Raw genomic sequence first — 288,358 nt, forward strand, 5'->3', positions numbered from 1 at the left:
TACGGACATTAAATTTGTTAATAAAGACAATGTGCCAAGCACTGAGTTAGGCCTTAGGAGATGAAGATGAGTAAGACATAGTTTCTGCACTTGAGGACTCAGTCTAGGAGGAGACATGTGTGACTAAGTATCTTCCAATATGGCAAGTGTTATAATAGAGCTATAAAATCACCAAGGAAGTCATGGCCCCTTTCCTAGGGGAGTTGGGTAAGACTTCCCAAATTAGTCAAACCTTAAACCCTACTTAAAACGCGACAAAACCTAGGGGCACCTGGGCGCCTCAGTCGGTTAAGTGTCCGACTCTTGGTTTCGGCTCGGGTCATGATGTCACGGTTCACGGGTTCAAGCCCTGCATCGGGCTCTGTGCTGGCAGTGCAAAGCCTATTCGGAATTCTCTTTCTCCCTCTCTTTCTCTGCCCCTCCCTGACTTGTGCTGTCTTTGTCTCTCTCAACCAACAAACACCCCCAAAAAACAACCCAGTAGGATTGGCCAGGTTAAGAAGGAAACAAGAGAAAGTCTAGACAAAGTGCATAGTACATTATTATAATAATGGGCCTTAACATTGTTCTTTCATTTGCTAACACTTCTGCTTTGACTTCCTCACCATTTGCAAGGCCTTAACTTGCGGTATAGAGAGTGGCACCGGTTAATTTTTACCAGACCCATTTACTTATTTCACATCTGGGGTAGGGAGTGGTGGTGTGTTGGTGCATATTTATTGCCTGAGTGTTCCTGGTTCCTTTCTGTGTGGTCATAGACAACTCTGGAAGTTTTCTCATAAAGGGCGGCATGTGCGAGTTTCAGTTGGCAAGGTCACAGCTCTTTCAAACTTTGCTGATGCCTGGGTTGTCACCGTGAGAAACTTTCTGCCTCTTGGGTAGACTGAAATGTGTATCACATTCGGTGCCGGTGGTTTATTTGGGGTGTTTAGACATATTTACATTTTTGCTTAGGAAAGCATCTTTCTGAACTGTGACGAGAAACTGTGAATTCCACTAGGAAACAGGTCTTTATAATATTGGCAAGGTTCTCATGTTCCTGTAAGCTCTATTTAAATATCTTTGGGATTTGTCTGTGGAACACATATGTTCTTATTAATTGATTACACATTAATAAAAATGATAACAAATTAGCAGTTGTAGATGATTGTTCAATGGAAGTGCTAGCATGATAAAACAGGCTTCGTTAAACCTCTGTTCCATTGAATCCTATTTACCCAAATAGAAACAGTTAAGACTTGCTCTACTTCAAAAAGGAGGTAGTAGTTTACTTACACTGGCTGCGAAAGTAAATTACAGTGATGTTCTGCCTTTCCTTACCTTCCCACCCCCTTCTACACTCATTCTATCCTTAAATAAGCTTTTTTTTGTGTAGTTCCTTTTTCAACTGCAATAATATTAACTGACATTATTATTATAAACATGTATGTCACTCATGATGTGCTAGGTAGGTAACATTCAGAGCATGTTATGGGCATGTAGTTATTTAATACTTAGAGTAACTCTGTGGTAAAACTAGCATAGTCTATTTTACAGATGAGGGAATTAAAACAAGAGAGGTTGGTCACATGCTCAAGGTCATGGAGTTAATAACTGATGGTGCTGGGATATGAATCCAGACAGCCTGGTCCCAGGGATGATACCCTTAACAACACTGCCTCCTTTGATAGCAGTCATAGTAAATATGCTTTTCTTCACACTGTCATAGGACAGGTCCAATTCATTTAAACAATCAAACACAGGGAACCTCGTGCACTCAAAAGTTACATGGTCTTAAACTGGAAGTGAGATCTTGAGTCACAGGAGATGGCAGGAATAAGAATATGAGACTTGTCCGTTATGGTAACGTCCACGGCTATGTTTCCAAAACCAATCTCAAATGTGTGATACATAATAGGATTCAGCAATCTTAATTGAATAAATGAAAGAGTGAATGAATGATTCGTACTGCACGGGATGTAAGATCTCCCAGTTATGTCATTGGTAAGTAGCTCCTTCAGGCTACTCTTAGAAGTGAGAAAAGAAACCCACTGCCCTAACCACTTCCTGCAGTGCCAACATCCGGCAGCACCAAGAGAATGGAGGTAGGGGGATGGGATATGGGACAATCACATAGAAATAACAGCGGTTACATTTCTTCCCCTGGATGAAATAGAAGCATTACATTTTTAAAGTTTATTTATTTTGAAAGAGAGAGAGAGAAAGAGAGAAGGACTGAGAGAGGGAGAGAGAGAGAGAGAGAGAGAGAGAGAGAGAGAGAGAGAGAGAATCCCAACCAGGCTTCACACTGGCAGCCAGAGCTGACAAGGCTCAAACTCATGAACTGTGAGATCATGACCTGAGTCAAAACCAAGAATCAGATGCTTAACTGACTGAGTCATCCAGGTGCCCCAGAATAATTACATTTTTAATGGCCTCTGTGCTTAGATTCTTAGCTTTATTTTATCATACTTTCCTTCCAATAATCTTGTTCTCTTTAAATTTAGGAATACAGTATCCATTCTGAGGAGAATTATCCCAGTTCAACTTGAGAGCTGAAAGAAAAAGAACAAGGGAGCTGATGTCAGGTCTCAGTTCAGAAGTTGAGAGGTGGAACCAGACTCTGCCTCCCCCATGCCTACACCTGAGCAGCTCCCCATCACCAGACAAAAGCACACAACTGACTTTATTTCATTTTACAAGTACGACAATATGTCTCCTTTGGACACTCAACCCTGCTTGACAGTCTTATTATAATTCCCCAGCACAGTCATCTGGTCACTTTCTAAAACAACCATTCACTCCTTCTCTTGTCTGGATAAGTCTCCTGAAATTTCTGTTCATTCTCGGCTAATCATTTCCCTCATATTTATTTTGAAAACACCAGTCAATCAGACAGGAACTTTCTCATCTCCCTACTGCTAGACCTACCTACCACCTGTATGTCAAACTCCACTTGTGTGTCATCTTCCTGTTAGTGTCAGGTCAACTCTTTTACTTCAGATGGGAATCCTATGCTTCCTGCCCTCTCAGGGACTTTGCTTCCACAATAGTTTTCTTCTGTTCTTTAGAGAAATATTTTCTTCTCTGGGAGAACTTCAATTGGTGTACGAATATGCTCTCGCATTTCCTATCCAAACAAAAACACATGTTTGCCACATCTCCCCTTCATGTGGTAGCCCCATCTCTGACCATTTTCGTAGTTTTCTAGTTAGCCTGTAGCTGGTGTCTCTCATTTGCTCACCATGCATCTCCTCCTCAAAGGCCTCCTTCACAGATCTGAGTCTGACAGTCACATATCTGTCTTATTGTCCTCCCTCCTCTTTTAAAGCGATAGCTAATGGGGATATCAGTTAGCTATTGCTTCATAACACATCACCCTAAAACTTCGTGGCTTAAAATAACAATTTATCATTGCTCTTGAGACTGTAGGTCTTCTAAGTGGTTTATATGGTCTTCACTTTTCTCACTTATGTGTTTATGGGCCGCCGTGGGTAATGTGGCTCTGTTGATCTCTGTTGATCTAGGTTGGATTTTTCCATGTTGAGGATTGGATGTTTCCAGAGTAGCCTCATCTGGAGATTTAGAAATTGGCAGGTTTTCATACACTGGCCAACTCCATTCTCCTAGTTCTGTTCATCTAGAAAATAATAGTGCTGATCTATTGGTGGCAATTCTTGACTTTGTGCGTGTTTGTGTGTAATACAGAGAAATAAATCAGAAACCATTTTATTCCTCTACATCCTGTAAATTGCATGGCTTTGCTTTTAGGTACAATGGAAATAAGTAAGAACTTAATGGAGTCATTTTTCATTTTGCAGTTTCTGATCGTGCCAACGATCAAAAGAAGGACGAAGGACGATTAAACACATTCTTACTTTATTCCATTTCTGTGTGAAGACCTGTATGAACAGGAAAATTATTTTAGGATAAGTACCTGTGCAAAAAAAAAAAGTCAACATTTTTTTTGTGACTGAGAAAGCTGTCATAGATAAGTGAGTTGTCTCTGAAATATGTAAAACCTTTTTCATATGTAAATAAAGTAAAACCTGGCAGCTTAGCCATCTGTGGGAGTGTGAGAGCTCTTGAAAAATGACTCATTCAGTTAGGCATAGATGTGAAACCATATTTGAGTGTAAAAACTACACTTTTACAGAGCTACAGAGCTAAGAATGCTGGAGATCACCACATATTCCTGCCAACATAGTATGTTTGCTTCTTCCATCCTTTTTGGTTCTTCGGATAGTCTAGTAATCAAATTAATATAGGACAGATTAACAGAAGGAAAATAAATTTAATTGCACACATACAGGATGCCCATGAGAAGATTAGACCCAAGGACAGTGGGACAATTGAAGCTTAAATGCCATCTTACACGAGGGGACGAGATAAGGGCCTGGAGTTTCAAAAAGAAGGAGGGTGATTCACAGGATAATAAAAGGAGCAGATGTTTGGTAATTAGATGTTTGTCCTGCCACACAGATAGGTCATGTAGATGCAAAAGTTATCTCTTGGTAATAGCTCTCTTTCTCAAATTCTTGTAGGTAGTTTAAGGGAGAGGTAAAGATTTTTCTTGAGTCTGCTGGGTCTTGATTGCTTTCAGCTCAAAATAGCCCACATGCCAAAGTGGCACACTTTGGGGAGATGTTCTGAAATAGTTCAGATGTTGAGAATAGATGTGGGGTCATTAAAAACATTAACAAATACTACAGAAGTGAGAAAACTACAGGTAATGAGTACTGACTTTTGCAAATGGTCTGATTTAGTATGTAGAATTGAATATTGAAGGGCCTATGGAGATCATTTAGTTGAATGCCATTTTGTCTATTAAAACATTGAAAAAGAATCTGAGACCAGCGAGATTGAGTAAGTTGCCAACAGGACATAGAGAGTGTGGGGCACAGCCAGGACCAGACACAGAGGCTAGTGACACCCAATCTTCACCACTGTCTTCCGGCTGTCGTAGCTCCTTTACTGCTGAGAAAAATCCTCTACCGATTTTAGTGTATTTCTATTGCATTTAAGCCTAAAAAAACATCCCGTGTAGGCTCAGGAATTTATCAACTTGTGTGTTCCAGATTACATATTCAAGCTTTTCTTACACAGAAAATTGACATCTCGATAGTTTTCATAATAAGGTATTTAAGATATTTTTCATGAGGTAAGATATGTAAGGCAAATCACAAGGCTATGTCTTTTAGAATTATCTTTTCACATGGCAATTTTTCAAAAGTGCAGTTTTGGTCATTGTTTTACATAACTCACCTCTGAAGGAGTAATCAAAATCTCCAAATCTGTGTTAAAGTGGAAATCCTCCGTGGCTGTCCTCATTTGAGGGAGGCAACTTTACTTGATGTCTTGCCTTCGTTCCCCCTCTACCCCCCAAAACTAAAGGACATCGTTCCTAGGAAAGGTTGATACCCTTCTGGTCATTAATTGGAGAATCAGTTGTCTTTCTGGCAAATAGAGAAATCTATTTGAAATTTTAAAAAAACTAACCTGTTTGGGTTTCCTTGCCCAACAAGTTGGGAAAAACAAATGATATTAAATTTTTCTTCCATTTGCCCAATGTCAATATAATTTGAATGTTTCTGAGATTTAAGACTATGTGGTAAAATTTTAATTTTGTCTGCTAGAGGGGGACCTACATCTAGTGTAGGTTAATCTAAAACAGTGATCAATTAGAATAATTTTAGTCTATATTTGGAATTGAGTAATTTGGTAATGATTAAAATTTACCAGTTAAATTTTGTTTCAACTGGAACTAAATTTTGTCTGCATATATTCTTGGAAAAGCAGAGTACTCCGAGATTCTTAATGATGTAAATATAGAAACTTTTCGGGGAGTAAGTAATGAAGGGTGAGGACATTGGAGTCATTGGCCAGACTGGAAGTCCCATGTCACGGTCATTCAAGCAACTGCGGACAAGTTCCTTAATTGCTATTTCCCACTTTGTAAAACAGGGATGCGTGCTAACACAACACACAATAATGGGATCAAGATAATTCATACATTGTACTTAAAGTGCCCGGTACCTAACAAGAATTTAGTGATTACCGTCTAGGCAGCTGGGCTAATGGCATACTGTCTGCATCGGTTTGGGGCGGGGGCTGCTATAACCAAGTACCAAACACACTGGGTGGCTTATAAATAACAGAAAATTTATTTTTCATAGTTCTAGAGGCTGGAAGTCTGAGATTAGGGTACCAGCATGGTCAGGGGCTGGTGAGAGCCCTCTTCCGGGTTGCAGATTGCCAACTTCTCCTGAGTGAACTAGCTCTCTGGTGTCTTCTTATAGGGGCGCGAATTCTAATCACGAGGGCTCCACTCTCCTGACTCAATTACTTATTGAATGGCCCATCTCCAAATACGGTGACCCTGGGGATTAGATTTTAACATATAAATTTTGGGAGGGACACAAACATTCAATTCATAATACATACTAACCTGCTACATCACCTGGGGCTTTTTTTGTTTGTTTGTTTGTTTTAATGATTGATTGATTGATTGATTGATTGTTTTTAAGCCTAAACACTTATGCTAACAGCTCATTTAATTATCATTCACTTTTCTCTTTTAAAAAATGATAATTGAGGGGCGCCTGGTTGGCTCAGTTGGCTAAGTGTCCACTTCGTCTTAGATCATGATCTCATGGCTCCTGAGTTCGAGCCCCACATCAGGCTCTGTGCTGACATCTCAGAGCCTGGAACCTGCTTCAGATTCCGCGTCTCCATCTCTCTCTGCCCCTCCCCCACTAGCGCTCATGCATGCTCTCTCTCTCTCCTTCAAAAATAAATAAACATTAAAAAAATAAAAATAAAAAAATGATAGTTGAAAGAAGAATATCTGGTTAGTTGAAGGTAGGTAGAGAGAATGGTTACATAACCAACTCATATCTTTTTCTGTATCATCTCTCTCTCTCTCTCTCTCTCTCTCTCTCTAATCTCTATCTATCTATCATCTATCTTATTTAGGGGGAGAGTGGCAGAGGGAGAGGGAGAGGGAGAGAGAGAGAGAGTGTGTGGAGAAGGCTCCACACTCAGAGTGGAACCCAAGGTGGGGCTTGATCCCACGACCCTGGGATCATGACCTGAGCCACAATCAAGAGTCAGACACTCAACAGACTGAGCCACCCAGGTGCCTCTATATCTATCTATCTGTCTATCTATCTATCTATCTATCTATCTATCTATCTATCATTTATCTATTTTTCTATCATTTCTGTAGCTATGACATTCTTACTGTTCTTTGAATTAGTGGTAACATCTTACTGATTTCCTCATTGATTAATGACTGGTTTCCTCACTAATGACTTAAACAAAATCCTTGACATCTGTTCATTTTATATCTGTCTGAGATAGAAATCTTTCTTTAAAAATGATCTTTTAACAGCTACAACAAAGAAAACATTTTCTAAATTGCTCAGAAGAAGCATTTTTTTTTTTCCCCTAAACCTCATACTCGCTAAAAAGTGGCCAGGTTCACATTTTTCTGCCAAGTGTCAAAAAATATGTTACTCTGCCGGCTTGATTTACTTTACGTTAAATGACAAGTCACGCCTGTTACCGAGAAAGATATAACAACTTTTTGTTTGTTTGCTTTTAAATTCAGTGCTTATGTGTGAATTATGTCACATTGAAATCTGTAAATGTCTAGTGAATTTAAGATTTACATTTCAAATTTCATGCACATACCATTTATTGAGCAGTAGGGTGCACGTTTAGTGGGTAGCTCTGTAGTTTACGTGGATTCCCGGCTTCACGTCGCAAACCATGTTCAAAAGCTGTTTCAGCACGACTTCCATGTACTTGTTGTAGCTTCCATTCAATTCTTTTATCTTCCCGAGTGTTCGCTCGTCTACTTCCTCTGAGAGATTACTTTGAGACCCCATTACCTGACAAAATACAATGGACAGAATTCACCACACTATCCATAGTAAAGTGTCACTGGTCTACTACTTAAACTTGTTTTGGCCTATTTATTAAAGATTGTTCTAGAGTGTACACATTACGTATTATTTTTCTAGAACTTTCTCAGAGAATGGATACGATCACCAATACCATAAGTGGGATGGATAAACTTTCCTAAAAAATGAAAGGTGGCCATGGTCAGTTACTTCTACTTCTAGGCTGGTCTCCACACAGTGCAAATTGGAGGCACATTCACAATCATCCTCCGTACTCAGGAGGTTTTTCCTGTACTGCATTTTTCATATGTTTGTAAGAGTTGCCATTCAGTTCCTCTATCTTCCCCATTGCTTACTTTTCTGAATTAAAAGTCTGGAAAGTAAAGTGGTAAGACATCATTAAACCCCTTGTGCTGGTTTTCAAAAAGCAAATAACTGATTTGCCGATTTTTTAAATATATTATCTGAACTGATTAATTGTTGTTTTCCAGGAAGATATAGTCACGATATGCCCAGTAAGGTACTTTTACATGCATACGTATCTCTTTTTGGATGATAGATAATTTTGAAAATTTTAATATAAAGTGGATTTCTTTCATATTAAGATATACTTGTCCATTTACTTACATTATATATTTAGATACAGTTTAATATATCTTTCTGGTTGCTCTTTTATTGACAGTGATTCCCAGTATTTCCATTTATCTCCAAGAGATTTGACCAAAATATAATTTCACCAGGGGAGTTACTAATTTAAAGGGATTCTTCAGTGAAATCCTTTGAAAAGTTACCCTTTGTAAAGCAATCAACTCCTAATTCATCTCCTTTGTAAACTCAGCCTTTCTTAAACATGGTATTGTTAAGGCAACACAGCTGTTTTTTGTTTGTTTTTCTCTTCTGTGAATGTTTACACACAAGGAAGGTATGCATTAAGTTCAGTCCAAGAGACTCCACTAATGATTGACTTCTATTTCAGGGTTGTTAGACTATTCTAAATTCTAGAATTCGCATTATCTTTCTGGGTCCTAAACTTGAAATCAAACACAATTGAAAGCTATCAGGTTCAAGTTCTTTTCTGTTTATATACCATGCAATAAGGGCTTCCCAGTTCAAAGAAAATCATTTTAAGGAAATATAGCTTCTAAGACATCAAGTAACTTTTATAAAATAACATTGAGATAAGTGAGCATACAAGGAGCAGACATATGGACTGAATTTCTCTTGCTAGGTAGAAGTTTAAAAATGGAAGAGAACTATTTACCAAAATAATTCTACCAAAATCAATTTTTTCCTCTAAATCTACTGTATTAAGTGAGATTCTACCCCACTAAAAAAAGACCTAAATCCAATGTTTTAAGGGTTGAAATATTTAAAAGACAAACTATTATAAAATTATTATCATTTTTTTCTTTGCAGCAGTGTTAAAATAGCTATTATTAGGTTAGATTTCTGCACTATCCTGCAGGACTTTGGAAAAGTTTATTTCAACCTTAGGTTCTTTTTTTTAAATTAAGTTAAATTAAATTAAATTTAATTTAATTCTATTTTATTTTATTATTTTATTTTTTAATTTTTTAAAATGTTTATTTATTTCTGAGACAGAGAGAGACAGAGCATGAGTGCAGAAGGGACAGAGGGAGAGGGAGACACAGAATCCGAAGCAGGCTCCAGGCTCCTAGCTGTCAGCGCTGAGCCCGATGCGGGGCTCAAACCCACAAACCGTGATATCATGACCTGAGCCGAAGTTGGTCGCTCAACCGACTGAGCCACCCAGGCGCCCCTCAACCTTAGGTTCTTTATTTCAAAGCTGTCCAATAGAAATGTAATATGACCCACAAAGAAAATCATACAAATGATTTAAAATTTTCTAGAGTCACATTCAAAAGGTAAAAAGACTGGGTAAAATTAATTTTCGTAATATATATATTTTTGAGAGAACACGTGTGCACGCGTGTGCATATCCCTCCTTCATCTCCCCCACACACATACACACATCTGTGTGAGTGGGAGAAGAGCAAAGGGAAAGAGAGAATCTTAAGCAGGCTCCACACTCCATGACCTTGGGATCGTGACCTGAGACAAAATCAAGAGTCGGATGCTCGACCAACTGAGCCACCCAGATGCCCCTAATAATATTTTTTATTTAAGCTTATATTCTTAATATTATTATTTTAAAGTACAAGCAACACAAAAATTATTCCATTGTTTTTCATATGAAGTTTTTTGTAATCTGGTATGTCTTTTATACTTACAGAATATCTTAATGTGGACTAACTACATTTCAAGTTTCATTAGCTATATGTGAAGTGGCCACCTTTTTTTTTTTTTTTTTTTTTAATAGAATTGACTGTCAAGTTAGTTCACATACAGTGTATGCAGTGTGCTCTTGGCTTTGGGAGTAGATTCCCATGATTCATTGCTTACCTCTAACACCCAGTGCTCATCCCAACAAGTGCCCTCCTCATGTTCATCACCCTTTTCCCCTCTCCCCCGCCTCGCCCCATCAACCCTTAGGTTTGCTCTCTGTATTTAAGAGTCTCTTATGGTTTGCCTCCCTCTCTGAAACTATTTTTTCCCCTTCCCTTCCCCCATGGTCTTCTGTTAAGTTTTTCAAATTCCACATATGAGTGAAAACATATCTTTCTCTGACTGACTTACTTCACTTAGCATGATACCCTCCAGTTCCATCCACATTGCTGCAAATGGCAAGATTTCATTCTTTCTCATTGCCAAGTAGTATTCCACTGTATATATAAACCACATCTTCTTTATCCATTCACCAGTTGATGGATATTTGGCTATTGTTGATAGTGCTGCTATAAACATTGGGGTACATGTGCCCCTGTGAATCAGTACTCCTGTATCCTTTGGATAAATTCCTAGTAGTGCTATTGCTGGATCATACGGTAACTCTATTTTTAATTTTTTGAGGAACCTCCACACTGTTTTCCAGAGTGGCCGCACCAGTTTGCATTCCCACCAACAGTGCAAGAGGGCTCCCCTTTCTCCATATCCTTGCCAACATCGATTGTTTCTTAAGTTGTTGATTTTAGCCTTCTGACCAGTGTCAGGTGGTATCTCAAGGTGGTTTTGATTTGTTTTTCCCTGATGATGAGTGATGTTGAGCATCTTTTCATGTGTCTGTTTGGTGGCCACCCTTTTTGACAGTGCAGGTTTAATCCACAGATGACAGCTACTACTATTAGTTGTGTTCTTAATGTGGTTTTCTAAGACAACATGATCATTTTCTGAAAGGATTATAGTACAGACGGTACATAGCAAGGAGCCTAGCACTGAGCGACTAATCAGTGTTAGTGATTATTATTATGATTTTTCACTGATTGTGTTGCTTGTACTTTCTAGTTTTTTAAAGCCATTATACACTTTCAGAAACATTGGGATACCCTTAAAAAATGGCTCATAATCTCATGTCTCATCCTGCATAATTAAATATAATATTTCTTCTGAGTTTATTTAATGCACTGTAATTTGAGTTTCTACATTGTTCCCTAGACATTACTATACCAATAACTAACCATGCACTATTTTTTTTTACTTTATTTTTTACCTTATTTTAAATTCTTATATAGTTAACATACAATCTTATGTTAATTTCAGGTGTACAATATAGTGATTCAACAATTCTATATATTACTCAGTGCTCATTAAGTGTCCTCTTAAACCCCTTCACCTATTTCACCTATCCCCCCACACACCTCCCCTCTGGCACCATATACTATTTTAGACGGCCTTCCATGGAAAGAATTCCATACCTTTATATCTGCAGACAGTGTTGATTTAAACCATGCAGGTGAGTAAAGAAATGAACATAAGCTCCACAAAGGATCAGTGGCATCTTGTCCACTGATGTATTACAAGTGCCTCAAACACCTCAAAGTGGATGCCCAATACATATTTGTTGAACTGAATAGAACGATCAGATCTCTAGATATTACAGAGAACTTATTACCTGTGTTCTATTGCTCTCATTGGCAGAAGCCTTCTATCTGAATGCTTAGGACACTACAGAAATTAGAAGTTAATCATTGTGTGACATGGGGCGGGTACATTTGATCAAAGGGCACCCTTTAAGGACTTCTCACTGTTGATTTTCAAAACTTCAGTGTTGAGACTGATACATATAGATTTACAGCTAAATGACTGATGCTGGTGAAATCTTTCAATATTCAGTACGTTTCTTTATAAATTGTTCAAATGTTCCTGTCTAAGAGAAAGCAGAAGTCCGGGTCCCACTATCATAAGCAAAACACCGTTTGGCATGCTCAATATATGGTTGCTTCAAGGAAACAAAATGTTTTCATGATATGAATTCAGGAAGGAAGATGAAGATACAAAAATCATCATTATGCTCCAGGCGACTATTTTCATTTCTCCTGTTGGGATTCATGATCCCACTAACTTCGGCATTAATAATAGATTTAATGTTTCCACTGTGGTCCGATTCCTTTTAGCAATGTCATATCTCCTTTAGAAGATGTTATATTTGGTAGCAATGATAAGGAAGGGAGAAATAAATCTTCAATAAAACAATATTTGTTGTTATACAACCGACATCGGGATACCTGCTTTTGTTGATATGTCAGGGGAATGGAAACAACACATACATTAACAAGAGCTGAGACACAACTAAAAAAAGTAACATCGAGGTGTCTCACCCACAGCAGGCAGAAAACTGGCTTCTTGGGTCTCCTCCCAGGCCTCCTACTTGCCCTGGGTTAATGATGATGAGATTTAACTGGAATAGCAATATGTCTGACATATGGAGGTCATGCCAAGGAAGGAATATCTGTGCTAATGGTTTTACAATATGCTTGAAGTTAGTGGAGGCCTAAACATGTTGACCTTTCGATGTGAGCTTTTGATCAACTAGCTGTAAAATTGGCTTAGAGCTCTAATTATGAGAGCAATGAGGAGTTTTAATTATTTTCCAAAGCAGAGAACAAATATCCTGAGCCAGATTTACATCTTATGAGATTCTTCTGAAGAAATAACATTTCAAGAGATTTAACCCAGTTACTTTCTAAAATTACAGTCAGTTTTGTTATGACTTAGAAATATAAGTACATCAGAAATATCCTGCATAGAATAATAAATGCTGACTGGTATTAGGGATAACTATTTTCTCAGGTCCCAATATGTTATGGGTCATGACAGGACTCAATAAGAAAGATAAAGTCACAGAAGAAATGTTAGTTACTTATTCTCTCAATGAATATTTATCGTACTTACTATGGAACAGACACTATTTCATTGTTGGGGAAAATAACAGAGAACAACACATAGACCTTATTGTTTTGGTGTTTATAGTTCAGAAGAAAAGACAGGCAATAAGTAAAAAATGTAAATATATGATGTATCTAGTAGTGTTGCATGATATGAATATAATGGAAAACTACTTTCTTTTCTAATGAAAGACACAGTTTTAAATAAGGTGATCTGAAAGATGAGCTAACAAATGAACAGACATTGAAGAAGGATGAATATGTCTAGAAGATAATGATTCCAGGGAGCAAATACAGGATGTGCAAAGGCACAGTTGGCAGTTGTGTGTTCAATCTGTTTGGGGAAGAACAGGAAGACCGATATGGCTGCAAGAGACCAAGTGGAGACAAAAGTAGTAGAAAACGTTACAAATGACCAAAGCAGATCTTGTTGCACGTTGCTGAAAAGTGTTCTGGTATTCCCTTATGATTTCCTTCTCATTTGGCTGGTTTCTTTCAATAAATCTTTCATAAGAATATAAAGAAATGCTTTTCCCTACACGAGCATTTAAAAAATATCTGCAGTTCCCAGTAAAAAGTGGGTGCATGACATTTTCAGAACTGACAGGTTAGAGAGATAGCCAAGGGCCAATCACGGAGGGCTGTATACACATGTATAGACCTAGGATTTTATGATTCGATTTTTGAAAGGCTGATGAGAAGAATTTATTTTTGCTGAGTGGTCCACTTCATTCTGGGAAGGACTTTTTCTTTTAAGAAGGAGCCCCCCTGGAAAAGTTTTTCCTATCATGGGATTCGATTTCCCTGACCCTCTACCAGCCCCACATCTACTCCTACTAAAATAGAAGTTGTAAGTAAGGGGATTTCCAAAGTGCTTGTAGTTCATCTTTCAATGTCAGGCTTTACTTATGGTTCTATTGGGGGGAAAAACCCTTATATCATATAAACTTTAGTTGTAACACACAGAATTAAAAAAAAAATTCTAGTCATATCGCAGTAGGAAAAGGAGGATGTTGGTTCTGAAATTTTCATGCACTTTTTTTTTTCACTGTAAACTATAGATATATTTAAAGTGCTAGTGGAGGAAAAACCTTTTATTTTATTTTATTTTTTTAAAGAATTTTTTCTAACGTTTATTTATTTTTGAGACAGAGAGAGACAGAGCATGAACGGGGGAGGCTCAGAGAGAGAGGGAGACACAGAATCGGAAGCAGGCTCCAGGCTCCGAGCTGTCAGCACAGAGCCCGATGCGGGGCTCGAACTCACGGACCGTGAGATCGTGACCCGAGCTGAAGTCGGACGCTTAACCGACTGAGCCACCCAGGCGCCCCGGAAAAACCTTTTAAAAACATTTTCATGAAACATTTGTTGAATGGAGCCAGACAATTGAAAAGGAAATAATAAAAAAAAAATACCAGAAGACTTTGTAGCAATTTGCTGAATCTACCATATCTACTTTGGTCATTTGTAAATCTTGAATATACCAAAGAAAGTTGACCAAGAAACTCATTCTATAACAGTGTGAAACACTTTTTATTGATTGTAGTGGTAAATATTAGTAGGCAAAAAAATATGTTTTCTGAAGTGTTTTTCTTAATAAAATGTGTTCATCATCTGTGGTGGGAATAATACTTTAACCAGTCCCTTCAGTTTGAATATTTGAAAATATGATTTTTAATATGGACTACATATTAGACATTCACTATTGATTGATACTTTAGACAGCAAATCGAAAAGTCTGGAAAGTGAACATGTAAAATCAGTAATTCTGTAATGTATAAGATTTAGTCTGATGTTCAGGCTTAGTTGAACTGTGTCTGCTCAATCCGGTGTATTTTTCCCCCTTGATATTCTGCATTACACCTCTTGAATATTAATGTATTATAATCTATACCACATAGAAAAGCTGTGCTAACTTTCTTACTTACCTTAGATTGTTTCAGTCGAAACTCCTTATCTCTCTGCATTCTGTACTGGTTAATTTCTGCCACGGCTTCCTCCTTAGCTTGCTTCAATCGCTTCTCTTTCCCTGAATATTAACAGTGGCAAAGGAGGAATGAATTTTTTAATCGACATGGAATTTCAAACTTCAATTCTAAAAAAATAAAATAGGCGAGGTCTACATTGTTTTCCTGATAAATTCCTCTAAAATGGTGAAGTTCATTAAAGAACAGTATTGAAAAACACCTTACTTTATCAATTGGGTTTTTTAGAGCATGGAAATGACAACTTTCTTTCACACTTACATGTTTAAATAAAATATCTGCCCATTTACTCACAGCAGTAACAGCCAGAGAACAGATTTTAGCTGTCACTTATTCGGAAAGACATTATTTGGTCAGATTTTCTGTCCTGATTTGCTGCCAGGAATACTTCAGTCCACACCAACTGGATCCGATTTAACACTGGCAGATCTCCAAAAACACTACAAACATGCAATTCAGACTCTATCAAACTGACTTACAATTTTTTAAAGCATTTTATTGGGATTTTTTTTCTTAGCATTTGTTGACTCTAGAATGTCTGATTAAGCCCCACAGCACATCAAAGTAGGTATTTTTTTGTAGTAGCTTTCTCTGAGGGGGACTTGAAAGTGGCTGTAAAACCAATTGTTTTTAATGGTTAGGAGACTTAGTGAAATAGCTCTCTTTTCTTTTATTAAGAGCAAAGGTGTAAGCCTTAAGCCAGCAGACAGCAATGTAGATGAAAGTTTCAGACAAATACAATGCTGCGGGGATCATTAGCTAGACACATGACTTTTTTTTTTGACAACCAGAGTAAATTTGGGGTGGGGGGTTATAGACTAATATTAATTGCTGCTATGCCCCCCAGCACCTTCAGGGGGTTAGGTACTAATGCTTTGTGGTCATTAAAACTTTAAAGAAACTCCAAACTGTATTAAATTTTTTTTTATCTGAACCCATTGTCCTTCAATTTCAGTTAAATGCCTTCATTCTTTTGCTTATTTAACAGTTTCTCTGATAGTGTCTCAAGCTTTTGCTTAGAATTTTTGTCAACTGTTTGTTATATTGTGCAGACCTTGAACTAAGTAAGCGTGTTCTCATTAAGCAGCGTGAAAGAAAATCTTAACATAAACTTCTGTCATCCACATACATACATGTTTTTATATGCCTTCATTTTTACATACCTCTGTAGCATTTGAGTGTAAATGGTTCCTGAAGCTCTCTCCCTGCTAAGCATGTGGTGTTTTGCCAGTTACCGTACATATATGCGGAATAGAGATAGATTTCCCGAGTTACAAACTGACGTGTCTCTTTTAATGCCTATTGTCCTTGAATGGGACTGAGTAAGCCTCATGCAGAGCAGACATTTAGCTACGTCTTTACTCTCTATAAAATCCAAGGTCTGGTGAAAATTAGTGCTCTTCTGATGCTTGAGGCTTAATGGAACATTAACAACACTGCTTACTTTTTTTCTACTTAGTTAATGCTCATTATCATTTTGTATTTACAGATTCCTTAATTCTCTACATTTCTAACCATTTTGTGGCAACTAAACACTATTCACGGAACAAATGCGCAATATGTTGATAGGGGAAACTATCCCCTGATCCTCAGCCTTCTTTCTTATCACGGCTGTCATTAACATTAGGACAAACATATATTTAATGTGTATTAACGTTCTGTTGGTAATAATGGGTTGTAGGATTCACAATCACTTATAACCCAAATGACCTGAGACGTCACTACTCTTCCACGTTAATTGCATAATGTATAAAAATATTGGGTTCAAAGTCACAACTCTAGTACATTAAAAAATAATAATAATAATAATAGGAAAAGCTCTGTGTGCCCTACCCTGGAGCAGAATCCAGTGCTCTACTTAAAAGGCTGTATATTACCTCCATCATACAGTGACAGGCTCAGAGTGTGTCTGTGATTCCCCCGTCATGGCACCAGTCACCTGCTGGTTCTCATTCAATTAAATAGGAGAGCCACAGGGAAATTGCTGCTGGCACAGCCATTTTCTGGACAGACTCAGCAGCTGCCGCTGTGTGAGAGCCTGCATATGCTACACCTGATTTAATCCAGTGGAAGAAACTGGAGCCTAAAGCCTGCTGTTTGACTAGAGGTGAAGCAAAATGCATGCATGAAATCAACTTCCATTAACCTCTAGCTTTCTTCTCTGTCTGTGTAGGAAGATTTCCAAATTTTAATACTATGCCTTATCTTCTTAAGCATTAAAAGTATTCTGGGACCTAAGAAGCATTTAGGTTTATATTCTTATTTCTCAACACTGTCTGTATCAAACATGAGGATGATCCTAGGGAACAGTCCAGATTTTAAATATGACAATCAAATATTTGGTCCCAAACTTCCTACAAGGTCATACAGGCTTATCAGGCCCAAGGCTTGTTTGCTTTAGAAGACGTGGTTATCTTATACTACTAAAGCAGGTGCTCCAGAGTTGTGCAGGAAAGGATGGTTTTGATTTGTCCATCCATTATTCATTCATTGTTTATTGAACACCTACTATACATTCTGCATAGGGCTACAGATAGAAGATAGTGAAATGCATGTGGTATGGTCCTTGCACAAATACAGTGTAATTTGGAAATGTGTACATGGTGCTCTGGCTTTCAAGAAGAAAATGCAAAATACATAAAATTGTGAAGAATATATGTAATCAAGTAGGAAAACAACGGAACATATGTTTTGGTTCTGTTTGTTCCATGGCAATTGAAAATCACACATGTATGGAAATTTTCATTACTTAAATTCTAGACAGTCAGTGCTTGCCATCCATCCCAATAGTCGTGTTATGTCTTATGTTATTAGGGTAAGCAGGGGCGCCTGGGTGGCTCAGTCGGTTAAGCGTCAGACTTCGGCTCAGGTCACGATCTCTCGGTTCACGAGTTCGAGTCCCATGTCAGGCTCTGTGCTGACAGTTTGGAGCCTGTAGCCTGCTGCGTGTTCTGTGTCTCCCTCTTTCTCTGCCCCACCCCCCCTACTCTGTCTCTCTTGCTCTCAAAAACAAATAAAACATTAAAAAAGTTTTTAAAAATTATGTTATTAGGGTCAGTCAAAATATAAACAACTGGACCCAGATATGTAGAATGGGGGTCAGAGGAGGCTGCCAAGCGGGGTCAGGGGAGACTTCTCAGGAGGGGATGATTGAGCTGACTTTTTAGGCAGGACAGCCATGGGGATGAATATTTCATTTTGGAGATTAGAACAAAGCACAGAGACCCTTCCTAAGCTAGTTTTGGACACTCTTTGTAAATGGCTACACCTTAATAAAGGTATTCATTTTTTAGACATGTGGCTTGTCATGCAAATATGCCCTACATTCAACATGCCCTGATTGAGATATTTTACGGGAAATTCTGTGGAAGGGAAAGAGAGGGGGAAAGATGTTTGAATTGATTTCCAGGTGATTGGTAGGAAAAGAATTAAAAACTCAATTTGGGCAGGTAAAACTCAATTTGGGAGGAGGGAGTGCAATGTGAAGGATGGGGTCTCCCTGGTTTTGTGGTTAGGAGAGGCCATGTAAATTGAGTGTCCCAAATGCGAATGAGCCCTTGAGACACAGAGACCCTGTTCTGTTGACTGGATTGTTATATTGGTTTTGGAATTTGTTTAGGGATGAGGATGATGAGATGTCTATTATTATTTCAGAAGAGAATCAAAATTATACACTAGGCACAACGGCAGTAAGATATTAGAAGCTTTGTAACCTGAAGCAAATTAGTGTGTCTGAGCCTGAGTTTTCTCATCTATAAAACAGATTTAATAATTTACCGCAATAAGTCATTAGATGTTTTAGGGAAAAAAATGTAATTAAAATGCTTGACAAAGAACAGCTATTTGATTATTTTTAATCATGATGAGGAAAATGAGCCCAGTTTCTGGGGAACTTTGATTAAGAACAAAGATAATTAATACAATGTGAGTTTGAGGAAAAGTCCTGAGGCTGTCACTAGAAAAGCCTCTGTGGGCTTCCCTGAGGATATCCAAATGGAGATAGTTAAGGCATCTGGACAGACAAGTTTGGATCCAGAAGCAAGTTCTGAAATGGATGTCAGTCGTCTGGGTTTGTACATGTGCTAGTCATAGGGATAGGATTTGGACTGCAACCAAGGGTGAGTGTACAGAAGGAGGAGAAAAGAGAGCTAAGGTCTCAAACTGGGGGGCTGCCAACATTCAAGAGATAAGAAAAGGAGGAGGACTCTCAGGAAGAGCCTGAGAGTTAGTGGTCAGAGGAGTAGGGGAAATCAAAGAAACATTCAAGAAGGATGTGGCCAACAGTGTCAAATGCTACAGAGAATGGAAAAAAGAGACATTTAAGCAACGAATATTACTAAATATCCTCTTTGTGCCACACACTGTTTCTAGATCTATAAATACAACAGTGAAAACCATAAACAGACCAACTTTCTATTCTCATGGAGCTTGTAATTTGAACGTATTAGGTGGAGATAGAAGGCAGAGAGTTTAGGGGCACCTGGGTGGCTCAGTTGTTTGGGCGTCCGACTTCGGCTCAGGTCATGATCTCATGGCTCGTGAGTTGGAGCCCCGTGTTGAGTTCTGTGCTGACAGCTCATAAGCTGGAGCCTGCTTTGGATTCTGTGTCTCCCTGTCTCTCTGCCCGTCCCCCACTCATGCTCTGTCTCTCTCTCTCTCAAAAATAAATAAACATTAAAAAAAAAAAGAAAACAGAGTTTATGATATGATAGTGATAATAAGTGCTATGAAGAAGAAAGAAGGAGCCTAAGGGATAGAGAGATGGTGTTAACTTAGGTAAGCCTTGTCTTTTGGATGAAGTGATATATGAACAGAGACCTAAAAGAATAAGACAATTAGCCATGCAGCTATCTGAAGGGAAAGAGTATTCCAAGTAGAGGCAACAGCAGATGCAAAAACCTTGGGTATGTGACATGCTCGAGAAGCAGCAAAACACTATCATGGCTGGAAGAAAGAGAACAAGATGACTGAATGTTAGGAGACGATACTAGAGAGGTAGCAGTGACGGCAGGTCACACAGAGCTCATGGGGCACGATAAGGCTTGTTTGGTCCTTGAGATGCTAAATTCATGAAGGGTATTTAGCAAAGGTGGGGCATGACATTATGTATGATTTAAAAGAATTTCTTTGGCCGGTGTGGTGAGAATAGGTTGTAGGGGCAAAAGAGAATCAGGAAGACCAGTTTGCAATCTATTGCAATAGTTCAGATAAATGTTAACCGGAAATGGTAAAGTAGCAGAGGAATTAGCAAGAAGCTATATATACTTTGAAGGCAGAGTTGATGGATGAACATGAGAGAGAGAGATAAGGCAATGATGACTCCAATATTTGATTTTGGGAATAGAGTTAAGGATGGAATTTAACTGAGATGCCTAGTAAACAACTAGCGACGGTAATGAGAAGGCTGATGTTCGCATGACTTTGGAGATTGAAGAAGCACCCAGGGCTGGAAATAGCAAGTTTAGGAATCATCATTTATGGAGCTGGTTTTTAAAGCCATGGGTTAGATGTGATCACATAGGCAATATCTACAGATATAGAAGAAAACAGGTTCAAATTGGGACCCCAACTTTAGAGATTAGAAAGGTGACAGATAGCCAACTATGAAAGTGGTGTCCCAAGGTCAAATGAAGGAAAAGTTTCAAAGATGAAAGAGGGATCCAGTTGTGACCGAGGTATCTAATTAATAAAAAGGTTAACAATATTTGTGGTCTCGGCAAAGGGAACTTTGGTGGAGTTATAGCGACAACAATCTGGTTGAAGAGGGTATTATGCTAAGTGAAATCCGTCAGGCTGAGAAAGACAAGTACCATATGATCTCCCTCATATGTGGAATCTGCACAAAGCCACAAATGAATAAATAAACAAAAAGCAGAATTAGACCTATAAGTACAGAGAACAAACTCATGGTTGCCAGAGGGAAGAGTAGTGGGGGGATTGGCAAAATGGGTGAAGAGGAATGAGAGAGACAGACTTCCAGTTATGGAATGAGTAAGTCACAGGAATAGAAGGCACAGCACAAAGAATATAGATAATGATATCGGACCAGCGTTGTATGGTGACAGATGGTAGCTACCCTTGTGGTAAGCATAGTGTAACGTATAGAGAAGTTGAATCCCTATATCGTACATCTGAAACTAATGTAGCATTGTGTGTTAACTACACTCAAATAAAAAAAAATAATGAAAAAGGGGAGTTCAGGAGAAATTTGAATAAAAAAAGGTAGACACAAGGAATACAGGCACCTTTTTACAAAAGGGAACAAAGAAGATAAAGGCTCAAGACAGTCAGTCAAGTGGATTTGACAGAAGATGTTGTGAGTTCAATTGTGTCCTTCAGAAGGATATGTTTAAATCCTAACCTGTGGTACCTGTGAAGGTGACCTTATTTGGAAATAAGGTCTTTGCAGATGCAATCAAGTTCAGATGAGGTCATACCGAATTAAGATGGGGCCTACATCTTATAGGAGTGTCCTTACAGGAGAGGGAAATTTGGACATAGAGACAAAGAGGCACAGAGAAGACACATGAGGGAGAAGGTCTGTACTTACAGAGGTAAAGATTAGAATGATGCAGCTCCAAACTAAGGAAGGCCAAGGATTGTTGGCAATCACTGGAAGCTGGAAGAGAGGCGTGACAGATTCTTCTCCCTTAGTGACTCCAGAAGGGACCAACCATGCCAGCGCCTTGTGTTTGGACTTCTGGCCTCCAGGACTGTGAGAGAATACATTTCTGGTCTTTTTTTTTTTTTTTTTAACCATCCTGTTTGTGGTAATAGTCACAGAAGCTCTAGGAAACTAATACAGGGGCGCACAAGAAATAGACTGAAGTGTCAGCTGAGCACTGGAAGCAAGGCCAGGTATCCACGTGCGTGGCAGGGAGAGTAGACATCCAAGTGAATGAGCCACCTGACAAAAATATGCATGAACCGAACAGAGGCTGCCTTACTTGATGTGCAAACAAAGAGCACTTTGTGAATGGAGATTGCGGTCTGTTACGAATAGCCATTTTTATTCTGTTGTGCAGAAGAAAAACAACAACAACCTTCCTTGGCTTTTGGGGATTGTGAATAGTATGATAAAACCAACCTGGTTCAAAGAATGTCATTATCTGGCTCACTTGCTACAAACATTGGATAAAGTCATGTCACCAGAAAAACAGAGCAGCAGAGTTCCTTTGGTTACACAGTTTCTCTGCCGACCCTAATCTCTCATTTCATATCTTTGCTTCCTTGGTATTTCTTTTGCAATTCTTTGTACTTGTATTTTCCTTATTAAAAAAATCGTTAGTAGTTTTGTGTAGATTCTGGATTGAATATAATCAATTGCTATTCCTAGATGAAAATGTTCTGTGGCTGTTTTAATATGTCCCACTTGAAGAAATGAAAGTCCAATATACTTACAAATACCCCATTAGTCTGTGGACTGTTAAAAAAAAAAGAGAAAAAATTTACAGGCCTACAAAACACACAAGACAGGACCATGAAATTCTAATATAACAACTTTTACTTTATTAGTTTATTAAAAGCCATGTCTTCATGAACCAAAGTATTCACTTGCATAGAGAAGAATTTATTAAATCAAATCAAGGTGCTTGTTTAAATAATTTGGAATATCTGTCTGTTTGGAAGCAAATAGGCAATTAGATGATTTAAAAAAATATTTATGGTTGGTGTCCTATAGACCCAACACAAACGAATCTGCATTATTATATTAGCTGATGTATCATCAAAGTAGATAGTCAAAATATTGTCAACTATTTATTTTGCTCTAAAGTATAATTCAGAGAGGCCCTCATGGAAGATTGTGCTTCAGAGATCAGTGGAGCTCTATTATTCTGCTGTACTTTTTGACAGAATTCTTTTTATTAAGTAGTGGAAGAATATTCATAGTTAATATTTATTGAACACCTACTATGTGCCAAGTAGTGTTTTAAGTCCTTTATACATATTAACTCAGGCAATCTTGAAAATTCCATGAGGCAGATAGTGTTATCTCCATTTTGAGGCCAAGGAACCTGAGGTTCAAAGATAATCTGGCCAATTCACCCACCCAGTAGGAGGCAAAAACTGGATTTGCCACCAGGCAGACCAGATCCAGAAAGCGAGCACTGACCACACCATCTTGGCAGAAAATTCTAGGTGTGTCCTTCACTGTTATTAAGATTGTCTATTGCTTTTAGAACATTTTAAATATACCTACTTGTTCAGTTTTTCTCATGTTCAGATTTGAACATTTACATTGTTTACCACACCTTCCAATCTATATTCTGTAATACAAGTTCTAATTTTGAGTTAAACACTATTTTTGTCAGCTGCCAAAGTAGATAGACTGAGTGTTTATTTGTGAGAAAGGCTATGGTTCATCTTTGGAAATAATTAGGGATTATGGATTCTCTATGTGATGTTGAGTCACCTGTATTTGAGCATTTCAAAAGAGCTGTAGAGTTTTCCAAGTTTCAATGGGTGTAAACGGAATAAATGCTGATCTCATAACAAGTCATAATTACAAGTAAAAATACCATATATTTCAGAGGAACACAAGTCTTTTTTCCTCCTACTGATGATGGTACCTTGAATTTCGAATCTAATTCTGTTGAAAGTAGTTCAGTTGCCCGTACCTGGAACTCCAGGACAGGTCTGATGTTCTGCTGTAAAATATATAACTTGCCTTGGGCCCACACACTCACTTTTATGTTTTGACTAATGCACAATTTTTAAGGCAGAAGGTGTTAATTTCAAATAAGGTAATTTAAAATAGGGCCAAACTACTGTGATTCCATCTAAAATCGACCGAACAGCAAGACTATTTTGCACGTAAAAATTTGTGTCTTAACTGATAAATATAATTTAATCTGTAATTAGTAAACACAGACTAATATCTGAGCTTTTCTAGCCATCTACTAGAGGCTGTCCAACTCTCCCTCAAGACAGGAAAAGCTGACGCAGAACTAGCAGCAGTTGTTAAAAAAAAAAATAGATCGTCCTAATCTTTTATTCCATTCTCTTATTTTTATTACTTATAGTAATATATAAGTATACATATTATGTTAGTTAAAAATAAAAATAACTATTTTGATTATACTCTATCTTAGGTATAGTTTTCTGATCCTTAAAACATCATGGCCATCTATCTATCATCTATCTATCTATCTATCTATCATACATATGGCATATATATATCTATCTGATATTTATATATTTCATATATATATCTTGTATTTCTATCTAAAAAAGAGTCAAACTCAGAGATGTGGAAACATAAGAAAAAAACCAATGCTTTTTCTACTCTGTTGTTTCACAGCCCAACTTTTTGAGTCTGCTCACCATTTTCCCTCACATCAGCCCAGCCACAATGTTCTCTCGTGACCGGTGAGTGTCTTGAGAGCAGAGACCTGTATATTTCATTTCCAGAGACCTAACAGCCTTCAGGAGAATTCCTGATACATCAGGTCTACAAACTCTTATCTATATCCTTTAAGGCAAAGCATTTATACCTTGTATTGTATTATGTAGCAACTTCACTGAGCTCCAAGGCAGTCCTTTTTAATGGAATATATTAATATTTTTGCAGCATTATATATAAATATACTACCTTACTAACCTTGCATTTTTCTAAAATGATTAACATGTGAATTGCCATTGCTTTTTTCCCGCCTCTCCGTCCTTCCCTGTCTCCCTCTCCCTCTCTTTTTCTCTTTCTTTCTTTTAGATATATATTAAGGAGTCCTTCCATGTGCAGATTTCTGAGAAGCTTTCACATAAATGGATTTAACAAAGAGAAAGTGATCCTAGACTTCCCATGATGGTGGCCACTATTGCGATGTATTGGTTTTCATCTGAAACTATTCTGTCAGATATTCAAATGAATTGCTTTTTGGGGGGGAAAAAAGTGAAATATATGGGTTTACAAAAATGATGGCTATCTGTACCTCTCATGGCATTATTCCTTTCTTCTTTTTATGTTCATTTATGCATTTATCTCACTAGAATTGTTTACGGAAGAGTCTAGGTCTACTCATTAGTGTATATAACAAAATGGCTTGGAAACAGTAGGCCCTCAATAAATATTTACTAAATTAAATAAATTAATAAATTGCAAAACCAGTGAAATATGAGAAAGGTGGCAAAATACCGGGTACAAAAGGTAGTATTTTATTTGCTACAGAAGCTTGAGAAGTCAGGATGACGGGCGCAGTAACTGAAGTTGTAACCATAAACTGTTACCTGCTCATAGCTACGTAAGAAAGCAGCTACTATCTGGAGAAAACTGTCCTTAAAGCCTATGCTTTGTGAGGCAAAGAGGACAGACTGACATTCTCTGTAAAATACAGCCCAAAGGTTGGTTGTGCAAATAACATTTGAAAAAATATTTTCCAAAATGTTTTTATGGCCTGGATACTTATGATTACTGGTTGCATATTGGCTTGAATATTTATGACTGAAGACCAAGGGAAAAGGTACACAAGTAACTTCAAGTTACTGGCAAATCAAATGAATGTTTTGTATGAAAATAAGATAATATGTGGTTTACAACACTGCCTTCTGGGAAAGATTGTCCAAGGACAGCATATTCGCTCGCCGAAAGGCAAACAAGGTTGGCTTTTATTTTTACTATGAAATCTGTGTCTAGAAAGTTTTGAGTGGTCCTCTCCTCCAAACAACTTGCATGATTCACAAAGCCTTTCTTCTCGAACGGCTTTGCAAAAGACACACTGGCAAAAAGCAACTGAATCATATGATAGTATTAATGTGCTCAATATTGTAATTTTGCTTTTTCCATGATGAGGAAGCAAAGGTAATGCAATTCTAACATCTTAAAATAAGTTGGCCTTCTGTTCTGGAAGTGGTTAAAAATTTGCATAAAAGATAAGGAAGTTTTCTACACTGCTTCAATCAGCAGGTCCTTGACTGCTTTGTTTTCTATAAAATTACTCTGCATTCATACCATTTTGCAGTCATTTGCATGGTTTGTTATAGAAAAAGAAATGGAGAAGTAGGTACAGTTTGTCTTAAGTTTTTCTCCTTCCTTTTCTCTTTGAGCACCTTCCACATGATGAAGTAAGTCCTCCTTTTGCCGCTGTCGGTAGTTACATTGCCCACCGCTCAAGAGATCAACTTAAGAAAGAAAAATGATTTTACCTGTGATCAAAAAACCCTGTGGAATGAGTACTGCCTCGCCCCTGGTTTCCTCTCTTGCATTATAATGCTCTGTTACAGCATCCCATTCCATACATCTAAACAAGCTTTTGCACTACGTACTCTGTTCCCATCACTATATTCACCCAAAGAGTTGCATCAACATTTTTAAGACGGGGCCACTTCTTACTGAATTTTGAATCTAATTGCAGGGGCAAGACATGTCATTAGGAAGAAGCTAATAGACGCAAATTATTATAGATTAAATAATACTGTGATATGAAACAGGATAGTGGAAAAAGCATAGTTCTTATTCCTAAATTCGAGTTGTTCATTGACAACATGTCAGTTTATTCATTATGAAAATTATGAAAGTTTTGTATAGTGCAGTTGTTAAGATCTTCTCTGTACCATTCGTACTATGTGTGACTTTAGGCAAGTTGCCTAATTTATCTGAGCATCATTTCTCCTCTTTGCCAAAAGAGTTGGTGTGAGTAAATAAAGTAAGAATTAAGCATGGTGCCTGCGTGATATTTTCTATCTTTAAAATATGACCTTTGGCAAATGATGAATTCTCAGTTTTTACATACATCATGTGGAAATAATAGTAACATCTCATTCATATGGTTGTGGTGTATATCAAAGAGCATAGGAAGGGGGTTGACATTTACTGAGATCATTCTGTACTGATATAGAGATGCATGACTACATAAAAAGAAGGTTAGAAAATGAGAATAAAATGGAAATATTTAAAAAATATTGGCAGTTAAAAGCCAATATTAAATTTTTTTTTTAATGTTTATTTATTTTTGAGACAGAGAGAGACAGAGCATGAACGGGGGAGGGTCACAGAGAGAAGGAGACACAGAATCTGAAACAGGCTCCAGGCTCTGAGCTGTCAGCACAGAGCCCGACGTGGGGCTCGAACCCACGAACCGTGAGATCATGACCTGAGCCGAAGTCGGACGCTTAACCGACTGAGCCACCCAGGCGCCCCAAAAGCCAATATTAAAGAGGGATGGGAACCAACCGTTAACTGTTACTGTCACAATTTTATAGGAACAGAAACTGATGCTTACAGAGGGTAAGTAATTTGCTCACGTTCACTCACAAGTAGATTCAGTCTGGAAGTTGTCTGTCTCTTAACGGTTTCACAATATTGAGAAACCGAGGCGTGGCAACATTAAGGAAGGTGCAGAGACAAGCCTCAAGGCCTTGTCTCCTTGTAAACTCAATGTCCACTGTCATTTCATTTAGCACATGACCTCTTTGGAGGATCTGGGTTAGAGAACTTCGTCCTCTGGGTAGCCAGAGGGACATATGACTGGGTAGTTTCAGTGAACTGGCCAAGCTTTCTGAGGGTGTGGTGGAAACAGGGTTTGAAGCAGAGTCTGTCTGCCCCTAAAGGCCCATGCTCATTTCGTCGCACCCGCCTCAATCATTTTGTGACAAATCCCTTCTAAGTAAGACAGGACGGAGACTTACTCTTCTTGGCTTCCTCTAGCTTGTCCTTGGCCCTTTTTTCTGCCTGAAGGAGCTGGTGGATCCCCTGAGACTGGCTGGTCATGGCAGCCTGCTTCGAGTTAGGTGGCTTCTGTGAAATCTGGGAAGTGGCACATCTATTTATCCTTTAAGAAATCACCACATAACTCAGATTGTTGTGTCAACAGCGAGTTCTAAACACAGGTGTTTGTTCCCAAATGGCCTGATTGGGCCAGATAGCTGGGCCCCAAGGAGAGCCCAAGGGTGGAATCCAGAAAAACAAGTTCAGTCAAAATGAGGAAGCTGAAAACTTGTCATTTCAGCTAACTTCAGTCTTCTATACAAAATAAGATTTTCATGGGGTATCGAGTCTACTTATAAAAAAAAAACAAGTAAGATACCTTTTGGCAGATTAGCTTCTTTCTTCCAAGAAATATTGACTTATTTATGATTTTTTTCTTTTTTTAAGTGTTTATTTATTTTTGAGAGAGGGAGAGAAAGGGAGGCGAGTGGGAGAGGGGCAGAGAGAGAGAGGGAGACACAGAATCCAAAGCAGGCTCCAGGCTCCGAGAGGTCAGCAGATCCCGATACAGGGCTCGAACTCACGAATCATGAGATCATGACCTGAGCCAAAGTTGGATGCTAAACAGACTGAGCCATGCAGGCGCCCCACAAAATTTTTCTTTCAAGTTGAAAGACCTTTCTTTGTTCTTGTCCATGCAGTTCTGGTTTTAGAGGTTTTTTGTTTTACTTGTTTCTGCGGGTACAATTTTCTGTTTTGGGTAAATTTATTAACTTTTTGCTAAGAAGGAGATGTCCTGGCTTTGTGCACACAACATAGACTAGGAATCTATTCTTTTCTTTTTGTAGGCTTCAGGTGATAATAATGAAAAGATTTCTTTGGGGCATTGAGTGCTTTTTAGTTAGTAATGCTATATGCTAGAGTTTCAGGGAGATCTCAGTGTGGTGACAAAATCAGGATAAAGGGAAATTATAACTTTAGGTTTTGAGGTTCAATTAAAATAAATTAAACATGCATTTTATATTACTCAGTGCTTATACTGGGTGTTGTCCTAACATAGTAAGTACAGTGAAATCCACCTTGATTTGATTCAATCCAGTAGTGATTGGAAAAAGTGAGAATGTTAATCAAAATGGAAAACTATAAAATATAATTCATATGCATCTAAAATTGTTATAGAAGAATGAAAAGCTAATATGTTGACTTATGGCCAAGGCTTTTCTTTTTCCTGAAATGGTCTGCAAATTGGAATTTCACATATTGTTACTTCCATTAACTACGCCTCTGTTGCCTCACTTATAAACACCAGGTCGAATTTCTTTCAAGAGGCACGTGGATTTAAAAATAATTGCAAAATAATCTGAGAGCTAAATCTTTTAAGGCTTTACTGATAACTTTCCCTTGATATTCTAGAGTTATCTCTTTGTCCATGCCTGTAGCGCAATGTTATGTGTACGTCGTTTTTAGCAAATCTTTCTGAAAGGAGCAGCTCTTTTTCACAGGAATGCCTTTCTTTTTGCATTCATATGTAATCAGTTTATAAAATTTAATTTCTATTGCATAATTACGATGATTGGTGTAGCTGGGATAAACAGATATGTGAACAAATACTGGCTGGAAAACATATTTCAACTCATAGGAGCAGATGTTGAAGGCAAACTGGAGTTCGTTACCTTCAGGTTGGGCTTGTCTTAGGCATCAGTTAGGATTCTTTTAGCAGCAGAGAGAATGGAGGTTTTCAATGATTTCTGTGAATAGTTATGTGGCGATTATGATAAGAAACCTGCCTTAATTTTGTAGTAACAGAATTTATTAACTATTTCCTGCCTGCATTTCCCTGAACGAGGGCCAATCTTGAATTACTGAGAAAGGATAATTCAGATGGAGTGAGATTACTAGAGTGGAATTAGGTAGGAAGGATTTTGTGACAAAGATAATCCTTCCTGTGGCATAGGAAACGACAATGTCTCCTAAAAGCTTGAAGAGACAGATATGACTGTCATAATCTGAACAAGGTACTTAATGAAATTCTCACCAGCAACGTCTTCCCGCGTCCACAATGAACACGTGCCTGGCCCAATTTTATTCCTTTCCCGTGTGCTTAATTTTTTTCATTAGAATCAGTTTGCAGAAATACTATCATATGAATCTGCATGTATCTTAAGTCATCTTAGAGGACATTATACTTTCAGACATCTGCTTAGAACCGAAAATATATATTATGTGAAATGCAAAAGATACTTAACATCACTTCCTGCCCCTACCACCAGGAAATATACATCTGTGATTCACACTGGGACTAATTGTACTGCTAGCAAATTCAATCACTTGTAACTCAGCAATACCTTGATTAAATTTCAGTCTGACAGGGGTGCCTGGGTTAAATTGGTTGGTTAAGCATTGGACTCTTTAGTCTGACAAAGTTCTCACACTCCTATCAGAATCCTGCATGTAATGTCAGATAGCAGTCATGACAATTTTCAATAACCTAGATCTTCAATGGAACACAAGAATCACCTGTTGGTAGTTGCTGCTAATACAATAATATTGTTAGACCCCCTTCTAAATGTCTGTTACGCTCAGTAAGCAAATCAATGGCAGAAAATTTTAATCATATTTTCTTTACAATCAAAACACACAATTTTTAATTTCATGGTGGAAGTTTTTTCTTCTTTTATTTAATGGAAATGTCTCCGCTGGGCACAAAAATATAGACAGGACATTGCATAATCTCTATTGACGAAAAGATGCAAAGTGGAATATCCGAGACTGTCTACTGAGGAGATAAAGACTTCGGGCATAACTCAAAGTAGGGAGTTAGAATGGATTCTGTTTTCTCTTGACCCACAAAGGATTACCCTCCTAATGGAAAGGAGGGATGGAAAAAACCACCTATAACAGAGAAAAATGGAAAGGAAGCTACTTTTCCATTTTGGGCTCTAGGTGAAAAGAAAAAAACAAGTAAAAATGTGTGGGTTTGAAATTATATTACCAGGGTGTTCCGTAGAGATAAAGCCATCCTGAACAGAAGCTTACAATCTAAATTGCAAAAGAAATGAGAAGGTGAAGTCAAGGAGGAGTGGGCAGTATAGTGGTAGATAGAGTCAGATGCCTGGCAATGGAATTTAAACTTCATCATGCAAGCAATGGGTTATTTTTTATCATATTTATTTACTGTATTATTATTATATTATTACTACATGTTATTAACTTACTATAACTGAGTTATTCCCTTTTTTAAAGCAAAGCTAATTCCTGATATGTCTACTTATTGATAAAATTTACACTTTAAGGATAATCCTATTTTGAAAAAATTTATCTGCTAATGACCTGGATTTTGAGTTGTGCTTTTAAGGTTTTGTAGCATTGAGGTATCAGTGGACAAGCATTTCTTTTTGTATTCACTAATAAAATACAACTACGTTTCAAAACTGGGTCTAATAGTTTACAATTTATAATGCATATTTCCATACATGAGCTCATTTGATTCTCACAGTAGCACTGGCCACAGGTATTGTTATCACACATCACATTGACTTTACCAATAGAGAGGCCAAAGCTTCTATCAAATAAGCAAGACTAATGGTTGAGAAACTTTGGCTCAGAAAATATGAATAACAGGCCCAAGGTCAGAGTTCTTAAGTGGAAGGACCGAACTGATCTCAAGGTCAATCATCTTCCTGCTGCACAGTGCTCTTTCTATCCTCAGAAAAACTTTCCTTCCATATTTCATTTTTCTTGATGAAAAATATAAACAGAAAATAAGGAATACCTGTTGGCTTTTCCCTCTGTATAAAAAACTATTAAAATACAAATCAATTAAAATGCTAGATGCTCAAACAGTTGATAATAAAAATATCAAAACAAAGTGAGATTTGGCTTTACCAAGGTCTTGCTTGTTAAAGATTCCCCCTCAGGAATGCTTTTTTTTTTTTAATTTAATTTATTTATTTATTTTTAACTTAATTTTTTTTTTTATTTATGAGAGAGAGAGCATGAGTGGGGGAGAGGGAGCAGAGGGAGAGAGAAAAATTTAAGCAGCCTCCATGCTCAGGGCAGAGCCTGACGTGAGGCTTAATCCCATGATGCTGGGATCATAAACTGCACCAAAATCAAGAATCTGATGCCTGAACAATTGACCCACCCAGGCATCCCAGGAATGCTCATTTTAAGCAACTAGACTTCTTCCTATTCTGTTTATTTGGGACCACTTGCTCTGGTCTTATGGTTTATTATATTCTTTTTTTATTCTTTTATACTTAGAAATTAAACCAAATAACAGAATTTTCTTTAATTTGAGTGGTATAAATCATTTGGGGTTTCTATGTTAATGGAATATTAACATTGTTGATTTTTATGAGTGACCATATAAGAAACACAATTTACTGATATGATTACTTATTATTTATATTATATTATATTATATTATATTATATTATATTATATTATTTTATTTTATTAGTGAATATTATTTTCAAAGATAGATTAAGTACCTAGCTAAACATTTTTATAAAAATTCCAAGGAATGGAAGGAATTAGGCTTCTCAGATGAAGTACAGAAATGGATATATCACTCATAGTAACTTTGTGAAAAGGAAATGTAAAATCAGTATAGCACATATTTAGGTCACAGTTGTTTGATGACTTTTTCTAAATACTTTCATACTTATTTTTTATTAGTGAAAAATGAAAAAAATATTAAAAATGACAAAATCTTAAAAACAAAATCTGTGCCCTTCCGAAAAGTTTTAAATGTTGAATTAAAGTGAAGGATTACAGGGAAATGCCTCTTATTTTTACTTGCACTTAACCTGAAAAAAATTTAATATAAAACATTTTGAACAGTGGTAATTATAAATTTAGCAAGTGTTCAGTATAGATACATATTTTTTTGGTTTTTCTTATTTGACGTTTCATTTCTACTCAGACTTCCTCTTATTATCCATTGTATCATCACCTCGGCATATTTCAACTAATCATATGATCCTTCTCTCTTTTGCCGATTTCGGTTTAGCCCCTGAATCTGATAATAATGAAAAGTAGATTAGCCCCTGGTTTCCTGAAGGCCTGGGGCTTCCAGGTATTTGAAAGCTGTCAACTTCAATCATTAAGCAAAACTCTAAGACTTAGCCTGGGTGCTTCTACAGAGCACAATATTATGCCATGTTAAATGGCTTCCCCATTTCTAGTGAAGCTCATGCTACTTCTCAACATGGATTCTCTGGGAAATCTGGATAGTTCTAGTCTGAGGAAGTTCTGAGATTGTTGTGTAATTGTCTCCCTTCCCCACTAGCTCTTTCTTCTACCACATACTGGTATAGTAAGTTTCACTGGAGTATGTGGGTGTTTATTCAAACAGATTAAAGATAAAATAACCATGTTGTTCTGATAGGTAGGCAGGGGCATCTTTGGAGTTTCTTTTACTCCATCCCATTACTCTTAGTGGATGTTTTCTTTAAAAAAAATTTTTTAATGCTTCTTTATTTATTTAATTTTTTTTGAGAGAAAGAGAGAGAGACTGAGAAAGACAGAAAGAATAGGCATGGGAGGGGCAGAGAGAGAGGGAAACACAGAATCCAAAGCAGATTCCAGCCTCTGAGCTGTCAGCACAGAGCCCGATGCGGGGCTCGAACCCACAAACCCCAAGATCCTTAAATGAACCAAAGTCGGATGCTTAACTGACTGAGCTACCCAGATGCCCCTCATAGTTGAATGTCTTGAAATACTTCTTTCACATACCTTGGACACCAACATTTTGAATTTTTTTTCTACTTCTGGATGCTCCCATTCAGTCTCTTTTTCTTTATTTGGCTTCTTCTTATTTTCCTTCCCTTCCCTTCCTTCCTTCCTTCCTTCCTTCCTTCCTTCCTTCCTTCTCTCTCTTTTTTCTTTCTTTCTTTCTTTCTTTCTTTCTTTCTTTCTTTCTTTCTTTCTTTCTTTCTTTCTTTCTTTCTTTCTTTCCCTTCCTTCCTTCCTTGTCTCTCTCTCTCTTTTTCTTTTTTTCTTTCTCTTTCTTTCTTTCTTTCTTTCTTTCTTTCTTTCTTTCTTTTCCTTCCTTCCTTGTCTCTCTCTTTCTTTCTTTCTTTCTTTCTTTCTTTCTTTCTTTCTTTCTTTCCCTTCCTTCCTTCCTCTCTCCCTCCTTCCCTCTGTCTCTCTCTCTCCCCCCCCTCCCTCTGTCCCTGCCTCCTTCCCTCCCTCTCTCCCTCCCCCTTTCCCCTTCTTCCTTCCTTTCTTACAAATGTTGCAGTTACCCAGGATTCAGTTTTTGGACCATTTCCCTTTTTCATTTATATTCACTCCCTGGGTGATCTTATCCTGGCTCATGGGATTAAATGCCATCTATATGCTGATGACTCACAAATTAAATTCCTACTTTTCACCCTTCCTCTGAATGTCAGCCTCATATTGACTTAGGTGCTTAAAAGTATTCTGGACTTTACATGCCCTATCAGAGTTCCTGAACCCCAACAAGTCTGCTTCTCCTATATTTTTCCTTATTTAAAAAAATGATAGTTCCATTCACATATTTGCTCAAAGCAGAGTCTTTCTTTCTCTTATTCCCCATATCCAATCTTTCAATACATCTGTTGACTCTCCCTTCAAAATAAATTCCGAATCTGACCTCTTTCCATCTCCCCACTAATGCTCTGGTCAAAGCCACATCATTTCCTGAGTAGATGATTTGTCACAGTCTACTAAGTGTTCTTCTATTTTTATTCTTGACCCCACTTAAATGTGTTTTCAATATAGCAGTGAGAATAATCCTATTAAAACAGTGAGGACAATCTCATTCCTCTGTTCAAGGCCTTATAATGACTGTCCAGTGCATTTAGGGTCAAAATCAGATTCTTATCAAGGCATCTAAAGGTTTCCACCATTCATTCCACTCAAGTTCCTCTGACCTCCCTGCTCCTGCGTGCCACATGCTGCTGCCTCAAAACCCATATACTCGTTTTTCTGTCTGCAATACTACTCTTAGGTATCCACGTGGCTTGCTTCTTTGTCTTCACGTTCTGACTCAGAGACGACTTCTTTGAACACCCGATCTAAATTTACAGACTCATCCTCTCTCTCCTACCCAGATACTCACTACCTTATTTATTTTACTCCGTAACCATACTCTACCTCTTTCCATTAGAATACTATATTCCACTAAGGCATAGATTTTGCCTATTTAATTCATTCCCTTATGAGCAGCATCTGGAACAGTCCCTGGTAAATGTTCAGATATTGTCGCATGAGCAGATGAATATGAGGCTACCAGGGAGAGTATGATCCCTGAAACTAATCTATCTGGTAATAAATGTGAATGTGTGTGTAAGAGGTCTGTGGAGATCTGTTTCTTACAGTACATTCACCACCATGTTACCTCTTTTCTCTCCTTCCTGTACATATTAATCAAATGTATACTTAAAGCTTAATGAAGCAGAAAAGAGGGAAGAAAAGAAAGAAGGAATTGAGGAAAAGAAGAAGAGAAAGAGCAATCAATTATTTTTTTTTATTTAAAATTTTTTTCAACGTTTATTTATTTTTGAGACAAAGAGAGACAGAGCATGAACGGGGGAGGGGCAGAGAGAGAGGGAGACACAGAATCGGAAGCAGGTTCCAGGCTCTGAGCCATCAGCCCAGAGCCCTACTCGGGGCTCGAAGCCACTGACCGCGAGATCGTGACCTGAGCTGAAGTCGGACGCTCAACCGACTGAGCCACCAAGGCGCCCCACAATCAATTATTTTTAATCGACTAGTTGGTTTCTACTACCGGGAGAAAAAGCATGTTTAAAAATTTTTCTGTATAACTTATTCTTTGCAAAGAAGTTCAATTAGGTTTAAACAATACTACAATACATTCCAAAGTTATTGGGCAAGTCATTAAGTGAGTATATCTTAATTTCCATGCCCTCACATTCTAGCTGGTATTATACATTGTCACTAATAAACCACATGAAACTAGTTAAAAGCATGGGTTCGGGAGTCAGCCATTTCTCTATCTGAGCCTGTTTCTTCATCTGTAAAATGAGAGATAAAACCAGTACCTACCTTGCAGGTTTGCCCTGAAGTTAAATTGGTTGACCATGTGCCTGACTAGTCAGTTCTTGCTAGAAGTTTGTGAGAAGCAGCACCAAAAGCTTTAACCTCTTTCTTAATCAATGTTAGTACAACTATAAACACAGTCCTGTCAAACCTTCAGGTCCAGTATCTTTCATCAGGTAAACATGCAAACAGAAACACCACATAGGCCATATAACCCATCTGGGTCTGCTTACCACAAGACAGATGTTTTTCTTGAAGATTTTACTCAGGTAATTATTATTGTGGTTATCTCATGGTGGAAAGAGCCGTACACATTGGATCCACACTGGGCTTAGGTTTTGACTATACCATTTTGGAGCCATACAGCCTTCAAAGCGTTGCTCACCTTGGCTGCCACTCTGTTTCCATTCTCTGTAAATGATTATAATTGCACCCACCTTCGGTCGTTGTAGGCCTCAGAGATAACACGTGAAAGATGCCTATTGTAATGATTATCCCTATAAATGGCCAGTTTATGCCAGTTGTTGGAGTGGTGAGAATAAAGGAATTGACAGTGGCAATAGTGAAGAGTCCTACCTCTGGGGTTGACTTGTGTCTGATAAAGCCCATGGCTTGACCATGTCAAGATATATGTAAAACTTGGTTTACTTAGATTTGCATAACTATGTATAGTAATTCCATGCATCCTAAAGTTTGAGTACCACTACCTAGTATCAAAGAAAGAACCAAAGGAAAAAGTATCTGGGGGGTGGGGAGGGGTACTGGGTGGCTCAGTCAGTTAAGCATCTGACTTGATTTTGGCTCAGCTCATGATCTCACGGTTCATGAGTTCAAGCCCCGTGTCAGGCTCTGCACTGAGAGCACGGGGCTGCTTGGGATTCCCTGTCTTCCTCTCTCTGTGCCTCTCCCCTGCTCTTTCTCTCGAAATAAATAAAATAAACATTAAAAAAAAAAGTACCTGGGTATTCTAGTTTTCTGGCTTTCAGGCAGTTCTCAAATGCCTAATGGCGAATGGGAGGTTGGACAATTGGGAAGTATTCCTGATGGCCTGGAATGTTTGCTTTACTCGGTTGTACTATTAATCTGTAACCATAACATATGCCATTAGATTTGCTTAGTTTTATGAACATTAAGCAAGATAATGGAAAAGCAAGTCATTCAGAGTTTTTTGTTTGTTTGTTTGTTTGTTTTTATGTCAATGTAGTAGACTTACATTGAGCCTTCACCCTTGGTCTTTCAGACATGGCTCTACAGCAAAGGAAAATAAACGGCATAAAAATGCATTTTTAAAAATTTGGGATATTTTAGATCAGCCTAGAAGTTATAGGTTATGGAAAGCCAATATATCATCCAGCCTTTTTGTGATACAAATTATTTGACTTGATCTCCACAAATTTCACAGTCCTCCTAATACTTGACACTTTGCTCAGCACTTTCATATATATTTACCCCATTTGAATTTTGCAATGGTGCCATGAGGCAGGCTTTACCAGCATAATTTGGTCCATTTTACATACAAAGAAACTGAGATGAGGGAATTCAGGTAATTTGCTCAACTCATATGACTCTTAAAAGGTCAAGTTAGGACCAGGATTTGACATTTAGTGTGACTCTTAATATTCTTCCTCCTTAGGGGCGCCTGGGTGGCTCAGTCGGTTGTGCGGCCGACTTTGGCTCAGGTCATGATCTCACGGTCTGTGAGTTCGAGCCCCGAGTCGGGCTCTGTGCTGACAGCTCGGAGCCTGTTTCAGATTCTGTGTCTCCCTCTCTCTCACCCTCCCCCGTTCATGCTCTGTCTCTCTCTGCCTCAAAAATAAATAAACGTTAAAAAAAATATTCTTCCTCCTTAACCTTTTATCTTACTCTTAAGAGACTTAGGAATTTAAAAAATACTCATGGATTTGCCTGGAAGAGCCTGAGTATTCTACAGGTAAGTCGGATTGTTTGGAGGTGGCTGGAGGAGGGCAGTATATCCAAACATTTTGTAAGCTTTCACCATCAACAGCCACTGTAGTTGTCTTCTCTACCTTTCACCACCCTCACCAAAATGAAGAAAGCTGCAGGTAAAAGCTTGAGATGGAGTCTGAAAATGAGTAGCCTCCACACTAGTACTTTGAGGTAAAGTGGGATTGAGACACCTCATGTTGAACCATTGTTAAAGTATTGACGAGGCTGTCCTTGGTGTCCCCAAGTCCTTGGCTGGGGTAAAAATTGCTCCTGGGAAACTTAGGACATCATAAGATTGGAGAGAAGAGGGTGTTTCCCAGCTTGTCTTATAGAGAACCAACACTGATTTGCACACCATCTGCCCATAACCTCCCTCACTAGAAGCTTCTGTCAGAGAGATGTGGAGGCGGGAGGGTGTTCCTCTTTCCTTTCACCTTCCCCGAGGCTGCACTTTTATGACCTTTTATTTTAATCTTCTAGGACTGTCCCAAATGTTCCTTTAGCCTTGTTTCCCCTTTGTAGGTACATGAGAGGAAAAGAAGAAACCCCCATGGAGCCACTCACGAGGGACCCCGGAGAATGCCAGAAACCTCAACAAAAGGGAGTATCAAAGAGAAAGGGCCAAGTACCAAACCTAGAGAAAGAGCTGCCTAGTGCACTTTTTTCACCCGGACAGGTTCTGTCCCCATGCACTCTTTCTGTATTCTGGGACACTCTCAGCTCTGAGACTCTGGCTCCAAAGATGTCATCTCCCCTTGGCCAAAGAAGCTCCTGACTGCGGTAGACATAAGAGGGTATTACCACGGGAGAGTTCAAAGCTATTAGGGAGCCGACAAGAACCAACTGAAACCCAAGAAGAGCTCAGAGAAAGAGGGGTGGTTGGAAGAACCACGTGGAGCAGAAGCTGTACACCCACGCAGAAGGAAACGGATCATGGTGGGAAAAGGAGAAAGAAGGCGGCCTCATGTTGCAGCGCGGAACTGAGGCATGTGATGAAACGTGAGCGGCTGAGCTCATCTGCATGAAACGGGTTCCCATTCTCTTCAAATGTACGCAACATTCAGTTCTCAGTGTGTGGCCACCATGTACCTTTCAAGTCAAAGTAGACATAAAATACTTGCATTACTGTTTAGAACTGCTGCATATTTATGTACGTTGGATATACACACCCAAAATGAAACTGACACTGGCCAACAGCATGCGTGAAGAAATGTCCAGACTCTAGAACTTCCTTGTGCAAGATGCCAGCTACTTGTCATACCTGCCTATTGAGATCTTAAAGTGTGACTCTACCCCCAAATGAGATATGCTACAAATGTAGCTACATACTGGATTTTGAAAATTTGATATGCATCAAAGAATGTAAATATCTCATTTTTTATCAATTGCGTGTCGAAATAGTATCTTGAATGGGCCAAGTGAAATAAAATGCATAAAAACTAATTTCATCCATTCTTTTTTACTTCTTTGAATGTGACTGCTAGAGAGTTTAAAACTACATAGGTGGCTCATAATTTATTTGTATTGGGCAGTGCTGCTCTTGAGCCTAATTCTGCCATTTATTTGCTGTGTATCCTTGGGGAAGTTAGTTAACTTCTCTGTACCTCCAATTCTTCAACAGTAAAGTGATTGAGTTATGAAGATGAAATGACTAGATATCTGAAAAGTATTTGGAAGAATATCTGGGATACAGATAATTTAGGCATCTATCTATCTTTCTATCTACCTATATATCTATCTATCATCTATCATCACATCACACATCTATCATCACACATCACATACTGTTAACTTTGTCACCTAAAATAAATGTGTATTTGTATGTGCAGCACAGGATGTGACAGAAGCATTAAATAATACAAAGTGCTTTTATCATAGTTTTATTTCTGGTTTTCTCTCCCTCTCTCATTCTCTCTCTCTCTTTTTCTTCTTTAATTTTCCTTTTTGTCTTTGTCTCCATCTTCTTTTTTGTTAGCGTTTCAGTGAACTACAATTATAAATTAGACATGAGTACTAAGGAAAGAGTTGAACGGGGATGCGTTTCTGTATTTCCTGCTAACTATTATAGCTATGAAAAACATCTCAAGTGTTTTACAGACAGTTGGAATAATCATAATTTAATCATTTTTCAAAATAGTTTCCCAGTCTTTTCAAACTGTGAGCTCCCATAACGCATTCTTGCTTTGTGACTATTGTGATGGGAAACACACAATGGAAGGTCCATCAAGTAGGGCGGATATTTTAGTATAAACAAACAAATGTTTTTGGTTGTTTACTGTAAATAAGAAGAAATTACACTGGAATTAGTGACTTGTTTAATTAGAATCTTCAGATTATTTGTGTGATTGCTTTAGCTAGTTTCGTCTCTTAACCTACTTTTAATTTGCTTAGAGGTGAACCTAAAACCCACAACATGTGAACACTTCTAAAGACAGGGAAAATCCAAAAGTTGTGGTGGGATTGGAGAAGTGTGATTAAAAAGGAAAAGAGGAAATAGGAAAATTGTGCTTGGTGTAGTTTAAGGGACTCGATAGGATATCAAGAATATGATATGTTATTCAAGAATTGCTTTCACAAATAGAAATCTATCCACATAACCCTGGGATATATAAACAAGAGTAGAATAGTAGGAGAGTTCCTCTTTTATGTGATATGTATTATTGCTCCAGTGCTTTTTAGGGGAATGATTTTAAGTTTTGGCTCCATAATTTAAAATGAATGTGACGGATATAGAGAGAACAGCAAACATGATCAAAAGATTAGAAAACGAAGTATCTGAGAACCGAGTATTTTACCACAGAATTTTTAACCCTTAAAAAAATAACACAGAATTTTCAAACTGGAAGAAGGATAAGTGACAATTTACCAAAATTGGAAATGACCGATGAGACTGGGGCATTAAGGGTAACACACAGATACAGGCATTATCATGTGATAATCTCAATCAAATCTCTGCCTGAGAATCTACCAGAGTACTTTCAGCCTTGTGCTGCTTTAATTGATGTCATTTTGGGGGAATATTTTTAAGGAAGGGGGATATAGATCTCCTTCTTCTGCATGCTGGCAATACCTTATGCACCTCTTAAAAATGGTGCTCAGCTCTCTGCATCAAGATTTTCAACTTATGTGCGGGTATCTTCAGATCTTCAAGGACAGGGACTCAAGGCTCCGTTGTCTATACCACCTCAGAACCTGGCAATGTCTTTGCCATATAGCAGTAGGTACTTAACACATACTTGTTGCCTCAATGCATGAATAAACATAGGAAAATTTGACTTTCTTGAAAGGATACTTTAGAATAATTTAAGGTAATTATTTTGTTGATGTAAGGGCCAGTATCAAATGGTTCATCAATTATTCTTGATTGTAAGACTGAAGGTGAGATGGGATGGTGGTGCATTGCTATAGGACTTTTAGAATCAGACAGCTGTGTCTAGCTTGGGCAAGTTGCCTAACCTTTCTGAAGTTCATCTTCTTGTTTGTAAAATAGGAACAGTAATACTTAATGCCCTGCAGGGCATTAAGGTTGTAAATTTAATGTAATGATGTACAAAAAGTAAAGCTAGGGGTCTATCACAATGCAAGCACTACATTCATTCATTCATTTGACAACTATCTACGACCACACGATAAGCACTATTCTAGATGTTAAGAATGTAACAGTGAACAGGATCGTTGTCAATATAAGACTGTATAGTTTTAAGTAAGATTACTAGCCTATAAATGATGCTCTATCTCCCATTTCTGGAAGCCAATTCCCAGGGCTGCTGCTATGGACCAGTAAACACCTATCTAATGTAGAGTATTGGAAATGCAGATGATCCTGTCTACCAATCTACAAGCTGAAGCATTCATAAAAACAGTGTAGTCTCAAGACTGACTTAGGGATTTGGGTCCATGCTTTAGAACTCTCCCCGTTGGCCTCGAGCTTCCAGTGTTCAGGAAAGCTCAGCTGACTCGAAAGAGTTTCCAGACTGTTCTGCCTGAAATTACTAGCATTAGGATTGGCCGAAAAAATATACCTTAGCCCTTTCTGCAATCTATTGCTTTTTAGAATTTAGCTTTATTAAGGAAAGCTAAATATTTAATCAGAAGAAAGCAGATTTCCTGATTGCAGTTCATGCATTAGTGGTTTTGCGTTCACACACCTAGGTCCTTTGCAACTTCTGGGCCTGTTGCCAGAATGGACTTTAATTTCTTTTTACCTTCATTGTGTTTCTCTTCTCTCTACTGTGATCTCAATAGGAACAGGAAGACAAACCGAAGCCCATGATACCCCTCATCACTCAATCTGGAAAATTCAGTATGCCCAAATCCAAAAACTAAGCTCTGAAAGAAACCGAGGAGTCCTCGAAACCAGCAAGTCAGAGCAGCAGATCCAAAGGCAGGATTATTGTATTCTTAGTTTCTTTTTATATCCCTCTTTGATTTCTTATTCATATGAGTCTATCTGGTGTGCTATTTCTGAGATTATTTTCTCTGACAGAGGTTTTACTTTCTTAATTTAGGAAAAAGAAGAGCTGGAGGAAAAAAAATAACATGGAGGAGCGAGAGAGAGTTAACATTGAAAAATATATGATCACAGCACCTGGATGGCTCAGTCAGTTAAGCCTTGGACTTCAGCTCATGACCTTCACAAGGTCATGATCTTGTGGTTTATGAGTTCCAGCCCTGCGTTGGGCTGTGTGCTGACAGCTTGAAGCCTGCAGTCTGCTTCAGATTCTGTGTCTCCCTCTCTCTCTCTGCTCCTCTCCTGCTCATGCTCTGTCTCTCTCTCTTTCCCAAAAAAATAAACATTAAACTTAAAAAAAAAATTAAAAAATATATATGATCAAAAACAGATTCTAGTGCTTTAGCTCAATTAGAAAATTTTGTTCGATAACTTTGAAAGACTATTGAAGTCTAAATTTAATAGAAAAATTAATTTTATTGGAGAGATTTGTGTCTACAATTTAGTGGTTTCATTGGATGTGTAATACAGAACTACAGCATGCCACAAGGTGAGTATTAACAGATTTTTCTTTTGGTCTCTCCTCCAAGAATTCAACTAATTCTTGTTTCATTTTCTTCCTTCCTTCCTTCCTTCCTTCCTTCCTTCTTTCCTTTCTTCCTCCCTCCCTCTTTCTTTCTTTCTTTCTTTCTTTCTTTCTTTCTTTCTTTCTTTCCTTCTTTCTTTCTTTTTCTTTTCCTCCTCCTCCTCCTCCTCCTCCTCCTCCTCCTCCTCCTCCTCCTCCTGATTCAGATTCAGATTCAGACCCAGGCTGGGAGAATGATCCTAGGAGTCTCAGCTGGTCTGGGCTTGCAAATGACCCAGGGAGGTTCTTCCTTCTTCCCTCCCTCCTTCTTTCTTTCTTTCTTTCTTTCTTTCTTTCTTTCTTTCTTTCTTTCTTTCTTAAGTTTATTTATCTATTTTGAGAGAGAGAGAGAATGAGCAGGGAAGGGGTAGAGAAAGATGGAGAGAGAGAGAGAATCCGAAGCAGGCTCCCCACTGTCAGCACAGAGCCCATTGCAGGGCTCCAACTCACAAACTGTAAGATCAAGACCTGAGCCAAAACCAAGAGTGGGACGCTCAACCGACTGAGCCACCCAGGACCCCTGAGGAGGTCCTCTCTTATTCAAGAAAATCAGGTTGATTTTAAGACCAAATGAGTGTTTGAACTCAATCTTTCCTCAAGTTGGCTTTAGATTATTACTAAGAAATTTTGGTGTAATTGCAATGTTAGACCATCCTTTGACAATTCTCATCTGAATTTTTAGGCAGGATAATGTTTCTGTCTCAGAGGTCTTTGGTCTTAAAAAATGTCTTTGTGCTTGGGGTTAACATTAGGTTAAAGATATGCTAACATTACAGCTGACATCTGACAGATGGAAAGATACTCTCAAATGGAAGGCACAGAGGGAAGGAAGTCAACTACTGCATATTATTGCCAGTCACTCTACTAGAAACGTTGTGTACGTTAGCTCCCAAACTTCAAAACGACTGTCTTAGGTAATTACAACCCCATTTTTAGTTAAGAAAATTAGTGTTCAAATAAGTTAAGTAATTGTGTAAAGGTCATATAGTTAAAAAAAATAGCACTAGAGGAATTTAAACACAGGTCTGTCTGAGTCAAGGTCAGGATCATTCCTGTTTATGCTGATGACTGTTCAGCTAAGAGGAATCCATGTGCACACTATCTTAGTTTCCCTTAAGATCTAAAGTCCTTTTAAAAAATCGTGTGTATTGCATTTTCCAGAATAAGTAATGCAAGTTACCACAGAATTGAATCTGAAGAGTTTAGAAAGCAAACCCAAAGTTGTGTTAGAAAATCCTGTGTGCAGCAAAACTAGGAGACGCCATCCAGTTGAGTATAAGATACATCCTGCCCAAACTGAAACAGAAATTGGGATCTACAGATTAAACAAAACAATTTGCTTTTCCAAGGACCAACGTGGGACTAAAGATAAAGACTTAGCCCTTGGATGAGTGGAATATACTAGCCAAAAAGCAATAGAGATTCAAGAACTAGGATTAGAGGAGGGGAAGGATAAAAAAAAAGTTAACAAAGATTGAGTAATCTATCCCTAATTTGTACCTCTTCTTATTTATTTGAACTGAATGTAAAATAAAAATTGTAAATAGCTACTCTCATGTGCTATATTGTGGTGGACATGGAACTGGAATTGTAAGTAACAGGGGTGGTTAGAGGTTGAGGGTCATTTGTTGTCTTTCTGCCACACCACATCTCCAGGACTGGACTGGGAATACATTTATGTCTAGAAATGTATTTGTGTGTGTGTGTGTGTGTGTGCGTGTGTGTTTAAGTTTATGTATTTATTTTGAGAGAGAAAAAGAGAGAGAGAGTTGGGGGAGGGACAGGAAGAAAGGGAGAGAGAGAATCCCAAGTAGGCTCCAAATTGTCAGTGCAGAGCCCAATGTGGGGCTTGATCCCACAAACCCTTAGATCAGGACCTGAGTGGAAATCAAGAGTAGGACGCTCAACTGACTTAGGCATCCAGGTGCCGCAGTAATGTGTTTTATTGGAAGCGAAGGTGAAAGTGGACAGACGGAGGTGGAAGAGGGAAACTGGAATAATTCAATAGGGAATTTTCTTGACTTAAATTAGTCTTCCCAATACACTAATCTGTGCCAAAGCCTACCGTGTGATGCCAAAGGAAATAGTCAAAACTATCCACAGCCGTGCAGAAATGTTCAGAGATGCATTGGGTGTGGTTTCCTATGTAAATGGTATTTAGGGCTTCCTGTCTTCTTCAGAAGAAGGAAGTGCACAAGTACGTGTGTGTGTGGCGTGTGAATTTCTCACTGTGTGTGTGTGTGTGTGTGTGTGTGTGTGTGTGAGTTTTGATGTGTGTTTCTGGGTGAGGAAGGGGAGGATGTATGCAGAGCAGAGATGTGAAGGAAGCACAGTAAATGTGGCATGCCTATCCATCTCAGAATCAGTTTGCGATGCTTCTATGGTACCCAATGTCACTCTCCATTTCTTCAGGCCTGGGAATGATTGTCTTTAATTACTTGTTTGGTTTTACTCCCATATTTCTGGGCTACCACATCTGTTTTTAATTTTCTCTCAACTGCAAAAGCAATATATATTCAAGGAAGAAAATTTGGCAAATATAAAAGACAAAGAAAATAAAATAAAATTGGCTCATAATTCTATCATCCTGCAATAACCATCATGAACATTCTGTTGTTTTCCAAGTATTTAGTTTTACAAAACTGGGATGATACTCTACATGTTGCTTTGTCACCTGATTTTCCCCCTTGAGTTTTATGTGTTTTTTATCCTTTTGTTCAGTGTGTTTTAATGTATCACTCGGCCGATTCTCCATCCTCATGCAGACCCATCCGTGCATTGACCTTACCACGTTTTCTATCTCAGTGATTTCAACCATGTCTCCTTTGAATTTACTGATCCCTCCATAAAATCACTTCTTTGCTTATACATTTAACTCCCTTTCTTTTTAATCACCTGGTAAAGGCTTAAATCTCAAAAAATTGAACTACCTTTCAATTCCACATGAAATACAGCTGGAGAAAAACATACATCTGAGTTGATTCCTCAAAGCACTTTCAAAGGACACCTCAAAAATACTGTCCTTCTAATGAATGAAACGCACTCCTAATTCTGGGCCTTTGAGTGTCCCCTCTGCCCAGAAATCCATTTCCTCAGCTATCTTCAGTGGCTTACTCCTTTACCATCAGGTTTTCCCTCAAATGTCACTAAACGCAGAGAAAACATCAATCATTGACTTCTATGCACTGTGCTGAAGTGATTATTTGTCTCTTTTCTCTTAGGCTCCTAAGAACAATACCTAGTAGAGTTTTGTCACATAGGAAATCTTCAGTAAATGCCTGCTAAATAAAAGAACAAATAAACAAAAAAAATTACTTTTCTAATTCATCAAGAGCTTTAACTGCATTATCACATTTGATTCTTTTTTTAAAGATTTTATTTTTAAGTAATCTAAACCTAATGTGGGGCTCAAACTTAAAACCCCAAGATCGAGTCACATGCCCTACTGACTGAGCCAGTCAGGCACCGCCATATTTGATTCTTCTAAAAAATTGTTGTGATATGAATTTAGTAATAGTATTTTGGTCATTTTATATGTACTTTGAGCAGGATTTGACCAGGTTTTCACCACCAGCAGGGAGAAAAACAGAAGCTCAGTGTTACTGTTGTTTTACCATCCTTCTCATGTTTCCTCACCAAAGTGGTCCTAAAAGCAGAATGCAGAGAAAATTCTAAAAGACATCACCCCTGGATGATATGAGATGCAGTAAGTGAACATGTCTCACCGAAACATTACATTTTTTGAAATATTACATAATTCTCTTATCTTAACGTTTGTGCAGATTTAGTGTATTACCCCATTGTATGTTTGTTTCAATATTTTTTTCTTAAAATAACGTACCAATTTACTTTACATGGTTTGACTCTTTCTCTCCTTCCCCCTCAAGTAAAACTGCTACTTCAGAAAGTACCCATATTCATCCTATGACTTTCCAGACCTTCTTGCATCCCATCAATGTCAGCAAAAGTAGGTATAAACCAACTGGAGAAACAACATGCTGTACCACACAGCCTTTCCCAGTTGTGGGTTGAGGGCAGAACCTGACAATGTTGTTATTTGTGTATATCAGTAAATGAGATGAGAAATGCCAACTCAATTAAGCAAAATATATTGTTGGGCAATATCCTAGCTCTAAGAGTTATCAGAATCTATAACATCGAACATGCATTTTGGACACTTTACAACTTAGACTGAAAGAAACTCTTCTTGATTCTCCCAGATATGTAACCACATTCCACTCTCTCTTCATCTGAACAACTAATGTACCTTTAGTGGATAACTATGACATTTATTGTGCATATTTGGAGGATATAATGTTCCCTAGGGAGTAAAAAATAATAAGTGCTTATATGCCCAGAATGAGAAAAAGTAACTAGAGAAGACAAAGTTCCTTGTTACTTGACTCCTAGATACACCTGGTCAAACTTTCAGAGGCCTGAGTCATAGCAAAATGATAAAAAATGCAATACGAGAAATATCAGTGCAGATTTTGATTGAATTACCAAGGGATTTCCATTTTACACAGCAGAAAAAAGGCAGGAAATCTTCTATTATTTATGGCAGATTACTTATTGGGGGCTAGAATTCTCAAAAATCTGGCTTTCTGCTGTAGACAATTATCTCCAAATGCAATAATCATACATAAATGCTCAACTTCTATTGCTACTCATAATGACCTTTTCGATAATTTTCTTCTATCATTAAACAAATTTAAATAGCCTCTGATTTATTTGCTGAAGACTCATTGTAAAATAGCAGAAATACAGTATTCTTGTGAGGACATAAAACAAAAAATATATGGCAAGAAAGTGAGCTCTATAGGCAGAGTTCAGAAACTACAAACTTAAATTCCGTTTGATATTTGTCTTATTTTCAATTATCTTTTTTTTCCTTGGATATCTAAAAACTGGATCCCTCTCTGCTAGAGACATTGAGCACGTGAAATTTGCAAGAGCATACGGAATTCCAAAATTATAGAATATGATAAAAATCAAAATTAGTAAACCAAATGTTTAAAATTTAATACACTGCTACTTGGGTCTCTGCCCCTTTAGGCTTAGAATGGACACATGGGAAGATTCAAGATTTCAAGCAAGAATTGCATGTTAGAATTGTCCTCTCCAGATTAAAACCATATTCCAAGAGTTCTGACTTAAGGGATCTAAATTTATAGCTTTCTTTTAAAATACTGATTGGATAGCAAAATATACAAATAAACAGACTCCAGGGAGGCAAACAGCATTTACTCCCTTCCTCTATAATATCAGCTTCCTTTACACCACCCTGCTACAGTGGCTGCGAGCCAATTCCTGTGGCAAGACATTTAAAAACAACTGTGTGGCTCTGTATTGATTAGCAACACAAAATTTGGCTCCATAAAGTCTGGAGAATGAATCGGGAGCTAATGCTGTTACCTGCTTGACTTCAATGTATCTTTGTGTGCTTAGCACAGGAAAAACAATTTAATAACAGGTAGTTTACAGTTTTGAGTATAGTGGACTGGTGAGGTTCAGCTCTAGATGTACTGGCAAAACTCAGCCAACAGATTGGTAGTTTTATTTATTTATTTTTTATAAAGTTAGCTTTTAATGGCCCATTTGTGATTGAATCCAGAATTTCAAAGTCTATACTACGAACCCTTGTTGTAGCTAAGAACCTTAGATTTTGCCAAGAATTTCTGGCTATGTCTGTAACATGCCAACGTGGTCGGATGCAAAATGCAGTATGACTGGCTATTTTGTGTGTCTAACAATTCTGATGTTACTTTTTAAAGATATTCAACCACTTTAACAGAAATAGAAAGTGAACATAATTACAACATCCATGTAAAAATGTGCACTGTGGAGTATGCTTGTATGAGTGATTTTTTTTTTTTTAATACAGGTTCTGTAAAGGGAAACCATTTGTTTGTGCTAACCTGTAAGATCTACAACAGAGAGTACTATGTTCATCTCACTTGACGTCCTAGTATTAAATTTAGTTGGAATGAGCAGTTTTATTAATGATTATTGTAATATGTGTCGCGATAAATGAAAACATCAATTTATAAATTGTCATTATTAGACTTTTTCTACTGCCTTGGGTTATTATTGTTTGTGTTCAACTATTTCTATTAAATTTAGGGTGTGGTTGACTGTCTTTTTTTAGGGTGATGATAGAAATAGTTGGTTTTATTTTGGGGGCAGGTTGAAATGAATTAGGATCATCTTAAGCCATTTCATTTCTTTGTTTTGATAATTTCTTCTCCTAGTAAAAAGAGACAACTATTTCCAACTCAGGGGAAAGTAAATAATCTAATTTGTACCAGGATTTAAGAGTACTTATTACACCATAATAAAATAGTGAAAAAGAAACAAAACATAAAACATAGGGACATTCAAAAACCTGCTCCCTCAGTCTCTCATGTGTTTCATTTCCCAGGCCCCAGCCTTTCTTTCCCTCTGTGCTTCTGTAAATCACTTGAGTAGTCTGGCTTTCTGCCATGTTTTCCTTCTTTCCTGTACACCATCAACATCTACATGTTAATACTAGCCTCTGGGACTACTTACATTTTTCTGTCTTTTTTAAAAAAAATTTAATGTTTATTTATTTTTGAGAGAGACAGACAGAGCGTGAGCGGGGGAGGGGCAGAGAGAGGGAAACACAGAATCCAAAGCAGGCTCCAGGCTCTGAGCTGTCAGCACAGAGCCCAAAACAGGCGGGGTTCGAACCAGGAGCCATGAGATTATGACCTGAGCTGAAGTTGGACACTGACTGAGCCACCCAGGAGGCCCCATTTTTCTGTCTTTTAAGTGGCTTTTCATATGAAGAAGAAGAAGAAGAAGAAGAAGAAGAAGAAGAAGAAGAAGAAGAAGAAAGAAGGGAGGAAGGAAGGAAGGAAGGAAGGAAGGAAGGAAGGAAGGGAGGAAGGGAGGGAGGAAGGAAAAAAGGCTGAGAGATCTAATTACCTTCTGCCCTTTTTATCCTCCTCTCCTTGCCTCCTCTAGAGCTCTGGGGAGACAACAGGTTCAGATGCATAAGATTTGCATGGATTTTTAACACTGATGTGATTCAGATTTTTCTGCTTTCATTTGGGAAAATGATATAACATCCTTGTCTCATTTGAGATCCAAGGAGAAAAGTTTTTAATATCTCTCCATGAAATGGAATAGTTACTGTGTGTTTTTTTATTTTTTAAATATATTTTAATTAATTAATTTTTTTGAGACAGAGGGGGAGGGCACAACTGAGTGAGGGGCAGAGAGTGGGACAGTGAGGGAAGTGGGGCTCACCCAAAGCATGCTCAAACTCACAAACTGTGAGATCATGACCTGAGCGAAAGTCAGATGCTTAACCGCCTGAGCCACCCAGGCGCCCCTGTGTGTGTGTGTGTGTGTGTGTGTGTGTGTGTGTGTTTAATTTCAGATTAGTGAAATTCCTAGTATTTCCAGTTTAGTAAATGTAGTTCTGAATAAATGTTGAATTTTATCAAATACCTTTTCTGTATCTATTGAAAATACCATATCTTGTTTCCTTTTATTACATTAATGTGATAAATTACTTTGGTCTTTGAATATAAATGCCTATCTGTAGTGATGACTTCTTTTTTATTCCTGGTATTACATATCTTTACCTTTGAAAAAATTGTCGGTGGGTGTGGATTTATCAATATATTTTTTTTAAGTTTATTTATTTATTTTGAGAGAGAGAACCCGTGAGCAGGGGAGGGGCAGAGAGGAGAGAGAAGAACCCAAGCAGGTACTTGAACTCAGAAACCATGAGATCATGATCTGAGCCAAAACCAAGAGTGGAGTCAGACCCTTAACCACGGACAGAATCACCCAGACAGACCACCTTTATAAGTCTTTTCAAAGAGACAACACTTGGATTTGTTAATTTGCTCTAAAAAACATCTTCCCTTTCATTTCTTTCTGTTTTTATGTTTCCTTTTTTCCACTTGCTCTAGTTTTAGTTTTCTCTTTTTTTCAAGTGTCTTAAAATGAATACTTAGATCAATGAAAATTATTCACTAATTTTCAGCCTTTCTTCTTTTCTAATATATTCATCAATGCTATAAATTTTCCTCTAAGCATGGCTTTAGCTACTTCCCAATGTTTTTGTATGCCATATTTTAACTCTTATAGATATCCTTTACATTTTATTTAATGATTTGATTAATGTGTCATTTAGAAATACATCATTTAATTTCTAAACAGTTAGGTATTTTCTAGTGATCTTTTTGCTATTGGCTTCTAGTCTGGCAATGTAATCAAAGAATATATCTGTCTGATTTAAATCCTTTGCAGTTTGTTCAGCTTCTCTTGGTCCCTATGGGAGGTTTGCTTTACAGCTATCTCTGTGTTATTATAGAAGTGAAGCCATCATTGTATTTTATCTACATTTTCTTGATTACTAGTGCAATTTTTTTGTCTTTTTTTCAGAAATTTTAAATTTTGACAGTCTGATTTAACTTATTCGTAATTTGTATCTTTTATTTCATGTTTCAGAAAATTATTCCCTATCTTGACATCCAAAAGATATTCTAACACATTTTATTTTTTAAAGTTTCTATGATAGTGAAAGAACATACTAGCCATATAAGATACCAACACAACATACCTAAATAAGGCTTGGTCTAAACAAATTGATAAATACTGTCACTCTATCCAGGACCAACTCTCTCCACCTTTTCAAAAAAATTTTATTTATTTTTATTGTTGAGAGACAGACAGAGAAAGCAAGAGTAAGTGAGGGGCAGAGAGAGAAGGAGAGAGAAAGAATCCCAAGCAGGCTCCACACAGCACAGAGCTGGACGTGGGGCTCAAACTCACAAACCATGAGATCATGACCTGAACCGAAATCAAGAGTCTGTCACCTAACCGACTGAACCATCCAGGTGCACCCCCACACCTTAAAAAAATCTACCCTAACATATCTGTCCAACTCTAATTAAAACCTCCTTGGGGCGCCTGGGTGGCTCAGTCGGTTAAGCGTCCGACTTCAGCTCAGGTCACGATCTCATGGTCCATGAGTTCGAGCCCCGCGTCGGGCTCTGGGCTGATGGCTCAGAGCCTGGAGCCTGCTTCTGATTCTGTGTCTCCTTCTCTCTCTGCCCCTCCCCCGTTCATGCTCTGTCTCTCTCTGTCTCAAAAATAAAAAAATAAACGTTAAAAAAAAAAAATTAAAAAAAAAAAAAAAAAAAAAAAAAAAAAGAAAAGAAAACCTCCTAATAACAATAGCTAACATTTATTACTGATTATGTGTTAGGAACTACACTAAATGCTTTACAGACATGTGTATTTAGTTCTCACACCAAACCTATGGATAGGTATTATTACCATTTCTAATTACGACAAGGACAGTGTCATGTTAAAAGCAAGGGATCTGGTAAGCAACAGAATTCTGCTGAGTTCAAGCAGCCTATGCAGGATCTGACTCTTAGTCACTATGGAATGTGAAGGTCATTACTAGTACACAAGGAATTGTAATAATTACTTTCTTGGCCTTTGGGATTTCTCTTGGTTCTGCTTCTCTTCTTCTTTCATCTAGTGTTCCTCGTTTCTAGTCTTTTGCTTTTGATTTGAATTCTGACTTTTTACTTAGGCTTTTTTAATTGACAGCTCTGTTTTAATGATCTGCCTAGCTTTGATTTAGTACTAACTTTTTATTGCTACCTACTACATTTGGCTCTAACTTCAAACTCTTGGGTTTTCACTGGATCCATTGCTCAGGGCTGAGTCTAACACTGGCCTAACAGAGGATATTAAATAAGAAATATGCTATACCCCTCCTATAACTCTAATAACTTGTGACATACCCAATACCTCCTCCAAAAACCATTCTTCATTCATTTATCCATGTATTTAATCTTTCTTTCTTCCTTCCTTCCATCATCCCTCCTTCCCTCCCTCCCTCCCTCCCTCTCTTCCTTCTTTCTATCCTTGGATTTGTCAGAGAATGTTAACCTGGTCTATTGTAAGCATTGGGTATATGGGGATGAATAAAGTGTGTGCCTTACCGTGTAGAGCTCATATTCCAACAGACAAGACAGGATTTAACAAATATTGATGATAATCAGTGAAATAGCATTGCATTAAATATTCTGAATTCATCACGGATGTTTTCACAAAAGAGGCAGCAAATGAGCTGAGCCTTCAATGATAAGTTTTTCAGATGGATGGGGAAGAGGTGCTGGGAACCAGTGCTTCAATTAAGATGCTAGATTTCCAAATATTCCTTTAAAAATGAGTAAGAATTAGCCTGAGGGAAAGAACTTAGATGATCCTGGCAAAGGGGTTTATGATCTCAGAAAAAGCACAAAAATGGGATTTTTACTATGTTAAAATTGTTCATTTGGGCCCTTACTTTCTTTATTCTTTCCCTCCTATTCTTTTTTGTATTTCTCAGGGTGGTTTTGGTAACCACAAAGCTGGTGACACTTTATCACTACACTCATATTTCAAATATAGCATATTATAAAGGTCCATAGTCAAGTGAAACCCTAAGAAGCCACAATGTTCCCCCACAAGATCTGAACACTCAGGTCCATGGCCCATTTTACTTGCATAATTTGCTGTGAGTGTAATGTAACCTAGTGAGCAATTTGAAATGTTTTTTTCTCTTTTCACTTTCTAGGGAGTTTTCTTGATAAGTCACCAAAACATTATTTTAGAAAACTCAATTACTTTAACCAGGCTGAAAAAAATCAGTATGTGTATTGTTTTTAAATATATATATATGTGTGTATACATACACACACACACATATATATATACACACATATATATACATACATCATTTCTAACACATATTTTTACATAAAAGAATGGCATGCAACAATATATTTAGACTCCTAAAATATTTTCCTCAATTATACTTCGTTTGCCTATAAAATATGACCTAGTCAAAATATTAAAAGTATTTTTCATTTGTCCTAAAGTTGTTAGTTTATATCATTCCTAAGTTAAAGATAACTTTTAACTTTAAATTATTGAGACTGACTTGCCACTAATAAAAATTTACACTTATGGGTGAATGGCTGGGTCAGTCAGTAGAGCATGTGCCTCTTGATCTTGGTGTCATGAGTTCAAACCCCACAATGGGCCTAGAGCTTATAAAATAAAATAAAATAAAATAAAATAAAATAAAATAAAATGCCACATTTATGCATACTACCAACCTTTACCTAATTTCTTGCAGTTTCTAGTCTAGTCATTATCTCTTTTTAGCTCTCCAAGAATTCAAAGCAATTTTAAGGAGACCTAAGTTATCCATTCTTTGCTCTGTCTAATATTTTCCGAATTTGTTGGTTAACTCTTTATTCCTAAATACAAAATAAAATCATTGTTTTTTTTTTAAATTCAATTTCTTTACAAGTGCATGGATTTTTTAAAAGTAGGCCAATTAACAAAATGAGGGAGAGAAAAGAATGGATTGCACTCTCCTTTACCAAATTAGAAAAGACAAAACCAGTTTTTGAAGAAAAGAACCTGACAATCATCTTCAAGTTCAGAGTTACAAGTAATTTTTTTGGATCGTTGTCAGAAGAAATAGGTTTCATGTGGAGTAGAAATTATTAAAATAGCTATTATACAGCACTGCTGAGCTATGTATGATATGCAAAGATGAAGAGTTATCCTTGTTCCTCTAAATTTTGAGGCAAAGGCAGTTTAAGAACAGTTCTGAATTGGGTCTCCAAAGTACACTCTTCTTTTGCCAAAACAGGGGACGGCATACCCCTCCAAGATAAAGACCAGTTTTACCTGGGATAACTAGAATTGTCAAAAATAATAAACTCAGAGTGGAAAAAAATAACAAAACTTAGAGTTTAGAGTAAATCCCCAGCTCATTTCGGAATGTCTCCTAAATATCTCTTATAGATAATTTGTGCATATGCTAAATATATATTTTAATACGAAGCTATGAAATATAGAAATTTTAAACATTTATCTCTGATTTCTGAATATTACCTATTTAAAAATTATATGAATTTCCAATGTACTCTGTTATAGCAAAATATCCTCAAAACTTAAAAAAATGAGTGGATGAGGTAAAGATCAAAAATATAATAAGCTATATTTTATTTTATTTATGAATGATTCAACACATTTTAATTTCCCCGAAATGTTTTAACATGTAAAAGAAAATGTCTAAATTGTTTTGTTTTCACAAAAATACATGTAAGAATATTTTCATACATGAAAAATATGGAAATACTTTATTATAAAAATTTATGATAAAGCAATTCTGATCCTTGGTTATAATGGTTGTCATAATTGAAAAATATGTCATATTGATATATAAATACAAAAGGAAGGCATTATTAACTGTGAGTTTTAAACTATGGTGCTAAATTTCATCCACTAACTAAACAAAATCTTTTGTTGAAATTCATCCATCAAGTTCCTGTCATCTTTGATGTCCATGAGATATTGGTGCACAATAAATTTGCAATTTATATTTTTGAAATTAATTAAAATGCAGAAATTGTATAAGAAAATTTAAGTTTCAAAAACTATGCTCATACATTCTTATTTGCATTTATTTTTATGTTTTAAATATTTGTATTTATTTTTTGGAGGAAGAATGCAAGCAGAGTGGCGAGGCAGGGAAAGAGGGAGACACAGAATCTGAAGCAGCCTTCAAGCTCTGTGCTGAAGCCCCACATCGGGCTCTGTGGGGCATGAACTTACAAACCATGAGATCATGACCTGAGCCTAAGTCAGATGCTCAACTGATTGAGCCACCCAAGTGTCCCACATGCTCATACATTTTTAAAGATGCCCTGTCCTTTGTGGCAAAACAGAGCACAAAAATTGGAAACGTTTTTATCTGTCACTAATATATGTATTTCTCTGTTGACCACCTGTGTTGTGAAACTGTCACATATCCGTCATGATACCTTCGAGTCCTGATGGAGACAGAGGGCCAGGCTCAATTCTTCCATTAACTTCTTTCTTATTTAAATATTGGATGTTCTCATTTTTTCTTCCTTCACTGAAGTGGACTGCCTTGAATGTCTCCTGCTGTGGGGTGGGCACATTCCACTTTATAGACCATCAGGCTAGGTTAGGGTTAGGGTTAGGATTAGAGTTAGGATTAAATGGATTACATTTGGGGGTACAGTTCTGCTTGATTAACAGATTCATCTTCTATTGAATTACTATCTTACCTCTCTTAAATTCTACTCTTTGGTCTTAGTTTGGTTTACTGGAAATGGTAAAATCATGTCTAGATTCAGTATCTCAGGGCCAGACAGGACTTTAGAAGTCATGTATTTCTATTTCCCACTCAGTTTAAGTGTAAAGTTGCCAGATTTACCAGTAATTTCAAATAAACAACACATTTTAACACTATTTGCAAATACTTAGTGTCTTATATCTTATCTGTCAATCCTCCATTGGTGACCACTCTGCAGGAATTCTAACATGTGGGTATCCAGCTTCCCCTTCTCCAAATAGAAAGAAAAAATTCTTGTTAAATAGGGAAGTAATTGATTACAAAGTCTATGTGTATATAAACATCAAAATCGACTAAGATGCTGTTTTAATTTTTTCTTTCCCTTTGTTATGAATCATAAACTAATTTCCTGACATGGTAGGTCTTCAAAAACTTTGTGGAATCAGAGCAAAGATAATATAAAAAATGAATTTTAGGTCTTGAAGATCCACACCTCATGTGGTACCATAAGGAAGATGTACTAAGTAATGTCAAGTCAGTTGATTAAGATTACAAAACAACGGGGGCTAAGTTGGATAGACAGCATGTATTTCTAGACTTCTGATCAGAGAAAGTCTTCTTTACTGACCACAGATTATTCTCCAAGCTTCCTAATGGGTTTAGCCTTCATAGACATATGTAGACTCCTCAAGGAAATAGCTGCACTGGAAAGTGGAAAGCTGCCTAGGACTTTGGAACTTGTATTCCTTTTCAATGAAGATTCCCAAATACACTCATCAATTTGATTCACAGAGAGAAACTCATCTTCAAAAAGACTCTTGGTCAGTCATGGAGAATGCATACTGCCATTCTGGTATACTCTTGACTGTGAGTTGAGGGAAGAAAAAATTAAAAGCTCCTTTAACTTGAAGCCACCATTGAAGTACAGCTATTTATTCTATGTGACAGATTGGGAAGCTAACAAAAATGGGCTGTGCCGGCATGCTAAAATGTTATGACCCCAGTAAAAGTTCCTCAGTTACTGGCACAGTAAATCCATACGCTATGGGAAAACATTCTTGAAATCCACTAGTCAAAAGAAACATGACTAGAGGCTCAATTTTGTAAATGTAGCATGCTTCTGGAATTGCAGTAGCTAACCCACCCCTGAAGGATGCCAGGCTGGAGATGGGGGCAAAGTCAGATTCATGGTCCTATGAATCCTTGTGTGCACAAAGCCCAGGACTTAGAATGGCTCCATGCTTGGTTTAATGCTCTGTTGTCATTGTTTTGAAAGCCTTAACCATTTTGAATAAGGGCTCCCACATGTTCATTTATTTTATAATGGGTCATGGAAATTGTGTAGCTGGTCCTTCATTGAGGTGAGAATGTTGGTCAGGGCTGTGGTTTGTGGTCAGAGAGCAGAGTTTTCCCATGTGCTGTGTTCTCTTCAGTGATAGCTCCGTGCCCATAAGGGGACTGAGTGGGGAATACCCCTTGCACACTATCTTCCAAATCCGATCTAAACTTTGGATCTTCATTATCACTTCCACCTATATCTAATTGGAAACTGTGGTTTCTATCTCTTACATATATTTAAAATATATTCCCTCCTCTCTGCCTCTTCTGCTCATGGCTTTCTTCAATTCTCTTCATGTCTTGCTTGGCCAATTGTGCTAAGTATCTCATTGGAATATCTGACTCTGGTTTAGTCTTATACTGTCCAATTCATCTTCTATAGAAAGGTCAAATTTTGTTTCCTAACACTGCTTGCTTTTATAAATAAAGTTTTATTAGAATACAGCCACACCCATTAATTTACATCTTACCTATGGCTGCTTTTGTCCTATAGCAGCAAAATTGAATCATTTTAACAAAGGCTGGCAAAAGTTAAAAAATACTAGGTGACCATTTACAGAAAAAGTTTGCCAGTCTGCGTTTTATAGTTATCCCCAAATTATCGTCTAACATGCATATTTAAACTTTTTATCTCTCTGTTTAACGCTGAATAGGCACTCCATTGTTTGAAACATAAATTCTAAGCTATTCAACTTGCCATATCCAGTTTTTGATAGGCCCCTTTCTATTTTTCTCTGCTAACAATATCTGGACCATTGACTGGTTCCCATGAGAGTGGAGACAAGTGTGTAGGAGAAAGAAGGAGGAAAAGATTTAATCAGATTTACTTCAGAAGATATTCTAAATGCCACCCTCTATTCAATGCCACATCTGCACACTCTTTTTAAATTTAAATTTCTTTAAATTTTTGTTTTGAGAGACAGTGAGAGAGAGCGAGAGAGAGCAGGCTTGCAAGCAGGGGAGGAGCAGAGAGAGAAGGAGAGAGAGATAATTCCAAGCAGGTTCCCCAAGGTTAGTGTGGAGCCCGATGCAGGGCTCAAACTCACGAACTGTGAGATCAGGACCTGTGCTGAAACCAAGGGTCAGATGCTTAATTGACTGAGACACCCAGGCACCCCTGGACCACACCTTTCTCGAGATTATTAAAATCGATTTATATTCAGGCTAAAGATATAACTTATCCAATTGAATATTATCCAAACAGAAGAAATATTCACTGAGAAAAAAAATATTTTCCCCACAATGCAGTGCCTTTACATTAAGAACAATTAAAATTTATTACTTACTTTGTGCCAGATATTATCCTAAGCATGCACTTACTGAAATTTTTTACTTGGAAGGGTTAAGCTATTACTAGTAGGCAGTGGGGCCAGAACTTAAAACTCAGGTGTTCTCATTCCTGAGAGTTCATATTGAGTTACTACATTCTTGTCCTTCTGAAATAAAGTACTGCTTTTCCTTGATGTGAGATCAAGTTCTCTGGAAAACATAAAGATAAATAGCTTAAAATTTTATTCCTAAAGTGAAACTCTGCATTCTGTTTAGAACAACCCATATGAAGCCAGAAGGACAATGGCTGCCTCTGTGATTGAGGAGGCCTATGTAGCCAGACAAATGGCCTTTTTTTGTTTTATCTGTTGGACATTAAGGGTTACTTCATGACTTTACAACGAGTTTGAGCTCCCATGGTACCAGGGCTTGACAGTTGACTTTGGGTTTTCTTATTTATTTATTCTCATCTAATGATGAAAATAACATATTTTGTTTTGGATTGAAAGAAAAAAAAACCCAACTTGTCAAGACACATTACACCAAAAATGATATCATCTCTGGAATTAAAATAAAAATATTTCATTTTACCATGTGTGACCTGGATCAAACTTTATAGTTGGACACTGATGCTCAGCAAGGCAAAGATTCTTATTTAAGGTCATGGGGCAGAATCAGAACTAGAACCAAGGTCTTAATAGGTTCATGAACCAATGTACTTAATAACCAAGTCCTTCATTTCATGCTTGTATATATACTGTGGCTTATTGCTTGTGGCTTCTGACTTCAATATAATTAGTTACTAAAAACAAAACAAAACTTTGCATATGTGATAGAATGTGTTGTCAGGTATATGAGGTTGCAAAACTCTTTATCTCTTTAAATTTTTCAACAAATATGCATCGGGCACATCATGTATGTGGTAATAGCAAACTCTAGGTGATTCAAGTCACTTATCCTTATTATGCTTGTGTTGGCAATGCCACTTGATCTTTTTTTGATGATGACCTTGGTAATTATTGTAACGAAGTTGCAGCCATACGATACCAGAGACCTCAATTTTGCTCCCTTTCAACTCAAAATGTCTCTGGTCTTCACTCTTCCTTTCTTCTTTCTAGTTTCCATAAAATGTAAGGTCTCCGGTATTTCTAAGACATCCCTGTATACCCCATTTCCTGTCCTTTTTTATTGCTTCTCAAACCTGGTTTTGAAAGGGTTAAGTTTGTCTTTTTTCATTCCCAATCACCTGTTTCTTCCTGTTATCTTGAAAACATGCTCAGGTACTCCTTACCATGGGAAATACTCTTTGCCCTAACACTAACTACAGCTATAGCCTTATTGTTTGTTTGTTTTTAAATTAATTTCTAAATTTCTTGAAAAGTTCTCTGGATTAATTGCCTAACTTTCTAGCATTCATTTATATCCCCCTATTGTATGCCTTGTTTCCCCACCTCTCTGGTGAAATTGCTCTCTCAAAGGTCAACATGTTAACTGGACTTACTGTGGTGACCATTTTGCAATATATACAAATATCAGGTCATTATTTGTGCACCTGAAACTAATATAATGTTATATGTCAATTACGTCTCAGTAAAAAAAAGTCACCACAAACTCATTATTGTCAAATCCAGTAGATGTTTCATAGATTTGACCTTCTTTCATATGGCTGCAGTATTTGCTATTTTTTTCTTGAAAATATTTCCTCTTTTAGCTTCTGTGACCTGCCATTTCCTGATTTCCTCTTACCTTTGTATTACTTCTCAGTTTTCTTGTCTGGTTTCCCCTCTATCACTTGCCCATTAAGCTCAGATAGTCCTCCAAAAGACCCTGCACTCATTTTTTCTTATCTGCGTCTGCACAATCTTCTTGAGTCATCTCTCCTGCCTTTCACAGCTTCAGTGATCACAGTTGCTGACTTTCTGAGTAAAGGGACTCTTTGAGCAGCTGACCAAGGCTAGGAACCCCTCACCCAAATTTCCACGTGAGAAGACAACATTTGTTAAGCTAACATTTGCAGAATACTTGCTATGTGTCTATTAAATCCTTACAACAATCTCATGAGGTTGGGTAAGGAACTTGGCTAGGTTTTAAACCCAAGCAGTTTGACTATAAACATACAGTGGCATGCAAATTCTGCACACATTGTTAGCAGAATCATGGCCTCCTAAATCTCTTTTAAGGGACGCCTGAACTACTGCCGTCAAGATGATGGCCACAAAACTTCTCTCCCTAGCTACAGTCTGAATTCTATATATACTTGTCTTTTTTACGGCAGGTTTTATTGAGGAATAGTTGCCATGCAATAAGCTGCACGTATTTATTTAGTGCACGAGTTGATAAGTTTGGCATGTGTATATATCTGTGAAACTATCACCACATTCAAGACAATAAACATATCCGCCACCTCCAAGAGTTTCCTGAGCGCCCTTTGTACCACTCCATCCTGCCCCTTTCCACCCAGTTCTGCTCAGAGGCAACCAGCTATCTACTTCCTGATACTACAGTTTGTGTCTTCTAGTTTTATATTAATAAAATCCCACAGTGTGTGCTCTTTTACTGCCTGACTTCATTCACACAGTGTACGTACTTTGAGATCCATTCATGTTACATGTAACAGCAGTTTATTCCTATTTATTGCTGAGTAGTATTCCATCAAATGGATAGACCAAAATTTATTTGTTTATTCATCTGTGATGGATGTTTGGATTGCCATTGGGGGCCATCACAAAAAGAAAAAATAAAAAGCTTCTATGAACACTTTTGCACAAGTCTTTGTTCAGAGTGGAACGGTTAGAACATATAATATACATACATTTAATTCTTTTTAAAAATGTCAAAGAGTTTTGCAAAGTGACTGCACCACTTTACATTTCCATCCTTGATATATGAGAATTTCAGTGTTTTCACATACTTGCTAATACTTACTGTGATTAATATTTTTAATTTTAACTGTTCTAATAGGAGTTTGCTGGTATCTTGAGCTTTAGTTTGAATTTTCCAAATGACTAATAGAATAAGCATGTATTCATGGCCTTCATTGTCATCACATATATTCTTTGTTGAAATGACTCTTCAAATATTTTTCCATTTAAAAAATTGAGCTTTTCTCCCCTTATATTTGAGTCTTGAGAGTTCTTTATATATTCTGAATACAAATCCCTTATTATACCTATCATATTTTCTTTCAATTTGACTTTTTTTTTGTTATTATTATTATTTTAACGTTTATTTATTTTTGAGACAGAGAGAGACAGAGCATGAACAGGGGAGGGTCAGAGAGAGAGGGAGACACGGAATCCGAAACAGGCTCCAGGCTCTGAGCTGCCAGCACAGAGCCCGAAGCGGGGCTCAAACCCACGAACCTTGAGATCATGACCTGAGCCGCAGTCGGGCGCTTAACCGAATGAGACACCTAGGCGCCCCAACTTTTCATTAATTTGATAGTAATTTGTGATGAACTGAAGTTTTAAATTTTGGTGAAACATATTTTATCAATTTTTTTCTTTTATAAGTATGTTCTTAATGTCATATCAAAGAAATCTTTGCCTAACACAAGATTACAAAGATTTTCTCCCATTTTCTTCTAGAAATGTTAGAGTTTTCAGCTTACCATTTAGGTCTAGAATCCTTTTTAGTTAACTAGTATATGTAGTGTGAGGTGTGGATCAAAGTTTATATTTTGCATATTATTTTCTAGTTGTTCAAGCACTAATAGATGGAAAGACTATCTTTTCTCCACAGAATTGTCTTTTCACCTTTGCCCAAAATTAGCTGTCTATCTATGTATGGGCTGTTTCTTGATTATTTTGTTCTACTGATCTATTTGTCTATCTGTATACAAACACCACAGTCTTGATTACTTTAGCCTTATAATTTGTCTTGAAGTAAGGTAGGGTTAATCCTCTTTTGATCTGTTTCAAAATTTTTTTAGCTTTTCTAGGTTTCTTGAATTTTAATGAGAATTTTAGAACCAAATGTTAGAATCAGCTTATCAATTTTTTTTAAGTTAACATTTATTTATTTATGAGAGACAGAGAAAGACAAAGTACAAGGAGGGGAGGGGCATAGAGAGAGAGAGACACAGAATCTGAAGCAGGCTCCAGGCTCTGAGCTGTCAGCACAGAGCCTCATGTGGGGCTTGAACCCAGAAACCATGAGATCATGACTTGGGCCAAAGTCGGATGACTAACCAACTGAGCCACCCAGGGGCCTCAGAATCAACTTATCAATTTATACAGAGAAACCCATTAGAATTTTGAATGGAGCAACATTGAATCTATAGATCAATTTGAGGAGAATCAATATAAAATAAATTGAGTCTTCTGAGGCCTGCATAAAGAACATTTCTCCATTTATTTAGATTTTCTTTTTTTAAGTTTATTTATTTATTTTGAGAGACAGAGAGAGAGTGCAATGGGGGAGGGCAGACAGAGAGGGAGAGAGAGAATCCCGAGCAAGCTTCACATTGTCATTGAGATTCACACTGTGAGATTGTGACCTGAGCTAAAATCAAAAGTCAGATACTTAACCAACTGAGCCACCCAGGCACCCCTAGATTTTCTTGAATTTCTCTTAGCAATGTTTTACCCTTTTCAGTTTACATGGAATGAGCATCTTTTGTCAGATTCACTTCGAAGTCATTTTTTATGCTATACTGTAAATATTATTTTTTAAAATGTCGATTTCTGATTGTTCATTGCTAATATAGAAATACAATTTTGATCTTATATAGAGATCTTTAATTCTACAACCTCTCTAAATTCACTTTTTTCCCCCCAGTAACATATTGTCCATCAGATTTTTTTATGAAGATGATCATCTTGTCTTCAACTAAAGACAATCATATTTCTTTCTTACAGTAAGGCTTACTTCTGTGTAGCTAATCTTGCCTTAATGGCTAGAATCTTTCACACAAGAAAAGGATGTGGTGAAAGTGGACATTCTATCACATTCCTGATCTTTAGGGAAAAGCATTTAGTTTTCACATTAAGCATACATTAGCTGTAGAATTTTCATAGATGCACCTTATTAGGTTATCCTTTTATTCCTCATGTTGCTGAAAATTTTTATCAGGAATGGATATCAAATTTTGTCAAATGCATTCTCTGCATCAATTGAGAAGATCATTCCTATTGTTGGAAGGAGTATACTACAAATAGGTCAATTAGGTCAATTAGGTCAATTTGATTGATAGTGTTGTTCAAGTATTCTATGTACTTCGTGATGTCTACTTGTTTTTTTTTTAATTTTTTTAATGTTTATTTTTGACAGAGAGAGAGAGAGAGAGCAAGAGCAGGGGAAGGGCAGAGAGAGAGGGAGACACAGAATCCAAAGCAGGCTCCAGGCTCCGAGCAGTCAGCATAGAGCCTGACGCGGGGCTCGAACTCACAGACCGCGAGATCATGACCTAAGCTGAAGTCGGACGCTCAACCGACTGAGCCACCCAGGCACTTGTTTTATCAATCATTGACAGAGGAGTATTGAACTCTTTAAGTATAACTGTAGACTGGTCTCTTTCTCGTTGCAATTACATCAGTTTTTGCTACCTATATTTCGAAACTCTGTAATCATATGCATAAATAGTTAATATTGCTATGATTTCTTGAATAATTCACTCCTTCAACATGAAAAGAGCACATTTATCATTGATAATATTTCTTATTCTGAAATCAAATTTGTCTGATCTTAATATAACCACTCCAGCTTTCTTTCAATTAGTGTCATCATGGCATATCTTTTTCCATCCATTATTTTTAGACTCTTTGTGTGTATTTAAACATCATTTCTTATAAGCAGTATATAGTTAAGTTTCGTTTTTATATCCAATATGACAGTCTTTGCCTTTTAGGTGGTGTGTTTAGACTTCACATTCAGTATGGCTGTTAATAGATTTAAATACATTATTTTGCTCTTTGCTTTGTATTTGTCTAATTTCTTCTTCGTTCCTTTTTCTTCTTTTATCTATCTTCTTTTGAATTAATTAATTTTTTTGTTTCTATTATATCTTTGTTGACTTATTAGCTATCCTAACTTTTATTAGTGATTGACTAGAGTTGGTTGTATACCTAGTTAACTTATTAGTGAACGTTTAGTGATATTATATCACCTTGTGTATAGTATAAGAACTTTACAGTAGTATATTTCATTTGTCTTTCCTGTCCTTCATGATATTGTTACATACATTTTAGTTTTACGTATGTCATAAAATCCATACTACCTTGTTGGTTTTTGTTCAAATAATCAATTCCCTTCTAGATATGTTTAAATAATAAGGGAAAACATTTATCCTTCTAATTACCATTGTTGAAGATCTTCATTCCTTTGTATACATTACTATTTTTATGCAGTACCATTTTTTTTTCTGCTGAAGTACTTCCTCTAATATTTTTTTGTTATTTTGTAGTGTAGATCTGCTGGTGATGAATGAATTCCTCAACTTCTATTTCTGAAAAAGTCTTTGCCTTCATTTTTGACAGGTGTTTTCTTTACCTAGAGCATTCTCAATAGTTTTATTCTTTAAATGTCAGTATTTCAACAATGCTATTTTCTCATATGTAGTGTTTCCAATGAGGAATTTGTGGTCATTATCTTTGGTCTTACGTATGTAAAGTTTTGTTTTTCTTTGGATGTTTTCAATATTTTCCTTGTAGCATTGATCTTGAGAAATTTGACTATGATGAGACTTGCTATAGTTTTCTTCAATTTATTTACTTATTTTTGCTTACGTTTCATCAAACTTCTTGAACACATGTGGGCTTATAGTTTTCATTAAGTTTGGAAAATTTTCATCCTTTTTTTTTCAAACGTTTTTTCTATCTGTGCCTTTCTGAGGACTCCAATTAAGTGCCTATTAGGGAGTAACATCACCACAATGCAGAGTAGAAGAACCTAGCCTCTGTTCCCTCACAAAAGTAAATAATTATACAGTTCTCTTGAACAAAAATAGCTCTGGGAGAATTCAGGAGTTCACTTAAGACACTTAGGCAACACAGTGGTGCAAAAAAAAAAACAAAAAAAAAACCCTAAGAATAACCACACAAAGAAGGAAGGAAGAACAACTTCATTTTGCTTGCATTATCCCATCCCCCAGGCTGAAACTGTTCAGTGCCAAGAGGGAACTCCCTAGCTCAAAAGAATTTCCCTAGACAGGAAAGAGAGAATGGGGCGGGTGATCAGCTTCCTGAAACTCGTGGGGGTATTGCATGAGAAACCCATTTTAGATTCACCTCACCCAAAGGTCAGCAAAACTGAGACAAATTGAGACAGCTTGGAACATGGAAGAGGGCAAAGGCAACCAGTATCAGCCATATAGTGGAAGTGGCCATGGGATCCCCTGCTTTTCAGGGGATCCCAGGAGCTTGTGCCACTGAAGAAACCAAAACCAACACTGCCACTTTGGACCCTACAGACTTTAGTGCTGATGTTTTTCCCCTATAGGTTTCATGTTCACAGATGCTTGAATACCTCCCCACTCCCTCTTACTATTCCCATCCCCATCTGGAGCCCAGGATGCACACTGGCAGCCAGCCGTGGGCTCTGCTGGTGCACAAGTACAAGATACCAGCCTGGAACCTCACAACTGACTGCCACTGCTGTGTGTACAGTCTGGGCTAACCTCTCCAGGTGTATGCCTGCACTCTATTGTCCTGGTTCCCATCCCGGGCCTCCACTGCCATGTGTGTACCCACGGTAAGATCCTGCAACCATGGTAGTGCACACCAACAGCCAGAGCTCCCACAGCTGTTTGTGGGCACAGATTCAGTCCTGTCTCTTGTCACAGGCATGCACCATTGGGCTCATCTGCAGCTAACCCAACCATCTGTGCACCTGCATGCCCCTAACCTCACTGTTACTGAATCTCAGTTATGCATGTACCCCGGCAGTAGCCTGCAGCCATGGGAGTAGACATTGACAGCCAGGGTCCCCACAGATGTGCCGCAGAAGTTGACCACTGCCCTTGCTTTTGGCCATGGCCCTTAGCACTACATATGTCTGCAATCGGCCTTTGTCAACACAAAGGATCTGCAACCAGCCCTGCAGCTGAGTTTGTACACACCACTACTCAGACCACCACTGCTGCTTTCTCTGGTCCTAGCTGATGGACATGGAGGTGTTCCTGAGGATTCCAGCAACCCTCGCAGCCTTTGAAGACCCACCCTACAGTGCTTGCCAAGAACCATGCAGTTGTTGATCCTGGTGGCCTGAGTTACCAAGACATCACACAGCTTGAATCCAGAGCCACCATACATACCACATGCTCTGCACTTAGCACCTTGCAACATTAGACCCAGGACCACAGCATGCTCTAGCGTACCCCTACCCACAGATGACGGTTTTTCCTTACTGAAGTTATTCTATAAAGACTGGCAGAGGAAACTGCTTCTTCAAATATGCAAATACTTGCACAGGGCTACAAAAAATTGTGAAGAATCAAGGAACCATGACATCACCATTTAATTACAGTAAGCCTTTAGAAACTGATCCCCCAAAACAGAGGTACATGAATTGCTGGACAGAATGTTCAAACTAATTGTCCTAAAAATGCTCAGAGACCTGCGAGTGAAAACAGAGAAACAATTTAACAAAATTAAGAAAACAATAGAAGAACAAAATGAGAAGTTCAAAACAGACAGGAATGAAGAAGGAGCTGAAGAATACAGTGGCTGAACCAAAGAACTCTACAGATGGTTTCAGCAGCAGACTGGACCAACCAGAAGAAAGAATCAGTGAAACTTGAAGATGAATCCTTTGAAATTATCCAGTTAGAGGACCAAAAGAAAAACAATGAAAAGGAATGAAGAAAGCCTACAGGACTTAAATGGTGTTATTAAAAGAAACAATCTGGGGTGCCTGGGTGGCTCAGTTGGTTAAGTATCCAACTCTTGATTTTGGCTCAGGACACGAGCTCATGGTTGTGAGATCAAGCCCTGGGTCAGGTTCTGTGTTGGCAGCAGGGAGCTTGCTTGGGATTCTGTTTCTTCCTCTCTCTCTGCCCCTTCCCCCTCTCAAAATAAGTCAATAAACATTAAAAACAAAAGAAATAATCTATGCATTCTTAGAGTCCCAAGAAGGAGAGAAGGGCAGATAACTTATTTAAAGAAATAATGTCTGAGAACTTCCCCAAACTAGGGAAATATTTGGAATCCAAGTTCATGAAGCTCATAGGTCCACAAAAAAGTTCAACTCAAAGACATTTTTTTGAGACATATTATGATAAACTGTCAAAAATCAGAGACAAAATAATCTTGAAAACAGCAAGAGAAAAGAATCTTGTAACTTATAAAAGGACTGCTGTAAGTCCATCAGCAAATTTCTCAACAGAAACCATAAAGAGTGGGAGAGTGGGATGATATATTAAACATGCTGAAAGAAAAAAGGTCAATCAAGAGTATTTTATTTGGTAAAGTTAATCTTCAGAAATGAAGGTGAGATAAGACTTTACCAGACAAAAGTTGAGAGTTAATCATCACTAGACCTGCTAACAAGAAATGTTAAAAGGAGTTCTTCAAGAATACATTTGCTATTCATATATCTGATAAGGGGTTAATATCCAAACTATGTAAGCAACTCATATGATTCAAAAGCAAAACCACAAATAATCAGATTAAAAAATTAATAAAGAATTTGAATAAATATTTTTCCAAAAAAGACATACAAATAGCCAAAGTACATGAAAAGTTGTTCAGCATCATTAATTATTATGAAAATGCAAATCAAAACCACAATGGGATATCACCTTACAACTATTAGAATGACTATTAACAAAAAGATAAAAGGTAAGTATTGGTGAGGAGGTAGAGAAAAGGGAACCCTGTGCACTGTTAATGGGAATGTAAATTGGTATAGTCATCATGGAAAACAGTATGGAGATTCTTTTAAAAATTAAAAATATCACTATCATATAATCATACAATTCCACTTCTGGTTATATATACAAAGGTAATGAAATCACTATACCAAAGAGGTATCTGCACTCCCATGTTCTTGCAGCATTATTCATAATATCCAAGATATAGAACTACTCAAGTATCCATTGATTCTGAGGCAAGTTCCTTCTGAGTACCCTATCAAAGTCCTATGAATTACAATATTGTCCATTCTGATTGATGTGAGCAAGCACTATTCTCAGCATGTGTGAATAACAGACACTGTTTTTTCTAATCCTCTTGAGTAGTCCTTTCTCTGGTCCTCTGTTATTTACTCACATGCATGTGCTGATCAGTATTCTGATGAATACTCATGAGGACCTTCTGGAGTTTTTCTGTGTAGCTTTCTACTTTTCTGTACTCTGTTCCACAAACTCTAGCTATGTCGGTCTTCCAAGGCTCTTAGTTCCATCTCCTTAACTTGGGATTTTCTTGCTCCATGGTCATGGCCAGCAGTATCATTCAAGTGGTAAGCCAAGGCAATTGTACGGCTTCCTTTCTTTGTCTCTAATCTTTCAGGGATTACTCATCTTTATTGCCTTGTGTCCAACATCTTGAAGATTTTGCTTCATATTCTTAATCTTGGTTTTGGTGACTATGAAGAAATATAGAACAAGGTAGGAGGTAGAGATCATCATGGAATATATTTGGATGGGCTGCTCAGGACCCTCTATGAGTGGTTAATCTGAAGACACACAGAAGGAATTGAAGCAGTGAGCCATGAGGCTACCTTGGAGAAGAACATTTGAGGCAGAGAGATCAGAAAATTTAAGAACACTGATGAGAGTATTACTAACTTGTCAAAGAACACTGTGGAGATCAATGTGGCTTGAGACAGTCAACAGGACTGAGAAGATGAGATAGGAGAGAGAGCCAGGTATTCAAATAATACGAGGCTCATAGGAAGGAAGGACTTCAGATTTCATACTAAGTACTATGAGAAACTATTGTAGGATTTTTAGCAAGGGTGTATGTTTAAAAGGAAGGGATTTAACATTTTAAAGGGTAACACTAGATAGTATGTAGAAAATAGATTATAAAGGCTCAAGAGTATGATCTGATTTAGACAAGGGTACTAACATTTGAGGTGGTAACAACTGATTCAATTCTAAAATACTTTAAAAGAGATGCTGAATATGAAATGGATTAGGGGGTGTGAAATGAAAAGGGTATGAATATGGGGTATGAAAAAAAGAAAGGTGTAACAATATAGTTCCAATATTCTGACCTAAATTGTGGTCTCATCTACTACTACAGATAACAATGAAGAGAAAAGTTTTAGTGGGGAGAATTAAGTTGAGTTTGAGATGTAAGTGGAAAAGTCAAGTAGGCAGTTGGATATTCAACTCTTCTATATTCACTATTCTAGAGATATTCTAGTCATTAGCATACTTATAATGAATGAAGATCACTAGGAAGTGTGAGGCTTAAAGAAGTCTAAAGACTGAATTCTGGTGCATTTTAAAATGTAGTGGCTGGACAGGGTGCCTGGGCGGCTCAGTTGATTGTGCATCTGACTTCGGCTCAGGTCATGATCTCGCGGTTTGTGAGTTTGAGTCCTGCGTCGGGCTCTGTGCTGACAGCTCAGAGCCTGGAGCCTGCTTTGGATTCTGTGTCTTCTCCTCTCTCTGCCCCTCCCATGCTCACGCTCTGTCTCTCTCTGTCTCTCAATAATAAATAAACATTAAAAAAAATTTTTTTAACGTAGTGTCTGGAAAATTGAGGCTGAATCAGCAAGAGACCAAAAGACCAAGAAGTGCCAGTAAATTGGGGGAAAAAAAAGCGGGAAAGTGTGGCATCCTGGAAGCCAAGTGCAGAAAGTATTTCAAGAAATAGGGAGGAATCAACCATATCAACTGTTACCAAGAGGTCAAATAAGTTAAAAACTGAGAATTGACTTTGGATTATTCAATGAACAGGTTTTCACTAATTGTTCATTTTTTTTTATTATTCCACAAAGCCTCAAATACTGGAGGCATTCCATTTATTTAATTAAATTAATATTCATGATGTACCCACTTTTTTTACTCCTGAGTTTGGATGAAAATTTTGCCTTTCTTAATTATCCGTGTTTAAATTAAGATACTCCATGTTTTCCACTTTTCACTCACTAGGTTGTTGAAGCTCAATATGGAATCCAGAGCCACACCATCTGAGGGATGATATGTTGCTGGAAGGACTGCTTAGTGGAACTCTTTCTAACAGCATGAGCAGTAACGTAGTAGAGGATGAGGTCATCTTGTGCCTAGGGAAGAGTTAACTTCTCTTGACCAGGACCTAATGTAAGAAGCCGGTATTCCACTTAAAGTTTGTTTTTCTGTTTATTTTTGAATATTATCATACTCTATATGTACCCCCAAAGATACTTGTAATCCATAAGAATCCAAAGGTATAATTTGATAAAGAATACACTCTACTTTTCACTCTATTAAAAATACTTCACTCCATCTGTGAATAAAAATATAAGAATGAAATTTCAAAATAAAATAATTAACTATAAAACCTAATACCCTGTTTGTGTTTTTTACCTTAGATAATGTTTTATTTAAACACTAAAAAAGGAATTTTAAAATAAATGTCTATTAATAAGCTCATTAATTTTCTCAATATTTTATGTGCATGATTCAACATGTTGGTTTAATTTTAACTTTACAAATGCAGTTCCCTCATTTAATCTACTACATTCTTTATATCTGAGTTGACTCTACTCTGCACAATACATGTTTTGTTTACTTAATTATCTAGATGCCATTTGGGGAGGTTTAAACAATCCATAAGTAATATATTTCTAAATAAAGCAAACACTTTATCAGAAATGGTGGTAGCCTTGGGGAAAACATATTGGGAGAGTTTTTAAGGGTTAGAAACAGAGTAGAAGTGGGTGTTTGCTGTAAATGTGCACTCTCCCCCCCATGAGGAGGGTCTTGCCCGTGACACTCTTCACCAAGGAGAGCGACTCTTTCATGGAGGTGCAAGAAGCTATCACGCCCACTTGATGGCCCTTCCTCCAACTTTGAAAAGGAAACACTCTTGTTATCTGATTGCAAGAAGAAAATGGGGACAAAACCTCTTACTTGCAACCATATAACTTTATAGAAATAAATTGTACTGAAGTGTGATGGGAGCCAGGAGCTACATAGCTTCTCTCAGACAAGAGTGAAAGAAATAAGTCAAGTAGAGAACCTCTACTCTGCTTTGTTAGTACTCTGAGCCATAGCATTTTTTTTTTTAAATCTCACACTCTGTGATTGTTAATTATATTTGTCAAATTCACTGGCCATAGGGTGCTCACATTGAACATTATTTCTGGGTGTCTGGGAGGATGTTTGTCGCTGAGATTATCATTTGAATCAGTGGATTCAATACAGTCGATTGTCCTCCCCAGTGTGGGTGGGCATCATCCAATCTGTTGGGAGACTGAAAAGAACAACACAGAGGAAGAGGAAATTCCTCCCTTTTTGCTCCACTGTTGAATTGACGTTTTACCTTAGACTGGGATTTACATCATTGGCTTCCCTGGTTTTCAGGCCTTTGGACTCAAACTGAATTATACCACTGACATTCCTGTGTCTTCAGTTTGCAGACAGATATATAGAGAAATGAATATAAATATGAATATATATACATACATATATATGTATGTATGCATATATATAGATATAGATATAGATATAAATATATAGATATGTAGATATATTTTCTATTGGTTCTGTTTTCCTGGGGACCCCTGACTAATATACCCTCCATTTTGTTCTTGAGCTTAACAAATAAAATAATGAGGCTAAAACATGGCCTCTGAAAAAACATATCTTGTTATTGGATGTCTTAGGGGATCTTCCTTGAGCACTTCCAGGATGGCTAGTCCTGATCTGTATATCTGAGTTCTTAAATTAAGAGAAAAGAACTTCTTTTAATGAGGATTTTTGTCTAGATAGGGTAGGTTTGTCTAGATAGTGGAAGCCAACAACCTCAGCATTACAGAGACTTAATAGAACAAAGTTCTGTTTCTTGCTCATACTATGTGGAATGGCAGGGGATTTTTCTCTCTCTGCCCATTGTAGTCATTCAGAGGTCAGCTATGGATCTGCATCAATCATGTAGCAGGAAATAGGTAGCTCAGTGAATCATATATGGCTGGCTCTTAATGCTGCCACCCAGAAGTCACATGTCACGTCACTTACACTCACATTTTATTGGCCCAAGCAAATACCATGGTGAAACTATTCAGGCTTGAGTAGAGAACAACAAAACCACATCATTAAACTAGATGGTGGTTCTCAGGGTTCATGGCAGGGTTACCGGGCCGTGGTTAGAAACACAGCTGCCAATATCTGGGGCTATAATAGCTACAAGTTTAATGATCCAAGGCTAGGAACACAGGTCAGGAAAGCATTCCAAAGACAAGGAGAACCCAAAGTGAGACTTAGCTGGGATAAATTCAAACTTCTGAGCTTTAACAAATAGGTTGAAGAGGCAGATAGCAGGATCTCTACAGAGTATCTAGAATGGATATCTAGAAGCTTTCTTTGTTCATCTCCTCTTCCACCTGATACCTATTCGAATGTTAATTCCAATGGACATAGAATTTCTGGTTCTTTATAGCCTCCACATACTTAGGTTCAAATCTTGACTTCAAAGAACTTCAGACTAAGTAGATTCTGACACTTTTCAAAGTACTTCACCATATTGCAAAAACATTTTATTTTACTAGATACTTCATTATATAAGAAAATATATATCATCTATAGACACTCCCATAATAAAGTTGCTGTGGCTATTGTTCTAGAAATGGAATGATGAATATTTATTGAGAACTTTCTGCTAGACATTTGGTATGCATTATATCACGTGATTCTTGCATCAAGCCTGTGAATACATCATGACTGTTTACCGAGTGCTTACCATATTCTAGGCCCTGTGCATTACATATATTTAAACTGATTATCTCATTTAATTCTCACAGCAACCTTGGTTAATCCGATAACTATTCACAGATGAGGAAACAGAGGCACAAAACTGTTAGGTAACTTTATCAAAATCTCAAAGTTAAAATATAGAGGACTGGATTTTCATATTAAGTTTTTTGTTTCCCTCAACAAAGTAGGGATAGAGAGAACATACCTCAACATCATAAAGGCCATATATGAAAGACCCACAACTAATAGCATTCTCAACGTGCAAAAAGTGAGAGCTTTTCTTCTATGGTCAGGAATCACACAGGGATGTCCATTCTCACCAGTGTTATTTAGCATAGTACTGGAAGTCCTAGTCTCAGCAATCAGTGAATAAAAAGATATAAAGGGCATCCAAATTGGCAAGGAAGATGTCAAACTTTCACTATTCGCAGACACGACGACACTGTATGTGGAAAACCCGAAAGGCTCCACCAAAAAATTGCTGGAAATGATACACAAATTCAGCAAAGTTGCTGGACATAAAATCAACATACAGAAATCTGTTGCATTTCTATACACTAATAGTGAAGAAAGAGAAAGAGAAATCAAGGAATTGATCCCATTTATGCTCCAAAAACCATAAGATACCTAGGAATGAACCTAACCAAAGAGGTAAAAGATCTGTACTCTGAAAACTATAGAACACTTATGAAAGTAACCGAAGAGGACACAAAGAAATGGAAAAACATTCCATGCTCATGGATTGGAAGTACAAATATTGTTGGGGTGTCAGGTGGCTCAGTTGGTTGAGCATCTGACTTTTGGTTTTGGCTCAGGTCATGATCTCATGGTTTGTGGGATTGAGCCCTGTATTGAGCTCTGTGCTGACAGTGTGGAGCCTGCTTGAGATTCTCTCTCTGTCTCTCTCTGTCTCTCTCTCTCTCTTTTTCTGTCTACCCCTACCCCCCTTGTGCACACACGTGCACACAGATACACTCTCCCTCTCTTTCTCTCTCAAAATAAATAAATAAACTTAAAGGTAAAGAACAAATATTGTTAAAATGTCTATACTACCGAAATCAATCTACACATTTAATGTAATCCCTATCCATATACAACCATAATTTTCCACAGAACTGGAAGAAACAATCTTAAAATTTGTAGGGAACCACAAAAGATCCCAAACCAAAGCAATCCTGAAACAGAAAAGCAAAGCTGGAGGCATTATGATTCCAGACTTCAAGCTATATTACACAGCCATAGTCATCAAGACAGTATGGTACTGGCACAAAAACAGACACACAGATCAATGGAACAGAATAGAATACCCAGAATGGACCTACAACTATATGGTCAATTAATCTTCAATAAAGCAGGAAAGAATATCCAATGGAAAAAAATAGTCTCTTCAACAAATGGTGTTGGGGAAACTGGACAGCTACATGCAAAAGAATAAAACTGGATCACTTTCTTACATCATATACAAAAATAAATTCAAAATGGATGAAAGACCTGTATGCGTGACAAGGCCATTAAAATCCTAGAGAAGAACTCAGGCAGCAACCTTTTTAACATTGGCCATAGCAACTTCTTAAAGACCTGTCTCTGGAGGCAAGGAAAGCAAAAGCAAAAATGAGCTACTGGGACTTAATCAAGATAAAGATCTTCTGTGCAGTGAAAGAAACAGTCAACAAAACTAAGATAGCTCACAGAATTGGAGAAGATATTTGCAAATGACATATCTGGTAAAGGGTTAGTATCCAAAATCTATAAGTAAGTTATCAAACTCAACACCCAAAAGCCAAATTATCCAGTTAAGAAATGAGTAGAAGACATGAACAGACATTTTTCCAAAGAAGACATCCAAATGGCTAACAGACAAATGAAAAGATGTTTAACATCACTCATCATCAGGAAAATATAAATCAAAACCATGATGAGATACCACCCCACACCTGTCAGAATGGCTAAAATTAACAACACAGGAAACAACAGATGTTGGTGAAGATGCAGAGAAGGGCAACCCTCTTATACTGTTGGTAGGGATGCAAACTGGTGCAGCCATTCTGGAAAACAGTACAGAGATTCCTCAAAAAGTTAAAAATAGAACTATCCCATGACCCAGCAATTGTACTACTAGGTATTTACCCAAAGGATGTAAAAACAATGATTTGAAGGGGCACATGCACTCCTATATTTATAGAAGCATTATCAACAATAACCAAATTATGGAAAGAACCCAAATGTCCATCGACTGATGAATGGATAAAGAAGAATATGTATATGTATTATACAATGGAATATTACTCAGCCATCAAAAAGAACGAAATCTTGCCATTTGCAACAATGTGGATGGAGCTAGTGTATTATGCTATGTGAAATAAGTCAGTCAGAGAAAGACAAATTACCATATGATTTCACTCATATGTGGAAACAAAGCAGATGAACATAGAGGAAGTGGGGAAAAGAGAGGGAGGCAAACCATAAGAGATTCTTAAGTACAGAGAAGAAACAGAGGGTTGTTGGAGGGGAGGTAGGCAGGGGAAGGGCTAAATGGGTGATGGTATTAAGGAGGGCACTTGCTGTGATGAGCACTGGGTATTATATATAAGTGATGAGTCAGTAAATTCTACTCCTGAAACCAATATTAGACTATATGTTAACTAACTAGAAATTAAATAAAAACTTGAAAAAAAAAAGATGTAAAAAAAAAGGTTTGGCAAGCTGCCTTGTCTATTGAGAAAAGATTCTAAACTAAGAATAACTTCAAAAAGTCTAGTTTATTCCATCACAATGTATCAATTAAAACTTCAGGTAATTTGAATTCCTAGAAGCATATCATGAATTACCTGCTCTCCACTTATTTTCCTGCCTAAATTGCCTCGTGGATATTTTGCTATCAGCAAGAATTAATTCATAACTGAAAATTCTACTAACGATAGTTTCAAGCATAAAGATATTTATTGTTTTCCTAACAAGAAGTCTGGAGTAGGTGATATCAATGTTAATTCATCAGAATCCTGAGGTGGTATTTTGTAATTCTGCAGGATTTCTTAATGCCAACACCTAGAAATAATACAGCATTTCCAATTACAAAGCATTGATCCAAGCAAGGGTAATGGCAGGGCAACTGCTTGAGTAGAGACAACTGAACCACATCATTGAAAAGACAGTGGTTTACAGCTCAAACATCAGAGGACATGGGTAGAAAGCAAAGGGACATCTAAGGAAGAGCAAGGGAAAGAAGAGGAAGAGGAAAGAGATTTTTTCAGACTTTCTTTTCTCAAGCAAGTAACATCTTTTTCATGCAGCAGGAGCATGCTTTCACTTACCTCTTATTGATGATAACAAGTCTACATTGCAATCCTTATCTACAAGGGAGGTGAACAAGGAAGTATGGACTTTTTCAAAATTTGTTGTGGGTGGTGTTAAGTTTGTTTATTTATTTATTTTTGAGAGAGAGAGAGCAGGAGAACCCAAGTGGGGGAAGGGCAGAGAGGGAGAGGCAGACACAGAATCCAAAGCAGGCTTCAGGCTATCAGAGCAGAGCCTGAGGCAGGGCTCAAACCCACGAACTGTGAGATCATGACCTGGGCCAAAGTTGGACTGAACCACCGAAGCATGTCTGTGGTGGGTGGTACTTTTCCAAAATTTGTTGCGTGTGGTGAAAATGGGAGAAGAGTAAGGAAACCAACATTAGATAGTTTAGCCAACTATGACTGCCACATGCCTCCAGTCCAGTATTAAATGATTCAAAAATAGTTTATTTGTTCAGTTTTGAAGTTCACCTCATTACCCATTTTCAATATTATAACTATCCTTCAATTAAAAATTCAAAAAAATCTATCATTCAATTTACCAAAAATTTCTTGCAGTTGTAATATTTTCTTTTGATGCCTGTATTCTGTATACATACACATATATATGAAACACATATTATATTAATATTCAAATGAAATTAACATTTAATTTCACTGCAAAGAGCATTCCAACTTTGAAATTTTCTATCTTCAAATTTCATCCCTGCCCCATCCCCCCCGTCATGTTCAAAATGGTGCTGTCAAGTCCTGGCAATTTTACAAAATTATATTTGCAACCTGTCCATTTCCTTCCACTCTTTTCATCCTCATTTCCAGGCACCATCATTTCTCATTTTAACCACTGCAATAGCATCCAAGTCGATTTCCTTACTTATGTTCTAGGTTCTCTATAGGAGTTTCTCTGCAGAGTAGTTAAAGAAGATTTAGAAATGTAAGTCAAATTGTGTTGCTCCTTGCTTAAAACTCTTCATGATCTTCCTATTGTGTAACTTTCATACTCTGTAATATGGACCATACCCCACTAGACTGACAACCTTCTTGAGGAGAGGTACTGTTGCTGTTTTGTTCATATTCTACATTTAGCAAATAAGTCAGTGCTTACTATATACGCAGGTGTATATTTGATGAAAGAATGAGTGAATGATAGAATTGTAAGTTACTGTTATCATAGCATATCAATGATTTATAGTAGTAACTCTTTGAAAAAGTTCTTCCTTTTTGTGGCAAAGATATTCCAAAGACCCCTTTACACTACCATTTGGATAATGGGATCATATAGCCAATGAGACAAAATAGTATTGATTACTTACACTGTGTTAACACTGAAATAATGTATTTGAAGGCATACTATATCTTAGGGTACTTTCAATTCTGTTATTTTATAGGCTCTTCCTACTTTAAGTGTCAGATTTTGTCTAAAAATAGTTGGATCCACCATTTCACTGTAAAGTAAAATGATACTTCAAAGCTATTCTTTTTACATTAGACTATATAAAGCAAATAAGATAACTAGCCTGGCAGCAAAATACCCTCTTCTACGAGATAATATGACTAGCATATTAAACAGTTTAATTTAACCATAAACATATCTACGATCTATAAGTAATCTAAAAGCTTAACAACAATGTTTTTGTATTGGTTTCCGTTTATTCTCATTAAACTATTAATGAGAAATTTAGAGGAAATTAATGCATTTAAAAAAAGTTTTCTGGCCTTGTATGATGATTTTCTTCTCTTGACATCTCTGTTCATCATTTGTGCCTTACTCTGATCTATGTCCCGTGTTAAACCAAAACAGTTCACATGGATGGGAATTTACCTCAGAAGTCATACACTAATTAAAGATGATCCCTTGTCTCTCCACACTGACTCCGAAGTCAGTCATCAAAAGTACAGTGCCTTCATTAACCTTGAACTCTACTGTTATAGTTCTGCCATTTCTGTTCATGTTTGGAACCTCACAGATCCAGGCAATAGAATCCTTCCAATTGTAGGTGCTAGCTACATAATGCTTACAAGCAAGCTTGCTTTCCTTGTTATATAAAAGCTGCACAGTAAAAGAAGTTTTACATAGACGGACATTCGTTTTTGATTTTACCTGGAACACTCTGCAATGTTACTCAGAAGCCCTTCCTCCTACTTGATTTCACCTATTGCATGACAAAGTTTATACTCTATATCCCACCCCTGCTCCTAGAAACAGTAGCAATAATTAAAAACTACCTGCTTTTTGTTCACTGGGATCTTACTATTTAATTTTTTATAATGTGTAAAAACTAGTGTCCTCTAAAATACAAAGCTATTAAATATAAAATATTATATTTTAAGTGTCACTATTTCTTTTGATTCTGTCTTTTTTAAAGTTTTGTGATTATTCTACTTGTTACATATTAACCCCTATTCTCTCTACCATAGTTTTTCTTATGAATTATAGCAAATGGCCCTTATTTAAAGTTTAGGTGTCAAGAATCATTCTTTTATAGTGCAATAGGTAAGCTCTATTTTAATCCTTGCCTTGAATTAAATCAGAAATTACTCAGTTGCACTGATATTTATTCCATTTGATAACATCAAAATGCACTTAGGTAAAAATGGTTTTTCTTAAATTTTTTTAACATTTATTTATTTTTGAGAGACAGAGAGAGACAGAGCATGAGTGGGGGAGGGGCAGAGAGAGAGAGAGAGGAGACACAGAATCTGAAGCAGGCTGCAGGCTCTGAGCAAGCTGTCAGCACAGAGCCTGATGCGCGGCTTGAACCCACAAACTGTAAGATCATGACCTGAGCCAAAGTTGGATGCTCAACCGACTGAGTCACCCAGGCGCCCCTTAGTTAAAAATGTTTTTAATGTATCATCTTTTCTAGCAATGTAAGAACCACATTAATTAATTTAATTTGAATAATTTTATGTGGCATAATTTGACAGTTGTTGTCTTGGCAATATTTTTTATTAAAAAATCTTAAGTCACTTGGTTCCCTATTATCCAATCACAAACGTGTGATTGACAACAGATTCACCTTATCTCATGGCCCCGCTTTCCCTAGAACTCTCTGCAACACAGAGGTCCTGGACCTGGTCAGGGAAAATGGGAGGACCATTTGTATAGAGTATGTAACAACCAGAGAGAACTGTCATATTCCTCTTGGCTGTGAAAAAATCTGCTTATCGCTTAAATCATTGTAAGTTACTATTATCATAGTATATAAAAGATTTATAGTCGTACCTCTTTGAATAAGTTCTTCTTTTCTATGGAAAAGATATTCCAAAGACCCTTTAAAGACAAAAAATGAAAATCTATGGTTTCCTACTGAATGGGTTTCTCTCCATTTCATATGCATCAAGATATTTGGCAAAATTTAAAAATGAAGTCTATAAGAATTTTCCTTTTGGGAAAAAAAATCTGATTTTGTGCCTATTGTTGTTCGTTGTAGTAAATGTGTAACAGTCCTAAAGTTCCAGCACGTAATCAAATGACAAGTACTCACTGTGTGCTGTATTCGTCCTCAACCAGGGGCAATCTCACCCCCATTTGGCAATGGGAACATTTGGCAATGTCTGGAGAAAATTCTGGTTGTCACATTCGAGGCAGAAGGGAGGAGGTGCTACTGGAACCTAGTGGGGAGAGGCCAGGAATCCTGCTGAACATTCTTTCTGCCCAGGAAAGACTCCACAACAAAGAAAAGCCAACCAAAATGTAAATAAGGAGAAGACCTTATTAGATCGAAGAAAAATCTATCATTTTAAGTCATCAGAATGTGAAATTTCTGTGGAAGAAGTTAATTCCAAGAGTAAATCTTTTCTTTTTTTATAGAAATCTAAATTTTCAATTGTCAAAATCCAGATTAAAGCTACTCGGAGTGACCAACTCTGATAAATAGGGAATAATTTGGTGGCGGTGACCGAGTAGGGGGTATTTGTGGTGACTTAGGCAGTGCACAAATACAAAGCACCCCTAAGAGCTGCCTTTTGAAGAAGGAAAAAACTGTATCTCAAGCAGAGTGTACGTAGCTCATTAGTTACCTAACTGGACTCTCTGTTCTTTTTAAGAGAAACTTCCTCTGGGGTTGGGAATGGGGGGAGGGGGGCACGCAAGGGAGGGGAGGGGGTGGGCAGTTTGCAAGTCTGAGGAATACAAATCTTTGAGGTGACTAAATTAAAAACATGCTATGAAGCTATAAACTCACTACCGAAAACGGTGGCCTCGGGTCAGAATCCCTGCAGGAGAGCCCTTTCCTCAATGCCGACGCTTGTTAACATTTTCTGTAAGGAGCAGCCCAGGGCTAAGTCAGCTCTGAGCAGGACTCTGGAAACCCACATCAAAAATGACAACAGGCGGGCCAGTGTGATGGGGCCTCAGTGGGAGGTTCACCCTGTGTGAGGATTCTGTCCTGGCACACCCCGGGAGAGTAGCAAGGACAAATGTAAATGTTCTGTTTCATTGAAAATCACTTTGGATTATACAAAGCCTATTCTTTTTCACTTGAAAAGCTACCAATTTCTGCATTCATATGTGCAAGAGATGATTTTCGTTGGGCTACAGAACTACCCAGTGACAATTCCTGTGCATGTTTTCTCTACCTGGTTTAGCTGGTGTGATTCAGCAGCGTCCCATTCCCCTTTTCCCTGATAACCCAACATCCTTCTTCATTTCTCTTATGACTACGCTTCACAGCTGTGGGGAAAAAAAAAAAGGACAAAGAATGACATCATTTACCTATGTGAATTGAAAATGGTTTGAAAGCAGCACCAGCTAAGATAGTGTTATCTTTCTATTATCTTTAATTTATTTAAAAAAATTCCTAGCCCAATTCTTTGGTTTCAACTGGGGGCAATTTTACCTCCTCCCTGATCCTTCCACCCCACTCCAGGACAATTGACATTGTCCAGGAGACAGTTTTGGTTATTGCAGTTGGGGTCTTACTGGCATCTAGGGGAAAGCGGCCAGGAATGCTGTTGGACATGCGCAATGCTCAGAACAGACTCTCACAACAAAGAATTGTCTGGCCACAGTGTTCATAGTGCCAAGGCTAAGAAAGCCTGACCTAGTCCAATGTCAAGGACATAAATGGAACTCAGTGCTAAATATTCCATCTACTTATTAAAGAAACTCAATAATAATGCTGGGAGTCAAAAGATTTCCTTCAAACTTTCTGGGCCTTTCAAAGATAATCATGTTGCAGATTTTGAGTACAGAATAAATTGAAAAACATTTTCAACTCACACATACTCAGACACACCACTTCAAGAACACCTCTCTGTCCAAAAAAGATGTCTTATTATAAATAAGTTATGAGTAATAAAGCCCTAGAATAATAAACTTGATATATAAAGTGATTACAGGAGTTCATACATGAATGAGTTAGCTCCTGTAAATCAGATATGACCATTTTAACTATAATGTCAGCAGTCCCCCATTTAAATCCCTTTATGTAATAATTATCATATTAAACTTAAAAGTCTCACATGTTCCAAATAGACCCAGACTATTATAATTTCGAGACACCTAAGTCAAGCCTCAAAAAAATAAATGCTAACTTAAAAATACAAGTGAATATCACAAGTTTGTTGTTTATTTTTTTAATTATCTGCTTGCATTTTTCATATTGCAAGATTGAGTACAGAGAAGCAAAAATCTTGAGATGAAAATCATTCAGGAAAATACTCATTCTAAATCATGTTGAGTCATGGTCCATGCACGCTTTTCTTGGGCCAAATTGTTGGTCTTGATCCTGTAAAATATAAAACTCAGCCTACATGGCTGGATTTGTTATGAATTATGTAAGTGTTCTATTGTTGCAGTCACTTAGGTGGTCAGCCCTTGGTTACACGACACGGTGTTCAAACTATGTACTTTATGTAATTCATCACGCTCTTGGCATTTTCTGACCTTTAAATGTTTATATTTTCTTTTATATTTGGAAGTGCTAAAATAAACGAGGCACGTTTTCTGCCAAATTTAGCAGGCTCCCAAATAACGGCTTCTTTTACACGGTATAAATAAAGTCTTTGTGCTAATGGGAGATGTACTTAGCAACTTGCAGATTTCTACAGGTAGAAGCACATGACTTAACATTTGAAATCCTCATGTCTGTCAAATCAACACATGCCATGTCATGTAAAATACACAGCAGTACTTGCTGTGAAAACTGAAGGGCTATTTTTAATATTGTTCTCACTATGATAGATCTTGTCATTAAACTCTTTTAAGATGCATTGTTTTATTAAATGAATTTAGGAGCAACCTCTGAGCTTTGATAACGGGATGTCTCCATTTACCGCTAGGTTAATATTGTAACCATCTCCACACTAAATGTTCTTATTATCCCTAAAGAGCCAAGGGCCACTACAATTAAGTCAGATTAAATAAAAAGGACAATTATAAAACCTTTATTTTGAATAGCACCTAGAAATGGCATTTTAGAAATCTGATTCAACTTCCACATCTGACAATAATTATCCAGTATCCGTTGGCCTGTGGGGGGTATGATCATTGGGCCTCAGTTGCCTCCCATGTAAAGTAGAAGAGCTTCATGAAGCTGTAAACTCATCTCATTAAGCATATGCCTTAGAAAATCTTATCCTTTCAAAATAGTTGAGTTTTGGGAAGAGTTATTTTAAATTTGGTGAACTATTGCCATTCTTGATGTCATATATCTATGCACAGTGGATGACGAACAGATCATCTCAACACTTAAAGCTCTTAAATTAGTTAGTGTTTTTTATTTTAAGTTACTATTTGAAATTTCAGGGCTTCTGTTACATTTTTAGGAGATCAAGAAAATAATTTTATATGTGCCAGTGTAGACATTATTTGTATTCATTTCTATAAAGGAAAAGCACATGGATTTCTTTAATCATAAAATATAAGCAACTCATTTATGTGTTTGGTATTTAAACTTGAGGTTCCTAAAATAACTTCATAATTAAATGTGCACATAACAGAACTTTTTCTCCACTTGTGATTTTGAACAAGAGTTCTTATGATTATTATAATATTATTAATTTACAATGAATTACTTGTTAGTATAAAACATAACACTGCTGCTGTACAGCATTGTCATACAGAAAGAAAGAGCCAAAAACAAAAAGGAAAACAAATCAAAAGGAAAAGACTGTCAGGATCTATCATTCTGGTTGGAAAAAGCTCCTATTGCAACAACTATTGAAATGTGTTTAATCACTAAGGTTTGTTTTATTTACAGAAGGACATAAAAAATTGAACACATGGCTTGTTGAAGTCCCTTCCCTCCATCTCATAACGCCCTGTACCTCTCCCCCAGCAAACACGTGCCCAAGAGGAATTGTTAGCTAACCTGAATTGCCTCACTGTGAAGCCACACACCGTGTCTGAATGCTGTCTGTACTCCAGGGAATCCCACCTCTATCTACCTTTAGTGTCCGCTGTTGTCTGTTCCCACCACTCATTGGAATTCCGGGTGGCAGACTGGGGGTAGGCCAAAGTTCCTTCTCAAGTGAGCCCGAAAACTAACGGGGTGGAAGAGATCTTTCCAGCCTCTGCAGCACACTTATTTTGTAAAGGGCAAAAGAAATCTAGAGGGAATTTGGAATCAAGGAAAGACAGAGGTTAAAGCTCTAGCCAACATCAACAACCCCATAGGTCTCACAGAGTAAGTCTTTGAAAGGCTTAAGGCCTGCGGAGGAGGAGTGGGGTGGGGGTGAAAGCTAGCTAGCCCATGGTCTCCCGTTCATGTTTGTGAACTCCCAGATTTTTCCTTTCCAGTCTCTGGGTCTGAATTCTACTCACTCCTCCACCTTCAGCAAAACTATACGTCTGCACAAAGGAAGAGATCTCAATCTCAGGATCCTTCATGATTCCAGCAGCACAGGATTTCCTTTATGTTCTTTTCATATTAGAGATTTGTGCCGTTACAAGACAAGTAAATTAGCTTTTGCTGGCTGCTCTTTCTGTACCTCCCCTATACTTGGACCCACTTGGTGCTGTGCTTAATGAATGTTGTCTTTTTTAATTCGGAGTCTTTTAAAAATAAGGGTGTTTGGGGAAGAGTTGTCAATGCCTTCTGCAAGTAGCTAATATATTTATAATAATATGAACAAATTGCATGTAAATATTGATTGGTGCATTTTTGCTGACTTTTGGTGTATGAAAACAAAAAGAATATTCACTTGGCTTTTCATAATTAAAACTCCTAAAATTTGCCATTTTAAAAAACATTCCATTTTCAAAGGACTGTACTGCTGTAACATTCATAATATTTTATGTTTAGCTGGAACTACTTAAATTTTTTTAATGTTTATTTATTTTTGACAGAGAGAGAGAAGGAGAGAGTGAACTGCAGAGGGGCAGAGAGAGAGGCAGACAGAGGATCTGAAGCAGGCTCTGTGCTGAGAGAGGAGACCCTGATGTAGGGCTTGAACTCATGAACCATGAGATCATGACTTGAGCTAAAGTTGGATGTCCAACAGACTGAGCCACCCAAGGGCCCCTAGCTGGCACTATTTAAATACATGACATAAATTACATGGAAGAAAAGCAGATGTGTTGGTCAATGGTTTTCTGACAGGCTTTTCAGATGGATGTGATGAATTCAGGTCATTTGGGTAACTGAATATCTTATCATTTGGCAGCAATTTAAAAAAATATATTTTTTTCCTAAAAAAATATAGTAGCTATTTTGGGAAAGTGCCCACTTTCTCACAAAAGTCTTGTCTTTGTAACATACATAAATTCGGTGTTACCCTCTCACCTTTTCTTGATCCCTTCTTATTTCTCTTTTGCCTTTCCCAGTAGAAGCCTAAAACTTCTTTGATTTGATGGGTCTTCTTTATCAAAAGGAATACAGAAGATCTTATGTTTGCAAATTTTACTGAAGCATACAACCGTGCAAACACCTTCCTAGGGCATTGAAAGTCCAGGATCCCTGAAACCCTCTTCAGTGGTTTCAACGTGATTTCACTTCTGCTTTATTTCTCAACTCATGGACACTGGAGTTAATACTTGCCTATATTTCTTTCATGTGGGAGAATGCTCATGTATGGTATACTGACCTGGTTCCACAAAATTACTGGGAGATAAGCAAAAGGATTCTGATATAAGAAATTCTCTTCCTGATGTCTAGGCTGTATATGACTCTTCTGTTCCCCCTTTTCCCTCTCAGGGCAATCCACATCTAGCCAAGTGATCTTGGCTTATTTTGTTAAGAACAGATATCAAAGGAATCTAGCTGGGTGGGAAGTCTCTTTAATAAAAGGAAAAAAAAAGTAACACTTTTATCATTGAATAAGCATTAAACCAGAATGTGATGTGTATCACAAACAATCTGCTAAGAGATTGCAAAGATAGAAAGAAATCTCATCCCCTAATATAGCCTTGTAGATACAATCCATTACATACGTGTTTTCAGGATTCAAGATAAAAAATAACCAGTCCTCAAATAAGAGAACTTTGATAGTCACGCACAGTTCATCCTAAGTTTAGCATAATTGGAGTCACTATCTATATTAACTGATTTGGTTTGTTCATTGGAGTCACTATCTATATTAACTGATTGGTTTGTTCAGAGGAGAAACAAACTTCTATGTCTTGATGACAGGAAGTAGTTTTGCAACTTGGAACAAGGCACCCATCACAGTTAAGCTCCTACCGTCCCATAAACCTGAAAGATAAAAGTGAAATATCCCTTGATGTTCACATTTCCAAGTGATGTCTCCCAGGTCCCTCAGAGATTCCTGGGTCATAAAGCTAACAAAGGCTCATTTAGTTGTCAAAAGGATATGTCTATACATTTTAAGGAAGAAGTACTTAAAATTACAAGTTTTCCAAGGTAAATGCTCTAGGAAAAAGGAGAGAAAATCATCGTCTTCTGTTTCAACAGGGAAGATTAAGCCCGTTATATTTAATTTGTATTTGCTCTTACAATGTCATAGACAAAAAATCTAGGTCAGTGAGAGAGGATTTTGTCACAAGTGTCTCAGGAATCATCTTTGTGCAAAGGCTTGTCCTACTGAAGCTTGTCTTATCTAGATGTTGTTTTTCTTAGATTTTTTTTAATACCAATTCTTTCCAGGGACGGTGTTTATAGTTCTGTGGTTCCGTAGTTCTGTAACTATGAAAAAAGAGGACTCAGTAAACCAAGTGTCACTCTCTGGCTGACTAAGTTTATAGTTCCTACCTCTGCTCTGACATTCCCCAACAATACAATGCTGTTGCAGATATCTTGCTGCACAGAGTTCCCTATCTACTTGAGAAAGCCATAACATCAATTTAATCTAAAAACTGCTGTAATTTGGCTCCCACCTTCAGTAATATAATGACTCCTTGGGTAAAACATGCATCACTCTTTTCTTAAACTATATATTTTTTACCTTTCTATAACATTTCATATTATGATTTCCTCTTTGAAATGTTGCTGTTAGAATGGAGAGGAACCTTGGAAATAATAAGTCCCATTTCTTGTGTTAGAGATGAGGAAATAGTGGCCAGAGAAGATGGAAAGTCATATCCAAGTTCACATACTCAGAAAGTATCTTATCCTCAAAGACAAGGGAATTAAAAGAAAAAATGAACTATTGGGACCTCATGAAGATAAAAAGCTTCTGCACAGCAAAGGAAACAATCAACAAAACTAAAAGGCAACCAACGGAATGGGAAAAGATATTTGCAAATGACATATCAGACAAAGGGCTAGTATCCAAAATCTATAAAGAGCTCACCAAACTCCACACCCGAAAAACAAATAATCCAGTGAAGAAATGGGAAGAAAACATTAATAGACACTTCTCTAAAGAAGACATCCGGATGGCCAACAGGCCCATGAAAAGATGCTCAACGTCACTCCTCATCAGGGAAATACAAATCAAAACCACACTCAGATATCACCTCACGCCAGTCAGAGTGGCCAAAATGAACAAATCAGGAGACTATAGATGCTGGAGAGGATGTGGAGAAACGGGAACCTTCTTGCACTGTTGGTGGGAATGCAAACTGGTGCAGCCACTCTGGAAAACAGTGTGGAGGTTCCTCAAAAAATTAAAAATAGACCTACCCTATGACCCAGCAGTAGCACTGCTAGGAATTTACCCAAGAGATACAGGAGTACTGATGCATAGGGGCACTTGTACCCCAATGTTTATAGCAGCACTCTCAACAATAGCCAAATTGTGGAAAGAGCCTAAATGTCCATCAACTGATGAATGGATAAAGAAATTGTGGTTTATATACACAATGGAGTACTAGGTAGCAATGAGAAAGAATGAAATATGGCCCTTTGTAGCAACGTGGATGGAACTGGAGAGTGTGATGCTAAGTGAAATAAGCCATACAGAGAAAGACAGATACCATATGTTTTCACTCTTATGTGGACCCTGAGAAACTTAACAGGAACCCATGGGGGAGGGGAAGGGAAAAAAAAAAGAGGTTAGAGTGGGAGAAAGCCAAAGCATAAGAGATTCTTAAAAACTGAGAACAAACTAAGGACTGATGGGGTTGGGAGGGAAGGGAGGGTGGGTCATGGGTATTGAGGAGGGCACCTGTTGGGATGAGCACTGGGTGTTGTATGGAAACCAATTTGACAATAAATTTCATATATTAAAAAAAAAAAGTATCTTAGGGGCTCCTACCTGGGTGGCTCAGTTAGTTAAGCATCTGACTTGGGCTCAGGTCATGATCCCACGGTTCATGGGTTCAAGTCCCTGTTGGGCTCTGTGCTGACAGCTCAGAGCCTGGAGCCTGCTTCAAATTCTGTGTCTCCCTCTCTCTCTGCCCCTTCTCCCGCCCCCACTCTGCCTCTCTTCCTTTCTCTCAAAAATAAACATTAAAAAAGAAAGAAAGAAAGTATCTAGACACAACTCACCCAGTTCTCCTCTCTTCTTTATCTCCTCCAGAAGCTGATTTTTACTCAGCAAGAAGTGTCAGTCAAGGTTCTTTCTTTTACTTTTGCTTTTTTATTATTTTGTTTTACCAAATAGCTTATATGATCAGCCCTATATGAATATGAAAGACTATGGACTTAGGAGTAAGGCATCCTGGATTTGAATCTTTGTTCTGTTACTTATTAACTTAAAAACATGTCACACTGACTTCAACAAGTTAAGAGCGATTTAAGTTTTTTTAAGTTTATTTTTTTAAGAAAGAGCATGAGTGGGGGAGGGGCAGAAAGAGAGGGAGGGAGGGGGAAGAGAGAGAGAGAGAGAGAGAGAGAGATACGTAAGCCGGTTCCGTGCTGCCAGTGCAGAGCCTGACGTGGGGTTTGAACTCACGAAAACTATGAGATCGTGACCTGAGCCAAAACCAAAAGACAGATGTTTAACCGGCTGAGCCACCCAGGCACCCCTTAAGAGACATTTAAAGGATTTATAAACTCAAATGCTGTCAGAGATGGAGGTAATATAAATGAGTTAAGTTGGCAGTATAAGATAATATTAGATGTTGAAAGTACTATATATATACTATACATATATATTGACATTTATAAATATATATGTGAACAAAAAACCCTCAATTAAATATAAAATAAATATACATGAGAAAATCAACAAAACCCCTAAAATTGGTTCTTTGAAAAGATTAGTATGTATTTAGTAAAACTGATCAAGAAAAAAGACAATAAAATAAAAATAAAATATTAACCAGTAATATAAAAAACAGTATCACCACAGACCTTATAAAATTTCATTTTTTTCCAGTTTCATTGAGATATAATTTGACATATAACATCTTATTAAAGTGTACAACATGATGATTTGATAGATATATATGTTGTGAAATAATTGCCACAGCAAGTTTAGTTGACATACATCATCTCACATAGTTACAATTTGGTTTTCTTGTGGAAAATTGTTAAGATTTACTCTTGTAGCAACTTTTAAATACGCAGTACTGATTGTTAACTATAGTCACCATTCTGTACATTACATCTCTGTAATTTTTTACCTTATAACAGAAAGTTTGTACCTTTTTTTAAAACTTTTTTTTAATGTTTATTATTTATTTTTGAGAGAAAGAGACAGAGCAGGAGCAAGGGAGGGGCAGAGAGAGAGGGAGAATCCAAAGCAGGCTTCAGGCTCTGAGCTGTCAGCACAGAGCCCGTCGTGAGGCTTGAAGCCACCAACCCGCAAGATCATGACCTGAGCCGAAGAAGGACGCTTAACCAACGGAGCCACCCAGGCTCCCCAAAAGTTTGTACCTTTTGACCACCTTCACCCATTTGACCCACTCCCCAATCCCACACCTTCTTACCTCTGACAACCACCCATCTCTTTTCTATATCTGTGAGTTCAAGGGTGTGTGTGTGTGTGTGTGTGTGTGTGTGTGTGTGTTTGGATAACACATTTGGTATTTGCGTTTTTCTGTCTGGCTTATTTCACTTATCATAATGCCCTCAAGGTTCATTCATGATATTGCAAATGGCTGGATTTCCTTCTTTTATATAGCTGAATAATATTCCACTCTACGTATAGACACCACATTTTCTTTATCCATTCATCCATTGATGGACACTTAGGTTGTTTCCATGTCTTGGCTATTGTAAATAATGCTGCAATAGACATGAGGTGTAGATACCTCTTAAAGATAGTGATTTTTTTTTCTTTCAGATATATATCCACAAGTAGAATTGCTGGATTATATAGCAGCTCTATTTTTAATTTTTTTTTGCGGAAACTTTCTAGTGGTTTTCATCGAGCCTGTACCAATTAGATCTTAGTAACTTTAAAAAGATAGTAAAAGAATATTAAGTGCAATTTTGTATCAAGAAAGTTGTCAATTTACATTAAATAAACAATATCTTGAAAACACAATTTATCAAAACCTTCTCAACAAAAATTAGAAAATCTAAAAGTTTTTTTTTAACCAAGTTGATTCCATTATTAAAATACTCTCCTCTTTCCTCAAATACCCTCCAGCCAAGATGTTTTTTGTGATATCAATCTTCCACAAACTCTACCAGAAAACAGAAAAAAGGAATCTATTTCTATTTAATTTTAAGACAGTAGCAAAATCTTGTTATCAAAAGCTTATACCAGCATTGCAAGAAAGGAAAAGCACATAAGAATGTAAAAATGCTAAATAAAATATTAGCACGCAAACACAAAGAAGTATAAAGAGGTCAATATACATCCAAACTATGTACACTGTAGTCTAAGAATGCAAGGGAAGGTTAGCATTCAAAAAACAATCAGTATATTTTACCACATAATTAAGAGAGAAAAAGAGAGAGTGATCCCATAATCATCTCTGCAGATGCAGGAAAAATAAATTCACTGTGACACAAAAAACTCAGTGAACTGTGAAGAGAGAAGCACTTCCTTAATCTAAATATAGAACTTCTATAAAAAACCCACACCAGATATCATAGTTAATTGTACATTATTGAAAGCTTTTCTTCTGAGTTTGGAGCTGAGAAACTCTTGCCCAGTATCATCACTGCTTTTCAACAAGGTACTGGAGATCCAACCTAGTATAATAAGGCAAAAAATAAAATAAAATAAAATAAAATAAAATAAAATAAGATAAAATAAAATAAAATAAAAGACATAAGGCTAAGAATGCAAGAAATATGGTCAAGTATATGGAAAATCCAGACGAACCCACAAATTACTAAAATTCAGAAGTGAATTTAACAATATGGAAACCACAATTGCTGAATAAGAGGTCATTATAAAAAAACCATTACATTTCTATATATGTCAGGAGCAAACAAATAGAGATTGAAAGTAAAAACACAATGCAATTTACAATAGTATCAAATAACATTAAATCTTTAGGAAGACATCTAACAAAAATGTACAAGTCATCTACAATGAAAACAACAGAACATTCCTGAGAAAATTAAAGAAAATCTAAATAAATGGAGGTATATACCATATTATTTATAATTTGGAAGACACATAAAGATATAAATTATCTCAAAATTGATCTAGGTAATATAATCTAAGTCAAAAACCCACAATATGTCTTGAGAAATATTTCTAAACTATTTCTAAAATTTATGAGGAAATGCAAAGGACCAAAGTTAGTCAAGGCAATCTTATACAATAACACTGGAGGGTTGATATTTTCATATATCAATTTTATTCAGATGAAATTACAGTAATTAAGACACTGTAGTATTGGTATAAGAATAAACCATGCAAAGAACTGAACAGAATTCAGAAAAAAACTCAAACATTGGTTTATTATGTAACTATTTATGACAAAGTTGCCACTCCTTTGTACTGGAGGGAGAGATGATTCTTTTTAATAAATGGTGCTGGGTCAATTGTACATCCATATAAAAAAAATATATCCTGACCCATACCTCAAAACCATGGATAAACGTCAACTTCAGAGGCATCGTAGATCTGAATGTCAAAGTTAAGTAATGAATATTCAGAAAGAAAACATAACAGACTATCTTTGTGAAGTTCCGATAGGCAACTTTATAAAGAGGACAGAAAAATTAATCGAAGGAAAAATAAACGAAATGAATGAATGAATGAATGAATGAAAAAGGAATGAAATGAAAAATGGCAAATTGGTTTACATTAGAAGGAAAAATTTGGTTCATTAAAAAACTCTGTTAAGGGATAAGAAGTCAAGCTTTATAGTGGGAGAAAATGATTTGCAATACATGTGCCCGACAATGTCTTCACCTGATCTTAGCCAAAGGGCCGAGAAGCAATCATATGTTTGACAAAGCCTTAAATTTAGGATATATAAATAATTTTTACAAACCAACCAGGAAGGGAAAGACCACTTAAAAAATTAGGTACAAGACTTTGAAATGCACCTCACAAAAGAGAATATGCAAATAGCCAATAGATATATAAAAAGTACTCAGTTTTGGGGCACCTGGGTGGCTCAGTCTGTTAAGCATCCGACTTCGGCTCAGGTCATGATCTCACGGTCTGTGAGTTCGAGCCCCACGTCGGGCTCTGTGCTGACAGCTCAGAGCCTGGAGCCCGTTTCAGATTCTGTGTCTCCCTCTCTCTCTGCCCCTCCCCTGTTCATGCTCTGTCTCTCTCTGTCTCAAAAATAAATAAACGTTAGAAAAAAAAGTACTCAGTTTTATTCATCAACAGGTGAGTGCAGATTGAAAGTATGATGTGACACTATACACTCCTGTTGGAATAACTAAAAGGAAGGGAAAGGAAGGGAAGGGAAAAAAAGAAAGGAAGACAACACCAAGTGTTGAGATCTGGGAGCAGTTGCAATGCTCACACCCTTCTGATGAGAGAGTGAATTGGTATGGTCACTTTGGAAATAGTTTTGGCAGTATCTAACTCTTAATATATGCACAGCATATGGCCCAGAAATTCTGGTCTGAGGCTAATTTTCATAAGAAACTGTGTGTATGTTCACCAAAACATATGCACCAGAATATTACAGCAGCATGATCTGCAGTAGGCAAAATGTAGAAAAGAGCCAGGTGTCTACCAAGAATTGATGGAGAGACATAGCTGATATACTCATGAATGGAATTCTAGAACACAAAGACACAATAGAACGTGAGTGAATCTCAAAAATACAATGATGAGTGATAGAAGCCACACACACAAAATAAATTGTATATTATTTATGCAAAATTTTAAAACGAGTGGGGGCACTTGGGTGCCTCAGTTGGTTAAGTGTCCAACTTTGCCCCAGGTCATTATCTTGTAGGTCCATAAGTTCGAGCCCCTGTCGAGCTCTGTGCTGACAGCTCAGAGCCTGAAGCCTGCTTTGGATTGCGTGTCTTCCTCTCTCCCTTTGCCCCTCCCTGATCGCACTCTGTCTCTCTCTCATAAATAAATAGGCATTAAAAACATTTAAAGACAAGCGAAAATATTGTGTTAAAATTAAGATAGCAGTGACCTTTGGATGGGGATTAGCAGGAATAAGCACAGGGGGTTGCAAATGTTGTTAATGATCTGTTTATCTTTTCTTACCTTTCTGAAAATTAATCTTGTATTAACTGTGAAGATTCATCAAGTTGATTGTGAGTTTTTTGCATTTTTCTAAGAATTGCATTAGTGGGCAGTTGGATGCTTTGTTTAGAGCAGGCATCAGTTACTCAGCTTTAGCGTATGATTGTTAGGCAAAAATGTAGGCCCTAGTATACCGCAGTCTTTTAGTTTTTCAAGAGAAAATAAAAATACAAATTTTTAAAGTAAATCCTTCTTACTTTACCTTTTATTTTTTAGATTAATTAATCAGTTATTTAATTTTTATTAAGCAGGCTCCACACCCAACGTGAGGCTTGAACTCACGACCCTGAGATAAAGAGTCGAGCGTTCTGCCAACTAAAGCAGGCAGGGGCCCCAATACTCCTTACTTTTAAATGCTAGTAGCTCAGAGCAAAACAACCACAAAAACAACAATGTGGGTCAAAATAATAATAGCCACAAGTTTATAGTGCTTGCTTGGAAATTCATCTCTCAGTTTTATAACAGAGATAGTACTACACTATACAATACTGATTTTAACACTTAAATGAAGAAATGTATTGAGGGGTTTATTAAAATGCCTGTTGTACAGCAAGTGCTTAATAAATGGTGGCTATTAATATGGTGCTGTTTGGAATCATAATCTGTCTCTTAAAATTTATCTGAACGATCTTTTATTTTGGTGGATATTTCCACTGAAATTGCACACCATTACTATGTTGGCATCACATCTACCAGAGAGTAGATATTCAATACAAATTTGTGGCTTAAATATACATGAATTGATTGATTAATAATGACCTATGTTTATACACTCACCTCAGCATATTTGACAATATTTTGATGGCATATACTATATCAAGGAATATTGTATTAACATTAGGATTCTGGGGGCACCTGGGTGGCTCAGTCGGTTAAGCGTCCGACGTAGGCTTAGGTCGTGATCTCGCAGTCTGTGAGTTTGAGCCCTGTGTCGGGCTCTGTGCTGACAGCTTAGAGCCTGGAGCCCGTTTCAGATTCTGTGTCTCCCTCTCTCTCTGCCCACTCCCCTGTTCATGCTCTGTCTCTTTCTGTCTCAAGAATAAATAAACATTAAAAAAATTTTTTTAAACATTAGGATTCTGGAGAGGCATCTGGGTGCCTCAGTTGGTTAAGTGTCCCACATTGGCTCAGGTCATGATCTCGTGGTTCATGGGTTGGACCCTCACGTCAGGCTCCATGCTGATAGCTCAGAGCCTGGAGCCTGCTTTGGGTTCTCTCTCTCTCTCTCTCTCTCTCTCTCCCTCTCTCTCTCTCTCTCTCTTTCTCTCTGCTCCTCCCCTGCTGTCTCCCTCTCAATAAATAAATAAATAAATAAATAAACAAATAAATAAACATTTTAAAATGTTAGGATTCTGGAGATCATGGAAAATTTAGAGGCTAATTATAGATGACTTAGACTAGTTCTAGATCATTTTCTGGCAGCTGGAGTTAAATAGGTGTGTTGTTAGACATGTAAATGTGTTTCCCACTCCATTCTGGGCAGAGGGTTAGAATAGGTTCACAATATCCCTTTTACTGTTTGTGAACTCCATCTTGCTTTCTTCATATTCCATTCAAACAGTCATGAGCATCACCTGTAGGGCAGGAGAAGGTAATCTCACATGTGCCACCATTGACTCATCCACTTATGCCAGTCCTCCCCATCTTTGGTCTTCCTTATTTTAGGTTCTGATGACATGTCTCCTTCACTCCAATCCTTGATGACAGTGCCCGTGCTACTGACACCTGCCACTGCTGCAGAAATCCATGGACACACACATTAAGGCGGCTGATGTACACTACTGAGGCTGTCAATGTCTATGCCAAGGGCCACAAGTCTTATGACAGTAGAAACTATTGGCTCCATACCCTATTGCTCTAGAAGCAGTCAGCAGCTTTGCTCTGACACCTTGTGCCATAGCACTTTTATTTTTTTGTAAGTTTATTTATTTATTTTGAGAGAGACAGAGAGAAAGAGCATGAGCGAGGCAGGGACAGAGAGAGAGAGAGAGAGAGAGAGAGAGAGAGAGAGAAAATCTCAAACAGGCTCCTCACTTTCAGCGCAAGGCTCAGCATGGGGTCTGAATCCACTAACTGTGAGATCATAACCTGAACCGAGATCAAGAGTAGGTCACTTAACCGACAGAGCCACCCAGGCCCCCCAATATATAACACTTTTAGATTTCAGTTCCATGTTTCATTGTGATCTTCTTTTCACTACAGGAACCCAAGAGAGTTGAACTGGTGCTAGATCTTAGCAAACAGTATTCGATGTTACACAGGGAAGAGGGAATGGCCAGAGGGAGATGTCGAGTTAGAAAATACAAGAGCCCCAGAAACAAAGAAGAATGGAAAAATCTCTTTAGCTGGAGGGAGGAAAATGGCTTCAAAAGGGAACTGAAGTCATGTTCTAACTTTCTGATTTCAGCCAGGTTACCTACTATATCTGATGCAACCAACCAAGAGAGGGGACCCTTGAGTTAGGGGCTTAGAACTCAGTTGTCTTGAACTGATACTGAAGAGATCTGCCAGCTTCAGAGGAAATTGATTTATCCATCAGGGCTGGACACGGCTCCAGAACCTGGTCGTGCCGAATTATCCTTGTGCATCATGTTCCTCTATTCAGGGGAAATCAGCCCTTCCACTTTTACAATGTTTTCCAGATTTGAACATTAGCATATCCAAAGCATTTGTTTTGCCAGTTATGAAGTTGGCACTCGATCAGATAAGATAACCAGTTTGTAGAAGTCATTCAGTCAGCTAATTAATACGAGGAATAAAACTGGATTCTAGATCTTTGATTTTCAGTTGGGGATTCCATCCACTATATCACTATTAAAGAATTTTTCTGACCCTTTCTTGAGAATGGGTTTACTCAGAAAGACGAGTGGAACAAACCAGAAAGAAAGGGACTAGTAACTGTGTCATCTCACAGTTTTTTGTTTGAACTACCCTGACTACATTCACATGAGCAACATCGAACACGTTCTAATCCAGTAAGGAAGAAAGTAGAGAAAGTTATCTCTGTCCTTTTCAAGCAATAACTGGTATCTTATTCTGTTCATTGCATGTTGCTAATTTTTTAAATATTTAAGTGTGCTACTTTGTAAGTGGGATCCATGTCTAGCCATGGTGAACATTTAATAAATACATGACTGTAGATGTTAAAAATTAAGAACAGATTCCATCACTTTAATAAACATGGTGAAGGAAAGTATAAACTATACAATAATGTGATTTTGAGTTTATTCTATCTCATAATTAGGCATACCTACATGAAAACAATACATGGGCAATTCATTTGTAAGCTATGCCATGAGGTGGGAGTGAAAGTCAAGTGTCAGCTCTATGGTTATGTATAGGCTTGCCTAGCTAATGATATTTTAAAAGAGTAGAAAGAGATTTTCACTGAGTGTAACAGTCAGTTTGATTTAACTTCTCTTACGAGTAAGCCTGCTTACAGTGTATGAATAAGTCTTTCCTTAGATATGGAGAAAATACAGTTTTAAGGTAGTTATTTATTTAGAATTTCAAATTCTTTGAAATACAAACCACACACTTAAATTCCATCGTAAATGAAAAAGGAAAAAAAAATGTTTGTGTAAACACAGCCTTAAAAAGAGCTTAATGTCACTGCGTTTTTCTTGAAGAAGTCAATAGCATGCATGTGTGCTATGTACATAGAATATGTTGCTGTTCAATAAGTTTATGTATTTTCGAAGTAGCATAGGATTAAAGTTAATGTGCCATTTATGTGCCAAAAAATTTTTTAAAACTTTAGTGTTTTAAAAGGATATTACATTCATACCAAAAAACTAAATGAGACTAAAACGTACAAAGAAGAGAATAATATCACTCAACAATCTGATGCTCAGAGATAATCAGTGTTTCCCTCTTGTGATACATACTTCTGGACATCTCTCTATGCACACATTTGTGCTCTCTCTCTCTCTCTCTCTCTCTCTCTCACACACACACATACACACACACACATACTTTCACATAAATGGAATCTTACAAAATGTGCTTTGCAGAATCTTTTTCCATCCATTAATAAACTTGCCCATTTCACAGGAAGATGGATAAATTCATCACAAATGTGCACTTAAAAGTGACCTCCTTCTTAACTGAGCTTCAGTTTTACATGCTTTTAACACAGTAGCAAAATGAGTACTACTGAATAATATAACACTGAATAATAATATTGCAGAGGGTGAAAATCAAATAGTTATAATAAGATACCATTAACTGGAAGCCCCACCTGTGAGGTAAATTTGCATGTTTCTTACTCTTATCCCTTTTTAAGATTTGTATTATGAAAATTTAGGCAAAAAGGAAAAGAAAAAGAATTGTGCAGTGACCATCCACATCCCTGCAGTTAGAATCACCAGTTGTTAGCATTTCACTGTATTTTCTTTGTCTGCCTATGAAACTCTTGATTTAATCTCCTTGACTTTTTTTCTGAAGTATTAGAGAAACATCATGACACTTTGCTTTTAATGATCTCAGCCGGAGTCAACAAAAAATTATGAAAATTATCTTCATTCGCATTCGTATTATCATACCAATATCACATCTTTGACATTACCACAAATTCTTTAATATGCTTGAATATTGAGAATTGACTTGGTCTGAAAGCCAACTTCTAAACGTTAGAAAAAAAAATTCCTTTTCATTCCAATTGGCCAGGTTGATTCTTTTCATACAAATAGTTTTTAAAAAATTTTTTTAATGTTTTTATTTATTTTTGAGACAGAGAGAGACAGAGCATGAGCAGGGGAGGGGCAGAGAGAGAGGAAGACACAGAATCCGAAGTAGGCTCCAGGCTCTGAGCTGTCTGCACAGAGCCCGACGCGGGGCTCAAACTCACGGACTGTGAGATCATGACCTGAGCCTTAGTCGGCAGCTCAACCGACTGAACCACTCAGGAGCCCCACAAATAGTTTTCTAAAAGCTGACGCTAAACCATGATTGACTCATGGATTTTATCTTGGTGTTATATAATTTCCCAGGGAACACAAATACAAATATTATAACAGTGTGTACCTATGTGGACTATTAAGATATTTTTTATTTCATGATGAAAATTTTTCAAGTGAATATTTGGGGGCGTGAATTTTGCACCCAATTTACTTGGCACTTCATTTTTTGTACAGAGAATCCACCGGGTGTTAACATTTGTAAGCTTCAAGGTAAAATAGCTGTTTATGTCCTTAAGCACTACATGTTTGTGCAATTAGCCCGTCTTCTATTCAGAAAACCTAGATTCACTTGCATCCCTTTAAAACGATTACCACAGAACATCAGGCAGTGGGTCACCCCTCTTCGAACACAGTAAAACATGGACCTGGGTCTGAAATTGCAGGGAAACATAGGTAGAAGCAACAGACAACAAGTACAAGCTGGCTTCTGAGAATTTTACTCAACGGAACCGCTGGGGATCATAGGGATAAATTTAATAGAACGGGTTTCCTTCAGCAGTTATTTGTCAGCAGACTGGGACCAAAATGGATACTTTCCTTCATAATACACTTGAGGAGACAAAGTCAATTGGGTCATTGATGTGGTCCTATTCGCCCCCATCCTTTTATTTTCTCTTCAGTCCATTGCAGAGACAGTCAACAACATGGTAACAAGGAAAGGGGTCTCTGCTCACTTATACATCTCTAGGCACAGCAGACATTTTCCACCTACTCTCCAATCAGACATTACTTAAAGGAAGGATCCTGTGTTGAGTTAGGATGTAAATGTTAGTTCTCTATGTGGGAGGAAAGGAGCTCTCTCCTGATGAGGAGGAGCTGCCGCCCCTACTGTGCACGTAATAGACACGGGAGTGTTGATCTGCTGTCACAAGAAAGGAAGAACACTCGTGCTGCTCTCCTCTACCGCCCCCACAGGGGACTCTAACCTGGGCATGGAACTCAGCTCCTGCAGCTGTGAGCCTGGAGCCCTGTTTCACCCTTGCGAAAACCTGTGTGGTGACACTCAGGTGGTTGCCTCCTGCCCCACAACTTCCCCTCTCATCAGCTATTGGAAAGAAGACCCCAGGAAGGCAGGGCAAAGAGTACAGCTCCTCTTGCCCGTCCAACACAGAGAAGTTTTAGAAGGCAGTTACTGAAGACTAAACCGTGAGCAGGTATGGTTAAAAAGGGAACCACTGACTTCCTGTGAACATGCCGTCCTGTCTTACCCTCGTTCTGCTGTGAAGTAGAGGCTGTTTAGCTCATCACAAAGGAAGCGCTCTCAGCACCCTGGAGGTGCTGCTCCAAGGAGCTTTGAGTTGTGGGTGAGGAAGGCATTCTGTGGTGAGACAAAAGCCCGCCTTCCCATTGTTAAAGTCACCACGCCTCTGGTTTTCTATGTGTGTAACTTAGGGCCACAAGTCATGGATCTGCAGCTCTCAGGGGTTCGCTCACAAGCTTCACCGCACACACTTTGCAGCTGCAGCACCCAGCTAGGAGGAGTGAAACCAGTGGAGCATTTTAGGCTGAGCTCATTTCCGCCCACATCAGAAGCAACAGAGGAGTTTGTGGAGAGCAGCATTTGAGCCCTCCATTAGCTGTTTTACATCTTATAGACCAAGATGCCACTTCCTACACCATGTGTTAGTGGGTGACCACGTGGACACAGTGTCGTAGGGGGACCTAGCTCTAAATGTTCTGAGGCTTTGAGAAGTCTTTCCTTAGTCACATTTGCTTCCCTGTAACATTCTTCACAAACAAACTCTCCATCTTGGGATTTTATGTCACTAGACACATGTTGAGTGCTTGAGGAAAAGGAAAGAAAGAAAGAAAGAAAGAAAGAAAGAAAGAAAGAAAGAAAGAATCAACCAAAAGTTTATTAAAAGGGCCATGACGTTAAAAAAAAAAGGATGTTACCAATTTGTACATTCATTTTTGAAAGAAAATGAAAATGAGTTCGTAGCAGTGAAGACAAAAAAAAAGGAAGTGTTTAAACTATACAAAACAGGAGAAGTTGGGATTGAGTGAGAATAGGGAGATCTTTCTTTTTTAAGTTTATTTTTATTTATTTTGAGAGACAAGTGGGGTGGAGCAGAGAGAGAGAGAGAGAGAGGGAGAGGGAGAGAGAGAATTCCAAGCAGGCTCCTTGTTGTCAATGTGGAGCCTGATTTGGAGCTCAGTGTAGGACTTGATCCTATGAACCATGATATTATGACCTGAGTGGAAATCCAGAGTTGGATGCTTAACCAACTGAGCCTCCCAGGCATCCTGAAAATAGTGAGATCTTTACTTTTACCCACATTTACCCTACCTTACCTGACCAGTCTGACTAGTATAAATACTGGTGAATACTCAAGAGTTCTCAATTTCACTGAAATTGACAATGTCAAATGCATTGATGAGACATCTTTAATATATTTTACTTCTGGTTTCTACCATCAGCCCTATGGCTGTTTCTTTGGTTCTGCTCTTCATCATGGTGTCATGATCATTGTCCCTCCGTTCAGTCAAATCTACCCTATGCTATTGACAAAAAGATTTAGGAATACATTTTTATTATATTCCTTCCCTACTTTGGCTGTTTGGCTGGTTCTTCATTACCCACAGGCTGAAATCTGAACTGCTAGTATCATATCCAAGGCCTTTCCTGGTCCAAGAATGACCTGTCCGTCCAAATACCCAAGTTTGTACACCATGATTCTGTGAAATTAAAGTGTTTTGTTGAAAACCTCTGTGCAGTGCATTTGTACCTACTCTTCCCCCAACCCCCCACCCCAGCTCAACAATCTCCTCTGTGCACCTTCTACTGACCATTCAAGCATAGTTGATCACTTCCTCCTTTATGCCACAATGTTATTATACTTTTATCACACTGCATTTTAATTATTTGTTTATAAATCTGCTTCCTTACTGGATAGTAAGCTGCTGGTGGGTATAAACTTTGTTCCTACTTATTTTTGTGTTCTTGTGTCCTATTACCAATGCCTAGAATGTACTAGATATAATTCCAGAGGTATTTGTTAAAGAGTAAATAAATGAACACTCCACTGTAAGAAAGCCTTGCCCCATGTGGTTACCCAGAGCACTTTTTGTTGCAACTGTCACAAAATTTGACTTAATCTAATTTAAGCAAAGAGGTAAATTATTGGCTAACATAAGGTAAAACACTTAGGGATATCACTAGATTAGAAACCACTAGATTGAACATAGGAAAATATCACATTTTCCCACACATCTCTTAGTTCTCACACCCGTAGTTGCATTTTTGCTGTGTTGGCTTTAGCTTTAGAAATGGTATGGTAGCAAGAGAATGTCCAAACTCCAACTTTTTTGTTTTGTTTTGTTTTGTTTTTTCAATTTTCAGTCCAGTCCAGCAGACAAACAAACAAACAAACAAAAAAAAAGTGAAAGTTCTTTCCCAGAAATACCAGTTAAATGTGCCTGGTTGGATTATATGCTCATTGTGGAGCCACCTTCTCTGGCCAGAAGAGTGTTCTACTCTGACGGAGTTAGGGCCAAGCCATGTGCTCTCCCTATGAAGGCTGCTTCTCTGGGGCCACAGGGGCTGACAGTGGAGAGGACAAACTCACAGAGTCACCAGCAGGAGGAAGCTTGAAAGCTGGGTGGCAAAAACAATAGGTCAATTATAGAGTAATGAAGGAAATACTTTGTTCCTTTAAACTAAGATTTGGGAAGTTGGAAGCTTCATTTGTTGCCTAATTGCTAAAGGCAAAATCCGAAAAGTCACCTCCTATTTGATTTTAGTGTAACTCTTAACCACTCAGTGTCCATCTTTTAAATGGAAACTTCGTTCATTTTGATAATGGAGTTGTATTTGTGGTACCAAGAAAACCAAATATTTTGATCAATACAGTCAAGATAGTTGATTCATGTAGCCCATGGGGGAGGGCGTTTGTAAGGGATAAGACTAGTGAAATAGACACAGTTGTCAAAAAAAAAAAAAAACAAGTTAAATGTAGCTTTTAATTATCGTGTTTGTGATAAGAGTTATTCTAGTTGTCTATTATTGCTTAACAAACTATTCCAAAAATTAGGGTTTAAAACAATTTATTATTGTCGTATCTCATGATTCTGGGGACCAAGAATTTGGATAGAGTATAGTGCAGCTGACTTATCTCGCTCTGCTATCTGGGGCCTCAGCTGGGATCACTCAAATGTCTGAGGGCTAGAATAGAAGACTGGCTGAAAATCTCTTTTTCTCTCAAGATCTCACTCAGCCAAACCCAATCTGCAGCCTATTGTTGTACAGTCATGAGATAAGATTTAAAAATTATTTAATGCTAAAAAAATCTAAAGAAGAATAATGCACCATGAGGTATGGAGCATTTTGTGTCCAAAAATAAAGTTTTATTGGGATACAGCCAGACATATATATGTTTAAATATTGTCTACTGTCTGCAACCATATATCCCTTAAAACCTAAAAAATTTATAATCTGACCCTTAACAAAAAAATTTCTGACTTCTACTTTAAATGACTTCTATATATGGCTATGCTAATCTTAAGGCTTTGAGAGTCAGTTTCAAGAGACAGGAAATGGAAGCTGCCATTTTCTTAAAGCCTTTTCTATTTTTCAAGTAATATCAAAGAATGTGTGTCCATCTTTAACCTCTCACACTTGACCTATAATCTCTTTCCAAAGAAGAACATTTGGGACGGCAGAGGGCATTTGTTGAATTATTTTTTTCCCAAGTAAGTGAATGTTTTGTAATTACTGTTCGGTTATTAAAGTGATGAAATCCTTTTGCCTTGATGAAATTTCTTTACCTTGAAACAAAAAAGCTAGTTTTATCCTGTTTTTACTTTTAATTTGGAAATGAAGATCAAATGTCGAACTGAAGATTTTAGAATTTTAATGGCTCTCTCAGTGTTCTGACCTCATTTTAATAGACTTTAAAACATTTTGTTTCTGATCTTACCATAGAATGTATCCATAATATATCCAGATGTTTCCAAAGTAGGATAACCGATTCCTTTTTAATAAAGAAGTTATTGATTATTAAATAGCAATCCCCTGGATTTTCTAGTTTGTGCCAAATCACAATGAAATGTGATTTTATTACGTATTAACAAATACTTTCATGTGTTCAGACTGAACAATGAAATCTATGATTCTTGGCCAGTCTGCTGACTACAAGGTGGGCGGATAGCTTCCTTTGACCGGTTCCCCAAAACATAATGAAGCAATTAGGAACAAAGGTCAAAAAACCCCTAACAGTCCATCTGCGGCAACTGATTATATATGAAACCAAATCACAGGTGTCATCCGAAGACCTGGGGGGCAGATTCCCTCAGGTTAGTGATTCTAAAGAGCTTGTATTCAGTTATTAAATTGTTAAGGAAGAGGCTGGAAAGGGTGGACTTGTAGATTTTTGGAACTCATGTTTAAAGATGGTTACAAATTATGGGTTGGAATATTTTGGAAAATTGACTAGAATCTTATTTGGAAAAAGTTAACATTTTAATTTTGTCCCTTTTGCCAACATTAAGGTTCACTCAGAAACTCTCCTAAACTTTTCCAATTGAGACAATAATGGATTGTCCAATCATTAGCTGAGGACGCTAAAGTCTGAGGGATAATTTTATAGTAGGAAGAGGTGAATAGTTTCCCATAAATAGAGAAATAAGATACAGAAGGGTTAAGTGGTCAGGGAGCAAGTAAGTGGGAAACCCAAGAATAGAAGGAAGGTCTTCTGGTTCCTGGATCAACGTCTAGATCACAAGTGTGTTCTCCAAGGAGCTAACATTTCTTGAACGCCTTCCACGTATAAGACATTGTGTTAGTTGCTTGACATTGCATTTAGTTCACATTCTAATGCTATCTTTATACTATTCTATATTGAAAACACTGGGCTAAGAAAAAAGGTGCCACTAAATGCAGAAACAAAATAACTTCTTATAAGGTCTCAAAACTTAGTGGCAGCGTTTAAATTTTTAGGAAGGAAAACTGACTTGAAAGTGTAAACTGTATCTCTATCTAACAAAGTTATTTGTATGTTAAAGTTTCCTCATCTGGGAAAAACAAACACACATTTTTCACGTATTCATGTATTAACCTATTGTTCATTTATGCCATCACTCTCTCCTTTACTAACAGACATGTACTGGGCACCTTCTAGAAGACAGGCACTGTTTCTGACACCAGTGACTCAATGGTGGGCAAAACAAGCAGACCCCTTTCTCTCATGGAGCTTATATTTAAGTGGAATGGACAGATGGAAGGCTAGTAAATAAATGCACAAATAAAATATCACAATTATTGAAAAAAATGTTACAAAGGGAAAGATTAAGAGGTTGAGATGAAGGAGTGAATGAAAATCGGTCATCTTCTTTAGAACCTGGTCAGGGAAAACCTTTCTCATAGTTAAGCCATGATATAAAAATGAGAAGGACATGCTAGGAGGTGGGAAGAAAAGAGCATTATTCAAGTAAACAGCATATGTAACGACCCAAGTGGAACCAAAACAAACATGGGAGAACCACAGAGCAAAAGTCTGTAGGGTCAAGTGTGAGAACCAGGCTTCGGCTGCCATTCACAGGGCCCTGTGGGTTCTGATAAGGGGTTTGGATTTTATTTGAATTGCAGAGAGATCCATTAACAGACTTTAAGCAAGGACACAGTGCAGACTTATTTACATTGTAAGGGATTCCCTAGCTGCAGTGTGGAGAATGGCCTGGCGGAGAGGAAGAGAGGAAGATAACAGACTGGTTAGGATGCTGTACCAGTCCTCTAGGGCTGTACCAGTCCTCTCGCCTGGCAGAGAGGAAGAGAGGAAGATAACAGACCAGTTAGGATGCTGTACCAGTCCTCTAGGAGAGAAGTCGTGTCCTATAGACATGGCACTAGCAGAAGCAGGAAGAAGAAAATACCATGGTTGCCATCTTGGACACAGAACTGAAAAAACGTGTTTCTGGATGGGCTCGGTAGCTCTACATAGAGAAGAAGGATGAGAAAACGGGGATGCAAGGTGACTTACAGGTATCTGACTTGAGAGTAACTGGGTAGGTGTCCGTACCCTACATCAAGGTAGGGGAGTACGCTGGGGCAGAGCAGGTGTGGTGAGCTGCGAAGTCAAGAGTTCAGATTCGACACAGTTGTCCGTGGAACACCAAAGTGCCCTGACATTTTATGCAATAGGAAACAGAGGCAGAGAGGTAAGGTTTAGGCTGAGCATAGAAAATATGAATGCGTATATGAATCCGTGGAAATCTATGGTTTTTCAGTTCATCGGAGTCAATACAATAATCCTGGGAGAAAGTGTGGAAGAAAAAGAGGGCCTCGAATTATAAAATTTAAAAGGCGGAGAGTCGAGCTTAAGAATTAAGCCCCTAAAAAATTGCTTTCAATTTTTGGGCTGCTGAGCTGCTGATAGGGCTGTTGATTACTTCTAAAGGACTGGTAATGTTTGATTAAAATGTTTGATGTTAACATGTTACCTGATTCTGTGTTATTTCTGTTTCCATTTGAGTTACTTAGCTTTACACTTGTTTGTAAGTGAAAGTTCCTTAATGCGGAATTTTGGGGAGGGGGGTCGGGTTCAGATTCTTAAACTCAGAACTTGGATTCAAATTTAAGTTCTGTCTCTCATAAATGAACTAGGGAAAGTTTCTTCACTAATCCAGGCCTGTTGACTCACCTGAAAAAATGATGACACAATACTACTCCTTCATACAGGTGCTGTGTTGAAGAGGGCAAATTCACATTAGTGTTTAGTATAGTGTTTGGTACATAGTAAAGCTGAATATACAACTTCTACCCTGCCACCCCTCCTACAGCCAAGAAGGATGCTGTGGTTAGTAGCAGCAGTATCTGAGAAAACATAACTAATTAAAGCTGAAACTTCCTCTTTGGTACTTTAAATAATAATCTTGTCCTATAGAATTGTACAGGAACATGATATTTTTCCCTTTTACTTTCGTTCACTACCCACTCTGGTATCCTTGTTAGAGTGCTTATTTAATTTTTTTTTTACCATGAAAATTTGTTACTTTACATATTAAATTTATCAGCAATCCATAAAAACTAAAGTGTCAGGACTACTTGACAAGTAATAAGGTATCACAAATACTATGCTTCTCCTGTAAAACAAGTAACTTAAAAAAATTTTTTTTTTAATGTTTTTATTTATTTTTGAGACAGAGGTAGACAGAGCATGAGCAGGGGAGGGGCAGAGAGAGAGGGAGACACCGAATCTGAAGCAGGCTCCAAGCTGTCAGCACAGAGCCTGACGCAGGGCTCAAACTCACAGACTATGAGATCATGACCTGAGCCAAAGTCGGACGCTTAGCTGACTGAGCCAGCCAGGCACCCCAAAACAAGTAAATTTTTAAAGATAATACTCCTTCAGTACCAAAAAATTTCAATGTTTGACAATCATCTGAAAGAAAACTAAAATAATTCTTTAAAGTTTTTTTTTTTTAACATTTATTTATTTTTGAGAGTGAGAAAGCAGGAGAGGGTCAGAAAGAGGGAGACAGAGGATCTCAAGCAGGCTCTGCTCGGTGAGCACAGAACCCAACATAGGGCTCAAACTCACCAACTGTGAGATCATGACCTGAGCTGAAATCAAGAGTTGGCCACTTGACCGACAGGCCACCCACTAACTAAACTAAAACTAAAACTAAACTAAAATAATTATTTTTTTTTAATTTTTGAAATGTTTATTTATTTTTCAGAGAGCACGAGCTAGGGAGGGGCAGAGAGAGAGGGAAAGACAGAATCCAAAGCAGGCTGCAGGCTCTGAGCTGTCAGCACAGAACCTGACGCGGAGCTCTAACTCACCCGCCATGAGATCATGACCTGACCTGCAGTCGGATGTCTAACCGACTGAGCCACCCAGGTGCCCCTAAACTAAAATGATTCTTAAGACCTAAGTGTATCCTGAAGATTTGAACCATCTTATATTCATCAAAAAAATTGAACACACACACAAATACACACATACATGAACATATATTTGTTCATACATACATCACCTACATTTATATCCTATCCTATCCTATCATATCATATCATCATATCATATCATATCATGTTATATTTGTGCATTTGTCATTTTTCTCCCTGACCTGAACTCCTAGGAGGCATGGATAATTTTCACTTATTTTTATATGCACTTTATATGCATTGTTTCTACACATAGTAGAATGTTTTGGCACTCTCTCGTTTCTACTAAGTTTCCTTGGAAATTTTTGTCTTATCCAAAGTCAGGGTATTTTTGGGAGAAATGTCTAGCCATCCCCTGAAACTTATATTTATTCCCCCCTTCCATAGTATGCTGGCTAGTAGATGCCCAACCGGAGACTATATTTTCCCATTACTCCCCTTCCCTTGTATCTGGATCTGACAATATGACAAGTTATTGTCCACAGCGTGGGTGGCAAAGTATTGTGTGTCACTTCCAGGCCAAGGTTTTTAAGAATTGTATGTAATTTATCGAGGCTTTCTTTCCCCTCCTGCCAGTAAACACACACAATAGCAAGGCCAGGGAACCTTGAAGTCTCCAAGTGGAAAGGATCTGGTCCCTGAATCACTGTGTGGAGAAGGTCAACGGACAACCTCAGAACGGCAGCTTGGTCTGTTTTGCAACTGAGAAATAAGCTCCTTCTGTGTTGGAGCTTCTATAGACATGAGGGGCTATTTATTCCAGCAGGTAGCATTAGCCCTGATGAACAGAGAGCTCATTAGAGTGAAAGAGACTTACATTAAAACAGAGCTAAATCTTCGGAAGATATGTTCATTCTGTTTCCTTTTGTATACAGCACAGAAAATGGATTTGTCTTTGTAAACGGGAGGAATAAAGGCACCCAACTAAGCAAGTATAGCAGACATAAGACATAATTTTGTAACCTTAATTCAGGTGTCCAAAAATCATCCCACTTCTTCATTTTCTGTAACTCAATCTAGGTCTAAACCTCTGTCAATTTTATACCAGAAAGAGAAGGACTATGGCAGGGTTGCAAAAAGTGGTTCTGTAAACCTTGGACTTCCCAAATACATTAAGAAGGATGTTGTAGTTATTTATGCATTTAATAACTAATTATAGTCCACCTCTGCCCGTGGGATAGAATAGCAGTCCTCATGAAACAAATGCTTTGGTGGAACAGAAAGACAGAAACGAAATAATCACCTAAACAATATGGCAAGTCCCATGAAGAAGATGAGAAAAAAATACTAGGAGAAGAATGGGAGGTTATCTAGTCTAATCACAGAAGTAAAGAAAGACTTCTTATGGACAAGGATGATAGATCCTATCTATAGGGTTGGAAGAATATTGCTACATAGGAGAGTTTTATTATTTTTTAAATTTATTTTTAATTTTTTAAAAAGTTTTATTTATTTTGAGGGGTGGGGGAGGGGCAGAGAGAGGGAGAGAGAGAATCTCAAGCAGATTCCACGCTGTCAGCACAGAGCCTGACGCAGGGCTCAATCTCCTGAACTGTGAGATTATGAGCTGAGCTGAGGTCAACCGACTGAGACCTCTCTGAGTAAAGGGTGGAAAATGGATTGGCGAGTGAGAAATCATTTGGGGGCAGATATAGGCCAAAGTGTTAGAAGGCCATTTTAGCTATTTATTCAAGCGATATTAATAATTTGGACTAAGGTGGTGGTGGTGGTGTAGAGGGAGAGAAGCTGCTGGATTTGTGATACAGTTAGAAAGAAATATGGAGAGAAGCTGGTGATGGATTGGAGGAACTAAGTTTTGAGAGTAGTCCCGAGGTTTCTATTTTCACAATGGGATCGCTGGTGGTGACGCAGATTGAGGTAGACAACACTAGAATAAAGTCATATTTGGGGGACAACGATTACTAAATGAATCCCTGCCCCGGTGTGTCCACTGGGTCCATTTTCTAAGCCTGTAAGTTCCCTTGAATCCTAGCTACACTGCTAGAGTTCTAATTATTTTCCTGGATGCTCTCATGACATCTTGGGACACTCTTGTTTTAAGTACAGTGGACAGAGTAAAACATACAAAAGTCAGAGTAGGAGATAAAAAGCACAGAAGACTAGACCATAGGGAAAGCTGAGTGTGGGTCTCCTACACACGTGACTCACAAAGTTATACACCACACATCTCTTCTCACTCTCCAAAGGAGTTCAACTTCTCAGAAACCACCCTAAGACGTACTTTTGCCCAACTCAGTGGCCCAGGCAGCAGGTTTTCTCACCTTTTTATTCTCAGAAGCAGCAGCTATGATGCTTAGTTAGGCAGGGTTTTGCAGCAATTGCAACTCTCCATTCATTGGTTTGTAAAAGAATATGTAGAACTTAGACGTCCATGGCATTGGCCTTGTTCCTCATGGACAATGTAACCCACACAGTATTTGTCATGAAGCACTTGATCTTGGTGTGGCAGCAAGCATAAAAGGACTATAATTCTGCACACAGGGGCTTTCGGGAGAGGGGCCAGATGACCAGGCCCCCAAGTGGGCCTTACGTAAGCAAACGCAATGAGAAATTTATGTTTTCCAAATTGACTTTTAATAATACAGGACTTTTCACCCCGAAATAGCGTGCTGTATTCCATGTTGTCAACCTAAAGAGAAACTCAAGATTGCCTCTCACTGAAACCAGCACAACCAGGGCTTATGTGTTAAAGACTCGGGACAAGTCAGAGTAGAGAATGAGTCTTTTCGATGTGTTGCAGTGATTGACCAACGCAATGCGCAGTGGCTTTAAGATGCCAAGAACTTGACTGTTAAGAATTGCAACAGATTGAAGTTCTAAGAACACATGACATCAAATTTATACATACTCTCCTGTGTTTGGCCCTTGTTTTATTTAATTTAGTTTTCTTTAATTTACCAGAGTCCAATCCATAGCTCATCTAACACTCTTTACTTTGTGACTCTGTATTACAATCTGGGAACATCTGCACACCTATGTTCTTTGAAATTTTGAGATCTGCTGTTAGCTTTTTTGTAAAAAGTTTTTTTTTTTCCATTGTCCTTTTGGACTAAGTGCAAGCTGGATTCAAAAATTTTAACTTAAAACTGCATACTTTGCAACTTTATTTAGTTTACAGCATTGCCCACTGGTTATTTTTTGATGTTATGCTGCTATTCCACTGTGCTGTCCAGACCACTGTGTGATTCAAAGATGGGCCTTTAGAAATGTTTTATGAAAAAAATATGTAAAACACAGACAACCATTTAACATTACTTTGAAATAATCAGAGCTACCAAGAAAGCAGCAACCACCAATCACTGCTTCCACACTAAATTGGTGAAAAATTTGAGAGTTGTTCAAGTGACAGAAAACTGCACGCAGGTGCACACACATCTGAGCATCTGGGTAGACAGGGTGTGGGGGAGGCCTCCGTGACAGTTGAGATTATAGCAAAGCGTGCATCATATTTTGTTTTTTATTTTCTATCTTGTTGAAGAAGTAATAATACTATGTGGGTGCAGTTGTGAAACTAAGTTAACTAATTAAATAAGCATGCAATAAATGATTTAGAGTGAACATGTTATAGTTAAAGCATACACAATAGATTATAAATGGAGTCATGACTTCTATCATATGCCATTGTATTTTCCAATATTATAGTTTAACATAAATTTGGAAGCTAATACATCTACAGTGCTGTATTTGCTACATATCCTGTACATGCATCTAGCTATGCAACTATCACAGTCCAGAAAGTCATTCGTTGCCAGGAGGCAGTGTCGAAAGAAATCCAAAGAGAGAATTCAGCTTCCTGTAGCCTTCAAAGGAATCAACAAATGTTAAACATGGTTTGTTATCAGTAATGTGGGGCCTGACGTGAAACATACACACCTCAGCTTAGAGCTTTTGGAACAAGAATGACATGGAATCCGTGGAAGATAAGGCCAGAATGGAATAGTCTCTTAGTTTGTTAAAAGCTACAAGACTTTCTTAGTGAGGCAGATTTGGAAACTGGTATCAGAATTCATTGCCTATAGTTCTTTGTATATATTATCAGTTTATTAAACAGTCTGAACTCACTGAGATATAAACATATAATAATTGTATGTTTTCCTTGCCACTGGTCAGCTATAGTGCTACGTCTCATTGATTTGAAGATACATATCTTATAAAACATATTTTAACATCGCTGAAATCAGGATGCATCTAGCAATTGACAGTGCCTTTAAGTCCATTAAAGAAAACTGAATAGAGAATTTCCTTTTTCCATGTCTTAACAATATATAGGGCAGGTGTCATAACTTCGTAGTTATTTTTTGAGTGCAAAAAAAAAAAGTTTGCTCCAGCAAATCAAACCTTTCTACCTCATGTTCAGCTTAACTTCTTCACTTCTTAACTTCATGTTCACTTCACAGGGCTTTGCCCATGTGATTTGCAGAAGGGAAATGGTACAGTAGGGTTCGAGGGGAGCTCCTCTCTGTCCCTTCGTTACTCCTTTTTGTTTTGGTTGGGGCTGGAAGGAGTAATACAATGTATATTCTATTATATATGTTTTTAATTCTAACTCAGTGTGCTCACATTATTAATTGGATATTTGCCACATTAATTAATTTCATTCTCAAAACAACACTGAGGTAGTATGGTTAGCTCCATATAAGAGAGATTCAATACTTGCAAGAACTTATATATATAAGAACATATACATTTATATATATATATATATATGATATGTATATATCATAAAGATGTAAAAGTATTCCCTCCTTTGTGCTCTTAGAACATTTTGTTAATTGATAACAGTATGTATCAAATTTTATAACTGCTGCTGTTAACTAATTTGGTCACTTATTTAACTGGTAAACATTTCTACTGCTATCACCCTTCGTCCGTACTATAGCAAATCTCCCCAAGCTTATTGCTGGCTCTACTCTTGCCAACTCCCAATATGTTGGCCACACCATGGTTTCATATGTATGTCTTTCCATTCATTCATTCAACAAATATCATTTATGGCAACCACTGTACTAAGCATCCCTTAGACCTCATGGTTTACCATCCAGAACATAAGTTAATGTTCTAGGGGGAAGGTGGTTATGAATAAATAAACATATCCCTAGATTCGGAGGGAAAAAAACATGATTTTGAAGCAGAAAAGAACATAGAAGGGCTTCTTTGACAATGGATGGTCAAGGAAACTTGACTGAGAAAGGGACATTTAAGCTGTTCCTTAAAGAAAGCTACGTGAAGAGTGCATGGTGGGAGTGGAGGGGGAAGGGCATTCTTGGCAGAATGAAGGGCACGGGCCCTGAAACGGCAAAGAATTTGGCATTTCAAAGAACAAAAAGACCAGGGTGGCTGGCATATATAGTGAACAAGGTGGAAAGTGGCATTAAACGAGTTGAGAAATGTGAGCCAAAGTTGGATTTTATTCAATGTGCAAAGTGGAAAAAACCACTGAGGTTTTAAGGATCTCTCACAACTTTATTTGTACTTAGAAAAGTTCAGATCTGTTGCTCCATGGAGTACATACTGAAGGAAAATAAGATAGAAGCTTGAAGATCAGTTAAAAGGCTGTGTGAGCAGTGATGATGGCTTGGTCTTAAGTGATTGGAAATGCAGCACAGTTAAGATGGTGGGGATAGAGGGGTGCCTGGGTGGCTCAGTGGGTTAAGTGTCTGACTCTTGATTGCAGCTCAAGTCATGACTTCACGTTCATGATTTCGAGCCCCTCATCGAGCATGGAGCCTGCTTGGGATTCTGTCTCTCCCTCTCTGTCTCTCTCTGCCCCTACCCCCTGCCCCCTCAAAATATATAAATAAATTTTTAAAAAAGGTGGCGGAGACAGAATAAAAGGGGCCTGGTAATAAATTGAATGCAGTTATGACAGAACAGGAGAAATAAAAAATAACACTAAGGCTTCCATCGTAAGTTATATGATGTTTGTTGATGCATTTGCAGATACGGATTGAGAGTTAGGGCAGGTTTAAAGAAAACTTTCACATTCCACTGAGTTGGTTGTGAGGTAATCTAATGTACCTGTCAAGAATGCACTACCAAATGTGAATCCCGAGATCTGAACTGTAGATCTGACTGGAGGTATGTGTTTTGTAAGTCATCAGCATGAAAGAGTTCACTCGGAAAGAGAGAAGTGGACCCAGGGCTGAACTTTAATGTATCACAATACTTAGAAATCAGATAGAGGAATAGAACTCAACATGGCAGCTGCTGAGGATAAGACAATGAAGGTCAAGAAAGAACAGTGGGTAATGGTGTTTTGAAACTGGCAAAATATAAGGATTGGAGGAGAGGCTAACCATATTTAATGCTGATGAAAAATCGCATTAGATGAGAAATGAGTGATGGTATAAGATCTGGCAAATTGGATATCATTGGCAAGAAGATTCAAGAATAATGCTTAAAAAGTTTCAATAGCTCTCCATATCTCTTAAGATAAAGTTAAATCTCTTAGAACCACAAAGCCTAGCAGAGTTTGGTATCATCTCCCTCTGACAATTCATGTTTTGTTGTTGTCGTCGTCGTCGTCGTTGTTTTCTTTCTTTTTCATGTCTACTTCTTTTTATTTAAATTGAGATGTAATTGTTACACGACATTGTGTAAATTTAAGGTGTGCAATGTGTGGATTTGATACTTTAACATATTGCAACATTCCAGGCTTCAGCTTCTGTTTATGCCAGCCACACACGCCTTTTTCTGTTTCTTGAACACACTATCCTTTAAATACATGATTCTTTCTGCCCAGAATGCTCTTTTTTTTTCTCCATACGCCCACTTAACTTCCATTATTTTTTCAGGTATACCTTCATTGATTTTTCTTTCAGGCAAACCTCACCTCACTACTAGACCAAATACGCTGTTACATCCTTAAATCATAACATCAAGTACTTCCTGTGTGCTAAAGTTGTCACAGTGATTATTTAATTATTGTCCCTTTCACTGGAGTGTAGATTCCATCAGGGCAGGGAACGTGTCTGTTCTTGTTCACCATTCTTTCTTCACATTACAAAAAATAACTGTCTTATAGGTTAGGAAATAACTATGTATTTGTTGAATGCATGAATGGATAATGTCTGCTTCTGGACTCAATCTCATGTAATCTGTTTCTATCCTTACATAACATTATTATATGATAAAATATCTGGAAAGTGATGATTAATTTAAATAAGATATTATTTACTTATTTAATATGACAGCTTTAAAAATCTGTTACAAATGAATCAGCTGTGATTATTTTGAAATTTAACTGATCAAACTTTGAGATTGTTCTGGATACATCCTATTTCAACCACTCAGAAAGTACCATACTCTTTACAACATATACATTTTTTTAACTTTATTCATTTATTTTGAAAGAGACAGAGACAGAGACAGCGCAAGGAGAGAGAGGGAAGGAGGCAGAGAATCCCAAACAAGCTTTGTGCTGCTGGCACAGAGCCCGACACAGGGCTTGAACTCATGAGACCGTGAGATCATGACCTGAGCCAAAACCAAGAGTTAGATGCTTAACTGACTGAGCCACCCAAGTGCTCCTCTTTATTACATATATGTTCTGATGTTGCTTCCATATATCTATATATGTGTGTGTGTGTGTATGTGTGTGTGTGTGTGTGTGTAAATTTATCAGCAGCCTACCTACTTTCTCTCTCAGAATCAAGACAGTGGATCACATCAGTTTGCCACAAATAGTCCTATTTCTATGAGAGTTTGGTGCTGCCTGCCTAGGGCCTGGAGGCTAAGCCCATATATCATAAAGCAGGGATTTCTTCAGATGACCTGTGGAAAGGCCAGCTACTAACCAAACTCTTGACTAGGTCATCCAGTTTAGTACCGTCCACTGTCACAGGGGAACTATGATCTTTCCCCCCAGCAAACTGTTAGGGTCTTCCTTCTTGTCTCCATCCTGACAGTTTGTGTCTCAAGGATATCAACCTTCTGGCTCACCTTTGCTCCATTCTGAAAACATCTGAATTGAGCACATATTTATTTTTTGGTATCTGTCTACATTAGGCTCTATTTCTTTAAAAAAAATTTTTTTCATGTTTATCTTTATTTTTGAGACAGAGAGAGACAGAGCATGAGCGGGGGAGAGGCAGAGAGAGAGGGAGACACAGATCTGAAGCAGGCTCCAGGCTCTGAGCTGTCAGCACAGAGCCTGATGTGGGGCTCGAACTCGTCAACTGCGAGATCATGACCTGAGCTGATGTCGGAAGCTCAACCTACTGAGCCACCTGGGTGCCCCTAGGCTCTATTTCTTTATAACTTTGTAGCATACAATATAAATTTGGCTACCCCAAGTCATACTTCCTGTAGATACTAAACTCAACTTTAACACATTAAAACAAGCACATACAATTCCATTCATGTAGTGTTAATTAATTTCAGTATATCTTGGGTAGAATCTCTCTGGCCACTTGTCTAAAACGGAGCTGAACCTCCTAAGTTCTTACTATTTCTTCAAATCCATGATCTTCAAAGCCCTTTTAAAAATACCTCTTTAAGGCTTCTAAACCCCTCCTATCTTTAGCTTGTTATAGAGTATATTTCTTATACTTAACTCCCTTGAATGTCATGCACTTTCTTCCTGGCCTCTAGCTTTGGCAAATATTCGGCCATAATAACAAGCTAACAGAACACAAGTATTGGCTTAAAGATATTTAAAGCTAACCCCCGGATAGTTTTCCATTGCAAATGTATTTGAAGAAATAGACTCTGTAGCTGAGTACTTACGTTTGTGACCCCTGGCACACAGTTTTCATTAGGCTTACCTACCGAAGAGTAGTCCCCACAGTCACAACTATTTTATTTAGGAAGACATTTGCAAAAAGGGCGACATCATTTTTATCAAATCAATGTTCTACTTTTTAGAGGTTAAAAATGATAAAAATACATAGTTAAAAAGATTGGGGAAGGAAGTGAGAAAAAGGAAGGGTAGTAAAACAAGAAAGAAAAAGAACATGAAATTTGGGGATGGTTCAAAACTTACTTTGTCTACTTCTTAGCTGTGAGAACCTGCAAATCACCTAGCCACTCTGAACTTTATGGGTCAAATGGGGAATAATAACATTATCTGTCTGAAGTGTTGTACAAATTAGATTATGCAGTTAAAGTGCTACGCATATTCCTGGCCAGGGCAACACCCCCGTAAGTTAGCTATGAACTTAATAATAAAAGCAAAATCATACCAAAAAATCTCATTTTAATGAGATTTTTTTAAAAAAATGAGATTATAATGAGATGTTATTACTCAGAATTTCACATGTGGGATTATTTTTATTTGCTCAAAGAGGAGGTGTGCAAATTTGGCTCTGTAGTTCCCAGCAGTCAACATAAGAGTAAAACAAGTAAGTTGGTAAATACAAAAAGTTTTATTTACTTAAACACAAGAAGCCTGCAATAGTGTTTTCTAACCAAGGATTGAAGTTACCACAAGAGTTCTGCTTGTCTGTAAGTCCCTTAGGTGTCCTGTGTGGCTCCAGTAATAATCCTTGTGTACATGTGCACTAGTCTTTGTAGATGAACCAGATATTGTGATAATGATACCAGTTTGTTTAATTGTATCACAGGATTCATAGCAGCTTTTTGCCAGTATGTGTTTTCCTAATCAATGGACTTACTAAAAACACCATCAGTATCAGGGAAAATGCTCTATGTTAATTTGCTGTCTTTTAATCAAAAAAATTGTGAAAGTATTGCTGAAGGGGGGCGGGAGGGAAAAGGTTCACTTCTGTTAAAAAAAAAAAAAACGAACAAAAAAAACCCCCAGTTCTCAATTTCATTGCCCTTGATTCCCTCATCAACAGCACCAAGAATCTCTCAAGCCAGGGACAGCATTCCTTTTTTGAAGCAGGATTTGCTGCTGTGGAAGTGACCTTCTGATTCCATTCCTAGCACCACGAGGAGCTCTGTGAAAGATTTGGGGCAAACCTGTTCAGCTTTCTGAGAGAGTGCGTTTGCATAGAAAATGGGTTTGACCTCTAAAACTGTCCTATTGGTGAAGTTTGAATGCCTGCCTGGTAAACGACCCTGGTTGCAAAAAAAAAAAAAAAAAAAAAAAAAAAAGAAAACAAAAAAAACACAAAAAACAAAAAAACCCAGGTAGGTCACTCATCTGGTCATTTTGAGTCAAATACAGGTATTTTCTACTAATTCAATCACTCACTGTGTCATCTTGCCAACCCCCATTTTGTTATACCCGTCCTGAATCTATTTTATTCCTTCTTAGGTAAGAGAATTATTGATTATTTTGGGGTGGGGATGTTATTCTTTTAAGTTGTAATGAATATTGTAAGGGAGTACTATTTGGATACTTAAAAAACATCTTTCTTGAAGGAGAAAAATCTTTTAAAAGGCCTAGAAACTTATTCAAGTAATTAGTTACTTGAATTAAGGAAGTAAGATGCTTTTGCACTGACTTTGAACAACTTTCTTGACTTCCTGCAAAGAAGATCCTTTACAGTATTTTTGGAGAAGTTAGTAAAACCGAATCTGACATCACTACCTAGCAGTTTGTGTAGCTAGCAAAGTGGTTTGTTCTTGGGGTAACAGAGGAGGAAATTGCTCCCTGTCTGATAAGACAACAGCAGAGAGTATGCACTCATTTCTTTTATTTTTTATTCTGTTTCGCAAAGAAAAACGTTTGCAAAGATAACTATTATTTTGCCTTTCAGAAGGACGCATGCTGTTTCATAGGAATACAGCTGATTTCCAGATATGACCATGTATTTGTGGCTTAAACTTTTGGCATTTGGCTTTGCCTTTCTGGATACAGGCGTGTTTGTTACAGGTAAGTACAAGTATATTAATATGTCCTTAGTTATTTTTTTTTCCTTGTGGAGGGATATTGGTTTGAAATAGACATAAAAATAAGTTAAGTGTTGGTGACTGAAAATGAGGAAGCTCACGAGAAAATGGTCAAGGCTATTGGAGCTCAGAGAGACCTGGCTTGCTATGTGACAGAATACATTGTTTCTGTTTAAAAAGGCATAAATGTTTGGGGGAAAAAAATCACAATTTAAAAGAAACTTGTCTGACTGTATCTTTGTTTGCAAAGTGTTCAGTTCAAGGATATTACAAAAGCAATGCTGTTACTTAACCCTCAAACGCGTAAACATAAGTTTATGAAAATCTGAGGAGATCTTAATGACAAAATAAGTGAATTTTCATCCTTTTAACAGAAAATGCCTTTTTTGAGTCATAATATGGCTTCGGTAGCATGTAAGCCACTCTTTCTTTTTGAACTGGAGTCTGCTTCCTCAAATTTTGATTACTACTAAAATATTTTATTGAATACTTATCTATAGGATAGTTTAAATAATCCATTTGGGAATTTAATAAAATTTTCATTTTATGCATATTCTTAGCACAGAATGTATTTTAAATCAAGATTTTGGTTTCTTCTCAGTAGTTTTAGTGATTATTTGCCTTGGAAATTGTTACGGGGCCACCGCCCTTCCTGGGTGATGGGTAAATATTAGAGCCTTGTTGCAGTAAAAATACTTAAACTCATAGGAATCATGCAAATGCTGTCTTCTGTAGGAAAATGTAATGGGGATCTCAAGTACTCATTTAAGCTGGAGATCTTTGGCTACATGCTATCCATTTAATGGACATTTCTTGAATAGTTTCAGTTTGGATCATGAGTGCATTTCAGTTGATTGTTAAACGTAACTAATGAATTATGTTAAATATACTCCATATGATGTAGTATCTAAAAGTTGTTTTTCACTATGGAAAGGACATTGAAAGTGGCATTTTTGCAGAAAATCCAAAGAAGTTTAAAAAAAAGAAAAATAATTAAAAGTCTCGCTTACTGGAATTCATTGAAATCTGTTTTCGACTTTCCACCATTCTTCCTTCTTCTAAAAGGCAGGGCGGTAGCTACCTCCTGAGCTGGTTATGTGGTCAGTTGGTATTTTGTGTAATCAGGGAGAGTGGAAAGCAGTGGAAGATACTGTTGTGTTTTTAACTGCAAAGGTGGTCTAAAATTTTTTGTATGGATACAGCGTTTTGTTTTAGTACAGAAAATGTCTATCAAGGGAACTTCCCTGTAAAGTTAGCTATCATGATCAAAAGCAAACTGTAATGAATAATGATTTTAGCAGGGTGGTAATAATATGTGGATTATCATAAATCAGAATGAATATTCATTAAAAATCCTCATTCAAGAACGGTAGCAAAGCATTTCTAAATGAGCACAAAGAAACACTGAAATATTTTGTAGGACACAGAGGAAACCACTATGAAATTTCATCTCAGTCAATTAAGGATTTTTACCATGAGAAATATCTTCGAACTTATGGTCAAAATAAGAAAGTATAAAATTATCTAGAAACTTTTGAATCTATTTTGCTAAACAATTTGTACTTAAATAAATGGAGAGATATACATAGATTTATTTTGAAGGATCAAGCTTAACTTCAATTGTTTATGTAAATATTGAGAGCAAACATTTTTCTAAAAGGCATTGATAGTCTTCCTGGAATCAATACTTTTTTTTGGAAAAAGTAGATATAATCATCTGCGTCTGCATATCTCATTTATCATCCTTTAAAGTTCTGAGAGTCATTTTGTGATTCAATGTAGGATTTGGGAAGTTATTAATGCTTTAAATTACATATTTTTCTTTATTAGCAACAAATAAGTTTGATCATTATCTTTGATTTTACTGTGTTAAAATTGAGTTTAGGGATCATAGGAAATATTAGGCTTTTAGGCATCACATTTATATTGTGTACTCTAATGGAATAAAAAAGTAGAGCCAAATGTAGACAGACATCAATTAATGGACAAATATATGCACAATTCAGATATGTCATTTAATCCCTAAAATACAAATACAGAAAGGCAAAGTTAAACTTTGCCATGGCAATCATGCTGGGGTGAGTTTTACACAAAAGTTTGCAATCTCTTTGCTCTGTGCCTCTTTGCCATGATAACCGGAAACCAAAACTCTGTTGAACATTTCTAAATAATTCTAGGAGACGATGATGGTTTTGAGAATGCAGATAATGATGAATGTTCTTTGACTCTAAACCAGGTGCGATGGCAGGCGAAATCTATCACTCTATACCATACCAGCTAGGGTACATGGGTTATGTTATGTGAGTTATGAGTCATATCACTTTAGAGTCATTTCCTGGTCATAATTCTTCATTTCTCCATCTACATTTAAAGAAATATTTCATGTTACAAACATGTACTATGCCTTGAACATCACACAAGTTTTCAATACAAAGTATGAATTGACATTTGATTAGCAATCAGTAAGTTCTGAATATTCCACAATTTATCTTTTATGAACTTTTTATAGATATTTTTCTTTAAAAAAATCTGCCTGTGATCCTTATCATTGCCAGAACTTGAAAGGCATTTTGTAAGGGAAAAGGTAAGGTGGACTTAGGAATCTGTCTTTCCTTTTTCTCTCTTGCTCTCTGTAGCTAATGAGAGGGTCAGAGTGGTTAGCTTGAGCTAAGTCTTTTCTCTATTCTGGGCTACTTCATAGACGTCAACCAGTGACAATTAGCTAGTGTAGGAATATAGATTTTTCTACACTCTTCATATAAATACACATATCCAGATACACACACATATATATTCTAGTTTTTATATGTGAGTTTATAATATACACACACATATATCTACCTATCTATCTTCTGGTTCTTCGTATTTGTCTGCTTTTAAATATTGGGGTTCTATGGGCTTTAACCGTTGGTCAGTTTTATTCTTATTTTCTATCATTAGAGTTCCTTATGAAGACCTGCTATGTGTTGACGATCCTGATTCCTCATCTCCAGACTCATTGCCCTAAGTATTTAATTCCTCCTCTAGTCTTGTAATTTTAGTTTTTAACAGTCTCTACAATATTTTCCCCTTCTTCAATTCCATCGACATTGCCTTAATTTATGCCTTTATCATGTTTTACCTAGAATATTATTATAGTTTCCTAATCTACCTGCAGTCTCATTCATTTCTTTCCTTGTTCTACGCCTTAAAAAGAAAAGGGGGAAAACAAAACAAAACAAAACAAAACAAAACACCTTCTGGTATCTTCTCATTGTCTTCGGTATACGTGCTCAACTCCTTGCCAGAACGACCGAGTCCACCACTGAGCTAGGAGCTGGGCCTGTAGCTGGGCAGGGATTGTTTTTTCTTTTTTTCTTGTATGATTCATTAAACTAGAACTTGCAGTAGCCAGTTGCAACACCGCTTGGCTCGTCTACACTTCCTCTGGACCTCTAAGGCTCCGCGATAGTTCTATTTCTCTTCCGTCACTCATACCACAAAGTATCTCCACTGAAACTGGACACTTGTTACCACCTTTCCGTGACACTTTCCACATACTAATTCAATTTGTTGTTGGTGGTAGTGTTAGTATTATTATCTACCAATGAGTGCATTTACTTCTATTGTAACCTGTGTGAAAGCGGAAACTCTCATCTGTAACTGATTTACCAGACACTGACAAAGCAATGGGCGTTTTTTGACAAAACTGAAGATTATAATGACGGAGGTGAGAGAGGATGAGTACAAAGAATTTCAGAAAGAGAGGACAGAAGAAGAGACAAAGCTTGAGATGAAAAAATTAGCCAACGACAAAGTGGAAAGATAGAGTTAGACAATGTCGTCAAGATTAAATAAAATGATTTTGGATCTGGATCTTTATAGGCTTTGCCTTCTTAAGAATTTAATTCATGATTATTATTTTGCTATTTCCTTCTTTTCCTTCTTATTTGGAAATACCATCCTAACTTCTTAAAAATCTGTAGTTCAAGAATGTTATTCCCAAATTTTCCCTGGCCTACTCTTTGGACGTTTTTGGCTAGTGGCATTTCATTTGGAGGGTTAGTTTTGTTTTTCAGATACAGATGCCTATAGGAAGAAAAGTAAGGAATGAGACAGGGGCAGGGGCATAACGCATCTAATGGGGACAAGACAAATGGAATCAGATCCAGTCCTTGCAAATTCAGGCATGGACACTGGTAGGGCTGGGGGACTATTTTCAAGGGCAGGTGGAAGATGGCATCGCATTGTGTGCACACAGAAAATTTGTAGAGAGTCTGGGCATCATTTCTTCCTCAATAATGTGATAACAAATCTCAATTTGGATAGGCACGAAGCCGAGATTTATGGTCAGGTTGGTCAATTTCGTTGGTGAAAGCACAGTGTGAACACAGACAAGGTTTTCTGTTCAGATCATGTAATGTAAGTCACTTTGGTGCAGAGGAAGGAATTTGTTATCCCCACAGACCTTTGATTTTTTTTCAGTCATCTTATAAATTTATGGGAGTATTTACACAGGATAAAATTGGAATGGAAATGGAGCTAAATCTCAGTTTAAACTTAATTTCAGTCTATTTTAAATAGCTTTGTTGGTACTAGATACCCAACCACATACTATTTACTGATTACTAAAGGACAGTGCTATAACTTTTATATACGTAAACGTAATACTCTAAAAAAGGATGAAGAAAAAAATGGAATACTGCAAGCGATTCATTTAGCCATATGATGTGATATCTATTTCTGCATAATACTGAAATATATAGACGTATATTGTATACATGGCTATAACCAATATTTAGATGAGAAAATATCTAATTATTGCCTAAAGTTTTTAATACGCACTCATTTTTATATGTCAATGTGCTACTTCAAACCCAATCTGTCAAGAGTCTGTGGAATGACTATTATAAGAGAGTATTGAATGTTCAGGAATAATAACAAAACAAGAAAAGGTAAAGAATGAAAACCGCAGCATAAATACATGTAAAGTCAATGTTAGGGAAATATATAAGCACTCTCTATGTGCATTTATAGTATCTTCAATTGATTCACCTCTGAAAAGGTAATGAACAAGATTATCAATGCTTTTATTAGATTCTTTACTGAAGACCCAACTCGAACTTGAAATTCTTCTGTGGTACTTAGTTCTACAGTGTTTAAAGATTAAACATTTATTTCCTAAAAAAATAAAAACAAAAAAATAAACGTTTATTTCCAATAAAAATGAGACACAAATATCTGAAATGAAAAAGTTATTTTTCCAAAACTTCAATTTCTCCTAATATATACTATGTGATAAAATTATAACTGTATGCAATGATATTCAAATGAAAATGATCGCCGTTTGTATATTAGAAAAAACTGCTTCCAACCAAAATATGAACAACTACAGGAATATCATTAGCCCTCCAAAAAGGTAATCTGTTAATACCAGAGCACAAATCAAGAGCTAAGGGCAATTCAGCATCACACTCATATGTATTAGTAAATGAACAGTTACTCTGGTGAGTGTAAAAGAGCACTGATATACAAGAAGAAACTCTCTGCATTGTAAATAATAATAATAATAATAATAATAATAATAAATTGTCCTTATAGGCATGAAAATAGAACAGAGAATCCTCTATAAATAACAATGATGTTAAGAGATGAAAGCAAAGGTACTATATCATGGCAATAAAGTGTGGTCACCGTATTTTAAATATCTCCACTTAAAGAAACAAACAAACAAACAAACAAACAGTAATTTGCTTATTGATAAAAGAAATACTAAGCATCATAGGAAATGAAGCAGGTGCCATTCTGAGCTGGAGATGGCATCTGGATTGAGAAGCATTTTAGAAATCTAATTCTACGAATTTTATGATCTCAATTCAAATGGCTTTCCATCTTTGATATGCAGTTTTGTCATCTATAAAATGTTATAAGCATTAAAAATGATAATATTTGTGAAAATGCTTTGAAACTATGAGATACCCTGCAAAGTTGTATGTTTTATTCATGTGATCCCATAAAATCACAGCACTCAGTTCTTTATCATTGACATCTGATTCCAAATCACATCTCTTCCTTTGAGAGACTCAGAGGAGATATAGTTTAGGCTATGTGGCAGAACTATAAACCCTTAGAGATCTTTCAGTTCTTTTAACTTTGCATCCCCTGTTTTAGGGATTTTCAGGCTACTCTGGATTCTACCTCCTAAATAGTTTGCAAATCCAACTCTTTGCTAGAGATTATTATTATTTCTTATTGTAACAATAGCCTGCAATCTTGCCTCTCTTCAGTCCCTAGTGTGCTCATACCTACCTCTACTGGGATAATCCCTGTAAAAGGCAAAACTCACCTTTGTACATCCTTTCTTTGGTGGCTCTCTATTCGATAGAGAACACACTGACCCATGATGTGATCCTAAAGATGTTGAAGAAAATAAGAATTTAATTAGAATATACCTACACTTATGAGTTTTCCTTGAAAACAAATTTCACAGAAAAAAAATCTTTATTAAGCCAAGTTAATTCCCTGAGTATTTTTTAAAGAGTCTGGTTAAATCATTATCAATGTTTTCATTAAAGAATTTTACTGAACTAGTGTTAAATAGTGTTATTTTTCATTCAATTTTTCCAGTTACTGTTAAGTTCATGAATCAATTTTTAGTCACATCCAATTGTACTGATTATAAACTTATGCCTCTAGGAATTTTCCTTTATGGTTATCACATTTCTAAGTGTTATTATTATTTTTTTTTGTCAAATAAGACAGATCTAAATTTCCCAAAAAGTCTTAATTCTTCCATTTTAGCCAGAAACAACAGTACTTGTGTTCAGTTTATACCATTGCTTTTCTTTTTTTTTCTTTTTTCTTTCTTTCTTTCTCTTTCTTTCTTTCTTTCTTTCTTTCTTTCTTTCTTTCTTTCTCCTTCCTTTCCTTTCCTTTCCTTTCCTTTCCTTTCCTTTCCTTTCCTTTCCTTTCCTTTCCTTTCCTTCTTTTTCCCTTTCAATGTTGTACAAAATGTAATTGATTTAATGCAATTATTTAACCTTTGTCAAATTTTACATTGGGAAGTATTAGACATTTTCAAATTTATATTGTGCTGCTATTTCTATCGTAATAATCATTTTGTGATTGAGAGCTCTTTCAGCAAGATTCATTTTGAGATTTTACGAGTTTTGGTTACTCCTCAAGTAGCCAGTGGAAACATTAGAAATACTTACAAGACTGCTGTACAGTTTAGAATTGTATTTTAAATCTTGTTCATTTGTGTAGTATTCTTTTTAATGTTTATTTTTGAGAGAGAGAGAGAGAGAGAGAGAGAGAGAGAGAGAGAGAGAGAGTGCAAGCAGGGGAGGGGCAGAAAGAGAGGAAGAGACAGAATCCAAAGCAGGCTCTAGGCTCTGAGCTGTCAGCACAGAGCCTGATGTGGGGCTCAGACCCATGAACCATGAGATCATGACCTGAGCTGAAGTCAGAGCTTAACTGACTGAGCCACCAGGCGCTCCTCTATGGCATTCTTAGTAGCTTATACACCTTGTGCCAACTTCTTACTACTTGGTACAGCAAAAATTAAAGAGAAGGATCAAGATGATAAGTTTAATGTCCCCAGTGTACATCAGTGGGTGGGATCACCATACAGTGTCAAATCATTCTACTTTTGTCTCTACATTTAGGAAAAATAAAGGCTATTAGCATGGTGTACACAGCTTTAATTGAATCCCTGCATATTTTTCCAACTTTATCTGTAACTACTTAGTGACATGTACTCTACAGTTGACCCTTGAACAATAGGGATTAGGGTCACTGATGCCTTCCTTACACAGCCAAAAATCTATGTATAACTTTTGACTCCCTCAAAACTTAACTACTTATAGTCTACTGTTGACTTACTGATAACATAAACAGTTGATTAATGCATATGTTGTATGTCATATGTATTATATACTGTATTCTTTTGAATAAGCTGGAGAAAAAAAATGTTATTAAGAAAATCATAAAGAAGAGAAAAACATCTACAGTACTATTCTGTATTTATCAGAAAAATCCACATACAAGTGGACCTGCGTAGCTCAAACCTGTGCTGTTCGGGGGTCAACTGTATACTCCTGTTGTAACTTGCATTTTCCCAAAAATATGTTTTCTTGTGTCCAAACTGTTGGCCATGCTGTTTCTTCTTCCCTCCATATATATATTTTTTTAACTGGGAAAATTATAACTGCTCTTCAAGATTGAGTTCAATGGTCATTTCCTCTGGGCAGCCCTCGTGCACACTCCTGCTCTGCTCCTGATCATCGTTGGTTGCGATGATCTGTGAATAATCCTCTTGGAGATTTCTTTATTTGGCTGTCTCCCATAGCAGCTGGTGAGCTCATGTAGATTATCATTGGGTTTCTACTTATTTACCAGAGAGTGCCTGTAGGTCCTCAGAACTTGTCAAGTGAATGGATAGTTTGCCAGTGGAATCTAACCCCATATGCAGAAAGTGCTTAACAACTCATAAAAACCATTTTAAGTCTGTCGTTTTGTTGTTGTTATTTTAGTGAATTATTTATGATAAAGTGTCTACATGAAATGTTCAGGAAGTAGAAGTTACTTAAAACCCTTGCTTACACTTTTTCTTTCTCTCTTGTTCTTTATCTCGGTTTTGATTATGTGCTATGTCTAAAGCTGCATATCCCATTATGCAGCTAAGATAATCAAGGCAAGCTGAGAAACATGGAGATGAATAAATAGGCAAATAAAAATCTCATGAATTCTCAATAATCAACACTGAAAACTTTCTGAATATTTTATTTCTCTAGTCTAGTGAAATCTGTTTACTTGTGCATTAATTCATTTCATGAACAAATATTTTATGAGTGCTTTCCCTGTATCTTCAGTTGGGAATGCCATATTCTATGCCTATTCTTGGAAAGTCTATAATCTTACTGTAGCAGTGGCTGCTTGGGGTTTAAAATTTTCCAATTTCTCCATAAGCTTTCTCCTCAAAGTAACAATATACATCGCAAGAGATAATTATTTGTGTTCTCAATCTTTCATAAATTACAGATTAAAAATTATTATTTTTAAATCTACATATAATACACTAAGTAAAAAGCTTTGTTCTTGCCAGACAACATCTAGGCCTCTGTTCCAACTGGGCTTTGTAGGCTTTCAGTTATAGAAGTTCTGAAGCCGCCCCTGAGTTGTGTAGATTATTATCAGATACTCAATAAATAAAGGTGGTAGATGCAAAGAGGAATTAGCCAAAAAGTCCCAGTTATCTTTGGTTTGTTTGTTTTGTGATTTGAACTGAAAATAAGGGCTTCATTTGGAAAGACATGTTAAAACCTACACACATACACACCACACAAACAAACCCTTAAGTTTTTTTGGTGAGCTTCCATTGTAATTTTCCAAGGTCATCAGCTAGTAAGGGCTGATATTTCATCCTGGGTTGGTCTGACTCTAGGTCTGTTCTTTTTCCCCTGGGTTATTCAGCCTTCTTCGTGGTCAGCCTAATAACCAGGTAACTGAAGACATGAGTACTTGATGGCAGGCAAATCACCCCAAGACTGAAAGGTGCTTGGTAGTTTCTCAGAGGTCATGTGTGTAAAACATGTGTTTCAGCCCCATCCAGCTAATTTAGCTACCAAGGTGAAACGTTGTGAACCCAGCAAACTCCATATGTTTAACAAGATCTCAATCACCTAAGATTTTGTCTTTTATAAAAAGGAAAAGGCACCTTTAATGGACTTGTATTTACTATGAATGTTGACGCTACATTGGTAATGCAAAAGTAATGTGGTACTATCACCTCGAAAAGGAGCTTTACAAGGTACACCACTGAGTCTATCTGGAGGTGAGTGATATGATGGAACGAATGGCTTTTCCCCAACCTAATTTGTTTTTGATATTACATAAAGTGAAAGCCATTGAATAATTTACCAAAGTATCTAGATTTTTTTTGGTTTTGAAGTGCAAGGGAAGTAACTTGACCTTTGTTAAGCACTTTGATCATGGAAAACACATAAGGTTCTCATCTTATTCCAGGAAGTGTAGACACAAGATAAGCTTTTTATACTTATCCAAGAGGTATGTGAAATGAATTGGGTAGAGCTACCTTACAGTTTTCTACTCCATGGACAAGCCGGTTAAAACTCCAGGGAAAACAAAGAAAAAATGTTGGTTACTATGATAAATGTGGGCTGTCAATCAAATAATTTAGGTCAAGTATTCTACTTTCAATTCTAGACTTAGGTCTCCAAATCCCTGTTTTAGTTTTTAAACTAAGATTTTTACTAATAAGCCCTAAATCTTTCTATTTTTGAGTGACCACGTTTTTATTTTTTCCTGAGTTTACTTATTGAAACTTTAAGTATGTTCAAGATATATAATGGCTAAGAAAAAAATAAACAGAAGATATTAGTTCAGAGCATTGAGTATGAGAAGGAGTGATGCTACGTGGGAGGCAGACAAGCAAAAGAAAAGTGTCAGGAAGCTGATGAAAATAAAGTAAAGAGATCCAGCTAGAAATGTTGGATTCAAACAAGCCCTACCTTCAGTGTGCATAAGAAATCAGTTTTTGAAATGTTGCCTGTATTCCATCCTGACCTTTCCAATTAGAAACATTAGGGAAATTACCTTTCAAATCCTCAGTTTCTGTATCTATATAATAATAATAATAATAATAATAATAATAGCAGTAGCTATTAAGCGAGATAACTTACTCACTGATGTAGCCATTTTTTAAATAGAACCCTGACTATGTGGTAGGAACTATTCTAAGTGCTGACACAGTGGTAAATGAAACAGAAAAGGTACCAAATTTCATGAAACTTACATCTTAGTAAAAGAGGTAACAAAAACCAAGTAAATAATTGAGGAAATTTCAGATATTGATAAGTGTGTGAAATAAAACAGTGTGTGTGGTATGATAGTACAGAAGGCCAGATCAGGGAGCAAAATGGCCTTTTAGACAGTGATTAAAGAAGGCCTCTTTGAAGTAGTGTCATTAGGCTACTAATGCTGGCTGACAAGAATGTGAAGATTTATGTAAAGAGGAACTGGCAGGTGCAAAGGTCCTTCAGAAAAAGCAAAAAAAAAAAAATGGTGGGTTCAAGACAAGGAAAGGAGGTCAGGTGCTTGCACTATGGTGGATAAAGGCTGAGTGGTTCGTGGTGAAGTTGGAGAGATACACACAGGGGAAGCTCCTTGGGGACCTTGTTGCAAATAGAAAGACTTTGGATTTTTACCTTAAGTGTAAACAGAAGAAGCTATTTGGACGTTTTAAGCAGAGAATGAGCTAATCTTATTTCGATATTAAAGGGACTACACTTGCTGCTGTGGGAATAGATTAGAAGTGAGTTAAAGCCTAAAGACCAGTTAGGAGTCATTTGGATTGGTGGAAAAGAGAAAGGGGATGGTATCTGGACCAAGTGTTGGCAGTGGAAGGGGGAATAAAGGACAGGTGTATATAGGATCAAGAGAAGTTGCTGGGTAGAAGAAAACATAAAGTTATACAGAACGACTCATTTTTTTCTCATGAGCAATTAGGATGAAAAACACCCCAGCTGGGGTAGGCAATCAAGGGTTCTGTCTTATCTATATTAATATATATTAATGCTTTAATTCTCAGTAGACATCCAATTAGAGGTATCTAGATTTCAACTGGAGTTAAGAGTATGGGGCTCATCAGCTCTTGATTGGAGTAATACCTTTGAAGGTCACTGTATACAGATGCAATTTAAAGCGAAGAGACCGAATGTGATAGTGTAAGAAGAGTGTTTAGATGGAGTACAGAGGACCTAATTCCGAGCTCTGGAACACTTCATATTTTGGTGGAATTAGTAGGAGGGCCTAGGAAAAGAAAGTGAGAAGGGGTAGCCAAAGTGGAAAAGGAAAACAAAAATATTTTGACTTGGATGTTGAGAAACAGAGCTAATGGTTGTAAAGGGCTGACCATGCTTGCTGGCATATAATGAGAATCCAGTTAATTTCACATAAAAGTTCAAAATCATGTCTCTTGAAAGGTTGGTTGAACAGTGATTGGGAACATACTAATGTCAATTTTCCTTATTTGACTTCAATATTGTCGCAACAGTATGAAAATAATTTGTCACAATATTCATAAGAATTAAATATATATGTATATGTATACATGTATATATTCATATGTATGTGTGTGTATAGATAGATAGATCTTCCTTGGGAGCTTAACTATTAGAAAAAAGAAAGCTGTGACTTAAAACAACTTTTTAAATAAAAACTATGTAAAATACATCGAGACTTCATAATAAATTAGAAATTTAACTGAAAGTGTCTTGAAAAGGTAATGCTGTGTTGAATCTCTTGCATGGCATTACCTTTTTTTTTTTTACGCAGGTTGATAGATTATATACATATACATGTATATATATATATATATGTATACAATTATATATATAATATTTTAATTTCAGGCTTGGAAGTTTTTCTTAAAAGAGATATAGCTTTATAGCAACTTGTTTGTATACTAACAGGTGTAGGTAGTTAATAAGATAAATTGTTCCTTAATAAGAAACTAGTGCTACCATGTGCCAGGCACCGTTCTCAACATTTTATAAATGTGATCTCATTTAACTTAAGTATACAAATCATTATGGAGTCTAGCTTATACTAGTCTTTAACATCAGTAAATTTGTTAATTTCTTTCCCAATATTTAGAACATTTACTGATTATCATATCCTAAAAGGGAATCGCTATTTTTAATTTTTCTTATTCTAATTTTAAATACTAAAATTGAGAAAGGAGTGAAGAGAGGGAAGTAATAATCAGCTCCTTCCCTGTGCCTGGCATTCTAACAGATGCTAGCACTGTCCTATTCAGCCTTATATCTCTACATTTTGTTTCTAATTGGTCAGTGTATTAAATAAACGTTCAGATAAACCCTTGGTCATGAGTGTGAATAGAGGGGAACAGAATTGTGGCTAAGCCAAAAGAATAAGTAATCTAAATACTATTGATATTTGCTCTTGTATTAGAGTATTTTGCTTAAGTTGAAAAATGGGCGCGTTGGATGTTGCTATGATCTCAAAAATGAAATCATATTGAAAAGGCTCATCACGGGAGAAAGTTGTGCAGCTTTCTCTTCCTGCCCTGCTTCATTTTCATAGGGATATAAAGCAGTAGTTAAGCACATCTGCTTCATAGTGTGTGTGAGAGAGAGTGATGGGGAAAGAATGAGAGAGAGAGAGAGAGATGGGGGAGAGGGAGGGAATGAGAAAAAACGAATCAGTGTTTTGCAAACAATATTTTAGTGTGTGGAAAAAACATAATCACACATGTAGGCACTATCATCAGTGAGTCAGAAAGCATAATTTACTGTAAAGCAGAAAAATTTAGTTGTATGTAAGTAGTGAGTGGGGTGGGGGGAAGCCTAGTAAACTTAAGTAATCCATTTTAAGATGTGTCACCTCATTTACGCAAGAAAATACCACTTTTGTTTTGCCCACTGTTTCAAGGATAAAAGTTTGAATGATGGAAATAACTGTCCATCTAAAAACAAAACAAAACAAAAAAAGGAGTCAGTATCATTTCAGTGTGAAGAGCTGTGGTCTCCCCTGGTGACTTTAGAACAAATGGAACCCACCAGTCCATCTACAGGTTCAGGGAAGAGAGGTGCTCCCAACAGAGGAGGATTAAAGATATTTTCAGGGTGATCTGCAACAGAAAATACCAAAGCCTTTGAAATAAAAGATTATCCCTGTTCTAAGAAAAGAAGTCGGTTTTATGTTGAGGGCAGCTAGAGGCGTGATGAAAGAGCTGTTGAGAATGGCTTGGGGGAGATCAAAGACAAGTGGAACCTCAAAATTCTGGAAGTGGAACAAGTCAGATACAATACAAGGAGTACTTCAAAGACAAGGAAACAAAAATAATAAAAATATCTTTAGTTGTCAAATGTAAAATTTGTGCCAGTTTTGTCACATTTTATTTTTCGAGAGCACTGTAAAACCAAAGACATTTTCTGTTCACATCAATCTAATTGTACATATTTTTCTCATCTATCTTAATTAGTCAGTTTTCCAAAAGAAAAAAGAATGTATTATGCTCAGAGTCCGAAATGTCTTTTTTGTTGTTGTCCTTAATAGAATACCTTCTCTTAAACTAAACTTTAATATTTACGTTTCTAAGTATAGGGTGGCTTTAGCAAATGAGTGGGAAATCACTGCACAAAGTAGAATGAAATGAAATGTCACATGCGTTAAGTGTTTGCAAAACTATAAAGGAGTGCAGAAGTTCTGTGATTACTATTATAATTAGCTTCTCTTGCTTTCTCACTTTAAGACTTGGAACACAAGTTGAAACCTTGATTGAAAAAATAAGAAATGGTTTGCATATGAATCTCTAAATCAAAGTATAGGAATATGAAATGTTCAAGCCACTGTCCATGTGGATTCCTCGTTTGTAAGTAAGCTATCCTACAAATGTCTGTATTTGTTAAAGAGCTAATAGATGAAGGAGAAGAAAGAATCAGTGCACACACAAGGCCATGATTTTGTAGACTCTTTGCTCTGGTATATGTTTTGTCAATTTATGAAAGAAAATGCTTACCATAGACCTATTTTTTTTTTTTTTTTACTAAACTATGACCTTTAGATTTTAAATAAAAATACGTAACTAATGGTGTTTCTGGAAAAAAATCATGTGCTTTTGATTTTAATTCATCCATTAGTCTATTCCTTATTTAATTGAAAATATATTTCTATAATTCCTGTAAAACAAAAGTAAAGCATATTTCATTTTAAAATCTATTTTGGCTTTCCTCATCCATGAATTTTCCCTGAGGCGACACTTCTGAAGGATATCAGATACCATAACTTGTCCTTCACTCTAAGCCTCCACTTTATGGGCTAAACATCTGGCTTTGATGGGTAAGGAAGCATTTCCTTCCATTGGCCTTTCTAATAATCGTTTCTAACAGATACACATCCTTCATGTTTGTCTGTAACATTGACATAGTTTTCATGTTTAATGTTTTAACAATGAATTAGAAAATTTTCAATGGCTAGTTTTTAAAATCACTTTAAAATTTGTATGAAAATGATATGAAGAGCCAGTCTAAAGTATTAGAACCACAGATGTTTTCCTCCATAATGTTCATTGATTTAAGATCCATAAACATGTTGTTAAAATGTCCAAAGGTTAACAATAATGATGGCGCACGGGGAAGATTAAAATTCTTTTTTGTGAAAAAAAAAATTAAATGATACCTTATTTTCTTCCAATTGAAAAAAAAACTAGCTAGCAGAACAAAGCAATCTGACATCTAAAATTTCACTCTCTTGTGTTATAATGAAAGGAGATTTGAAATAATTAGGAGTGAGGGGCTATATGGCATGCCCAAAATTTATTCACACATATTACAAATACTAGTTTTGTTTTCAGTGATAGAGGACAAGTATACATTTTCTCTTTTTATCTATTGTTCTATTTTACAATCGTAGCAATTGATCTACTGAACTCTTCAGTCTGCAAAATGTAACATATGACAAGCAACTTTGGTCTTTTTTTGGCTCTAAATACATGAGTATTAGAATGAAAAATTTAAAAAGTGATCAATGTTTCTTGTCTACGATATTTAAATTGCTAAGAATGAATTTACAGATCCATAAATACTTTGGGAACTTTTACCTCAGGAAATATATCAATGGGTTGTATCTGTCAAACCAATTCAATGAATTAATTAACAACACTTTGCTATTCACATGGCTGATTTTCTTTTATTTTTATGGTCTTTGTATTCTAGGTATATAGTCAAAATAAGTTAATACATGCACAGGATATAAAAGGACCAGAAGAACTTGTCTTCACGTTAAAACAGTAGAAAATGAAGATAACTTTTATTTTTAGATAATGAGTTCACTAAAAAAAATTTTTAACGTCTATTTATTTTTGAGAGAGTCTGAGGGGGTTGTGGGTAGGGGCAGAGAGAGAGGGAGACACAGAGTCCAAAGCAGGCTCCAGGCTCTGAGCTGTCAACACAGAGCCCAACGCCGGAGTCGAACCCACAGACCTGAGCTGAAGCTGGACACTTTACTGACCTTGTCACCAGGCGCCCCTAGATAATGAGTTTAAATTTTATCATGTTCTTCACTACTTACGGAGAGTCAAGTATTGTTCAAGACACAGGATTCTATTGAAGTGGCAGCAATATTTCCTGCCTTTATTTGAGTTCAGATTCCTAGAGAAGAAATTTTAAAGAAAGAGGAAGGGAATTTGGAAATTTGGATATTGCAATAATATAAGCCCTCATTATTTACACAACAATACAATTTTAGAGAAAGGGAGACTGGAAATCATCTGGTTTAACTCATCTATTTTACAAATGGGAAAACTGAAACTCTAAAACATTTAATGACTTGTCCATGTTATACCAAAAATGAAGGAACTTGGTCCAGCCTTCCTCTAATGTATCATAAAGTTTTTACCATTTATCAGGTTTGCCCGCTATAGTGAAATGAATATCAGAGTAGATATTCAGGGACAAACTTTGAACCCTAAGTCTAGCACTAAATCCTTTTCGCTAGACTTACACTCTGATATGTGGTGTTGGCTAAATTATCTAACTTATTTAAGCCTCAGTTCCCTTTTCAGTGAAATGAATTGCTTAGTTCAATTTCTCAGCCTCGACTTGATTGATATTTTGGCTTGGATAAATGAGCTGTCTTGTGTATTGAAGGATGTGTCTCAGCATCTCTAGCCTTTACAAACTAGATACAGTAGCTCACCTCCCCCCCGTCCCTGCCCAACAGTCAAGGCAATCCACAAAAATGTCTCCAGGCAATCAATGTCCCTTGCAGGCAAAATTGCCACCTTCCTTTAGAACCACTAATTTACTTGAAATAGTTTCTTTGGGACTTATCCAGCAATAACATTGTGCTATTCCAGACTACATGGTCAACTCTTAGATGTTTCATTAGAAAGCACTTGCTAAGCATTATTCCATGAAGTTTGTTGTGTACTTGGTATAGTGACCAAAGGGGACATCATATAATTTTTGGAAACTTAAAGGATCAGAAATATTCACAAGTAAGATATTTATAGTATCAATGAAATAGTAAATATTAAAAAGGTTTAGGAAGACTTAACAAAATGATATTAAGACTATTCAATGTAATTAGCAAATTTTTTCATGTAAGATTTACCTACATATTTGCCAGTTGTACCAAAAGGCACAGCAACACTTTAGTCATTGTTTCATAGATTAGTAGAGACTCACTTCAAATCATAGGTGTCCACTATTTATGTTTCTTTCTAAGACCACTTCAACTGTAAAGGACAGTTATTTCTGGTAAGGTTTTCTAGAAGAAATGTTAAGTATTTCATAGTGAAACGGTCACAGGTATATTTTCATCCTTTGCACAGAGAAGAAATAGACTGACTCTTATTACCCTCAATTTTCAATTAAAAGATTTTGCTGCTTGCCTTTCCTTCCCTCTTCCATTCACACTCCCCCCCTCCCCCCCCCCCCCCCCCCCCCCCCGGCCAAGTGGATCTAGATACCTGCCCATAGAGGATGAGAGCCTCCTATAGAGACAGTGCATGCACAGGAGCTACAAAGGGACACTGGAAATTTGTGTTTAGCAATTGATAGCAGCCCAGAGAGCTAATCTAATGAACTCCACACTCTGCACACCACAGAGTTACTTTTCATACATTGCTACAAATTCCCCAAGGAAGTTTACTGATTTATGGTTTTAGGAGAAACACAGGTCATGGAGGTGGTCTGGGGGTGGGTGGGTGCCCAAGGAAAGTTTGGGTGCTTTAAAGTGGGAGCTGAGAGCTCAGATAGATTGGTTATGTTTTGCCAGATGGAGATAAAACTCGAGGCAGCCACATCCTGTGACTAGAAATAGTTAAAGTAGGTAGACTTCTATACGGAAGTAACAGTAAAATGCAGAAGAAAAGGAGATTAAGTTAGAGGGAAAATCAACTTTGTTTAAATTGGAAGATCTTTTTCTTCATTTTATTGAACACTTTAATACCATCATATGAGGGAATGAAGATCATTTTACACTTACTGTATATATGTGCATTATTATCTAAAATAAGTATTATGATTTATCTGTCTCCAGTAAAGCATAATTTAGACTGAGACCCCAAATATTTGATTATTAAAGCAGAGGAAATTAGCTGGGTTTGTTTCCTAATCACATTGTTGATAATTAATATTTCAGAAATTTAATTTTTCCAATTTTACTAGTTGATAAAAGATTAATAGGAAAAAATCTTTTTCTGATACGGAATACTGTCACCAGATTACTGGTGCTTTAGATTATTTTCCATTAAAGAAATTCAGCTCTTGTGAACTTTACCACTTTCTGTTTTTATTGGAGTCAAACAGTGGCCATTGTATCTTTTTCCCCAAGCTAAGATAAAGGATGTCACGAAAAAACTATTACTTCATTTTAAACAAAATAGCTTCATTATAGATATTCATCTAAAATCTCAAACATTCCTGAATAAAGTACAGTCAGTTTTGTGGATAAAAATCAATTCTCATTTAAAAATATAAAAAAAATGTTTTCATTTTTACCCCTGCTGCTACTTCTGGATTCTGAGTCCGGAAGCAGAAGTTGCAAAACATTGTGAGAAAATTTTTGCTTTATTTTTTTTTTCAATCTCCACCCACATAGAAATAACAGAAGTCTGAGAGGAAAGTCCATTTTTGCTAAATGCCCAAGTCAGTGTTGTATCTTTACTGCGTTTCTTCACTTCCCTCTTTTCAGCTGCCCTCTATCCATTCAGAATTGTTGCTCATGTTTTAACATCCCAGTCCTCATCCTGAGTGAATTGTTTTAGGTTTCTTGTTGCCATTGGCTACCTCTGTACCCCATAAAATATACATTGGTGGCATCTCTTCCATAATTATACAGAAATAGTCTAATTATGGTTATCCATGAATGTGGTAAATTGAGCTGTAGCCACATAACCAGCTTTGTGGAACAGCACAGTTGTGTTTTGTTTGTTTGTTTGTTTGTTTTTTGGGTTTGTTTGTTTTTTTTAACTTTCCCAGAGAAGAGGTGTGAAGTCACGTAGATTGCCATCCCACATGCCCACAGGGGTATTTTTCAGATCCCTGTCTCACTGGAAAGCCCTTTCTTATTTACCTTTCAGTTTCTCTGTACAATGTTGCAATCTCCGCTGACGAGGAACTTTTCCTTATTTGCTTCTGTATCATCAGTGCCTGACATTGCACAGTAGCCTTTAAACATAGATTTGATTAATTAATAAAAAAATGAATGAATGGTTGGACCCCTATAAGTCTTTGAGATAACTCGGTATCATGGGAATATTTTAGACTGTTTTGAATAGATAGACTGATACTGATGACTGATATTCTGATAGAATAATAGCAAACTACTGAATTTGGGTATTATTTTACCATGTTACTTTCTTTTTTTAAAGTTCATTTGTTTTGAGAGAGAGAGGGAATAAGCACACACATGAGCAGGGGAGGGGCAGAAAGGGAGAGAGAGAGAGAGAGAGAGAGAGAGAACCCCAAGCAGACTGGACACTGTCAGGACAGAGCCTGACATGGGGCTCGATCCCATGAACCATGAGATCATGACCTGAGACGAAATCAACAGCTAGACCGAGCCACCCAGGTGCCCCTATGTTACTTTCTTACATAAGGAGGGTATAAAATAAGGCAATATGTGGATAGCTGTACTCATGAAAGAAATGCAATACATAAATATTTTCCTTCTTTGAGACAGAATCTCTAGTATATGAAAAAAAATTTCTTCTGTGTGAAGTGGTATATGTCATGCAACTTTTTGCTTGACCTTTTATGGATGAAGGTAACACATTTTCTATGTGTCTTCCACCCTTTCCTGTCCCTGTCACCCCCAAAAAGGTGGTTAACACTTCAGTATTTGGAATACTAAATGGAACATATCTCTCTGTCTCTCTGTCACACACACACACACACACACACACACACAAATATATATACACGACTAGACTTAATGGAATTTATCTTCTCTACTTATACCAGTTTCTGGAAAATTATGATAATCAGGGCCTCCTGTGAAGACTTTAGAGAGACAAGCACAGTTTTCTGGCTGTTTCACATAATAATCAGAAAAGAAACCCAATTCTCCCTTCCCTTTGGAGTAAAAGTCTCTAGAAGAAAAAGTACTTTTTGTCCAACCATTGGAGAGTGGTAAGTTGAGTACATGACACAATCGTCCCTGACAGAAGCATGTAGCAAATGCCTGCACTGGCAGGCAGCAATCTGCCTTCGTGGTAAATGACAGAAACAATTTTCTTCCAGACAAGATGTTTCAAAATGAACATTTAAAAAAAATCTTGATGATGAACTTAAAATGAAGGAGCAAGTTGTTTCATGGAAAATAAACACTTTTGGAGATGTGACATTATATTTCATGAAGGTTAGAAACTCAGAAGCTGCTTAAGATGGCCCCGTGACCCCTGGGCATAGGGTCATATCCACATCGAGGCCTCAGTTTCTAAGACGGTAGCAGCTTCTTCCTATTCTGCCCTCTGCCTTGTTCTCTTTCTTGTTCTCTTTCTTTCTCTGGATACGTACTGTGCCATCGTAATCATTTGCTTATTTTATAGAAAAGACAGACACCTGTCCTACAAGTATTCGACACATGTTATCACTCTACGCCAGGGCACAGAATATAAAGAGGTGGTTAAGACGTGTGCCCTTCTCCGTGAGGAAGGAGGTGTTCCATTGTGGAGAAATGGAGGGGGCCCTTGCTTCCTCTGAGGCCACCATAAGTGGGGATTATCTGAAAAAAATGGACAATGTATATTTGACGACCGAACCAAATTGGGCCTCAGGGATATTCTACTTAATTTTTCTGTGCAACTAGTTCATTAGTTTGTAGTCAAAGAAGACTATTTTGGCAGTTTTTTCCTGAAAATGCATATGATTATACAGAAACCTTTATCTATAGCTATATGACCATTTGGTTAAGATCAGGTCCTAGACCTGGAATTTCTGTGTCAAAGACCAGGAACATTTGAAGTCTCTTCGTGCATTTTTATAAGCAGCTCTTCAGAAAAAATTTCTTGCTCAGCTCTCCCCGGCAACGTATGAGTTTCCTTTTGCACACATTTGCTGGAGTTTAATTTCCTCATTTGAAAACATATGTTAATTTTATAAGTACAACTGGTAATTCTTAAAATTTCTATTTTGCATTTAATTTGATTTCTCTTATTTTTTTCGTCTGTATATCATCATTTGCATCGCTTCTTCTGTGACTTGCATTCATATGGTTTGCATGCTTATCTTTCACGCAGCTGTGTTTAAATTTGTATCCCAATTTATATGGAAGAGGAGAGGAATAGATGTATTCCGAGTTGATGCAAATGTTAGAACCAGGACCATAAGTAGAAGTTACTAGGTTGTCGGCTGTGGCCTATCTAGAGGAGGATGTGCTTCTGTCTATTTTCCATTCTGAAAAACACTTAACTATTAGTTTCTGGAATGTTTAAGGTATACTTGGGGGGCCATCATGGAAATCAGTGTTCATCCTCCCAGGAGGAGATCCCCGTTATAAATTCTGGGTGACTTTGAACCGCGTTATCTTCTTCAAAGAACCTACCAGCAGCACAGCGATTCAAAGTGAACATTATCTTGCACTCTTCACTTTTTTGCTTCACCCCAAAACTTCCACCCCTAACCACATGCCTATCTACCAACTTTCACAGCAGCCTTATGAGAACAATGTTCTCAGTAAGCTCCTTTCTCAATTCCTTTTGGAGGGGCATTGTACAATCTGAATCGAAAGAAACCTTAGAGGCCATTAAGGTCAATGTATGTAATCCATTTTACCACAAACCCTCAGTGTTTGAACATATTCTAAAGCCTCTTTTTTTAAATGAAAAGCCTAGTTTAATGGTGAATCACTCAAATTATTTGAAATTGGTGCTTTCTAAATCTCCTATAGCTGATACTGGTGGTTCTCAAACATTTTAACCTCAGTATGCTTTAAATGGTCTTAGAAAGAAAATAAGCTCCACTTTTAAACATAATTATATGCCGTGAAGAAATATATTTTCTTGATTTGGATTATATGTATATTTGCCACAATGAATATTAAAACTGAAAATGTAAAGATATTTATTTACTGCTAATTTAATAATGATTATAAAGCCAATACATGTTAATATAAATAGCATATTTTTATAAAAGATAATGACATATTACAGAACAAAGATTTAATAAGAATAGTGGCCCTGTTATACATTTTTTACAAATCTCTTTAATGTCTGCCTTAGTAGAAGGTATCCAGATTTCCATATCTGCTTTTACACTCTATCTGTTGAAATGTTATATGCCATATAACCGCTGAAAGCATCTATTTCTACTAGTAAGAGAAAAAAATAGGCAAATAATATCTTAGTATTATTGTAAAAATAATTTGACTCTGAAGGCGCCTTGAAAGCTTCTTGGGGACCCCCCTTGTGTCTCCGGAACACGCTTTGAGAACCAGTGACTTAAACCAATTGGATAAAATTCTTTCCCTCACAGCTGCATATACTTTCTTCCATATAATAATATTTTCAGTATTCAAATGTATTTCTTGTATTCTAACACATTTCCTCTTAGAAAAAGATAGCCTGCATTTTCATTTCAGTTTTCTATATTTGGCATGCTATATGACGTCCCTCCCTACCTCCTGCCCTCGGGTTAACCTCTTCTGAATACTTCTGGAATTCAGCTGCATTCTTAATGCGTGTTACCCTAGAGTGAGCACAGAAATTCAGGAACCTGGGACCTTGACTCAACAAACATACATATTCCAAAAAATGGCTATGGAGAGGCTACCCTGTCCATCGGGTTAGCCAACTTTTTATATCGTACAAAACACTAGCAATCTCAGAGTCAAACCTAACCAGGTTCAAGTAAAGTTTCCTCCATACTGTACTGGTTATTTTAATAATAATATCAGTAAGTGTAGTCATTAAAGTTGCAGACACACAGGGGTACCTGTGTGGCTGAGTCGGTTAAGCGTCCGACTTTGGCTCAGGTCATGATCTCGCGGTTGGTGGGTTCGAGGCCTGCGTCAGGCTCTTGTGCTGACAGTTCAGAGCTTGGGACCTGTTTCAGATTCTTTGTCTCCCTCTCTCTCTGCCCCTCCCCTGCTCGTGCTCTTTCTCTGTCTCAAAAATAAATGAACATTAAAAAAAATCAAAATTATAGACCGACAATAGTATTTGGAAAGTGCTAGATGTTGTGATTAAGGCAATATATTCAATCACTCACATAAATCTTACAATAATCCTGTGTGTACATATATTTATTACCCACATTTTACAGATAAAGAATGTGAGGTACAGATAAATTAGATAAATTGTTTACGATTACATAGCTAATAGGACACAGAGCCAGGATTTGATCCCAAACAGCTCAATCCCAGAGTCATTTCGATTAGGAATTTTCTGGGAGCCGTGTGTTTAGATAAGTATATAAAAATATAAACATAAGCCTAGGTTAGTATAAACAGAAATATCGATATTTATTCTAAAACTAGGATGTCATACGTAGGAGCGGTTTATTTGGTAGCAATGAGAGAAATGGAAAAGGATGGAGAGACAGAGAAGAAAGAAAAAAGTAATTATGAGGATTGAAAAAAACCCAAACTAATTCTCTCTTTATGCCGGATACTCTTGTCTTTTTTTTCAGCTTTAAATCCACAGTAACTTTCCACACACTGACCAGTTTTACTCTGTCCTTTTTGAGGACAGCCTTCCAGATACTACAGACATTCTTAGCTATTTGACAGCTACCTTTGTGTTCTTTTAACATACCTGCCTCTGCAACTGTCTCATCTAGATGTTTTCACAGGAATTATGAAAATTGTGGTTTCTCCCTTAACTTTGAGGACTTTATATAGCAGGCTCCCGTTCTGGACTACACATTCCCTTTGTGCAGTTGCTGTAACTACGCCCTGTGTCCATTGTGCAAATGTGAGAGAGGGGCGCAGAATTACCATGGTCCTAGCCAGAACACGAACCCCTTTGCCTTAGGAGAAATGAAGCAGCTGTGTTTTACTTCCCAGGTCTCTGCACCTAGGAAATGCAACAGACTCCTGAGTCTGTGATCAGTCTATTGTTGAATGAAGACATTCTCCCAACACAATTGCACTGCAGGCAGGATGGAATTTACGACTACTTCTTCTATGTAATTCTGAATTCCCTAGACCTGAGCCCTGCTGAGTACACCTGCTCTCCTCTACACCTTGCTGAATTTCATTCTTTTCAGCCCATTAACGGAGCAAACCCAAGCTGGGAGTGGTAACAATTTGAATAATAATGGTCTTTAACTTTTTATCTTTCTTTAAAAAATAGAATTCTGAGAACACTTTTAGCCATAAGGCTCTTCTATCCAATTAAATAAGCTTAAACTTCTTGTGAAGTGTAAAAGGGCACAGGTAGGTTTGTGGAAGTCGAAGGAAACAATCCCGGGTCGGAACGATCTGAGGTACTGGCAACCTTCTGGAATCAGTCAATGGAAACTTCACTTAGAAGCTTACTTAGTCTGGGGCACCTGGGTAACTCAGTAGATTGAGCGTCAGATTTCGGCTCAGGTCATGGTCTTGGGGTTCTTGGGTTCGAGCCCCACATAGGGTTTGCTGCTGTCAGTGTGGACCCCGCTCCTTATCTTCTGTCTCCATTTCTCTCTGTCCTCTGCCAGCACTCTCTCTCTCATAAGCAAATAAAACATTAAAAATTTTTAAAAAATAGGGGCGCCTGGGTGGCTCAGTCGGTTAAACATCCAGCTTAACTTCGGCTCAGCTCATGATCTTGCTGTTCATGGGTTCGAGCCCCGGGTCTGGCTCTGTGCTGACAGCTCAGAGCCTGGAGCCTGCTTCAGCTTCTGTGCCTCCCTCTCTCTCTGTCCCTCCCCCGCTTGTGCTCTGTCTCTCTCTCAAAAACAAATAAGAACATTTAAAAAATTAAAAAAAAAAATTAAAACAATAGAGAAGCCTACTTAGTCTAACAGATAATGCCCAGCCCTGGACACCGGAGACCTGTAGCCTTCCTCCAAACGCAGAACTGACCTGGTGGGTCTTTGTATATTATTTTTTATTTTTTTACTTTTTTAAGATTGTGGATTTTAATAACTAGACTTCTTGGAGTTAACTTGTCGCTCCACCACTTATTATATTTCTTTGGGAAAGTTGTTTAACCTCTATGCTTCAGTTTCCTATCAGTAAATGGTGGTACTTTGAGTACCTACTTTACAGGTATTAAAGAATAAATGATCGGCACATAGGAAGTATTAAATATGTGTCAGTAACTATTATGAGCTTTATTGTGCTATCATTCTTTTCATTATTATTCCTTTTTGCATGACACCATGTTACATGTCTACAACAGAATAGGAGAACACAAACAAAATAACTTTCCAACGTTAATAACAGCAATAAACACTTCCAATGCTTTGGAACTAAACCTCCCTCCCCCCCCCCCCAACCCTCGCCACATGCCTTTAAGATCACCTAAAGAGTGGTATATCAAATAGTAAGATTATATGGGGGTGAAGAAGAAGGAAATAATATTAATTAAGGCAGTGTCTACTATAACTTTCATACTTCCAGATAAACTTATATGTTTTAAGAAAATTGTTCTGTGGAAAATTGAAGTGCGAGTGTGGGTGTTCATTCTGTTTCTCTCCGACAGTGCTTGTGGGCCTCTGTGAGAAATAAGGAACAGACCATCTTCCCACATTTTAAAGGGAAATGTATAAAAATGGGAAAATGCTTGTTCAAAGCGGCTGTTTGACATGAATTCTGCTGTAGCTATGAAGTGTTTTGACAGCGAAAATAAATAAATAAATAAATAAAAATTATTTGGCTGGCAAGAAATGATTTAAAGTTGCTATGTGTGTAGAAAAACCAAGGGCCTATCTGTATTTCTGAGAACTGGTTTCAGAGCACATGATCTTTCCTTGTACCCGTATAACTATCTCATTGTAGAAACAATTTCCCTACAGAAAACAACTGCTTTTTTCTCTTTGTCAACGAAGAATTTTTAATAGTCATGTTACTCGATGACAACATCAAGTAGAATGGCTTTAATGATATTTAAGTGAATGCTTTTTGAAAGTTTAGAAAATTCCAACTCAGAAAAGCCATGAGCTATTTTCTGTCTTTGTCTCAGGAGTTTATTTCAGGCTTGTGTATGTGAAGCTGTGGAACAGGCTGTTCAGAAAAGAACACAAAATCTCCCTTCTGAGGCTAACTTGACCCTGAGGGTTGCCAGATTACAAGTCAAGGACTTACCGTCCCACCACCCTGGCCCCTCTCCTCATGTTCCTTCTATTTCTAACACTGGATGAGATGGTTGAGTAGCTCTTTCCTTTTGACCTTGTGATACTCACCTATCAACAGCGGTTTATGATAACTAGAAGAAAAGTATGATCTTTACCCTCTCGAGGCTGATGTTCTGGGAGATCTATCATGAAAAATTCACGTCTCCCCATTTGGAAAAGAATCTTTTAAATCTGAATGGAATTAGAGCCAGTACAAGGGGCACCATTTTGGAGTATTCCTGTAGCCTTTCATAGCAGTTTAATAAATCCCTTGAATATATTTCATAAGGAAATACATTCTATTATCTATTATAATTCGGATGGGTATGTTTTGACATCAGAATAGGCCCAAGTAGTCAAATAAGTCATGAGTAGAGTGAGAGCCAGGTGGAGGCAAAGACAGTAAGCCGTGCAATGAGCAGCCAAGTCCCCAAAGTACATGCAGAGACATTCTGCAGTGGCTGTCTCTCATGACAGTTTGACCCAGATTCCCACCTCAAGGTAACTAGGGTGACTGTAATGATATTTTCATCATCTCTCCGAGAACTTATGTGTCTCCAAGAATAAGAAAACTCTGAACCTGGTTCATGTGTCCCTCTTCCTTGGTTCCTTACCCTCTGATCAATAAACACAGTAGAAACGTTCAAGTATGCTCAATGTAGTGCATGGCAATAAATACCATGGCACAGACTGAGAAGCCTGTTTGGCAAAGTGTTGAAGTGTTGGAAAATGCATTCTGATTGGCACATGAAGGATAAAATGAGAATATGGAGACATATGAGTGAATCTCTTCCTAGACCTGGGAAGAAAGCTCCAGTACATGCAGTGTTTCTATCGCCATTAGTTTATCTACAAAGGGCAGCTCCTTATCCCTCAGTCTGTTCAAATATTCACACTGAAAGATGTAGGGAGAGTTGTGGACATCTACTCACAGACGTTTGGACAAGAGGAGGCAAACGTGTGTCTGGAGTAGTATGTTTTTTCGCTTGAGTAAGAAGGGGAGGTCAGGAACAGGGAAAAGACTCTTTTGGTGATCATGGTGGCCCCAAAACAGATTCTTTGGATGTAGCAGATCTTTTCAGGGCCATTTTTTTTTTAAGAAACTGTTAGTAAGACTGTTCTATTTTATAAAGAAAAGGAAATAATTAAAGCATTTGCTAAACATGTCTAGATGCTGAAGTAAATGTAAAACTAAAAGTTATTCTAATCTAAGAAACTTAGTTTGAGAGATGATATAAGAGCAGGTTTTACATATGCAGAGGTCTGTACCAGAGATGGGAGTGGACAGATTTTATCCAGTCTTAGCAAGATCAGACACAGAAGTTAACACCATGATATATTCGAAGAGCAAAAGTGATCTCAATTAACATAATACTATTTTCAAGGTAGACTCTCAACATTTCTACTTTTAAAAATAGTAGATTTATTTTTATTTATCTTAGATAAATACGCTTATTTATTTTGTGTACGCTTATTGGCCAGAAATACATCATTTGGCCATCCGTTGCTATAAAGGGTGAGAACAAAGCATTGAGAAAGAAAATGTTAGCTTCCCAGACTCTGTTGTAGAACTAGACAAAAAAGAATGGGCTTATGAATAGCTTTTGAGTATTTCTCGTTGTCTGTTAGTTGCTACAGCTAGTGGTCACTGCATGTGATTGAATCTATAGTAGGGCCATTTTATTAGACAAGCTTCGTAATGCCCAAAGATCAAAGAACAACAGTAAGCTTGCCTCAGATGGGAACAGTTCTATCTTACAATTAGTGGTGAGGTAAGATCCCAACTTCTTCGGCCAAATGAATTTGGAAAGCCAAGATTTTGGTTTGCTTGTAATGACTCCGTCAGTCATCAGTCATTACTGAGTCTGTCAGTAATGATGGATGCACAACAGAAGGTGGGGGCATTTATCCATTCATTCAGTCATTCCAGATGTGGTATTGAATTCTTACTAATTGCAAAGCAGTGAGCTCGACACTGGGAAGAGGACAGAGAAGTCACAGTATCTGCCTTGAAAATATGTTTCTTCTATTTGTTGGACAACACACACACACGCACACACACACACACACACACATGCAGGTATGCAAACCAACAATTCGCAACATGCCATAGAAATACAGAAGAAAGATATCAATGAAAACTGGAATGTTCAGAGAAATATTCAAGTAATTGATGGAATTTAAATCATAAGATTTGCATAAATAGTCGCTGTGTCACAAGAATTCTAGGCAGTACACAGGATGAGAAAATATGGTGATAAAAACAAACACAAGACAGAGTGAGTGAGCTGGTACTATATTTGCTTGCAGAGTAAAGGAAGAAATGTTAGAAAATTACTCAGGGATTTAGCTTGGAGATAACTCTAGACACAGACAACAGAATTAAAATGGGCTCTCATAACAGTGAAATATTAATTGTGGCATGGTCAGCACGGCCTTACAGAAGCAGACACTGGACAAAGAACAGAAATGGAGAGAGTGCAGCCATATGACTACCTGGGGGAAGAGGATTCCCGGTACCCAAATCAAATGTAAAAACACAATGTGATGAGTTTTATATAAACATATCCATAGAGTGACATGGTACCATAATACAGTGTCATCTAACTTTGTATTTTATTTTATTTTATTTTATTTTATTTTATTTTATTTTATTTTACTTAGGATCTTAAACACCATATAGGAATTAGCTAGATAAAGAAGACAAGGGAGGGCATAACACACTGAAGAAATAGAAGTCGTTGAGGCATCTGAAGTATGAACTTGTATACAAACTGAGTGCTTCAATTTTGCCAAGCACCTTCCATACCACTACTAAGAATGGGCAGTATTTAGAAAAAAAGAAGTAAGGGGACCTAAGGACTTAGAAAAGGGCCCTTGCTTTTGATAAGCAAATACCAAGTGAGGATAATAATCTCAATTGCATGGTTTGGAGGAAAGACAAATGATCAAGGTTAAGATGAGAATGGGTGAGAAGGCATTAGGCAGATTCCGTAACAGGAAAAGTGATTCTCAAAGGGAAGAAAGAGCACCATAGCAGCACTAAAATGTACTCTAGGAAAAATCAAAGATTCTTCCAGATTAGGTGGGAAGTATACGTTTAAGAGCAGAAGTAGAGGAGCAGAGAAAACTAAGACTGTAAATTGGATACACATGGAGTCATAGAGATATCAGGGTCCAAAGGGCATAGGTAGATGTTCTAGCCTTTCAGAACTGAGGAATCCATTTCTCCTAATGGAAGAATTGGAGCCTTATGGTGAACAGATTTATACTGAAGGGAGATGAAGAGAACTTAACAAAACCCTGCCATTCACTCAGAATGCGAGTGGCAACAAGACCACGGGAAGGCTATGAAACATTTAGCTAGAAGGTATTTTCAAATGTTCATTGGGTGACATGTGACAGAGTCTGAAACATGTGGAAATGATGATGTGTGGTCATTGCTGGTGACCTACAAAGAAACCATTTTATATGGTTCAGCCTAATGGGAATAGTTTCAAAGGAATGACTTCTGTACAAATAACATGGTTGAAATAGTACCCACAACTATCACATTGGGCAAAAATTACAAAGAAATAGCTAAGTGTTTGCATAGTAACCACACACACACACACACAAAATGAACATGCTTATTTTCAGAATTCAAATTGTGGTAGATTTTAGAGTATGTTTGGAAATGACTAATTCTTAGCGTTGTTTCCTCTGCCGCCAGATTCCTATGTAAGGTTCTTTATCTCTGACGGGTCATGCTCGCATTGGCTGCCTGCCAGCTTTTTCTGGCGCTCACACCCACCCACCTGCACCCAACATCCTCCTTTTATGCTTTTCTGCCTTTCTTGCTTGCTACTACCTACTCGGCTGTGGACTCATAAAACTAGGTTTTTAAGACGCCTCGCATGTCTTCATTCTTCACTTTCATAAGTCTTCAATAATACATCTAGCGAATTGTTAAATGAATTGCTCTTAGTTCATGAAGATGCCCATTGCTTGTGGGTATGTGTGTGCTCACAGAGAAAATGATATCACATTTGTTTTTAACCATAACCAGAAGCTGTTGTATGCTTGGAAAAAAATTAACTTCTCTGATTCTCTAAGAAATAATTCCATGCTAGGGGCGCCTGGGTGGCTCAGTCGGTTGAGCGTCCGACTTGGGCTCTGGTCATGATCTCGTGGTCCGTGAGTTCGAGCCCTGTGTCGGGCTCTGTGCTGACAGCTCAGAGATGGAGCTGTTTCAGATTCTGTGTCTCCCTCTCTCTCTCTGACCCTCCCCCATTCATGCTCTGTCTCTCTCTGTCTCAAAAATAAATAAACGTTAAAAAAAATTTTAAAAAAATAATTTGATGGCTTAGAAACTACCTATGGATTTCATTTATGTAGAAGTGGGAAGGTAATGGAGTTATTTGATCAAGATTTTCAAATCATAAAGTCTGAGACATAAATTGACTTACTGCGTTTGAAAGAAATTATGTAATTAGATTTAAAGGTTAAACATTAAAAAATATGTTCTCCTCCATTTGTAAAGTTTAAACTTTAACTTTTGTTAAACACCCTACTGCTGAATCCTATGGAAACCGAAGATATGGTGCATCCTTGACTTGCCTATTCTGTTAGAAACAGAGCCAGCCTCTAATCCAGGGCTCCAGAGTCCCCTTTTGCCCCAAGCAAATGAAAAACCTATCTTGTACAATGGCATACAATTGGGGAATTTTTAAAACTCAAGTTGTATTTTAACCGAACTAATAAGCTAGTCTTTGAGCTGAAAAGTCCAATGAACAATAGAGTCATTTTTTCCAAACTATACTTTCTTCTTCTCCATTCTTATCATTCACTGCTTTCTTCACATTCTTATCATCCTGAAAATTACATTTGAAAAGAGCATAAATTTAAATCGGATATTTCTTTGACCTCACTCAAAAGACCTTAGTAAAGAAGAATTAAGATATGTTCCCCTTTTATTTTTCTATTATGAGCATCTTAATTCAGAACTGTAAGAACAAGTGCTGTTTTTTCATGCTAAAGGAACTCAGAAGTAATATTATTAGCTTCTGCTTTGAATTTACTTTTTTTATGCATCTCAGAAGTTTTGACAGTGATACAGACTTTTTATAAATTAGGTCATGAGTGAAATACACCCCTGGCATAGCTCAGCTAGAGTCCACATGACAGACTCAGCCTTAAATACTAAATATAAATGTTTCTATTGTTGATTTTCTTTAGCATTTTAAAGGAAAGACAGTGGAAGACAAAATCTCCATGACAACATTTTTATAATAATTTATTATTGTTATACAACCCTACTAGGTATAAAGCTTCTTAAATATGAAACCTGATCAGATTGGAGTTGAAAGATTGGCAATAAAAAGAAACAACACTGAAGGAATACATAGAAAACAGGATGCAAGATAATTTTGGACCCATCCAGTACTTAACATTAAAACAAAGACTTAAAAAAAAATGTAAAGAAACTTCCTGATGAATTTATTACATACTAAAAACATCAGGGAATTTCCTTAAAGTTTTTTTTAAGTGTTTTAATTTTACATTACATTTGTTAGATCTAAAGCTTTACTTCCTTAGACTCCAAAACAATTTACAAATAGGATCATCAAAACACAATTTTGAGAGAATTGCAATGAGTACAAGTTCACCCAACATGGGGCTTGAACTTATGGCCCTGAGATCAAGAGTCGCACGTGCCCTGCCAACTGAGCCAGCCAGCTGGCACCCCTCCTTCACAGAGCTTTTAAAGTTTCTCTTTTTCTTTCTTTCTTTCTTTCTTTCTTTCTTTCTTTCTTTCTTTCTTTCTTTCTTTCTTTCTCTTTCCTTCCTTCTTTCTTTCCTTCTTTCTTTTTTTTTCCAGCCTCACAGTCTACACTCTCTCACTTCCCATTCACTTACCAACCTATTACTTTCTGGCTTTTTCTCCCAGCATGCCACTGAAAGTACATACATGCATACACTAGTATCACTGTCCCTGTTCCCAAGGTTCTAAAACATTAAATCCAATGGGCCAAGCTTGAGTGTTTACTTGCTTCACCTCTCAGAGACACTGGAAATTATTGACAATTTCTTTCTTTTTGAAACTCTTTCCTCCCCTGGTTTCCATAAAACTTAAAACCACCTTTTCTGGGTTTTCTTATTCATCTCGGTACTCTGGCTCCTCTCTCTCTGATAGCTCCTTAAACGTTGGCATTTGTATCTCCTGGGTGATACCACTCACTCCCATTGCTTAATTTGTCTTCTATTAAGTGGTGACTTCCACATGGGTATCTTTAACTTTGCTGTCTCTTCTGTATTGAAGGCCCATTTGTCCAACTGGGTACTAGGCATTTTCAATGGTATCTCATTGGTATTTCAAAGACAACATTAACAAAACTGAACTCAAAATATTTTTCCATTCACCTGCTTTATTCTCATTTTTCCTATACCAGTGAATTCTATCAGCTTCTACACTATTGCCCAAGCCAGAAACTTAGGACCTATTCTGAATTTCTTCATTATCTCTTGAAATATTCACTTCTGTCCACCTCCTTTGCCACCGCCTTACTCCAGAGCACTTTGCTTCCTACAGTAGCCTCTGAGATTGCTATCCCTCACACCTCTGTGTTTTCTAACTAATGGAAGCTTCATTTTTTTTAAATAAACTTATTTTGTATTTATTTAATTACTTAGCTACTTATGCCTTTCTATGTGACTTGAAGTTCAATCAGATTTTGCTATTTCTGTGTGACCTCGACTTAGGTCTTGATTGGTCAACATGAATCATGGTGACTATATTCTCTTTGACAGTGATGCAATTTAGACCAGTAAAACAAAAAGGGGGTTGGGGGAAACTGTCCTTAGTTGCTTTTAAAAAAAATGTTTATTTATTTTTGAGAAAGAGAGAGAGAGAGAGAGAGAGGCAGAGAAAGAGGGAGACAGAGAATCCCAAGCAGAACCCAGTGCAGGACTCCATCTCATGAACTGTGAGATCATGAGCTGGACCAAAATCGGGAGTCAGACTCTTAACCCGACTGAGTCACCCAGGTGCCCCCTGAGTCACCCAAGTGCCCTCCTTAGTCTTAAAAGGAAACAAAAGGAAAAACAGTTCCTTTCCTGTCTCTGGTTGTTATTTTATGAAAATGTGACACCTAGTCATTTTGAGATCTTCGGGGCAGTTAGGCCCCATACTCTGTGAATGTCAGAGGAAAAATATGGAAGAAACCCAGGCTCTGATAACCATTATTGAACCACTGAATTCATTCCTTTTTGTGAAACAATAAACTCCTTAGTGTGTATTCTGTTTGAAGTATCTTCTTTTTTTTTTTTCTGTTAATTGTGGCCAAAAGTATGTCAACAGCATTTTAAAAACATCTTACAGCCTCCTAACCCATATCCTTATCTGGCATGCCTAAACTCTACCCTGAATACCATGAGTTGGATTACTCCTTGCTCTACAGTAATTTCTGTTGCCTGTGGATAATGTTCAAACTTCTTAGTATATAATAGGATGTCCTTCAGCAGCAGCATCATGTTTCCCTTCCAGAAACACTTCTAGTCCCTTTCTACCTTGCATCTTGCTTTCTAGCCAAGAAGAACTTTTACTTTCTGAAATGTATGAGGTTTTCAGCTCTGGACCACACTGTTCTCTTTCTCTGAAGGATTCATCTTTCCTTCCTGCCTAATTCCTTTTCAAATTAGACATTCATTTTTTTTTTCAGGGAGTCTTCCATTTTTACCCCAAGAATGGGTTGGGCACTTTCTCTTGGCTTTCATCGCACACTATGCTTACTCTCCCATAGCACTTAACATCTCAAGTGTGGTTGGTTATAGCCTAGTGGTTGAAAGAATTGACTTTGATCCATATTGTCTCTGCTACTCACAAGCTGAATGATTTTGGACAAGTTATTTGGTATGCCTTATTGTGCTTTCCTCATCTCTTAAATCAGGATGGCCATTATCCATATCTCATATGATTACAATGATTAAGAAGCTAATATATATAGTACATATTTACAGATACTATAGATAACTTAGTATAGTGTTTGATGCATAATAAGAACTATGTATACATTAATTGTTATTACGACTGCATCTATATAATTTGCTATTTTTATTAGCAAGTGAGTTGTTTGAGGCCAAGGATTAGGTGTACCAAATGTGAGGTGAGTGAGGCTGTGAGTTGTTTGAGGCCAAGGATTATCTGTCTAGTAGCTTCAACAATGGTATCTTATATGTAATAGAGATTTGAAAATATTTATTGAGTGAATAAAGAGTAAAGTGTTTGTTTTAAATAAATGAAAAGACATTATTTTTTATTGTTTCCATGATGGAGGCAAAACCCCTTTTCACACCCTTAGCTTGTTCACAAAAATGAAAGAGTTAATTTTTATCACTCTTGCAGTATTGTTATTAAGGCAAGCAATCTTTTGGGAAAATAAACAAAGTATGATGAATGACTACCAAATAATATACTCTCAGAGTGAAAAAATATTTCCCCAGGAATACTTTAAAATACATACATACATACATACTTGCTAGTATTTTTTCTTTCGTTCTTTCCCTTTCTTTCTTTCCTTCTTTCTTTCTTTCTTTCTTTCTTTCTTTCTTTCTTTCTTTCTTTCTTTCTTTCTCCTTTATCTCTTTCTCTCTTTCTCTCTTTCTAAAGCCTCACACACATGAGGCTTGAACTCAGCAAGATTAGGATGCTCTACCAACTGAGCCAGCCAGACACCCCTACTTGCTGGTACTTTAAAGGGCAAACTCAAATTTAAGGATTCTGAAGTCATGAGATGCCCACAATATACTTCTGTCCACATATTGTCTTAATTAAATGATTTTTATGCTCTGGGTAAATCGTGCTCTGGGTAAATCATGTATTAACATGGGCGCAAAACCCCTAAAAACAAGCTTCTTTCATAGATCAGTAAACTTCTGTGTTTTCATTTGGTACACCATAAGGTAGCAAACAAATTTTTTTTGAGAAACCAATTTTGTTTAAACACTTTCAACCTAATCTGGATTTATCTTCTTAAACCAAAGACCCTTTTCCCCCTGCTATTCCTTATTCCTTCTGGACAGTAGAAATGACATTGCCCCTTTGACCTAAAGACCATATCCTTTTTTTTACGGGCACTGGAGCAGCATCTCATGTTTATTGCCATTTCGGATTTAGATAATGAAATCCTACAGACATCCACAGAAAGTTGTGAGTGAATTTTCAATAAAGACGTTTAAGAATGAACTCAAAATTAGTGAATAGGGATTTTTTCTTTCTTGTATTTTTTTTTTTTTTTAGTATTGGAGGATAACTAACACCCAATGTTACATTAGTTTCGGGTGTACAATATGCTGATTCGAAAGTTCTATACATTCCTCGGTACTCTCCACCATAGGTATAGTCACCACCTGTCACCAAACAGCTTTACTTCAGTATTACTGACTATATTCCCTACGCTGTACTTTTTCATCTCTTATTTATTTTATAACTAGAAGTTTGCACCTCTTAATGCCCTTTATCTCTCTCACACATGCCCCCACCCAACTCCCTCTGTAGGGATTTTAGAAAGTAGTTTCACGGTAGGTGGTTAGGTCAGCTTTATTATATCTTTCAGTCATGAAATTTTGATTCCTTAAACATGGCTTGATATATAACATTGTCTTTTTAGGATCGTTACTTATGGCATCTACATTATGACTGTGTGAAGACTGGAGTCACTATTGCAAACATTTATCAGATGTGCAATGAAAATGCCCAATCTCAAAAATATTCTATTTTAAATGAAACGAAAGTTGCTTCATCTTTGTCTGAACTATAGAAACAAAAAATAACCTTTAGTTTAAGAATAATATCAGATTTACCGAAAACTTGAATAGAAAGTTCTCATTTACTTTTTACTCAACTTTCTCTAATGTAAAAATTTCACAAAACATTTGTTAAAACTAAGAAATAATCATTCAGATTTCACCCAGTTTTCCATCAATGTCATTTTTATGCTGTTTCAGCGAATCTAGAGCTCCACTTTGGATTTCTTCCTCCTGTCTCTTTGGCCTTCTCTGATTTGTGACAACTTTCTAGTCTTTCCCTGTTATTCATGAAAACTTGCGAAGAGTTACTAGTCAGATATTTTGTAGAACATCTTTGAATCTGGGTTTTCCTCATGTCCAAATTGAAATGAATTGTGAGGTTCTTTCTTCAACAGAGATGCTAATCTTAAGTAATTTTCAAGAGAATTTTATTAAACTATCATTTTTTTATGACTGGGTAATTTATAGCATTGTCACTAACAGTATACCATTTGAGTTTCTCAATGGCACTGACTCGGAGATCTGTTACTCCTGGCCCCCATGTTTTCTACTCAGCTGTATCAGTAGCATAGTTGTTTTTTCTCACTGACATTCCAGTCACCGCCCCTCTGAAATTCACGCGATTGAGCATACATCGTAGATCCCCTTCCACAGATATTAGTGAATTCCTATTTCCTTACAGAAACTTCCAACCCAAATTTGCTATAGTTTTTCTGCAATGAAAACCTCTGCCTATTACTGGGAATGCTTACTACATATCTGATGCTTTACATATCTCTAATCTTTACCACACCACTGCAAGATAGGGATTATCTACCCAGTTTTCAGATAAGAAGGCAAAGCTTACTCTCCGTGACTAATTCTAGCAGTAGTAAGAAGTAGGACCTTTTACCACATTACCATGGACCAGGAGACCATGCACTTTGCCTGTGTGGCCCTCTAGTCCATGGTAATTTTAATATACTGCCTTGCCTCTCCCAGGACATATATTAAAGAAACAGTGATCTTGAAGCGAGAGGGTTGGGACATATGTGGGAGAGATGATCAATATTGGTCAAGGAACGTGCAGAGAGCGGCATGATGCTTCACGAAGGGACAGTGTGTTTAAGCATGTCAGTGTAATATTAGCACATAGTGAGGGCTCCCTATTAGCTATTATCACCATCGTCATCATTATTATTACTGCCACTTCTTCTGCTACTAGGGTGGAGCTCCAGGTGATTTTAAGTATTCTCTCATTTTCCCAGTCCTGCTATTTTATATGCTTCATTAAAAATTTTGTTTTACATTTTTATTCATTTTTGAGAGTGAGAGAGACAGAGCACAAGCGGGAGAGAGGCAGAGAGAGAGGAAGACACAGAATCCGAAGCAGGCCCCAGGCTCTGAGCTGTCAGCACAGAGCCTGACGAGGGGCTCGAACTCACAAACCGTGAGATCATGACCTGAGCCGAAGTCAAACGCTTACTTGACTGAGCCACCCAGGTGCCCCTATATGCTTCGTTTTAAGAGGATGTTGCTCTGGGCTCTGATACTCAATAGGGCAACTGTTCTGACTTATTACAAATGTGTCAGCAAATTATTGAAGCATCCACAAATTAAAGATACTCAATAACATGATCCTTACCTTCTAAAAGAAATTGTTTCTTTTTATTTTCTTTTTTTTTTAATGTTTATTTATATATTTTGAGAGAGAGAGAGAGAGAGAGAGAGCATGAGCATGAGCAGAGGAGGGACAGAGAGAGAGGAAGAGAGAGAATCCCAAGCAGGCTCCATCTGGAACTGCCAGGACAGAGCCCCATGTGGGGCTCAGTCTCATGGCTCTTGAGATCATGACCTGAGCTGAAATCAAAAGTTGAACGCTTGACTGACAAGGGTCACCCAGGTGCCCTTCTTTTTATTTTCTTTCGATCATTTTATCAAAACCAATTAAATATAATTTTAAAGAAATTTCTCTTGGACACCTACAATCAGGATTAGTTTTCTAATTACCAACACAATCGGTGCATATTAACAATTTAAACAGAGAAATATGTGAGTTACATGGATAATAATGTTGATAGTTAATAATATTTCATAGTTAATGCTAATATAATGATGTATATCCTCCTAGACTTTGTTCCCCATGCATGCATCAAAGTGTCTGTATTTTGCTTACCAAAAAATTTATTATACCATATATTCTAAAACTACTCCATGAGAATCCACACTCTACTTACAGAGACTGAGCATTGCCACCATTAGTCGGCACAACCCTTTAAGCAAGTGATGAATGGTCATACACCATGTGAATCTCACCTATTTTTGATCTGAAGGCCTGATTTCAAGGGTTTAAAGGAAAAAATGACTCTTAACAAACTGTGTAGTCATCCTTGGAAAATTCTGAATATCTCTCAGTTCTACTCACTTTATGAATATAGTAATTATAGTTTTTGACATGGAATTAATTTTTGTGAGTCACAAACATCTAAATTTTCAAGAGAATGGGGGTGCCTGGGTGGCTCAGTCGGTTATACGTCAGACTTCGGCTCAGGGCATGATCTCATGGTCTGTGGCTTTGAGCCCCGGCTCTGTGCTGACAACTCAGAGCCTGGAGACTGTTTCTGATTCTGTGTCTCCCTCTTTCTCTGCCCCTCACCTGTTCTCTCTCTCTCTGTCTGTCTCTCTTTCTCTCTCTCTCAAAGTTAAATAAACATTAATTTTTTTTTTTTAATTTCAAGAGAACATAATTTTGTTGAAGTAGGTAATAGACTATGAAAAAAGTATTTTTAGTACAAAAAAATCCCAAAGCTTTCTCAATAAATGTGCCTCAAATACCTTTACTTCATTATCAACATTTAGCTTTTATTCTTTTAAAAAAGTACATGTCATTGATAATATCCACTAACAATGAAGACCTACTTAATTTTAGCCTCACCTCCCCCTTCATTAGGATCAACTGGAAGAGATCCTCATAAAGAGACAAAATAACACACAGAAAAAGAGAAAAAGAAACTAAATCTATGAACTTTTTATAAGATTTCCCATAAAAATTATTTCAATCCAAATTAGGCTTTGTTTTATGACATGAAATGACATATTGTATCAAGAACCAGATATCTTTGTCATAGACCAGGCATAAACATATTTTTCTATCTCTGTAAATTACATATAAGTTATGAAAATATGTTAAGGAATTGACAATTCAAAAATATGGGGTCCTTTTTTCTTGGGAGGTTTTAATACTATGAAAGGAAAGCAGCTTCCTTCGTGTCTAGCTTTATCCACCAGTGGCTACATTCCTGGATCTGAAATGAGTGGGGTGATTTCTGTTGTTACTGCTGATTCCATTTACAAGGAGAACTAGAGAATATTAGAAGCATTATTCCAGAACTGTGCCAATGAACAGCATCCTATTCCTGCCTCAAAGTCAAGGACTGTACATCACAACTGAGGCTATGGATGCTATATGAGATTAAAATTTCACCTGAAGTATACAAATAAGTAAAAGAAATGGTTGGAGTAAGAAACAGACCCAGTAATAAGTCATCTGATTTAGGCCAGTATAGGCCCATTCTCCAAATGTTGTTGAGGGACTTATAATTGTTGTGGTTGTTTTTAAACCACTTGATCTAGTCCAACCGGTTTTAATTTCATACGCAGAGCATTGACGTGCTGTATGAAGCTCAAGTTAACACCGCACACACTATGGAGGACCCAAGCCCAGAGGAGTCATGTCCTCAGATTTTAAATGGTGACTATTTTGACATAGGCGTACCATAAGCCTAAGGTGTTCTTTCGACTTTTGGGCATCAATAAGGAGAAAACGTAAACTAAGTAGGAGTCTGAAAAGGGGCCACATCCTTTTCCATCCACCTGTGAGATACTTTTTGTGTATAGTTGTCAAATGTAAGAAACATATGGTAGATCTCTATCAGTCCGTGAAAGGGTTCTGAGGTAATTTGGGGGATGCTTGCAGGAAGCTGGCCCCCGAGATTACAAGGCACAGACACCGCCTGAGCACCTTTGTAAGGGGAACCCTAGGATTCAGAACTTGGGGGATACAGCCATTTCCATTATTGGCATGAAAATAGAATCATAGATGATAGGTCATTGGAAAATTATGTGTTTTTGGAAGTCAAGATCTTTATTGTGACTCAAAAGCCTTTTTATTATTATTATTATTGAAATCCAAGTCAGTTAACATACAGTGTAATAATGGTTTCAGGAGTAGAATTTAGTGATTCATCATTCACATAGAACACCCAGTGCTCATTCCAACAAGTGTGCTTCTTAATGTCCATCACCCATTTAGCCCATCCCCCCACCTCACACCCTCCAGTAACCCTCGGTTTGTTCTCTTTATTTAAGAGTCTCTTATGGTATTTTGCCCTCTCTGTTGTATCTTATTTTCCCTTCCTTTCCCCTATGTTCATCTGTTTTGTTTCTTAAATTCCACAAATAAGTGAAATCATATGATATCTGTCTTTCTCTGACTGACTTATTTCGCTTAGCGTAATACATTCTAGTTCCATCCACGTTGTTGCAAATGGCAAGATTTCATTCTGTTTGATTACCGAGTGAGCCTTGGTTTTGATAAAACGTCTTTGAAGGCTTCCAAAGGATGAGGGAGAGTGGAAAAGGAATATGATAAAATACAGCAATTGAATGTAATAAGCATATTCAAGCAAAGGGGCACACTAAATACTATAATCTGGGAATATAACTCACTTTCTTTTCTTCCTTGATGAGCAAAAATTGCATAATAATAGAGACATTATGCAAAAATCTAGAATTCAAGATAGTAGGCACATATAGATTCTTATCTGACTCATAATTAAAAATAAAATGAAGTTTCGTGTACCACTTATACAAATAGATGGCTCAGTCCCGATACGTTCTTAATATAGTTTTAGATATCACTGGATTCCCGACTGTCATTTGAAAAGTGTCCATTGATGGCCATTCAACGGAGAAGGCAGAGGGAGAGACTGGTGTTAACTCTAATGAACATTTATTTAACACCACCTGTGTGCCTGCTATCCATTTTGTAAAGTCCCCTGCAAGTATTACTCTGTCGAATCCTCTTATCAAACTACACATCCACTAAGTATAATGATCCTATCTCTACGTACAAGGAGGATAAAACTCCCAAACATCTTTTATCCCACACAAGGCCCTAAGTGGCTGGGCTAGGATCCAAACCCACCTCAGTTTGAGTACAGTGCAAAGCCCAGCTCTTTCCGGGTATAGTTTTGCATTTTGTTCTTCCTTGTGTGACATAAATATAGACATATATGAAAATCTGAAAGTATATGAAAATGCCAAGAGGAAATGCAATACCATCTTATGAAATGAGAAATTACACATGCCACATCTTACAATGAGTTTCAAAATTACATTGCTCAAAGTTTTGTTAACATGGGACCAATAGGCCCAAACAATATTAAGATTAAAACCAAGAATATGTATGATGCATCTTCATAAACTAGTTATTGTGTAGGATACAAGAGATGCTGATTTCAGCAGTGCCCTTAAGAAACCCAAACCGAGTTAAGTCAAATGCCTCCAGGTGGTAATCATGATGATGAATAACAATGATCGCTACCAGTTGTTGGGCTCCTAAGTGAGGAAGTGCTCAGGGCTTACTTCCTTAGTAGGAACTTCACAAACATTGTCTTGTCTTATTTAAAAGCTATAACAACCCTATGAGTAGATATTATAGATTAACTGATGAGGAACCGATGCTCAGAGACAGTATGTCATTTTTCCCCAGGTCACATAGTGAGGGAGCTGCAACCGAGAGATTCAAACTTCTGTGTGTGGTTTCCAAAGTCTATGATCTTAACTGGAACGCTCTATGAAAGATAGCTAATCACATAAGTCAATTTATGATATGCATCCCTGTGAGTGGCACACGTGGTTATTACTGTAAATATTAGGAGACTTCGGTGGTCTGAGAAGACCAGGACAATGGTCATGAAGTTGGAATTTGAACAGTGTCTTGAAAGGGCTACGACTTAGAGTCAGTAAAAGAAGGAATGGTATTCTGGGCGAAATGTTAAACTGAAAGGGAGAGAGGGGCCATGTGCTGAAACTTGTTGGGTTACAATAAGTTACCTCGAACTAAATTTCACATGAAAAAAGTGACTTCATTTAAGCACATGGATAACATCATTGGAGAGGCAGGTTGGAGATGGAGTGTGAAGGGCCTTCCACAATGATAGTAAAAATTTTGGAATTAAGCATATTTTAACAGGAAACATATCAGTACATTTAAAAAGTAGACTGATGTGGCGATCTCTAACATGCACGGGGAAGGGAGGGAGGAAGTTGCAGCTTGGAAACTGAGTGTAAAAGTCAAGGAGACAGGGGCACTTGGCTGGCTCAGTTGGTGGAGCATGAGACTACTGATCTCCGGTGGTGAGTTCGAGCCCCAGAATGGGCATAGAGCTCACACACACACACACAAAGTCAGTGAAATAGAACTACTTGGACTAGGGTCAAACAGTGGAAAGGAAAAGGAAGCACAGACCCCAGGTGTCAAGGACTAGGTTCTAAAGTTCAGAGAATGACGTGAAACGAATGCTCTAAATTCTCTCTTCCTAGGAGGTGGCATTATGCAGTTAGTAGCAAATGCAGGAGCTGTTAATATATTTTTTTAATACTTCCTGTACCATGCAACAATTGTTTTTAGTCAGATTGTGAGATAATTGGTAGAAATACTCAGCTTGATATTACCACTTACCTCTCAGGGCTGAAGTATGCCAGGTAACGCGGCAAGGCAGGAAAATGCTCCTCTCCATTTCTGTGTTTTTGGGCATCACCTCTCATAAGGCTTCAAGTGCGACATTAGGGAAGTCGCTCGACTGATTTACCTTTGTCTGCACGGGATGTGAGGTAGACTGTCATCGTGGGAGAGCTGTGCTCCTATGTGATGATATGGGAAATATCCTTGCCTTTTCTCCGGTCCTCTCATAATCTTGAAGTAAAAGGAATGTGAACTCTATTTACAAATAAACAAACACCTGTGTCTTCTTCTCTCTCTTTTTTTTTTTTTTTTGTAATCTGTTTTCCTCAAGTTTCATTATGTGACTGATTAATCAACGTTAATTGCTGGCCAAAGAGATGGTCACTTTGTATGTTATGAAAGATACGACCGGATCTACCATTTTTTTTCCTCATTAAAATATCACTTGCAAATGCTTTTCAAAATGGAGTGCTTGCTCAGTGAAACATCACTATCATAATAATCAGCCTACCTGTGAAATACCTTTTCAGTGAAACAAAAGCAAATCAACCTGAAATTCAGGGTTTTTTTGTTTTGTTTTTTGTTTTTTGTTTGTTTGTTTTTTGTTTGTTTTTTTTTTTTTTTTGGTAGCAGTTAAATGTATAATCAGACAGCTTCAACATCAACTAGAGAAGTTGTGGTTTAACCCTGAGATAGGGCTGATTATGCTGGCGCTATGGCAACCCATTTCACCATTTGGAAGCGCTGTGTGCTTAACCGCAGGAGATGTGCCTCTTCCTTTCCTATAAAGACTTCGAATCAGAAAAACAGAAGTACACCGAAGAGAAGAAACCACAAGAGCAGTCAAGACACTGCTGTTAGCTTTTAGCTGTGCAAACAGCACACTTGTGAGAACAACATTTTGAAAACCTTTTCTATTTGAAAGTGTAGCTTTTCCCGTTATGCCTGGGATTCCTTTAATGATTCTGAAAGTAAATCAAAGGTTTCTGTTCAGAGTTTTCATTAAGGGGAAATGAGAAGGTAGCAGTGCATTTATCAGCCTTTGCTTTTATTGCCTTTTCTTTCAGGAGAGAAGGCTTTTGTGCAGCTTCAGCGGACATGCGATTCTGTTTGTGAGATAAGAGTCTAGTTTGGTAGGCGGACTCCCCATAGCCTCGTATTTATTTTCTGTTTATTTCTTATTATCTTGTATTTAGTTCACACACACACACACACACACACACACACACACACACACTACTATCATTTACAGTTCAGTCCTGGTTCATTTAGAGAGGTTCGTGGGTGGTGCTGTAAGTCACTGACTCCAGACCTGGAGTAAACACACAGTGCTCACTCTTCTTGGCAGACTTCTTCCCCATGCGGGACCTCACCCCTCCATGCACTCACCCCCCACTCATTCACCCCCCATTCATTCGCCCACCCATTCACTCCTGCACCCACTTCCACAAGATATAGGTTTGATCTGCACAAGCTTGTTGTGTTGTGTTGTTTTAAAGCACAGATGTAATACGCGTAAAGCATTTTCAAGTATGTTCTATTTTTCCTTTCTTGAAGATGTGGGTAAAAATAATGAAGGCTAAGTCCATACCCCAGTTTTACTTGGTGATATGCCTGTCCATACCCTCCCCCCTCACTTTTTTTTCCCTAAAGAAATGTTTTTTTCTAACTCTTTTAAGGTCATTATTCAGCAATTTGCACTTTTTAAAAATACATTTTAATGTGTGACTTAACTCTGAATCCCATTTTAATGCTTCATCCGTGATATTTTACTCATGCTTGGGTCTCTGATGGGTCTTTCGCACAATTATTGGATTTAGCATAAATATTTCTCCCTTCGAGCACAGTATGGTTGAATAAGCATGAGGCTTTTAGTGTCAGATGTACATTTGAAATCAAACTCTTCTGGTCTGAGTTCTCTAGACTTGCACAAATTTATTTTTTGAGACTTCATCTGCAAAAAGAGGAATGTCATCAACATAGTAGCTTATTAAATAGTAGATTATTAAATGGTATTATCAATACTACTAAGGACACTAATCAATTTCACCACTTGTACCAACATCCTTTGATGATTCTTTGTGTATCTTTGCGTACAATCTTACTCTATCCTAGAGAAAGCCAAAAGCTACAAAAATATACATTAAGGAGTTAATATAATTAATTTCTTTTAATGTTTGTTTATTTTTGAGAGAAATAGAGAGAGACAGAGTATGAGTGTGAGCGGGGGAGGGGCAGAGAGAGAGAGGGAGACACAGAATCTGATGCAGGTTCCAGGCTCTGAGCTGTCAGCATGAAGCCTGACGTGGGGCTCGAACCCACAAGACCTAAGATCGTGACCTGAGCTGATATCAGATGCTTAACTGACTGAGCCACCCAAGTGCCCCTGTTAATATAATTAAAAAGTTTTTGCTATCTGAGGTATTTTTTATAAATTAGATACTTATGCCTGGATTTAGAGAAATAAAAACAGACATTTTCATAAGAAACAAAAAGACATTTAACAGGAGAATACAGGTGTACTTCTTTTATTGCACTGTCTTACTGTACTTTGCAAATACTGGATTTTTTTACAAATTGAAGGTTTGTGACAATCTTGCTTCCAGCAAGTCTGTTGGCATCATTTTTCTCACAGCATTTGCTCAATTCATGGCCCTTTGTCACATTTTGATAGTTTTTGCAATATTTCAAACTTTTTCATTATTAGTGTATTTGTTATGGTGACTTTGATTAGTGATTATAACTTGCTGAAAGCTCAGATGATTAGAATTTTTTAGCACTAAGGTATTTTTAAATTAAAGTATGTACATTTTTTTAGACCCAAGGTATTGCACACTTAATAGACTACAGTGTAGTATAAACATAACATATGCACTAAAAAAAGCAAAAAATTCATCTGACTCTCTTATGGCGCTATTTGCTTTATTGTGGTAGTCTAGAGTTGAATCTGCAATATCTCTGAGGTATGTCCTGTAAATCTGACGGGAGGGTAAGGGGGTACCAGCCGCCCTGCAGTTGAAAATCAGAGGACAACTTTCAACTCTCCCAAAACTTAACTACTCGTAGCCATCTCTCGACTGGAAGCCTTACTGGTAACAAAAACAGTCTATTGGCCCATAGTTTGTATGTTTATATGTACATACTGTATTATTACAATAAAGTAAGCTAGAGAAAAGAAAATGCTTTTAAGAAAATTATAAAGAAAATACATTTACAGTACCATACTATAAAAAACCTGCGTGTCAGTGGACCCGTGTAGTTCAACCCCGTGTGGTTCAAGGGTTAACTATACGTGCATAAGGGAAGTAGCTTTATGAATCATTCTTAAGCCATGTGCCCCACCATGATTGCCATCAGAACTTTGAGAAATTACTAGAACCCAAATCATACCTCAAACCTACTGAATCAGCATGTGGAGAGGTGGAGCTCAGAATTTTTCACGGAACTTAATCTGAATTTTTAATCTGGTGCAAATACAAATCCTGATTTTATATTTATCAGGATTATAACACTGCTTATTCTTTCTCTTTATATACACGTGAAGTTATATATAACTAATCCAAACCAGAATCATAAACTGTGTTCCATTGAGGTTCCAAAGTGCTTTTGTTTCATGATAGTGTGTACATTATGTCCTTGGAAAAAAATGGACCGGTGGCAAATACCTCTGGGAGATTCTGATTAAACAAAGCTACATAAATTTCTCTTTGCCCTTAATATGTTAACACTTAATAAATGTCTCTGAGGGACATGTAGCACAAAATATTTCTGAAACAAATTTGACTGTGGGACATTTTAAGACTTGTGAATCTAAATCAAAGATCTCAGGTTGACTATCATTAGACAGGAAGTGATAATCTGGCTATTCCTAAAATCCCCCCGCCCCGCAGTGACATAGAGATAAATATTTTAAGATAAAAAATAAGGCAAAGTAACCAATCTTTTACAGATGATCATCTTGGATTTATTAATATTGTTATTTATTTAATCAGCATGGCTAAAATTGATAATATGATGTTTTAAGCCAAATATAAAAGACATATAAATGTATGCCTGGTTTTAGAGGTGAATGTGTTTGAAAACTCGTATGTGCTCACAATGAAACAAGAATATCTGTGGTGTTTCACACACAAGTTCTTTAGAAAACACCTAGGTATGATTGCTATATTTAAAGTAATGTATTCCCTGATTTTCCTCCACCCCAGGGCTTATGCATTTGCCCTCTTTATCCTCAATTTTACATACTGATAACTTTATTTGTATTTTTATTCAAGTGTGTGTGCATGTGTGTATGTGTAGTTTGAAAGTCTGGATAGTACTATAAGGTTTATAATACATAAGGTCAGTCCTTTGTCTCCATCCCACTTCCCGTCCTCAATTGCTGCTTTCCAGAAGCAAACATAAATACTTCAAGATATTTTGGCATTTAAATGATATTTTCTGTTGTACTGCTGTTTCTTTTTTCTTTTTCGTTTCAAATGTTTTATCTAGTAACTATTGGCTTCCTTTCTTGATCTTGAAATGTTGCTTTTTATAACTCCTTGTTCTTTGCTCATGGATGCCATGTTGTCTCATTTCTGACAATATGAACGACTGTTCGCTTCAGGGTTTCTGCTGCTCCTTGCATTGTCTCTGTTTCTCCCAAGTCTCTCTTCTGTTTATTTGGCCTTCTATCTTTCTTCTTAGAGGCTTGGGTCTAGTTGTTTCTTGAATGTCCGTTTCTTTCTTTTTTTTTTTTTAGTAATGTTTATTTATTTGAGAGAGAGAGAGAGAGAAGGAGGGCAGAGAGAGGGAGGCATAGAATCTGAAGGAGACTCCCGACTCACTCTGAGCTGTCAGCACAGAGCCCAATGCAGGCTGGAACCCACAAACCGCAAGATCATGACCTGAGCTGAAGTCGGATGCCAAACCGACAGAGCCACCCAGGCGCCCCTTGAAGGTCCATTTCTATTTAAAGTATGTTGAAATTCTGTGATAATTGGTGGAGCTTGGAAATCACGAGTCTTACTAAATTGCACGAAATCAGAAAGGCATTTAAGCTTCCCGAGTTTTAGTTTCCTTATCTATCAAATGAACTACATGTCAATAGATATTAACATCCTATGTTTCGGTAGAAGTTGAAATCTCTGAAATTATTTTCTGGTGGTAAGCAGTAGCTGTTTCATTCATGAGATTCCAGGCATTTCCACAATACAACCAATGTTTTAACATAAAGTCTGAGTGAAGCAGAAGAAAATTGTGATTAGACAGACACTCCTTCAAAGTCAACACTTCCTGGGTGTATGACTATGAGAAATTTACTAAATGCCAAGTCTTAGTTTCATTCTCTACAAAATAGGAAAAATAATTGCTAATCCACTGGCTTTGCTTGGATGAGTAAATACAAAAACACGCAAAGATGTTAACATGGTGTCTGATACATAACATTTCAGTAAAACTGCCTCTGTGATTATTATATTTACTGATAAGCTAATGGAGGATAGACTATTTCCCATGTTTCTATGAAATCTGGATAAAACCTTGTCTGTCCCTTGCTCAGAGTGCTTACTCCATAGAACTTATTAATTTGATGTAATTTGTGGGATTTGCTGTCTGTGAACCATATACCAGGTTTATAGAGTAACTAAAAGTAGAATCCTTTCATTTTTATTTATGTGCTTTATTATTATCACGCCTTACCAAACAAGGAAAACCAGGCATATCTGTTTTCGCTGACCCTTAATTTTTGCCTTGGTGTGCTTATTTCACTTTTGTATGGCCTTTATATTTATAGAGGTCAGATATGCATTCTCAGCCTTCAAAACATGCCACTGTTCTTTTAGGGCAGATGCTGAGAATACGTATTTATTTCATCTATCCTGTTTCACCCTTCTGTCCTTGTACTTAGATTTGCTGAATTAGACATGTTTAAATCCCTTTGGAAATGGCATTCCATTTCCTTTTTTTTGTGGGGTGGGGGCAGCGGTGGGGTTGGGAACGGATGGTATTTAAAGCCCAAGTACGTCTTTTGAAATGTCATTTTCACTCGACTGATTCCCGGTTTTTGATGAAATTTCTGAACAGGGACTTAGGGGCATGACTTCAAGGTAACTTTGATTTGTGATCACTTAAACATTTTGAGTTGTAAAGGAAACATATTGGGAAAGGTAAATTCAGCAACAATACACGTGTTAGAAGCTTTGAAGATCCAGTGCTCTGTTATCTGCATGTTCAGCTGTTTAATGTACTTAGTCAAATCCACTGGTAATTCACACAGGATTAACATGGAAAGAGCGCGTGTACCATGATTTACAGATTTTTGGAGCTATGGTGCCACCTACTGGAATATTTCTAAATATTCCCTTGTCTAAATAATGAAAACAGGCACTTCCCTTTAAAAAAAAAAAAAAAAAAATGCAGAAAATGTTATCCCAGAAGAGTGAAGTCAAAAGATAATATATGGAAATACTAAGTTTATTACTATGGTCTATTTTATTATATTTATCTCCTGTGTTTATAGAATTTAAAAGTGCTCAATGCAGTTTATACTTTTAGAAGTACCAGTGCTTTCTCTTTATTGTCACACACGCCCTCTTAATCCCCACTGCTATTTTCTTTACCTGTTTTCCACACCCTCCCAGCATTGTTCATATAGAATGTTTGCATGTATTTTAATGGTACTTATATTAATACAATTTCCTAATATTAAATAGGTATTTATTATGCACTAGTTATTAAGTACTTTATGCAGACGTTTATTTGCTTTTTCCAAGTCTGACTCCACTAACAGTATATGGTTGCTTTTAAGTTATATGTGAACTAGAGCATAAAGAGTATGGGGATGTTTGCCTATGCCAAACGGCTGAGATAACTACATTAGTTCTTTCGCTTCACATTGGCCAAGCAGATCCGTCTTTGACCTGCAGTAGAATGAGTAGGTCATGAAATAACTAAAGATTTCATATAACCAGTCTGATAGGGTCGGACTGTTTAATCATGAGGTTTCAGCACAGTTGCTTCTTCCTGTGTTTCAGTAATGTTCTGATAATGTCTGCATATGGAAATATAATAGACAATTGAAGTCATTGTTCATATAATTTAGGAAGAATTGCAAAATGTGATAGAGATATCTTCGATAGTGCAGTCTCTTCTAAATATTTAAGTAGCTTCACCTATTTATCCTGATATGTAGAAATAGTCTCCATGGAAGTATTTGTTACTGCATGCTTACATTTATGGAAGTCATTAGATGGTTTTTGGAGGGGATATGTCCTTCAGATATTAGATTTTTAACTAGGCTCTTTCATGTAGGTTGTCTTTATATATGTTCCTACTTGGAGATTTGTACTTAAGTTTTTTGATATTTTAAAAGTAATTGAGGGGCACCTGGGTGGTTCAGTCAGTTGAGGGTCTGACTTCTGCTCAGGTTATGATCTCACAGTTGGTGGGTTCCAGGCCTGCGTTGGGCTCTGTGCTGACAGCTCAGAGCCTGGAACCTGCTTTGGTTTCTGTGTCTCCCTCTTTCTCTGCCCTTCCCCTGCCAATGCTCTCTCTCTCTTTCTCTGTTTCTCAAAAATAAATAAAAATTTTTTAAAAATTTAAAAATTGGGGCCCCTAGGTGGTTCAGTCAGTTGTGTCCGACTTCAGCTCAGGTAATAATCTCACTGTTCGTGGGTTTGAGCCCCACATCAGGATCTCTGCTGTCAGCGTGGTGCCTGCTTCAGATCTTCTGTCCCCCTCTCTGTCCCTCCCTCAGCGCACGTCCACCTGTGCCCTCTCTTTCTCTACGTCTCTCGCTCTCACACACACAGAAATAAATAAACATTAAAAAATTAATAAATAAATAAAAATAATTGAACATTTTTTATTTTATGTAATCTAGTAGATATGGCTTGTTGAAATTAATGTCAATCGCACTGCTGTAGTTCCTGAATATTTTCTTCAGGACATTAGCTCAAATTTGGAAGTGGTTTTCATCTTTGAAATTTTATTTTAGTGAGCTTCTGTAAGATTTATTGAGTGCCTAAGTAATTTTCATGTGATTTATCATGTTGACTGAAAGTGTTACAGAGATTGAAAATCTGTTTATAGGGATTTTGTGACTATGAGAATAAATTTAGTCTTCTATTGAGTCTAAACTGTGATGCTGGACTTGGAATTTTCTTTCAAAGAGATAAAAGACTGTGTATGTGTGTGTGATACTCTATAAAGAAAATGAAATAAACCTTAAAATAAGCTACAAGATTTCAAAATAGCCTGAAAATCACTCAGTGGAGGACTTTAGAATCAGATTCTGAGCTAAAGGGGTATAATGGAAAACGTACGTTCAATCTAAGAAGCCTTTATGGGAAGTAAGCATGAAAGGAAAATGTGATCCATTTTTAGATATATGTTATTTGCCATGGATGTTAAATTTTGTTGCATTGAAGATTAAAGGATTTGGGGAAATGTTGAATGGGGCCGTGATTAGAACAGAAATACATAGATGGAGATACACATATAGAAATAAGTTGTTTTTCTGTTTCCAAGCTATGGAAGTCTCTTCACAGATAAACACGGGGTCTGTGCGTTATAGTACTTTTGTTTGCTGTTACTGTAGTTTGGTTGACTTCCCTGTCAAAATAATATTCTTCAGTAAATTAAACCGGCACACTTCTGATTTTTCTCCAATATTTGTCTATACCATACACAGAGCATTTATCCAGAAAACTATAATTTACTGCAAATGTCTATATTTAGGGTCAAGTTTATTTTAGCATTCGTAACATTATTAGTCATGTATTCTGTAGTCCGATACTGATTAAGAGGTTTTTTTATTTAGCCTATGGGCTTTTAATAAGTATCAATCTCTGTGTAGCCTAAAGCATTGGCTAAAAGAATTTTCATGTTGAAAGGTCAGGTGTAGAGGAAAAGCTATAAGGATAAATTAATGAGGGAAGCTGGAAGCCTGAGGATTGACAGCAATGTCTGCAGAGTCAGACAGGCTCAGGTTCAAGTCTGGGCTAGCATATACCAGCCTTGCGAACTTAGCCAAGACACTTGACTTTTCTAATTTCTTAGGGTGTTGTGATCCTTAAGAGAGAAAATACAAGCAACAGGCTTCCTATAGTGCCTCATACACCATGAACACTCAATACATATTAGCAATTAATAACAATAAAGTATCATTTCTGAATTATTCTCTTAAAAAGACACATCTGTAGAAATTGTCTTCTCCATTTTGGTAATTTACCATTTTCTAAACTTGAATTAAAATACTATACACCACATATTGTCTTCAAAACATTCATTGCTTTTGAACCAGTTAGAATTAAATTAATATCTCTGGGGCATTTAACATGCATGTGGCCTGATGAAGAGTCTACTGTTTGGAACATTTCTAGCATATTTACTCTAGTATTCATGGTTCTTGTGTTAAAAAAAGAAAGTTCCTTATTATCCCAATATTCCTTTTCCATTTCCATAATGAATATGTGACAAATCGCAATTCCTTTTTATAACATATTCTATACCATTTATGCTACATGTTTTGGCGGTAACAAACTAATAAATGAGAACAGAGTATAATGGTCTGTGGAGTTAGTGATGGGTCTAGTAAAGGCAACATTAAGATTCCTCTTTTTTCTGTCATCAAATCTATTTGATTTCTATACTATATTTATTGATCTGATGACTTCCATCACTCTCAGGAAAAAATTCAATCTCTTTTCGTGGCCTATAAGGCTTGCTCTTGGCTCTTCTCCCAAAGGTGTTTTCATCAGATCTGTTTGATTTCTCCCTTGCATTTACACATGCTTAAAACCATTCAACAATTACTTATCTACCACTTACTATATGCAAGGCTCTTAGCTACATAGCTTCAGCTGCTTCGCTTCCTCCTCATATTGTGTAATTCTTGCTGATCGCCAATGGAAGGAATTTTAATTATTAGTCATAATCAGGTTCACCTATGACTTAAATGTCTTTGCAGACTACTGGATCTCTCTCTCTCTCTTTCTCTCTCTCTCTTTATCTTGCAAACCATTGGAGCTATATATATATGTAGATATCTATCTGTATACATCTTACAGTTTGTAATTTTTCCTAGGGCAAAGGACCATACCTGTTACATGTTCAAACCCAGCACCTAATATCAAGTTAGCAAAACAATAAATAGGTTTAAACTTAACTAAATCAAGTTAACTTGTTTGAAGTTCCAAGGAATTAGGTGTTTATATTGAGAAGGGACATATCAAAATAGTTTTACATTTTTTTTAACGTGTATTTATTTTTGAGAGACAGAGAGAGACAGACTGTGAGTGGGGGAGGGGCAGACAGAGAGAGAGAGAGAAGGAGACACAGACTCCAAAGCAGGCTCCAGGCTCTGACCTGTCAGCACAGAGCCCCACGCAGGGCTCGACCTCACAAACTGCGAGATCATGACGTGAGCCGAAGTCAGGCGCGCAACCGACTGAGCCACCCAGGCGCCCCCAAAATGGTTTTAGATATTTAAAAACTTAGACACTTCTTAGATAAAGAAAAGAGGTGTATTATATGAAATGTGTTTATACACTCGAACTAACTCGAATATTTTGAATGTGGCAATATGCTAAATTCTTTACAATTATCATGACAGTTATTTCTTCTTTCACTTCCTTGGGGGCAGGAAATGTCTCTACCTTGGTCATATTGTATCGCTAGTATGTGGCATATAGCACACAGTAGGCACTCAATAAATAATCATTATCTAAATAAATGAATGCATATGGGGAAAAAGTCCAAAGTCTTTTATAGGCTTGAGATTAATTCTAATAGCTCTCCTTTATTCTATTACTTTTTTATTTTACCTGAGAAGTCAAAAACTAATACCATAGTTTTAACACACTTGGACATTGTAAACATGACCTTAAGAGAAGGAATGTAGTTTCAGTGGTAAAAGGTACTGAAAATTGCCCCTCTGTGAATGTTAACTAACACAGAGATGATGTATATATGGAAATTTAACTTATATTTACATATGTATTATGAAATTTAACTTATATTTACATATGTATTATGAAATTTGAAGTTTTCTAATAGATGTTTGTTTTCCTTTTTTCAGGAGAAGAAAGTCCTGGTAAGAATTAATATTTTCATTTTACTTATTTTATTATTTTGTTGCAAAGTTTATATATTTAATGTTGATAGAGTTTTCTATTATTGTCTAGTAAAATCATTTTACAAGGACAAATGTTATCATTATGAATTATTTCTTGAATTATGAAAATGTTTTTGACACTTTCTTGTTCTTAATATTCCTGCTTATAACATATAAATTTTGTTAACTACTTGAATATATTATTGTGTATAAGTTATAGCTTTTCTTAAACTTGACAATAAATTGCATAGCAGGATTCCAATCTCTTTTTAAATTTTAACATTGCAAATAATTCAAGTTAGGTCGCAAAACTTTATAGTCAAAAATTGGTTAAAGAATTATCTGAGAAATTAGAATTCTAAACATATTATATATGTATATATACAAATACATATATGTATATACATATATATAAAAGAAAAGCTTTGAGAGTAGTAAGATATTTTGTAATAATCATGTTCAAATTCTATTGTCACAATGGAATTAATAGTCTTAATGAGTATTCTAATCCTGAGACCAATTAAATTTAAACAATGAAGATGTTAAAAATAAATTCATACATATTATATGCAAAAATAAGAGATAAACGTACATTTCATGTGGTTAAAAATAAGTTATATCACTTAAATGTTAGTGTTATGTAAAATGTATTACTGATTTCCTGATTCATCATACAGTTGAAGTATGCATTGAGAAGGTAAGTAAAGCCACTAAGACAATTCTGACTTAATCATTTTAATGCAGTTCTAGTTAGGTACATTCAAAATGTTCTGCAAATTGAGTTATTAAAGGAATTATTTTTGTAAATAAATGAAAATTCATTCCAAACTATGGAAACAAGGAAGCATGTGAATACTAACAAAATGCTTTTGAATCTGCATAAGAAGCACATTCTCTTATTTTTTAAAACATGTAATATTGGAATTTTACGGTTGGATAGTATGGTAGAGAAGCTTTATAAATACATGAAAGTCATTAAGGTATAGCAACTGTGATTGGTTTATGCCAGCTACTCTCATCCATTTTAGCATTTCCACCTTTTACAAATGATTAAGTTCATTCCAACCATATAAACTGGTTATTGTTGCAGGAGGGGATTGGGAATGGGGTAGAATAGGGGGTGAATGTTTAAAATGCAGACGACTTACCACCTTATTGAGAGAGTTTCCATTATCCTTGCACTGTTATAAAATGATGGATGACACATCCAAATGATGACCTCAGGTAAGTCAAAATAGTGACCCCAAATGCCAATGAGAATGGCTTCCTGCAAATATCAACAAGAATGTGATCAGTGGAAACCAGTAGTATCTCCAAAGTGAAGATGAAGGCCAATGTAGAATTGGCAATTGGAGCATTTTTTCTCATCCTGAATTAAAGTCTTATTATTGAACCAGGGGATGTGCAGTGAGCTTAAGATGTGTGCAAGAACATTAAGGCTTCTAGGTAGGAGGGTAGTTTTCTGAATACCGTTTTTTCATAGACCTTGGACTGAATTTACTTGATGATATATAATCTTTAGGAATGCTACTCTTCAACAAAGCATAACACTATTATGCGAGGTATTTGGAGTGGTTTTCCTTCTAGTCTTTTTGTAATTTAAATCTAAAAGATAAGTGGGAGTGGGTGATAAAGGGAAAACATCACATTTCTCTCAGAGCACAGGGGATCATTGAAATCCTGCCAAAACCAAAGATAGGTTAACCTAAAAGCAACAAACTAATAATTGTTCACGTCTATAATGATGGAAGTATATTAATGTTATTGCACATAATTTTAAGCTCCCTCTCCCTCTCCCTTTCATCTTCTCAATCTCTGTCCCTATCTGTCTTCTTCCTGTCTTTGCCTCCACCCTTGTCCCTTCTTTTATTCAACAAAGAGCAGGTGAGAGAATAAGTCAAGTAGGATTTAGGATTTTACACTGAAGACAGGAAGGGGTGACTTGCCTATCACTTTGCTAGATATGTTGACGTGTATCTCGGGTAGAGGTTTGTTAGTAAATACGTTGCTTTGTGTGTTATTAGGTTATGAAATTCTAGAGATTGAAAATTTTCGTTGGAAAACAACAACTGTAACAAATGTACTGAAATTACTTTGGATTTCAGTAACCACAGAAGAGTTCTACATTATTTTATGTGCTTGTCATTGGGGCAGTTCAATAAGGCTTGGATGTATTTTATTTGTATTTAGTAAACACTGATTTCATTTTACCTTCAACAATAATGAATGAAGCTAGGACTTCTCTGTGCCCTTTCTACTTCCATTTTCTTAATTCCCCATTCAGTAATCTTTCAATTTCAGTTCTTAAATCTTATCACTTCTAATCTTTTCCAGTTTCTCCCATTCTCGTTCACCTCCCATTTTCTCTTACTCTTGGGCCATTTTCTCTTACTCACTTTTGTTGAACTGAATTGTTAAAGTACTTGTGTGCTATCATTTGTTGTTGTTGTTGTTGTTAATTAAACACTGAAAAACATAACATTTGACTATTCGTAGAAATGAATATATGTTAAACATAGAAAATCCAGAAAAAAAAAAACCCCACATCTTTATAACCTCAATATCCAGAGATCACAATGTGTTGGTTTATTATTTTTTTAACAATTTTGGTGTATTTCTCCCCATTCTTCTATAAAGAAATACACCTTCTGAGTAAGAGAACACAAAAAATTTAAAGGCCTTTAATACACAGTGCTAATGTGCCCTGCAGAAGCTTTTATCCGTTGTACGCCTCTATCAACTACGGGTTCCCTAATTCAGCACTACTTGTCACACTGTTATTTTTTCTTCTGAAGTGAATTGAAACCATGGAAAATGTTGTTGCAATATCTCAAATTGTGTTTCTTATATTATCACAAAGTTGAAACCATTTTGTAGACTTGGCATTGTGTATCTGTTTGAGAATTTTGTTTCCCTGTCTTTTGTCCAATCTTTGCTTTGTTTCTGATTTGCTAAAAAGTAATCAGTGCAGGGGTGCCTGGTTGGCTCAGTCAGTAAAGCCTGCAACTCTTGATCTCGGGGTTGTAAGTTCAAGCCTCACTCACGTTGGGTACAGAGATCACGTAAAAATAAAATTGTAAAAAAAAAAATCAGTGTGTACCTAGAACTTTTATTTTTCATTTTTTGTTTTCCTAGAAACACTAGTCCTCTTAATAATCCCCTTTAAACTTTATCTTTCTCTAGTGCTCATTGATAAGTCTTTTTCTTTTTTTTTTTTTTCTTTTTTTTTTTTTTACAATTTCTGTTAATTGATTTTCTTTATGTGTGTGCTCCGTCCTTCTGAACCCAACTGCTTTGGACAGTTAAGAAACCAGCAATCCAAAGGGAAGTAGGCAGGGAATAGCTGCTTTCAACTTTATTTCCCCATTTCTATCTTTAGCCACTATATCTAAGTCTATATACCTCTGTATGCATCTATCTATCTATCTATCTATCTATCTATCTATGTATTTGGTAAAATATACATACTACCACACGCCGTATATCATCTCTGTATGTTGTGTGTGCATTTACACACATATATGTATATATATTTATATACACACTGTAATGGACTGGGGAGTTAGTTAACTCAGATGAGTATATGTTGCAGGATATGATTCATGTATTTATTTTGTTTTCCTTTTTCCATCTCCCATGAATACAATAGGACGGAACTCAACAGAAAAGCCCAGTGTTCTGGCTCCAAGCGACCCCTTACCTGCCCGCACCACTGCATTCTCACTTACAAGCATCTCTGAAAGAGAATATAACTCCTCAGAGACCACGCCTACTCTTAGTCCAGACAGTCCTTCAACCGAAGACTTCCTGAACTCTTTGGATAATGCTAATACCCTTAATGTGACAGGTCGGCACAGAGGTGTTAATTAACTGAAATGAGTTTAGGAGAACTTGTCTTCCTTTTTGAATCTGAAAGTTATCAGAACTGTTTTCCTTTAAAATACGTGTGCAGTTTCTACAAATGTGGTTTTATTCAAGCATGTAAAGTGTAGAACATCCAGGCGTTCATGCAATTTTGACTGACCAAAGTAGTGAAGGCAAGTTGTTGAGGAGCCGGTGGACACGGAGGGAGGGAAGCCCCAGCAAGTAAGGCGGGTGGGGAGGGGGAGGGGAGTTTCTCCAGTAGCCAGTGAACTGCATGTGCTGGGTCATCGCCACTGTTCTGCTCACTTGGGTTTTCTGCAGCGCCAGCCGGGTCAGAACTCAGTATTTCAGCACTTTGTCAGTCCTGCCCTCCCTGGCTGTAATTCCAAAGTAGAATTTTTCTTTGTTGAACTCCACAATCTCAATACCAGAAATTACTGGAGATAAACAATTTATTTTTGAAAAACCACACCGAGGATCAATAATCCAGCTTTGCTGTTTGAATTTCCTCCAGGGATATTGGCATTAAAAAAATTAATCAGGGTTGTGGGCCTTAGGGCGGAATTGAAGGGAATGTGACCACATTCATAACAGTGATGTGGGAGGTATTTTTTACCAGTGAAGACCACTGATGCTTTTCAGAATCCCAATAAATCTGTGGTTTGCTCATTCTATATTTGATGCTAGGTCTGCCAGTGTATTTGGCACATAAATCCACCATCATGAGGGTTGTTCATGCCTTTTCTGAAATAACGTGCTATGTCGTCATTTTCTGAGGCAAACAGGTTTATAGACATTAGAGACTAAGCTATTTGCTTAACAGTGCCATTAATCTTAGTTTGAAAAACAAGTATGTTCAACACTGTCTCAGAAATTTGGTGGAGGGGTACATTGTCGTGTTTTGAATACCATATTGATGAAGTTTATTGGCCATAATAAGCAGTTAATTAAATGATAAATGCCTCCTTATGTTGATTACAGAACTGTAAATTCAATCTTTCCTCCATTTTCTCCTTCCACCTTAGCAGAGTAATGGCTAGGATCTATCTAAACATTGCAGGCATTTGAATTCATTGCCCAAAATTTTAACAAAAAGAATGTGAGGATGAGGGTGTTAATGGTTAGGTAGAACATTCCAGGGTAAACTTTTTTACTGACGGGGTGATGTCACACAGTTTTCTATTTTAAAGTTTTCACATTTAGCTTCACGTACACAAACACACACACATATAATATTCCCTATGAAGCAAAATGTGAAGAGAAAATGTTTAAAATGGAAAAGATTGGAAATAAGGATGAATAATAGTAAAATACTAACTTGATGGTGAAATTAGCTTGGAAGGTTTCTTACACTTTCAAATAAAATAAGACATTTGATCTCCCTACAAAATAACTTTGCTCTCCGGTGATATTTCAATTCTCTACTGGGATAGAATCGTATGTGTTATTTAATTTATGTTCGCAATTGATTCGTATTGTGGAATACAATCCAATTTTCCTGCTTACCGATATACATAGGTAAAAAAAAATCCCTTAATCCATGCTTCTAACAGTATAATATTTTCAAGCGTTTTCAAAATTGTTCAAAAATCATTACAATAAGCATCTGTTTGCATAACATTAAACTTAATTATGTGATATTATTTTTACAAAAATATTTAATGCAGTTGCAAAATATCAATATAGAAGTATATATATAAAGTACATACTTTATGCATATATATATGCATAAAGTATGTACTTTATATATATACATATATATATGTATATATATAAAGTATTTACACACATACACATTGAAAATACTATTTTCCCAAATCCTGATCCTTAAAGGTACCATACCATTTTATCCATGGCGGTATATCCTACAGACTCTAGACATGTGATTCTCTGAGAGAATGTGGGTGTGTGAGCAACTGTTTCCCCACATCTTTTCCAATACTAGATATTATTAATCTTTCAAAACTCTGCCAGTATGATAGTTAAGATATTTTATTTTAACATCAAAAAATTTCATAGTGATGAGCACTTTTGCATACACTCTTTAGCCATTGCGTATATTAGATGTCTGTTACATGTCTTGTCCATTTTTCTATTTTTCTTTTTTTTACGATTTGCATATTGTATACTGAGGGATTCTTTACTGATTCTGCCTACGAAGAAACACCCCAACTTTCAGTTCGTCAAGTTGAAGGAGAATCCAAAAAGCTCACAGAGACTTGGAGGTTAAAAAAAAAAAAAAAGCCACCTGGAAACCTGAGTCATCTATGACTTCAACAGGACCCCAGGAAGCCTCTGGGAATATGTAAATGAAGAACTCTGGTGCCACCTTCCTGCCAGGCGAACTTAAATAGAGGCAGACACACATTTTAATAGATTGGGTCATTTCACGGTTTGGTAAACAAAGATGCTGATAATGTCCTAGTATTTAAATGTTTCATCTGCAGTAGGGAAATACTGAAACGATTTCACTTTCTTACCCTAGGAGTTGCACAGCCGCCTCCCTTCCCCACGCACGCAGACTCGCAGGCGCCCTCTGCCGGATCTGACACGCAGACACCTAGCAGCACTGCTATCCCTCTCGCACTCACCCCTGCTCCGGGGAAGAATGACACATCAGGTTTGCCGGGCTTTTAGATTTGTGCAACTGTGGAAAGAGCCTGACAGCTGCCTGTGGTTAAGAGCGGTGTCAGGGAATCCAACCACTTGTTAAACGTATAGCACTCGCTAGTTGGTGAATTTGGTATTTCATACTTTCATGTTTATCCTTAGTTTATGAGGACACCCACCTAAGGTCCTTCCAGTACAGATGAAATAATAAAGAATGAGACTTCGCAGAATAAAGGAAAAACCTGTTCCGGAATAAATGGTTACTCAGGGTGTTCTATACGTTTCTTCATATTGGGGCAAGACCCACGGCACAGTGAAAACTTTTGCTAATAATAAAGAACAGTATGTATGAAATGTTACCAATAGACTTCCAACCAATAAACAAAATCCTGAAGAGTAGATGACTTCCATTTTCAGTGAAAGCCACTAAGAAGTTGTAACCACAGTTTGTTTTTTTTAAAAGAATGGGAAAAAGGAAATAGATGCTTCATTTTCCTCATCCAAACATTAAGATTCAGCTTAGCATCTCTGTATGTATATAAAACAAAGCAAAATACTCCCTCCCTTATCTTTCCAAATCAGGGTCTAAGTCACTTCATGTTGACTTTTTTTTTTTTATCCTGAAAGACAAAAATCCACACAGACATATATAAAAATGTGATGGCTTCAATGCCTGAAAATAAAAAGATATAAATGGGAAAGCCTGTGGAGCAGGCACTAAAGTGGCCTTTCTTGGAACATGAATCAAATATGGAAGTCCAACATATCAAATAGAATAATTATGAGGTATTAAAAGTCTTCCGTTGGCACAAAAATCATTACAGGCAATGCACAAACTTAAAGTGACCTGGGAAAGAGTTGCCCTCCCTTCCCTGCCTTGTTCTGCCCACTCCAGCTACCACGAGAACTACAGTAAGACGATCTGGAACTTTTAGCAAAGCCACAGATTCAGAAGTTACAGATGAGAAGGAGCTGTAAAATAACTGAAGAGGACTGGCCTGTAGGGGCTGGTTGTTGCAAAAACCACTCTACGTGTCCTCATGAAGAAATTCTTCCTCTCACTGTGGCTAATTCCACTAATTAAAAACTGATTAGGATTCATTAACCTGATGAAAATTGAAAAAGCAGGGGCTTTAGAACAGCATGAGGACAAGGGACTCTTAGGGGAGGCAAAGAGAACAAGCCTGTGAAAGAGAAGGAAAGAATGTGGAAGAAGGAGAAAGACAAACCTGCTGATTTTTTAAAAAAAAATTTTAATGTTTTTAAATTTTATTTGAGGTGGGGGAGGAGCAGAGACAGAGAGGGAGACCAGAATCCAGGCTCCAGGCTCTGAGCTGTCAGCACAGAGCCTGACATTGGGCTGAACTCAGGAACCCCAAGAGCACAACCTGAGCTGAAGTTGGGCTATTAACCAACTGAGCCACCCAGGCACCCCAAACCCACTGATTTTTAAAGCTCAGCAGAGGGTCATTTCTGAGTCTATTTTTTTTTAGAAGAAAAATTAAACCTTCCTACCCTTCTCTGTGTTGTGTTGGAGACCTTCTCTGGGGATCCAGAACTGCAGAACTGATATTTATGTTATTCATTCTACTCTATGGTTTACTTACATGCAGGGGAGGTAGTGGCTTTTGAAGACTGAGTTGAGAACCTAAACTCAAATTTTTGGAAGATGCCTTTTCATTGCTAATGGCTGTAGATGTGAAGTTACGGACTGTGCTCGGTTTATAATTGGACGATGCCTGCATGCTTGTCCTGAAACCGTTTCCAGAATGTGCATGCCTGTTTCATTCTTCCAAAACCCTGAGAATCTTACAAATGCAAGACTAATCTTGTATCATTGAACTGATGACCCCAGGGACCATGACAGGGAAATAACCAAACAAGGTCAAATAAAGGCTAGTTAGCATGTCCTTTGTTTTTGCCGCGACAACTACCGGAGTTCCAGTCCTCTAGTAGGCATCCAGTGAATACATACTGATTGCTTGTGTCGGAATTCTGGGTGTGATGTCTGCAGGAAGATGTAGCATGCCTTGGGTGCTTTGAAGTTTGGCAACGACAAGTCCTAACCAAATACGCTGTGCAGTTTCTTCAGCTACGACACCTAATTCTATACGTATTTGCTTAGGTTTGCTTGGAAAATAAGGAAATGGTGTCTGGATGATGCAGAAGTTCTTTGGTTCTAAACCAATTTGATTTTTTCCTGGCGAGGGCAATCAACATAGTGAAAGTAGAATTGTAACCTCCACCTGGAAAGGAAAACACCCTGAGCTCAGCAGCTGCAAAAGCAGAAGCCCATTCAGCTCTCATGTAAGAAAATTAGAGCTAGGCATCTGCACCCAGAAAGGCCTCCCCAGGGAGGTGCCCCCCAGGCAAGGTTTCCAGCACATGGCACGTTGTGCTTCCTCTTCTTCCAACCTTCACACACCCTTTGCCACCCAGAGCTCCGCAAGCCAGCACCCCACTCTGTCGCTTGGGTGCATTTTCGCCATCACCTAAGGCATCCCTTGGTTGGAAAGCTTGGCCTCCCTGGCTTGTGCAAACCAGCTGTCTCCTCAGGTGCCAAATATTTTACAAGTGGTGCTCTGATTACAAAGCTGCCTAGGCGTTGAGTTGCACAATGTGAAACTTCTGCAGGCCTGGCTGGTTTTCATTCAGTTTTGCAGAACACAGACAGCTATGTGCTCAATCGTTGCTTGGCCTAAGCCTCGATGCTCGGTTTACGCTGAATGTCTGGCCGTTGCCCTTCTGTGGCGAAAACGGATGACCGTGATGATGGCCTTTCTGATTGCAGGTTTTCCAGGAGAGACGATTCCACCCAGCACCTTCCCTGCAGACACAGTTTTCACACCAGTAGCGACCCTCAGCCCCGCACTCAGCAGCTCTGCTGCCCTACCCTCACTCATCTCCAGCATCACCACCAAAGATAACTCCTCAGGTTTGCCCGCGGTGCTCTAGGGGTTTTGAGTTGTGGGTAATGAACTGGAAATTTGAGACCTGAATGCAGTTCTTTTACGTATTTCATACCAAATATTATTTGCAGCGACGTTTCACATACCGATATCAAATCAGCCAAAGTAAACTTGCCAGTAAGCTTTGTTTCTGGGCGTGCTTCGTTTTGTTATTCATATTATGAAAGTTCAGGGCAAGGAAGAAAGAAAATAGACTTTAGTGTCATATAGCTCTGGGGTCCAATCCAGTCTGGTTAACTTTCTGGCTGACTTTAGCACAAGCTACTAATAGTTTTTGTGTGATGGTTTCCCTTCTGTAAAAATAGATATTGTAATATTCATTTTAGGGGATGGATGTGAGGACCAAATATGTAAAATGCCTGGGAGGCAGTGAGTATTTAAAAAGAATAAGTGGGATCCTTATTAGTAATTAAAATAAGGAAGCTATTGAAGGAGAAAGTAGTTTGAGGAAGATTGCACATCAGGTAAGAATTACACCAACGAATGAACAGTTTCTCTCAACTTACTGAATCTCAAGCTCTAATTATTGGAACTATTGGTTATCTTAAAGGGCCATTGGTAGGTAGATAAGGCTTTGGCTCACTTTCCTGTTTTGACAAGGAGCAAGTGTCAATTCCAGTGATTCAGTTAGGAGAGAAAGAAAGTATCGTTGCTGAAGAGTTTTTCCCTTGCCCTTCATTATGACAAACTCACTAACTTTTATTCTCTGTTCATTTCCTTGCAGATCAGAGTCTTACGTCCACGTCACCCGCAACAAGCATTATGACTGCTTCCGAAACAGGTGACAATCTTACCCTCAGCCATGCAGTCATACCACTACCATGTACCAGGGATGTGCTCGTAGAAGGGTCTTCCATTTGCTCTCTCGGGGGGCGTTTTTTTTGAGAAGTTCAATTGAGTATTCGAATGATGGGGGCTGCGGAATGGCAGTTAGTCTTAAAACACATATTTTAGCTGTGCAATAGCTGGTGAGATCAGGGCATAATGTTACTGTGATATCTTTTCATATCATTATGACATCCCCCAAGGGTTGTGTGCTTTATGCAAAGGCATAGAAAAACGATCAAAAATACTATGACTTCTTTCTCTAAGAGTGGGCTTAGGTATTAGCATGAAAAAGAACAAGCCTATCCATGGGACTCCCCGTTCCAAGTGGCGAATGGCAGAAGATTGAGTGCAGAGCTCCAGTCATGTGGCATGGACCATGCAAGCAAAGGCAAGAGATCTGAACGGACCCAGCAATTGGCGGTGGCGGCCAGTGGGCTGGCCATGGCAGAGCGGGCAAGCCCATGGTCCTCTCCCAAATTCTTCCAACTCAAAGACCGGATGGGCAAGATCTCTTGGCACATTTCCACCCATTCTTCGGTTAAATACAAATATGCTTCCCCCACGATATGTTTCAATTTGTTGAAAGAGCCATTCACTACCCTGGATCCACTATAGGTGCAAAGAACTTACACAAGTTAAACTAGAGAGTGAAGCCGCCTTTGCCTATTTTCTGATTTTTTTTTCAACGAAAGTGTCAACTGAACTCTCTAGGGGTTATAATGATATAAATCTATTTTTTTTTTATTTTTTTTAACGTTTATTTATTTTTGAGACAGAGAGAGACAGAGCACGAACAGGGGAGGGGCAGAGAGAGAGGGAGACACAGAATCTGAAACAGGCTCCAGGCTCTGAGCTGTCAGCACAGAGCCCGACGTGGGGCTCGAAGCCACGGACCGTGAGATCGTGACCTGAGCCGAAGTCGGCCACTTAACCGACTGAGCCACCCAGGCGCCCCAGATATAAATCTATTTTGGGAGTCTTCGAGGGGAAGAGGACCTTTACATGTTTTTGGGTACATGAATGGTTAGCCAAGTCACCACGCCATAATCGAATGTGTGCTGGAAAAAACCTCAACATTATTATTATTATTATCATTATTATCTTCATGTTTATTGGGTTAAACTCATGAAAATGTCTTACAGAACTAGCTCATTAGTTTATAACATTTGAAGTTTTGAGATTAAAGCATTATACCAAGCACTGTGCTGTACATTGTACAAAACCTTGTGTTGTATGTTAAAACTAACTCACAGACTTTCCAATTTATGAAGTTGAAAACATTGTAAACCTCCTCACCCCAAACGACCATAGCAGAGATGTTGTAAATGAAATTTTAATAATTTGCTTTCTCTTTTTTCTATTACAGTTCCTACTACACCTAAGCAATCATGTGGTAAGTTTGTTAATTTGGAGGCAGCATATATCACTTTAGAATAGCATTTTCCTTATCTGCTTCTTCATTCCAACCTCCAGGAGCCACTAACAAGCTAGACTCACTGGCTCCCATTTCCCCGCAATGATTAGCTCCAAATCTTAAGAGCCTGTGTCCTTCAGAGGCAAGAAACTTTGATGTCACATTCAGACATAAGTTTTGAGCACCAGAATTAATAATTACTAGCTAAACAACTTTGGTGAAACCACTTAACTTCAGATTGAGTGTGTGTGAAGTGGAAAATACCAAACTTGCTTTGGGGTGGCAGGAGTTAAGGATGCGTTGTAACAATAAATGTGAAATGTGGAGAATGTCTTCAAGGCTTATCAAGTAAAAGAATCTGTTTTTGTCTCTGTCTCTCTGTCCTTCTGTCTTGCCAGGGTTTGGCTCAAAGCAGATGTTTGAGAACAGCTTGTACAACCCTCTTTGCACGTTCCTACTCTCTTCCCAGTGAAAGTAGTCATTCATGGTCAGGGCTTAACCCTCCGCACATTGCTAAATCTCACCACCGAAGTCTCTGCCTTCAGTAGCTGTCCATGCGTTATAATGTAAAGATCAGCCTTCATATGTTTGCTTAATTAATATGGTCTTTTATGATCATATTCCTCTTGTGTTATTGCCTCTTGACGCTCTTCACTTAACTAATATGAAACTACTTACAGTTTCCTAAACACATAATGTTTACATCATGCGTCCGTGTTCTCTCCTGCTCTTCCTCTCCACTTAGAATTCCTCTCTATCCTCATCCAGCACCCCTGTTCCCACTATCTATTTTTCTATGTCCCGCTCATATTTCAAAATACAAACTGAGTCACCCACCTCCTCTGAGAGCCTCTCCTATCCTTACACTCTGACTAGATTTCTCCCTAATTTCCTCCCTTATTACTTTGTACACATTCTTATTTTAGGGGTTTGCTCGTCTGCAGCCACCCGTCTATGTCGGTCTCCACATTAGACTCCACATTTCTAAAGGCCGATGGTTTGTATTCTTAGTGCTTGGGACAGTGTCTCAAACATAATAAGGGCTTAATAATGTTCATTGGATTGAAAGTAAGGGACAAATTAGTATTTGTTGAAAAGATATTTTTTACCATTCAACAATGTTTTTTAAACAAAGAAGAGAATGCAACATAGCGCTAAGGGGAGGTACTTAGGAGGGTTCGTTATCAATAATTCTACCTAAGTAAAGGAATAATGAGGCCTGTGGCCCCTGAATTAATGTTCCACAAATTTGGAGAAATAGGTAATCAACAACTGCATTTTAGGAAGTAAGGGAAATGATAAAGCAAGAAGAAATTCATCAGATGTTTCATTCATGTATCATTTCAACAAGTAATTCAAGCAAGTGTGCCCCTGCTAATGACAGGTTTTATGTAATGACTTGGGTTTATGGTGGTGTTCAAAATACACTGGCCTTTGCTGTCATAGAACATATAGTCGAGTTATGGAGATAAGACATTAATCTATTAATCATCCAAGTATAAACTTAAAAGCTGAGGTCCTTGATAGGCAGTCGATGGAAAGGGAATTTTGAAAAAATAATCATGGACACACCTGATGTGTTTCTTCTTTTTTTTATGTTTCTGGGGACATTTTGTTAGATATTTGATACTTTTGAAAATCTATGTTAAAGCGTTTGCATTTGATGTAAGCTTATTCTGAAAAATTTTTAAAAAGGGAATCCACATTTTTATTTTCTTTCAGATGAGAAATATAAAGGTATCAGTGTGAAATATCGTTATGACTATGGAAGTAATTCATTTATAGCAAAACTAAATGTTAGCGATGATGTGAAGTGTGAAAATGCCATATGTGAAATGAATGAGATCCATAACCTACCAGCATGTGAAAATAAGAATGTTACTATCAGTCATACTTCTTGTGATCCTCCAAATAAAATTATAGAATTGGACGTACCACCAGGTAAGTATAAATTGGTTTCTATTTGTATATTTACAAAAGAATACAATTCCACGTGTTTTTCATTCTAGCGGGTGAAGGAATCTGTCTGGTAAATGAACAGGGGTGAGGGGAAAGATGTCAGCTGGACGCTAGTGGGCGAACCTTCTGTTCTTCTAACCCAGTGAAATTAGGAGTTCATAAGCCTTCTTTACCCCTTATTCCCTCCCTATACTCCTTTTACAGAGTGTTTCAAGTAGATTAGGTACGACTTATCCCACTGTGGATAAGTGATTACCCATAAGCTTTCTTCCCCCTCCGTACTTAGTTCAAGTCATTAAATATAGATGTGCACATATTTATTCTTCTAGATACAAGTGTGTCTGGAGTATATTGGGGTAAACCCCAAAGTCAAGGATTTGATGTTTGTGGAAAGAACAAAACTACTTTCACACACACAAAAAAGAGAGTTATAATCATGTTAAGGTGATCAAGCCACTTCTGCCGGCTCACCTATTGCTGAGAAGGGGAAGGGGGTAAGGGTATCAAGCCCCCTACACCAAAGAATATAACAAAATGCATTTTGGAAAAGGGATTCAGGAACTGTGTACATTTGTCTACTCTTTCACATCACATAATAATTCAAGAACACTGATTTGTTAACATTTAAATAGGTTGAAGTTTGCTTCCGTATCTTGGCTATTGCAAATAATTCTGCTTTAAACACAGGGATGCACGTATCCCTTTGAATTAATGTTCTTGTACTGTTTGGGGAAATATCCATCCGGGAGATTGCTGGATTATAAGGTAGTTTTATCGTTAACTTTTTGAGGAAGGGTCATACTGTTTTCCACAGTGTCTGCATCCCTACCAACAGTGTGTGAGGGGTCCTTTTTCTCCACCAACACCTGTTGTTTTTTGGGTTGTTGATTTTAGCCATTCTGATGGTGTGAGGTGATAGCTCTTGTAGTTCTGATTCACATTTCCCTGATGATAAGTGATGATGAGCATCTTTTCATGTGTCTGTTGGCCATCTGCCTGTTTTCTTTGGACAAATGTCTGTTAAAGTGTTCTGCCCCTTTTTTAAACTTGATTATTTGTGTGTGGGGTGTTGATTTGTATAAGTTCTCTATATATTTTGGATACTAACCCTTCATCAGATATGTCATTTGCAACGGCATGGATACAGCTAGAGGGTATAAAGTGAAATGAAATAGTTAAATACCATATGACTTCACTCACATGTGGAATTTGAGAAACAAAATGAACAAAGGGAAAAATAAGAGAGAGAGAGGGAGAGAACAAGAAACAGACTCTTAGCGATAAAGAACAAACTAAAGGCTAGCAGAGTGGAAGGGGCTGGGGAGATGGGTTGAAGAGGTGGTTAGGGATTAAGGACTTCACTTGTGTTGAGCACAGGGTGATGTATGGAAGTGTTGAACTACTATATTATACACTTGAAACTAATATTACACTGTACGTTAACTAACTGGAATGAAAAGTTTAAAAAGTAGGCTAAATTTTGGTATTTTCGGAAAAATGTCACGTAACTTATTCATTTTCTCCAAATATTACTGAAATAAATTATCATTTAGAAACAGAAAATGACAATTTAAAAAACGTATTCTCCAAGACAGGACCCCCATACTCTAATAGTCATTTAATAAAAAAAAAAATCACAGAGTAAATTAAAAAGTTGAAGATATAAGTAAGAACAAATGAAGTGAGTGTTTTAAAATGTGCAAAAAAAATTCAATTTCATCTAGAAATTTGCTTGGGTCCCATTTTTTAAAGGTAAGATAAATTCTAAATAAAATGCTGCCAATTAAATGCTTTCCAAAATGTGTGATGTTAAAAAAAGAATAAGCTATATAATTGAGGCATGTTAAACCCCGAGTTATTGGAGTTTTTCAAAACTTTCAAAACTAAATGCTCTCAAAGACTATATCACGAATATAGTTTCAGAGACTTTAATTGAACATATGGCACACATTATGAATCATTAATCATCTATTTCTATATCTTCTTTTTGACAGATCCTGAAAGTTTCTATTTGAAAACTTGTACAGAGCCAACAAAAGCAAATACTTCTATTTGTTTAAGACTGGAAAAAAAGAAAAACTTTACTTGTGAGGAAAAAAAGATTACACACGTACTTACTTGTGGTAAGAATATAGCTTTGATTGGAATATTTTTATGGTAGAAAGTTGTTCTAGATATTATCTATTCTTTCTTTCCTTCCTTCCTTCCTTCCTTCCTTCCTTCCTTCCTTCCTTCCCTCCCTCCCTTCCTCTTGCTTTCCTTCCTTCTTTCTCTCCCTCTCTCTCTCCTCTTCCCCCCACTCTTCCCCTTCCTCTACCTTCCTTCACCCCCTTTTGGTCTATGGTTTTATGGAGTCAAAACATTGTATTGTCTATACCACTCAAATTCACAAAATAGACAAATACTTTCCCCCAAAATAATCTTTGAAATAGCAAAAGTCAATTAATTTATAAGAATTTTCTTGGCAACTGTTATACACAAGGCATTGTTGAAAAGGTTGTCAGGGAAGGGTGCCATAGAAAAAATATGACACACATACTGTTAGAATAAAAAGAAAAGCAAACGTAAGATCATGTGACTCAAGAGTTTATGTATGTGGTCAACCCTCCATCAACAAAATTCATGGACAATCTCAAGAACATTTACATGAAAGAAAAGTGGGAAAAACACAATCAGTTCCTCTAGGAATATGGGTTTGGGCTCATATCGGGGACAATAATTGAGATACCAGTTCTTTTTAATAATTAATGAATTAATTTTTTTTCTTTTTATTTGAATTTATTAAAGTAGAAACTCTCCCTTGATGTAAAGCCATTTGCTAAGCCGTATTTGGCAAGGCAAACAGACACACACATGCACACACACACACACTACACAAAGGATGAAGTGTGACACTGATTGCAATCATCGTGTTGTAAAGAAGCTTCATAGCTATGATACGAGCGGTATGAGGAAAGCAAGAACAGATTTATAATGAAATGATGATAAAGTAATGGTGTACTTAAAATATCTCTTAGGCAAAGGCTAACTCAGGTGGATTCTTAGTTTCTGAACAGAGAACTCATTCCATCAGTGAAATTAGAGACACTCTCAAATTCAGTTAGACTTTTTAATATTTTCTTTAAAACCGAGTGTGGTGTACTTATCTGGCAGGGGAGATACCATGATCATGAAGGTGGTTTTCCAAGGGTGAGTTTTATCCATTGCACTCCAGATGCACTGACCCCTGCGTCTTCCTCAAATGTGGGTAACTCGAATGCATAATTTGTGGTAGTGGGGGACTGAGTTTGCGCTTTCCTCTGGAAAAAAAAAATTGAGTGTGGCAAAATCATGCATTATTATAGTAGTTTTTAGTATCTTTTACTTATTTCCTATTTGCTAAAGTTTTCAATCTAATAGATATTTATTACAGATATGAAATCTAAAGAGAGAGTTAAATATGATTATTGTATTCGTACATGTACTGATACATGATACTTATTTCTTTCAGCTAACTTTTCTTCATCTAATAAGACCGAAACTTATTTGGAACCCCTTTCACCTAAACAAAATTATTCCTGTAATTTAAAAGTATCGTATGGGGCCAATGAGTTTTTGAACAAAAATGAAACCTTTGAAACAGATGTCGGAAGTGAGTATATCACTTACATGTATATGTAAAATTTCTTCTTATGTTCTTACAGTTCTTTGAGAATCAAAGAAAATGATGTTGTAGATTTGGAGAAAGGGTTTCAGGAAATGGATATGTATCAATTTTTAAAGTAGAATTTCAAAAATGGATGATAGAAGATCCAAACCTTTGACAAGTTTTTTTGTTTGTTTGGTTGGTTGGGTTGTTTTGTTTTTTTAAACTGCAAATTCTAGGCCATCATGAGCTTATGGTGGACACAAAACTGAGGTACATGAAATGGTTTGTTCACTTACTTCCCATTTCTTCCTGCAGCCATGTTCCTTTCTTGGTGCGTCCTGCACCCTCTGCCCCTCTAGCAAACCCTGCCTTTGATAGAAGTGGGCACATGGCTATGAAAACACAGAGGCGCATCTAAGGATTGGTGGCGATATGATAATTAGTGTTACTAAAATGCAAGCAATATAAATAATAACAAGACTATAATAGCTAATGACAATTAGAAAGATCCATTTTGGAAAATAATAGCTTTTGGGAGATGGGGGGCGGGGGCGGAAAAGAAGTGTAAAGTCCTAAAATTCCGCTCTTATTCAGTGGAAGGAGGGAGATTCCAGTCTAGAGTCTGCTAGAAAAGTATGTTAATTATGTGTATGACAATTTATGAGTAACCACCAAAGAAAGAAGAGCAGAGAGAGGAGGAATGCAAGGCAGTACAGCCACTTTGGAAGATGTTTTGGTAGTTTCGACAGAACGAAACATACTCTTACCTTACAATCTAGCCATCACGCTCCTTGGTACTTACTCAAATACTTATGTCAAATACTTACTTGGTACTTATGTCCACACAAAAACCTGCACAGGGATGCTTATGGCACCTTTATTCATAATTTTTCCAAAACTTGGAGGCAACCAAGATGCCCTTCAGTAGGTGGAACCAGACACTGGAATATTATTGAGCACTAAAAAGAAATGAGCTATCAAGCCATGAAAAGACACGAAGGAACTTTAAATGCTAATTACTAAGTGAAAGGAAGACAATCTGGAAAAGCTACATACTGTATGCTTCCAACTATATGATATTCTGAAAAAGCCAAACTATGGAAGCAGTTAAATGATCAGTGGCTGCCAGGACGAGGTGGGGGAGGGTGAAACAAATAGAGCACAGAGGATTTGGGAGACAATAAAAACACTCTGTACGGTACCATAATTATGGCTACATGTCATAAGATACGTTTTCTCAAACCTGTAGAACACATGACATAAAGAGTGAGTCCTAATATGAACTATAGACTCTAGCAGATAATGATGTGTCAGTGTAGGTTCATCACTTGTAAACCCTGGTGGGCGACGCTGGTAATGAGGGTACTATGCATGGGCAAAGGCAGGGGAATATGAGAAATCTCTCTACCTTCCCCTCAATTTTGCTGTGAACCTAAAAATGCTCTAAAAAAGTAGGTCTTTAATAATCATAATCATAATCATAAATCATGAAATAAGATTTATCCCAATAATGTAAGAATCCTTCAACCTTAGAAAATAGCAATTAAACCATTTTACATACCATTTACTTCAGGAAAGGGGGAATTTTTGCAAGACCATTGCAACAGAAGTTACATTCTTTTTTTTGTTTAATGTTTATTTATTTTTGAGAGAGAGACAGAGACAGGGCATGAGCGGGGGTGGCGGGGGGGGGGCGCAGAAAGACAGGGAGACACAGAATCTGAAACAGGCTCCAGACTCTGAGCTGTCAGCACAGAGTCTACACGGGGCTTGAACCCACGAACCATGATATCATGACATGAACCGAAGTTGGACGCTCAAAACAGCTGAGCCACCCAGGTGCCTCAAGAAGCTACATTCTTAAAAACAAGACAAAAGACTTTGTTAATTCACCTACTATATGACCCACCCACTTAAAGTATATAATTCAGTGTTTTTTTAAATATATTAAGAGTTGTGCAATCATCACCAGAATCAACTTTAGAATATTTTTGTCACACCAAAAAGAAACCCCATATCTATTAGCAGGCAGTTCTCATTTCTCTCCTGCTTTCCACACCTACGCAGTTACCAATCAACTTTCTGCTTCAATGGATTTTCCTATTCTGGATATTTCATATAAATGGAATTGTATAATATACTGTCTTTAGTGACTGGCTTTTTTCACTTAGCATAATGTTTTCAGGGTGCTTCCATGTTGCAAAATGTATCAATGTTTCAGTTTATTTTTTTATTGCCTGATAATAGTCCATCGTATGGATACACCTTATTTTGTTTGTTCATCCGTTGATTAGTTTTTTCCACTTTTTTGGCCATTATGAATAATGCTGCTATGAACATTCATTTACGAGTTTTGTGTATACATATGTTTTCATTACTCTTGTGTTCATACCTAGGATTAGAATGTGGGGATCATATGACAACCTTATGTTTTGCATTTTGAAGAACAGCCAATCTGTTTTCCAAACTGGCTGCATCACTTTATTTGTTTGTTTGTTTGTTTACTTATTTATATTAATATGAAATTGATTGTCAAATTGGTTTCCATACAACACCCAGTGCTCCTCCCAACAGGTGCCCTCCTCCATGCCCATCATCCACCCTTCCTTCCCTCCCACCCCCCATCAACCCTCAGTTTATTCTCAGTTTTTAAGAGCCTCTTGTGGTTTGGCTCCCTCCCTCTCTGTTTTTTTTTTTTTTTCCCCTTCCCCTCCCCCATAGTCTTCTGTTAAGTTTCTCAGGATCTACATAAGAGTGGAAACATATGGTATCTGTCTTTCTCTGTATGGCTTATTTCGCTTAGCATCACACTCTCCAGTTCCATCCACGTTGCTACAAAAGGCCACATTTCATTCTTTCTCATGGCCACGTAGTATTACATTGCGTATATAAACCACAATTTCTTTATCCATTCATCAGTTGATGGACATTTAGGCTCTTTCCATAATTTGGCTATTGTTGAGAGTGCTGCTATAAACATTGGGGTAAAAGTGCCCCTATGCATCAGCAATCCTGTATCCCTTGGGTAAATTCTTAGCAGTACTATTGCTGGGTCATAGGGTAGCTCTATTTTTAATTTTTTGAAGAACCTCCACACTGTTTTCCAGAGCGGCTGCACCAGTTTGCATTCCCACCAGCAGCACAAGAGGGTTTCCATTTCTCCACACCCTCGCCAGCATCTATAGTCTCCTGATTTGTTCATTTAGCTATTTGTTCTTTTATCTATTCAAAGCCTTTGCCCACTTAGAAACATTTTTATTGAGTTAGAAGAGTTTTTTTATATATTCTAGACCCAAGTGTCTTGTCAGATATATCATTTGCAAATATCTTTTTCCATTCTGTGAATTGTCATTTTACTTTGTTGATAACTTTTGAAATTTATAATACTTTAATTTTGATGCAGTCAAACTTATCAATTTTTACTCCTTTGCTTATGCTTTTGGTGTCACATTAAAAACCCATTGCCATGGGGCGCCTGGGTGGCTCAGTTGGTTAAGCATCCGACTTCAACTCAGGTCAGATCTCGCGGTCTGTGAGTTCGAGCCCGGCGTCGGGCTCTGGGCTGATGGCTTAGAGCCTGGAGCCTGCTTCTAATTCTGTGTCTCCCTCTCTCTCTGCCCCTCCCCCGTTCATGCTCTGTCTCTCTCTCTCTGCCCCTCCCCCATTAATGCTCTGTCTCTCTCTGTCTCAAAAATAAATAAAACGTTAAAAAAAAAATTTTTAAGATGCTGGTGAGAGGGGCGCCTGGGTGGCTCAGTCGGTTAAGTGTCCGACTTCTGCTCAGGTCATGATCTCACGGTCCGTGGGTTCGAGCCCCGCGTCGGGCTCTGTGCTGACAGCTCAGAGCTGGAGCTTGTTTCAGATTCTGTGTCTCCCTCTCTCTCTGCCCCTCCCCTGTTCACGCTCTGTCTCTCTCTGTCTCAAAAATAAATAAACGTTAAAAAAAAATTATAAAAAAAACCCATTGCCAAATCCAAAGCCATAAAGAATTATTCCTATGTTCTCTTCTAATAATTTGATAATTTTCTCTACTAAATTTTACACTATCGATCCATTTTAAGTTAATATTTGTATATGATGTGAGGTCAGAGTTTGATTTAATTCTTTTGATGCAGTCATTCTCTTGTTCTAGCACCATTTTCTAGAAAGACCATCTTTTCCCCATTGAAAAGTCTTGCCACCATCGTCAAAAATTAATAATAATGAGCTTATTTCTGGCCTCTCAGCTCTATTCTGTTGATCTACATATCTATTTTTATGCTAGGATCACTGTTGGTTACTGCTGCTTGATATAAGTTTTGAAATCAGAAAGTATGATCCCTTCAACTTTGTTCTTCAAAATTATTTTGAGTATTCAACTTTCCATGGAATTCCATGTGAATTTTAGGATCAACTTGTCAATTTCTACAAAGAAGCCTAACTGGATTTTTTTTTTTTTTAAAGAGAGAGAGAAAGAGCACGTGACTGGGGAAGTGGAGTGGAGGAGAGACAGAGAGACTTAAGCAGGTTCCACACTCTTGTGCTGACAGCTGGGAGCCTGGAGCTTGCTTCTGATTCTGTGTCTCTGTCTCTCTCTGCCCCTCCCCTGCTCACACTCTGTCTCTCTCTCTCTCAAAAGTAAATAAACATTAAAAAAAATTAAACAAACAACTATGAGAGGATGATGACATTACACACCCGCTAAAATGGCTAACGTCAAAATAACCAACAATACTATTTGTGAATGTAATGTAATAACTCAGAAATTTTACTCTAAGTATTTATCAAAGAGAAAAAAAAACAACATCTCTACAGAAAGACTCCTACACAAAGATTCACAGCAGATTCACTCCTAGTAGCTGAAAGTCTGGAAACAGTCCCAATGTCCCATCAACACTTAAACGAATAGATAAAATGTGGTGGATCCTTACAATGGAATGCTACTCATGAAGTAAAAGAACTAACTACTGACACATGCAACAACATAATTGAATCTCTAGAACATTATATTGAGTGCAGTATGATAGACATACAAAAGTACTATTTGATTTTCTCTATGTGAAGTGGGTGAAGAAACAAATTGAATCTATAGTAACAGAGAAAAGTTCAGAGGGGGCTTGGGGTTGGGCAAAGAAGCTGAGTTGCCTGGGAAGTGACACAGAAGAAATTTGGGGGGATGATAGAGATGTTCTAGAGCTTGATTGTGGTGGTGGTTATGTAGATGAATATGCTTGTCAGAAGTCATAATTTTACCTCAAATTGGTGTGTTTTAATGTAAATTACACCTCATAAATTGATTTAAGCATTTATTACGTTCTTCATCTCAAGTTGGAAGTTTCCAAATAATGACAGTTAAGTTTATCAGTACTACCAGTGACAGATTTTCAGCACAGTGAAATCTAGGAATTCCAAGGTAGATGAACAATAATACTATATCTGAGAGGAAGAGGATATTCGCAGATATTTTAGGTCAGTGGAATACTTGGGCTCCATAGTGCCACTGTAGAGTGACATTTCCTATGTTAAGCAACCTCTAAAGCAAATTTAATGAGACTAGATATCTTTCTTTTAATTTCATAATTAACTCATAATTAAAATGTGACTGTTGATAATCATAATTATAATACAAAGTATGTTTTTCCACGTATTATTTTTCATATTTCATATTTCATTCTTATTTTTTAACAGGTCCAAAAGCACCTCCAAATATTACATGCAAGTCTACAAACTCAACAGAAGCAATGATCACCTGGGAAAGCCCTGAAGATTATTTTGATAATTATGTTTTTTGTTTGCTGCATGCTTCAGGTAATTTGCGTCAGATTTAATTCCATGTCAGGAAAGATGAACCAAGAAGTGGGAAGCGCTAGCAATGTGGATTGAACTAGTGAGCAACAACAGAAATACGATGCCTTGTTATTTGGTACAATCTTTACACTCTAAATCCAATCTTTATTCTCTAAAGCCTGGAGAAAGAAACCCTCAGGAAGATAATCCTTATTATTGTCCTCCATATATTATATGAGTTGCACAGTTTGAACTCCTTATTCAGGCCCACAAAGAAGCAAAAAAAAAAAAAATGCCTAATCCCTCAGTTTAGAGTCAGCTCAAAATGATTTAAGGTACACAGCAAGTTAAATATGTGGCAATCTTGAGTTTTAATGACTTAAATGTTTCCTTTTTTTTTTTTTTCTTGAGGAGAAAACTGCACAGTTCTGGGTAAAGAGAAGACCGAACATAATTTGCAAAATTTGAAACCTTATACACAGTACAGTGTGTCATTAAAGGCTTCCACCATGGGAAAAGTACAACGTGATGGACCTGCTGTGGCATGTGAATTTCGAACACTTGAAGATAGTAAGTTATAAGTCTTAATACTTCTTTCTGTGAATGGCAAGAAGCAAGGTATGAACTTTTTTTTCTTTTTCCATTCTTTTTTTTTAATGTTTATTTATTTTTGAGAGAGACAGAGACAGAATGTGAGTGGGTTAGTGGGTTAGGGGCAGAGAGAGAGGGAGACAGAGTCCGAAGCAGGCTCCAGGCTCTGAGCTGTCAGCACAGAGCCCCACGCGGGGCTCGAACTCGCAAGCTGTGAGATTATGACCTGAGCCGAAGTCAGACGTTCAACCGACTGAGCCACCCAGGCACCCCAGTATGAACTTTTTAGTATACAATCCATCTTTCTTTATGCTTCATTGGGGAAACACATTGACCTGGCACATTTATTAACATCTAGGGTTTATAATAATTTAAAATACAATAAGGTTCTAAACTGTTACCCTGGGTTCTCTGTATTCTTCATAGACCATCACAGATTTGTAAGAATGAAGCTTGAGGCCATATTAACTGGAACAATTTTAAGATTTCAGGCAATTTAAGTACCTAACCAACATAGATAAAAATGCATTATCTATTGTTTTCTTTATTATCTAGAACTAGTAACTGCCAATGAGACACCTAATAACATCTCACCCACAAAGCATTCACTTGCTAACCTCTACTTACCCGCTTACCTTATAAAATACGTAACTTACTGGCATTGTCTTCTCTTTGTTACATCGAACTACTTGTTTTATTTTATGGCACATTTTTCCATTTGAAGTTTCCTTTCAAAGGCATTTTCCTGTTGCTACCTGTATGATGTCTCCATATTTTCCAGGCCTAAAGCTAGATCTATCTCCGTGGTGAATGTTAACTCCATTAAGTCAGGAAAGAAGAAACACCCCTGTGTAAGGCAGTATCTGTAGCTCCAGAGACCTTAGCTGGCACCAAGTTCATGAAGAAAAATTGTCTTATTCAGGGATGGATGTAGAATGCTCTTCATGAAATTTAATGTAATTTAGATTCTGGTTTTAAAAGTCCAGATCCTTGAGCTTTATGGTTTTGCTATTTTCCTAAATTGCTGTGAAGTCATAGCAAACAAAGATAATTTGTTGCTCCTCCTAAAGAATGCAGCCAGGTAGGTAGTTACTAGGATAATGTAAGCACCTCAAGAACGGAGAAGCTGGGGGTGCCTGGCTGGCTCAGACAGTAGAGCATACAACTCTTGATCTCAGGGTTACAAGTTCAAGCCTCGTGTTGGATGTAGAGATTATTTAAAAATAAAATCTTAAAAAAAAAAAAAGAACCAAAGAACTCTACTGTATGTAGGCCTTCAGAATCCTTCTATCATCCACTCTTCTCCCCTGCACCTTTCTTCCACCTCTTCTCTACCCCCTCTTTCCTTCTATTTTCTAATTGTGTATACTCTCCTTAGGGGATGGCACAAAGTCCCATGACTTCAAGTATAACACATATGCTAATATTCATTGAAAGACTGGGGGGTTTATTTTTAGATGTTTTGGTACAGCTTCTTGATGCATGTACTATTATAGCTTCTTCATCCATAATCTCCAAACTAATGCTGAAAATAATTTATATTGGGGGTGCCTGGGTGGCTCAGTTCGTTGGGCGACCGACTTCAGCTCAGCTCATGATCTCCCGGTTTATGAGTTTGAGACCCACGTTATTCTCTGTGCTGACAGCTCAGAGCCTGGACCCTGCTTCAGATTCTGTGTCTCCCTCTCTCTCTGCCCCCCCCCCCCCCCGCTCATGCTCTGTTTCTGTCTCTCAAAAATGAATAAACATTAAAAATTTTTTAAAATAATAATTTATAATGTACACAAATATTGCCAACTGATTTAAATATGCATGTACAAAGTGATTAAAGTAACAAATATTCCTTCGTTTTGATAGAGCCAACCAAAGTCAGGCACTTACTTGCTTCTCGGATATCAGATAATAGTATTCTTGTGAAGTGTGATCCTCCTTCGGACTTTAAAGGCCCCAGTAATGGATCCTACCATATGGAAGTCAAAACTGGAGATGCCTTTGTTAAAAATGAGTCACAAAAAACTTGCCACTTCCCTGTACTATATCTTCAATATTCAACAAAATACGAATTTAAGGTAAGATAATTTCTATCCTCAACTGTAGTACTAATGTACATTATACTGATTATTACACCATACTTCAATAATACTAAGACCAATTGATGCTCACATGAGCTTTAGAAACTCTTCGTCTAATGAAATCATACTTTAAAGTCTTAAATGGTTGACTCCGAACTTCTTATCCCCAGCTCTAAGAACAATGGTTTCAAGCAAATATTTTGTTGGAGTATTTTTCACCTTTAATGTAATTTACTCATAGCAAAATTATTGCGCCTGTGTCAAGAAGCACAACATTTTATACACAGTAAATTAATTTAAATTTATGCACAATAGATTATTACTTTGCAAAATGTTTTATTTACCGTGACTTTTAATCTTTACTAACATGACTTTTTAAATTGCAAAATATTTTACAGGTGCACTGAGGTTAGAAAATAGTAGAAATAAATATTAGGAAATACCAGTGAACATGGAGAATTAAAAAAAACAAAACTCATCTACAAGCTTACTGTCTACTGATCATATTTTATGAATGTGTTTCTGAAATGGAAAAACTCAGTCTTGGCCCTGGTTGTAGGGAAAACCCGTAGTTCCCTCTTCTCTTGTGTGTTCTTTTCTGTGAGTCTCCTGTACAATTCATGTGCAGCGCCACCCTTCTGATGCTTCTGGTCGCCAAATTTGTGTGGAGGTTTTCCTCCACATCAAGCAAGTCTTTGTGGCGCCAGCTGGGTATCCCGCAATTTAATTCAAATCTGACACTATCTACCTGGAGATAGTGGCAGATTCCACAGGTTAAGGACTCAGTCCCACAAGACTGTTCCACCCCACTTCAGCTCTAACTGCCAGTAGTTGGTCCCTAGGTTACTCTCAACTTCTGTCTGACTTGGCTATAAATCAGGGGTTCCTATGGCCCTCTCCTCAGGCTTAGTTGCTTGTTAGTGTGTCTCACAGAACTCTGGGAAACACTTATTTACGTTTACCAATTTATTGAAATATGTGATAAAGGATACAGAGGAACAGTCAGATGAAGAGATACATAGGGTGATGTCTGAGAAGGTCCCAAGTACAGGAGCTTCTGTCCCCATCACGTTGGGATATATCACCTTCATGATATGGATGTGTTCACCAACCTGATAGCCGCCAAGCCACCTTCTTTGGGGTATTTTAAGGAGGCTTCATCATGTAGATGTGACCAATCATTAATTTCATTTTCAGCCCTTCTACCTTCTCAAGAGAATGGGGGGCTGGGGTGAAAATTCCAAGCTTCTAATCATAGCTTTGGCTTTCTAATGACTAGCCCTCATCCAGGAGCCATCCAGGAGTCCACCCAGTCACCTGATTAGAATGAAAAACGCTCCTATTACCAGGGAAATTATAAGGGTTTCAGGAGTTCTGTGCCAGGAACCAAGGGCAGAAACCAATATGTATTTTCCATTATCTCACAACTTTCATAATATTGTAATGTGCATTTATATATATTCATCATATATATTATCAACATTCTGAACACATAGTTTAGTAACCTACATTTTTCATATATCACTACAACATGAACTTTTTCCATGTTAAGTATTTCACTACAATGCAATTTTTAACGGTCACCTAAGATTCTATTATATGGCTTTTTAACATTCTACTAACTATAGTTTTCATCTGTTATAAACAACAATCAATTAACACACTTACTGGTAAATAGCACAATTTTTGAATGTGTCTTTAATGATTTCTATTTAAATAAATTCCTGGAAATAAAGGTATTGGGTCAAAAGGAATTTACTTGTATTTTAAGAATTTTTGTGATAAATTTTTTTCCCTGTAAGTTACCAAATTACCCTTCCCATACAGTCTATTAAATAATTGCTCTTGAGAATCTCACCAACACTGGGCATGGCCTTCTTTTTCTTTGATGTTGAGTAGGTGAGATATGGTATTGACATCTCTTTTTGTTTGAATGGCTTTCTTTATTTACTGTCGAAGATAACTACAGTTTTTGTTGTTGCTGCTCCCTTGTCCAGTTTTATTTGGGGAAGTTTTTGGATATTAATGATATTAAACTCTTTGTCATATAAGTTGCAAGTTTTGTTTCCAGCTTGTAGTTTGCTTTTTAACTTTATTTATAACACTTTAAATCATACACAATTTTTCCTTTTATTTTTATTCAGTCAGATCTATCAGTTTTATTTCTGATTTAATGGAAATTTCAACAGTCAATAGTTGACTATTCAAAGTAATGTTGACAATTGACCTTATATCCTTTATAACTTAAAGAAATGTTTATATATACATATGTTTATATACAAAAACATATGTATTTATAAATATATAACCTTTCTTGTTTGTTTAATCAGACATAGGTTGGACTTTTTCCTGTGTTTTTATTGTACTATATTAGATGATGCCATGGTTGTGATGACATGATATGATTTGTTCATATGGTGAATTATAGTGATAGGTTTTGTAATGATAAACCATGTCACGTTCCAAGAAAAAAAGTCTTGCTCTGTCACTGTGTATTATTCTTTGAAAGCATTATTGAATTCAAAGGCTTAATTTTTTAAGTCTTTATGAATAGACATTCATAAATGAAATCCTTCAATAAGTGGGTAGAGATGACGGGCACAGGCATTTGTATAGGTGTGGGCATGAATCGTTCTTAGTATACTTTGCTATAAAAGTTGTGCTAACCTGATAAATAGCACATTTTCTTGTTTCTTTGCCTTTTTATAACCTTAAATAGTATAGGAATGATTTGTTCTCTGAAAATTTTTTTTAATCCTCTTAACACAGAGGAATCCTCTCAGAACCATTTTTTTTTCAATATTATTGTTCTTTTCAGACATTTTACACTTTGTGGATTTATATTTTTCCCATAATCCATATAAAAGAAATATTTTGTTATTACATATCATGTACATTATACTTCATCTCCCATTACTTCTCCAGCACCCATTAAGCTCCATTTATTTTCAGTTTCTCAAATGCACCTAGAATTTGCTCTCCATAGGTACTTTACCTTATGTACTTCTCTCTTTCTAGAATTTTCTTCTCCCATTCATCAATATAAGTTATTCTGGAAAAATATAGGTAAACATCATATTAAAATACAACATTCAGGGGCGCCTGGGTGGCTCAGTAGGTTAAGCGTCCGACTTCAGCTCAGGTCACGATCTCGCGGTCAGTGGCTTCGAGCCCCGCGTCGGGCTCTGGGCTGATGGCTCAGAGCCTGGAGCCTGCTTCCGATTCTGTGTCTCCCTCTCTCTCTGCCCGTCCCCCGTTCATGCTCTGTCTCTCTCTGTCTCAAAAATAAATAAACGTTAAAAAAAATTTTTTAAAATACAACATTCAAATTCAAAGTAGTAGATTATTACTTAGTTATTCATTCTTTTCCCCAGCCTTCAAAAGATTGTCTCTTGTTTTCTTCATTGCATGTACCATAATTCATTTTCATGTTTCTTTCTGTCTCCACTACACCATTTATGCCATCATGAGGGATCAATCATTTTAGCTTTATTCATCATTGTGATTTCTGGTTAACAGATTAATAAAGTAATTTTTATCATTGCTCCATTTATTACTTTTCTTTTTGTAGATTTATTTTTATGTTCTTCTGCTAATTTGGGATTGAAAGCATTTTTGGTCCGTTTCTTTATTTTTTTATTATTTAAAAAAAACAACAAACAAAGAAAAATTAAACTATGAATTGTCCTTTGGTAAAATTTTGACTGTATCCCATGCCTGTGTTATTATTAATTTTTCTTTTTTTTATTTATTAAAATTTTTTTTTTACATTTATTTATTTTTGAGAGACAGAGTGAGACAAAGTGAGAGTGGGGGAGAGGCAGAGAGAGAGGGAGACAGAGAATCTGAAGCAGGCTCCAGACTCTGAGCTGTCAGCACAGAGCCTGACATGGGGCTTGAACCCACAAACTGTGAGATCATGACCTGAGCCAAAGTCGGATGCTTAACCGACTGAGCCACCCAGGAGCCCCTATTATTATTAATTTTTCAATGACTGACATAAAATTTAACAAGTGGATTTTTAGAGTAGAATGTTCTGATCATTATTTCCCAAGAATTTATATTGCAGTTGGAAAGAATTTCTAATTTATCTGTTTTTTAAAGAGATAGTGTTTCTAGCTTTTAAAAGATAATTAGCTTTTATAATTTCTACTATTTTTAAACGTTTATTTATTTTTGAGAGTGAGAAACAGAATGTGTGCAAGCAGGGGAGGGACAGAGAGAGGGGGACAGAGGATGCTAAGCTCTCAAAAGAGAGCCTGATGCGGGCTCGAACTCACAAACCACGAGATCATGACCTGACCAAAGTCAGACGCTTAACCAACTGAACGACCCAGAAGTCCTACAATTTCTATTTTTTGGAATTAATGGAGTATTTTTTACAGTTAAATGTATAATGAATATTTACAAATATTCTGTGAGTACTGAGGAAGTTATATATCTTCCAAAGGGTAAAAACTTAGATATATATTGTCCAAATGTATCATGTTTATCTTTTAATGATATTATTCAGATTTGTTTTTACCTATTTTTTTTCTTTTTTTTTTTTTGCCAAAGCCTCTTACTGCTCTCTTATTCTTTTCAGTTTCCCTTGTATAACTAAATTGTTTTGGCTTTATTTGTATTCAATATTATGAGACACAGGGAGTTTTCCTAGTTAGGTTAATACTGTAGATTTTACCTTGTATCACTTGGGGGTATCAATCCTTATAATTTTGACCCTTGTGAACTAAATATCAATTTATTATAAACACTGTGATTGTCATATTGTTTCTATTTACTTTTACAAATTGTATGTTCATTTTGTGTGTAACTTTTATAAACAGTACATGGTAGTTTCCCTTTTAAATAAAATGTATAGATATTAGCCTATCAATAGGGAATTTTAAATTTAAGCTTTGAAGAATTTGATGTGTTGGAGTTTATTCCTTCAGTTTCACTTACTCTTGCCGATTATACTATTATTATTGTTGGTGTTGTTGTTGCCAAATAAGCTAAGATTTCTTTATGTCTTTTTCACTGTTAAATATTTTCTTTGAAAAACTATTTGATAATAAGACATTGACATAATCTTGAGGTTTCTATTTTTAAATTAAAGTTAACCTGTATATTTTAAATTAAAATCGACACCATTGTATGAGAAATAATGTATGTGTTGCATCATGATAGATAAATTCACATTAGAAAACTATTTTGTTTTATTACTGGAATCCAGGTCTATTACAACAACGGACGCCATGATGGAACTCCAGAATCTGTTTTTCATTCAACATCTTGTAAGTCATTTTGTGGCTCTTTATTATATTATACTAAAATATATATTAACATTACAAACCTTTATTATTTTACATTCGTGCTTATATTTAATTATTAAATGTTTATATATTTCCTATCAAGGTAATATTTTGTTTTCTGAAAAAAACATGTGTAGGTGAATAAAACAATATTGTTTTATTTTTAATGTTTTATTTGAGTGTAGTTGACACAAATACTACATTAGTTTCAGCTGTACAATGGAGTCTTTTGACTTCTCTTCAATTTATCCTATGCTCACCACAAGTGTTCTTACCATCTGTGACCATATAACACTATTACAATATCGTTGGCTATATTCTTTCTGCTGTGCCTTTTATTCCTGTGACTTACTCATCCCATAACTGGCAGCTTGTATCTCCCACTCCTCTTCACCCATTTTGCCCCCCCCCCGCCCCGCCTCTCATCTCTCTGGCAACCATCAATCCGTCTCCTGTAAAATACAGTATTTTAAATTCAATTAAGAGATTCCATTATTAAAGGATAGATTTCATAAAACAATTTGTAAGAGGATGTATCTGTATAGACTTAAATTATGAGTATGCTTATGACATTTTTCATGACTGTTAACAAAACATGTTTGTTTTGTGTACCGTTTTGGAGACTTACCTATTTTGTCTTATTCTGTCCCTCAAAGTTGAGCTTGGTAGAGGCAGGCATTAGATACAAATCCGTCCGGATTTACCTAACTACAGCTAAGATAAAAATCGCTTAATAACAACATGGCGATTTAATTTTTTATCATTGTTATTTTAAATATTTTGATCAAAATAAAGTTGCAGATAGAAAAAAATCACTTAAACTTAAATGTCATTATAACAATGACAATAACAGCTGTGTGTCACCACTCCCCACTCATTGTCCTGCTCACCAAGACAGCCACTTTTCACAATTTCTGTTTTCAGTTCTTCTTATGGTTATCTCTATAGGGGTAAAGAATATTAGCTGCTCCTCTTTCTAGAGTTAGTAACATTGCCCATGGATTTCATCCTACGGAGGGAGAAGGCAGTACACTGTTTTAAGTTTCTCAGCTTGTTCACCATCTGTATGTTTGTAAATTAAATTAAATGATGTAAATTTCTGTGTTGTGTTATCAACTGTAGACAGTTTCTTTTACTTTTTTTAATGTTTATTTATTTTTGAAAGAGAGAGAGAGAGAGAGAGAGAGTGGGGGAGGGGCAGAGAGAGAGGGAGACGCAGAATCTGAAGCAGGCTCCAGGCTTGAGCTATCAGTACAGAGTCCAATGCGGGGCTTGAACCCATGAACCGTGAAATCATGACCTGAGCTGAAGTCAAGTGCTTAACTGACAGAGCCACCCAGGCACTCCAACTCTAGACAGTTTCTGATGCTATCATTGCAATGTCTCAGTCTTACTCTCTTACACACACATGCATGTGTGCAAGCACTAATGCCTTATTTCCCAAAGTCTCTGAAAAGAGGAAACATATAAAAGTTCATGTTCCAAACTGTTGTCCCAGGTCCCATGTAAAGTTTCCATTCTTCCTGCTCTGATTTATTAAATAAAAGCTTCTAATACTAAATGCCCACCAAATTCAACTGGATAGCTTTGATTTTATTTCCATATAAATACTTTTCTTTTATAATTCCTTACAATAAAAACAACTCCATTGAATTTTTTTTTTTTTTTCTGCCTATGCAGATAACTTCTAGCTGCAGCACCTACTCTTGGGAGTCATAGACTCAACTGGACGTTTCACACTCACTCACATTTTACTAGGCCAGATGTGATACCATTTCACTCAAGGAGACACAGAACAGAAAACACAGTGCGCCAGCAAGGGGGGCGTAGCGATAGTGGTCACAGTGCCCATGGCAGCCCTGGAACTGTTCTTTGACCCTCCCAGAGGCAAGTGAGATGTGAGAGAATTGGGTCACATGTGTGGGTGTGCTGACTGCCCTTGCTTAGAAGCCCCCTGTTAAGAAAGGAATCGGTATCTCTTAGAATAGTTCCTTGGGAGTAGCTTCCAGACATGCCACAGGGATTGTGCCCAAAAATGAGATGTGCCCTGGGTTACTCCACTCAGGGAGACTGAAAACTGGGGCTTGCACCAGGACAGTGTGGTTCACACATAAATCTTCCTGTCCAGGTACAGTTGAGCAACCAGGGATCATTTTCGTCATTGGCAACATTGCCTAGAAAGGCAGCTAACATTCCGCTTTTATCAGATTTCCATGTCCGTGGAGCTAGAGTGTTATCCCATGGTCCCTTCCTCACCAAGCAGAAAAAGTTTTATTGACTTCACTCACGATGGCATTTTTGTAATAGATAAATGACAGAATGAGGTTTTAATAGTAATGTCTTCACCAGGAGAAGTCTTGGGTTGTGACTTGCCAAGAATGCACCTCCTAGAAAAGTTTTGCTGAGCTTCCCTGGCATAAGACTTCATTAGCCACACGTTGACAATGTTCCCGAAAGAGCTCCTGGGGCCCTTTCTTCCTGTTCTGATTTGGACTACCTAGGTATACAGCTTAGCTACTGTGGTAAAATTTTCCTTCATTAGTTTCCTGTTTCAGAATTGCTACATCTGAATCTCATTTGTTAAAAAAAAAAATTACTGGTATATATTCTCTAGTGTAAGAAGAAAATATTCTAATTCTGGCACACATAAAAATGCAATGCTTTAATTCTACTCTGGCACTTGATCCATAGGTTGACCTGGCATAGAATTCTGAGTTTAAAAACCTAGTATTGAAAAAGTATTTCTGTTTCATTCTCCTGCATCCAGTATTACTTTCTAATGCCATCCTGTTTCTCGTTCTTTTTCTGTATTCTCATATCTTTTTTCTCTTTGGGACTTTTAGGCTTTCCTCTTTATTCATTGTCTTGCATGAGTCTTTTCTTGTATACTGTTGGCTTTTGTGACCTGGAGACTTCTATCTCTGAGAAATTTTTTTTCATTCCACTTTTTTTTTTTTTTCCCTGTAATCCTTCTGGAGCTCCTGTTAGTCCCATTTTGGAACTCCTAAGTCAAATTATTATTTTGGAACCCCCCCTTTATTGTTGAGGATTTCTTTGACAGTTCGGTTCTTATCAGCAGTTTGATCAAAGTTACAGGGAGACCATAGAAAAGGTTGATTAGAAGTTCTATGGCCCTAATCAAAAAGAATGAAATCTTGCCATTTGCAACTACGTGGATGGACCTGGAGGGTATTATGCTAAGTGAAATTGGTCAGTCAGAGAAACACAAAAATCATATGGCTTCACTCATATGAGGACTTTAAGAGACAAAACAGATGAACATAACGGAAGGGAAACAAAAAAAATATAAAAACAGGGAGGGGGACAAAACAGAAGAGACTCATAAATATGGAGAACAAACTGAGGGTTACTGCAGGGGTTGTGGGAGGGGGGATGGGCTAAATGGGTAAGGGACATTAAGGAATCTACCCCTGAAATCATTGTTGCACTATATGCTAACTAACTTGAATGTAAATTTAAAAAATAAATAATAAATTATTAAAAAAAAGTTCTGTAGCCCTTCCAGGGACTGTTGATTGAGGAGATTCCTTGTAATATTTATGATTTGTTTTCTCCAGTGCCATTTATTATCTCTGGAAATTAATCAATGTAATACTTCTTATAGTAGTGTTACAGTGTAGGGGAATGGTTCTTCCCATAGTAGGGCAGAGGGACAGGTGTTCAACCATTTCATAGGCAGACACTGGCTTTGCCCTCCTAATCTCAGTCCTGGGCCACATCCCTGCTCTGTTCTGAGCCTGATTTTACCTTGAGTCTCTTAACCTTTTCCTTTCAATTTTCTCAGAGAATAAACTTCTGTCTCCTCCCTGGAGTGTCTTTTCAAAGGGTGTTTGGTTTCTCTGTAAATAGACATTCAACTGTACCATTTTTGGTCCTATGATTCATTTCCACTGTCTATGTGCCTCCAAATTTGAGACTCAGGCATTCTGGGTAACTGGTATGGATCTTATGCAGTATGCTATTTTGGTGCTGGCTTTCTCTCCTTTGTTTTCTACCTTCCAAAACTTGCTGAAATCTCTCTAACTCTAATTTCCCTTCTCCCATTCTTTCTGGCATTATGGATCTATGCCACTGTTAGGTCTTTAATATTAGCAGAATTCCTGGAAAGAAGGGAGAGAGACATGTTCTTAGGTCATGATATATATCTGAGGTCTTGGTTGTTTTATCATTAATAAGTTTATCAAGACAAGTCTGAAGCTACTTAATGTTTCTGTAGAATGGACCCTAATTAATTGCTATGGAATGAAACGCTTACTCATAGTCATTTGGGGCAGTTTCTTGCAAAATCTCAGTTCAAGGTGTCCTGTTTTTCTCGTAACATGCTTTCATTTTAGTAATTTCCTTGAGGTGGATGAGTTTAGATGATTGTTCCTCTGATGAGGTTTTTATCCACAAATTCTGGAAACAATCATGTCGATCAATATATACACCAGTAATCACAGGTTTATTGATAATTTTAGTGAAAAGAATTTGAGAAAAACACGTTGGGTCATTTTGGGAGTCTATTGCAATAAGAACTTCTCTAAAATATTCAATACAACCCATGTATCCTCACAAAATCCTTTTAAATAAAATAAAATCGTTCCCATTTTATAGACGAGGAAATTTTAACTTAGATAATTCAATCAATTTATTTTTTGTTTCCAGTCAAAGAAGTGGTGGAGCCAGAATTCAAACTCAGGTCCAACATCTGCCAGTCTCTATTTGAAATTAATTTATTCTTACTATTAAGAACTTCCAGTTATAGACATTTTGAACATGAGACACATGGTCTCTGGCAGCTGTCTGTTTAGCTGGGTCATTTCCATCTTTCAGGTTATAGAAAGTCTCATGCCCAAGGCCACTCCTGAACGTGTAGAAAATAAGTTCCCCTTACTTTTTTTCCACCTACTCACTCTTTCATAAATCTAAGGAAAATACATTATTATTTTATTTGTTGGTTTACCTGTTTAGCACTTTTTCCCCCCAAAAGAATGAAAATTTCTTTAGAACTGGTAACTTCTCATGCCTTATATTCTGCTGTATCTTTAGAGACTATCCCAGTGTAGCACTTCTCAGTAAGTATGGGGTCAATGAGGGTTACCAATGAATTAATGTAACCAAAGATGCTTTAACGGATAAACCTCCAAATCCCAGTGACTTAACAGAATTGAAATTTATTTCTTACCCTACACCAATTGGTCGGTGTTTGTGTGCGTTTAGGTGGTGCGTGTAGGTAGGTTCTACATATTCATTCAAAACTCTAGGCTGACATAGGGTTTCCATTTTTCATATATAGCTTCTAATTTTGCTATGGTTGCCAACATCCATCCGGCAACCTGGAGAAGAGAGTGTGTAACATCTCTCCAGAGGGTTTAAGCACCAGGCCTGGAACTAACATATCTCACTTCTACCTTTATCTCAGTCACATGGCTACACTGAACAGCAAGTAAAGCTGATTCAGAAGGAAAAGAAAACAGGTGGATTCAGCATTAGCCAATCTCTGCCACAAGAAAGAAAGGAGGGCTGATTAAATACCCAGCATACCCAGTCTTCTCAGTCTTACCAAACTGCTTCAAATGTATTATTCCTGTATTGTTTTAAAAACATGATTTAGGGGGCACCTGGGTGGCTCAGTCGGTTGAGTGTCTGGCTTCGGCTCAGGTCATGATCTCACAGTTTGTGAGTTCAAGCCCCCCGTCGATCTCTGTGCTGACAGCTCAGAGCCTGGAGCCTGCTTCAGATTCTGTGTCTCCCTCTCTCTTTCTGCCCTCCCATGCTCGTGCTCTTTCTCTGTCTCTCAAAAATAAATAAATGTTAAAAAGTTAAAAAAAAAAAACCATGATTTAGGATGACTGAATTTCAATTTCCTCATCTAAAATAGTAAGAACATCATTTCCTTTCCTATCTCCATTAGCCAGAGCAAACCATAGTAGCAATATATAACACTGGTGCACCACTCCACATCCCTTTGGTGTCCTCCAATCCCTCCATATACAATGTAAACTCATAATCAATCATTATGATCACCCTTGAAATTATTCTTGAATCCCTTGATCCCATGAATCGCCCAATTCCCACATCCAACAGCTTTCTTTTCTCTCTCCTGCATCATTATTTCCCTTCTGTGCTAGATAAGTCTAATCGGTATGCAATTGTTGAAAACAAACAGCAACCACAATATTTCTTTTGACACTATTTCCTCTTCAGCCACCCCTTTATTTCATCTCCACACCCCCCACCTCCCAACAGTAAAGCTTCTATGAAAGAGATTTGTATTTTGACTGCCTCTGGTTCTTTTCCTATTTTTCTCTTGGGTCTGCCTATTCCACTGAACCGCTCTTGTCAAATCCAACAATGCCTTCTCTGATAGTACATCAAAAGGTCAATTCTCAGTCCTCATTGAATTTGACTTATCAACACCATTCGTCATAGTTGATTACCCCCTCCTCCTTGAAAGACTTCCTTTTAAACTGGCTTCCTGGACACGCTCTTGATTTTCTTCTATTTCACTTGTTAGTCTCCTTTCCTGGTTCTATCTTTCCTCTCCAAACTTTTAATATTAGAGTGTCCGAGGACTTAGTCTTGGGATTTCTTTCCTTTCTATCTAATTTTAATTTCCTGGTGAATTATTCAATCTTCTACCTTTAAATAACAGCTCCATGATGAAAACTTTCAAATTTATGTCCAGCCCCAGACCCTTTATTGCAAGATTTATGGTACAAGAGTTCCACATTTGCATGTTCAGGCTTCCTATTTGGCATCTCCACTTGGATGTCTAATTATTTTTCAAATTCACAAATCCAAAAGTGAGCTCCTGCTCTCCGCTGCACCCACAGTCTTCCTGATGGCCATTAATTATAACTTCATGTAACTATTTCTACTCACTCTAGAGCCACCAATCTGGTATGAACCACTGCCATATTTTGCCTGGATTATGGCATTCTCAACGAGTAGTCCTAAAAACCTGTAAAATGTGTAGTCAGAGTATATCACTTCTCTGCTCAAAATCCTGCAGGTGCTGCCTGTGTAACAAAAAAGCTAATGTATCATTAAAATGGCTTCCAGGCCCTACAAATCTGGCCCTTGCCTCTCCCCTCTCCGTGTCATACTCTTACGTGGCAGCTCCTGTTGCTACCCTTCACTGGCTCCACTCCAGCCACATTGGCATTCTGGCTATTCCTTGGACATGCCGGCCATGCTCCTACCTGTGGGTTCTTGCCCTACCCTTCCTTTGCCTCAAACAGGCAGCCTCCAGATATCTGCTTAGCTAACTCTCTCACCTGCTCACAGTCTTTATCATCTTCTAACCTACGTTACCATCTGCTTATTTATTATGTGCACTGTTAAGTGTCTGTCGTGTCAGTAGGTCATTTCCATGAGGACACGGATCCTTGTTTTGTTCTCTGAGATATCTTATGTAACTAAATCAGTGTTTGGCATACAGTAGGACTCAAAACTTTTTTTCTTTTTGAATAGTGAGTAATTAGTCCTTGTATGTCCAAGACACCGTGCCAAGTGTTTATTGTGAATCAATTCATTTAACCTCATTTTTGGAATTAGGGAATGGAGTCACAAACATAATGAAGATTCTAGCCAAAGCCCCACCTAGGAAGTGGTACAGCGAGGGTTGGAACTGAAGCAGTCTAGCTCCCAAGTGAGGCCCTGGTTTCACTGCATTCCTCTCTGCCCTTTCATTGTATATGAAAAGTAGGAGATACTCCCCCAGGGCAACGGATGTTTCCAGTACACTGTCTTTTCTCTGTCCTTCTCCAGAAGAGGGTATGATTTCCCATTAAACCCTGGTGAACATTTACATCAGGATAAGTAATCCTAACGGTAGAAAGAAACAATTTGTCCTTCGGTTAATTGATTTTATACCTCAATGGTAAGAAAGTTTATCTGTGTGGGACAGAAGCCTTTGTGATCTTTGTGGGAGGCTATCCACTTGTGCACATAAAGTTACACCAAATGAGTTTCTCTCTGAGATCTATAATAACTAGACTCCTTCTCTAATCCCTTCCAAATGGAGTGACTGAAAGAAAGAGAATTAAGTCTAAATGATAGCATTGCATAAAAGAATAGCATTTTGTGGAAGGAGAGTTTCTCTTCTGTATTCTAATTGCTTTCTTAAAATATAAGATGTTTTTATTTGTTTTGAATAATATGGGCAAAATATACAATATCAGGAATTTATTGTGTTTGGTCTCATTCTAAAAAATTTATTTGTTTGAAAGCCTCAAAAGACATGGACATAATAAAAATGAAAGTATGTTAAATGTGATTATTCAAAGAACCCAGCAATGTATTTGACATAATAATCTCCTTTCATGTGTTATGTTTCATTTCTAGATAATTCTAAAGCATTGATTTCATTTCTGGTATTTCTGATCATTGTGACATTCTTAGCCCTGCTTTTCGTTCTCTACAAAATCTATGACCTGCGCAACAGAAGGTCCAGGTAAGAGTTGATTTCAAAATGAAAAATAGTAGTAATAATGATGAAGACATCTATCTATGAGGCAAGTTTAGAACCAGTTACGTATAGAATGAGAAGCAGCATTAAGTCCAGTTCATCAATGAACTTTTGATCAAAAACTTCACAACATCTTGCTGGTTTGTAGTAAAGAGTAACATTTTCTACAGTAATACTGTTATAGATTTTTTTAATAATAACAAAGGGGGAGAATAGGTATTTATTCTTTTAGTTAAAAGTGGGTCAAAGGGATGTAGAAATGATAGAGGCAAAAAGAAAAGAAAGAAGTGTCGAGGGAACTATAGGTATTTCTTTTGGCCAGGAACAACCATATTTTATGAAAAACAAGAATTTTAAAATAAAATAATTTAGTCACTTACCTGAGTTTAGCAGACAACCCTTGGTTGGTTTCTTCCTTCCTTCCTTTTTCTTTCTTTCCCTCCATTCTCCTCCATCTCCTCTCCTCCCCTTCATTCTTTCCTCTTTCCCCTGCTAAGCTCCTTCCTTCCTCATCCCCCTCCCCCTCCCTTCTCTTCCTTCTCCTGTCTCCCCTTCTCTTGTCCTTTCTTCTTTCTTTATCCTTCCTGCTTCCATTCCCTCCTTCCTTCAATACATTCATTAAATATAAATCAAATCCCAATTGAATTCTATGTTTCTTAAAAAATATAGACACTTACGTTTCTTATTTTCACAGTGATATAGATGAACAGCAGGAACTTGTTGAAAGGGGTAAGTATACCAATTTTTTACTGATGAATATCCTCCTCATATTTGAATCTATTCATTTTAAATAAGAATTCAACATTTTTTATCTAACCTAGACTTCCTCTGTTGATACAATGAAGAAACTTAGATTCACTTATCTATTTATTCAATTAGTAAGTACTATGAATTTCCAGCTATTTGGCAAGTATTGTGCCAGAGCTGAATATATGGTAGTGATAGGCCACAGACCCTGCTCTTAAAGGGTTGAAAATCTAATAGAGGAAGGCAGAAGTATCAGCAAATATGACAACGACTTGGTAAATGCCATAGTGGTTGAATGTGTATGCTTCTAGAGAAAGATAGAAGATAGAAGCTTGTGAGTGGGAAAGGCAGGCATCTGAGTCACCTAAGATTGTGGGGAGACATTAGGCCAACAAATAAGGGAGTCCAAGAGTAGACAAAAAGTCACATAGAGATAGAGGTAGTAAGTGTGCTCAAGTCTCTGCAAAGGTTAAAAGGTGGGATGGTGGCTGTTTCCACATAAGGCCCATTTAAGGACATGACAAAAAATGCATTTTGACTTAAGAGAGGAAAAGAAATCCCATTTTTTCCCCTTCTTTTTCAACCTGTACATTATTTCTTTCATTTTTTAAATGTGATTTTGATCCATTAAAGGGGATAGAGGTAAAGATTGAAACTGTTTACAATAAATAAAATGATCTGTCTCCTCATAGTCAAGACAGGAGAAATTTAAGAACTCTTCTGTCTTGTTTTAACTTATCTCTGAAAGCTTTCCCTCTGCAAAAGCAGGTACCAAATCAGTAAACAAAAGCTTTAGTGTTGGTTCTTTGGAACCTCTCATTGACTTTATTTTCCATTGCAAAATCTATCACTACTTGATATTGCATTATATATTTTATTTGTTAACTATCCTCCCATGACTAGAATGTAAGCTAGGGATGTGAAAGTGAGATTTTTTTCCCCTCATTTCACTGCTCTATCCCGAGTATCTATGTGAGCATATGGAATTCAATAAATGTCAAAGAATGCATAGATGAATGAGATGAAATGTTCTGAGGATTCGTTTTGAAAGCCTGAGGGAAGAATGAAGAGCACAAGAGTAACAAGTACCTGAGCAGAGAAGGGGAATCGATTTCAAGGTGTCAGAGCAGACTAGGGGGGGTCAAAGAAGCATTTTATCTCAAAGTTCATACTAATTGTCCATTGGCATGCATTAGAACTTACCCAAACCCTCTAAAACCTCAAAGGTGGCCTTGAGTTCACAACGAATGAATACCAGAGGTTCCCAACAACCCAAAGAAGTGACTGTACATGGCCAATTTGATAGCTGTATTTGGACGGAAATTTCTGCAGACACTAAGACAAATGTGCAACCTTAATGGACATCGTCTTGCATCATCTGATAGAGAACACTGACGTGAATAGGAGAAACACATTTTTTACATGAGTGGCAGTTTATATTCGCTTAATTTTCTGAAACTTTGCTTTTCAGGAGCCATATACAATTGTAGCTCTTTATGGTTAATATGTATTCTTACTCCTTAGTAAGTTATTAAGCAAGCATACCATATAAAGTGCTTCGTACTCTGGAGGCCTAACACATGAACACAACTTGTTCATAGCCTAGTATAAAGGGATTAGCAAATTAAGCTGAGTCTTTTTTTTTTTCAATATATGAAGTTTATTGTCAAATTGGTTTCCATACAACACCCAGTGCTCATCCCAAAAGGTGCCCTCCTCAATACCCATTCCCCACCCTCCCCTCCCTCCCACCCCCGATCAACCCTCAGTTTGTTCTCAGTTTTTAACAGTCTCTTATGCTTTGGCTCTCTCCCACTCTAAGCTCTTTTTTTTTTTTTAGCTGAGTCTTGAGTATAAGGATATTAATCATATTCTCTTACTTGTCTGTTTACAAAATTTCATGATAACTTAAACGTGGAAATAATGAAAGGAAAAAATAATAACTATGATATAGATAAATAAGTATGGTAATTGTTATATTACGTTATGTGTTCAAACCTTAGCATTTAGTCAATGAAACACTAATAAGAGTGTCAGATTTTTTTTTTGACAAGTAAAGTTGCATGCTTTTATTTTATTTCGGAAGACTAATTTGCAGCAGTTTAAAAGACAGATCAGTATGGGGAAAAACTAGAGACAAGGAGAGGACTTGGGAAGATGTAGTTACATGGATGAGGAGGGCTGCCTGCACCTGACCACTGGCAGAGGGATGGAAAGTACCCAGTCACCTACTGGATATGGAGAGGGAGGGAGAAATCTATAACTGTGGAAGTTTCCATCTTAAATTAGTTTGTGAATGGTGATCTTGTTTACTGAGATTTGAAATACTGGAGTAAAGGAAAAATGATTTTTACTTTGGGCATTCTGACTTTGATGTACATGTGGGATAACCCTTTGGAAAATCTGGGAGATTGAAAGGTTAAAATAAAGCCCAGAAGAGGTCTGGAGTACAACATTCAGAAGTCATAGGTGAATCTTTGTATGTGACTGAGACTTTCCAGGTAGTATGTGTGAGAAGGGCAGAAGCAAAGGATTAATCCAAGCGATAAATTTAATGAAATTTGTATGAACACGTGAAAGATGGACATAACCCTAGTCATGAATCCTTAATATGTTTAAAGATGATGAAAAGCAACTGATGAGTGTGGAGCCAATCCATGCAGATATTTTGTTGGAAACTTATAAGAGGAAGATTGCTGATGAAGGAAGACTGTTTCTGGCTGAATTCCAGGTGTGTGCTCTTCTTGATACGTGATGAGAAATTTACTCTATTATCAGGATAATTCCATTTAAATGTATTATATAATGATTTGTCTTTATAATTTATTCTACGTAATCTAGCAACATAGTCAAAACAGATATTATCAGCAGATATTTATAGACCAGAAGACATCGTCATAGTCATGAAACTGGCAAATATTTCAAAATAATTCTTTATTTTATCATTATTAGGTATAAAGTTGTGTCACAACTTTATTCTCAAAGTAGCCCATCAGTCATTTTTAGTATTTTTTGCATAATTCCTAATAATGTTAATTTCAATTACTCCATGCAACTTGTTCATCAGCAAAAAAGAAATACGTTCCAGGATGTCTCATTTGCTCAAAATGGTAAGTGGCAAGGGGAAAATTATTTTTCTTGAATCTGCCATGACCCAAAGGACCATTATGTCTTTCAGAGCATTCCACGGGTATTTAGCAAGTTTTCCATCAAGGATGCTCGAAAACCCTTTAACCAGAACAAAAATCGTTATGTTGACATCCTTCCTTGTAAGTACTCATTGAGAATTGAATTTCTATATGTTTAGGCTACTTTATTATTCATTATTTCACTTATTTATATTTCTTTTCTTTGAACAGATGATTACAACCGTGTTGAACTCTCTGATATAAATGGAGATGCAGGATCAAATTATATAAATGCCAGCTATATTGACGTGAGTAAAAACGCATAACTGCCAGATTATTTTATGTCTTTGTTGTTTTGTCATTGTATCTATACATTCCATTCAGTTCTTTCTTTGTCATGTCAAAAGTTTAGAAATATTATTAGAAATAGTTTGAAGTAAACTCCTCATGTCACTTACATAAACAACAAAATCATTAATATCTACAGGAATAGTTATTTATTATTTGTTATTCATGCTAGGTATATTATAAAATTTTTCTCTACCAAGAGTGATACTAATAATTAAAATACTCTGGTGCCTACTATTGTGCTGGATATTAGACTAAATGATCTGTATATGTATTTCTCATAAGAGCCCCACATTTGCCCCGACCACGTACACCATACTCACTGTAGAGGTGAAGACTGGGAGACTCTGGTTAATTAGTTATCCTTATCCTCATTCAATCAGTAAAAAGTTGAGCTGGGATTCAAACCCGGGTCGGCCTGACTCCAACTTGTTGTTCTTCAATTACATAACATTGCATTTCAGCAGAGATATGCTTCATTGTCCCAGATCATTTGTTCGTCATATTTATCCAAAAATAGATGTTGCATATGGTTAATTTATCCAAAATATTTTAAAATGTTATTTATTATATAATTGCTGAATAAGTAATGCATCACACATTAAAAAAAAATAAGCAGTGTAAAAACAGGGAGACTGAAAAATAGCTTCTTTCCACCCAATCCACCATTTGTGCAATGCTCCCACCTACTACACAAGGTAACCTCTATATTGTTTCTTATTGATCCAGTCCAAAGGCACTAACATTTGTTATCTTCTCTTTATCCAAAAGTGTTAACATAATATTCACATTTTTCTGTGCCATGCTTTATAAACCTGTAAAGTTATGTGATTTGTGTATATATATATATATATATAGTAATGATACAATAAAGATATATATGGATATATCCTTATAATAATTACAATACCATACATTACAATAATATCATTACAAGAACGGGGTTTGACAAATCTTTTCTGTAAGAGTCCAGGCAACAAATATTTTGGGTTTTCCAGGACATACCATTTTTGTCACAACTACTTAGCTCTGAAGTTTAGTGGCCACAATTCCATACACAATGTGAATGCGTTCCAAACTTTTTTTTTTTTTTAACAAAATCAGGCATAAGTTGTAGTTTGCTGACCCTGGACATAGAAAATTTCTGCATTTTTTATATTTTATGAGTCATTCATGGTATAGCTGTATTGTGATTTAGTTAATAAGTGCCTATATTAATGGACATTAAATCTGTTTAGAATCTTCTGTTATAAACAATGGTTCAATGAAAAATCTTGACTTACTATTTTACAATGGGTTTTAGTGTATCTAGGATAAAATACTAAAAGAAGAATTTCTAGGCCAAAGAGAATATCATTTGCAATTTTAAAAGATATTTCCAAATGGTCTTCCACTGGGTCATACCGATTTACATTCCACCAGCAATATATGAAGAATGCCAAAAAAGTTTTTTTGACAGTCAAATAGTAGACAAATTGTATACTATGCTATAAGGCAATTCACCAGCTTTTCTTGCAGAAAGACATTGAAACTGAGGTTTGCTTATTTCGATGTACATGAATATATAATTTTTTAGTGGAGTAGGTAAAATGGTCAAATTATATTTGTTTGTTTGTTTATTTATTTATTTATATATTTATTTATTCACATGGTATCTTAGTTTCCTATGGCCGACATAGCAAAGTATTACAAACAGGATGGCTTCAAACAACATAAAAGTATTCTCTCAAAGTTCTGGAGACAAGAAATCCAAAATCAAGGTGTCAGCAGAGACATGCTGCCCCTGAAGGGTCTGGGGGAAATTGCTCTTTGCCTCTCCTAGCTTCTAGTGGTTCCTGGCAATCGTTGGCCTTCCTAGTCTTGTGCCTGTATCACCTTCAAATGTGCTTCTATGATCACATGATCTTCCCTGTGTGATTCTACAGCACTGTGTCTCCTTTCTCTTATAAAGACAACAGCCATTTGGGGCTCCTGGGTGGCTCAGTTGGTTAAGCATCCAACTTCGGCTCAGGTCATGATCTCACGGTTCGTGAGTTCAAACCCCCTCTCAAGCTCTGTCCTGACAGCTTAGAGCCTGGAGCCTGCTTCAGATTCTGTGTCTCCCTCTCTCCCTGCTCCTTCCCCACTCCTACTCTCTCTCTCTCTCTCTCTCTCTCTCTCTCTCTGTCTCTCAAAAATAAGTAAAAAAAATACATAAAAAAAAGAAGACACCAGTCATTAGATTTAGAGCCCAGCCTCAGAGGGGTATAGCCTTATCTTCCACAAAGACCTTATTTACAAATGAACTCACACTCTGACGTTCTGAGTAGATATGAGTTTTGAAAAATGTTATTCGATCCTCTACACACATATTCTGTAAAATGAAAAAAAAATATTTAAGAATATTTTTTATTCAGATCATTTATGAAACATTTTTACAAGTAGAAGCAGGGCTGGGACTTTTCTTCTCAAGTATTCTGTCCCTAAAGACATCACTTTAACCTGTACTAATGTCCTGCCTCCCATCGACTTTGTTTGATACAAGACAATTTTGTATCCTTGCTTGCTGTTGTCCTTGTAAGCTCTATCCCACGCAACAAATGACATGTGCTTATGATATTCTTATACCATTTCTTATTTCATTTCCTTTTTAATATTATCCTCAAAGGGTTGTTTATAATCACAAGCAACAGTTACAAATGTGAGGTCATTGTCTAAAGATAATTACTAGTACTGTGCCATAATTTTGACCTCTATTTTAACCGATTCTGCAGGTGACTTCTGTAGGCTTTCACAATTAGCATTGATAAACTTTATTTTAGTATATAGGGTTTCTTCCAAACATTGTTTTTCAAAGTAAAGTAATTGACAGAAGATTTTATAAGGATTTAGATAATCTCTGAGAAAAACCCCTTATATTTCCTATTCAAATATATGTGGGAATTATGGTATCGACTTTTACTTATTTGTCTCCAGCAGAACTAGGAGCTCCTGAAAAATGTGTCTCAGCTTTTAGATAGGTACTTGGCATATTGTAGCCCGTTAATAAATAAGTGTTGAACGAGCTAATGTATAAATAATACTATGTCATGAGATAGAAGTTTCAAGAAGTTACTAATATTAATCCTGAATTCTTGTGGCCCACGTAACAATATTTCACCTAATGGGAGAAGGTTGGCCCATGTAACAATATTTCATCTAATGGGCGAAGGTTATCTCTCTGAAGGGCTTCTCTGATTGCTGAGGTGAATTTAAGGAATATGAGATAATTTGGAAGAAACTAGCACAATATCTTATTTGCCTCTGTCCTCCTTCTTTGCCTTGGTAATAGGAGTGGAAAAAGCAAACATTGTAGGTAATGAAATTAAAGTCACTCTTTCTCTTATCTACAATGGCAGAAAAGGAGTCTAGGGAATCGGTGGTCTATCCCAGCGCTAGTTAAAAGGTAGATGTGTGGGGATAATGTCTGGATTACTTTTGTAAATTGCTGCATCATCCCGATGAAGATGAAGTCCAGTTTTCAAAATTGTTTCGGATATATAGCAAAGATACATAAAGGTCATGAATGGTGTTTGTAAGTGCTAACATGTTTGGTACAGTTTAAAGGGTGACCATGAGTTAATAAAATCCCTCTTATGATTTGAAAATGTCCAGAGAAATCCACAACCAAGAGACGGTGGATCTAAATTAACTTCCTCTAACTCATGATTTTGCACATAAAGAAATAATTGAGTGTTCAGTAAATGATATGCCTTTGTGTGTTTTTTGAACAGGGTTTCAAAGAACCCAGGAAATACATTGCTGCACAAGGTAATTTATCTGACAGTCTAACACTCTTTTTGAAAATTGTTTCATAGCGCTTTTAAGAAGATATTTCTTATCAGTTTGTGTTTATTTACTTCCTAGGTCCCAGGGATGAAACTGTTGATGATTTCTGGAGGATGATCTGGGAACAGAAAGCCACAGTCATTGTCATGGTCACTCGATGTGAAGAAGGAAACAGGGTAGGATTCATAGGGTAAAGGTTGGGGTTAGGAAAAGAGTGTTGAATCGTATTTCAAAACACACACACACACACACACACACACACGTGCTGGATGACAAAAACAGAGAGTTCTCTATTTTAATCAGTATGACACTTGATTTGAACTTTTTACACATGTAGAAAAATAGTGTCCATACCTAAATATATGTATATATGAATAAAATTTAAGTGTTTCTGCTTAATTGCTGGACTTACATTTGACTCCTATTTCTTTGCACTATTGTTACAAGCTTAGTGCATTTCTGTGAAATGATTTCACAAGTACTTGAGAATACTTGAAAGAAAACTGTCCTTGGGCAGATACATGGTAATTCATGGAATGGGACTTTAGGAAGCGTGAAAGCCTCCCTATCCTCCAGCCTGAAATTAACCACATGCAACCACATCATTTCTGCTGACAACCGAGCACATCTCCTTTTAATATGCAGCTAAGCCTGGGAAGATCATCCTCTGGCTACGTAGTATGAAGGAAATCTATCAGGGCCATTAATGGGAAATGGAATACATTTCAAGCATCACAGCTTAAGGTGTATATGTACTTAAAGGAGAATACATGAATGTTTTGAGAATTTCAGATGGATGATTTTTGTTTTGTTTTTTAAAGAGTCTTAATACATACATTTGTTTAAATTAAAAACAAAAATTATTAATATTTTTTAAAATATAGAACAAGTGTGCCGAATACTGGCCGTCAATGGAAGAGGGCACACGGACTTTTGGAGATGTTGTGGTAAAGATCACCGAGTACAAAAGGTGTCCAGATTATATCATTCAGAAGTTGAACATTACAAACGTGAGTTTGTTTCATCACATATTTTTTATTTTCATACGGTTTGTCTAAAAATACAATTATGGAATTAAATGTGAGAAATTATATCTAAGAAAAATTATTTTTAACAACCTACAGGAGGAGGAGTTGGGTTAGAACACAAGCCAGCAGGTCAAGTTAAATCACTGGTGAAAGTAGGATCTGTCTGTCCAAGTCCTATCAAAAGTATTTATAATTCTATGACTCTTGACATATAAAGAAAAGAGCTCTTTAACTGTGTTGAATAAATGACTGAATTATCGAATGAATGGTAAAATGGCCCTTATTCTCTACGGGTCTATTAATTACCATTATGGAAAGAATATACACATGGCACAATTAAAGACTACTGTAGGAAATACAAAGCACTAACTATGTAGTAAAGATAAAATGTTAGTTTGGAAAAAAACAGTCGGTAGGGCTTTAGATAATAGTTAAAACAGAGGTCCTCACGTGTTCTAGGATACTGTTTTTATGAAAAATCCAGAATAGGCAAATTTTTTAAAAGCTTATTTATTTTGAGAGAGATAGAGTGGGGAGGGCAGAGAGAGAGAGAGAGAAAAAGTTCCAAGCAGTCTCTGCACTGTCAGTGCAAAGCTTAATGTCGGACAAATTGTGAGATCATGACATGAACCGACATCAAGAGTCAGATACTTAACCGCCTGAGCCATTCAGGCGTCCCCAGAATAGGCAAATTTATGGAGTCAGAAAGCTGGTTAGGATTGCTTGGAACTGAGGGAGGTGAAGCAGGAAGAGGGATGGCTGTAATCAGTAGGGGTTTCTTTTGGGAGTGGGTAATGAAAATGTCCTGTAATCAGATAGTGGTGATGATTGTACAACTCTGGGAATATAATAAAAAAAAATTATACTTTAAATGAATGAATTTTATGCTATGTGAATATATCTTAAAGCTGTTTAAAGATGCAAAAACAGCCCCTTTCAATTATATATTTCTTCCAAGGCCTTCTAAGGCTCCCATGGCATTACTAACTACTATGGGCCACAGAGGGCTATGGAACAGTGGTTCCACCACCAATAGTTTGTGGTTAAATACATGATGGACTTAGGCATGACACCCCCACCCCATCCATACTTATGGGTAATATGTAGACCTGATTGCATTGATTAGTCTCATCATTATTCTTAATTAACATAATCATTTCCCATCAGACAATTACAACCACCCAAGTCTTGTTGTTTCTTCTGTTACCTAAATGTAGGTGGTTCTTCTTCACACCAGGTCAGAGAACTATGAATTACTCATCTTGTAGTGATTATCTTGAAGTTGGGACAAATACGAGCTATAGTCTGGGGCTGAGTTTCCTCAGTTGTCTCTCTACAGTCTGAGCTGACCTTTCTAATGCTAAGAAGTATAGCATTAACAGAACAATTAATCAGACTTTCTTCACATGAAGAAAATTTGCTGGCCTACCAAGTGGAAATGTTTCAAAGAGCTGTGAGAATGGCCTTTACGTCATATCTTTTTCCACCTACCCACACTCCCATTTTTTGGTGTGTGTGTTTGTTTTTGCTGTTTGGTTTTGGCATGGCAGCATGAAAGTTCCCAGCAGTTTCCACGAACTTACCACACCTTGCTTACCTTACTGGTAAGTTATTGCTTGCTGGTTAGTGCATGCCACCCCTGCATGACATCTCAACTCCTGGTGATTGATTGGAAAGGAAACATGTAATAATGGCTGAAAACCTTTGCACGAGGAGTTTTTGATACTGGATTCCCCCCTGCCCCCACTTATGTATGCCAGATAATTTGCTTGCAAGAAAATCATCTCAGAGAAAAAATTCTCTCTCCCCTAGAAAAAAGAAAAAGCAACCGGAAGAGAGGTGACTCACATTCAGTTCACCAGCTGGCCTGACCACGGGGTTCCTGAGGATCCTCACCTGCTCCTCAAGCTGAGAAGGAGAGTGAACGCTTTCAGCAACTTCTTCAGTGGCCCCATCGTGGTGCACTGCAGGTACATGGAGAACTCCCAAGGCCGGCACCAGTGCTGTCCCAAGTCTTCCTCTTGGGCTGTTAGAGAACACCCTTCCCTTTGGCGATTGCTGTTTTGGAAAACAGTCTGTGAGGAGAGACTTTTATCCTTTCCTCTGCTTCACCCCTGTTGTCTTTTCATTTCCCCGCCATGATCATGCCTTCACTTTGTTTGTTTGTTTGTTTGCTTGTTGTTTCGTCAGTGCTGGTGTTGGACGCACAGGCACTTATATTGGAATTGACGCCATGCTAGAAGGCCTGGAGGCAGAGAACAAAGTGGACGTTTATGGTTATGTCGTCAAGCTAAGGCGACAGAGGTGCCTGATGGTTCAAGTGGAGGTATGTGCTCCCCTTCAATCACTGTTATCCCTTTTGCTTTTTGACTGAAGTCTTTTTGTGGCGGGAATGGTGATCTTCAAAGAAATCCAAATTCTTCTCAACTGAGTGAAAATAGTTTTCTTTTTATTTCATGAAAACTAAATCAATTGATAAGCACCAATTATAGTTAGGAACATTTCGTGTTAGTGGCTGAAAGTCCTGCAGAAGAAGGATGATTATAAATATATGTGAACAAACAAGCACACCAATTAATAATAAGATACCATTTACACATGTTAGAAAGGAAAAAAATAAACAAAAACACTGATAACTAATTTGATAGCATCTCATAAAATTAGAGCTAGGGACACGGAGTAGTAGAGTGAATAATAGCCCAGATTTTGAAGTAGACTTCCAAGGTTCCTATCTTGCTGTTAATTCTTAATGGTATGTACAGTTTCACAAGTTTCTAATGTTTCTGTGCCTCAGTTAAGTCATCTGTAAAATGGACACAGTGATGTATTTACCCTATGACACAAAGGTAATCCAAGGAAAATGCATAGGCAAGTCTCTGGCACAAGTATGTAACCAGTAATTGTAAGTGATGGTTATTATTGAAAATACCTGCACTTGACCCAGCAATTCCACATGTATGTCTATACCCAAGGGAAGCACTTGTAAATGTGCATAACTAAAAACACATGCAAGAATGTTCATTGGGGGCACCCGGGTGGCTCAGTCGGTTAACTTTGGTTTTGGCTCATGTCACGGTTTGTGAATCTGAGCCCTGCACTGGGCTCAGAGCTAGGATCCTGCTTGGGATTCTCTCTCCCTTTCTCTCTCTGTCCCTCCCCTGCTCACACACACACTCTGTCTCTCTCAAAATAAGTAAATAAACTTAAAAAAAAAAGAATGTTAAATTCAGCATTGATAGAACAGCAAAAGGGGAAAAAAAGGAAGCACTTTATGGGATAAAGGGCAAACAATACGTGGACACACAATTGCATGCTATGCTACAGTGAAAGGAATAATCTTAGTCTGTACCTATCTATCTGGTTACATGTTCAGATGAAAACAAAGAGTGAATAAAGTCACCAAATGAAACATGTAAGATATTATTTATACCATTTTATTTAATTTCTTTATTATTTTTTTAAAAATGTTTATTCATTTTCGAGAGACAGAGAGAGAAAGAGAGAGAGAGAGAGCAAAAGCAGAGGAGAAGCAGAGAGAGACAAAGACAGAGGATCCGAAGTGGGCTCTACACTAACAGCAAAGAACCTGATGCGGGGTTTGAACTCACGAACCGTGAGATCATGACCTGAGCTGAAGTCGATGCCTAACCCACCGAGCCACCCAGGCGCCCCAATTTACACAATTTTTAAAAAGCACACAAATTTGTACAATGCTTACAGATACATGGGTGTCACTATAGAAGAATAAAAATAGATTGTCAACCAGGAACAAAAGGAAAACTTATTTCCTGTGGAAAAAGTAAATGGGCTAAAAGGATATAGTCAAACTCAGGAAACTAACATTAGTAGTTGAAGAGGCTTGAATGTTATCACAAATTTGTCACTTATTTAAAAATAGTAGATTCAAATATGATAAAAATGTTAGGAGTTGTTAAATGTGGATTTGGAGTATTGTGTTTTTCTTGATAATTTTCTTTATTTTAAAAGATTCTAGAAAGCTTTTTTTTTAATGTGTTGTATGGAGTATCAATTTGATTTTTTTCCTCTTAGATATTTATTATAGTTTTATATATTAGTAATTTGACTCACTGGCTCAATAATGGTCACTGAAGGAAGTAACAGGTAATGTTTTCTAATTTTTAGGAATCAAATAAAAGTTATGCACTACATAGTATATGTTTAATCTATTTACCAAGCTATTTTTTTTTTCTGCAAAAATGATCTGAAGTGGAATTTGCTCACATTCCAGAGAATTGTGAGAGCCAAATTCCATACTATTCAAATGTTATGGGCATTGGTTTTCTTTTACAAACATTGTCCCAATCTGAGCACAATTATAGAGATGCATAATTTATTTCAATATGATTCATAAGACTAGAAGTTAGCAATTAATTATCCATATTTTTCTTTGAAATTGTAGGCACAGTATATCTTGATCCACCAGGCCTTGGTGGAATACAACCAATTTGGGGAAACAGAAGTGAGTTTGTCTGAATTACATCCATATCTACTTAACATGAAGAAAAGAGATCCCCCCAGTGAGCCGTCTCCCCTAGAGGCTGAATTCCAGGTAATGATGTGATAGCAATAATAATAGTTACTAAAGTTAACTTTCACGAGGGCTATTTTCTGGGGGTGTGCATTCGGCATGATTCCTGAATTTGGGCCTCACCGTAACCAATGGAGTACAGATGAGGAAACTAAGACAAAGGGAGTTTAAGAGAAATACCTAAAAGCACACAGCTGTTATGCAGGAGACATGTTTAAGCCTAGAAATGCGTCCCCAGCCCTCCCCTTTTAACTATTTCTCATTAAGCTGGTATAAAATAAAGTGTCAAAATAATAGTAATACCCACAAAATTGGTCTGCCAAAGGCAATGTAGCATCTCACCTTTTAAAACTACATCTGGTTTGGGTTTGTAAAGGAAATAATTAGAGGAGTTTATGACTACTTAGGAAGTTTAACTGGCTGGAGCTGGTAGACAGAAACTAAAGGATAAATCCATGTGTCCTAACCTATTTATTAGGCAATTACTCTGAAAGCCAGCCTAGGATGTAGTTCACTCATTCCAAGAATTTGTGGAGCTATCTCCAGATTGCTCAGTTGTCCAAACAAAATGTTTTGTACCTTTTCTCTTTCACTACTGATATCAAGTTTACTGAAACTGTCTGTGAACTGCCAAACTGGTCAAATTGGAGAGTTTCACAAGACCAGGAACATGCTTTTAATCGGATGCAGAATTGTTTAATGTCTTGGCTCAAAGTAAGGATGAGGTGGGGGGTGGAGGTGAAGCATATAATAATCTCCACGTAACACAATCCACCAGAAGACCTGTACTATCGTGTAAGAACTAGCAGTCTACCAGAGCAGTCTTGAGGGGAAGGATGTTTAATTGCTATTTTCTTGCTCTTTCAGCTGATAAATCAAGCGTATTCAGTACACTAACTCTGCTTGCCCCCCTATACGCTGTTTGGAAACACTTATGAATGCCATTTCAACATTCTTACGTAAAGCCCCTAAAAGAAAGAGGAACTTCTTTCACTGAACAAATATGATTGGGTTTTTGCTCTGTGTACAATTTTGCTCCCTTTGTACAATTTTGGGCATAAGAGTCAAAGTGATTTGCAGATAGACATAGTGAGAGAGTGTAACCCAGAGACTATAACTGATGGGAGCAGTGAAATTATTCCATCTAAGCATAAAGGTAGAAAGAAGATGAGAGTAGAGATGTTGGTCAGTTCGTAGAATTGGTGATAGGAAGTTGAGGCATTTCTCATCCAATTGCCTGCTTTTTCTAAAGAGGGTATGAAGCAAGAGATCATCAGTTAAACTTTTAGGGGTACAGGAATAAGAAGGGCAAAGCAGAGCTTATGCTTCAGAAAGGGGAAGTATATGAAATAGTTATATCAAAGTAGAAAGTTGAAATTTATGGTCATGAATTTAAAGAGAGTCATCTTGTTTCATTGTTTTCTATAGAAACATTGAAAACAGGGGCTGTGCATGCAGATAGTTGAGTTAAACCCATCTAGGATTTCTTTTTTTTTTTTTTGAATTGTTTATTATTTATTTTTGAGAGAGACAGAGGGTAAGTGGGGGAGGGTCAGAGAGAGAAGGAGACACAGAATCTGAAGCAGGCTCCAGGGTCTGAGCTGTCAGCACAGAACCTGATGCTGGGCCTGAACCCACAAACTTTGAGGTCATGACCTGAGCTGAAGTCGGATGCTCAAGCGACTGGGCCACCCAGCCCATCCCCCACTCCCACAGAGGGTTTCTTAAAGTGACAGTTTGAAAGTCCCAGGTGAAGAAATTGAGGGTGTTTGCAAATGAATGATACAGTGGTGGATGATAAAGAGCAAACTGGCCACAGAAGGACATTGGGCACATAGAGAAAACGTTAAGGACAGTATATGGGAAGTTTTGATAGACTCGCACGTTGCTAAACTGAAGATACTAGAACAAATGACAGGGAAGAAAAGAGGTAATCTTCAATAATGGGATGGTTGAAATTGTAATTTTTAAATGAATATTTGAAATGAAACTTAAAAAGGTAGAATGGAGAAAGTGGATGGCAGAGGAGTGGAGGGAAAGGTCATAGGAGGTAAAGAAGCTAAGAAGTGAAGAGACTAGAGTGTTGGCTAGATCATGCTTGTCAATGTAGAAGTAAACAAGAATGATGACAGACTTGGGGAGAAAAATTAAACAAGTCTGAAACTAAAGGAGGTGGGGTGATCCAGTAATCAGTACCTGAAGCCTCTAAAAAAGGTTAAAGGAAGGTAACGTGATTTCAAGAAAATCAAAGTAGTTGGGTATTTGGAAGGAGAAATGAGTAGAAATGATTTACAAGTAGAAACCGACAGCACATATCTTTTCACGCTGTGAAGTATATGGGGTATGAGGGGAGAATTCAGTTTGTTTTGTTTTTTTTTAAAGAACTGCATTTTTGGCGATGTTCTCAAGGGGCACTCAAGTTTCACTTGGTGCACCTGCCCCTTCCCCAGAAAAAAGGTGAAGGGACTATTGAAAGAAAAGCATTAAGATGGATGGCAGTTTGTTGACAACAGACCATGAGCACCAGAGGGGAGAGAGGAAGACATTGGTTGATGGGATATAAGACAGTGAGTTTGTTGTATTTTAGAATAATCATTTAGGTAATTATTTAGGAGTAGAGCTCTAGAGAATATGGATGCCCTGGGAGGCTTAGACTCGTAGCAACTGAAACAAGCACCGGCTGAGGTGTGAAAACCCCTCCATGTCTTCAAGGAAGGCGAACCATTAGTTTTATCTATAATACTGGGTATTGACTAGAGGGAAGAGACCACTGGGTGACTGTTCAGACAAGAGCAAAAAAAGTGTTGTAATACTTTCCAAGGCATCAGCTTTCAAGCAGTTCATGGAAGTGTTCAAGTGGCCTAGTATTCAATGGTGAGGTTTTCATTCATTCAGTTACACAGCAATAAATGGGGTTTGAAACAGGGTGCCATATTTAGTTTGAAAGAGCAAACCATATTTAAAAAAATATATATATATGTGTATATATATGTATATATATATATATATATACACACACACTCACATGTACATCCACATGCACATATGTTAGTATGTGTATAAAATCCTGCTAAACTGTACATGATGAGCTCTCTTGGTTTAGATTATTCATCCACTTGACAAATATTTATTTAAGGACCAATGGGGAGAAAGGGCTGAAAGCAAAAAGACCTTTCAGAAGAAAGGACACTTAAACTGATAGCTAAAGGGCAAGTAGAAGTTAGAGTGACAAGGGAAAGGGCAGTCCAAGCAGAAAACACACGTGCGAATCTGCTAAGATTCAGGACAATTCAACCCCTTCCCAGGGGGAGTTGAGGACGTTGGTTTGGCTGTAGTGGAAGGGGCCTATCAAGGGTGAGGCGGGACGGACAATCAAGAGTGCATTCCCTAAGGTTTTTGTGCAGTAGTAAAGGGATTGGTTGAATACTTCCTACCAATGATGGGAGACCTCTGAGGAGCCTCAGTGGACTCTGTTTCAAGTTTTAAGAGGATTAGAGCAAGTGAGATTGAAGATAAAGAGGCCAGTGAAGAAACTGTTGACATTTTCAAGTGAGAAATTAAAGTGGACTGTACTAAGTAGAAAGAGAGAAAAGCAAAAGGGTTTGAGAGCTTCACCAGCAGAAATGATAGGTCTTGCTGACTGATTAGCAACTGTGAGTGAGAGGAAAAGCAGTAGGGAAGGCATAAACAAATCAATTATCAATTATTTGAAGCATGAGCCAAATCTCCCGTGAATGCCGTATCTGGAGAGTTTATTTATGATCATTTAAAAATAATTTACCGTTACCTCTTGCAATATGGATAATAATCAACATCTGCATAGTGCTTCAACTTATACAAGAACAAACCATGCTATTTTGCTTTTCAGCAGCTCTTTAGTAGGAAACATATTTTGTTATATAATTGTATATATTTAGTTCAAAATTTCCATGTCAAAAATATTAAATGCTGGGGCGCCTGGGTGGCTCAGTCGGTTAAGCGACTGACTTCGGCTCAGGTCATGATCTCACAGTTCATGGGTTCGAGCCCCGTGTCGGGCTCTGTGCTAACAGCTCAGACCCTGGATCCTGCTTCGGATTCTGTGTCTCCCTCACACTCTGCCCCTCCCTTGCTCACACTCTGTTTCTCTCTCAAAAAAAATAAATAAAACATTAAAAAATTAAAAAAATACATATTAAATGCTTGAACAATTAAAAGGAACAATTCAGAGGCAAATGTAAAAATTGTGAACTATGGGAAATGCATGTATATTTCACAAAACTTCATGAAATACTTTTCTTTAGGGAGCATCTTATGTCACAATAATAAACAAAAGCAATATTTACGTCTTGAAAGGAGTGTTCCATTCTATTTTTTACCCTCAGAGACTTCCCTCATATAGGAGCTGGAGGACACAGCACATTGGAAATCAGGAACAAAATAAAAGTAAAAACAGGAATTCTAACATCATTCCATGTATGTAGTTCATTTTATTTATTTATTTTTTTTGGTATTAGATAAAATTAAACTCTCTTTTGGACTTGCTTAATGTAAGATGCACACACACAAATTACGTTGAAGCAAATTTTCAACATTGGATTGACAGTAGAGAATAGCTAAGAGTCTGTTTATATTGAATTATAACAAATTCTTTGAAAGTCCAATTCCAAAGAATTTTGGACTTTGGAGGATAGACTGTATTCAGTATTTTCATTCTACCAATTATTTCTGAAATGGGTTGTCAGAAAGATGTATCCTCTGCAGGTGGGAGAAAAAAAGGCCTAGTCTTCTTTACTATTTCTCATCTTTAGTTGATTTCAGTTGTTTGTTTCAGGGTAATTGCCAGTAGCAAAAATTACTTCTTTTTTTCTTTCTGTGTTCTCTTCACCCCTTCCTTCTATCTGGGAGATTGACAGTAGGTAGAAACTACCTTATAAACTGTTAATCATCAAATTTAACAGATCAATGCATGTACAGTTTCCATACTTGAATTCTGTTATTTAAGAATTGGTAGGTAATGTCTGATAAAACTATAATTTTATTCATTGGCATAAAGTAAAATTAGCATGGAGAAAATATAACCCAAGCTAATAAGCTAGACAGCTGGATAAATCATATCAATATGTGGTTGACCTAGTTAATTTCTGAAGTCCTTATAAATATTAGTTCAAAATCTGGAGTTGATGGTTATATAGCTAATCAGATCATCTGATTAGGAAATTATATATTAAAGAGATTGAGAAAGTGAGAAGTTATGGGACTAAATAATTTTGTTGATTAAATAATAAGTCATCTGAGATATTTATTAGATTATTAATTTGATGTTAATTGACATAATTAAGAAATTAGGTTTTTACCTAAACTATGCATTTCTTTAATTTCTTTATGAATTTAGGCTTATATCTAGCAGAATGATGATAGTTCATGGGAAACTAAAGTATATGTGTCAAAGATCGAATGATATATTGGAATATTATGGTATCTATCCGTTGTTTAACACAGAGGTATATCCCATGTTTTTCCAAGAAACTTTTGGTGACCTTCTTTTTCTCAGATTGCATTTTTATAATCTGTTAATCACTAAGAACTGAATTTTATGTAGGGTCTCATTTCATATAGATTAGTAAATTTTCATGATGCATTCTGTCACTTCTCTAATTTCTACCTGACAATCAAGCAGAGATTTGATTTTTTAAAGAGACTTACTACTAATTTATTTTACATAGATGACTTTAACAGAGTGCCACTTAAACATGAACTAGAGATGAGCAAAGAGAGTGAGCATGATTCAGAGGAATCTTCTGATGATGACAGTGACTCAGAGGAAACAAGTAAATACATCAATGCGTCATTTATAATGGTAGGTACTTAAATTTCCAAAGCCCAGGATCTAACCCTTTGAAAAATCTACTATATTACTATGGCCATTCATTAAGTGAATTTATAAAAGAATTATGAGCTTAGCCATAACTATATATTAATTGATAAAAAAGTGTTAATTTTTAATACTGTATTTTAACTTACTGAAAGACTTAACGGTATCCAAACCTAATGGGTTGATACAAAATAAAACAATGCTTATTGGTTACAATTTATGACAAACATGACTCTTCATATTAGTTTGAAAAATAATACAGTTTGAGAAAATACATCAATTAGGTAGAGACATGATGAAGAAATTTGAAATGCTTATGTATTTTCTTTTTCAACCACATTAACTTTTTAAAACTTTTTGGAAGGGAAAACTTGTTAGTTTTGTTAGGACAGTGTATGTTCTAAACTTGATTTCATACTATTAGCTAAGTATTGTCATAAACCAAATAAGTATTTTACATAAAGATACCACATTGTTCCTAGGACCTAAGAATCTTAATGTTTTCATATGAAAGCATGGATATCAAATTAAGTGACAATATTTCCCAATAGTTATGTTAAGAATCCACTGCTCTCTCACCAGTGAGCGAGAGTAACAGATTCTCTCTCTCTCTCTCTCTCTCTCTCTCTCTCTCTTTTAAAGAGTTACTGGAAACCTGAAGTGATGATTGCTGCTCAGGGACCACTAAAAGAGACCATTGGTGACTTTTGGCAGATGATATTCCAAAGAAAAGTCAAAGTTATTGTTATGCTGACAGGGCTGAAGAATGGAGACCAGGTTTGTACTTTTAAGAATATTTTTTGTTTTTCTGTCATAAAATATCATTCGCCATTCTTGGATTACTCGCTGGATATACCCAAGTGTTTTTGACCCTTCTGTCACACAGTTGCCTTTGTTCCTCCTTACCATCTTCCATCCCAGTGTTGGCCTCTAGCAACTCATGTCTGGTTTCTGACCATCTCTCATGTGGCCCTTGTCTAGTACTGCACACCATCTGCGGATCAACTTTGCTTGTCTGTTTGTTTTTGTGTTTTATTTATTTATTTGAGAGAGAGAGAGAGGGGCCGGGGGAGGGGCAGGGGGAGGAGGGCAGAGGATCTGAAGTGGCTCCATATGGGGCTTGAACTCATAGACCGTGAGGTTATGACCTGAGCTAAAGTCGGACACTTAACCAACTGAGCCACCCAGCCACCTCCAACTGTGGATCATCTAATGCACAGCTGTCTCTGTGTCGCTCCTTGCTACAAACAAGTAGCAACTGACACGTTTTCCTCCTATTTTCTTCAAGATGAGAACCAGACTCCTCAGTTTGATATTGAAGACCCTCAATAATCAGACCCTCATATATCTTTCCATTTTCTTCATATTTTTATGTTTTCCATAATTTCTATTCTGGACAAGAAGGTTTTCTGACTGAATCTTAACACACAATCTACATTTTCATCACTGAGACTTAATTTACTGGCATTTCATATATCTAAATGTGCCCTCTATTCCCATTTTGATCCTTTTCTTCTAGTTAGATAGAACTCCTTAAAAATTTATCTAAATCCTGCCTTCTTTATGTTCATGTAATATTCAGCATTATAAAATTCTATAGTTGGAGGTGAACCTAAGGTCTATTTTGATCTGCTTAATGCCTATGACATGTATTTGATCTTCTGCTTAATACCTTGAGTTATCTAAATTTCTCTGCTAGTAGATTTTACTTAGTTTTAGCACCTAACACATTATATGGCATATGTTAAAGCTTATTTAATTTTTTTTTACATTTATTTATTATTGAAAGACAGAGAGTGACAGAGCATGAGCATGGGAGGGGCTGAGAGGTGGGAAGACACAGAATCCAAAACAGGCTCCAGGCTCCGAGCTGTCAGTACAGAGCCCTACGCGGGGCTCGAACCCACAAACCGAGAGATCATGACCTGAGCTGAAGTCGGACGCTTAACCAACTGAGCCACCCAGGAGCCCCTATGTTAAAGCTTATTTAATGAACACTCTCATAAGTATGCAGTTATATGCCTTCTCTTTCTCTCTGTCTTCTCTTTGTTTCCCTATCCCTGACATAGAATGTTGTTTTTATTTTATGGGTTTTTTTTCTTTTCCTTTTTATTTTTTTTTATTTTTTTAAATTTATTTTTGAGAAAGAGAGACAGAGAGAGAGCGAGCACACATGAGTGCAAGTGGGGGGGGCAGAGAGAGAGGGAGACACAGAATCCGAAGCAGGCTACAGGCTCCAAGCTGTCCACATGGGGCTCCAAGCCCCACATGGGGCTCAAACTCATGGACCACGAGATTATGACCCAGGCCACAATCTGACGCTCAACCAACCGAGCCACCTAGACACCCTACTTTTTTTTTTTTTAAATAACTTGTTAGGAATTCCAGCATGGTATTCTAGCAATTATATTTTTCATCAAACTGTGAAAACTGGAAAATGAAATGGTAGTTTAGGCATCTGCCTATTGTTGTCAGAAGTTGTGGGACTGTAGTCGGTACAGAGCCATTTGCAGGGAGAGAAAACACTTTTGTGACCCACCTACTCTTCAATCTGACCCTTTACTTAGATTTGCAGTTAACTTATAAAAAACTGCTCATGGTGTTGGTCATCAAGATACAGCGACAAAGCACTAAAGGATGAAATCTCTTTCCTCAAAGACCACTGGAGGGACAGTGAGACTTGTTATGGCAGGGGTCATGATCAACACCAGCTCAATCTATAAATTTTGAAGAGGTGATAATAAGGGTATGGAAGGGAGATACAAATCTCAAAGACCTACACTAGCAGTGACAGAGCCACTCCTGTGATGTCCTGGCCACTTTGGGTATTTCTCAGTTCCCTTGATTTGCACAAGCAAACACCAGGTATTGTAGAATGGATGTCCAAGATACTTAAGATAGATTGTAGAGTTTTATGTACAGCTTTTAATTTTAGAACACAATTAGTAATTTCAACTTAATAGAATGGGAGGAAAGAGAGAGAGGAGAGAGATGGAGACAGTAAGAGGTGATCTCAATGTGTTAAAAAGCAAACAGAACACTTGTGAAGAAGGTGTTGAATCATGCTCTTTCTTATCTAGGAAGTCTGTGCTCAGTACTGGGGAGAAGGAAAGCAGACATATGGAGATATACAAGTTGATATGAAAGACACCAACCAATCTTCAGCTTATACCCTCCGTGTATTTGAACTGAGACATTCCAAGGTACATAAATAATTTCAGGAGTATATATTTTTGATCTGGTGATTGGTCTGGTAGAAGAACTAATAAACATTACTCTATAAAAGTAAAGCAAAATGTATATTATGTTTTATTATAACTTTAAGATGAGTTAAATGAAAGTAATTGCGAAGAAAATGTGACTATCGAGTTATTAGAGGGACTGAACCTTACGTGAGTTAACGTTCTCTTCTTTTCTGGTTTTAGAGGAAAGATTTTCGGACTGTGTACCAGTACCAGTATAATAACTGGAATGTGGATGAGCTTCCTCCAGAACCCAAAGAATTAATCTCTATGATTCAGATTCTCAAAGAAAAACTTCCCAAGAAGAATTCCACTGAAGGAACTAAGCATCACAAGAATGTGCCTCTCCTCATTCACTGCGGGTGGGTGGGATTTGATAGCATATTCTCTAAAAAATCTTCATAATGCTTGACTTCATGGTCCACACTTCCCGTTAGATTATTTACGCTAATACATAAAATGCAGGCCCACACTGAAAGCCTGAAAGCCTCTTGTGGAATCAGTCACTCTCTCAGGTTTGCTCCCACAGCATAGCTCTTACAGAAATATGATAGAAATGATTATAGTGTAATCATTTTAGTCTCTAAATTTCTTACTACCAGTGTCATATCATCTTTCAGTCCCAGTGCCTAACATTGAATCTGGAATGTCATATGTCCTGCATGAGTTAATGAATGAATGGAAGGATGCATGAACAGACAGATGGATGGATATTACATTTTATTTATGCTTCTATGCACTGATCCACTCTATTAGGTGTTAACAGAATCCAGAAGAATCAACGCTTTGCCATCAGCAAACATATTATAAGTTGTATATTAATTGAAAAGACTTGAATAAATAAAATCCTGCTAATAACATATTCTTTAAATTGAATATTTATTATAATGTAACATGCTTCTCACAGTTAGGTAAATTATCGAGTTGTCCTCTTCTTAATGAAAAATTTCACCAAGCATCAGTTTTCGATTGATCCAGAAATGTGGACATTTGTAAAAGCATTAGAGAAACAGAAGAGAGGAGAAAAGCATGCATTCTAATAATATACAAAATATTGGGTCCAGGATTTCTGGTTTCATTGATTTCTAGTCATGTCTTTATTTTTCCTAAATCTCGATGTCCTCATCTGCAAATTGGAATTATGAAAGTTGTCCTAATAACTTCAGATGTAAATAAAAATGCATTGTGATCTATAAGGTGTTAAACAGAGGAAAAAATATGCTTAAAGCCTAAGACAATTATTTTTTTAAGTATAAGATTATTATAGTCTCAAACTGAAAAAGTTTGTCCGAAAAATGGATTTAGCAGAAATGTTTTGCTCTTACAAGATTGGAATACTATAATTACAATAAACATGAAGTGAAGAATGCATTCTATCTCTCCCTTTCAGTTTTTATTCTAATATAACTTTTTCCATAAAATGTAGAATTATTTTCTTTTTAAATCTTTTTTTTTCCTCTTACAGAGATGGATCTCAGCAAACAGGACTGTTTTGTGCTTTGTTAAATCTCTTGGAAAGTGCAGAAACAGAAGAAGTGATAGATGTTTTTCAAGTAGTAAAATCTCTGCGCAGAGCTAGACCAGGAATGGTTCCCACATTTGTAAGTAGACCTTATAGCTGTTTTTGATGTGTTTTGCATTTTTATTTTGACGCTTTCTTCTCTCTCCCTCTTCTCCAATCATCTCCTTTCTTTTCCTTTTCTTGTCTTCTAGTCACTGTTCTATTCTTTTTTATATTCCTTTTTTACATGACGATTCACATGAAATTATCATTAATATAAATAAGAGACCTAACTGGAGCTTGCCAGCAATTTGTTATGGCAATTCATGTCAGACATTTCTTCAAGGGCTCATGAATTCCCTAATTTCCCCCATCTTTACTCCTGTATTAATGTGTATTGCTGTGTAACAAAGCACTCCAAAATTAGTGGCAGAAAAAAAAAACACATTTATTATAGTTCAATAGTATATGGGAACAATGAAATCTTTCTGCCAATGACGTCAGGTTCAGCCAATCTAGACCAAGCTCACTCATAGGTTTGCTGCTGTTGATATGTCCACTAAGCTTGGCTTGTCCAAAATGATCTCTACGACCAGCAGATTGGCAGTCGCTGGCATTTAGCTCTGGCAACAGGGATGAGTAGAATGCAGGTCTCTCTGTCTCCAAAAGACAAGCCCACGCATATTCACGTAAAAGCGGTAGATCTCCAAGGGGTAGGGTGGCAGGGCGCGCGACCCCTTGAGGTTCAGGCTTGGTACTGGCACAATGTGTCCTCCTCTGCGTTTTCTTATCTAAGCAAGTCACAGGGGCAGCTCAGCTTTAAGAATGTGGAGATCGACCCCGCCTCTTCTCGAACGGGTCTGCAAAGTCACACTGCAAAGAAGTGTGGATTCAGAGAGGATAATAAGTGTGGCAGTTTTGTAATCAATCAAGCATGGATCTTCTGCAGCTGGCAGAGGGCAATCTGGAAATTAATAACCAGTCGCCATATAAACTTAGCTACTCACTCAAATATATGCAGCTTTTAATTATGTATGACACTAAACTTGCATATATTGATTTTAAAAGTGTACTGAGTGCCTGTTATGTGCTCTTGCCATTAAAAGACTCACCATTTAGCATGAGGAAAAGGCAGATATTTATTAAACAGTGTAGTAGTTGAAATGACAGAGATTATAAGAAGGAAACAAATGAGGGCACTTAATTTAACCTATGGGGATCAGGATAGGCTTCCTGAAGCATTAACCTCAAAAAGTGGCATCTTGGGCCATGTCACGGAAATGAGACACCTCGTGGCCTGTGAGGGGAATGAACAAGTAAGAATGACCAAGAGTTCCAAGTAAATTAATAGTTCTTGCTAATTTTCATCTGATATACAAATAATTACATAAACCTCCTTTATAATAATTACATAATCTTTCTTGCTTCTTTCTTTTACTAGGAGCAATACCAACTCCTATACGATATCATCGCTAGTGCCTATCCTGCCCAGAATGGACAAATAAAGAAAAGCAACAATCAAGAAGATAAAATTGAATTTGATAATGAATTGGACAAAGCAAAACAGGATGCTAATTGTGTTAGTTCACCTGATGCCCTTGATAAGGCCAGTGAAGGAAATAAAGAAGATGAAGGTGCTAAAGTCACAAGTAGCCCTGAGGAGCCAGAACATTCCGCCAATGGTCCTGCGAGTCCAGGTTTAACTCAAAGTGCATAGGAAAAGATGTATACAGGACTCATTGTGTTGTGTGATTTCTATTTTTCTAGGAGTAGGATGGCAAAATAGATAAACAGTGGATTAATGAAGTGCATTGGACCAATATTTGTGAGAAGTTTCTATTTTGCTACAGTAGAAACATATTTAAGATAGTTTTGCTAAAATGTTTTGTACAGTCTTTTGCATATGTTAAAATTTTACCCACGATTAAGCAAAAAATAACGTCTTTGTAGACTTAGATTGTGTATGTGTGTGTGTATGTGTGTGTGTGTGTGTGTGTGTGTGTGAGAGAGAGAGAGAGAGAGACAGAGACAGAGACAGAGACAGAGAGAAACAGAGATGGCAACAGGAAAGGGAGAGAGGATGCTTTTAAGTGAATTTAAGTGCTTTTGAGAAACCTTGCCTTTTTTTGTAGAAAAAACCCATTTTATGTTGAACATATTAACTTAGCTTAAAGGACCTATTTTTTAAATCATAAATTGTGTGTGGGATCTAAGAATAAAATGTACATTTCTGAAACGACCTCAAGATGTCCTCCTTGTTCTACTCATATAAATCTTATAGTTTACTATTTTACTTCTAGAAATAGACATAAAAGTAGTGTGTGTGTGCGTGTGTGTGTGTGTGTGTGTGTGTTTGTGTAGTTACTACAAGAAAGTTAACTATATTAACATTTGGAAATCTTACATTCCATATGTTAGCATTTAGTCCCTATCTTTCAAGCTCATTTAATCTAATTTAAAATTTTCAAGCAAGCCTATCTTGTTATACTCACATGGTGTTTATAATTTTGCAGTAATCTCTGTATAATATGTGAAATTCATTGCTTGATACTTTTGACCAAAAATTATGTGTGTTGCAGTTGAATTTAAATAAACATCTTTAAACAAATGCAATAGATATTAATATTCATAGGATAAAAATAGAATTATGCAAATGTATTTGTGTGAAATATTTACATTTGAAACCTAATCTAGCTATTTTTATGGAATGCGATCCCGATATGAGAAATGTAATATTGCACATGCATATTTTCCATGCTAAAGTTTATCCTTGGCTTTCACCCAAGTACATTTACTTTGATTTTACCCATTCTATTTTACTTTATTTTAATTCCAGTATAGTTAACATATAGTCTTGTATTAGTTTCAGGTGTACAATATAGTGATTCAACAATCCCATACATCACCCAGTGCTCATCACAACAGAAGTGATTTGCTTTGAATTTCTCAAATGCTTAGACTACAATAGCCAAATTATGGAAAGAGCCCAAGTGTCCATTGATTGATGAATGGATAAAGAATATGTGATATATATACACAATGGAGTATTACTCAGCATTAAAAAAGAATGAAATCTTGCCATTTGCAATGACTTGGGTGGAGCTAGAGAGTATTATGCTAAGAAAAATAAGTCAATCAGAGAAAGACAAATACCATGATTTCACTCATACGTGGAATTTAGGAAGCAAAACAAATGAGCAGAGGGGAAAAAAAAAAGAGAAAGAGAAAGAGAGAGACAAAGCAAGAAACAGACTCTTAGCTACAGAGACCAAACTGACGGTTACTAGAGGGGAGGTGGGTGTGGGCATGGGTTAAATAGGTGATGGGTATTAAGGAGGGCACTTGTCATGATGAGCACAGGGTGATGTATGGAAGTGAATCACTATATTGTACACCTGAAACGAATATTACACTGTATATTAACTAACTGGAATGTAAATAAAAATTAAAAAAATTCTTAGACTGCTTTTACCAGAGATTGACATCAATAATCATAATAAAATCCAATCATTATATTTTCTTATATGTAACATATTGTGTTACATGTTCATATATGAACCATGTAAGCACATACTAAAATATAAGCTTAATGCAATGAACATTTGTACAGCAATGTCACAGGTCTCAATTGCTTTAAAAGATCCATGGTCTAACAATTGCTTAGGATCTATAAAAAAATTAAGAAAAATGGTATTTTTCAAAAAATAATGAAGAACACTGTTTTTGGTGAATTCTGCATCAGCATATTACATTAATTCCACTACCTTTAGGTTGGCTCGGTTTTCTGTATCTTCTCTCTCCTGACTGATTTTAAGTGTCTTAACTATACATCATCAGTTGCTTTCCATTCAACTCAATTTATCTTATGTTCATCTTTCTAATTCTTTTATTGGACATGTGAAATTAGGAATCAATTCTTACATTATTGGATAGTACCTTGTTAACTATGAGAAGAGGTGAATTTTAGAATGAAACAATAGTTTCTAATTTATACTGAGTTTATTTACTGTCTCCTTACTTATTAATAAGAAAAGGGGGTTGAGAAGCATCCATTATGGGCAACAGAAAGAAATAAAGCTTGCTTTCACTTCTTTAATTAATCACCCAGAGGGGCGCCTGGGTGGCTCAGTCGGTTAAGCGGCCGACTTCGGCTCAGGTCATGATCTCGTGGTCCGTGAGTTCGAGCCCCGCGTCGGGCTCTGTGCTAACAGCTCAGAGCCTGGAGCCTGCTTCTGATTCTGTGTCTCCCTCTCTGACCCTCCCCCGTTCATACTCTGTCCTCTCTCTGTCTCAAAAATAAATAAACGTTAAAAAAAAAATTAAAAATCACCCAGACTTTTATACCTTGGTTTCTCCAACTGAAATGTGATCAGTTGCCATTTACTAGATAATGTTAAAATTCACAGTTTTAATATGCGGTAGACTGGTGTTAACTGTGATTATTTATCTGTGAGCTGCTTCAAAATACAAACAGCAAAAGTTCTGAATTTTAAATAGTCTACAGGTAAAGTTTTCCTCTGAGGTTTCAGCTGCAAGTGACATCTTCCAAATGTAGATGCTGTGTATTTTTAATGTGTATTTTCCACTTGAGTCCATCCTTTTGAGAAGATAACAAAATAAATAGTTAGAAAATAGATCCATGGTAGTTTCTATTAGTTTAAAAAGCGAGTTGGAAACTTTTTTGTTTTCTTCTTCAAGTGAGAAGTTGTGGTAAAGGGAGAGATAGACTAGGAGGTCAGAAGGCCCACTAAATTTGAGAATGTATACCAGTCAGAAGGTAGGGCTCACTGCATTAGAACATAGAATTATATGTCTATGATTTTTATTTGAAAAAAAATAATGTGTGAATTATAGACTCATGTCTATGACTACCGGTTGCGTTCCTAGAGAATCTACCATGAGATAGAAAAGACTCATTTTCTAAAGTTTGGTACTGCCATTAGTAATTCCAAGATCCAGTTAGAAAAATTGAGTGCAAAGTTCCAATTTAATAAAATCTGGTCCATTTTAGGGACAGGGCTGTGGATCCCGTTTTATATTTATTGGGCTAAAAGAGACTAGGTTATGTTTCTTTTAAAGTTTATTTTATTTCTGGTACCAGGAATCATTGGAAATAAAAGATACGTTTACTGTTCTTAAAACTCTGTTCCCAAGGTGCACCTGGGTGGCTCAGCTATTAAGTGTTCGACTCTTAATTTCAGCTCAGGTCATGATCTCACCATTCATAATATCGAGTCCTGTGTCAGGCTCTGTGTTGACAGCGTGGAGCCTGCTTGGTATTTTCTCTCTTCCTCTCTGCCTTTTACCAGCTTGTGCTCTCTCTCTTTCTCTTAAATTAAATAAACACACACAAAAAAATCTTTTAAAAAATTGAGCTCCCAAATCATTAACGTTTTACAGTGATAAATATTTTCAGCCAAGAGACATACGTTTTAATAGTCCCTTGAAATTGTAAAACTGTGTGTAGTGATTAGCTGAATGTCTTTGCAATGGTAATTTTAGAAGTGTAAGCTTCTACCCAAAACTCCAATACATGTACAGTGAAATTTTCATATCTTTTTTTTTCTTTTTTTAACGTTTATTTATTTTTGAGACAGAGAGAGACAGAGCATGAATGGGGGAGGGTCAGAGAGAGGGAGACACAGAATCTGAAACAGGCTCCGGGCTCTGAGCTGTCAGCACAGGGGCCCAATGCGGGGCTCGAACTCACGGACCGCGAGATCATGACCTGAGCCGAAGTCGGCGCTCAACCGACTGAGCCACCCAGACGCCCTTGAAATTTTCATATCTAATTTTGCTAAAAAACCACAAAATATAAAGTTTATTATTTCTTTTAACTAACTAGGACTGATCTTAATTTTTACTTTACACTGGAGATTTGTTATAAAATGTTCTCATTGAACTATATTAGGTCAAAATAAATGGGTGGTAATTGTCCCTGCTTAATTGTAACATATTCCTTGATATGAAGACTTCCACATGTACAACTTCAAAGGAAACGTATATTTGTTGAAATAAGTAGAAAAGGCTGTGCTTTCATTCTCTTATACAAATTTTACAACTGGAACAATCTGAAAGGTTCTTCCAGAAGACACATTCAGAACTCAGCTCTTTCATTTCCAATTTCAGGTGAAAAGATTAATTTTGCTAAGGGTCCATTTTCTGTAATCATTCTTCAGTAAACTTCTTAACATTTCTCTCTACATTTTCTTGGCAAATGCATTGGCTTTTTTGTTTGTTTGTTTTGTTTTTGTTTTTTGTTTTTTTGTTTGGTTGGTTGGTTGGTTCACTACTAGCCCAAAGGATATTCATGCTATGTCATTACTTTTAACCAAAAAAATAAAAAATATTGTAATAACTAATGTTTATTGAGGCATAATACATGCCTGGTATTTTATTAATTGCTTTACCCTCATTTGTTTGCCAAGAAAAATTCTATAGAGCACAGACTCTTAGTATCTCCATTTTACATTTTATAGGCAAGAAACTGTCTATAAACTTTAGAAAACTTTTCTAAACTTTAGAAAAGTTTGGTACCTGGCCTGTTGTAACACATCTAGTGAGTGACAGACCCAGGATTTGAAGCAGCTCTTACTGGCACCATAGGCTATGTTCATAACCTTTTGCTCTTCTGGCTCTGAGTATCAACTTGGTTTGTGTGTTTTGAAAAATTAGTGAAGAAAATAATCTGAATTTATTTTCTGTCTTTTCTTTAGCCATGATTAAAATGAAAACAAAAACAAAACCACGTGTAACATACACTCAACAACACTTCACAACATAGTAAGCTTAGCTGAACTCATAACATTGAAATTATTATACAAAATAAACACGCTCTTAAACATCCATGGGAAAGGATTGTTCTCATAGTACATATAAACAAAGATCACCTCATCGCTAAAGTGAGTGCCAGGAAATAAAACACAACAATAAATCACAAATGTCACTGTTCCATTGTCCTTCGATTTGGTAATCAGAACAAGTTCTTACTGTTTGGATCACATTTCAGTGTGTTTGTCAGAGGACCCATCAATCAGTATTTGAAACAAGTTAACAGGGCACCATAAAATCCAAACCACATTTATGGAGAGTATGACTCATTCACTCTCTCTGGTAAGTGAGTCCAAGGGAGCTTGGTTCTTCTGACCCAGCTGTCCCCAAACTTAGAATGCCAGGTAACTGGAAATGGATTTTCCATGTGAAATCACACATGCATTTCCCTCTAGAAAAACCAGTGCTTTCTTGGTTCATATACACCTTCTTCCCATAATAAAAGTGGGACCTCTGGTATACATATTTAATTTTCCAAGAAAGGAGGACTTATTGGGTTCATTAATATTCTCGTATACAGCAGGCAAATCAGATCTATAGAGGCAGATGAACCATCAAAAAGTATAAGCATTGTCTTGAATTCTTATGGTTGTGTAATCTTTTGCATACATACCCTAAGAAGGGGGGACAAAATGTGGCACTAGGAAAGGAACCAATCTGCCCATTATTAAGACCTGGAATGAAAAGTAGGATAGTATCAGGATACCCACAGAACCTGTCCGTCCCACTGGTTGACATAGGCTCAAAGCTAGGGTTTCCTGGTGGTATACTTGGGTAACTGTGTACTGTGAATTTTTACTGGTAATCAATAATTCAGATATTTCATTAACTCAGACGGTATTATCCCTCACGAATTACATTTCATGGATTTTGTTATGTGTTATAAGTTATAAAAAAGAAAGGAGAGAAATGAATTATTATATTTATAAGAAATTCACAGGTAGTAAATCCTTTTATAAAGGAGTTCCCACTGATATTTAATTGTTTGCTTTCAGGGATGGTAAATATGCAGAAGATTTAATACCATAAATTTGGATTTTTTTCATAATTAACAGAAATAAAAAACTAAACTTAATGGTCATCTATTATCTGTTTTTAGTTACTTTAAATCACCTTGGCCAATGAGTTTTCCATCATTTGTTGCATCTTGGAGTGGACCTTCATAAACAATAGCAAAGAGCTGTAGGTTACTTAAAGTAACACCCTGTAGAACACTGTAGCAATTATTATTTTGACAGCATCTTTAAAAAAACAAATGCTTTCCTCCCCCTCCACACTATTCATTTCCCACAGGGATGCACTGATTAGGTGACAAGTCTTTAATAATCCATGAGATCTTTGTCTCAGACGCTGCACCTTGACTTTGATCCCCATACTATCTTTGAATATCTGGCAACCCGAAATAACTCTGCTTCCCTCTTGAAGAACACACGAACACCATAGCGAATCACGTTTGGTTCAACATACAAGAAGCATTTTTTTCAACATCTAGGGTCATGTCCGTTATGTGAGTAAATATATAGCAGTGATATAAAAGCAGGAAACTTTGGCCTGGATTTTTCAGTGTGTGTGTGCAAGTATGTGGGTTTCCCTGAAGATGGACTAATGTTTCTCATCTGGGATCACAATCTGTTTTAGTTTTATAAAATGACTTTTTAAATGAAACAAGTTATTTTTGTAAATAAAGCATGCTTTGACAGTTTTCCCTTTGTTTAAAGTAGCATTAAATCATGGAAGTCAAATTTCTCTTTGATGAGAATCAGTAGGAAATAAACTCTATTTGTTCTTTCAAGAGGTCACAAAATATTTATTCACAATTTAACTGCAGGAAGTTAGAAAAGGTCAAAAATCAGTCAAATCAATGACAAGTTTAGTCATATTACTAAAACCCACTGAATTTCTACAGATTTTTATAATATGTTTCAATTCACTGTCCTGTAGCGATTCAGAGCCCATATGAATTTCAGAAATAATAGCAACCCTACATTTATACAATGTTAAAGGGAGAAATTAATTTTATGTAGCACTGCAAGATGATACGCTTTGTAGGCTATTCATTAGCTAACATAATTCTATGGAGATTTACATATAAGATATCTCTCTGGGAATATCATCTGAGATTTACGTTTGGTGATTTTATGTAGCCACTGAAATTATTACAAGTGCAAGACATGTTTTAGTATTAATTTCCACAAGAGAAAACAAAAACAAAAGAAGTAAGAATTGGGTATGGTCTGGGATTTCTAGTTACTCCACGGAGAACTCTAGTCCTTCTTCCCATCCTGATTCTTTCCTTTCTGTACCTTAACTTCAAATACTTATGCAAACCATCTTGGCCCACAAGCACTCCTGCCCAACTGACAACTGAGGGTGCATTAGTCCTGTTTCCCCCATTCTGTTCTCTCCTCCATTCCTGCAGCTTCCCTGCCTGAAACTACTGTTATTTAAAAAAAAAAAAAAGACACCAAACACTTAAATTTCCTACTGGTATCATCAAACATGGGTGATTCCAAATCTGATTCAGGACCACAGTGTGGTGTATGGATTATTTTCAGTTCAAAATTGATTTCCTCTACTCTCTTTCTTGGTGTTTTTCCACACTTAGACCCTCTCCAAGGCTACTACTTTCATCAAATTCCATGGACTCTTTTTCTGGAAAAAAAAAAAAAAGAGAAGGAAAACAAAAAGAAAAAAAATAGAAGCCACTCACCTGATTTTCTTCTTATTCATTTTAAAATATATATTCCTATGCTTACCATACTCACTTTCCCTGTCCTTTCTTAGGTTTCCCTACACTTTATCAGACCAAATTTTTCAACAATGAGTCTTTATGTTTTTTAGAATAATCATTGTTTTGTAAAACTGATACATTCTTGTATAAAAGCAAGCAATCAGAAAAGCACCAATAATAATGTGTAAAAAATTATTCAAATCCAATTGAAAATTAATCATAGAATCCTAGAGAGTTCAAAAAAACTACAAAAATCCCTAAACATATGCTCAATCTCACTCATATAAGAGAAATGCAAATTAAAACTACATTGAGATAACCAGTGCATAATGAACAATATACAGACTTGTCCGTATCCTGTTGTCAGGGTTGTGTGAGAAATAAGGACTCATGATTTTACCAGTACAAAGGAACAACCCAATAGCGGGCAATGTGGCAATAGCTATTAAATTTACAGATGCATCTCTACTTTTACCTAGAAACCCCACATCTTGTAATTTACCATTCAAAAATATTTGTAAAGTTATAAAATGTCACATGTACAAATTATTATATATTTCTTTCTTGGAAATCAGAAATTATTGGAAACAACCCAAGCATCCATCTATAGTCATCTGGATAAATAAACTCAGGTACTACCTACCTTTCAGTGAAATATTATATATTTACTTGTAAGGGCTGGTGGGGAGTGCTGATGTGGGTAGGAGCTTGTACATCTTAGCATGCTGTTTTGAATTTTAAACTGTGAATTTATTACCCATTTGAAAAACAATACATTTTAATTTTAAAATTCGCAAATGTACTTTCAGATATAAACATCATTACAATTTGGTGAATATTATTGTAGTCATTTCCCCATATATATAAATGTTAAGAAAGAAGAACAAAAGGAGGCAAAGAGGGGGAGAAGATGGTCAAAATAAATAAGAATTTTTTAGATTAGAAAAATGTGTAAAAAATTGGGATAACAAAAACCTGACAACACAGATTTTCCTTTTATTTTTAAAAAAGGATTATGTTTAATTCAATTGACCTTATTGAAAATGGGATTTTAATAAGTTGAAAGTAAATTTTAACCTATATTTAAATTTTCTTTTTTACATATATTTAGCATATATTAAATTTAAATGACTACATTGAACATGGGCAGAGTTTATAAAAATTTCAAAGTGTTTTAACTTTACTTGTCATTATTTCTCTCTCTGCTATTAAAGGCAAAGAATTGTCATATCCACATTGTCTCTCTCCACCTCTTTTTTTTTTTTTTAATTTTTAACGTTTATTTATTTTTGAGACAGAGAGAGACAGAGCATGAACGGGGGAGGAGCAGAGAGAGAGGGAGACACAGAATCGGAAGCAGGCTCCAGGCTCTGAGCCATCAGCCCAGAGCCTGACGCGGGGCTCGAACTCACGGACCGCGAGATCGTGACCTGAGCTGAAGTCGGACGCTCAACCGACTGAGCCACCCAGGCGCCCCTCTCTCCACCTCTTGATATTCATCCTATTTGTATTGCTAATTTCACAATACAAGTTGACTGGTACTGAATTAGACTTACATTTAAACTGAGCCGGAGGCTAGAAGCCTTGCTAGGACTTTGAAATTCCTGAATTTCTTATTTGATTCATCTCTAAATTATCTTCATTTTCTTGTAAAACAAGTCTTATCAGATATTCTTTATGATGCCCTTTCCTTCTGGTCTGGTACTTAAGCATATGTACAGTTGTCTTTATACTGGAAGGGCAGTGGGCAGGAGGTATAAAATTTAGGAATTAGGTATTTGATTCCAAAGAATTTTATAGACTGTGTTTCACTGAATTCTGTCTTTGATGCAGTGGAATGTTGGTGCCCACCTAAATGTTTCTTCTTTTAAGCATTAACTTGTGCCTTCTTCTTGGATAATTTCATGATTCTTTCTTGATCTTTGAATTTCAGAAACTCATTCAGCCCAATCTTGGCTTTGATCTACTGTATGACATCTTCCTGGGACACAGTGTATACTTTCAATCTTTACATGCAGATTTTAATGTTTTCATAGTTTTTTTAAATGTATCTTCAAATTTCTTTTCCATATAGTTGGTTTCCTTCAGGGAATCTTGTTCAACCTTCTACATCCATTGGATTCTTTCAGTTTCTTAAAGGCACCTCTCTTTTTTTCTAGCATTGACTTTTGCTTCTGAGACTAAGTTCCTGAGGCCACTTCATTCCTGATTCCTGATTTCTGATTTTGCTTTTGTCTTATTTTTTTCCTAAAATCTTGGGGATCATTCTCCGCCATCAACTAAATTTTCACAAGGTGATCTGATGTGAGAAGATTTTGCTGCTTTATGTTTCATTTCATGGTTTTGCTCACTTGGCAGGCCCATTCAGCTTGGACAAATTTCCCTAAATTATTTTCTTCCCTTCCTCCTTCCCATTCTCTAACTCTCGATCTCTCTCTCCTCTTCCCTACTCTCTTCTGGTCCTTTTTTGTTTTTTGTGTGTTGGGGTGGGTGAGGATTACCTTCCTTCTTAAATAGAACCTCCAAATTTTCTAACTTTCTTGCATTTACTTTGCTATTTTTCTTTTTTCTTTGAGAGAGAGAGAGAGAGAGAGAGAGAGAGGGAGAGAAAGAGCAGGAGTGGAGAAGAGGGGCAGGGGAAGAGAGAGAGACAATCTTAAGCAGGCTCCACACTCAGCATGGAGCCTGATGTGGGGCTTGATCCCAGGGCCCTGGGATCATGACCTGAGCTGAAATCAAGAGTCCAACGCCCTACTGACTGAGCCACCCAGGTGCCCCTACTGTGTTATTTTTCTAATCTCAGTGTCCTTTTGATACCTCTCTGACGGCCTTCAACTTTATTATTCTAGCTTTTATTGACTTATTCCCTCTAAAATATAATTTTATTTACAAGGATTCTTGTTTATTCCCAGAATCTTTATTTTTAATCAAATCATATTTATACTTTATGATGGGAATAGTTCTCTAGGCATATGTATCACATTCTTTTTCCTATTCCAGATATTGGCTTTGTTTTCATCTATGTTACCTTTATTCCACTCCTGAATTTTGTCCTTTCTTGGTGAGATAACTTGAGCTCTTCCCACTGATTGGTAAATATTTATGTTCAGACACATTCCAAATATCACTAAACTTGTAAATATCTCCTTACTACCCAAGCCAGAATTTATTGCTCCCTTCATCTGATTCTCACACTACAGTGATTATAACTCTACCATAGTGCAGGTCACATTCCACTGTAACTTTTTGTACAGGTGTCTCTCTCAGGAAATACCTCCTCAAGACTAGGAACTATACCTGAACCTATCTGTGTATCCTTTCTGTAGCAACTTGCAGTATCAGGAACACTGGAATGGTCCATAGGCATGTTTTAAAAGCTGTATGTTGCCTTACATTTCAGTCACTGCATTACTTCTTTTTTTAAGTATAAATTTATATCAACTTCAAGTGAAATATTTACTACAGATGATCCTCAACTTGATCACCATGTGTTTTCAACCAAGTACCCCCCATTTAAAACAAAAGTGTTTTAAAACAAATGTGTGTTAAAACAAATGTGTTTTAAAACAAAAGTTGTAAAACAAAAGTAGTGTTCTCCCATCTTCTAGAATTCTTGGCTGCTCTAGTTTTTCCCCACCTCTGATCATTTCCAACACCTCCTTCAGCCCCTGGGCCTTTTCTTCATCGTGATTCACCTTGACAGAGCTCAAGCCTCAGTGGGCTTGTCCCTTGTATTTCAAGTACTTGTCACATGGTAGGCTCCAGGGACATTTTAAAGAAAAGGTTATACAGTGGAAGGAAGCACGTTTGTGGGGGCCTCTGTGGTCTGCCACAAACCCCATCCAGAGAGCAGAGTTTAACTGCTCAGGAGACACTGTGGCATGCAGCCTCAGGCCATCTTCCTGCCTTCAGACAGGAAGGGGAGGGTTCAGCGAGGGGAACTCAGAAAGGAACCTGAAGGAGTGACTGAAAGATGATAAATACACTTAGAATTGCCCTTCTGAGGCCTGTCTCTTTTAGGAGTTTAGTCCTTCCATGCCTCCAGGGAAGCATCCGGTTCTAGGTCCTTTCTGCCTACTTTTCTTACCTCACAAATAATTTCACCTTCTACTCACCAAATTTTAAGAAAATAAATGGGCCGGGAGGAGGCACCTGGGTTGTTCAGTGAGTGACGGACTCTTGATTTTGGCTCAGGTCATGATTCCAGGGTCCTTGGGATTGAGCCCCATGTCAAGCTCTGTGCTGAGCATGGAGTCTGCTTAAGATTCTCTCTCTACCCCCGCTACCCCTCATCCACTCATGTGTGGGTGCATGCTCTTGCATGTGTCCTCTCATAAATAAATAAATACATAAATTAATTAGCTAATTAATAGAAATGAGGATTGCTTGGAAGCAACTACTAAAATATAATGCCTCAGATGTCACAATTGGCATGTTTTTTTATCACACATATGCAAAAATACATACGTGATTAACTTCCATTTGGATGCATACTTAACAATCCCACTTTACCCAAAAACACAGATAATACCATTTCAGTAAACATACAGTACAAATAACATAATGTTTCATGAATTTTACAGAGTCTTGGTGAAGTGATTTTATTACTGAATAGGCATTTAAAATATTGGTGATTATTTCATAAGTATTTTTAATAAATAAAGCATTTATAAGTTTGAAATATCTGACTTTTATAGAAATAAGTTCCAAAATAAGTGACTTTAACCAAGGGAAAGTATAATTTCTTTATGGTATTAAAAAAGAAACTTTTATTCTTTTTCACTGGGCAAGCCCATTATACAGAATATTCCACTCTAATTTTAGTAAAATAGTCATATTTCAATTATTGAAACAGTCATATTTCACTACTAATTCTTAACATGAATTCACTCATTTGGAAATAAACTGGTATTTAATCCTTTAAACATCATGCCATCTTTGAAGAAGATGTGAAGATCATCAAGGAGGTATAGTTGTGGATTCGTAATAAATGCAATGAGGAAATTCTGGGCTTTATTTATACATTTGCTTAATAACATATTTTTTCAAAAGTTATAAAAAAACATCTTAAAAGCAGATTCAAAATTCTTAGACTTAAACAGTTCGGACCTCAATATTTCATAATACAAAATGTCAGAGGAAATAAGTCCCTGAATGCTCTGTGGAAAGTAAATCTTCTGTACGTTGGCAGCCTGATCCTTATCTCAACCATATTGGCTATTCTATCCCTTGCTTTATGAGAAATAAAATAGAAAACTTTTTTTTTTTTTTTTTAGGCTAATGAACTTCACATACAACATAAATAAATTCAGTGGGATTTGTGTGCTAGGGCAAGAAAACAAGACAAAGAAATTATAGAATTACTTTATACTTTTTTATTAGTCTAAATAGTAAATTTTGTGGGAGCAATTTGCATTTTTTCTGGTGTAATTTCCGTAAGCCGAAGTGTTTTTACATAGATATACTTGAATGCTTTTCATCACCTTATTGTAGAATGTAGAATGACCACCAGGTTGTGCTAAAACCATTGCGATGGTTTTATTCTGCTGGAGGCGGGAGGGGTGCTTCTAAATGCTACAACTTATATATGTGTTACGTCAATAAACTATATGCTATGTTCATACATGTTTGCATTAGAGGTTTCCATGTGCATGCTGGAATTTTACAACATCAAGCTTATTCACACTTACTTGAGAATGGTACTATTGGGATAAATCAATCATGTACTTTTCTGTGGAAAATTATTTTTCTCTAGATCTTATTCCATACAATCATTCCAACGTGGGCCAGGTATGATATCTCCACTTACCCATTATATAAATCCAATCCTATCTCACTGCTTTAACAGTGGGAACCACTGGGAGGTGAGTGCCTTTTAAGGCCAGAGCCTCCATGTGCAGACCTCATACCTCTCTCTACTCTTTATAAGCATATCCCTTTAGCTACCCCACATGTTACCTTCTTTCTGTCAAAAAACATAAGGAGCTCCAGGTTGACTCATATTTTACTTTTCCCCAAATCGGAACAACCCGTGTATCTAACACATATAAAAATATACCCCCGAAGCCCATTTGTACTGTGTATTTTGGGCGACTTGGAAGACTCACTCAAGGATCATTTCTGCCAAGACAATTAGACATTTATTAGATGGTAGATCGAGTTCAAGTAAGTATAGATACTTCAACATCCTCTTTGGATACCTTTTAAAACAGAAGAATTAAAGAGAATTAAATAAAATATGATAAATCAGATATATTTTAGGAGTATAGGTTTTAGAAAAAATATGTATGTATAAACCTGTTTTATTATTAAAATAATAATATTTTATTATTTTTATTATTATTTTATTATTTTTATATTTTATTATTAAAAAATTGTTTTATTATTAAAAAAATTGAAACTGTTATGATAACTCTTAATAACAGTATTTCCTTACTAGAAATCATTTCTGTCTTCATCCTAGCTGCCGCCTTATTTTTGTACATTCCTTTCCCTGGGTTCCAGACTTATCTCTGCTGGGCTGACCATCTTTAGAGGTCATTCCTCTAAAAATGCTGGCTTCAAGATCTTCTCAGAACTGCTTAAGAGCTGGTGTGTGCAAACTCAGATATCTTCAAAGGTTAGAAAAAAGAAAATTTTAAAGCTGAATGAAAAAGGTTGATAAAATATTAAGTGGTGGCAGCTTCAAAAACACACACACAAAAAAACCACATACCCTCCCTAAAAGCACTCAAATTCTATTATTTTAAGAACATGCCTCTGGCACGAGAAAACACACCGGCAGCCTGAACATGTGCCATCTCGGCATTACATTTTACAAATGCCATTTCCATTGTATGAAACTGCTGCTTGTTGGTCTGCCAGGTTGTTCTTCTCCTCATCTACCTCTGTGCATTTGTATACTTTGTAAGTTCCACGCACTGAAGAAGAGCCAGAACAGGAAGAGGAAGAGGAAGAGAAGAGGCGGAGAAGAGGGTCTCCCTTTCCATTCAAAGAAACAGTGACTTCTTTTGCTATATTTTGTACTTGAGACATCACTTTAAGCTGTACGGGGCTCAGTTGCTCTATACAAGTTTTCAAGGCTTGCTATTTAACTTTGATGTTTGTGTCTACCCGTTTCTTTTAATGTGTAGACATCTGCCTGTAAGGTTAATTATCTCTGGAGATCTCAAACTTTCCCCTAAGGCAAAGCTTCCCAAACAAAAGAGCTGGGCACCTTAGTATACCTTGATATTGATCTCCATCATTTTCACAGGGTTCTGAAAATGCGAGAATCTGGAGGCTGGTCCTCTGCAAGGATAAGAATCCTCATTTAAAAACTACGGCTTTTTCAGTTTGCTATTTTCTCCGGTGTGCCTTTTAACTACTTCCATTAACTCTATGCTCATGAGATGGCCAAGTTTGGGAAGCAATACCTTATGACAGAGTGTGGTTCTTCAGCTACGTGGTCAGTTATCACTTGGGTCAAGTGTTTGCGGTTGGCCCAGCGTCTTAGGATCAATCCGTCTGTCCTTAGGAAGTGTATTGATTTTGGACTCACTTTTGCATATATGTGGCCTTTTTGATTTATAGATCCCAGTGATGCAGACTCTGTGTTTGAGAGCCTCGGGCGTCTCATCTCTGTGCTGAGGACTATTTGTGCCTACTGCCCTCAGACCAGGGGAGGAGGAAGATTGCCACCCGGAGGAACGTGCCCTGGGGAGAGAGACCATTTTCTTTAAGGCGTTTTTCTTTTCTTCTTTCGCAAACATCCCGCCTTTTTCCACGGTTTCGTGCCCACAGGCAAAATGACCTGCTTTTTATACAAATGCATTTTCTCCTTTTCATACGCTGCTGTCTCAGGAGAGGGATATTCTTTTTATCAGTTGTGAGTACTTTTAAGTTTTCCTTGATGCACTATTCATGACTGGCACTTTGAACCAACTGATTTCACAGCTTGGATTCTAGACTTTTCACTGATTTTGTGTTTATAACTTTCCCACTCCATTATTTTAGGGTTTTCTTTGCCCTTCTGACACCTTGCCTGCTCTATACTCAAGTAGTTGTCCACTGCTTCACTCTTGACTATATACCCTAACGTCCTACTGTTCAGGTATCCAAGTTTCTACTTCTTTGGCACTTGATTCTTGCAACTTTGAACTCTTGCCTTCTTTTCTTGGAGCATCTCCTCTTAGTGTCTCGGACGCTTCCTTACTGAATAATCTCTTATTACTTTCTGGTTTTCCAAAAAGTCTAAGCGTCTATCTTGAACTCTACCCAGGTTCCTCCAAAAATGATTCCTGGATTATTTAGATAAACGAGTACAGAGGAAATCTGCTCTCTCTCCCATGTGAATTCTCTTCTGAGAAAATAAATTTTGCTTAAAGGTAAAATGTCATATCCTGTTTTCTTCCATTTCCTTGCCAGATCTCCCTCATTTAAGCTTTAGGAACCAGGACTCACTCGCCTGGCTCCTGCTCACCCTTTCTTCCTAATGGGGATCTCGGGAGGACAGGGGAGTGTCTACCTCTAGCTTCCACAGCTTAGTGAGAGTCATTTCCATTATTATACCTTTGGGTAGGGAAAGCAGTCAGGTAGCATGAAATTCATTAAATCACATAAAACATAAGGGAATTTGACCTTAATATATATATTATATATATATATACACACATATATATATAATATATATATAATATATGTTACCCTCTTAAAAAAAAAATATATATATATATATTAAGAAGGTAACTGTTCAGATTCCTTCATACAGCTTTGTGTAGAAACAATAGACTTTTTTTTAATGCAAACAAAGCATCTTAAGTGTTTAATTCTACTTTTTAACTATATTGATTTTTCCTCTTATGTGTTCAAATCTTCTTTTCTCTCTGTATTACTGCTGTATACAGCCATTGATTCTTAGAGAAATTGCTCGACTTTACCTCTCACCTTTGGCTAAAAATATAAATAAATAAAGAGTTACTTAACTCTTTACATAGATTTTTCTTTTACCCTAAGTAGTGTATTGACCAGCTTTTTACCCAAAAGAAACCCACAAAGAGAATCAGAAAGAAAGAAAAAAAAAAAAAGCCTAGAGTTTTTATCTGCTTTTTTAGAATGCAAATTAATGAATTCAGTGAAATCAAGTTCTATGTATTAATCTCACAAACTAAATATACGGCATACAGGATAGGTTTAGACATCTTCCCTCCACCAAGTTTATTTAAGGTTCTTTGGCAGGAACTTGTGCTGGAATAGGCAGCTTCTTGGATGCTTTCTACTTGCAATTTGACACCTAATGGTTTTCCTCTTGGCTGAGAAACTCCATAAACAGAAGTGAGGAGAGATCATGTGACTGGAGCACTCCAGGCAGCTTGGATCTGTGTGGCGGGGGGGGGGGGGGGTGCATCAGGGGCAGTGGGATGGAGACCGCTGTTGGCTGCTGTTTGAGATGCATCAAACAACAAAAACATCCTCTCTAAGAAGGGTAAGGTCGTGTCCTTAAGAATTCAGGCATCTGTTTCACCTCTGAGAGCTGCTTGAACATGGCTACTCAGTCCTGGGTGAGGTGGCTTCTTTCGAGGCAACTTGACCCTCTTGAGGTGCAAGGCAGAATGTGGGGGCAGGTTAAGTCTTTGCAGCTGAAAGCTTGAGCTTTATTCTACCAACCCAGTATACTATTTGGAGAAAGTTACTTAACTGTTCTTAGCTTCGGGTTATTCATCTTTGAAATTGGGACAACACGTTTCATCGTTTGAAATTGGGACAATGATAAAAAAAATTATCGTTTATTCAAGGCAATTACCTAAGCTGTATGTTAAGCGCTTTATTTTCATGCTTAATCCTAAATGGGAAAGGCAACCAGGCAGTAGAATTCGGTGATGGTCCTATTCTTTGACTCTCCAAGCCCGTTTTCTCATCTGTAACCTGGAAATCTCGAGAGATCTTAACCTCCCACGGTTGTTGTGAAGATTACCTGATAAATTGTGCAAAAATGTTTATAAGAGGGATTGACTCATAATGAGAACCCAGTACATAATAGTTATTATTAATAGTCCTCAAAAGGTAGTTATTATCTTCATTTTAAAGATGTGGAAGCTGGTATCAATAACAGTTATTAAGTAATAGATCTGGGATTTAAGCTAAGGTCCATTGGCTATTAAAACTTAGCTCAAACCACCAGGCTAATAAATCCCTGTTGCCAGCACCCGCTCGCTCCCTTCGCCTTATTTCCCATCCCCCACTACTTTAGCGAGGCCCACTACTCTGTATGAATCATGCTAACATTCCGCTACACCCTTCTGGTTTCCAGACCTATCCTGACTTGAGGGAGGAAGTTCCAAACCAGACTCAGCTTCTCCATCCTTTGAGGCTGGATATTGAGTCACTCTTCCTGTTACTGTGAATTCAGGACAAAGAGTTCCAGCACTGACCACAGAGTCCTGTCTTGTTCACTGAGGAAACCCCCACAGTGGTCTCACAGAAGAGAGGAAAACCGTCCTGCCCTGGCCATGGTGCCTGTTCCCACCCGCCGGTAGCCTCTCCACCTTTCCCATCCAGTCCTTCCTACTGCGCAGCTCACGACAAGGGGCTCAGCTTGCTGTTAACAAGAGTCTGACTGTGATCGTCACTTTGTATGCAACCCCTCCCATATGAATTATATCCCTCACGGTAACAACGAGTACCTCAAATTTAAACCAAGGAAACAAACTTAGAATGATTAAATAATTGTTCCCAAAGTCACACAGTTATTAACGTTTCTAGCAATCTTTTGGGTTTATTATTCACTGATGTATCTAAATCACCTAGAACAAAGTTTCTCAAGCTGGGTGCTATTCGTGTGCAAGTGAGAAGGGGAGGAGAGTGTGCCTTTTCATGGCATAATGAGGAAGTGGAACACGTGAATTATGCCCACATTTCATTGCCTCCACTCTTATCCCATCAAGTCAGAACTTAGCTATATGGTCACACCCAGCTGCAGAAAAGGTTAGCACATGGGGTCTTTATCTGTGTCCATATCAAAATTAGGGATGGGAATTGTTAATTTTATGTGTCAAATTCCCTGAGCTAAGAGATGCCCAATGAGTGGGTAAAATATTATTTCTGGGGTCATCTGTGAGGAAGTTTCTGGAAGAGACTAACATTTGATTCAGTTGACCAAGTTAAGAGGTCCATTCTCACCAGTGTAGGCAGATATCATGCTGTCCTTTGAGGTCCCAAATGGAACAAAAATATTTGTCTTTTCCTGCCCTCAGACATCAGAACTCCCAGCTCCTAAGCCTTTGGAGTCAGACTGAATTATAACACTGACTTTCTAGTTCTCCAGCCTGAAGGGAGCAGACGGTGGGACTTTATTGCTTCCATAACCTTGTGAACCAATTTCTACAATTCTCTTATCCATATATCTATAATTGTATCTATATCTTTCTATGCCTATAACTATATCTAAACTGGTACTTATCCATACCTACAACCCCTTGGTTCTGATTCTCTTGTGAACCCTGACAAATACAGAAGTTCTATTGCCATGGGGGAAAAAACCCCAGAAATCGGAGACAACTAGCAATTTCTGCCACAGCACTTCAGTGTTGCCATGACCAGCAAGTGCATTATAAATGTGAGAGTGCTTAGTGGCCCTTAAGCAAAAGCACTGAACTAAGTATAGTTGCAGACTTCTTCGAAATTTTTTTTGTAATGTTTATTCTTGAGAGAGAAAGAGCAGGAGTTGGGGAGGGGCAGAGAGAGAAGAAGACACGGAATCCAAAGCAGGCTCCAGGATCTGAATTGTCAGCACAGAGCCTGATGTGGGGCTCGATCTCACAAATCGTGAGATCATGACCCGAGCCAAAGTCGGACGTTCAAGCGACTGAGCCACCCAGACGCCCCAATCGTAGGCTTCTTCTAAAGACACGCTTGCGCCACATATCTTGAAATTTTACTAACTCATAAAAAAATAAGTAAAATGTAGCAACAGTCCCATCAAGCCTGCCCCCAGGAGCGCCAAACTTCACTTCAGCTAGGAATTGTAGCCGAGGCCCAGATCTACGCTGCCGAGCAAAGTGCAAAATGATCCCGGGCATTCAGAATTTAGAAGTTTTTACCATTAGCTGTGCTGCAACTCATCTGATTTGCACGTATGTCATCTTCTCTGGGTTGAAGCTAAAAAAGCCTCTCATTTCCTGTTGTTCTCTTCACGTGGCCAGCTAAACAAAGGAGGCTGCTGATGCCCCAGTCTATGCCAGAGAGCCTTCCACTTGGGAACTGACTTTGTCGAGTATTACACTAATCTGCTTTGACTACACTGAACTGTGTGTTTGATCTTCACGTTTCTTATCTCCAAAACTAAGAGAAGGTTGACTCACTCTTTAAATTCCACCGAAGCAATAGCTATCCATAAATCTTGGTTTCAATGGCCACTACATAAAAGTCAAGACGAAAAGGTGGGGAGGGGGAAAGTGCCAGAAGCTCCCTTTTGGTGGTCTGAATAATCTAGTGTGGATCACACAGCAGTCATCGCCTGGCTGGCACTCTCGGTTCAGCTGAGGTCCAGGCATAACAGGCCCGCCCTGCTGCCTCTGACCGAGGTGTATTGAGGGAGACGCGTGTGGGTGTTTACACAGAGCCTGTGCGCCGGGGCCTGGCTCACGCTGGCCTGAGCCTCTCACTTCTGTGAGAACTGGAATTCCCCAAATTTTCCCCCAAATTAAAAGAACTAACAAACTGTATTACAAAAACAAACAGAATTTGTTTTTCTTTTAACAAATAAAAGCTAATTTATGCTAAAGCTTTGTTGCCTTGAATCAAGCCAACCACATTATTCACTGCCAACACTTTTCTGTATTAACTTCTCAAGTTCGACAAGCTTAGCCCTTGCTGGAAAAAGTATAGGGTTTGCAAGCCACTAATTGGCCTAAAATGCTCCTCGATTTTATATAAACACACAGCATAGTATCAAAAATAGAGTTGTATTCATTAGCCTAAAAATCCAGCTTCCCATGTGAAACCTTTTTTTTTATACCCCTCAAGATTTAGGTCTGCTTCTAGAGTTAAAGAAAAACTTGTTTTTTAAACGTGGACTCTGTAATTTCACATTTAAAAAAAGAGAGAGAGAGAGATGGCTTTGATTTCTATTTTTGCCTATTAGCACATTCTATAAGCAGTGAAGCAGAAAACTGAACTCTTCGTCCACTACTCAGTGTTGATATTATTAGGGATGTAAATCTCTGAAATTATGAAAAAATATAACGATAACAGCAAATCAACAGCAGTAATTAAAAAAAAAAAGAAATAGATGTGTTCTTGTCGATTCACCACAGATCGGTGATTAAATCTCTACCACAGTTTGCAAAGCTATTGTTTGCAATCCTTTGTGATTCTCCGGGATCAAGTCCACACACCTCCTTACCACTTGAAGCAGATGACTCTTCCTTGTGCTTCACTGAGAGCAGGATGATTCCATGTGTCTCCCCGGCAAGCCTTTTCCTAACTCAGAATCCCTCTGAATCCAAGACAGATCCCTCTGAATTAAGACAGAATCCATCTGTCTTAATGTCTTCGGCCTCCTTCTTCCAGTAGATATTACTTCTCTGTCCTTTTTCACATGACGCCCCTTTATCCGTGTCCTTGGTTCCAGGCCCTCACAGCCCCTCAACAGCTTCATCAGCCTCTACTTCTTCAAAGATGTTTCCTTCCTTGCTTTTGCTGAACCACAAACAAGTTTTCCCCCGTTCTAAGAACGATTGTCTATTTTGCCATGCCCTCTAGTTCCGCCCATTGTAGCCTCCTCTTGATCAAATCCAAATTCTGAAAATAGCGGCATAAATCAACTATGTACATTTCTTCGTTTGTTATCTACTTTTCAAATCTTTGAAATCTGACGTCTATCCTGAAATCCACTCCTGAAACCAGCCTTTCCAAATTTAACGATAACCTCATGATTATCAAATTTAATGATTCCTTTTACTCTTTATGCTACATGACTCCTATAGTAGATGATGCTATACACACTGTTTCCTCCACCCCAGATGCCCACCCACTTAGTCCTAGAGACACCAGCAACCCAATGCTCCTTCTTCAATGTCATGGCCTGGCATTGAGCATTGGACATAGAAGAAGGACATTGATTTCTCCGGAGACAATAGGTCTTGCTGGCATATTCCTAATTGTAGGATGAGGACACCAGTTTTGACCACATTCAATGAGGAGGTGAATTTTTCCTTAGTGTCCTATACAATATAGTGTTACTTTTAACGTGGTATATTTCAGTGGACAAAAATTCTTCCTTTTAATGTAGTGAAATATATTATTTTTTTCCTTTGTGCATGGTGCTATTTGTATCTTGTTTACACATATAGCCTCTAAACCAAAATGTATGATATCAACTACTGCTCTGAGGGACCAAAATTACATTTTCAATTCACTACTGGGTATTTCCATTTAGCCTTGGAAATGAACTTGAAAATTTCCCAGTTTCAGAATTAAGGCTTCAGTGTCTTCTTTGACTTATTCCTCTCCCTCACTGCCCATGATCACCAAAACTAGTTGATTCTCCTTTTGCAAAGGAACTGGCAGGTGTCCATCACTTTGTTATTTGCCGCCAAAGCCCCATAGAAGCCCTTACTACCCTTTGACTAGAGTATTTCAATACCACTTCATGGTCTCCTTGATGCCATTTGCTCTCGTCTTTGGTTTATCTAACACTTGGCTGTCCAATAACACTCTTATAATACATCTCTGATCATAACATTATGGTTATGTTTTGTGGTTCTCCAATGGCTCACAAGGGAAGGTCACTAAGGTCACTCTTTTTTGCTGACTTGACACCCTACTATCTGCATCCTATGTACTAGCCGAACTGTCTACTCACTGCATACTCTCACGTACCCCTTATGTTCATAGAACTTGTTTCAGTGCATTCCCATGCTTGGAAGGCTTTGACCCTGGAGATGTACACTCCAAAAGTGACCTGTCTTTTTAAGCTGTAACTCAAATGCTTTCTACTATGAGAATTGTGTCTGGATCCTGTTTCCCTTTCCTTTTGGATTTATCCATCTTGGAAGTAATTTCTCCCTCAACTCAAATCTCACTCGTGTTTTTATCTCCCACTCAGTTGAAATTTATTTGAGTGGTGAGCCAATTCTTACTGACTTCAAGAATAAATTAATGGAATGGACATCTGGGAATAAAGAGGCAAGGAGGATAAAAGGGAGGGCCAGAAAGGAAAGAGAATGAACTCTAGGAAGAGAAGAAAAGGGGAAAGGTGGGATACGGGGGAGAGGAGAAGAGAAGAGAAAGGTAAATAGATGAGAGAAGAATAAGTTGGGGAAAAGGGGTAGAATAGGAGGTGGACCACAAAGATGAAGGAGACAGGTGATCGTCAGAAAGACCAAAAAAGAACCTGTATCACCAAATAGAAACATACATGCTAGAGTCATTCAGTTAATAAAGTGTGGCAGTGAACTAGGTTAGACCAATAGAACAGATATGTGGATATGTAGGAGACATAATTCATGGTAGACCTGGCAAAGCAGATCAATGGGGGAAACTAATGAGGTAACTAATTAGCCATCGACGAAGAAATTGTATTCCTATCTCATATCATATCATACACAAGTATTAATTCCATTTAGCATATGGACTGAAATGCAAAAGGAAGAAATTTAAACTTTTAGACAAACAAATAGGGGCATGACTTCCTTGGGTAACATAGAGAAAGATTTTCATTGCATTAGAGGTATGAACTTTTAGAGGTGCCTGGGTGGCTCAGTCAGTTAAGCGCCTCTCGATTTCAGCCCAAGTCATGATCTTAAGGTTTGTGAGGTCGAGCCCTGTGTTGGGCTTTGTGCTGACAGTGTGGAACCTGCTTGGGATCCTCTTTCTTCTTCTCTCTCTACCCACCCCTCTCCCCCCCGGCTCATGCATGTGCTCTCTCTCTCTCTCTCTCTCTCTCTTTCTCTCAAAATAAATAAATAAAACCAAAAAAAACAAATCAGAAGTATGAATTTCTGTTCACTGAAACATACTGTGTTAAGAGTGAAAAGAAAAGTCACAAGCTCGGAGTATAGATTTGTAACATATATGACAATTGCAGAATTAATATGCAAATACACACACGCATGCACACATATATAAACATACACAAATTTATAAGTCCCATGAAAAGCGGAAAAAATAATGAAAAACAAATTGAGAAGGTTTTATATAGCAGTGAGTGGAAAATAAATGGCTTCTAAACATATGAGAGAACATTTAGCCTTATTAGTAATAAGGAAAACAAAAATTAAAGGTATGACCGAAACACTGGTGAGGAACAAGGAGGACTCTCATCCACTGCTATGATGTACCTTGCTACAACCACTGTGGCAAATGCTTACTTTTAAATGTGTAAATTGGAAGATGTGCATGCTCTATAACCTAGTGATTTTATAGATACTTGAAAAGCTCTTGAATAATAATAGAATGAATACAAACGAGTGAAGGGCAGCTGCAGGTCTAAAAAAGAAGGAAAGAAAAACCAACTGGGGGGCGCCTGGGTGGCTCAGTCGGTTAAGCGTCGCACTTCGGCTCAGGTCATGATCTTGCAGTCGGTGAGTTCGAGCCCTGCGTCGGGCTCTGTGCTGACAGCTCAGAGCCTGGAGCCTGTTTCAGATTCTGTGTCTCCCTCTCTCTGACCCTCCCCCGTTCATGCTCTGTCTCTCTCTGTCTCAAAAATAAATAAATGTTAAAAAAAAAATTAAAAAAAAAAAAAGAAAAACCAACTAGAGAAGAGTGCTTACTGAATCATTTAATTTTTGTACAGGCCAGAAACAAATAAAAGTAAAAAACAAACAGTTTATGGATTATATATATGTGTGTGAAGCTCTTCATGTCTACAGACATGTAGTATCTAAATAAAAACAAACAAATGGTACAGACTTCAGGGCACACTTATATTTGGAAAGGGGAGAAGAGCAAGCAGTCAATGAAAACACACAGTGGTCTCAACAGTACTGTTGATATTCTATTTCATAAGGTGGTTGTTGGTACTGAGTGTTTATTTTATGATTCTTGGAGTTGAACTCATGCATTTTGTGCCCTCTTTCTTTTATGTTATATATTTATTTATTTAAAAAATTTTAAGGTATATGTATTTATTTTGAGAGAGACAGAAATAGTGGGGGAAGGGCAAAGAGAGAGGAAGAGAGAGAGAATCCCAAGCAGGCTCCATGATCTCAGCGCAGAGCCCAATGCAGAGCTCGAACTCACGAAACTGTGAGCTCATGACCTGAGCTGAAATGAAGAGTCAGACACTTAACCGACTGAGCCACCCAGGTGCCCTTATTTACATTATGTATTTAATGTGTGTGTGTGTGTGTGCATACACATATATTAAATAAGATACTATATATAATATATATACTACACTATATATAATATGTGTATATGGTATATGTAAATGTAATATATATGTAAATACATAAACACATATGAGAGTAGAAGAATTAGTTTGAAGCTGTAATCTACAATATTTGAAGAAGTAATTGGAGCTCTTAAAAAGTATTGATATACAGATTCTGAAAGAAATTTGAACTTCAGTATATAAGAAAACAAGGGTAAGTAAAAACAAGATAGACCACTCAGGAAAACAGTGGAAAAGCACAGATTTCACCGAGTGTATTGCATGTCCTCAGGAATATAACTACTGACTTACTGTTTGGAAAAATGATATTGGAGCATGTTTCTGCCTGAGGGAAAGAAGGGAGATGAGAAAGAGGAGGAGGAGGAAGACAGGAGAGAGAAAGAGACCAAGGACTGCAGTGGGGTGTGTGCAGAAAGTGCATATCTAAGGTGCCTGGTGGCCCAGTCAGTTAAGCGTTGGACTTCAGTTCGGGTCATGATCTCACGCTCGGTTTGTGGGTTTGAGTCCCGTGTCCGGATCTGCGCTGACAGCTCGGAGCCTGGAATCTGCTTTGGATTCTGTGTCTCCCTCTCTCTCTGCCCTCCAGCCCCACTCATGCTCTGTCTCTCTCTCTCTCTCTCTCTCTCTCTCTCTCTCTCTCACCCTATCTCAAAAATAAACATTTAAAAAATTAAAAAAAGAAAGCACACATCTAGGAGGACAGAGGAGGAGTGCAGGTGTCTCATCTGTGCAACTGAGAAGCAGCATGGAGAAGATGGGATTTATAAGCTACGAGCAGCTGCTGATGTTTGTCAGCTGACAATATAAGAAAAGTTTAAGTGACCTTTTATACACATAGACATAAAAGCTTGCACTGAAGAACATTCCAGAGGGCAAATAAATTTCCTGATACTCTGATTCTTCTCCCAGAATATTTTTCTTTTTTTTTTAAAATATTTTTATTTATTTTTGAGAAACAGAGAGAGAGACAGAGCATGAGCAGGGGAGGGGCAGAGAGAGAGGGAGACACAGAATGAGAAGCAGGCTCCAGGCTCTGAGCTGCCAGCACAGAGCCTGACATGGGGCTCAAACTCATGAACCTCGAGCTCATGACCTGAGCCGAAGTTGGACGCTTAACCACCTGACTCACCCAGGCAGCCCTCAGAATATTCTTCCCAAAAGTGATGGTGCCTTCAAATACTCAGAAGGAATGTAGTATGCATACACAAATATTACTCAGAAAGAGCTGAAGGAATGGCAAAAGAAAGCAATCATTGAAGAATACAGATGTGAAAAAATATCACCACTAAGGAAGAATTGGATATGAAGCTTCAACACATTTCCTAGTAACTCAAAGAGATTTGTAAAGTGTCTATTGGCCCCTGATTTATGATCGTTCAACTTATGATTTTTCAACTTTACAATGGTGTGGAAATGACACTCATTCAATACAAATCACACGTTGAATTTTGAGTCTGGATCTTTTCCCAGGGCTCACAATATGCTATCTGATGCTCTCTCATGCTGGGCAGTGACGGCCAGCCGCAGCTCTGTTAGACATGTGATCAGGGAGGTAAACAATTGATACACTTACAACTGTTCTGTACCAATACAGTCATGCTGTTTTCCCCTTTCAGTACGTTATTCAATAAATTACACGAGATATTCAACACTTTATTATAAAATAGGCTTTGCATTAGATGATTTCGCCCAAATATAGGCTAATGTGTTTTGAACACATTTAAGGTATCCTAGGCTAAGCTATAATGTTCAATAAGTAGGTGTATTAAGTGTATTTTTGAGTTATGATATTTTCAAGTTACAATATGTTTATTATTGTAAAAAGCCAAGGAAGACTTTTATTTAAAGTAGGGCTTGCAGGGGCACATGGGTGGCTTAGTCAGTTAAGAATCTGACTCTTGATTTCAGCTCAGGTCATGATCTCACAGGTTTGTGAGTTTGAGTCCCTGCGTCAGGCTCCTGTCACTGACAGTGCAGAGCCTGCTTGGGATTCTCTCTCTCTCTCTCTCTCTCTCTCTCTCTCTCTGTCCCTCTTGCATATGCACTCTCTCTGAAAATAAATTTTAAAAAAAATTAAAAAAATAAAGTAGAGCTTGAAGAAAAAAAAATGTCATTTAAAATGTGGAAGGGACAGATGCCAGAAAGTATTAAAGGAGGAAAATAAGGCCATCAAGAAGCAATATGGAAAATAAGTTGAAAATCTCATTAGGAACATGGGGAAATTTTAAGAGAATAAATAAAAGTTAAAACAACATGTATTTTAAAGTAATTTAAGTAATAGGGAAACATAACATTTACAGAAAATAATGCAGCCCAATATAAAAAAAAAACTTGGTTAATAAAGAGGGAAATGGAAGAGAGTGAATATTGAAACACAGTTCTGACATACTGGGAGATCAATTTTGGGATTTGTAGGATACAGGGTACATGGCAAATAGTGATGATGGATGCCGGCCACACACCCCCTCCCTGTGCACGTGCCACTGCTCGCGTCAAGAGGTGGGGGCATTTCCTATCCACTGGAATCAAGACTTATCTTGTGACTGGGTTCTACCAATAACCCGTGGTAGAACCCATGTTCTGGAATTTCCAAGCCCAGGTGTCAAGAGACCTCACAACTTTCACTTCTGTTCAAAGAATACCACCTCAGGGAAGACTTCCTTTCCTGACCTCACAGGGAAGAGTAAGGATTTCCCTCATGCTCAGCAGCTACAGTGAATTGTGCATGTTTCTATTTTAGTATTCACTACCTTGCAGTGATCCCCTGCCTAGATCTGAATAATCATTCTAAGGTTTTTGTCAAATGAGCAAGTGCACTGATTGATAAAGCAAGTAATTGCACAGAAGTAGTAGTGACCAACATTGGAGAGAACGCCACCACTAAAGATAGATTTTGAAGAATGAATAAACTGTATTTAGAGGATAAAAAGTAGCCTGAAGAGTGAGACAACTCTGGAGGTCCTTTCTACTACAATTAACTAGATCTTGGTTACGCAGGCATATGCGTAAAAATATTACTTGACTCAGAAGGAAGTAATAGAGACCAGTTGAAAATGAAGTGTAAATATGAATACAAGAAAATTGAATGAAAGACATTGGCATTGTTTTGGTGCACATGATAATACCCAATTGTGGCTCAAGGCTAGGGTGTCTAAGAACATACAAGGTATAGCTGCCAAGTTAGGGAGGTAAATACAGGATTCCAAAATTACGGCAAGAACCTCAAATGGGGCAAAGAAAACACAAATTATCTATAGAAGAAAGAAACCACAATGTTTACCCTCAAGAGTCTCACAGATTGAGCTTATCCAAATACAAGCTTATGTATATTAAAAAAATAACCAAACAGTAAAAATTCAATGACTTTCTAAACTCTGTTTCTTGCTCCCACTTTGGACCTATTCATTCCAATTATTCCCATTTATCTCTCAGCCCTTAAGTAATTAACTGATTTCCTCTAGGGGGGAAATATAGATACAGATCTATGCAAGTTATGTCTATACATCACTACCTATCTATTTATCTATTTATCTATATTTATGTATTTAATGGCCAGGTGATATGTCTTTAGGGAATAAACAAGCCCAATCATTATTTCTTGGTTCAGACATTCACCAACTCACTGGCCATTCCCTAGCCAGAATTACTATACCACTCATTTTGATAATAGCAATTCACTCATTCATTTATTTAGTAAATAATTGAGTGCCTGCTATATGCCAGACCCAGTGCAAAAAGCTGATACAAAGGTTAACTATATAAATATGATCTCTTGTACTTGTCAGGGTGCAGGCTAAGCTTCTGTAACAAAGAGACAAAGTATAGAGAAATGAATTAGAAAGTGTTTATTTCTATTCATAGACTGGTAGTAACACCCTCAACACTTAGAGATGCAAGAAGTTTGCCCCAAGTTTTTGCCATATTTCAGTTAATGTGAAGGGAGAATTCATGACGAGAGACTATGTGGACAATCATGTATGTGGAAAAGACCTGAAAGGATCATACGTACATCTACTCATATGCCTTTGATGAGAATGATGAGAATGTAACCACATAGTCTCACCTGGCTGCAAGAGGGCTGGTAAATGTAATCTATAACTTTCTGGCTCTGGGGCAGCTAAAAATCTATTGTATGTGAGTGGAAAAGAATGGAGATTGGGTGATCAATAGTACTCTGCTACACCTCATGTGAGTCATCCTATAAACTCCATGAGAGCTACAATAATAGGTGACGTATAGCAATCTATGCCTTTAACACACTCTTTGAGGACAGTGGAAGTTTACCTGAATGAAACTCATTTGAACGGATTCTGGGGCACCTGGGTGGCTCAGTCAGTTAAGCATCTGACTCTTGGTTTTGGATCAGGTCATGATTTCACAGTTTGTGTGTTCCAGTCCTGCACTGGGCTCTTGCACTGACAGCAGAGACTGCTTGGGATTCTCTCTCTCTCTCTCTCTCTCTCTCTGTCCCCCTCTGTCTCTGCCTCTTTCTCTCAAAGCAAGTAGGTAAGCTTAAAAAATAAAAATAAACAAATAAGCCAGGATTCTTAGGATGTTTAAGAATTATCAGATAAAAAGGTAAAGCAAAGGTGTTTTCTAGTCAAAAGGAAGAGTATGCAAAGATCAAGACGTGTATATCAACTCATGGAAATTTTCACTGAGTCCTAGATAGCTCTTGTGCCTAATAATCCCTGGTACATATCAGACATATGTATGGGATTCCAGTACATGTATGGAATGAACAAATGAATAATCCATTGAGTTAAAATACCAACACTTCTCAGTATTCCCAACAGGTGAGTTTCCAGTCTCTGAACACTTCCAGTGACAGAGAATTGTTCTTAAAGATATTGTCTATTTATTTATTCAGCCAATAAGTCAGTTGGTCAGCCAGTCATTCCACTAACTAGCATTTAATGTAAATCCTGTTACTGTAAATCTTGGGACATAAAACAATGAACCAAAAGAGAGCCTTCATTCAAACTACAGTTGGGAGAAGGGAGGAATAAAAATTGGTCAATTACAAAGTTGATCTGTAACAAAAATAGTAACTGATGCTATGTGAACTTGTCCTAGGATTTGATCTAGCAAAGGAAGCTCAAGAAAGCTTTCCTGAAGATAGAATTAAATGTCACTCTGAAGAATACAGAAGAATTAGCTACAGTATGTGACAAGGCCCTCTGTAGAGTGGAATCCTGGCGTTATATAAGAGAATAAAAGAAGTCCACTTTGGCTGAATTGAGGCTGGAAAATTGGTAAAAAAAATAAATCTAATTCTGGATTACAAAACATTAACGAGTTTGTTAGAGACCATCAGCTCTCTCCAAATTTTTTTGTGTTCTTCTTCCACATACATATAACTGAAGTTCATATGAGCAATTCTTACCAGTAGACTGTGAGCAGAGTCCTTCTGACTGACTTAAGTAACAAAGGGAACACCTCCTCCACATTCACTCTTTCAACCGTGAGCCTGGAGATAAAGGGCTCTGACTCTGGAGTAGCATGCCTGAACCAGCTTCGGTGCCTAATCTGCTGCCCGTCAGAAGGCACTAATTTACACACCCACTCATCCACTTCTCTCTTTGGGTTAGAAGATTCTCCTATCCCTAGTCAACTCATCATCCTGTTCCCATCCATTTCTCTCCCTTTGGAGACCTGGCCCCATCAGTGATTCCACTGCTTTGTGGTACCTTTAGCTCTGGTTCTTGCTCCTAGCATCTTCTCCTCCACCCATGATACAGTGGTGGCGAATGGAATTCTCAACAATCCTTTAAAATCAAACATGGCGGTGAGGTGAAGGGAGCACACTGTGCACCCAAACTGTCTGGATTTAAATCCCAGCTCTTGCCCCTGGTAACAATCACTTGGGAACATTCAGCCAGTAATGTAGCCTTTCTAGGCCTCAGTTTCCCCATTTGTAAAATACTGATAATAAAAAGACTTAGTTTTATGCTTGATGTGAGAACTAAATGTGTATATACATGTGCATGTGAGTGTGTGTGTGTGTATATATATGTATATGTATATGTACATACATATATATATATGTACATACATATATATATGTATATGTATACATATATTATATATGTATATATAATATACATATATATATACATATACATATACATATACATATACATATACATATACATATACATATATATATATGTACATACATATATATATGTATATGTATACATATATTATATATGTATATATAATATACATATATATATACATATACATATACATATACATATATATTATATATATATAATATATATATAAAGCCCTTACCATAGTATCTGACACATTGTAAACTCTTAATAAATGTTAGCTGTTACTCTTGTTTTCCTTATTCAACATTGATGAAAAAATAAACCAATAATGACACAACTAAAACAAACAAGAACAGAAAAACCCACTTATCCTTGCAGGTAAAGATACTGTTCATTTTCTGGTACAATCAAGATTTTTCCTTTTCTTTGACCTGCCAGAACCCAAAGTTTCCTGGATAGATATTAATCTAGACTGGAACATTAGTTCCTTATTTTAGGGCCCATATGGTTATTTGAAAAAAAAAATACCCATTCCATCTATTTCTTCTTTGTTGGTAACTGAGTTGCCTTCTTCCAGTAAATCTTTGAAAGGCTGCCTCTGGTTAATTATCAACACTGGAGTGGCCTTTCTATTTGTGTGGCCCTCCTCTCTGCTTTGTATCCCCCCACCCTGGCCCACATCATGCACTCACTCTGGCCTGCATTTTAGTTGCAATGGGTTTTATTCTGTCCCAGCTTTTTCAGGAAGAACAGATGACTGCTTGCATTAGAGACACCAAGACGAGACGACACTAAACCTGTAGCACTCTTAAGCAGCCCTTTCTACCACCGTAGCTTAACAAAGTTGTTTCCTGTTGGCAATTTGCAATAAAGTGCAATTGGAATCGTGAGTGGGAAGTATTTTTTTGGTGAGGTGGGGGGAGTAAGGATGGTATGAGTGAAGGAGTAGTGCTAACCGGGGGGAAGAAGCAGTATTTGAAATATGATTAGAACTTTCTCAGGAAGAGAGAAAAGCACACTCTAGACAAAAGGTCACTAGGACGCCCCTCCCCCTCTCAGTAGCCGCAGCTTCTCTCCCGTTGCCTGGGTAATGCATTGACGGCACCCGCCAGCCTGCCTCACCCTGTCTAAGGAAACTTTATTGACCTCATGATATACACTGGCAACATGAAATTAAGTGGTGTAACATCTCAAGCTCATCACAAAGGAAACCACTTTTACAAAAGTTTATAGAGGTTAAGGGCTCCTCCGCATTGCAACAGCTGCCACAATTCCTTCCCAGTTCTGCAGCCCCCCAAGATAACCATAGCAACTCTTCTCCCACCGTGAGCAGTGTGGCCCGTCTCTGCATTGAAGGACAGGACAGCCCTCCAGTCAACCTTAGCGCCCTCTCCTGCGAGATTTCATCTAGTGATGCAGTGGGGGCTGAATAATAGAGGTAGCTTTTGGTCTTCACTGAGTTCTCATTTTGTCTCAGTCAGTTGTTATGTCTCTATCATACTTTACAACACGTCTGAAAAGCCCTATCATCCCATGGACAGGAAAGGACTTAAAATCAAGTGAAATTCAATTGTAAATAAAATATATGCGAATATAAATATTCAGCGTGTAAGGAGAGTGAACTCTTTGGGATATTTAGCTTACAAGGAAAAGTTATGGAGAAAATCTTTCAAACACATATTGCAAGTCTTGTCTGCACGTGTCTCTGCTGGTTTTCCTCTCTTACTGGATTGTTTTGAAGGTGTTGTGGAAAACCGTCTGCGTTTAGTGAAACCCCAGCTCAAGCCTGCTGGGGGCAGGTGAGAGGGGTCAGAGAATGCCAGTAGGAAACAAGTGAGCCAGCAATTGTGAAAGCGAGTAAGTCTGCAGAGACAGATGAAAATTAACTGGAGAAAATGCTCTGCATACCCTATAAAGGAATTATTTTAGCTTCCTTAGCTCCCTGCTCCCTGCTAAGCAGAATGTTTTCTGAAGAAGAAACCATAATGCTCCATGGATCATCATTTCCAACTATCAAATTAGATCACCACTGGAACTCTCGGTCACTTTCGTATGAAGACTGGTTTGCACTTACCTTGTGCCTTGGATAAAAATCTTTTCCAGTTAAGCCCTTATTCTATCATCTTTCAAATCATCTACCATCGTAGCCATCAGGTATTATGATTGAAAAAAAAAAAAAAAGAATGAGATAATATAAGAAAAAAAAAAAACTCTCCAAGCACTTCAAGAGTGTTAAAACATAAATAATACTATGGAAAAGCATATCACAAATCAATATTGTATCTATTCAAGAAAACAATACATATTGTTTATTTTACAATAATCAATTTTAGGATAAGACTAAAGACTACATGTATTTTCTTCAATCTCCACAAACTATAACAAATGTCTAAGTAACAAGCTGCCTTCCTAAAGAGTACAAAAACAGATCTCTTAAGCCAAATATTGCTGACCTTACCTTATTTTCCTAACTTTGTACATTTGTTTTCTGAGTATTGTGATTTTATCTCTCAGAAGTATGTGATATGGCTCGTCCTTAATGAGCCTATCGATATGTCTTGTTGTGTTAGTTATGTCACTTATTGGCAAGATATACGTTACATGGGCAATCTTGTCTTCTTCCATGGTTTCAGAAGGCGCTCTGTGTACTTCTGATTCTCAAACTGCTATCTTTAAGAGTGACCAAGACTGGCCAATTTCTCATCAATTCTGTTTCCGGAAGTCCCAGCTAGAATATAGATTTCCCCATCTTCCTTGCAGTAAAATATGATCAAGTGATTGTATTCTCCTATCTGAACAGGAATGCAAGTGACATGACATTCTTTCAGGCTGGCCATGCCTGGTCTCCCAAGTCCTTCTTCCGCTGCAGCCTGAGGCTGAGGAGTCAGTGTTGACATTGGTGAGGCCACCAGTCAGAGAAACTTTCAGTGACCTATTCATCAGGAATATCTGTTTGGACTTTACCTGAGGGGGAAAAAAAATGCCTGAAAGGGAAGGCACTGAAATTTTGGAGTTTATCTCTTAAAATAACACGCACTACCTTAACCAATTGTCCATCCCAACTCCTGTCTTGAGCTCCAGACCCATAGTTCTAAATATTTACTTGGCTACTCTTTACTAAGTCAAGTACAACATATCCCAAACTGAAACAATCATCTTGGTCTCCAAACATATCTTTCTCATTTTCAATCACTGTTCGCTCCGCATAGCAACCTAGGAATTTTGGCTCACCCTCTCTCCCAGTGCTTCTGCAACTGTAACACGCATACAAATCAGCTGGCAGGCTTACTCTAACACCGGTTTAGGGCTCTCCCAACCCCTCCCGGCTCCAATGATTCTGGTTCAGAGTCTGGGGTGGGGATTGAGACTCAGTGAGCTCACTGAGCCCACAGACCACACTTTGAATAGCCCTACATGTAACACCAAACCATCTCACCTTCCAATTTGCTGAGTGCTAAGTAGTGTGTCTCTGATTTATCCCTAAAATCTGTCTTCTATCCATTTTCACTTGGCCTATTTTCAGCTTCTGTTACCTCTCACATTAATTGCTGCCTTGACTTCACAAGTGGTCTGTCTTCCTCAAATCCATTGTTCACACAGCTGTCAGAATGGCTTTAAAGACTAACCAACCAACCCGACCACAAACCGAAACTTTGTATATTTGTGGTTTTCCCACTTCAAAATATTGAATATAATGATTTCTCAACTTCTTCCTTCTCTTACTTACTTTTCTTACACAGCCGAACCCTTTCTTCAATAACATTTTGTGGGTGAATGTGGCTCATCTGTCTCTGGCTGAAACTTGAATGGGGATTGGGATCCTTCGACCTCATTTCTCTTCTTATCTCACCTACTTCAGAGTCTTGGGTGAGTCCTCCAATAAATCCTATGAACTCTCAAACTCAAAGCCGAGTTTGAAAATGATTTGTTCAGATGGAGTCTCAATATCTGTTTAAAAAAGTTAAACTATGAGAGCATGGCACTGATGACTGTAGGTGTTCACCTTCATGTCCTTTCTCTTTCCTTCTGTGGATATGAGTGCCACACTGGAGCCGCACTGGATGCTCACAGTTGTCTACCTTGCCACTGGTTACACGCTTTCCTATCGCTAGGGCACCCTCATGCCCCCAGCACTGAGTCTAGCACAAATATCTAGTAAAACTCTTTCAGGCTCTTATCCCACTATTTTCCCGCCACTCCAAGGCAGAAGCTCTTATTTTCCCTTCATTTCCATTTGCAGCCTGGTTGCAATTGTTGGTTTGTTTTATGCCTGAACTCCAGAAAAGCGAAGCCCATGTCCTTGCATACTTTTGTCTATCATCATTTTTGAATATAGACCACAGGCACATCCAACTGCAATAAATATTTGCTGTGCTCTAGAGCAGAATATGATGGTTAACAATCATGATTATCCTCATAAATATTGTAGGATAATTTAGTCATTGCAATAAATAATTTTGTATTATAACAAAGAAATTAAGTACCATGCAATATTCATGTCTATAATTATTCTAAGCCTTTTATTTATAATAAATAAGGGGAAAGATAAATTAGTACTTTTGGTCATTGAAAGGAAATTCTTTCTGACTGGAAATCTATCTTTAAAGGGATATCGGTTGCAACTTATTTTAGCCATCACACGTGAAACATTATCACCGCCACGGTCTCAATGAATATGACAGTGGAGGAAAACGGTCCATTCTACATATTCCTGCGGTGTGATAAATAGAGTTATTTTTCCAGAGAGAGTCACATGTCCATTTAATTCTCTTTCAAACTTACTGGACACCAGTGATTCCACTGTGACCGGCTCTAGCAGCAAATGATTGATGAATTAAGAAATATCCTGTGCTGGAAGGGAATACTTTTTTCCTCTTAATTTGGAACAACATGCCCTACTTCAATGCAAGAATTTTTCGCGTGTTGCCATTATATCTTAGCATGAAAAGGTAAATGTTACAGACCTGACAAGTTGTCTCCAAGAAAGCTTGAAGTTAATTCAAAACAGGAGTAATCTCTTCCCCACTAAATGTGAAATTGCCCAAATCCCTGATGTTCTCACTCCCACATGGATTATTAATTTCCAACAGCACGGGTGCTAGTCACACAGACCTAGGAGGGAATAGGGTCCCCAAACGTGGGGGGCCCATTCTGTTCAGTGATTAAAATATGTGGTGCTTTTGTGTTTTCCTGACTTATGAATGTAGAGACTGTTTTCTCCCCACTCCCCTTTTTTTTTTAACACACTTCGTATCACATTAAATGTATCAGTTTGAATACATGGTGCAACCTGCATTGTTTTCTTCAGGCTTCCAAACATGTGGGACCGTTTATGCTGTTCATAGCATAGCACTTTACACATGAATAGTGTTTACGGTGCTTAGTAAAGTTTTGTCTCTTTAAATTTTGCATTGGTTGCTGGTACCAAGCTGGTACATTCTAAGCAATAACTTTCCATCAACTGATCCAACGGCATTCTTTCTCCCTTTTGAAAATCATGGCTGATTAGAAGTCTAATGCAACAGCTGCTAGTGATCATGTGATTGATATGTTTTTAAAGACAGATGTGGAGTATTAAAAGCAGAGCCCTTCAGATTTCTCTGTAGTCCATGAATATTTTTGAATGGCTGCTGCTTTCGTTCTCTCTTCTCCACTCAACTTTTTCTTCTTTTTCGTCTCTTTCTTCTTGTCTTATCCTTCTTTTTCTTTGTATTGTCAGGCAGAAATAGTTTTAACAAAGCGAGTTATTTAGAAATATATGCAATGCCCTTCATTATCCCAAACAAGTACTGGAATAAAATCCATCTTTGGTGATGAAGAGTTTTATAAATTCCTTTTTAAGACAATGTGTTTAGGTTCTGACTAAGAACACAGATCCAGCGGAATCCAGCAACCATGTATGGCTCCAGCTGGGGAGTTTCTAGATGGCCTAAATTGCCTTAGAATAGAATATATGTTAATTAGAAACCACATGTCTAAATAACTCCAGTTTTCCCTGTTATGGTTTCCTTAACATACTCTTTCACAAATGAAGCGTCATATTAGAGAAATATTTAAAAGGCGTGACAAATGCATCACACTGAATACTTTTTGAACATTCAAAACCACTGTGTTTTAATGGCTTTCACACATTCAGACTTTGTTAACCCTGATCCTGATCTTGCGGATTCTATCCTGAAGTTCTTGTGCCTGAATTTATGACAGCAGGGTGACTTCTAACATGATGTTGATGATATCTCAGGAATTGATTCATCTGGCAATACCTACTAGAGGGACGAACTTATGCCGGGGAGAAAGAGAAACAATTTTACGTATAGGGAATCACAGCATGTCAGAACTGCAAAGAGCTTTGGAAATGACTTCAGAAAGAATATTTAAAACACTTGATATTAAATGTAAAGGCTTAGGAGTGAAAGGTGATTAATCAACATAAACCACAGGGCCCACAGGATTCTAGGACAGCACATTTACCGTGGTGGTTGCAACCTTAGATTATTTCAGTTTGGGCGGGCCTATGGTATGCTGCCACCTTCTACTGGTTAGCCAACCAGAATGGAAAAGCCATTAGCTAAACCCAGATGAAATCACCATGAAAGCTATAAGGCCTAGTCTCATGATAAATACTGTGCATTTATGTAGTACCCTTCACCCTTGAATTATCTGGGGAAAGTCACAATATCATTCCCACTTCATATACAGAGAGTGAAGCAGTAATTTATCAAAGTGACTGAATAATTTAAGTTTACTGTGAATAAAAATATATTATTGAAAAGCAAGTTATCAATGTATCTCAGTTCTTAAAAAACAACTTCTCAAAGGAAAAGCAAAAATGTACACATTCAACTGCGGGGGAAAATCAGCACTTCTTTCTCCTTCCTCATCAGCATTCATAAACTGTGTGTAATTTACACGGATTTCACGTCTCTACTCATGTCATTACTATTATCCTCAGCATCAAAATTAGTTTTCATTCAGTCTGCATGAATTTAGAGCAGTTTTCAAAAATTTGCACAACCTTTTTATGTCTACTGGTTTTGTTTTGACAATTGCAATATTTGGTCTGGGACTAATAACTTATTGTTGCTCTCAAGAATAGAAGGACCAGTAATCGTCAATAACACCCTTTTCACCAACAAACGTTGATGGAGTAAGACGCTATTCGAGTCGTATTATCAAAGAATGTGCTCAGAGGGGCATCTAAGCCAAGTCTGCATTTTGCAAGAAACCATTTCCAACCTGATCAATGAGTATACATTATTTTGAGCATTGGTTAATCTGCATCAATTTCCTGGCACTTTTAGTGAGGTTGTGGCCTCTTAAAGCATGTTAGCTGGGCAATCAAATGCTTAAGAATATGATTTGTATTTAAAGATCGTACTAAAGAGTACCAACATTTGATTTTTCTTCTGCAATTTTCACTGAAATTAATTTAAATACAATCCTAAACTGCAACACTTTGACTCTAGCTGATCCACTATTTCATTGTTCCTATTCTAAGACTCCTTTGATTTCAATCAAGGAAGAATCCAAATTAATTCACCTCTGCACCATAGCTGATAAAGGTTTTAATTACCAGCAGAGAAGCCTTTTTGCAAATCCCCTTTTTCCACAAACAACTCTATTTACATTTAATAGGTTTATTTCAATGCTAAAGCTAAACAAAACTTGTGACTGGTACTAAAACTAGTTTAATTCAGAACTTGTCCACTTCAGCAATATTGACACTCAGGGCTGAATTTGTTGTAGAGTTTTTTCCTGTTTATAGAAGTTTCTAAAAAATGTGGTGCCTTTGATAATATGACTCAAAGTCAGTTGAACATTCGACTCTTGATTTTGGTTCAGGTTATAATCCCAGGGTGGTGAGATGAGTTCTGAGTTGGGCTCCGCACTCAACATGGAGCCTGCTTAAGATTCTCTCTCTCTCTCTCTCTCTCTCTCTGTCTCTCCTCCTCCTCCTCCTCCTCCTCCTCTTGGCTCACTGGAGAGAAGAGCCTGCTCACCTGAGTTCTCTCGAAAGAAAGAAAGAAAGAAAGAAAGAAAGAAAGAAAGAAAAGAAAGAAAGAAAAAGAAAGGTTACTTAACAGCATCCCTGACCTCTCTCTATCCACTAGCTGCTAGGTACACATGGTTAAAAGATAAATAGGCATGTTCAAAATTGTACGAGTTTATTTGAGCAAAAATTAATTCAAATTTGGCAACATCCAAGCTAATAGGCAAGAGTTCCAACTACAAAGTGAAATATTTTCATAAGCACAAGGGAGCAGGAACAAGAAAGTTGTATGAGGCAAAAAAAAAAAAAAATTGAGTTGGTTATTGCAAGGTTAGTTTCCTTTAGGGGATGACAAGTGTATCAGGTAGATTACCCTTCAGTGCCCATCAGGTGATTCCTGGTTTAAGACTCCATTTCTCGGAAAGTCAAAACTGCAATTAGATTAAATCACTGGTGAGGTAGAGTTTAGCATAAGTCACTCCCTTTTGGGACAGTTGTTTTGTGGGTTTTGTTTGTTTGTTTAACAACTCCCAAGCTGCAGCATCAGAACTGTCTCAAGACATTGCCAAAAGTCCCACTGGAGCAGATTCACCCCAGGCTGATAATCACTGGTCTAATATGTAAATTTCTGTTTTCAGTGCTCATTGTTGGTATCTTCCCTTAATATATGGCATCTACATTGTCAGGGTGCTTCGTGACCACTGGTTCAATGGATGCATGGATTTCCAAAGTGAAATATAAGACTTTAGTTTCAGTCCTTATAACACTAATCCCAAGCAACAGTTGTTCCCAAATGCCATCATAGATAAATTGCTTTAGAAACAATCACTGATTGGTTTTAGGCAATCAGGCTTAAGCCTCGGGGATTCTTGTTTGTTTGTTAAATTATAGAGCTGAATGCTAAAGTAATACACAATAGCTTCCAGAAGTTAAGATTTCTTGTGATTTAACATGTGTATATACTGGAAACCTTATAATTTGCAAATCTCAGTTAAAAACACCAAATTATAAAAGTTTGGTAAATTCAGGGAAATTTTATAATAAAGTAGACCAACATTTTTTTCTGATAGCCAATGACTTCTAATTCATTTGTTTTCTACGCAGTTTTAGTTTTATTATACTTCTATCGAAATATATCACTACAGTTTATAGGATTGTAAGACGTGACTCACCCAAGTCTTATCATTGCATTAAATAAAAAATCAATAAACCCCAATATTTCTCTGGTTACATCTCACATTAAGGCAAAATCCACTGGATACATTTGCCAGAATGGAGATTGTACACAAAGAGCCTTTTGCCTTTTTGAATTTCTCCAACAACAGATGCATATAAGCCTCGAATGAAAAACAGTTCTTTTGAAAGTCTAAAGTCAAGCAGCTGTTTTGCTGGAAGCCAGTGCATTCTGAGCAGGATTTGAGAAATCTGGATTTTATTACTTAATGCAAGATTAATCTCAGTTTTTCCTTCTGTAAAATGGTAAAAATATCTGCTCTGAAAATGTTAAAGGAGCATAATGTGATCATTATGATGTGTGAGCTTTGCTTTCAACTCTCCCAAAGAGAAGCAATAGTCATTGTATCCTTTTAATGTTTGTACACAGAGAGAGAACATACCAAGTAATTTTAAACTGTTGAACTTATCTGCTTAATAAATGTCTTCTAATGACTGTGAGAATATTAATTAATTAAAAATATTATCACATTTGGGTTACTATGAAGCTGACATGTTAAAATACAAGTTTATATTTCCCATTTTGTAATTTCAGATTGGGTGGAAAGGCTTGCTTTTTTTTTGGGGGGGGGGGGTCTGGAACAGTAACAGTGAAATCAGGTACAGGTTATATTTACGTAATAAACGATGCATGATATGCTCACTTATGATGACTGCTTCCCTCTTGCCTTTGCGATGGCTCCATCATTCCAGTTTGGGAACAGTACTCTCAGACTAATCACGTTCAAATTGGAATGTGAAAAGGTTCAGATGAATTCTTTTGGGTTTTTGTGGGCAGATAGTGAATAAATGGATGAGAAGAAGGCAATACTAGGGAGATATTTTATACACTTAATATTATACATATTTATATATAGTATAGTTTATATTTATACAGATTTTATATTAAAATTATATTTGTATAAAAGCATATATATATATAACATATAAATAATATATGCTGTATATATATATATATATATACTATATTTATATATCTGTTTATATGTCTTACATATAGTGCTAAAAAGAAACACGCTTACGGTAGTGCCTGGTGTATGTAACAGGAGCTTAGTGAATATTTGTTGAATTATTTATCAAATGAATCAAAAGTAAAGAATATGTATGCAAAATGACCAGAACTGTAGAAATATAAGTAAGTGATGGGTTATGGTAAAACTCAGAATCTTGGGGCCCCTGAGTGGCTCAGTCTGTTAAGCGTCCACTTCAGCTCAGGTCATGATCTCATAGCCTGTGAGTTCGAGTCCCACATTGGGCTCCTCACTGATGGTGTGGAGCCTGCTTGGGATTCTCTATCTCTCCCTCTATCTGCCCGGCCCCCCATCCTCAACTTGCAGGTGCACTCTGTTGTTCTCTCTCTCTCTCTCTCTCTGTTTCTCTCAAAATAAATTAATTAATTAAAAAAAATCAGAATCTTGGTTTTGACTTCGGTTCTGGGTTTCATCCCTTACTCCAGAGAGTGGTCTTTATTTTTAAGGTGTGATCTTTCCAGAGTCTCACCTCAATGCCCATGTGCTCAGCAAGCCTTATTCTCCATGGCTGGGCCAGAAATCTGGCATCTCTCAACACTGCACAACATCTGGTGTCTCCAGTCAGCACCACACTCTGCTAAGCCTGCAGAGTCTTGCTTGTGAGGGCATAAACTGGCTCTCACTTGAGAGCCTGAGAGGGAATCGCATTAAAACTTCAGGGACCTCTCACTCTGGATAATTTCCTCCTTTCTGATACCTTACCCCACAAATTCCAACCCCAGCCACTTTACTAGAACAGAACCGTGTTTCGACCTTCCTGCACTGCCGTCTGGTAAGGTCCTCCATGCAAAACCTGAGTGAAGCATGGAGTTTCTTTTGTGTATTTTCTTCTCTCAAGGATCACATCCTTCTGTTTTCTGTCGTCCAATAGTTTGCAGTGTTGCTTTGCACATTGCATTCAGTCCCAAAATTGTTTTCTGTGGCCAGGAGTAAGTGGGTGGTCAAGTCCAGTAGCAGCCCTCCATCGTGTCTGGAAGTGGAAGTCGAACATGTACCTTGTTGGAGGTTAAAGAATCTGCTTCTCTTTTTAGGTAAGAATGTTACTTTCATCTCTTAAAAATTAGAGCAAAATTGATGCCACCATATCTTGGCAAATGGCAAGTGCTATGTATGCACGTATTTCTTCTTTGCTCCAATTCACACAAGTTGATCTTTTCTTGTTTATTTGAAACGGTAACTGAGTATGGCCTCTGAGCATAAGAATGGCAAGGACAAGGCATAAAAATAAATACAAATTAAAGAAAATAGAGCTCTCGTGAAAGGCTTGATTCTTCAAAAACAAAATTATATAAACTGTACATAACGGAAGCAGAAGACATACTTGCCATAAAATAGTTCAAAGAGAATTCTGGTTTCTTCTTGAATTAACCTTCAGCCTGACATGTTCACAATGCCTGCAAAAGGTAACAGATGGTATTAGAATGGTAAATTACATTAAAATTTGTGTTCCGATGTGAGTATTATGTTTATTTATTTATTTAGTCACAAGTTCTATTTAAAACTAACTCCCTTAGGATGGCAGGTGTAGCTTAAGTATAAACTCATAGACGTGCAGGTCTGTTTCAGATTTTAGGAAAGCAAATCCCACATTGGGACTGATAAAACTGAAACAACCTTCCATAAAATGTAGCTTTTTGACAGTGAGTTGTTTCTACTCAAGGGTTAATAACATCCTTTGTATAAGGAAATCATATAAGGCTCCCAAGTTGCCTTTAGTAGTGCATATATCTTTGCTTGTTTCCCAGAATTGGAAATGGATTGGAGTTAATCCATTCACACTTGTGTTGCAAGGATTCTTGATGAGTTTAAGGATTTAACCTAGAGTCATGGAATACAAAACTTCCTGGCTCCCAGTACAATAAATATATTTTCCTGGACTCAATAATTCAGTATAATTAGAAGCATGAAATAACCAGTTAACCAGCTACAGAGAGACACTGTAACAACCGGTTTCTGCTTACATGAAAGAACTTTGACAGTAGAATCAGGAAATTTCCAAGAAGTCAGGACCATAGATGGTCAGACCTTGGGTGGTCATAAAATCAAGTCATCTCAGGTTCAGAAGAGATTCACATATCTCCTGTTTCAACTAAATGCTAGCTTCTTGCCAGATGGTTCCCAGCCCATTGAAGTTTTTAGAAATTTAGAAAAAAAAAAGTGCCTTATGGTAGGCTACATGATTTTGGAGGAAAAGCATGAAATATAGAAATTACAGAGTTTAATTTAAATTTTGTTACTTCCTAGTTTTCTCACCAGTCAAACAAATTTTACAAAGTGTGCCTCTTGATATTATCTGCACTATTTATGAGAAGATGAAATGAGGAAGTTTTTATTACTTTTTCAAATGTAGCAGAGACATACTATTTTTAGAAACCAGTGAAGAAAATGAAGTTCAGAGGAGGTAAAAGAATTGCTCAATGTCCCACAGGTAGAGAGGCAGAGCTGTTATCCTGTGATCCCCTGAGCCCTTACTATCATGGATGTTTAAAAGGTACTTGGAGGGATGCCTCGGTGGCTCAGTCGGTTAAGTGTCTGACTCTTGATTTCAGCTCTGGTCATGATCTCACAGAGCCCTGCATCCGGCTCTGCACTGAGTGTGGATCCTGCTTGGGATTCTCTCTCCTCTTTCTCTGCCCCTTTTCCGTGTGCACCCATGGGTGCCCACGCTCTCTCTCACTCTCAAAATAAATAAACATTAAAAACATTTTTAATATAATAAAATAAAAGGTACTTGGGGTGTTCCCAGAAGAAGTGACCCATACGGAGTGAATCCTACTGTTATTTCTCTGAAAGAAACTGACCTCTATCTTATTCAGATCTCTTCACACATGTCTTACTGTGTATGGAAAGTGGTATAGGCAGGACATTTCAAATTCCCATTTCAGCATTTTTCTGTCTTAAGCCAAGTCTTCATTAACCGGAAGTTTATGCCCCAAACTGCTACACAGCATGGTGGTTAAGACAATGCTCTTGTATTCAATGCCTGAGTTCAAGTCCAGGATCTATCACTCACTGAGTATGCCACCTTTGGAAAGTTACTTAATCTCCCCTTTTCTGATTTTAAGCAAGGGTGGTACTATTTAATTTGATGATTCCTGTGACTGGAAGTGATTGGAACAGAATTTTTGATCAATGCTAGCCATTCTTATTATGTCCCTGCATCAAGCACAACACAGGGAAAGGTTCTGTGATGTACTTCCCAAATGGTAAAGCAGGAAGATGACCTACTTATAAGGTTTTCCTTTTTATAATGAATGATACTCCTTCTTTGCAGTGTTCTACTTTCCTGTAATATTACATGACAGCCGTACCATTAGCCTGGTACCAAGAAGGTACAAGCCGCTCAGGATGCAGTTCAGGAAAAGGTACAAGTTAGTTCACAGATATCTCTGGGATCAAGCCTCCTTGGTTAGTGTATACTATTTCTTGCCTTCTCGGACTGAACTTACCAAGGCTAAGAAACTTTCAGATAGAAGTATAATTAATATATCAGAAGCACTCATGTGTACTCATTCTCTCGGCTTACCTGGCAGACCTCCTGGCTAACCATTTTCCTTGCAAAATGCATTTTCTGCCCGATCCTCAAGACCCCAACAACAATGTGGCACTGTAGATGACTGGTAATTTCAGCACACGGTAATTTGCTAGCCACGTTCATTTTTAATATGTTAATTTCGTATTTTCGCGTTCATCAAGAAAGACTAACAGTTTCTGATCACAGCCTGGAACCCATGTCTCTAATAACAGCTCTCATTGTGCCAATTTTTCTTCCTTTCTTTCTTTTTTTACATAAAGATACACGGGTTGTTGAATAGCTTAGATATTCTGAGATTAAACTGATGAGATCAGGCAAGCCTGACTGCTTTGTTTTCTAGAAGTCAAACAGACTGCAAATTTACAGGATGTAAGTAGTTCAGTTAGACAGCGAGGCACCACCGGGGAGACACATGCTTATTAAGTTCACGGATTAATGCAGAAACCGTGTGTAGACCACTGGTTCATGGGCTGAGGCTTTCAGCTGGACGATTCGAACATCGCCGTGGTGGCGGTTGTGACAGGGTGCCGGCCGAAGGGAACAGAGCCGGTTGCAGAGCAGTTAACAGAAACCCTACAAACTAGTTTTGCTTGCTTGCTAATAGTTTGCTGTACATAAGATTTTCTAAATGAATTTCTTCAATTCTTTCAGGCTAAGATCTTCAATAACGACAAAAATGGTATAAATGGGATTCTAAAGTAGCAAGCGAGATTTTGAATTAATCATAGGGAAAGATGGGGAACATTCGTGGCCAAAGTTACCTTTTCCCCTCATTCTCAGATTACTGGCACATAATAAATAATCTTCCTTTTCATGTTGCATCATGCTAGCCTTTAGGGAAAAAAAAAGAAAAAGAATACTCTTGAAACATAAGATAAGTTACTTTTCTAGCCAATCTTTTTCTTTTTTTCCCTTCCTTTTTCCTTTACTTCTTTCCTTTCACTTTATGCTTTTTTTATTATCTTTCTTCCTGTGTGTCTTTATTGTGATTTTGATTTCTTTATCTCTATTCCCATGCCTTATTTTGCTAATTGTCTGCCCACCCATGCCCCCTGCTACCAGGATAAAGCACATTTGGATGGAGGCAAAAATAAACCTGTTGACTAAAGAGATCTGGTTCCACATGAGACTTTAATGAGAGAGTCACATGGTATTATGGGCTGAAAGCCCAAATTCTCTCCCCAAATTCATTCACTGAAGTCCTAACCCTTATCCCCTACTCCAGTACCTCAAAGTGTAACTGTATTTGGAGATAAGGACTTCTAAGTGGTGATTAAATTAGAAATGAGTTGTTTAGTGTGGACCCTAATCCAACATGACTGGTGTCCTTGTAAGAAGAGATTAGGACACAGACGTGCACAGAGGAAAGACCATATACAGACACAGGGAGAAGGCAGCCATCTCTAAGCCAAGGAGAAAGGCATCAAAAGAAACCAACACTTCTCACACCTTGATCTTGACTTTCAGCCTCTGGAATTGTGAGAAAATAAATTTCTCTTGTCTTAACCATCCAGTCAGTGTACTCGGTTAAGCAGCCCTACCAAATTATATAAATTAATTATAACTGGCTTAATGTATCATCATCATTTAACAAGACTCAGAATTGCAAGGATAAAATAATATTATGCTATTATTCATTCAGTCAACAAACAGATATCACAGTAACCAAGACAAGAAGGCAGGGATTCCTATCCTCATAGAGCTTGCCCAACTATCACATGCAAAGTACTTTACAAATAAAATTGCTAAAAACATTTATTATATTATTGGAAATATTCTTATTTTCAAAATCATTAATGGAAAGGGCTGCACTAATAAGGGAGTCAAATGTTAAAACTTGAGATTATTACATCTACTTGTCTGCACAGTAATAGCATTTATTGAGCACTTACTACTTCAAATACTTTCTTAGTGTTTATTTTTTATTTTCATAACAACACAAATGGGTAGATACTCATACTTTTCTCATTATACAGATAGGAAGAGTGGGACAAAGGGAATTTAAATAGCTGGCCCAAGATCACACAGCTAAAAATAGCAGCAAGTAACAAATCAATATGTGGAAGCTGAAAACAAACTCGTAACACAATAAAGCCAGCAAGTAATACAGAGTTGTTGGAAATAACAGTTGGAAATGTTTCACTGGAGGAAGTCTTCCAATGAGCCAATCTCTGACCTTGGCCCCATGGGCAGCATACTTCAAATACCAAAAACACGGTAAATGAAAAGAATATGACAAAATTGGGGAAAGGGTGAGATATAGTTTGTCTGCTGATATTTTTTCAAATTTCAAATACATCTGCAGGAGTTGAAGCATAAAGAGGATAAGAAATGAGGGAGTAAAGGAAAGATTACAATATAATCATCTAATCAGCAGAAAGTTTAGCACACTGGGGCATATACCCACCCACTCCCAGAACCTTGTTAATGGGGCTTTTTTATTTTTCTTTTATTTTTTTTTTCAATGTATGAAATTTATTGTCAAATTGGTTTCCATACAACACCCAGTGCTCATCCCAAAAGGTGCCCTCCTCAATACCCATCCCCCACCCTCCCCTCCCTCCCACCCCCCATCAACCCTCAGTTTGTTCTCAGTTTTTAGCAGTCTCTTATGCTTTGGCTCTCTCCCACTCTAACCTCTTTTTTTTTTTTTTTCCTTCCCCTCCCCCATGGGTTTCTGTTATATCAGGTGACAGAGAGGAAGGAGCGAGAATATCTAATGGTCTCCAATCCTGCTTCTTCTAGAGAATTGTGTTGTAAAAATGGCTAATTTCTGATCATTCTCAGTTTTAAATTGGCTAATGAAAGTATATCATAGTTTAATATGGATTGAGTAGAAGATTTAGACTTTACGTCTCTAAGTAAGACAATATTAAACAGCCCTGCTAAGAATGTTTTCTGGAGTACATTTGTGTGTGTTTATGTATAAGTTCCTTCCTGTTTAAAAAACAGAACAAAACAACAGCAAACACTGAAAGACCATTATTGATTGGCTTTGAATAGGTAGCAAAACTTTAAGTCCATTTTCCTCCAGTACAATTTTTTCCTCCCATTCAACAGAATAACTTAAGTCTTTTGAAGGCTATAAAGCTAAAGGGCCCTAAATTATTTTAATCTTTTAAGTAGTGTAGCTATGATATCAATGATTAAAAGACTCAAATATTGCAAAACTAAAATAGTGATATGCAAAATAAATTGCACATTTTCCATTTATGGATGTGCTAGTTTTCCTATGGAGGCTGGTTTGTTATTAGTTTGCAGGAAGCCAAGTCTATGCACATGTATTGAACAAGTACCGTGCTTTATCAACCTCTGAAAAACTGTGAAACATCGAGTTTAAAAATTGTACACACGGGGTGCATGGGTGGCTCAGTTGGTTGAGCGTCCGACTTCAGCTCAGGTCGTGATCTCACGGTCCGTGAGTTTGAGCCCTGTGTTGGGCTCTGTGCTGACGGTTCGGAGCCTGGAGCCTGCTTCAGATTCTGTGTCTCGCTCTCTCTCTGCCCCTCCCCTGCTCATGCTCTGTCTCTCTCTGTCTCAAAAATAAATAAAAACATGTAAAAAAATTGTACATATAATCCAAATAGGTACTACAGATAAGAAAGAAGTAAGAATAGTTGCCATGTGTATTGGGAGGAAATGAGGGACAGCCATGGCAGGGGTTTTTGAACAGTTGAGAACAATCCAATGAACAGTTAGGCTGTTTATTTGAGATCTTTTTTGTTTCTTAGTGTGTTTATTGCTATAAACTTTCTTCTTAGAACTGCTTTTGCTGCAGCTCAAATTCTGGTATGTTGTTTCCATTTTCATTTGTTGCTTTGATTGGTGTATAATTTAGCCAGAGTTTGTGAGAAAGCTGGACTAGGAAGACTTTATTTTTTTAAATTTTTTTTAACGTTTATTTATTTTTGAGACAGAGAGAGACAGAGCATGAATGGGGGAGGGTCAGAGAGAGAGGGAGACACAGAATCCGAAACAGGCTCCAGGCTCTGAGCTGTCAGCACAGAGCCCGACGCGGGGCTCGAACTCACCCACCGCGAGATCATGACCTGAGCCGAAGTCGGACGCTTAACCGACTGAGCCACCCAGGCACACCAGGAAGACTTTATTTTTAATGTTTATTTATTTTTGAGATAAAGAGAGTGAGGAAAGGCAGAGAAAGAGTGTGACACAGAATCTGAAACAGGCTCCTGGCCGTGAGCTGTCAGCACAGAGCCCAACGTGGGCTCGAACCCACGAACCGCGAGATCATGACCTGAGCCAAAGTCAGAAGCTTAACCAACTGAGCCACCCAGGAGCCCCATGGACTAGAAAGACCTTTAACACTACTTTCTTCACTCAATATAAAGACAGTCAATGACACTCGTGTAGGACACAACCTGACTTTTATCAAATGTCAATGGTCAGTGGCCCTAACTTTTCTTGTGGTACCGCTACATTTTGTTTGGTGTTCATAAAAATGTTACTGTAGTTTATTGCATTTTTGTGAGTAATTATCTGATGCTTTCCCTGTGAGGGGATTGTACTTCTTGTCCCATCAAATTCGGACTTGGCAAATAAAATGGGAGTGGAAGGAAAGAGCTCTCCTTTCAGCTTAAAGAACTTTCACGTCGTACCACCGTTTGCTCTTTAACTTAAGAATGGCATATCCTTGTGGAGCCTGTGTGGCTCAGTGGGCTAAGCCTCAGACTCTTGATTTCGGCACAGGTCATGGGCTCGTGTCATGATCTCACAGTTAGTGAGTTGGAGACCCGTGTCCACTGCACTGATAACATGGAGCCTACTTGGCATTCTCCGTCTCCCTTTCTCTCTGTCCCTTCCCTGCACATGTGCACTCTCTCTCTCAGAAATAAATAAACACTTAAAAAATAAAATGAGTTTTATTATTTAAAAGCGGGGGGGGGGGGGAATGGCATGTCGTTGATAGAGACTGTTCCTTCAGTCTGGGCCCAGGAATGAAGAAAATTTGAAGCAGACACAACCAAATCTGCTGGCTGTGTAATGTGAATTTGAAGAAAACTTTTTGTTGCTATTGTATGCCACTGGTAATTTGGGGGTCATTTATTACTGAGCATAATCAGATTTAAGCTGATTGATACAACTTCCCAAATGAAGTATCTAATTTAGTCTAAATATAGTTCAGATACTGAAATGAGTCACATGACCTAAAGTCCAGCTCCTTCTGTCCCTCCTCTTTTCCTTCTTTCTTTCCCTCTCAATTGCTTTCTATGAATAGTTCTGGAGTGATAACCTCTGTGTTAGTATGTTTATAGTCCCTGAGTACATCTAGTGGAATTCATAGGGGCCTTCACACACGCGCACACACACAAACCACTATAAAAACATGACCAGCGTTAATTCGACCTGACGCCCTCACTGCACATAGAACTGCAAGCTGAAGTCCGGAGACACATTGGTTTGTCCAAGTTCCTGCAGCAAGGGAGTGACAAAGTAAACTAGAAGGCTAATATCAAGGCTCCTGGTCCAGGACTGTTTCCATTAGAGGCTTCAGCCTCCTCAAGGAATTTCAAGATGCTGCAATGAGCTCTGACACAATATTTTTGTCTTTTAAACATTTGGAAAATGACTCATATATATAACAGACACAGCAGGAAAACAGACATGAAGGATTTAGGGAACAAAATTATAACTTCTCAGTCTGTTTCCAGGAATTGAGAGGAGACACTGGAG

General features: G+C 37.3%; 2 protein-coding genes and 1 non-coding gene across 8 annotated transcripts; 2 read left to right on the forward strand and 1 right to left on the reverse strand.

Moving 5' to 3' along the window:
- Positions 1 to 2,396: 2,396 nt before the first annotated feature.
- Positions 2,397 to 27,886, reverse strand: ATP6V1G3 (ATPase H+ transporting V1 subunit G3). 2 transcript variants are annotated; one of them, XM_015543788.2, is made up of 4 exons: positions 27,736 to 27,886; positions 15,058 to 15,158; positions 7,675 to 7,874; positions 2,397 to 2,534 (listed from the first exon to the last, which is right to left on the reverse strand). In XM_015543788.2, exons 1-3 carry the CDS (start codon positions 27,815 to 27,817, stop codon positions 7,701 to 7,703), a joined length of 357 nt encoding a protein of 118 aa, XP_015399274.1. In that variant the 5' UTR covers positions 27,818 to 27,886; the 3' UTR covers positions 2,397 to 2,534; positions 7,675 to 7,700. The 2 variants fall into 2 exon arrangements, with proteins under 2 accessions (XP_015399274.1, XP_015399275.1); XM_015543789.2 differs by lacking the exon at positions 2,397 to 2,534 and adding an exon at positions 6,127 to 6,358.
- Positions 27,887 to 117,985: 90,099 nt separating this feature from the next.
- On the forward strand, positions 117,986 to 238,488 carry PTPRC (protein tyrosine phosphatase receptor type C). 5 transcript variants are annotated; one of them, XM_015543850.2, is made up of 33 exons: positions 117,986 to 118,092; positions 118,174 to 118,289; positions 172,170 to 172,184; positions 175,855 to 176,052; positions 178,555 to 178,689; positions 181,471 to 181,614; positions 182,373 to 182,429; positions 183,843 to 183,869; positions 185,613 to 185,831; positions 187,844 to 187,972; positions 189,340 to 189,480; positions 195,145 to 195,264; positions 195,655 to 195,813; positions 197,692 to 197,903; positions 203,122 to 203,182; positions 211,553 to 211,661; positions 212,371 to 212,405; positions 215,045 to 215,154; positions 215,602 to 215,692; positions 215,783 to 215,859; positions 219,652 to 219,688; positions 219,785 to 219,882; positions 220,591 to 220,716; positions 222,547 to 222,704; positions 222,925 to 223,060; positions 225,155 to 225,304; positions 229,648 to 229,738; positions 230,989 to 231,122; positions 231,780 to 231,914; positions 234,218 to 234,340; positions 234,563 to 234,741; positions 235,845 to 235,980; positions 237,322 to 238,488. In XM_015543850.2, exons 2-33 carry the CDS (start codon positions 118,217 to 118,219, stop codon positions 237,595 to 237,597), a joined length of 3,891 nt encoding a protein of 1,296 aa, XP_015399336.2. In that variant the 5' UTR covers positions 117,986 to 118,092; positions 118,174 to 118,216; the 3' UTR covers positions 237,598 to 238,488. The 5 variants fall into 5 exon arrangements, with proteins under 5 accessions (XP_015399336.2, XP_015399337.2, XP_015399338.2 ...); XM_015543851.2 differs by having other exon boundaries at positions 195,658 to 195,813; XM_015543852.2 differs by lacking the exon at positions 181,471 to 181,614.
- LOC122236066 lies at positions 188,988 to 189,151 on the forward strand. The gene has a single exon (XR_006214272.1). It is a non-coding gene; the product is annotated as a U1 spliceosomal RNA (small nuclear RNA).
- Positions 238,489 to 288,358: the final 49,870 nt, after the last annotated feature.

This window comes from Panthera tigris, chromosome F3 (genome assembly GCF_018350195.1).
Source record: "Panthera tigris isolate Pti1 chromosome F3, P.tigris_Pti1_mat1.1, whole genome shotgun sequence".
Taxonomy (NCBI): Eukaryota; Metazoa; Chordata; class Mammalia; order Carnivora; family Felidae; genus Panthera; species Panthera tigris.

Coding starts and splice junctions, on each gene's coding strand:
- ATP6V1G3 (XM_015543788.2), bottom strand. CDS start 27,817: ATGACCAGCCAGTCTCAGGGGATCCACCAGCTCCTTCAGGCAGAAAAA. Junction 15,159..27,735: donor GCTAGAGGAAGCCAAGAAGA/GTAAGTCTCCGT, acceptor GTTAATATTCAG/GGAAAGAGAAGCGATTGAAG. Junction 7,875..15,057: donor TTCGACTGAAACAATCTAAG/GTAAGTAAGAAA, acceptor GTATTTTGTCAG/GTAATGGGGTCTCAAAGTAA.
- PTPRC (XM_015543850.2), top strand. CDS start 118,217: ATGACCATGTATTTGTGGCTTAAACTTTTGGCATTTGGCTTTGCCTTT. Junction 195,814..197,691: donor ATTTCGAACACTTGAAGATA/GTAAGTTATAAG, acceptor TCGTTTTGATAG/AGCCAACCAAAGTCAGGCAC. Junction 234,742..235,844: donor CCTCTCCTCATTCACTGCGG/GTGGGTGGGATT, acceptor TTCCTCTTACAG/AGATGGATCTCAGCAAACAG.